Consider the following 275,792-nt stretch of genomic DNA (forward strand, 5'->3'; position numbering starts at 1 on the left):
AAATGTGTGTGAAACGTCTTAATTTTAACTAGTTTTCTTTGGGAAGCACATCTATGCTATTATCTCCTTCAGCCAACCATGTGGATGTTACTCAATCTTCTACTACAGTAGAACGATTACAAAATGATAGCGGCTGTTATAATAAGTTTTCTTCGTGATTTACAACTTTGCTAATGTGGCCTTCAGCAAAGCACTTGGTTGTTGTTGTCTCCTACTGTAAGTAGGCTGTTTAGGTTTTTATGTTGGTAACGCCACGTAGCGCTCTGTGTGAAAATCACTGGCTGTGCTGTGTGCAGTCTGTGGCTGGTTGTCATCGTTGAAACATTCGCTATTGTGGTGTTGGGCAGTTGGATGTGAACAGCGGGTAGCGTTGCGCAGTTGGAGGTGAGCCGCCAGCAGTGATGGATGTGGGGAGAGAGATGGCAGAATTCTGAGAGCGGACGATCTGGACGTGTGTCCATCAGAAAGAGTAAATTTGTAATACTGGATATCATGAACTGATATATTTATATATTTTATTATATTATAATATATTATTATATTATTATTATTATTATTATTATTATATTATAATATATTAATATATTATTAAGGTAAATACATTGTTTGTTCTCCATCAAAATCTTTCATTTGCTAAATATGCCTATCAGTAGTTAGTGCCTTCAGTAGTTAGAATCTTTTATTTAGCTGGCAGTTTGGCGCTCGCTGTTTTGCAGTAATTCGAGTAACGAAGATTTTTGTGAGGTAAGTGACTGATGAAAGGTATAGGTTATTGTTAGTCAGGGCCATTCTTGTGTAGGGATTATTGAAAGTCAGACTGAGTTGCGCTAGAAATATTGTGTGTCAGTTTAGTGTTGATCAGAATAAGTAAAGAGCGAAATATCTGAGTACGTTCAGTTTTGCTCAGCTGTTTGAAAATCAAATAACGTAAGGGGTTTACCAGCACAATCATTCATAAATTTTTCTAAGGCGACGTTTCACTACCAGTGTAGAACAATTCTCAAATGATTGCCTTTGTTATAATAAGCATGTTAATACACAATTTCCATTTCAAATCACATAATTTTAACTAGTTTTCTTTGTGATACACATATTTGGTCGACGTAGTACTGAGAAATTTGCACTGCTCTTGGCCTGAGACAGATCTCTTCTGAAGAAATGAAAAACAAAAATAGCTAATTGTCCCGGAGCTACTTCATTCACAGGGACAGAACTGAAGATGCACAGATTGCTCCGAAAGCTTTAATTAATGCACAGTAAGTAATTTTAAGGATAAAGATGATAAGTATTTTTTATTATGTTATGAAGCTCCTGCTTGCAGAGCTAAACAGAGTTGTAATTTTGTTGTACTTTTCTGCGGGCTATATTTCGCTTGAGAAATGTTCTCCGGTGTTTGCAGTCGTTAAAGGCAATTTCATAACAATCTCTTTGCTATTTGCATTGCGATGCCACGAAATAGCGAAAATACTTTACGGGATAATTTTATTCTGGCTACCCTTTACAGCAAACCGAAGTTTTTTGTTGTTACTGGAAGGTCACTATGAATAATTAACGCCAAACTGTGGTAGGTGAAAGAGCAGCAGTCGAATTCCTTCAAAACAGTAGGTAATATCGGTTAATAGGGAGCTGATTATGGGAACATCACAGTCAAAAATAAATAACTAAATAAATAACGTGTTTTGATAGTCACCGAAATGGTAGATGGTCATGTAACAGGTGATTGAATGAATGTTTGGCAAGGAGGTCTTTGGTGACGCTAGTCTAATGGTTCCCAGATTAGCGATGCCTACTCCTTGGAGGTCGCAACGCTCCGTCTCTCATTGGTCTCGACTACGGAATTAACACAGATTTTAATCATAATGCAGTTTGTTCCAAAATAGCGGGTTTGTTGCAATGTATTTAAAACTTTTCCTGAGCAGGAAGCGAAACATATATTGTACTTATATTTTTGGATCAGTGCTTTAAACAACCGTTTATGGTAGTCCCAATATTAACTGTCTGATTTTTTAAATATTTATGTACTACATTTGGAGCGGATGATTTTTCAGCTACTGACAAGAGCTGACATCTGTAATTCTTCGATTTATACACATTTTTTGAACATATAACATTTAAAACTGTAATTTTTCTGCTGCATACTAGCACATCTTTCCACGTTGGATGCTCAACCACGACTTTATGCACTGCTTGCCATGACAAAACTTCTGAGTTACATCTCCCACCGAAACTATGAATACAAGGCAAATCAAAGCTGTAACTTGCGTATAAAAATAGTGGAATACGATTTCAAGAGCTCAAAAATAACAACAACTTTAATATTAGTAATAATAATAATTCTCATTGTTAAGTTTTTTTGTATAATGGGTGTAATAAATTAGTTTAACGAAATTAATTTTGTAAAATTAAATAATTGTTTTGAATCATTTTATTTTGTGTTCTAATCAGAAAAAGAAAATAAAGATTACTAACAGCTGCATTTGAATGCCATAGGATCAAATGCAAAAACATTATATATGCGATCCTTATACTAAAAGTAGATTTATAATGATTCGTCCGAATTTAGCGTACAAACTGATAAGCTGAAATTATTAACACTGTGATGTGACAGTAAATGTAGATACCAATGCTCTAACAAACTCCCATACTTTAAACATTGCAAAGGTAGAATTAAATTTTCTGAGGAGTAAAAACCAAAAACAGTCGATTATTACTTAGTCATGAGAAAATTATTTTTTAAATGATCTCTGTCTTCTCTAATTGATCTATTTCAATATTATGGATCACCACCATCGTCATAATAATCAGCCATTTAATAGCCGCTCCTAGATAAACGTCTCTTTCAGACTTTTCGATGCAGTACAGTCCTCAACGATACACACTATATGTATGTGTGCATCGGATGTTCCAGTTTTATGTCAATTTATTGAATGGTGTACCTGTGTGTGAGGAAGGTTTTCGATGAGCTTTCTGCATTATACACTGTTGTTTGAATTTGCGAGTGCAAAATTCTTTGTTTCTTGTCCCAACAATGGCCTGGTTTGGCGCACGCCAGTGTACAGTGAGTGTTGTTGACTATACTCCGATTAAAATTACTTGATAATTGACACCTGATGCATTGTAGCTGGTTTCCTCCAATCAGAGAGGTCAACATCACGCCTGAACCGTTCGTCATTGCCATATTGTCACAATTTAGTCAGTCCACTGCTAGTTCCTTGTCCAGCTTTCTTTCTTGGTGTGTTTCGATCCCGAATACTGGATCTGGCCCTTTTATTTCGTATTTTGTCACACATAATAATCATACGACAAACAGCACACACACACACACACACACATGAAGTACGCACTTCCATACACAGCACTAACAAAACATTGCTAGATTCTTTTGCGGAAGACGCGTTTCAGCAATACACGTGCAGTTAATATAATCACAGAAATCAGCTTACGTTACATAATCTTTCCGCGACAATGGGTGAAGCAGTATTTTTGAAGACTGCAATTACTCGTCGCGACTGGGTTACCAGGCATAAATGAAGGGTATGGGGAAATATAATGGTAACCCACATTAGTAAAGAATGGAGATACTCAGTTGGAAAAGTTTTAAAAAATATTTCATACGTAAGTTATTAATATTTTATGATTTATGCAACTGGTAGTCACCGTACAACATCTTAAGCACACAAATCAATGGAAAAATATACAAACTTTGAGTTAGAAATGTCCAAAACTCTATCTTTTACTAGCTGTGGCGAACGTATTATTTGGCATATCATTGTTTGCAACAAACACAGGACAGCTGAACATTCTCACATTTCGTCTGTAGATGCATCTGCATACTCATCCTCATTTGTATATGTCTTTTTGGTTTTTATTGCTTTGTAGGATTTGTGATAAATAGGTGGTATCCAGTTCAGTGCAGATATGAAGTGTTGTTTGTTCTTCGAGTCAACTGGAACTGACCCGGAATACTTCTTTTGAAGACTGGTTCCTTCTAAGGTTGTAGGGCGACCTCATTTGTGTAAATTGATTTTCTGCCAGTCTTCCGCATAAAATGTATTTGATATAAACAAGATTCCTGGGTCATCTGCATTGAGTAAGAGCCGCACAGCATCTCACAATGACACCTTGTGCTCTTCTACTGAGATATTCTTTTGACTAAATGTAGATCTCATGTTACTGATGCATACATCTTCTGATGACATAACATGGACACAAATTGGTCGCTTTTGGCCACACTTCTTCAAGATGTCCACGCAGCCTGAAGGGTACAAACTGCCATGTCGGCGAACATACTGCCCCACAATAGCAAAATCTGGGTCACTTGGCAACATGGAATGTTGTGGGAAATGGTGCTCAATACCAGTAGTGGAAAATCTCCATTTTGCTATACGCAGCATCCAGACAAACACAATTTTGCAGTTTTTATTTTATCCAGAGCAGTTGTCTGAAACTGCAATCAACTTATTCCCTCGTAGACTGTGATCTTCAAAATACTTCAGGCTATTAAAATCCCCAATATTCCAGAATGACTTGTTAATATTCTGTATAAGCTTCTCCCCAACCCATTCAAAACATTTTTTAGAACATTTACAGGAAGCTCCAACTAAATTTCTCGGCTGGATCACTGTACCTTCTTTTGTAGTATATTCAAGTCCACTATTCCTTCTGTTGTTGTTTGTTCACTAGCTTTTTGCTTTTCCTTGATGTTTTCATTGTGACGTCTTTATTCCCAGGGTCAGTTCTGTTGCGATCCTCTTCATTCTACTAAAAAAAATATTTTTGTATGGATAGTGTAATATTAAAAAAGTGCTGTTAACCTATAAAATGGTAACTTCATCAATGATAAGGTGATTAAAATGGTAACCCACAAATACTAAAATATTTCTTTTTGTAAATACCCCATGATTTACAGAGGACAATGTAGTTGCATTAAGAGATGTGCTGACTCTATCTTCAAATCAAGATCTCGTAAAAAAGTTGACTATGGAAATAAAATACGTAGCCTAACTAGCTAGCACAAGGGTATTAGTAACCAGCAAATAATAGCATGATGTGAAAAACAAAACCTACTTGACTTGCAGTAGAATTGATATAAGTAGAATCTTCCACCTCCTCGTTTAAATTGAAAACTGGATCATTAATGTTATCATCAAAACAGTCAGAATCACTGGAATCACCATAAAATTCACTTAAAATTACAAAAATATCACAACTTCCTTCACTGCGGTCTGCTGCTGCCGCCATTTTGAATTTGTGGGTTACCATTGTTTCTCACCAGCGTATGTGGGTTTCTACAGAAACAAATCAACATTGTGCTGCCCTCTGTCATCAATAAGATGAACTCGTCACACCACCTAGCGCGGATCAGGGCTACCATTGTCTTACTGTACTTGGTTTGAAAAATTCAAGTACCATTGTCTTTCACCGTACCCTTGAAATATGACAGCCTTCTGCAGTGTTGTGGCATAGTGCTGTAGTTAGTGAATAAATCTGATGTGCCGAAGGTCGTAGACTCGAATCTCGTCATACGTAGTGAATTTTTTATTTTTTTATTTTTCTAAATCTAGTCAAAATACTGATAAATATTTTCATTTAATTAATCTATTTAAATTTATTTCTTTTTATTTCTAATACTTGGTCACGTTATTTTCATCATCGTTTTGACTTATTTTATTTGTTCTTATTTTTCTTCCTATCGTTCTTCTTTCGCTTAAAGTCTGCATGTGTCGCCAATAATCTGCAACCAAGTGCCAGCCAGGACTACTCATCGGTTGGTAAAGCGGCAGCCAGTGAAGTCAGGGTGAGGATAGTTTCCGGGAACCAATGACAGCGAGAAACTACAGTTTGCATTTACCGATAAAACTGAAATTTTTCTGTCTTGAGTTTCCTCGTGAAAGTTAGCCTTAAACGCCGCGAGTAAAGCGATTCTGATTTTAGTTCTGCAGCAGATTTCGATCGCCGCTTTCCCGGTTCCACTGCACATCACGGGGTGTGGTTAGGTTAGGACACGAGTTTAAGTTCAGAGCTACAGAACGCGTCGTCTGCCGCAGTTCAGTCTTTGCTCACTGAAAATCAGCTGTTTACATCTCCAATTTCCGTAATACCTCGCGGCGGTCGCTTCCAACACTGCTCTGCGTTACACATTAACAGCATTTGTGACGTAAAAAAATGAAATGATCGTGTGGCATTGATGGCCGGAAGACCCCATGTGGGGAAGTTCGGCCGCTGAGTTGCAAGTCTTATTTCAGGTGACGCTACATTGGGCGACTTGCCTGTCAGTGATGATGAAATGACGATGAGAAGAACACAATACTCAGTCTACGAGCGGAGAAAACCTCCAACCCGGTCTGAAATCGAGCCTAGGGCCACTAAATGGTATGCAAACAGGTCACCCACTCATCTAAGCAGACGGACATTTGTGAAGCGATTCACCGTGCTTGTGTGTCGCCTGTTAGCCTGGCCGCAAGATGAGACGCAGGCCCGTGAGGTGACGCAGGGTGACTCTCGGTGAGTTTTTGCGAACCACACAACAGAATGGTCCCGCACACGTTAGAGCGCAGCGTGACGTGACGCAGCTCCTGCGCTTGGTGACCCTGTGGACCACAGTCTCCTGTACGCAGTTTACTGCGAGGATCACGATGGTTCTGGCTGTTGGTAGTTCGAAATGGAGGAAAAGCTAATTGAAGCCATACGTGTTCGCAAAGTTCTATATGATACAAGCCATCAAGATTACTTGAAAACGAAGCTGAAAGCTGAGAAGTGGGAGGAAGTGGCCAAGGAAACGGACTTACGAAATGGTAAGTTGCACTGTAATTCGTTGTTACCATTCTTCATTGACATTGTTAAAACTCTGTAGCAAATTTTCATGATGTGCTCTGTCCTGGTTAAATGTTTGTCAAAAAAGATGCCTAGGTTCCTTACAATATCATTCCTTACTAGCGTGTAGCCCTCCATATCTACCAGTGAAAACGGAACAGATGGATTTAACCACGTCTTTGATATCAATATAGAATCGAAACTGTCGTCCGAGTACATGTGTGTGTGTGTGTGTGTGTGTGTGTGTGTGTTAAGAGAATGAGACAAAGTTCTATGAGCACTGTTTAAATTGATTTGTTGTTGGATAGTCCTGATGACTAATAGGATTCTGTTTCTGCTAAAGTCTGTATGCGAAAATACGGTTTCTGTTAATTGATAATAATGAAATTTGCCCACTTCTCGTTATATATACAGTAGCCCTAGCGACAGCAAGGGCTTTTCTGTCCAGCTACTCTGCCCCTTCTAACTCACGCCATATGGTCCTCCTCGTGCCTTCTTCGGTGTGAGAACCTGTAGCCAGCCAGCTAGCCAGCCACTCTTACCAAACTTCGTTAAACATGTAGAAAACGTTGTGTCAAAATTTCAAAGCAATCGGTCAAGAGCTTTCGGAGGTTAGTGGCTTTGCATCCCTGTCTGTCAATTTCATTCTTGATGAGACCATGCTCTTCTTGGAATTGATCACGGTTTAATCTAAAATAGTTCGTGAATTTTTCATCATCAAATTCCTTAGTTAAAGCGAATTTCCCATGACTTAGTCTTCGTTTCATGTATGCACTTGTTTCTGCTTTTTGTTTCATCAAAGCGATGTAACACTCCGTTTCGAACTCAAACTCAGAATCGGAATCCGATTCTGAACTTATATCTATCAACATAGCAGAAGTAGTCGCCATCTCTGCCAGAGCCAAAGTTCCTCAGCAAACTGCGTAATGAAACTGCGATCCAACTTGCGATGATTGTCGCCGTGACTCACGCCGCTGTGAGGAATTTGGCGTGGGCCCCCCTGCGTCACCTCACGGGCCTGCATCTCATCTTGCGGCCTGCCTAACTGAGAGGTAGCCCGCAGCAAATGCGGCAACATCGTAGCGGCAAGTCACGGACGTCAACAACCAAGTAATTTTAAGCAGACTATAATGTACGTGGGAGTAAGGCCTTGTGTGGATGTGTGTCTAGCATTCCACACTGGCCTTGCTCGTATATTGAGTTGTACTAGTCATATTACCAGTAGGGTCTCTGTATGACAGTGTTACATGGTTATTAAAGAAACTAATAACTGACACAATGGATGTTTCGTGTAATCGATGAAGTAAATGTAGTTTTTCTCCTGTATTCTACGACTGACCTGTTCAACTGTGACCGTCATAGACTTATCCTGAACGTGGTAGTACTGGATTCTACCAATGAAATTTGTGCTCCCTATGCAGCCCGAGCTTAAGAGGTGGACCGAAATAACACTCAGTGAACGGAGAAGTAGGGGAGGAGCTTACAACGTGGCCATTCATACCTGAACGACGACGAAGGTACGCAACCTTCGGTTCCGGACGATGCAACAACAATTATACAGTGATTATGTTCTCCTAAGAGACTTTAACTGCAACTTGGATAGCAATGTACAAACAATAGACAGTGAATTTGAAATTTCAGTGAAGTTAGTTGCTGAACGTACGTGAATTGGATAGACAAAGGCTGATGGCACAGAGAACAATTAATCTGAATTTGTAGGAAATGTAATTAATTATTTTCAGCCAGAAGAAAGTGCAGCAGAACATCTGAAACAAATTAGTGAAAACAGCAATGTATATTTGGCCGCAACAATACCCATTACACAAGAGCGTGAAAACATACTGGGAGGTCACAGATTCAAGAAATATTTGAATTCCTTCAATCCTTTAATAATATTCTACACGCAGTACGGCATGAACAGAGAGATACAAGAAGTGAAGTTGTTAAATAATTTCACGAAAGCATGATGCGCCCGAGGTCGAATTTCAGGATAAATACGATAATCTTGAAGATGAAATCACCGCAGTGAACACGCTGTTCGAAGAACAAAAGGCATCAGTGTCCAAAATTTGCAGTTGAAAGATTTGATTTCGTAAGACGGCAAGATCAAGAAACTGCAACCGTAAAGACAAAGGGCACTGATAACACGAAGCTGTTATGAACATGCTTTGTGGTGTACAGGCTCACAGAGATTGAAACAAAATTTTATAAGATTAGTGAATTTGTGCGCTACTGGTCGACTGTACAGGAAACTTTTGTCATGAAATGTTGGAGAAGGGGATTGTTAAACATTCTTACGTTTTCTGTCATTTCTTATTTGTTTCTGTATTTTTGGAGCTGTGGTCTGTCTATACAACTAAATGAAACTTTATCAAGCATCAGCCTGTAATACATATTTTCCTATATATATATTAATTGTGTTACATAATGATTCAAGATAAGCTAATACATTACAGTTTTTGTTATTTTCTTATTAAGTAAAAAACGTTTTGGAGCGCAGATTAAATTACCGTTTGGTTATACATGCTATTTTGTGATCTTATTATTCCATAAGTGACGTCCTGGAGCTGTAAGTTTGCCTGTGTACACCAGAATATCCGATTTTCGGCGTTTTCCAACACGTCTCCATTCTACCCTTCACTTTCACTGTGTCTTTGCTGCGTGTGCTTACTGTACATTGTGTTGCCAATTATCGCTGTGTGTTTTTCGTTAGTTTTTTTGTTTGCGTTGTGGTGTCCGTATGTAGTCTGATATTCGTGTGTTTCTTATATATATATATATGTGTGTGTGTGTGTGTGTGTGTGTGTGTGTGTGTGTGTGTGTGTGTGGGAGGGTGGGTGGGTGTTCTGTGGTGCCTGTTTTGTAGAAGGAATCACAAGTAACTTTTCTTTTTTTAACGTGTCTGTGATGGTAGATTAATTTATTATTTAGCACTGTTATGTCATATATCACTATTTCTGATGGTTTTAGTGGATAACGTGATTAGTGAGTTGTTACTCATTGATTTGGTCATATATTAGCTTCTCGTTATTTGCAAGGTCTCTTTGTCTTTGGAAGATTTCCTGTAGTGTTAGTGTTCTGTTCCGTGTTAGGTGGCTCATTCCCATGCTTTATTAGGTATTCAGCATAAAATGGATGTTGTCATACACACATACAGAACAAGAAACATTCTGTAGTCTCATTTACAATTTACAAACACCAGTACAAAAACTAGACAAATACATAGAATGTCAAGATTTCATAGCAGTGTATCTGGGATTGACAGGTAGAAATTTAAAATGTAGATACAAATAATACATAAGATGCTGGAAATATTGAAAACAGAAAACAGTAGCGAAATGCAGTAAAGTCATGCAGAGAATCGACATATAATGCAAGGATTAGCTGTTGATCGCCAACATAAACAAATTCAATGCATTGCACACAAATAGCCGGAAATACCCGTTGCTGTATGATTACACAATTTTCTCCATCTTTATACTGTACAGTAAGTCATGTCGCCACTTCCACACTGGTGCTTCTGGACACCATCCTGTCGGACCCCGTGTGTGGTCATATACAACCACTGCCAGTGCGCTGCCACACCTCATTTATTCCCCACGTGAGCTCACATGATACCTCTTGAGTTTACATAACAATTGTAGGCAGCGCCAAAACCAACACACTTCCAGTGGCATCTCCTTAGCACTCTGGGTTCTCCCTGGAAAATTTATTCGTTCTTGCTTCTGTTTTACTGCTTTTTCAGCTGTCTCATTTTTAAATATGTGACATTCCTTCACTTCAATGACACACATAACCAGTAGAACGAGCAGAAGACCTGTCCTTGGTCGTTGTTATAACTTTCATACTGATGGTCATACTAGCAACTACGGAAGCGAAGTAGTGAGCAGAAGGACTGTTGTTTCAGCCAGCGTGGCGTTATCCCTCGGGAGGAGGTAAAACCACAAGTCTCTGGACATAGTCCAGAGGAACTCCTCCAGGGACCAAGTGAGTGGGTGGGTGGGGAGGGGGGGGGGGGAGGAGAGAAGGGTACCCAACGCTTTGGAGCAGGTAAAACTGCAAATGTTTGGGGTCGCAAATGTCCACGTTTGCAAGCGTCTACATACCAGGGAACCGAGATGACAACACAAATGAGAAGTCATGAGAAGTCAATAACTACAACCAAAAGAAGATTCTGGAGGAAAAGTATCTGTCCTTAGCCTCAATGAGACCAGGGACAAGGGACAAACCCTGATGCAGACCAGAGAGGGAGAGAGAGAGAGAGAGAGGCAGCAGGTACAACCGGGCTGTGAATGGGTATTCTCGCCTGTTTTGAATGTTCTGTGTAGGTGGTGAATCAGCAAGGACATCTATAAGTAATTTCCCTCCAACAAGTAACTGAAAAGTATCCTGTGGTAAACTTAGCAATTAATTTTCACGAATTCTTTACCATTTATAAAGTTCCGTATCTCAGTCAGTAAAAATGCAACCCCTATAACATCACTTTATGTCTGTCTGTCTGTAAGACTCTTAAGAAGGCTATTCCTCAGGCATGTGCAGAGGTATCGAACTTAATTTATGTCAAATACCTAGGCTTATGGTCCCTTGCCAGTGTGCATAATTTAAGCTTCTAAATCAATGCAAGCAAAAGATATGGCCATTTATGCCATCAATGTCGATAATGGCAATATTTATATATACAATAAAATGACACTACTGGCCATTAAAATTGCTACACAGAGAAAAATGCACATGATAAACGGGTATTCATCATATTATACTAGAACTGATATGCGATTACATTTTCACGCAATTTGGGTGCATAGATCCTGAGAAATCAGTACCCAGAACAACCACCTCTGGCCGTAATAACGGCCTTGATACGCCTGGGCATTGAGTCGGACAGAGCTTGGATGGCGTGTACAGGTACAGCTGCCCATGCAGCTTCAATACGATACCACAAAAAAAATGTGTGTGAAATCTTATGGGACTTAACTGCTAAGGTCATCAGTCCCTAAGCTTACACACTACTTAACCTAAATTATCCTATGGACAAACACGCACACCCATGACCGAGGGAGGACTCGAACCTCCGCCGCGATCTGCCGCACAGTCCATGACTGCAGCGCCGTAGACCGCTCGGCTAATCCCGCGCGGCTACGATACCACAGTTCATCAAGAGTAGTGACTGGTGTATCGTGACGAACCAGTTGCTCGGCCACCATTCACCAGATGTTTTCAATTGGTGAGAGATCTGCAGAATGAGCTGGCCAGGGCAGCAGTCGAACATTTTCTGTATCCAGAAAGGCCCGTACAGCACCTGCAACATGCGGTCGTGCATTATCCTGCTGAAATGTAGGGTTTCGCAGGCATCGAATGAAGGGTAGAGTCACGGGTCGTAACACACCTCAAATGTAACGTCCACTGTTCAAAGTGCCGCCAATGCGAACATGAGGTGACTGAGACGTGTAACCAATGGCACCCCATACCATCACGCCGGGTGATATGCCAGTATGGCGATGACGAATACACGCTTCCAATGTGCGTTCACCGCGATGTCGCCAAATATGGATGCGACTATCATGATGCTGTAAACAGAACCTGGATTCATCCGATGAAATGACGGTTTGCCAGTCGTGCACCCAGGTTCGTCGTTGAGCCCACCATCGCAGGCGCTTCTGTCTGTGATGCAGCTTCAAGGGTAACCGCAGCCATGGTCTCCGAGATGACAGTCCATGCTGCTGCAAACGTCGTCGAACTGTTCGTGCACATGGTTGTTGTCTTGCAAACGTCCCCATCTGTTGACTCAGAGCTCGAGACTTTGTTGCACGATCCGTTACAGCCATGCGGATAAGATGCCTGTCATCTCGACTGCCACGAGGCCGTTGGGGTCCAGCACGACGTTCCGTATTACCCTCCTGAACGCACCAATTCCATATTCTGCTAACAGTCACTGGATCTCGACCAACGCGAGCAGCAATTTCGCGATACGATAAACCGCAATCGCGATAGGCTACAATCCGACCTTTATCAAAGTCGGAAACGTGATAGTACGCATTTCTCCTCCTTACACGAGGCATCACAACAACGTTTCACCAGGCAACACCGGTCAACTGCTGTTTGTATATGAGGAATCGGTTGGAAACTTTCCTCATGTCAGCACGTTGTAGGTGTCGCCACCGGCACCAACCTTGTGTGAATGCTCTGAAAAGCTAATCATTTGCATATCACAGCATCTTCTTCCTGTCAGTTAAATTTCGCATCTGTAGCACGTCATCTTCGTGGTGTATCAATTTTAATGGGCAGTAGTATATATATATATATATATATGTATATATATGGTGGTCCATTGATCGTGACAGGGCCAAATATCTCACGAAATAAGCGCCAGACGAAGAAACTACAAAGGACGAAACTTGTCTAGTTTGAAGGGGGAAATCAGATGGCGCTATGGTTGGCCCGCTAGATGGCACTGCCATAGATCAAACGGATATCAACTGTGTTTTTTAAATAGGAACCTCCATTTTTTATTACATATTCGTGTAGTACGTAAAGAAATATGAATGTTTTAGTTGGACCACTTTTTTCGCTTTGTGATAGATGGCACTGTAATAGTCACAAACGTATGGCTCACAATTTTAGACGAACAGTTGGTAACAGGTAGGTTTTTTAAATTAAAATACGAAATAGTTATCTGATGGAAATCCGATTTTACACACTAAGCCGATATTTGAGACATTTTTATGCTGAAATCATCTACAAGCATTCTAAATTTCCAGAATTTCGTATATTTTCACCCGGGTCGCGATGTTCTCGATATGAACTGCATAGCAGTAAGCTACCAATCGTCTGCATTGTATAATTCTGAAGAAAAAGAGTGGAAATCATATCTTTAGAGAGCCAAAAACTGCAATAAGATCTTTACTTGGGACAGGCTGCAAACCAGTGAGTAACTATAAACTTACCTCGTCTGCCAAGACTTTTACATGAAAACTCGAAAATCAAGGAAACTGGTAGTTCCATTCATAGTTATTAACGAATACTGATTTCAATCACACAATAGATTCCAGATCATCCTCGTACGTCAAGAAGTCAATTAAGGTTTTTAATATTTATAATCATATGTGTTTCTTATTATACAGAACCAGCAAATATCTCTTCCACTGGTATTTCACCATCACGATTCAAACAACACACCGAAATCGATGTTTTCCCAACCGAATAAAGACGGGAAATGTGTAGAATGGGCCGGCCGGAGTGGCCGTGCGGTTCTAGGCGCTGCAGTCTGGAGCCGAGCGACCGCTCCGGTCGCAGGTTCGAATCCTGCCTCGGGCATGGGTGTGTGAGATGTCCTTAGGCTAGTTAGGTTTAATTAGTTCTAAGTTCTAGGTGACTGATGGCCTCAGAAGTTAAGTCGCATAGTGCTCAGAGCCATTTGAAACATTTTTGTGTAGAATGGCCGCATACTTCTGAGTCGAATTTCCGATCCTGCGAACCAGCGACATACAAAGAGAGAGAGACTTGTAACGACTTGTCTCGGTACAGCCCTGACAAAGAAGTGTGACATGACTGATCACACCACCTCACAGTCGATCAAGAGGTTTCTGTTTCTGGTCTGCAGAAATCAGTCACAGATGGACAAAAGACTCGAGAACAGGACACTCCCTGCAAGCTGTTAACCATATTTCTCAGAAAAAGTGGCCCCCCTGGTACATTAGCGAAGTACCTGACTATTCATCACGGACGAAGAACAGAAAGGTCAAAAGTGGTGTGCTTCCAAACGTACTGGATGTGCCGGCACTGTCTGGAAGTGGTCCTTGGCTAAGTAAAATCAGGCTCATGTAGAAAAAATAGGCAGATCAAAGCTACTCTTTGACACTTCTCACTGCTGATACCTTCATATCTACACTCACCCAAAGCTATTTTGGTTTGTCGTTCCCTGGATTTAGTATCACATGAAAGATGTTCACAACACTGCTTTAAAAAACATAGTTAGGAACGCTTCATTGCTGTATAACATAGTCCACATGAATTTGACGGCTGAGTTCGCTCCAAAATCCTTTCTATACGCCCTTACCGATCGTGGGCAAAAATTGCATAGCGAATGCGTGTGGAGCCGCCGGGCCCGAGTCTGTGACTACGGCTGGCAAGCATTGTCTGAACTGCTGGGTGAGTGACACCCGCAGCTGGCTAACCACACAGGCACTTTCGGTGAGTGATCTCGCAGTTAGGTGGCTCCCCATACCGGCTATCAAAATACTTGTCTTCGTACTGCAATTCTCGTGATAAGAAACCCCGAAATCGCCGCCCCCCTATTCCACCAAACACTCTGCAGTCCTGGTTTTCTAAACGACGCTCTCTGTCGACTTCGTCCTATTCCACTATCCCAGAGGGCTCACAAAGAGTTAGAGCACAATGTAGCTTTCAAAAACCTCATCCACTATGAAAACATCTGAAATTACATGTCTTATAACTGAACTGGCAAAAAACCGTAGTGCTTGAAACACACAGGTCAGGGTGCCACAACTTACGGAAAATTCGCCATAAAGATCTTCTAAAACAACCACCACTTTCAACTATCGTGAGAAATCATTCAGGTCATTATACACTTTGTTAATACCTAGAATCGATCAAAACATCGAAAAAAATCACAAAAAACTCTGTAATGTGAAATATTCAGCCAGAACATTGGAAGCAGCTGCGAGAGTTCACGTTCACCTAGGCGTCAGAGAACCAAAGAAGTGAGGTCACAATTCGACTTGGAGAAACAACCTTCCATTCTCCTCCCTCCCTCCCCTCCACTAACCCTCACGCTGGATCCTCCGGCGACATGATCCATTCGAAGGATCTGAACACAAATATGCACTTAACCTCATTTGGAGACCGCGTAATCCCGCTATCATGACCGGGTACCAATCCCGAAATCTTGTCCAGGCACAGTGATGTACTCGGCTATAGAATATTGTGCTGTACCACCCCGTCCAAACAAACGCATCAAATTACAGTGCTGAACTACATTTTCCGACTAATGTGATGGCTCTATCCCTATATAAGAATGGTAATACCGAGGGGGTAGTCTCCATCCCTGACGTGAACACATTGTACACAAAACAGCGCAACTGGACTAGGAGTTAAGTAGTGTGTATGACTGGAAATCATGTGGCCGGAAGTGCCGCCATTTGGATCTTTAGAGTATACAAGGTGGCTTGAGAGCCGCAACTGATCAGTCTTCCGTGGTAGTTGAAAGTATCAACACGGATTCCTCCAGAGTGCTGAACATCCGTCAGCTATTAGGGAGGAAGACAAGACCAACAGACGAGCGCTTCGGGCAGTGGTTACTACAGCAGAACTTCGATAATCTGGCTACTGACATTGGCAACATAAATTGCACCGAAAATGGTGTACTACTTAGCAAGAATAATGTAAATGTGCTTACACCTATTACAGAACCATTTTATGATAACATTAGGGTGGCTAAAATCTGCGATCAAGTTGACTGTCGAGAACAATTAGAAAGAGGACGGTCTGTAATGTTAAAGAAGAAGACGTGTGGGTCATATAGGTAAGAAAATGAGTGGCTACGTTTTCAACTACCTGGTTTCAACTACTTTTCAAAGCCATCCAATTAACAACTTCCTCCATCCGAAATACAAACGACCTTGAAAAGTAGTTGAAGCTAGGTAGTTAAAAGCGTAGCGACCGCCTTTTCTTATCTATATGAAAAGCACAGTAACCGTCGTTTGTACCTATATGAAACTGAAACTCAAGCACCAAAGACAGCAATCGGCTTGCATGTATCACTATCACCTCAACAGACATACAGCGGAATGTTGCCATACAGCAACTGTTTATTAGCTGACGTGAGGTTGTGATTGGCGGAAAGTGCACAGAAGCACATTGTAAATACTATTTGTTAGGGTTTAAAACACCGAAATAGTCGTGCACAGGGTCAAACAAGCAGCCCATTCTGTAGCTGCATACTGCAGTCACCTCAGCCAGTAATACAACGCTTTTTAATTAAGGACACCTCATAAAAAAATTATAAGACGATTGCTGATAACTTTAAGATCACACTTGAGCTTGTGATCCGACATACATAAATTTATTACTCTACATTTGGCGGTCATCCATGTAAAGCATTCTATTCCAACCGTCTTATCGCTGTCGATACAGAATTACTGTTTCCCTGGTTCCCAGTGCTTCCATGTCAACGATTTCTTGTATTCCTCTTGCTGTCGCATACTCGTTTCCATGTACAAGAGCTGTCCTACACCAAGCAGAAGACATGCAAGTACTCCCTCAATACCCCCGCATTTCGGCGTATTTTCCCTCAATTTATTGGTATTTTCCGTCATTTTTCGTAATTTTGTCGATTTTATGTCGCTTCTACCCATGCGATCATGACATCACTTCTCGTTCAATATTCGAAAATTGCTTCTAAATGTAGTGCAGTTGCCTAGATCTAGCGCAAATGCACTATTTTTCTGGTCGGAAAGTATCGTAAGCGCTGTACTCGAGTGCATCCAGTCACCTCCAACCACATATTCTACAATTGCAGGGTGTTTACTCTGTTTACTGCACGTCTGTGCATGTGTCATGCTCCCAAAACCCAGAGTAGACCTGACTTAGTGTTCGAGTGTGGATCCAGGGCGATGTTGTGATGCGGATCCACAGTATAACACATCCGGAATAGGGTTCAAAGATGGATTTGCCACGGGTCATATGCAGAGCAATGTTCAGAGGCGGATCCACAACACGTCTCATCTGGGATAGAGCTCGCAACCATGCGTTGTGTCCAGCGATGTGTTCTGTGTTCAAAGTTGGATCCACCAGCGAGAGGACCGGGTCACTGGAGCCACCCTCGACAAATGCACAGACACAGACATGCAGAAAACAGAGCAAAAGTGGATGCATGCAAGTGGATCATCAGGGAAAGGGCAAGCCATGCACCTAAAGAAACCTATGTAGTGTTTGTGTTACAAAGAATAGATGTTTTCTTTGGTATGCAAGGTAGTAGTTTTATCACTTCACAGTTTGTCACCCTAGTTTATCGTAGAGAAACTTGTATGGAGACTGTGTGGCATACGCTGGGGATATATTTCTCACATTGGAATATTAACAGCATTACATTCTCCACAACTACACTACTGGCCATTTAAGTTGCTACACCAAGAAGAAATGCAGATGATAAACGGGTATTCATTGGACAATATATTATGTTAGAACTGACATGCGATTACATTTTCACGCAGTTTGGGTGCATAGATCCTGAGAAATCAGTACCCAGAACAACCACCTCTGGCCGTAATAACGCCCTTGGTACGCCTGGGCATTGACTCAAACAGAGCTTGGTAGGCGTGTACAGGTACAGCTGCCCATGCAGCTTCAACACGATACCACAGTTCATCAAGAGTAGTGACTGGCGTATTGCGACGCGTGAGTTGCTCGGCCACCATTGACCAGACGTTTCAATTGGTGAGAGATCTGGAGAAGCAGTCGAACATTATCTGTATCCAGACGGCCCGTACAGGACCTGCAATTTGCGGCCGTGCATTATCCTGCTGAAATGTAGGGTTTCGCAGGGATCGAATGAAGGGTAGAGCCACGGGTCGTAACACATCTCAAATGTAACGTCCACTGTTCAGAGTGCCGTCAATGCGAACAAGAGGGGACCGAGACGTGTAACCAATGGCACCCCATACCATCACGCCAGGTGATACGCCAGTATGGCGATGACGAATACACGCTTCCAATGTGCGTTCACCGCAATGTCGCCAAACACGGATGCGACCATCATGAAGCTGTAAACAGAATCTAGATTCATCCGAAAAAATGACGTTTTGCCATTTGTGCACCCAGGTTCGTCGTTGAGTACACCATCGCAGGCGCTCCTGTCTGTGATGCAGCTTCAAGGGTAACCAAAAAATGGTTCAAATGGCTCTGAGCACTATGGGACTCAACTGCTGAGGTCATTAGTCCCCTAGAACTTAGAACTAGTTAAACCTAACTAACCTAAGGACATCACAAACATCCATGCCCGAGGCAGGATTCGAACCTGCGACCGTAGCGGTCTTGCGGTTCCAGACTGCAGCGCCTTTAACCGCACGGCCACTTCGGCCGGCTAAGGGTAACCGCAGCCGTGGTCTCCGAGTTGATAGTCCATGCTGCTGCAAACGTCGTCGAACTGTTCGTGCAGATAATTGTTGTCTTGCAAACGTCCTCGTCTGTTGACTCAGGGATCGAGACGTGGCTACACGATCCGTTATAGCTATGCGGTTAAGATGCCTTTCATCTCGACTGCTAGGCCGTTGGGATCCAGCACGGCGTTCCGTATTACCCTCCTCAACCCACCGATTCCATATTCTGCTAACAGTCATTGGATCTCGACCAACGCGAGCAGCAATGTCGCGATACGATAAACCGCAATCGCGATAGGCTACAATCCGACCTTTATCAAAGTCGGAAACGTGATGGTACGCATTTCTCCTCCTTACACGAGGCATCACTACAACGTCTCACCAGGCAACGCCGGTCAGCTGCTGTTTGTGTATGTGAAATTGGTTGGAAACTTTCCTCATGTCAGCACGTTGTAGGTGTGAATGCTCTGAAAAGCTAATCATTTGCATATCACAGCATCTTCTACCTGTCGGTTAAATTTCGCGTCTGTAACACGTCATCTTCGTGTTGTAGCAATTTTAATGGCCTATAGTGTAATAGTTTGGAAGCAGTACCGCTCTAGTGTTATAGCGTGTTTTAAGTGCAGAACTGTGTAGCCTTAGGGATGCAGGTGTTTATGTTATCTCTTAATAATACCTTCTTGGTACTGACCTCAGACATTAGAACAATACTTCTGAATTGATAGCACGGTGGATGTACGTAAAATACTTCTAACTACGACCATCTGGAGCTCCATCATGCATAAACCATAAGTTTCTTCTTCATAATCGTCTGTTATATCATCACAACACTTTCATATCTGCTACACACCGATAGAGGATGCTAATATCCTCGATACGAGCGCTTCTGGAGAGATCTTGTGCTCTTGGATGGGTGTCGCGACTAAGGTTGGTGCGGAACAGCAGTTACTGACTCAGCTTACTCTGTTCCTTCACGAGACATGGAATGTAGCGGACTGCTTAATGTCAGCTGCAAATTAAATTGGCGATTATCCTAAGAAAGTGAGAATGCTCTGTGTCTTCCATCCATTTAGGGAAAGATGGGCAGTCGTAAATTATGTACTATGATCGAAGTGCTAGAAAATATGTTAATCACTGACTGGTGTATTTTGGTGTATATGTTTTAGAATTAACAATGAATGAACAGTCACCCACCAACATTCGTCTAGTATATCGTACTCACAAAGTAGTGGAGGGGTGGGTAGCAATGATACAGAAACTGAGAAGCATGCTGCTGCCTCATTGGTCCGTGTCGAAATTACGGAAGAACTGGTAAAATTGCTAAAACTGGTCGCACTAACAACATAATGTTTATTACAGTACATCGACGATGTCTTCTCCTTCCCATCTGGCCACTGGTACGTTGCTGATTACCATGTAATGATCGACTGACATCGCTTGTTTGGGACGGAGAAAGTGTCTTGCCGGAGGGACAGCACCTTCTGGGGATGGCTAGCACCGAAACAGAGACTGGGCACAGGACTGCAATATGAGGAATATATCGAAATGGAACACCACGCCATCTGGTATCCCGTCACAGTGAAAGGTGAGTTTAGATGTAGAGCCTGTCAATCACCTTTGGACAGCTGTTTGGAAACACTCCACAGTGCTGCAAAACTCTTTCAGTATCCATATGGATATAATTTATGATACGTGGTACTTACTGGATGGTACACCTGCACATTCCGCAATTAACACTAGGCTGACCCTTGACAGGATGTTCGACGGGCGTTTCATAGGACGTGGAGGACGCATAAATTGGCCAGCCCGTTCTCCTGATCTTACACCTCTGGACTTCTTTCTTTGGGGTACGTTAAAGGAGAACGTGTACTGTGATGTGCCTACAACCCCAGAGGATATGAAACAACGTTTTGTGGCAGCCTGCGACGACATTACACCAGATGTACTGCAGTGTGTACGACATTTATTACGCCAGAGATTGCAATTGTGTGCAGCAAATGATGGCCACCACATTGAACATCTATTGGCCTGACATGTCGGGACACACTCTATTCCACTCCGTAATTGAAAACGGAAACCACGTGCGTACGTGTACCTCACCCTTCATGGTAGTATACATGTGCGTCAGTGAAAAAGACCAATAAAAAGGTGTTAGCATGTGGACGTAATGTGTTTTTCCAGTCTCTTCTGTACCTAAGGTCCATCACCGTTCCCTTTGGATCCCTACGTAATTCGGTGCTCTCCGATACACACGATCGAACAGCGGAGGAGTGGTACTCAAGTGTCAACTATAGGTTACAATATCTCCGGATGTAATTAACATTTTACAATGCAACAAACGGCACTGATTACGTATTTGTTTATATGTTCAGATGTGCTAACAAAACTAACGGGGTTCCATTTAAAAAAAACGTAGGTTTGTGTTAAAAAACATACTTTTTTTATGGTTTGTATTAACCAATTACACTAGCCCCTCTCGTCACGTTCGGTCTGTGGAATCGATTCGTCAGTATTTGATGTGGTTTACGAAATATATCCAGCGGTAATGTTAGGTGACTCAGCCTGTATATTTCAGCAAGCAAAGACCTTCTAGGGACACAACCCACAAATACCAACTACTCGTAGATATTGCCAATGGGGCTGCTAGAGGAATTATATATATATATATATATATATATATATATAATAGACCTTACCGTTGGTGGGGAGGCTTGCGTGCTCAGTGATACAGATAGCCGTACCGTAGGTGCAACCACAACAGAGGGGTATCTGTTGAGAGGCCAGACAAACGTGTGGTTCCTGAACAGGGGCAGCAGCCTTTTCAGTAGCTGCAGGGGCAACAATCTGGATGATTGACTGATCTGGCCTTGTAACACTAACCAAAACGGCCTTGCTGTGCTGGTACTGCGAATGGCTGAAAGCAAGGGGAAACTACAGCCGTAATTTTTCCCGAGGTATGCAGTTTTACTATATGGTTAAATGATGGTGGCGTCCTCTTGGATAAAATATTCAGCAGGTAAAATAGTCCCCCTTTCGGATCTCCGGGCGGAGACTACTCAGGAGGACGTCGTTATCAGGAGAAAGAAAACTGGCGTTCTACGGATCGGAGCGTGGAATGTCAGATCCCTTAATCGGGCAGGTAGGTTAGAAAATATAAAAAGGGAAATGGATAGGTTAAAGTTAGATATAGTGGAAATTAGTGAAGTTCGGTGTCAGGAGGAACAAGACTTTTGTTCAGGTGAATACAGGATTATAAATACAAAATCAAATAGGGGAAATGCAGGAGTAGGTTTAATAATGAATAAAAAATAGGAGTGCGGGTAAGCTACTACAAACAGCATAGTGAACGCATTATTGTGGCCAAGATAGACACGAGGCCCACGCCTACTACAGTAGTACAAGTTTATATGCCAACTAGCTCTGCAGATGACGAAGAGATTCATAAAATGTATGACGAGACAGAAGAAATAATTCAGATAGTGCAGGGAGACGAAAATTTAATAGTCATGGGTGACTGAAATTCGATAGTAGGAAAAGGAAGAGAAGGAAACGTAGTAGGTGAATATGTAATGGGGGTAAGAAATGAAAGAGGAAGCTGCCTGGTAGAATTTTGCACAGAGCATAACTTAATCATAGCTAACTCTTGGTTCAAGAATCATGAAAGAAGGTTGTATACATGGGAGACGTCTGGAGATACTGGACGGTTTCAGATAGATTATATAATGGTAAGACAGAGATTTAGGAACCAGGTTTTAAATTGTAAGACATTTCCAAGGGCAGATGTGAAGTCTGACCACAATCTATTGGTTATGAACTGTAGACTAAAACTGAATAGACTACAAAAAGGTGGGAATTTAAGTAGACAGGGGATGGATAAACTGACAGAACCTAAGGTTGTAGAAAGCTTCAGGGAGAGCATTAGGGAACTATTGATAAGATTGGGGGAAAGAAATAAAGTAGTTGAAGAATGGGTGGCTTTGAGAGATGAAATAGTAATGGCGTCAGAGGATCGAGTAGGTAAAAAGACGAGGGCTAGTAGAAATCCTTGGGGAACAGAAGAAATGTTGAATTTAATTGATGAAAGGAGAAAATGTAAAAATGCAGTTAATGAAGCAGGCAAAAAGGAATACAAACGTCTCAAAAATGAGATCGACAGGAAGTGCAAAATGGCTAAGCATGGATGGCTAGAGGAGAAATGTAAGGATGTAGAGGCATATCTCACTATGGGTAAGATAGATACTGTTGCCTACAGGAAAATTAAAGAGACCTTTGGAGAAAAGAGAACTACTTGTATGAATGTGTAAAACATTCTCGGTTTTCTTACCGCGCCAATTCGGGATAAAATCTCAAGCTTTCGACGATATCCTCCATTGGCATCGTCATCGTGAGGAGCAACTGACTGTCTTCACTGCTGCTGTGGTAGTCTTTTTTATAGCCCGTGGACGGCTTCTGCTTGGTCGGCTTGTGATTGGTCGGCGATTACGTACTGCTGTCGCAGACGTTGTCAATGTGTGCGCCGGTGGCGCCACCGCTTCCGTTGGAACGTAAACCTTGGAAGGAACGTCTCTGATGATTCTCTGCATCAAGCGCTCGTTTCCATGCACAGCTCAGATGGTACCCGCTATCGCGGTTAAAGTTCTTTTGGCTCATTCTTATTTCAACAGTCACCTGAATGACAGAATCCCAGTACGTGGAGGCATGGGACAGAATTTTTGTTTCATAGAACAATATTTTATGTTTGTTCATGAAGCTGTGCTCCGCAATTGCCGATTTCTCCGGTTCTCTATTTTTAATATGGCGTTGGTGTTCTGCACAGCGGCCGGAAACGGTACGAGTGGTCTGACCTATGTAATTGCTTCCACACTCACACGGGATATTATAAACTCCAGGGACCCTGAGGCCGAGATTTTCCTTAACAGGGTGCATCATCTCCTTAATTTTCTTAGGAGGACGAAAAATCTGTCTTATACCCCGTCTACGCAGGACTCTTCCTATTTTGCTGGAAATGGCGCCACAAAAAGGAAGAACCGCAATCAGTGCTTCGTCCTCGTCAGATAAGTTTTTGCTCTGTATACCAACGTGTCCAAAACGGCCCTCTTCTGAGTAGGATGATGGAAACTGTGCATTCAGGTATAAGTCGGTGTGCGTCGGCTTACGGTATACAGAGTGGCCAAGACACCCGTCCGCCTGTCGTTGTACTAAAACGTCTAAGAAAGGCAGTCTCCCTTCCTTCTCCATCTCGACAGTGAACTGGATGTCCGAATGTATGCAGTTCATGTGTTCCGTGAATTGTTCGAGAGCTTCTGCGCCGTGTGGACACATCATAAATGTATCGTCAACAGAACGATAAAATAAGGATGGACGGAGGGGAGCCGAATTTCATGCACGTTCATCAAAATTCTCCATAAAAAAGTTAGCCAGTGATGGAGACAACGGAAATCCCATCGCCATACTGTCCGTCATTCCATAAAATTTATTACCATACAAGAAGTAGGTGGTCGTCATCACATGCAGGTACACATCTTTATAGTTTCAGGAGGAAAAAGATTCGCCAGCATTTTCAAAGTGTCCTCCACCGGAACTTTTGTGAACAGCGATATCACATCCAGGCTGACTGAAATGTCGTTTGGCCCAACTCTAATCTGTTTGATTTTCTCAATGAACATCTGGGAGTTCTTGATATGATGTTCACACCGGGCGACTATAGGAGTCATCAATGGCTATGGTGCACGCCATATAAAGACAGTGTTCTCCAAAAAAAGGAAACCTGAAAATGCTGCACACTCACAGGATGATACACCGATTGCGATTCTTCCTTTTTTGTGGCGTTATTTCCAACAAAATAGGAAGAGTCCTGCGTAGACGGGGTATAAGACCGATTTTTCGTCCTCCTAAGAAATTATGGATACGATGCGCCCTGTTAAGGACAACTTCGGCCTCAGGGTCCCTGGAGTTTATAATATCCCGTGTGAGTGTGGAATCAGTTATATAGATCATACCGTTCGTACCGTTTCCGACCGCTGTGCAGAACACCAACGCCATATTAAAAACAGAGAACTGGGGAAATCGGCAATTGCGGAGCACAGCCTCACGAACGAACATAAAATATTGTTCGAAGCGATAATGTAACGGCCATCGAGAAAGACTTCGTTCCCATAACACTTGTATGAATATCAAGAGCTCAGATGGAAACCCAGTCCTAAGCAAATAAGGGAAAGCAGAAAGGTGGAAGAAGTCTACAGAGGGTCTATACAAGGGCGATGTACTTGAGGACAATACTATGGAAATGCAAGAGGATGTAGATGAAGATGAAATGGGAGATATGATAGTGCATGAAGAGTTTGATAGAACACTGAAAGACCTAAGTCGAAACAAGGCCCCGGGAGTAGATAACATTCCATTAGAACTACTGATAGCCTTGGGAGAGCCAGCCCTGACAAAACTCTACCATCTGGTGAGCAAGATGTATGAGACAGGCGAAATACCCTCAGACTTCAAGAAGAGTATAATAATTCCAATCCTAAAGAAAGCAGGTGTTGACAGATGTGAAAATTACCGAACTATCAGTGTCATAAGCCACGACTGCAAAATACTAACGCGAATTCTTTCCCCCATTCCTGTCAATTGTTCCCTTACGCTCTCCTTGAAACTCTGTACAACCTCTGGTTTAGTCAGTTTATCCAGGTCTCATCTCCTTAAATTCCCACCTTTTAGCAATTTCTTCAGTTCTAATCTACAGTTCATAACCAATATATTATGGGCAGAGTCCACATCTGCCCTTGGAAATGTCTTACAATTTAAAACCTGGTTCCTAAATCTCTGTCTTACCAGTATATAATCTATTTGATACCTTCTAGTATCTCCAGGATTCTTCCATGTATACAACCTTCTTTCATGATTCTTGAACCAAGTGTTAGCTATGATTAAGTTAAGCTCTGTGCAAAACTCTACCAGGCGGCTTCCTCTTTCATTTCTTAGCCCCAATCCATATTCACCTACTGTGTTTCCTTCTCTCCCTTTTCCTACTATCGAATTCCGGTTACCCATGACTATTAAATTTTCGTCTCCCTTCACTACCTGAATAATTTCTTTTATCTCATCATACATTTCATCAATTTCTTCATCATCTGCATAGCTAGTTGGCATATAGACTCGTACTACTGTAGTAGGCGTAGGCCTCGTGTCTATCTTGGCCACAATAATGCGTTCACTATGCTATTTGTAGTAGCTTACCCGCACTCCTATTTTTTTATTCATTATTAAACCTACTCCTGCATTTCCCCTATTTGATTTTGTATTTATAATCCTGTATTCACCTGACCAAAAGTCTTGTTCCTCCTGCCACCGAACTTCCCTAATTTCCACTATATCTAACTTTAACCTATCCATTTCCCTTTTTAAATTTTCTAACCTACCTGCCCGATTAAGGGATCTGACATTCCACGCTCCGATCTGTAGAACGCCAGTTTTCTTTCTCCTGATAATGACGTCCTCTTGAGTAGTCCCCTCCCGGAGATCAGAATGGGGGACTATTTTCCCTCCGGAATATTTTACCCAAGAGGACGCCATCATCATTTAACCATACAGTAAAGCTACATGCCCTCGGGAAAAATTACGGCTGTAGTTTCCCCTTGCTTTCAGCCATTCGCAGTACCAGCACAGCAAGGCCGTTTTGGTTAGTGTTACAAGACCAGATCAGTCAATCAACCAGACTGTTGCCCCTGCAACTACTGAAAAGGCTGCTGCCGCTGTTCAGGAACCACACGTTTGTCTGGCCTCTCAACAGATACCCCTCCATTGTGGTTGCACCTACGGTATGGCCATCTGTATCGCTGAGGCACGGAAGCCTCCCCACCAACGGCAAGGTCCATGGTTCATGGGGGGGGGTCTGGAGATAAAACGTCAACAATGAGATGCGTAAAAAACTTGCTTTTGCTGAAACGGGGAGCCCAAATTACGGGGACTGTACCCATTTGTGAGAGCGCTTAACGGTTTCCTACGAACTTTTTGTATAATTTCAAACATTTTCTCAACTGTTTCTAGCTTATACAATGTTAATGTCGAATTTTTAACACATTAAATCATTTGTGAAGTAAGCAGACGTTGAAAGCTACGTATTTTACACGTACGTCTTCGATTCTTTAAGAATCGAAGGTTTGCTGATATTAACTATTCGCGTTAGATACGCTACCATGAACGTATAGCACCTCCATGCACGCTACGGAAACTGTCTCACAGTATTGCTGTTTTTCTTCTCTTTTCTCTCCACGTAATTATATATTCTTCGATTTATCCTGTAATACTGTACAACCTTTGTACAGAATGTAATTTAACAGGACCAAATAAAAGTTCAATAAAATCAGATAACTGCTTTCACAAGCATTGGTACACACGATCAAACATGCGCACGGTTGAACGCTTGCACAAGCATGCATAATCTAAATTCAGTAAAGCATTAAGCTACTTGTACAGTCCTCAAGCTTTCGCAATTTTTTTCTACAAACGCTCAAGCGTGCTGAGTTTAAGCACGCTGCGCAAGCGTTTGTGGGCCACTAAGCGGGATGCGTTGTCTGTTGCCTTGGCGACGTTGATAAACACGCTCCCAGCTGCCAGACGACTGCAGGAAGTCCTGACGAACTATCATCTCATTATATATTGACGAAAATGGATGACATGAAAGATAAAAGCATACATTTTACAGCTGAAAGGCTTACTGAAGAAATCAAGAAAATGAGTAGTTACAAAAATTTCTATTCGGAGATACAGGTAGGGCTATGGACGAAGTTGTTTTGTAGCACGTTGGACCATGCTGACAACTGCACAGCAAATCTAATTTCGCTTTTCTTACAGGCCCGAATGTGTGTGCGCTCCCGCGATTGAGTGTGTGTGCATTTATTTTTTCGATTGTTAAGCTTCTTAGTTTTCCTTCACCCTCTGAATTTTGAGCTGTAGTTAGTCGTAAATAACTACTTTTGTGTTAGAAATAGCCTGTATTTGTAAATTCACAGTGAGTCCTAAAACAATATTTGGTATCATTTGCCTCCCCCGCCCCCTCATTTTTTCACACAAGCGACAAATTATTCGGTTAGCGCTCCCTTCCCCGCCCTCCTACACCGTCAACCTTTCCGTTCACCCTCATACATTTGCTGCCGTTCTTTGGGTTCTTGGTAAGATTTTTGAAAATACGTACCGGTACAAAAATAAACATTGACCGCTGATGCTAACTAATCTGTTTCACACACAGTTCAGAGAGCTGGTTAACAATAAATAAGTCTTCCACAAACGTATGTTTAAACAAAAAACTTGCAGTGTCTAAGTGTTTCCGTCCATTTCTTTATGAAACGGTAGAAATGCCTGACAACATACAAATAAATTCCACCTACTAATCAGTGTGATTCTACCCACACAGGACTCTTTTCACTTCAATTTGGAGCCATATTGCAATGCATTTCATTGTAAGACATTAAATACCGTATCAGTTTGTATAAAAATTTACTTAATAAATGTAGTTGAGAGCAAGTATTTTAGTACGCCCACGTCGTTCAGTTCAATTGTTCCCTCAAGGCATCAATTAATCTTTCGTCATTTACTATAAATATTAACAAAAGAAATAACGAAACGAAACAATTCATAATAAATAATGAACAAAAAACAATTGATATCATCCACGCAAACCACAACGAAACGAATTACAGAGATTTGTGATGGGCGTGTATCGAGTGGAAATAAGCTTGGACGGGTCACGTGATCAACAACGGACGGATAACGTCAGCCGGCTAAACTCACGGCCGACGTGACAAAACTTCCTTCCCAAGAAACCTTGTGAATTGGCCTTCAGACCTGTCAGTTTCTTACAGCCCTTGTTTCGCGTTGTGTCGGCCAGCATGACCGAAGAAAACAAACTGATTTGAATTTCACCGATTTTCGTCTAATGTCTACGTTCAGGCGATGAGATTGGCTAGATTGGCTACATTGTTACCGCGCATGTAGTCTGTAGTGGCTTACTGACATCGGCCGATGTCATTCGTCGGCAGAAACGATCGATATTGGTGACGCTGTGACCTTAGCCGGTGGATGGCCTCCCCACTTCTGTCTTACTTTACTGAACTTCTTGTGATTTACCGGTTTTTCCCTGTGAAAAATGTAGTTATTGTTGACAGCAGATATGGTTAGCCTATGCATATTGTCTTTAAGTCCAGTCATCATAGGGAAAGGGAAAAAATGTAATTAGTCACAAATTTTTATTCAGTGGTCGAGGAAGTGTGATGAATAAGAAAATTTCCTGATCGACGGGGTGTGAACGTGGTGAAGGGTGGGAGGGGTCATTTGAAGGTGACTTTTATATGTTTTTCTCGACTATCTCGAAAACCACGGCTTCTATCGAAAGTAAGTGATGTCTGCACTTGTTTCGCTTATTTGTGCTACTTTTATGTAGAGACTGTGAAACTAAACTGTGTAAACTAAATTGACACTCAGCGGATTAGCTGATGAAAGCAACCGTAAAGGCATTTCCCATTTCCAGTCGCCCCCTTCAGCCACCGCACTGAGTGTCAGTCTGCGCGAATATTCATGATCACGGCATTTTGCCATATGCACTTTGTTATCGACACTCGAAAATTATGCTATAGCTGTAACTTTCTGAAGAAGGGTGCTAAATGTCCAAAACTGGTAAAGAAATTAAATTTCCTCTATGCAACTGGTTACTTATTATTCATTATATTATTATTTTATTTCATTGTGCCCTTTCATCTGTAAGCTTTATCAAATTTGCAATAAAAAAGGTCATATTCATTTTTCCTCTGGGATTAATAGTTTCTGCATTGCAAAGGATCGGAAAATCGCAGGTTATGAAGAATAGTGTTTTAATGACATAAAATTAATGTGTGTTGTTAAATAATGTGGATTAAGAAAAATAATAAATTTTTGTACCACATATATGTGCAATAGAACTGTGTTAAGGGATAAATTGCATTCTGGGGTTGCAAACACGTGGTAAGGCAGGTGTGGAGGTAAGAAGCATGAGGGACGGTATGTCACCAAATTGTGTTCATGCACTACCTTCCTTCACAAGACCATAAAACGAGGAGCGAGCAGGCACTATTCTCCATTCTTTTTACCACAGCACATCACAACAAGCAACTATGAGGTGTTTCACCAAGTTATATAGGCTAGACGTTTCCACTGCTCGCCTTATGAATCACTTCAGGGTGTATAGGGGACAAGGTAAAAATTCCCGGATATCCCATTTAAAAAATACGCTTTTTCCCGGGCGAAAATACAATTTTACTGTGCTAAGTGACAGTAGGTTTTCCGTAGATTTTCCCGCTGAACTGTAAAACTTATCAATCCTTTGAATGGTTAACGTTTTATACAATCGCGTAGAATTTCCCGGGAAAAAAAGAAAAGATGGGGCAGAGAAGTTTTGGAGGGACTTTTAATAAAAAAGGAGAGAAGTTTTGGAAAGACCTTTGATTTGCAGCAATATATACGCTGCGTAGTTTCGTATTACGAAAATATAAATTCGAATTGCACCAAATACAGCGCGTTAGTTTCCGGAGCGTTGAAACCGAGGTTGCCATGTCCTTTTGTAAGCGAGTCATATCTCAAGCCACGAGATCTCGCCAGCCGATGACAGCAGCTATTCAGAACATAGGACACGTGTTATAGTCGCCAATAGCAAGATCACTGGTTACACAGCGCGAACACACAAGACGAAAAGTTAAACGGTGTACATTAACGTACACAGTACCGTATATCTACAAGAAAAGCTAAGCTTTCACATATAATATTGGTCTCTAATATTAACACTCTACAACAGAAGCCAAACTTTCGCATGTAATATTGATTTTGTTTGCGTGTGTTATACTTTAAGATACATCACACGAAGATGCCAGTAAATTTAAAATCATGACATAAATGTTTCGGCTCGAAATTCTTGTAAGTGGCTGGTCCTCAAAATGTTCAGTTTCGAACGCTCTGTGATTTAGATACCCATCCCACTTTCTCACACGTAACGTAATTCATCTTGCGTAAAAAGAAATTTACTTTGAAAGTGACGCTTTTCTAACCACCGTTCGCAATACTATCCAGAGACTGTTAGAAATAGGTTCGATTTACCAGTTGCCAGAAAACAGGCATTATTGTGCGTGTGCAACTACAGTGGTGTAGGAAGCCCGCATGTTCGTGTGTATAAAGCACTAAGAGAGCTTACATTACACAATAAAAGAAACAGGGCATCAGAGGATACTCCAAAGCGCATCGGAATTTCGTAAACCATACTAAAATGCATAATTCGGCTTGAAGCGCAAATTGGCTTTTTCCAGATTCACAATGAAGTGGGTCCCATCTGATATTACGCTTTTCAGTGTGGTTTTTGGGATGTAAATTTTCTTGGTGTACCAGTGCTCTACGACCTCATTTTTGGTTCTTTATTATGGCATAATGCCATACATGGCAGAAGATGACAACGTGCACTTGAAATTCAGCGAACAATTGAAACTAGTCAATACTGTAGAATGAAACACTTCGTTTCATATAAAATGATTGCCTCAGCGGAAAGATTAATAAAGCCAAATTTCTTTAGCAAACTTGCAAAAATAACTTCATTGTTCTGCAAGGCGATTAAATCTTGGCTGCTACTAACTTGGAAATAAAATCAAATCGGAAAACTGAAATTAATAATATATTTTTGTCCTCCGTAATTTTAATTCACTTGATAGCTCCCGGCCACAGAAATCCGTTTTGTTTTCATTTGACAAGCTGTACACGAAGAGAAGCAGCGAAATCACTTAACGTAACACGGGTCACGTGGAGACTAGCCCCTCCCCACTACAACTCAGACAACTCTGTGCAAGCGCGAATCTGGCAGCTAGGGCGCGCGAGAAAAATTTTTCTCGTTCGCATCTGGCTGTTTGCTGCTACTGCCGATACAGCTAACAGCTAAACTTCAAATAGCGGGAAGCGGGAGAAGTACTGCTTATACGCGAGTCAAATGCGCATGCGCAACAGACTGCCGGCAACTGGTCAAACAAACCTAATGTGAGCAGTTGTGACGTCATGCTCATAGCAAGCGGTTTATTGTTACGAAGAATTACAGTCTGAGCCCTACGGCTTTTGACATATTTTTGCTATTTGCAGACACTTGTGCGTGCACGGTGTTTTGTTGTTGTAAACTGCACATTTCCTTTGCCACTGAAGTTTCATTTTTTCCCTCTCGTTTACATTTTATTGCTGCAGTATCATTCTCCAGTAGCAGGATACAATAACATTCTTTGCTAGAGAATCAGTTCTGCAACCAAAACTACAAAAATTTAACTGAAAGCTAAAACAATGAAAAATTCCCGGAATTCCGAAAAATTCCCGGGTTTTTCCCGGTTTTCTCCCGGATGAAAAAATTCCCGGGTTTTTCCCGGATTTCCCGGTTGTCCCGGGTCGTGTACACCCTGCACTAACAACACAGTGTGCAGACATGCCAGGGGATATTTATTTTCCATAAAGTGTGTTAACACTACATGGAGTAGACGTATTAGGTATGAATTACAAATAGTACTAAAGCAAGAAATGCATATGGACAAAACTAGTAAATCTCTGCATCCTGTTCTATATTGCTTGGGGGAAGTTGATTCTTAGTCATCCTGTATGGCAGCTGCAGAGTTTTTGCTGTAGATATTTATTTATTTATTTATTTTTTTTATTTATTTTTTTTTTTTTTATTTCGTCCTGTTGATTACATATTGTACCACTAGTGTACCAGATATACAGAACAAGGCAAGTGGAGTAATACAGTATTACATGAACATTTTTTGTATCACATATGCAGTATACTAGGCTATTTACTTATTTGCTAAGAATTGTTGGTTGCTCATAACATTAAAATGTTTCCTTGACTGACATTCGGTTAAGTGAATGGTTAAAATAGTAAAATAAATGAAAGTACACATTTTAATCCTAATGACATATACAAATAAATGCACATTTTCCAAATTAAAAGCCGGCCGGAGTGGCTGAGCGGTTAAAGGCGCTACAGTCTGGAACCGCACGACCGCTACGGTCGCAGGTTCGAATCCTGCCTCAGGCATGGATGTGTGTGATGTCCACAGGTTAGTTAGGTTTAAGTAGTTCTAAGTTCTAGGGGACTTATGACCACAGCAGTTGAGTCCCGTAGTGCTCAGAGCCATTTGAACCAAATTAAAATGTAATATTTCTTCTCAGAGTACCTACACATTTATAAACTAACAACAAAAACAAATCTACACTTCATCATCATATTTTTGCTTTTAAGAGTGTGTTTTAAACTAATGGGCTCCTCTGCTGTTATACTAAAGCATGCCATATAACTCTAAGAATATTTTATGAAGAATATCTTTAATTTCCCATTGAAAATCTGTACATTATTAACTTCCATTTTTGTATTGATGGAAAGCTTATGGTATATTTTTGTACCTGTCTCAGTAACTCCCCTGTGTACTTTAGTGAAAGTTGCAGAGCCTTAGTGGAAATTTTTCACTTTTCTTCTGTTGAGGTTGTGAATGTCACAATTTTTCTGAAATAATTCCCTGTTCTTCCAAGAAAAGCAACTTTGCACACCATGTCTGCTGCTCAGCAGCATTTGCTTACCAGGTCTCTAATCTGAATAGAAAAAATAACTTCACGGAGGTCGTGTTCATATAAAGCACTTATTTTTGTTTGTTAGGTGAGTATTTATTTGCAGTTGTTAAATTAGCTGTCCTCAAGACCAATAAAACCCAGAGTTCAAAGTGACATGTTTTTGTGGGAAAGTAAAGCAACTAACAAATTCCCAGGACTGGGTAAAAACAACTGGCCAAGCCAGCTAGTTAAAACAACAGAAGCTGTTGTATCAACTGCAGACTCTTCAGCATCACTTACTCAATCAAATGTGGTGGAGTATACAACTGCAGTTACTGCAACACCAGGCAGCTCGGCAACTCTTTGGACTGTACAGAGCAAGAAGGCACCTCAACAGCTACCTTGACAACTAGACAGACAGAAGCCAGGTTGGGTAGTAGATCGAGAAATGCAAGATCGCCAAAGAACAGGAACACTTTTAGTGCCTGGATCCAGAACTTATGTAAGTGAACCAACTCAGTGCATTTTAAAGGAAGATAATCAGAGTGACCAGTTAAAAATACCACTAAGGCTCATGCACCTAAATATACAGTACCTTAGAAATAAGCTTAATATATTACAGGTTTTTGTAAGTGAACAGTCACCTCATATAGTAGTGTTAACTGAGCATGGATTAAAATCTGATGAAATTATTTACTGTAAACTAGAGGGCTACTCCTTAGCAAATAGTTATTGTAGACAGCAACATAAGGGTGGTGGTGTGGCAGTTTACATTAGTGAGAATCTCGAGTACAAGAAAATAAACTATCTAGACCAGTACAACAAAGAAGGCTTGATTGAAGTGACAGGCACTGAAGTCCACACCAAAGAGTGTAGAGAGGTTATGAGAAAACATAAAGTTATTGGGATTTACCATCCACCAAAGGCTGATGTAGTTAGCTTCATAGACGTATTCAGTAGAGTAGTGGGACGTTGTGGTCCCAGTGACCTAACTATACTTGGTGGTCTGAATATTGAGGCAAAATCTTCCAGTTTGTGTAATATGAGGTTAATAGATACTCTTAACTCATATAATCTCATAAATGTAGTAAATAGTGATACCAGGGTAACAAAGTCCACATCTAGCAGAATTGATTACGTTATACTATGTAAACATATCAAAGACAGTTTTAGGTGCTGGAATATGGATTTTCACTACTCTGACCACAAATGCCAGCTTGTAGAGTATGTAAACACAAGCATCCCAAAAATGACAAATGTTATCGAAAATAAAAGAATCCTAAAAGAGGGTAACATCCTTGCCCTAAGAAATAAATAAGCTATAGAGGACTGGGATCTGGTTTACCAGACTGAAGGATCTGAAAACAAATGGGCCAAATTCTATGATACTATGCTAAGACATTTTGACAGATGCTGCCCTGTTAAGAAAATACAAAGGGTGTTCACCCATCACCAAAGTGCAAAAACCAACAGACATACTTCCAGCAAATATGATAAAACTCAGGCAAAACATCCAGGACCTGGATGTGTTACACAAGTCAACAAACCTGCAGGTTTTTAAGGCCAAGTACAACAAAGCCAAGAAAATCTTTATGAAAGAGCTTTCAAATCTAAGAAAACAGATATACAGCAGTGAAATAGCTCAATCAGACAATATAGCCAAGACCTCATGGAGAATTGTAAATCAATTTCGCAAAGCCACACCGAAGCCAGAAACTGAAATTTTAATTATAAGACATGAAGGAAACACAATTAAAGATCCTAATAAAGTCTGCAATGTTTTCAATAAATACTTTATATCTGCAGCTGTTAGTCCAATTAATAACACAGTTGTGAGTAGTGAGGTAAAGCTCTGCCCCTTTGAAGAGCCACCTTTTGAATTCAAACAAGTAAGTGAAAAAGAAATAGGCAGGATAATAAATAACCAAAAGAATAAGTTCTCATCTGGATGGGATGGTTTGAGTAGTATCGTGATTAAAAAATGTAATAAGGAATTAGTTAAAATAATCACCCACCTGGTAAACTGCAGTATCAGAAAACGTACATTTCCAAATGTATTGAAATGGAGCACAGTTAAACTAGTGCATAAAAAGGATCCAAGGAAGAGGTTTCAAATTTCAGGCCCATATCATTAATACCTGTCTTCAGCAAAGTATTTGAAGTTGTGCTGCTGACTCAACTTAGTGACTATTTCTTGAAAAATAAGTTCCTAACAGAGACACAACACGGATTCCGAAAAGATCGTAGTACTATCACAGCAATTACGGAATTTCTTCACAAAACGTATGGTGCCCTTGATCAAGGAATGCAAACAGCTGGCATATTTCTAGACCTTACTAAAGCCTTTGACTCGGTAAACCATGAGTTACTTTTAAGTAAACTTGAGTCATACAATGTAAATGCTGCATCCATGCAATTGCTGGCTACATATTTATTTAACCGCATGCAGTGTACAAAGCTGACTTACAAAATCAATAATCAGATCATTAATTTCCAGTCCAAATATGAGACAGTCACACAAGGTGTACCACAGGGCTCAATTTTGGGCCCTTTCCTTTTCCCAGTGTACATAAATGATATAGAGCAACCTTTCAACTCCCAATTGGTAACCTATGCAGACGATACCTCGCCGTTATTTCTTGGTAAACAAAATGCTGAGTTAACGTTAGTAGCAACTGAGGGACTACAGCAAATAACTACTTATTTCCAAGATCGAGGTTTGAAAGTTAATATCAGTAAATCTCAGTTATTGCCATTTAAACTTACAAACTCACACCAAACCTTTATCAGTAACATAGGTGGAACTGAAGTAGTGGACTCAGAAGGCTGCAGATTTCTAGGTATTCACCTAGATGAAAATCTAAGATGGGTAAACCACATCAAATTTTTATGCAATAAAATCAGCAGTTCATTACATCTAATCAGCCAGTTATCAAAAGTAGTTCCACATCAGACATTAAAAACAATTTATTATGGAACCATTTTTGCACAGATTAATTACGGGATAGAGATATGGGGTTGTGCTGCTGACATACATATGAACAGAATATTAACCCTACAGAAAAGAGCAATCAGAATTATCCATGGATTAGGGTATAGAGATTCATGCAGGGAAATCTTTGTTCATCATAAATACCTCACAGTCTACTCACTGTATCTTTACAAATTAATTATATTTTTTGTGACACATCAAAACAAAGAAACAAAGTGCTCTGATATGCATGCCTATAATACAAGAAATAAAGACTGCTACTACAGACAAAGAACAAAATTAAAAACAACAGACCATAGTCCATGCATTAGTGGTCAAATGTGGTACAACAGATTACCGAGCCCTATAAGGCACCACAAAGGGAACTTATTCAAAGTGAAACTGAATCATTTCTTGATTGACAAGTGTTTATACTCTTTAAGTGAATATTAATATTAAACTAAAATAAATTATTATATATATATATATATATATATATATATATATATATATATATATATATATATATATATGGAATATATATATATATATATATATATATATATATATATATATATATATATATATATATATATATATATATATATAGACACACACTCCTGGAAATGGAAAAAAGAACACATTGACACCGGTGTGTCAGACCCACCATACTTGCTCCGGACACTGCGAGAGGGCTGTACAAGCAATGATTACATGCACGGCACAACGGACACACCAGGAACCGCGGTGTTGGCCGTCGAATGGCGCTAGCTGCGTATCATTTGTGTACCGCCGCCGTCAGTGTCAGCCAGTTTGCCGTGGCATACGGAGCTCCATCGCAGTCTTTAACACTGGTAGCATGCCGCGACAGCGTGGACGTGAACCGTATGTGCAGTTGACGGACTTTGAGCGAGGGCGTATAGTGGGCATGCGGGAGGCCGGGTGGACGTACCGCCGAATTGCTCAACACGTGGGGCGTGAGGTCTCCACAGTACATCGATGTTGTCGCCAGTGGTTGGTGGAAGGTGCACGTGCCCGTCGACCTGGGACCGGACCACAGCGACGCACGGATGCACGCCAAGACCGTAGGATCCTACGCAGTGCCGTAGGGGACCGCACCGCCACTTCCCAGCAAATTAGGGGCACTGTTGCTCCTGGGGTATCGGCGAGGACCATTCGCAACCGTCTCCATGAAGCTGGGCTACGGTCCCGCACACCGTTAGGCCGTCTTCCGCTCACGCCCCAACATCGTGCAGCTGCCTCCAGTGGTGTCGCGACAGGCGTGAATAGAGGGACGAATGGAGACGTGTCGTCTTCAGCGATGAGAGTCGCTTCTGCCTTGGTGCCAATGATGGTCGTATGCGTGTTTGGCGCCGTGCAGGTGAGCGCCACAATCAGGACTGCATATGACCGAGGCACACAGGGCCAACACCCGGCATCATGGTGTGGGGAGCGATCTCCTACACTGGCCGTACACCACTGGTGATCGTCGAGGGGACACTGAATAGCGCACGGTACATCCAAACCGTCATCGAACCCATCGTTCTACCATTCCTAGACCGGCAAGGGAACTTGCTGTTCCAACAGGAAAATGCACATCCGCATGTATCCCGTGCCACCCAACGTGCTCTAGAAGGTGTAAGTCAACTACCCTGGCCAGCAAGATCTCCAGACCTGTCCCCCATTGAGCATGTTTGTGACTGGATGAAGCGTCATCTCAAGCGGTCTGCACGTCCAGCACGAACGCTGGTCCAACTGAGGCGCCAGGTGGAAATGGCATTGCAAGCCGTTCCACAGGACTACATCCAGCATCTCTACGATCGTCTCCATGGGAGAATAGCAGCCTGCATTGCTGCGAAAGGTGGATATACACTGTACTAGTGCCGACATTGTGCATGCTCTGTTGCCTGTGTCTATGTGGCTCTGGTTCTGTCAGTGTGATCATGTGATGTATCTGACCCCAGGAATGTGTCAATAAAGTTTCCCCTTCCTGGGACAATGAATTCACGGTGTTCTTATTTCAATTTCCAGGAGTGTGTATATATATATATATATATATATTGTACTAAACTTGTAAAAAAATGCTATGACGTTTGCAAAAGACACCAGTTGGTGTCTCCATGCAAAAAAATACAGTAAATAAATAAATAAAAATAAAAAAGGTCAACAGCTGGCTTGTCAACTGTCTACACACTGAAGAGCCTGTCTCAAATGTAACATGCTGTCAATATGTATTCGACAATGTTGATTTCATTGCCTCCACTATCAGTGGCTGGAATAGTTTTTGAATCTTTAGGAAAGCAAAATGAATCACCCAGCCATAGCTCTCCCTACATCTCAATACACCCAGAACCTTAAGTTTGGTTCCTCTGTACCAGAAGTAGTTCACCTATGTTTTATGGAACACAGGTCAAGCAATTCTTTACAGCAGACTACCATTCTGCATTTATACATGATCAGTACCATTCCATCAGACATGTTGACACCTATCTTGCAAGATATGCTGTGGTTGTGTGGTAAGTGGCTCCACCAAGTGCAGCCCACTCTACAAGTGCAAGCACTTCCTGAGTGGAAGACATTTATGCAGTCCACCAGTAACAAAATTGATGATGAGAGAAGTGTAGTAACTTTCTGGTCATTCATCAATTGACTACAAAGTGACTATGACATGATGTGCTGTCACAGCAAGATGTCACACTTACCAACCCAATCCCTTTCTCACCAACATTACGTAGGTCACTGACATCACACAAATTAAGCACTTCACAACCATTGTTTATAGTAATGTACCTGCCAAGTGATAGATTGGCATGCTTGAAGTAATATTGTTTATTGAACATGAACTCAGTTTAGTACAGTTTGAGGATGGTGTCTGTTGTGTACATAGTTCCGCGTAGTCAGCACGTACACAACTTTCCCACTAGAGCGCATCCCACTAAGCACAACAGAGCAGGCGCAGCGCTCGTCCGTCTCCGCACTATGAGATGGTGCTGCCATAGAGAAGAACCAAATTCTGCTTCCGCCAATCAGCGTATTAATATGTAACGCAGCCAATAAGATTTCTGCTAATGTAGAACCTTTTCTCCTCGTGGATCACACTCGCGCAGTGATACATGAACATGCGAGGTATTATAACGAGTGTACGGACCTCCGATTAGTCAGTCTGCATTCGTCTGCACCAGTCTGTGCCAGTCTGAATTTGTCTGCACCAGTGTGTACCAGTCTGCATTAGTCTGTACCAGTCTGTACGAGTTCTAAATTTGTCTGTACCGGTCTATAGTCAAGTTTCAGTCTGCACCTAATAAGATTACCATATTCCTGTACATAGCCATGAAGATAAATGTATAGACACTTTTGTCAAGTATCAGAGATATATGTGAGAATAAGATTAATGTACCAATACCAAAGGAACTTCAGATTGTCAATTGCAAATGGCATCCAGAACCAAGTTAAGTAATTTTTATGCTTGTTATAATTTTAATAAATGTGTGTGAAAATTAATCCAGCTCTGTTTAAAGTTGATCACCGTCAATCTGCTACTCTAAGCGTGCCAGTGGCATTTCTATCATCTCACCTAACGACAGAAGATAAACACAGCACGATAAGACCACGAGACATATTACTGACACTCGCCTACTTCGTTAGAGCGACAAGTCAAATAATCTGATGGTGTGTGTACTGAAGGTCTTACATTATGCACACCACAGTGTCCATGCAGGCAGTAAAACTGAAAAAGTCCTGTGATGACTGAAGAATACAACAGAAATGGTCTTCTGTGGTGATTACGCGGCTGGTACCCAACAGGAACAAAGTCTCGATCATCCGTAGAGACGATGAGTGGTGGAAATTGGGTCTTCTGTAGTGACTGTTGCACGGTGTGGCTGAGAGCCCAGTGACGGTGTGAGCGAGCATTGTCACTGGTGTTGTAGCAGCTGCTCATGCGGAAGAACACAGGCATGCAGTCACGTGGACACACGGTTGCACAGACACGAGTATTCCTCTGTGACTGCAATGCTATTTACTCAATTTCTGTGCCAAGTAGTATTGTGGCCTGCACCCCCAGAACCTTATCTGCTGCAGGAGACTTGACAGCAAACAGTGCAGCAATCTGCTGACAAACAGCTGCTTTGCATTGATGTACGGGTCATGGCTGGCCTGCAAAACATATCCAATAAATGTGGTGGCCAAATGTGCAGGGGCCCAGACCTGCACATACTACACCCCTTACCCCTTGATGGAGATGGTGCAGCCATCACAGATAAGCACAGGAGGCAGGGAATGAGGTACCGAATGGAATAAAAAAAGAAAGCAATCAGGCAACGAAAAATGATCCTGACAAAAGAAGCACAAGGAACCTTCATAAGAAATGGCAGCAGTTGGCCATAGGCAGCAACAGGAAAGACACAGACAGAGGCTGAGCTGACAGTGAAGCGTTGATGGGAATGCAGTCCAGACACAGAAGAACTCACAACAGAACTGACAGTGACAGCAGGGATGACTGGTGGTGAGCAGGGTTGGATGCAGAAGAGGTAGTCATGGTAGCCATGCAGCCAGAACAGCAACAACCAAGTCTGCCGGGACAGGGTGAGACGTCACTGCAAGATGAGCCTCAGAGTGGGCAAAGGTGACATTGGTGTCATTGGCGAGAGGCCTGGCGTCGATCGTGGGAGTAGCTGCAGTGGTGACAGTGGGATTGCCAGCAGCAAAGAGGTCTAGTAAGAGAGAAGACACAGCAAAGAAACCGCTAAGCTGAAGCCACAGAGCAGCATGAGAAAAACACTGAACAATGACTCTTTGGAAAGAAAAGCACATATGAAGAACACAGGAATGGACAGCCTGAGTGGCATGGAAGAGAGCACAGAGGCCAGAGTGGAAAGTTGCTGAGATGGAAATGGAAAATGTAAAGTGATTGAGAAACACACAAACAGTCGAGAGAGAGCAAAAGTGGTCTCAATGGAAACAGGCATGAAGAGTGGCCTTGTTGACATTGCCATCCACGGGAAGAGAGCTGGACTTGACTGCATCGACCAGGCGAAATGTGACATGGCATGGGAGTGTTGGGCTTGTTGTGGCAGAGGGGAGGCAGCTGGGTGGCAGATGAGACTGGGAGCTCTTACAGCCACCTGCAAAATGTGAGCAGGCACTGAAGCAGATGCAGCTGGAGCAGGCAGCACCATAGGTGGTGGTTGCACATGAGCTGGTAGTGCTGAAATAGGAGATGGCGGATGAGCCAGTGGCACCGAACCCCATAGCACCAGAATCAGACAGACCCCTGATGCAGAAGCTGGCAGAGCCAAGGAACAGGAAACAGGGAGAGCAGTTGAGGGGGAAGGCAGAGAAGATTTCCTGTTGGTGTGTTTGACCATGATCAGCTAATAGACATGTTGTAAGGAGATGGGCATTTTTACTACCAGCTTACAGTAGATTTATTCCCTCACAAAGCTTGTTGAAAATAATCCACTGCAGTTCAAAAAGAATAATTATTTTCATAATTACAATAACATAAGAAAATGGTACTCATTACGCAACATTAAGTTTGTTTCTAGCGCAAAAAGAGGTGACCAACACTGGCACCAAAATTTTTGATCATTTACCCAGCAATGTAAAGTGTTTGACAGACAGGAAACAGAAAATTGAAAACAAACTGAAAAAGTTTCTCCGTGACGACTCATTCCATTCCATAGAAGAATTTATGTTTTTGAATTGTGTAAAAATTGATGGGTAAGGATACTAAATCATTACCAAAAAAGAACTACTGATCTTCCTTTTCTTTATTTGTGAACATGATGAACATTATCTTTATTTTATATTTATGGTTCAGTCATTCTGTAGGAACCACTGCATTGGGTTATTAGTTGAATAAACATGCTTATTTCCAGTGTTTCCATATTTTTTCTGCATTTAATAATGTTATGTCATCAGTATATAGTAATGTTTTGATTCTCCTCACAGACTTCAGTATTATTTGTGAAGAGGTTCATCAAAAGCAGACCCTGTACAGAACCTTGAGGTTCACTGCACTTAATAGCCTTGATTTCAGATCTGCATCCAGAATCTTTAGTCATGTACTGCTTTCTACTACCAACATATAATTTTATCCATTTTGCTGCATATACACGTATGCCACAGCTTTCATATTCTGAAATTAGTGCTGTGCAGTTGACTGTGTCAAAAACTTTAGAGAAATTCAGAAATATTGCAGATGCTCAGTGTTTCTTTTCTAATGCATCTATAACAGGTTCTGTTAGGCTTGAAATACCTATCCTTTTGTGAAACCATATTGTTGCCAGAATTGGATATTGAGTTTCTCCAGGAATGAATCTACTTACTGAACATAACCTCACCGTATATTTTTGATAAACTAGATATTAAATGTAGTCTTTTTCACCTTGTTTGCATATTGGTACTACTTTTCGTATTTTTAATTTTTCTGGAATACTCGTCTGACTGAGCAGTTTGTTGCATTCAGTTTCAGAGTCTTAATTAGTTATTCAGTATTATTACATGCAGTAGACTTCATCGGTATCTAAAAGTGGTACAATTGTTTGTTGACTCCTTTGCTTTATTAGATAATCTTATATTTCATCATCTGCTGCAGACTTTGTGACTTTTAGTTTCTGAATTATTTTTATGAGTTCTAGTCTAGTCACTTATTCTGGTAACATTGATTTGGATGGATGCCCAGGTGTTCTGGCCTGTTTCAGTCCCGGATTATTTATTTGCACACTTTAATTTTTGTACAACATTTGTGAAATTGTTGTTGTTCAGTCTATAACTAGGGTGTTCATAGTTTTCACCGAATAAAATTGTTTCTTTTATGTGCACTCTTTTTACTGTATTTTGACAAGTCATTGTTAGAATGTTGGGAATAGGTTCTACAGTAGAAGAGATAACACTGACATTTTTGAAATAGTTGTTACAGAAATCAGAAATTAAGCCAGGCAAGTGCAATGGCAGGTGGAATACTCTCTCTCTCTCTCTCTCTCTCTCTCTCTATCTGTGTGTGTGTGTGTGTGTGTGTGTGTGTGTGTGTGTGTCCCTATGGAAAAGTATGTTAAGCAGTAGTCTTCTGTAATTTTCAATTTATTACTTCACCCACAATTTTTGTTATATTGTTAAAAAGTTAACTGATATAAAATTAGTTTGTGTTTTATAAATGTTTCCCAATTTCAGGCTAAAGAATTTCCTTATCTGTTCCATTATCAATATTTCTGTACAGAAAATGGTGTCATCCACTTGTGTGAAGCAGTCAAATTTCAAAGAAACATTACTTGAAGCAATTAGACAAGCAGGAATGGAAACAGAATTACGAAACACTGTCTTTCACTGGATTAGATCTCATAACAATTATGACTGTGTGAATGGTTATCCATTGAAGGAACCACTTGCATACTTACGGAAAGCACAGGTAATAACATATTTCTTAAAATACAATAACATCATATGAGGTTAGCAGTATTCTTATTTGTTTTCCTCAAGCACTTACCTTCATTTTTTGTGTGTGTGTGTGTGTGTGTGTGTGTGTGTGTACCTTGTATTTATGCTGTGTTCTCTGAAGTTAACAAGTTAACAATGAGCAAAAGTGATTTTGTCTACAAAAAGGTTAAACAGGTGGTGATGGGGATAGGGTGGGTGATTTGGGGCGGGGGGGGGGGGGGGGGGGGGGGGGGCAGGTGGAAAAGTATGAGAAGTGATAGATGAACAATTAACCATGAGATTTGTAGTAAACGTAAGAGTGAAACAGGGGTAGTGATAAATGAAGCGAAATGTTGCTTCATATAAAAGAGAATCTTGAGAGAAAAGGGCAGAAAAACCTCTCTCTCAGAGGAGTTCAAAATAATAAAATGAATAAGATCATTAACTTGAAGTAAAAAGCAGAAAAGTGGTAGATGTGTTTGATGTAGGAACAGACATTACAAAAGGGATTAGGAAAAATACAAAAAGTTAAGTGATAATGAACTGAAAAGAGTTCAATAAATTTTATGAATAATGCTGTGCAAAAGTGTCGTATTTGTAAAAGTTGTATCATTCACCATGACAGTATGTGTGTTACATGTTGTTTTATATCAAAAGTGAATGAAAAATGCATGGAGGAAACAGAAAGACTTATTTTAATTGTGGGAGCAAAGCTAGCACCTCTGAGGCCTACTATGAATACATGTGAGAAACATGAGAAAACTTTTGTTTATGTAAAGGAAGGGTGACGAAGGGAATTATGTGCATCGAATTCAAGGCAGTGTACCATAATAGCTGTGTGAGTTCTGACCCCAAGCAGAAAATCTGGGTATGTACAAAATGTAATGAGGAGTTAGGCCAAAATTAATCAACAAAGATTGCATCAGTGAGATTATGAAGTGGTACTTAAGCAACAAAAAGATTATGAAGTAAAACTGTATGCTATGTGTAACAAACCAAGTGAACAAAGGAATAAATTGGACAGTGTATCGCAGCATGAAATTGACACCTGGAATTGTGAAAATAAAAGCTTTATCATTAGTGTTTGTGAAAAGTGCAGGAAAATAGCAAAAAGTGATGTGGTCTGTGTTAAGTGCAAAGCAAAGTTTCACTTTTAAGGTGGACCTGTCATCGAAAGTGGAGAGAAACTCTGTGATGGAGTGGAAATGTAATACCTGCAGAAATGTATCACGTGGCAGGCCTGATATTCCTTAAGATGCTTAGTGTAGTCAGTGATGAATTTCTGCGCTATCTAGTGAAGGAACATTACCAGCGAATGCCACAATACAAATTTCTCACATGTCAACAAGTTGCTGAAAAATCTGATCACTTCCAGACGACTCTAAAGAAAATTACATAGATACTGTATGCCGCAGTTAAGATTCCAATCGCTTAGGAAAACTTATGATTCTTGCTGATAGCCAGACATGCAATTGCCTCGCATATTAATGAAGTATCAACTGTAAGATCCATGAGTTTTACTAAGCCTGGGGCCTCCCTCTTGGAAATTAGTAAGGATAAACACTCAGAAGCAATTGCTAAGTTGTCATCAAACAATTTCATAACCCAGTCTGATGGCTCTAATAAAATATATAAAAATGAAATACTCATGGCCTGCTGGGAGTTAAAGAAATGTCTGGGTCATCTGACTCACACAAACATTCTATTTGTGAACATTTCACACCCTCATGACCTACCACACTGGTCCCACATAAACAAGAAAATTAATGCTGCTAACAGATGGTTTTTTAATATATGTAAACATTTTAAAAACATCAGAATTGTAGGCATCACTGTGATTGAGTGCAGATTCCCCATTAGGCTCCATTCAGTTGGTCTTTGAAAGCAAATTGTGTCACAGAAAATACTTGAAGAAATAAGAAGCACTACCCAATACAAACAAGATAACATTACACTACTAAAAATACTGTGATGAGAACATTTTTTTAGGACAGGATCCACTGAGCAGCCCAGCACCTGTCAAAAACAACATCATAAGTCATTATAAGCAGAAAAATTGTTGATCAAAACCAGTTCACTAATACAAAAAATAAAAATTTTGTGTTTTCTTCTAGAATATGCCAAGCATGAGGAAAAAATTTAGAACTACAAATATTTTTAGGAAGCCTCAAACACGCTATAGATTTGTTTTGTATAGGTGAGCAAAAATGGCTCTGAGCACTATGCGACCTAACTTCTGAGGTCATCTGTCTGTAGGTGAGCATTTACTTAAGGATGATGAAGCAGCCTATTTTTCCTTTCCAGGCTTTCAGATGGTTAAGCATTTTTGTAGAACTAACAAAAATCAATGTGGCTATCTAATGCATGCTAGAGATAATTACTTAAAACCAAGTGCATGGATTGTGGAAAGCATTTTGAACATGACACAGTAGATATTAACTCTCTTAATCTTATAAGCATCTACAATCTATCTGATGGTAACATAACAATAATCACCTCCAAGTTGGACACATTACTACAACACTGCAATTCAAAATACCCCAGTTCTATGCTGTTCCACTGTTTCTCAGAAAGTGGTGAAAAGTTGCTATGTTATAACATGAAAAACATAAACAGCAAACCTACTAGAACAACTAATACCAGTTCCTCTGCAACAGATGATTTTGTTGTTACTATTGAAATGTCATCTGTTTGCACATTAGACAGCAAATGGTACAGCAAATCACAACTGCTCAGTTCTGCGTATGACCATGCCAGGTGTAAATAACCAGACAGGAGCTCTCCAGCACACATACAAAAGATCAACTGGCAACAAAAACAATATAGCAAATCTCACACATCTGTTCCATGAAACTGATTGGAAGGATATCTATTGTGCTAGAAATATTGACAATAAGGTTCATGAATTTATGAGTGTCTTGCATCACTATTATGAAGTGGCATTCCCAATCAAACATGCAGAAAAACAATACACATGAAAAATGTGTAATAATAAATGGCTAACACCAGGAATGCAAATGTTTTGCAGAAATAAGAGACTGCTATGTGCCTGCAGTAAAACTACAGACTGTAAGTTAGTCCATAACTGTTTCAAACAGTATAAAAGAATTCTAAATGAGGTAATTCAGGAAGCAAAGAAAGTGTATAATCAGCAGTTCATCATTAATTCAAGTAATAAATCAAAAGCCATGTGGAAATTTATCAATAAAACAGTTGGATGAAAGGCAAGGTACATTCAATAACCAATTCATAAACATTGGTGATAAGCTTTCTTCTTTAATCAAGTCTCCTGGCCCATTTGTCATTCAAATTCAGTGTTATTCCCACAATCACTTTTTCTTGACAGGTCACACCAAAGGAAGTCTGCAGTATTGTAAGACAAAACCCAATAAAAATTGCTGGGGTTTTAATTGTATATCTGATCACCTTTTAAAACAAATGTACCATCCTGTGTGTGACCCACTGTCAGATATAATAAACTGCTCCTTATCATCAGGTCAATTCCCCAGAATTTTCAAAGCAACAAAAGGTATTCCTCCATTTAAAAATAGTGAAAGGAGTGATGTCAACAATGCAGACCTACCTCTATCTTATCAAGCAAATCAGAAGTCCTTGAGAAAGCATTATGTGGTGGTATTATTAATTCCTTGAAAAGTAATTGCATATGGAGTCTCCACCAGTTTGACTTTTGGAAAATGGACAATTATATTCATTTTTAAATTAAATCTGTTGTGCACTCAAATAAGGATACAGGCAAATTGTGTGTTCCTTGAGCTCACAAAAGCTTTCAGTCTTGTCAGTCATGCATTACTTTCAGAGAAACTGCTATATTATGGAAGTAGGGAAAATTGCAATGGCTGGTTTAAGTCACATCTTTCAGACAGTGCTCAGAAAGTAGTAATCACGTCAAAAAAGGGTGAAAGTGTTCAGTCAAAAGAGCAAGTAGTAAGAGAAGGCATTCCCCAAGGTTTTGCACTTGGTCCCCTTTTATTTCTGATATTTATCAATGATCTGCTCCAATGCATTCAGCATGGTCTACCAATAATTTTAGTCAATGACACCAATATACTGTTTTCTAATCACTGGCCTCATCAACTTAACACCAAAATTGCTGATACACACTGTAATCTGGTAAAATGGTTAAACAAAAACACACTTCTCGCAAATAAAGATAAAACAGCCTATATTAATATCCCCTCCCCTCGACACAAAAGATATCATCTATATTATGAAAGGGGTATTTGTTACTCAACATATAGTAGAAATGCTGAGTCACAACAAAAAGACTGTCAGAAAATGAGCTTTCAATCAACAAGGCCTTCATTGGAAATGGACAACACACACACACACACACACACACACACACACACAACTTAAGCATACATGACCACAGTCCCTGGCTATTGAGGCCAGACTGCTAGCAGCAGTGCACGATGGAAGAAGCAACCGGATGGTGGAGGTAAGGAGGAGGCTGGAATGGGGAGGCTGAGGGATAGCAGGGTAGGGGTGGAGGATGGTAAATTGCTGCTTGTGGGAGCATACAGGGTCGGGTTGGAGAGAGGGTAGGGCATCTAGGTGCAGTCAAGAGGTTAGACAGTAGGTGGGGGGGCTACCGGGAAAGGCAAGAAGTAAAAAGACAGTGGGTGCGATGCTGGAATAGAGGGCTGTGTAGTGCTGTAATGGGAACATGGAGGGGGCTAGATGGGTAAGGACAATGACTAATGAAGGTTGAGGCCAGGAGGATTATGGTAACTTAGGATATACAGCAGGGAGATTTCCCACCTGCACAATTCAGAAACGCTGGTGTTGGGGACAGATCCAGGTGGCACTGGCTGTGAGGCAGTCATTGAAATCAAGAACGTCATGTTGAGAGTGTGCTAAGCAACAGGATGGTCCAGCTGTTTCTTGGCCACAGTTTGGCAGCGTCCGTTCTTGTAGACAGTCAGCTTGTTGGTTGTCATGCCCAGCACACGATTTCAGTTTATCTTGTAGATCGTGTGACTGGTTTCACAGGTAACCCCGCCTTTGATGGGACAAGTGATGCATGTGACCGGACTGGAGTAGGTGGTGGTGGGAAGATTTGTGGTGGACAGATCTTGCATCTAGGTTTATTGCATCGATATGCACCATGAGGCATGTGATTGGAAGCAGGGGTTGTGTAGGGATGGATGTGGATATTGTGTGGGTTCAGTGGGCAGCACAATACCACTGTGGTAAGGATGGGAAGGATAGTAAGTAGGACATTCCTCATTTCAGGGCACTATGGGAGGTACTTCTTGTTGTCACCTGAAATGAAATTTGTACAGAATATTCTCTTCCATCCCTACACAATCCCTGCTTCCAACCTCTTGCCTCATGGTTCATATCTCTGCAATAGACTTAGATTCAAGACAAGACCTGTCCCATTCATCCTTCCCCCCCCCCCCCCCCCCCCAAATCAATTGCGAACAAACTTGCAAATGTTATGCTAAAGAGAAATCCAGATGACTGATACTGTTGCACTGATTTTAAGGACACGCATGCGGAAATAAAGCACAACTTTACTGTAAAATTAATTCAGATTAATTTACAGAATAATTAACAATGTTTTCTGGCAGATATTTGTTGGTTTCTGTTAAACAGTGCAGTCTATGAAAAACCTTTGCTGCACCACACATGGAAAATTTGAACTGAGAAATTTCTTGCCACTCTTTACAGAGTTTTGATATGTCTGATGTGAAATATGGATGTTTAGATATATATCTAAAAACAAAGATGATGTGACTTACCAAACGAAAGTGCTGGCACGTCGATAGACACACAAACAAACACAAACATACACACAAAATTCAAGCTTTCGCAACAAACTGTTGCCTCATCAGGAAAGAGGGAAGGGGAGGGAAAGACGAAAGGATGTGGGTTTTAAGGGAGGGGGTAAGGAGTCATTCCAATCCCGGAAGCGGAAAGACTTACCTTAGGGGGAAAAAAGGACGGGTATACACTCACACACACACACATATCCATCCACACATATACGGACATGTATATACCCGTCCTTTTTTCCCCCTAAGGTAAGTCTTTCCGCTCCCGGGATTGGAATGACTCCTTACCCTCTCCCTTAAAACCCACATCCTTTTGTCTTTCCCTCTCCTTCCCTCTTTCCTGATGAGGCAACAGTTTGTTGCGAAAGCTTGAATTTTGTGTGTTTGTTTGTGTGTCTATCGACGTGCCAGCGCTTTCGTTTGGTAAGTCACATCATCTTTGTTTTTAGATATATTTTTCCCACGTGGAATGTTTCCCTCTATTAATTCATATCATTGTTTAGATATATAGTCACACAAGATATAAGAGAACAGTTGCCAATTAGTGCAAAGAAAAGTAGATACTTGAAGCAACTTCTGTGTTATTGCACACTTACCTCTTTGCATCATATCTGTTTACTACACTTCAGTTATCACAGATCTTAGAAAAAATGCTTTCAAACTATGAAAAATTGTATAAGTGTAGGATATTGAGCTTTAGAGATAAAAATAGTTACTAATGATTAGCTTAGTCCACTCAATATCACATTGTATGTATTTAGTCAAGGAGAACTCAGTAAGATTATCTTTTTAGTGTCATCATGAATGATGACAAAAATCTGCAACCACTAGTATTGATCAGTACTTAACATTTATCAGACCTAAATTGTAGAAATAAAATTAAGAAGCCTGTAATAGCTGTGACATATTAGGCAGTTAATTGATCTGAACTGTTAATTATAGGATACAATGCTTTATTTACATTTATATGTCCTTATAATCAATGTATCTTTACCAGTCATGTGGGGTGCTCTGTAGCATAAGACAAAATGAAATAGCATCTTACTTGAAAGTATGGGTATTGAGTATGTATTTATATGATTTGTTTACTTTTACATAAATTTAAAACTTGTTGCCCTAAAATAACAAAACAACATAAGGCAACTGTCAGTGTATGAGGTTACATCTCATTTACATGGTTTGAAAGCTATGGATGTAATTCATCACAAGAGCTGTACATATTGTAACAAAGACAAGTACATAAGGAGGAAGGGAAAATACAGCAAGAAGACATGTAAACCAGTTGAAAGGCATGTGTGATTTTTCTGTTTCACATGTAAAACACACACACTAGAACTGCAGAAAAAGAGAGGAATCACACCACATATTCATTGTATTCATTTTGTATTTTATTTTGAATGTTTGTGAGTAACAACAGTTTTAGCCCAAGACGTTTTGATCAACCACAATCTCAGAATAGCACAGTGGTTAGGAAATGTCCCTTCAGTATTGCATGATTTTTTTAAAATTATCTACTTTGGATCTTTGTTGTCCTCCCTTAGCTCTTCATTGATTTCATATTTTATTGATCCAAGATATCTCATTGTGTTATTACACATAGATGTAGGGCAAGTCACATTATTTATGTTATACACATACATAAATATTTACATTGTTGAGATGTTCAGTTACATCCATGCATAAGATGAACATTTTTAAGATATACTTTTATATGATTTATAGGTTGTTCATAGATAGTCATCACTCTTACGGTATGTTCACATACAGTCATCAGATAAAGATTATAGAGTAATGCCTGTATACATTATTTACATTACATTGTCATATTTGCAGATAAGTCATAACAAGGAATCAAAAGTTACATCTGTTAAGTGAGGTAAATAAGTCAAGTGAAAGTGAAATGGTAACACACATGTTAAGGCACATTACACAGATTATTTGAGATTAATATTCTTAAATTCCTCTACAAAATAGAAGCTGTGTTTCTGTAGCACTGACTTTATTTTGGATCTGAATTCTTTCTGGCAAGACTTTACACTTTCACGTAACTTCTTGTACAGAAGTATCTCTTGTGTCTTACACTATTGTGCCATTCATCAATGATAAATATGTCTTCGGAAAGCCTAGTATTATGCCAATATCTTCATTTTTGTTATTATATGGAAATTTTCATGAATGAAACATGCTGTTTTGTGAATACAGATACAAGGCACTGGCAAGATACTGAGCTCCTTAAAGAAATTTCTATTGGTGAAGGATAAGGGCACTTGTTTCATTGCCTTCATTGTTTGTTTCTGCATAATAAATATCTTTTTGTGGGAGGAGTCCCAAAAGGGAATGCAGCATGTAATTATTGAGAGCACTAGTGCAAAGTAGGTACATTTTAGTGTCTCCACATCACAGACTTTACAGAATACTAAAAGCAGAACATACACCACTGCTCATTCTGTTTAACAGTTTATCTTTATGTGTGTCACACCGTACGTGTGTCATCTGTCCACACTCCAAGGAATTTTTTGGTTCTTTCTTGGTGTTTGGGTGCACTCTCTATCCTGCTGTCATCTATCTCAGATGGTACCCTATCAGACAGGGGAAAATCCAGGATGGAATATGACAATATTCTGAAGAGGATAGTTGCTACCCACCATACAGCAGACATGCTGAGTCACAACAAACAAAAATAGTCAGAAAGTGATCTTTCGGTCAGCAAGGTCTGTATTGTGAATGTGTGTGTGTGTGTGTGTGTGTGTGTGTGTGTGTGTGTGTGTGTGTGTGTGTGTGTGTGCGGCAAGGGAGAGCAGGACAGAGGTAACGTGCTGTGTGTGGGAGCATAGAGGATAGAGGTGGAGAGAGGATAGGGCAGCTAGGTGCAGTCAAGTGGTTAACTGATGGATTGAGGAGGGGGGGTGGGCAAAGGGGGCAGGGTAGCAGGAACGGAGAGATGTAAAAAGACTGTGGGTGTGTTTGTGGGATAGAGGACTGTGTAGTGCAGGAATGGGAACATTGAAAAGGTTAGATGGGTAAGCACAATGACTAACGAAGGTTGAGGCCAGGAGGATTATGGGAATGTAGGATATATTGCAGGGAGAGTTCCTACCTCATTTATTGATAAGATCCAAATACAAGTATATATCACCTGTCTTGTGGGATAGAATTCCTTACTTTGTTGCATAGGTCATTAACAAGCTTTTGTCAGACATAAAGCTATGAACTGAGGGGTTCTGCAGAATCAAAAGAAATTACTTATTTCATGTGTGTCTAGATTTGAGAATTGAAGATTTCTGATAGTTGCATGACAAGTTGCAATGTTCATTGTAATCAGGCATCTTTTTCATAGATCTAGATAATGTTCTATGATTAACAATGGTGTGGTCAGTGTATTTTAAGTTTATCTCTCTCTCCTTTTGGAAAACTTGCACTAAATCTATGCAACAGATAATAGTAAAACAACTTACCCTCATTCTAAGCTGAAGATCTGATTCATTGTGGAGGGACGTTAGCTCAGTTTTTCATATAAGTTTATGAAAAGTTGCAATATACAAAATGGAAACCAAACATCATCATCATAATCCTGACAGCAGCCAGTAGTGTGTGGAGGGATTAGTTTTGAGAAATAAATGAGCACTTAAGCCCCAGCTTTTTTCATCATGAGACAGTGTGTGTGATAAACATTGTGACTGATGTTGAGAAATGAACAAACAATGTAGCAATAACTTTTTTATGCTGTGGTAACTTCTTTGCAAGAATATATAAACAAAACAGTGTTGAGCACAGTGGATAAGCAGAATGAGGCTGTGCTGTTTTTAACAGACCAGCCTTGTATTCAAAAGGGTGGAGGCCATATTGATTCAGCTATAAAGGACCTCAGTCAGTGCTCACATAAATTTTGTTTATTAGCAGTACCAGTTATGATTCTGTAGGCATTTCCAATAGCTTATAATGCTCTTTAACCAATGATTCCATCAGAATGTAGTAGAAGTGAGCATATCCTTGAGGCTCCTACTAGAGGACTCCAGATTCAATTAGTTTTCTGTGATTTCCTGAAATTACTTCAGTAAAACACGAGGGTGGTTCCTACTGTAAAGCATGGCTAGATCTTGTCCCATCTCTGCTAGACTAGATGTTTATGTTGTAAATGCCAGTATAAATGCATTATTTTCCTTTAACATCAATGTTTCCCCCTGACATTTTAAACATCCAGTTACGTATTTAAGTTTTCAGTAAATAAACTTTTGACCATTAACTGGCTGCATATAGGTTCTTTAGTTTTATTCTTTATTTCTCATGCATTGCAAGGTGGAGACTAGCACTTCACCTGTACATGTTAGAAGTATTCTTGACAAATATTTAATTTATATGCAGATTTTACAGTATATGCATTTAGATGAGTTAGATTTGTGAACAATGTTATGCTAAGTATCATAGTTGTTATATTAGATTTTAATACTGACCATTTCATTACCTGTAGTATAACATATAATTACTCAGACATAGTATGTTGAGCAGACCATGTTATATTGTTCAGTTTGGAAGTCATTAGCTTCCATCTTTGAAGTAGATTATAAAAGATATGTAATATTTAGTTGCAGTGGGAGAAAAGGGTGCACAAATCCCTGAATTCAATGTGCAGTGAACTTGGTGTAGCACTGGCTCGTTTGAGACTAGCATCTGACAAGGATGAATTAATAGAAAAATGGACAGAGCTAAGCACATATGATATTGGCAAGTATATTTTACTAATTTTGTAAGCCTTACAGATTGGTAGACCATTTATTTTGTACCTGATATGTAGCTTTTTATTTATAAAATCCAAGAATAATGTAATTTAAGTTAAAGATTCAGAAAAGTAAATATTTACATTATTTTTACCTAGTTCCTGGAAGTGTGTTGGTGTTATTAAAGGAATGTACTTAAAACTAAAGTTGATCTTTTGATTCATATATAAGAATACACTTTCAAGATGAATAATATTAAGATTATGCACACGTTTCAGACATTATTACTATAATAATGCATCCACAGAACAATTGTCTTCTGTCTTTTACTGTGCTTGTAAATACTCTCTGATTTTTAAATTTGAAGAAATTCTGTACTCTTTGTTAGCTGAAGAATGCAGAGTGTTATGTGAAAATACAGGATACATTTTTATTTTTTTAATGCAATAAAAGTGAAGAAAGACAACATTGGTACTGTTTTCAGACAATTTAAATTGAGAAAAAAATTACAGAACTGACTCTCTCAACCAAAAAGAGCCACTCTAATGTAAAACTTCCTGGCAGATTAAAACTGTGTGCCCGACCGAGATTCGAACTCGGGACCTTTGCCTTTCGCGGGCAAGTGCTCTACCAACTGAGCTACCGAAGCACGACTCACGCCCGGTACTCACAGCTTTACTTCTGCCAGTACCTCGTCTCCTACCTTCCAAACTTTACAGAAGCTCTCCTGCGAACCTTGCAGAACTAGCACTCCTGAAAGAAAGGATATTGCGGAGACATGGCTTAGCCACAGCCTGGGGGATGTTTCCAGAATGAGGTTTTCACTCTGCAGCAGAGTGTGCGCTGATATGAAACTTCCTGGCAGATTAAAACTGTGTGCCCGACCGAGATTCGAGCTCGGGACCTTTGCCTTTTGCGGGCAAGTGCTCTACCAACTGAGCTACCGAAGCACGACTCACGCCCGGTACTCACAGCTTTACTTCTGCCAGTACCTCGTCTCCTACCTTCCAAACTTTACAGAAGCTCTCCTGCTGGAGAGCTTCTGTAAAGTTTGGAAGGTAGGAGACGAGGTACTGGCAGAAGTAAAGCTGTGAGTACCGGGCGTGAGTCGTGAATCTCGGTCGGGCACACAGTTTTAATCTGCCAGGAAGTTTCATATCAGCGCACACTCCGCTGCAGAGTGAAAATCTCATTCTGGCACTCTAATGTAGTCAGTTTGCTGGTTTTTAGAGAGGCATCCACAATACCCGATACATGTTATGATGAATTGTAGCCAGTCAACATGTAATATTTGCATAGCTTAAGCAACCCCTAAAATCTATGATTAGTGTATGAGTACTTCACAGTGCAAATGAGAAATGATAGCAAAAGTAAATCACATTGTAATATATACTCTTGTATTTGTTTTAGCATTGATAATGACCTGACACAGGTCGAAATCTGATCTGCATTGTGGCTATAAATGTCATATTAAAGCAACTTAATTCTACGACTGATTGCTGCTCTATCTAACCCAATATAACCACAGTCGTTGCGTGCACCCACCCCATGGAGGGCAACCTGATGAAAATTTATGTTCCTTCATGGAAAGTGATGGAATGTATCTGGTGGCATAAATTAGGTGTTCAGTACTATGCTTCTCAGAACTGTAACTATCCTAAATGATGTTTTGTACCAACAAGTTGGTCCAGTGAACTGGCCTGTCTGTGGATAGTTTTTAGGTGGTTTTCCATCTGCCTCAGCGAATGCGGGCTGGTACCCCTTATTCCACCTCAGTTACACTAAGTCGCCAATTGCTGCGCAAACAAGTTCTCCATGTACGCGTACACCACCATTACTCTACCACACAAACATAGGGGCTACACTCGTCTGGTGTGACACGTTACCTGGGGGGTGGTCCACCAAGGGTCGAACCACACAATAACCCTGGGTTCGGTGTGGGGCAGTGGAGGGGTGAAGTGGACTGTGGTAGTTGTAGTGGGGTTGCGGACCACTGCGGCTGCGGTGGAGACAGAGCCTCTCCGTCGTTTCTAGGTCCCTGGTTAACATACAGTACAATACAATACAATACCAACAAGTTGGATGCTTTGGAGCTGCAACTAAAGACAAATCATGGAGAATATTAGACAAAGTAATGCTGTAACTTAATAATACAGTACATGCACTTACTCCAGTAACATGATAAATACAATTAAGCAGGCTTGTCTAGGGGATGATTCCACATAACTCATAAATATATTAAATAAATAAAACTGTGTGATATGCAAAAACTAGATGCCTTGTGTTGGACACTAAAATGTAGTGGGTCTGGTGTAGCTGGAAGAAAGAGAGTGGAATGTAAGCATTTCTTGCTTATCAGAATGCTCTCAACTCTTCCTGGGGCACTGTAGGGTGCATAGCTGGTTTGAGGCACAGTTATGATATGTGGGGAAGCAGCAGACAAATCAGCAATGAATATAAAACAGTTATTTCTTAATTTATTCATTGTGAAATCTCTTCCCTGGTGTGGTCTGGCATTCCTTTGAAATATTCTGGAATTATAGCAGCACACAAGGAAGACGTGGCATGTGGACAATATACCCTGCTTGGGCAGCTGCATGCCGACCTGGTGTCAAAAGCACGCCGGAATTGAATCGTAAGCAGTGTCCATACCACTGCACATGACTCTGCTGGGCACAGCACAGAGCATTGCAATTGCCATTGTGGTAGGCTGTGGTGCTGCCCAGAGTGTAATCTAAACCACTGGTTAGAGAATGGTAGCAGGGAGCAGGTGGCTGGTGGAATTCAGCAATGGCAAGCAGCCCTGTAGAGGTGGTGGCAAAGTACTGGGTTCTGAGTGCTGGGCAGTCAGCCAGCAGTCCTTGGATCATGGTCCAACAACAGCAGCAGTGACAGTGACATAGCTGCAGTGAAAACACCAATGCTGAAGCTCACAAAAACTGGGTGCACCTACATCAGCCAACTGGATGCACAGCATGGGCTGGCTATGGGCAGTTTTAAATACAGCCACTCAATGCTGATTCTTTTGAAGTGAAGTATTTGTGTGTCACCATGGAAACATCTGGAATAAGGTCAGTGACATGCTTTCAACTGATGTTAGAGGCAGCAATGTGTCAGAATGCAAAAGCTTCCTGATGTGTCAGGTCACTGACATGTGGAAGCAGCAGTATGGAAGCAGTCACATGGTGAGGGGTCTTCCTCTCAGCAGGACGTTGACCATGTCTGCTGGTGCTCCAAATAAAGCGAGGGTATTGGCTGTGGCTTAGACCATTACAACTACTCTCGCCTAAGAAAAAGTCTGCCCTCAGATTTCCATTGAAAATCTTGATGTAACATAGGCACTAAGTTCTTTTTAAGTATTTAATTTTTGCAGTTTTGACATCATTCGTGGTGGCATTTGGTTCTTTATATTATTTACACTTCTTTTCAGCCCCATTAACGCTTGGCTCACCAGGGAGTCTCTATGTTTGCATTTACACACTCTCCACTTCATCTCACTTTTAGCCCTGCTAACAGCTATATCATTTCACATCCTGGGGAAAGAACAGTGTCCAGGGAGGCATCCTATCAGCTAGTCATTCCACTTCATATTTACACAATAAAATGCACATCCCCATATCCTCCTATTACATACACCACATACATCTATCAGACAAGAAAAACTTGGATAAATTCTTGTATATCATGTTAAGATACATCCTGCAATTATGCAAACGATATCTGGCACTTTCCAGACCTGACTCAAACACTAGACATTCCTTGACCTGTACAACACAATTACACTAACCCACATAAACGTTGTTCTGTTGGATTATCATTGTAATCTAATCAAGTAGAGAAAACTATATAAGATGAAAAGGGGTCAGAGAATCCAAATACCATAATTGTGTTCTTAGTCATTCTGCCTGGGAAGAACTCTATGACAGGTATAACTGACAAACTTCATCCTTGCAATAAGCATGTTACAGTTCATCATTGTATTTCTCATGCTTCTTCATAATGACCTTAATTTCTCAACACACAGATGCATATCATTCTGAGAGAATACAAGTAGTCCAGTGAACCCACTACATGAGCTCTCTGACACCATGTACCTACTTCCTGCATCACAGCCTTTTTTCAGTGCCACTCCTGTACCCATAACATTTTTTTTTATCTGTCTACCCAAAGAGAATATTTCTTAGGCTGCCTCCTCACCCATAAAACACCTTTGAAGAAGTTTTGTAAAACTTTTCCATCACGTTCTCTCATAATAACGAATTTCTATAGGAGTCATTGGCAGATCTACTGTGAGTATGTGTGCTGTGTCCTGGCAGACCCAGAACAGTTTAGTTAATGTTTTGACACCTAATGAACATCTCACATTTGTGCAGTGCCTAGAGGGCTTTGGGCCAGTTATGCATAATGTAAAGACAGAAAATCTGAACCATTCTGTTCCCTTGTGACTTTCATACCATGTTCTGCTTGTCAGGGCTGAATTACCATCAGTTAAATTTACTTTATTATTTAGCTCTTATGAAAAGAATATATTGGTTCTCACCATAAAGATGACACATTGTGTTGCACAGAGGCACAACAAAAAGACTGTTATACATCGAGCTTTCAGCCTTTCTTCTTCAGGAAAGAACGGAAAACACACACACATTTGCAAATGACAGCCATCTCGTGTGCACGTGACTGCTATCTCTAACCTCTCTATCCAGACTGCAGTTATTGTGTTGTACAAAAGCAGCAATCAGAAGCTGGACATGGAAGGAGGAGGGATAGCAAAGTATGGGTGGAGTGAAAGAAGAGTGTGGTGTAACAGAGCGAGCGGGGACTAGAAGGCAGCAGGACAAGGCTGCCTGTTGCAGTGCCGGTAGGCTGTGGGAGAGGAGAAGTGGGGATCAGAAAAGGAGAGGAACAGGGGCATGAAAAGACAAGTGTGTGCATTGGCAGGGAGTGTCAAACAGTGAGGGTGAGGGGATATGAATTGGGAGGAGGTGACAGGAGGGAGGGGTGGAAAATGTTGGGTGCAGAGTGCAGGGACAGTAAGTTATTATAGGTTGAGGCCAGGGCAATTTTGGGAATGGAGAATCCTCATAAGTATAACTCCCATCTGCACAGTTCAGAAAAGCTGGTGATTGAGAGGAGAATCCAGGTGACCTGGATTGTGAAGCACCCACTGAAATCAAGGCTGTTTTGTTCAGCTACATGTTATACCACAGGATGGCCCACATTGTTCTGGGCCACAGTTTGGCAATGGCCATTCATCGTTGTGGACAACCGGTTGGTAGTCATAGCAATATAAAATGTGGTGCAATGATTTTTCACATCCCTGTGGTAAGGGGCTGGGATTAGGAGCGGCATAGGGATGGACTAGGATGTTGTGGAGGTTAGGTAGCCAACAGCAACCACCTTAGGAAGGGTGAGAAGGGTATTTGGTAGGATGTCCCTCGTTTCAGGGTATGATGATAGATAATCAAAGCCTTGAAGAAGGATGTGGTTCAGTTGTTTCAGTTTGGCGTGGTACTGGGTGACAAACAGGTTGCTCCTTTTGTAGCTGGTTCTTGGGGGAGGGGCAAAGTATTGGAGGCATTTGGGGATATGGCATGGGAAATCTGTTTGTAGACTAAAAATCAGTGATAGTGCTTCTCGGTGAAGGCCTTTCATGATTTCTTCAGCATACCAGACAAATGAGCTCTTGTCACTACAGATATGTTGTCCTCAGATGGCCAGGCTGTGTGACAAGGTTTTTGGTATGGAAAGGATGGCAGTTGTCAAAATGCAGGTACTGTTGGTGGTGTGTGGGTTTAATGTAGACAGAGGTGTGGATGGAGCCATCAGAGAGGGGGAGAGCAGCATCCAGGAAAGTGGCAGGCTGGGTTGAGGAGGACCAGGTGAAGCAGATGGGAGAGAGGCTGTTGAGGCTGTGACGAAATGAGGACAGGGCGCCTTGAACCTGAGTTCAGACCATAAAGATCTCATCAATGAAAATTAATCAGTACAGGGTTTTGGGTTTCAGGAAGCTAGGAGGATCTCCTCTAGATGCCCCATAAACAGGATGGCACTGGAGGTTGCCATGTGGGTGCCCCTGACTGTTCCATGGAGATGTAGAAGTAGTTGTATGTTAGGATAAAGTTAATGAGATTTATGAGGAATGATGCTTTGCGGGGTTTGAGTCTGATGGACATTGGCAGGGTAGAATTCAATAGCAGGAAGACCATGGCCATGAGAGATATAGGTGTATAGGGAGGTGATATTAGGAATGACGAGAAGGGATCCTGAAGGTGATGGGATGAGAATGGTGAAGAGTCAATAGGGGAAATGATTGATGTCTTTGATGTGAAAAGCTAGATTTTTAGCATCAGGTAGTAGGTGGCAGTCAGTGAGGACTGTAATTGTTTTAGTGGGAGCACAGTAATGAGCTACAATGTTTGGTTTTAGTTTGTGGATTTTAGGGAGCAAATGGAGGGTGAGTGTGTGGAGAGTCATAGGAGTGAGGAGGGGAATAGATTCAGGGGTGTTGTTCAGGGAGGACCTTTGGCTTTAAGCCAGGATTTGAGATTATGTTGGACTTCTGTGATGGGATCACTCTGGCAGAGTTTACGATGGAGAAATCAGACAATTGGCAGAGGCCTTCCTCCACGTAGTCACTGTGATTCATAACAACAGTAGTGGAAACTTTATCTGCAGGTAGGATTTAGTTGAGTATTGGTAGGGAGGTTTGGGGAATTGGCAAATTCAAAAGGACAGCTAGGCAGGTTCTGGATGCAATGAGGGGTTGATATGAAGGAACACTGGGGATGGGATAGTGGTTGGGTAGTGGTGCCCCAAGGCAGCAGTAGGATGGCAGCAGATTGGATAACTCACAGACTTGGTTTCTGAAATGCTTTTTTAAGTGTTGGAGAGCAACTTCCAGTTATTTTAATCAATCTATGAATTGAGTCTGCACTCCTCAATCAGTTAACATGACTCCGAAATTGCTGAGATTGAGGTGTAATCCATATGATGGACTAATGTCCTTTACCTTTGTTGATAGCTCAGCAAGTTCATCTTCACTGCTGGCTAAAAACACAGTGCCATCAGCAAATGGTTAATAGCTCTGCCACCAATTGAGATGCCTTTAGTCCTTCCACCAAGAGCATTCCTGATGACATGTTCTGCATAGATATTGTACAGCAGAGGGGGGTGGGGGGGGGGGGGGGGTTGAACACAACATGCTCTGACACCTTTTGAAACACCGTAGATTTCAGACATACCAGAACTGGTCTTCACAGCTGCAAATGAATATTGTATAGACTTCTGATCAGTGGTGTCAAGTTTGATAGGACACTGAACTCTGCAAGAACCTGCCACAACTTTTCCGAGATAACACAGTCAGAGGCTTTCTTACAGTCAAGGGACCATATGAAAACATAAACACAGAACTATAATGCTTTCTTGATTATTTGTCATATGGTGAGAATCTGTTCACAAGTTCCTTTTCCTTTAACAAAACCTGCTTGTACTACGGATATGTCAGGCTGACTGTATGGCTTCAAAAACTGGTTCAATATGTAGAGCAAAATTTTGCTTGCATGGGGTATGAGAGCAATGGTTTGATAGCTGGAGTGGAAAGTGACAGCGGTGGATTGAAGTTGAGACTTGTCATTATTGATGTCAGCTCCCTTGTGTGTCAATAGGTCCTGTATCATGGCCAAGTGGAAATCATGTTCTCTGTCAGAGGAGGAAAATATATCATGAAGGTATACATAACAATATGAGCAGTTCAACAGAAGTAAGTCTATAAAACATTGCCATGTTTAGGCCACGATTTTGAGATCATAAGGAATGTAACAAAATTTATAGAGGCTGAAGGGTGTGACCAATAATGTCTGGTATATCACTCTGTTCCATGGGTGTCTGTAAATATTCCTTGTGTCAGTCCAAGGCACTGAAGATGCAGGCTTCACGAAGTATTTGTACGAAGTTTTGTGTATGAGGTATAGGGTAACTGTCTAATACGGTCCACATGTTGAGGTGGCGATAGTCACCGCAGACCGCTCACTGTGATGTCGTTTTTGGGAACTAAATGGATGGGCAAAGACCACTTACTGTCTGCCAGATGGAAAATACCTACCTGCAGAAGTTCCTCCACTGCAGCCTTAGTAAGATGTACTTGATGTAGTGCTAACTGGCGTCCTTTATGACACACTGATGGCTTGTCTGTTGCGACAATTTTGTGTGTCGTCCCATTCATGATAGTGTTCAGCTGTGCTGACGAATTCACTTAGGGGCTGTCAGAAGTGGGAATTGATAGTACACAAGAGTCACTAACCTGATGTGCCAGCAGAGCTGTCCATGGCAGCAGCATCAAAGTTCCATGAGGTGCATTGCAGGTCTCGGGAGGCGGTGGCATCAAAGTTCCACATGGTGCAGTGTCAGTGTCAGGGGGCTACAGCTTTGACAGGTGTTGTACGAGGCATTGTGCCTCAGAGAAGGCTTGCATAACCAATGATGTGGCGTGGTTCAGTTCAGCATTGCAAGCGTGGAGATCATCGACTGCAGAGCACTTGGATTGAAGCTGGGTGACGGAAGCTGCAAGGCTGTCTTCCAGTGAAGAGCACTTTATGAGAGCCGTGTCGAAACCATAGAGAAGCTGAGGGTGAGGGGGAGCTGAGAAGGTGACTGAACACACAATATGAGTAGATGAGGCGTGGTGCGATAATGCTGACTGGAGATGCAGAGAAAGACCGAAGTCAAAAAGTAAGTCATTGCCTAATACTGGCCCTTCTACATTAGCCATGTTGAAGGACCAAGTGACACATTTGCCAGGTATGAGCTGAATGGTTAACTTGGCAAAACTATCGAAACGAAGTGGCAATTTATTAGCTGCTCAAAGAAACAGGTTGGCTGATGTCATATCCATTACAGTAAATGAGGGAGGTATGACGCTAATGTCTGCTCTGATGTCAATGAGAAAATACTGGGTGACGGAAGCTGCAAGGCTGTCTTCCAGTGAAGAGCACTTTATGAGAGCCGTGTCGAAACCATAGAGAAGCTGAGGGTGAGGGGGAGCTGAGAAGGTGACTGAACACACAATATGAGTAGATGAGGCGTGGTGCGATAATGCTGACTGGAGATGCAGAGAAAGACCGAAGTCAAAAAGTAAGTCATTGCCTAATACTGGCCCTTCTACATTAGCCATGTTGAAGGACCAAGTGACACATTTGCCAGGTATGAGCTGAATGGTTAACTTGGCAAAACTATCGAAACGAAGTGGCAATTTATTAGCTGCTCAAAGAAACAGGTTGGCTGATGTCATATCCATTACAGTAAATGAGGGAGGTATGACGCTAATGTCTGCTCTGATGTCAATGAGAAAATACGTGCATGAACCTAAATCCAAGGCATACAGACGACCTCATGAGGTGGAGGATCTGACAGAATGCAACGTCTGTGGGTGCCATTCCATATACCCATGAACTGCCGCCTGAGTGAGTATTTGTGAATGCGCAGGGCGGGCGGCAGTTGTGAGTGCCATCCCAGCAGTGAGTGCCATCCCTGTAAGTGGAGTGGAACCAGCATATGCATGAGTTAGCCATTTTTGGCCTCCAGCCAAAGTGCCAGGCGAGGGGAAGGTGGGGAGGGCAGGCACTAGCCCAGGTGTTGTGGGGATAAGCTGGCACTGAACCACTGGCAGTTCCCAGTCTTGGCCACTAGGTGGCTGCTGTTCCACATGCTGTCCACGATACACACACGCCCAGCCACTACCACCTGACGCTGGAAGTACACTCACAGCATTTCCAACTTTGGTAGTATTAGGTGCTGTGCCATGCGAAGGGAGGTGACAGTGCCGGATTGTGACATATGGCCTGGTCTGCCGACAGTAGTTTATCCTCAAGTGGTGTGGCAGTATTGGGAAGCAAATGTAATTGTAGTTCTTGTGGCAACTTCACCAACCACAATGCTCAGAGTTCTAAGTTCAGCAAGAACTCGGTAGTAACCTGCTCACACAAGCATAGCCATACCTGGGAGCAGGTTCTGTCACCTAAAGTCTCATCATAAATAATATTGTGAGTAGTATCAGATGGTGGACTAGAAAGGCATTTTATGAGTTAGTGCATATGCGGAGACATATTTGTTGCTCTTGGGTGGGTTCAGTAACAAGTCAGTGATAAGCTCAGGGTGGTCATGCAGGTGGTTCACTAAACACACAAAATGGGTGTCGTCATCCACAATGCCGTGTTTGTCCAATATGTTGTCCACCAAGGTAAACCACTTCACTTTGTTGTCCAGTTGTAATGGTGGCAGCTTTATAAAATGAATGGAGGCCGGCACTTATGGAGATGTAAGAAAGGCACAAATTGTGCGGGGATTCTGCACAGTGTTCATTGACACAAACTGTGCCTCGGTGACGGGTGATATGGTGTGTTGAATGTCTGGTAGATGTGCAGGTGAGGCAGGGTATCCAGTCCTCATAGGAAGGAAACCTGTAAGGCCACACAATGAGCATGGCATGGCAGGCATGGGAGGATCGATGGCCGATGCAGATGAAATCTTGAGCAGAGATATGGAATTGTGATTGAGTGCCGAGTGACTGGGCAGAAACCTGCAGGAGCATCACCTGAGGTGTGTGTGCGGTGGCAGGACAGATAGGAATATACATGGTCCGGCGTGGTTGACGCAAATGTCCCTCCTACTGGTGCAGAGGGGGGACACATTAAAAAATGGACCACTCTGAGGAGAGGGTAGCCATGCATGTGGACCCCGAAACTGGACAGCCATGTGGTCCGTGTTGGATGCAGTAAAGACTCAGGCAAGGGGAATCTGGAATCTTATGCTGGAGAACCATCCTGTACAGCATTGAATGCTGTAGAAGGCATCCGCACCAATGTGTACAGCACCTGGTGTGGTGTGCTGGCAGAGGTTAGGGTCATCTGGCATGTCAAAGCAAACATGGGAGACATGAAAATTCCTGGCGTATTGGTAGCATATGGGGTAAAACATTGTGCTTCACAGTCAAAGGTCCATTCTGTAATCACAGCGTCCTGCACTGCCAGAAAAACTGGAGGTTGCAACATTGTCCATTGTTGCAAAACCAATTATACACAGTGAGCGAATGCAACATATTTTCACAGCTTGGGGTCACCAGTGTGGGTTTTGTAGCTATAGCGGCAGACCATGGACATAAATCTCCAACTGATTACGATTAAGCACTTTTATTACAGCTCGTATAATTACAAAGACACGGGAAAAACATTACAGACAATAACAACTCAAACATCTACACCAGAGTCAAAAGCACACACTGTCTAAAGAACACCAAGTTCAAGGACAATTTACTTTGCACTCGGCAGGTGGTAGTTACAGGTGGTTGATGGTTGCCACAACATAAATAGTGCTATAACTCTAGGTGTTTACTCATTCACATACCTCATCCATGGAGCAGAAATTTTAGTGTGATAAATTAGAGCCTCTTTCAGAATTTTCTGTCTCAGAATTTATGCCCCCTTTCAATGGATATTCCTGTATGAATTGCATTTACACATTGTACCTATTTTGTCATCAGTTATGATTAGTTTGCACAGCAATAACAAAAATAATTTTATCAACATTTATTAGGCCTACTGAAAAATTAATGTATTAAAGATCCATTTTTTTCTGTGCAATTGTGACAAAGTTGACTTGTCATGGTGACTGTTCAATAGCATTCTTTAATTTAGTTCATGAATTGCAACACCTAAATTTTTCACACTAATTACGGCTTACAAACATGGCCTTTTCTGAATGTACTTCTGACCAAAAACTGATTCTACTTTCATAATGTAATATATTCATAAAACTTTTCATCCCCTGTTTCAGCCCTTTAGGGACTGAATTTCCAAAAAGACTGAAACACATATTTTTTTCTTACTGAGTAGTCAAATACCAGTTTTCATCCTTTAGAAGTTCTTTAATAATGATTTATTTAAAAAAAAAGACTTTTTCGCATTATTTCATCACCTTGGGGGTTGAGTTTCCAATGAAGATGAAACACCTTCCAGTATTCTTTTATCTTTGATTGGGAAACAAAATATGAATTTTCATAGTTACAGTTCCAAAACTGCTTTAATAGTGGCATATTTTCAAAATTCCTTTCACCTCTATTTCACCCACTTATGGACGGAATTTCAAAAAATCCCTTCTTATAAAATGGCTACAGTATAAGATCAACACCTCTCCAAATTTCAAGTTTCTATCCTTCAAGGTTTGGGCTGGGTGATGATGAGTCAATGAATCAGTCTGGACATTTCCTTTTGTAGACAGAAATGATTTTTTTTATTATACAGAGGTATATAAATGATAGATGTAGACATACATACACACACATTCACACACTCACATTCCGGGGTGGGGGACAGAACACATTGAAAGACTGCGGTAAATTGCTGCTTGTGTGGAACAATATGTTTTCGCAGTGCAGTGGGTGTGTGGCAAATAGTTCACAGTAGACCGTAAAACACAACAATATGGATCAGGTTGCACCACCCAGACAACCCACCAAGAAGATCAACACCTCATCTGAATGGCATTGCAGGACATGTCTATGTCCTCTTCAGTTCTGGTGCAACAATGGAACAGTTGAACACATCATACACTGTCAGGAGTGACATTCCATCACTGTTTATTACAACTTGGGTTACTTTTGCATGATCGACTTCTCTGCCTATCTTTGATGAATGTGCAGAAACACGCTAGAAGGCATTGATGTATGGAACAATGTCACTGGAGACCGGAATGGCATGAAATAGTGTTTCCAGACGAATTCAGGTTCAGTTTGTTTAAAATGATACTCACATTTTGGTTCGCCATGGTCAGGGGGAGTGGCGTCACAGTGACTGCATTCACACAAGATGTACAGAGGGAACACAAGGCCTAAAGGTGTAGGGTGCTATTGGGTACAACCGCAAATCACAGTTGGTGTGTGTGTATGGCGCTGTAACTAGTGTGACCTACATGAATGACATTCTGCTACCTGTAGCCATACTCTTTCTGCGCAACACTCCAGATGCCATTTTTCAGCAAGACAATCCATGACCTCATGTTGCTGTACAAACCTGTGCCTTCCTTGGTGTCACAGGATGTCAGTTTTTTACCTTGGCCCACCAGATCATGAGACTTGCAGCCAATCGAAAAAGTGTGGGATATGGTGAAATGACAGGTGCAACTCTTTGACCCTATGCCTGCCACCACAGATGAATTTTGGAACCAGGTGGATGCAGCATGAATGGCTATACCACATGATGTTATATGCTCTGTACATGTGTTGATGCCATCTTGTATGAAACAAGCAGAGCCCGTGGTGGACAGACCCTGTTCCTGCTAGGCAACAGGACACATGCTGAATGGAGGGGACTGAAATACTAATCATTTCTACAGAACATACCTGTCCTGTGAATATAAACATGAGTGTTTGTGTGTACTAACTATAATTTGTACTGGAAAATGGTCTACATCTACATCTACATCCATACTCCGCAAGCCACCTGACGGTGTGTGGCAGAGGGTACTTTGAGTACCTCTATCGGTTCTCCCTTCTATTCTAGTCTCTTATTGTTCATGGAAAGAAAGATTGTCGGTATGCCTCTGTATCAACAGGTCTGATGGAAACCAATTGTACAGTTAAAAATAAATTATACAGCAGCTTCACATATTACATATGTCATTTCTACAAGTTATCAATCCTGTGGAACACAGTCAGAAAAACCAATGATATTAGTTGGACCCTTGAAATAAAAATCTGTGATAACACAAACATTCAGATGACTCTGAAAATCTTTTTTATATCAACAGAAATAACCAGCAAAACATGACATTATATACTGCCCCTCAAAGTGAATGCATATGAAATAAACATTACAAATTTTTGTTTGACTTTGATACCATCTATAACATTTTGTTTGTTTTCAAAGCTAAACATCTGATCATATTAATATAGATATTGCATTATTTTCATACCTTCAAATTTAAATGTTGGCTGATGGAATTAAAGTTTAACCAAATGTGTTTTGAAAGCTGAATCAAGACTTCCATGTCTCCCCAGTTTGACCCTTATTGTGAAGACCTGCCAACTGTGATGCAGAATTTTTGACTCTGAAACTGCAGGTTGTATTGTGTTGAACCTCATAAAGATTGAGAAGGTGCCAGCTTCTTTAGAGAAAATCTTTTTGAGCTGCAAATGTCACACTTTTGTTCTCTGTTTTCATATAAAAATACCATATTTACTCAAATCTAAGCCACACTCAAATCTAAGCCGCACCTGAAAAATGAGACTCGAAATCAAGAGAAAAAAAAATTTCCCAAATCTAAGCCGCACCTGAAATTTGAGACTCGAAATTCCAGGGGAGAGAAAAGTTTTAGACCGCACCTCCAAATCGAAACAAAGTTGGTCCATTGTAACATGAGACACAATTTAAGTCGAATGGATGAAGATACAGCTACAGTAGTTTGGTTCGAGTCGTAAGCTTAACAGTTAAGCTTTACCAAGTAGCCATTGCTATGTGTCAGGCGCTCCGTCCTTATTTGCACGAGTTCCCTTCCTTTTTCACATGCTTCGTCTGGTTTGAATCGTTTGCTTATTTTGCTTTGATCTGATAAGTGCCGTTCTCTTTGTTTATGTCACTCTAGGCTGAAACTGCATTATTTTAATGTGTCATGCATTGTTTGTCGCATTCTGATAATGAGTGTTTACGACCTGTCGCCGCTCGTGGCATGGCTTGCTTTTGTGCGCGCTACCGCGGCTTACAATAAAAAAAAAGAGGAATTGTTTCATAAGTGAAACAATGGCAAGAGACTGCTATTTGTTGTTACACTGCTGCTTTCTTGGATAATGATCAACAAGAACCGAATAATAGACTGCGTATGATAGAAGATGTTCTGAACGAGAGTTTAGCAAAAATTTTTCACTGTTTGAAAATCTTTGCAGACGCTTCTTTAGTACATTACATTCTGCAGAGAAATTAGTCATCTTTGATTTAAAAATCTAGTCAGTTGCCGTGCTTCATTTCTGACTGTATCACTATTCAGCATAAGAATAATACGAATATAGACATGATATGATATGTATATTCCTCCGCATTTGCATTTGTCTCACTCTAGTTTCGTAGTTTATTAGGCAGACAGGATTTAAATGAGATAGCAGCAAATACGAAAGAATACATGGCATAATGTTTTCAATCTTCTACCGTTTGTTACTGATCCAGAGGTTTTGGCGCCAGTATTTATCTTTGTGCCTGCAAAGCATGCCTGTGTAGCGCTACATATATTTGACGGCAGAAGTTAGTTTTGGCGGCACCTGCCAACATTTTTCAGAACTTCGCTTTCTTTGCACTGGGTTCTAAGCCAGAAGCGGTTTTTTGGATTACAAAAACCGGGAAAAAAGTGCGGCTTAGATTCGAGTAAATACGGTAACATTTTATCTTTCCACCTGTTGCAATGGGGCCCACAGATGAAGCATCAACAGGTCTTATTTGCCCATAAAAAATGTGAACCACTGTTGTAAGTTGTGCAATAGGGGGAAGGGATGTCTCTGAGTGACTTGGTTCTGGATGTTAGCCAGGCAATTAACGATTGACACTGTCTTGGTGAGGATGGAGAGCAGTGCCCTGGCAATTGCTGCCTTGCTCTGCATTGGATCTCACACTGAGCTTTTACTGCAGCTTGATAAGGCTGTTCCACCAAATGACAGGAGAAGTTTGGGGTTTGGGGCTGCTATTTTGGCAATTTCTGTAATGGCTGTCTGTAGGACAGTGCCAAACCACCACCACACAATGGAGATGGCTTAATTTCCTATGAAGAGCATGACAACCAAACAAGTGAAATTACTCAGCATTTTCGAAAGCAACAATAGTTCCTATTAGCCTAGATAATGCAATTACAGAACAGTCCAAAGAGAGTCACAGATAATTCTATAAATGCATCATAATTCTGAAATAAATAAAAAGTTATGTCACAGATCTCAGGAGGGGACAACTGGCCCTCTTGCACACCACCCTCCCACTCCCTACCTGCCCCTTACTGACGGTGGATGATATTACCCTTTCTACATTGCTTACATCAGCTTCCTGTGATTTTCTGGTTCCACTTCTCGACACACAAACCAGGTCACATTTTTTGTTGTTACCAGGTGTGATCAACCTGCAATTGAGCCTTTTTGTTGCTGAAATGTTTTCTGCATTTCATCAGACCACGAGACTTATCTACATGGTCAAGCTCTCAAGCAAGTAACTGAAAAGTATCGTGTGTTAAATGCAGCTTGTAATTTTCTAGAATTCTTTGCCATTTTTGAGATTTTTAGTTTCTCATATTACTTCATTCTCCAAAGTTATCTGAGAAATTGGGAAATTTGTACATGTAAAAATATAAATTCCTTTAGTAAAATGTTCTGTTGGAGCAGAGAGGGCTTAGGACTGCTCCTCCACCACCCACACACATATCTCTACCCATCTGTACCTGACATAAAACTGTTTTCCTTTTGTTACAACCTTCTTAATAGATTTTTTGATTTGTCTTTATTTACTGTTTTTGTGTTTGTAATGTTGATCTAAGGCGTAAGAACAATCCATACATTATCAAAGGATAAATATTGATCTCGAGGCTTACAGATTTCAAAAGCCTGACATGACTTTAAGCTACCAAATACTTTATTGTAAAATATAACCTTTGTAACATACAACTTTGCATGTGTTATACATCGTGTATTCTTTCAGATTTGAATCAGTATCGACCAGTCTATGCACCTAAGGATTTTCTTGAAGTGTTGATGTGGATTCGTAGTCCTAATTACCATACCATGGAGTAAGTAAAACTGAAAAGAAATTAAATTATTTCAAGTTCAAATTAGTTACTAATCAACAAGATTAAAAACTACATTATTGCAATTTCCTTACGCTTGAAATTGTTTTTATATCTTCCTATACAGCAGTGGTGGCAATTGGGATTTTACACATATTCCTCTTAAGGTCAAATCTTTAAATGAATTGGTAAGTTGTTCCCATATTTTATTAATTATGCACTTCATTAACGGAATAAAGTCACTCTTAGTAAAGAAAATATGCTTCAAGTTCTGTACATACTCTTTTCTTTTTTGGGGGAAAAAATCTACTTAGAAATGTGCAGAATGTAACCATACGTACAAATTAATTTTTGATGAGTGTAAAATGATTCATTCCACATAATTAAGCTTTATCATGCAAAATATTCCATGGTACATAAAACTAACTACCGTATTTACTCGAATCCAAGCCGCACTCAAATCTAAGACGCACCTGAAAAATGAGACTCGAAATCAAGGGAAAAAATTTTCCCGAATCTAAGCCGCACCTGAAATTTGAGACTTGAAATTCAAGGGGAGAGAAAATTTTAGGTCGCACCTCTAAATGGAAACAAAGTTTGTGTAATTGTAATATGAGACACAATTTAGGTCGAATGAATGACGATACAGCTGCAGTAGTTTGGTTCGAGTCGTGAGCTTAGCAGTTAAGCTTTACCAGGTAGCCATAGCTATGCATCAGTCTCTCCGTCCGTATTTATACGGGTACCCTTCCTTTTTCACGTGCTTCGTCTGGTTTGAATTGATTGCTTATTTGTCTTTGATCTGATAAGTGCCGTTTTCTTTGTTATAGGTGTTTACGTCACTCTAAGCTGAAAATGCATTACTGTACTGTGTCATCCATTGTTTGTCACATTCTGATAGTGCGTGTTTACGGCCTGTCACCGCTCGTGGCATGGCTTGCCTTTGTGCGCGCTACTGCCGCTTACAAATAAAAAATAGAGAGGACTCGTCTCATTAGCGAAACATTTGTTGTTACTTACACTACTGCTTTCTTGGATAATGATCAACAAGAACCAAATAATAGACTGCGTATGATAGATGATGTACTGAACTAACTTTTAGCGAAAATTTTTCTCCGTTTGAAAATCTTTGCAGGCGCCTCTAGTTCAGTACATTCTGCACAGAAATTAGTCATCTTAGATTTAAAAATCTAGTCAATTGCCGTGCTTTATTTCTGACTGTATCACTATTAGGCATAAGAATAATACAAATATAAACATGACATGATATGTATATTCTTCCGCGTTTGCTGTTGTCTCACTCTAGTTTCGTAGTTTATTAGGCAGACAGGATTTAAATGAGATAGTAGCAAACACGAATCAATACATGGCAAAATGTTTATATTCATATTATTCTTATGGTGAAGAGAATACTGCATGTGATTCACAATTCATAAAAGTTCCTATTAGCAATCATCTCTTCTCACAGGTAGGAAAAAATTCAGAACGTAGAGTTGGCCATATTGACAAACATCCCATACAGTCTTGCCAGTCGGATTTTCGTAGTACATTGAAATGCTGCTACATTCGAATATGAACAATACGGAATTTGTATTTATTTCGTTGGATAATGTACCAAAATGGAGTGGTCGAAACTCGGGGCGGAGGAAAAAGGCTCGTCTTCCACCTTTTTTGTTTTAATTTAGTTACTGGCGCAGAGGTTTTGGTGCCAGTATTTATCTTTGTGCCTACATATATTCGACGGCAGATGTTAGTTGTGGCCGCACCCACCAACGTTTTTCAGAACTCCCGCTTGCTTTGCACTCGATTCTAAGCCGCCGGCGGTTTTTTGGATTACAAAAACCGGAAAAAAAGTGCGGCTTAGATTCAAGTAAATACGGTAATTAACAAACAAATTACCAGAAACATAGTGCATAATACTTTTGAATAAGCAGTATGGCCTCGGATGGAGTTCAGAGATGAACAATTGTATATAACACTGGGAAAAAATTATTCTACCCCCTAAATGTTATACATGATGAGCCAAAATGTTATGACCACCTGCTCAGCAGTCTGTTGGCCAACCTTCAGAATGCAATACAGCAGCAATTCTGGTGGCATGGATTCACAAGTTCTTGGTAGATTTTAGGAGGTAAGTGGCACCAGATGTCTATGCACATGTCACACAGATCCTGTAAAATACAGGAAGACTGTTTTTGGGTGCAAACCTAGCGCACAATAGCTTTCTGGCCATGTTGTATTGTGTACGAGGTGCGGCTAGAAAAAAACCGGACTGATGCTGGAAAAAACATTTATTTACAATTATTTACAATTTCATGTTATCTCCTTCAATGTACTCTCCTCCTCGGTCTCTACACCGCTCCATACGAATTTTCCACTGTTCATAGCAATGCTGCAGATCATTTTCGGTAAGTCCATACATTACTTCCGTCGCTTTTTCTTTTACTGCTTCAACAGTCTCAAATCTAGTTCCTTTCAAAGCTGACTTGACTTTAGGGAAAAGAAAAAAGTCACAGGGGGCCAAATCAGGTGAGTAGGGTGGATGATCTAAGATGGGAATGTTGTGTTTTGCCAAAAACGTCTTCACTGACAACGCACTGTGAGCTGAGGCATTGTCTTGGTGAAGGATCCATGACTTTTTTCTCCACAAATCGTTCCGTTTTCTCCGTACTCGCTCACGTAGGGTAGCCAGGACGCTAATGTAGTAATGCTGATTCACTGTTTGTCCCTCTGGTACCCAATCAATGTGCACAATCCCTTTGGTGTCAAAAAAAAACAATCATCATTGCCTTGAATTTCGATTTTGACATTCGTGCTTTTTTTTGTCGTGGAGAACCAAGAGTTTTCCAATGCATCGATTGCCGTTTAGTTTCGGGATCGTAAGTAAAAAACCACGATTCATCGCAAGTAATAACATTTTGTAAGAAGGTGGGATCACTTTCAATGTTTTCCAGGATATCAGAACAAATCATTCTTCAGCGTTCCTTCTGTTCAATTGTGAGACACTTTGGAACATTTTTGAACACACTTTGTTCATGTTGAAACTTTCATGAAGAATCTGCCTAATGCTTTCCTTGTCAACTCCTGTTAACTCAGACACTGCTCTGATTGTTAAATGGCGATCTTGTCAAACAAGTTTACCGATTTTTTCAATGTTTGCATCAGTTTTTGCTGACAATGGTCTGCCAGTGCGAGTGTCATCACTGGTGTCTTGGTGGCCATCTTTAAATCGTTTAAACCACTCAAACACTTGTGTTCGCGATAAACAATCATCGCCGTACACTTGTTGTAACATTACAAACGTTTCACTTGCAGATTTTCCTAGTTTGAAACAAAATTTGATGTTAACACACTGTTCTTTCTGTACACTCAACATTTTCTGACGCACAGACAAAACGTCAACTACTTAAAACAGATGCCACGGGCAGACTGAGTGCAGGAGGCAGATGAAACTCGAGCAGTAGGCGGAGCGAGAGTCACGTGACAGGCCACGCGACTTTCAGCCTTATTGCATTCGTTTTGTTGTTTCACCAGTACTAGTCCGGTTTTTTTCTAGCCACACCTCGTAGAGGTTAGGCAAATTTGGTGGCCAAGACACCAACATGAGTTCACTGTCCCATCCCTCAAACCACTGTATCATAATGCTGACCTTTTGATATGGACACTTATGCTGTTTGGAGATGCCACCAACACTGTGGAAGTCAAAAACCATGAAGGGATGCAGATGGTCAACAGTAATGTCCATGTAGTCCACAGCTGTCATGGTACCTTTGATTATTACTGTAGGTCCCACATAAACACAGGTGAATGTCCCCCATAACATAATACTTCTTCCACCACCCTGCCTCCAAGCCACTGTGCACGTTTTGAACAGTTCTTTGCCTGAATGACAGTGTATCCAGACACAACCATTGATCTAATGCAACAGCAAAAGTAATTCATCCAAACAGGCAACACATCTCAGATGATCAATGTTCCAATCTAGATGATTTCATTTCCACTGCAATCATTGCTTGTGTTTGATTAGGCAACATTGTTACATGTAGAGGTTTCTGGTGTGGGACCCCATATTCAACAATGTCCACAGAATGATGTGCTCTGGAACATTTGTGCCTGCATCAGCATTATACTCTGTCATCAACATTGCATATACTGCTTCACAGAGCAGTGAAGCCTCCGATCTCTGCATTCTGTGATGAGGCATGGATGTCCAACACCTTGCCACCTACTCATGGTTCACCATCCTTTAAACACTTTTCATAGGTGCTCACAACAGTAGCATGTGGAAAGCATACCACTTTTGCAATTTCCGAGATGCTCATTCCCAAGCATCATGAGCATCTGTCCTTTGTCAAAGCTACTTATATCAGTGTATTGCCCCATTTGCCACCAATATCATCATTATAACGATTTCCCATTCATTTGTGCTCCACTTCTGTGATTTCTAACTGCATCACCAGGTGTCATTCAGTCTCATGGTGAGCGGCAGTCATAAAGTTTGATATGTAACTTTATAAAGACAATGCACAATTAACATTCATATGAAGTAAATCTAATTCCATTGAAAATAGGTTCACAGAAAAATATAGAGACCATTGTTTCATACACTTATGGAGGAAATGCAGCATCTGGAACTGATGTGAATATGACGGTTGTTTATTATGTATCAGTGCTGTTTATATAACATCCATAGATCATAACGAGGCTATTATCAGAATAGATAGCTGTTGCTATTATCTTAGCTTTTAGGGATGCATACATCATAATTTCTAACCATTAAGATGAGCAAACTGCAGGAATATGAAAGAAGTAAAACAAAATAAATTTCATGCTAAGCCCCACCAGAGCACTGGATATAAAAACAAATATGTATTTTTTTCATAAAGTGATGTATCAGGAAGGCTGATATAATTCTTCTTTAGGGTCATCTCATGAAATGTAGTAGTGCTGACATATTTTACTCTGTTAAATTCGGTCTGAGCAAGCTCAGATAATTTATAGCAGTTTAACATAAGTAAACTGTAAGGGACAGTCAAATGAAAATGAGCCCCATGGCAGCAAAAAACTGGCCAGGTTCAAGTAGGACTCTTGCAACGAGGGTTCCACATAAACTTAATTATGTATATTGATATTTCATCTTGGGAATCAAGAATCTCGACGGTTTTTGCCTAACACTGATACCGGTATAGGAAACATATTGGTACCAGGAATTACTAGTATTTTGAGAATGTTTTAATTTTAAGTTTGAAATCAGATAAAACGCATAACGGAAATATTTGTTTGTGTTACATAATTACAAATGTACAATTTTCTGATTTTTTTCCTGTGAAACATTGCTTTTTGCAAAATTGTATGGTTCTAGTTTAACCGGAAGTACTCTGTAGGTTTTGATGAGTGAGTCTGCAAGTATAAAAAAGTGTGACACAAATGACAGCATCTTTTGATTGCACTGGCTTAGAAGCTTGCTTTTATTACACTGCCAAGGAACCAGAGGCCTTAGAATTTGACATAAAATTCAATATAATACATTTATCTGTTCCTGAGAAAAATGCTCTTAACGGTCACACTGACAGGCAGATAGACAACAGAGTGATCCTGTAAGGGTTCCATTTTTATTGATTGAGGTATGGAACCATAAAAAGTAAGTGAACTGTTTATTAATTCAAAAGTAGTCACATCTGTTAATAAGTTTATCCCACTGCGAGACAAGCCAGTCAGTGGCTTCATGGAAAGATGTTTGTGGTTGCTTATGGAACCATGATTGTACTCAGGTGTGCTAAAGTAAATCAGTGATCAAGAATATCTTTCTTCAGGGCTCTAGAAATATGGAAATCATATGATGATTACTTTTGAAATAATAAACTGTGTACTTACCTCTTTCCATCTGTCTCATTTTCATTTGATGGTACCTTATAAAATCATAACTTACAATAACTGCTTAACACTTTTGGTGAATGACTGGAGTCATTCCACATCTCTTTAAAGTTCACACACACACACACACACACACACACACACACACACACACACACACACACACACACAAGCAATCTAAAATCAAGCTATTTATCAGTTCTAAGATTTTTTTGAAAACTGATAAAGTAAATGACAGTAGCAGAAATTTGTCTGGCATGTCACTCGAATAAAAAACAATTAGTTATCCACTCTTTAAGACTCTAAACCTTCCAGTCCAACAGACTAATTTGATGCCCAGACATTGCATAATTTTGTTAAAAGTTTCATCAGACCTTGGTTGATTATCAGAGTAAAATGTATTTGTTTAAAATGTGGCCTATGGTGATTCAATGATAACTGGGTATATGGAAATGTTAGCCAAGTTGGTTTCATATTTTTACCCTGAGAAGAAAAACACTAAAATGTACATATTTCAAAGTGACCCATAATATCTGCAACAGACAATTAAATTTATTCAATAGTTTGGACAGCACTATGTAGCCAAACACAGCACAAATAGTGACTTTAACTCCCATGCAACTTCACATAATTTGGTGAAACTCAGAGCAAAAACATAACTGTTTACCCACTAACAAATGCTCAAAAAATATAGTGTAATAAGTATGCATACTCCTCAGTGGAAATCAGTTAGAATAATTAATGACTCCAGAACAAATGTTTTTAAGAATAGTTTACAAGAGATGACATGGAATGACATTTATAACAAGCTAAATGCTAACATAAAATTTAATTTATTCCTTGATAAATTCATATCATTATGTGACAATAGCTTTCCACAAAAGCTAATCAGAGAGAACATTAAATAGCCAGGTAAAAAACCATGGATCACTAGGGGGATTAAAGTATCTTGTGAGAGGAAAAGGGAAGTGTGTCTGTTGACAAGAAGAAATAGGGATCCTGCAGTAGTTGCGCACTGCAAAAATTACTCAAAATTGCTAAGAAAAATTATTAGAAATCCAGGAACATGCACATTATGTTAGAAAATAATAATCCTAACAACAGACTTAAGGCTGTGTGGAATGTAGTGAAACAAGAGACAGAACGACCAGACACAGAATGGGATAATATCACTATTGAACTAAGTGGAAGAACTATAAATGATGAGTCAAAGCTAATAAATATATTTAATAATAATTTTTAAATATGGTAGAAAGTATAGGGACAAACAATTCAAGAGAAAAATCACATATGTTGAAAAAGCAGTTTTCATCAAATTCATTGAAATATATGCATAACCAGCTTCTCCTGAAATTAAGAAAATTTTACATTCTCTCAAAAATATAAGCTCATCTGGTTTTGATAGTGTTTTTAATAGAGTTCTAAAGATTTGTTCCCATGTATTAATCCCTGAATTACCTGAAAACATAATACATCTCTAACACAAGGCATTTTTCCAGAGATATTGAAGTGTACCATTGTCAAACCCCTCCAGGACTTTTAAGAAGGTGGTGTATTCTAGAGTATCTCACCTCAGTAACAATAATATCCTCAGCAAATCACAGTGTGAATTTCATAAGAGTTGTTCTACTGGACATGTTATTTACAGGTTCACTATCAAAATTTTAGTATCATTAAATAATAAAATATCCACAGCAAATCACAGTGTGGATTTCAGAAGAGCTGTTCTACTGAAAATGTCATTTACATGTTCATCATCAAAATTTCAGTAACATTAAATAATAAAATAGCACCAGTTGTCATTTTCTGCAAATATCTAAGTCATTTGACTCTGTAAATGACAGTATTCTCCTACTTAAATTGCAGTTTTATGGTATTGATGGTATACCCAACCAGTAAATAATGTCATATCTAATCAAAAGAATGCAGAATGTTGTACTTAGTAATTCAGCCAGTATAGTCCGGGGACATTATTCTGACTTGGGAGAAATTTCATACAGTGTTTCCCAAGGCTCAATCTTAGGTCCACTATTGTTCCTCATACATGTAAATGATCTTCTGTCTGATATACAAGTGGAATTAGTTCTTTTTGCAGATGAAACTAGTACTGTAATCAATGTGTGCATACAAAAACAGAAGAAATAGTAAACAGTGTTCATAAAAGTATAATTGACAGGCTTTCTGTGAATGGTCTCGCCATCACTTTAAAAAGACACAACACATTCATTTCTGCATATCTAGGAGTACCAAACTAGTGATAAATACAACATGTGATGAGGAAATAATAAATAGGATGAAAACTCTGAAATTCCCATGTGTTCCCACTGATGAGAATTTGAACTGCACACACATTTGAGAACTACTAACAGAACTTTTTTTTATTTTGGGCTTAGAATAATTTCAAATCTTGGGGAGAGACAAATCAATAAGTTGACATATTTTGCATTTCAGTAATGAATAATGTTCTGGGGTAACTCATCTTTAATAAATTAAGTCTTCATAGATCAAAAACGTGCTGTAAGAGTAATGTATGGTTCACATCTACGATCATCTTGTAAACATCTGATTAAGGACTTGGGCATTTTTCCCATAGCATGCAGTGTGTCACACGCACCACAAAGTAAAGTGAAAATCTTGCCATATTTACCGCAGTAACCAGCTTTATGGTTCATATGTTGGAACATAGTATTGCTGCATAAGTAATTTTAAACACACTTTATATCGACAATTAACATCTTGGGTTCTTATACATTGGTTTTAGCATAAGACATTATCACAAACACTTGAGTGTGAAACAGGTACCAGAATCTCAAAAACACCTTATTAAAGAGAGTCTACAAATCACAGGATCAACGCTTTCAACAGGTGTTAAACAATGAGCATATTAATGATAGTGTACCACCTGATTATTGACATCACAAATGCATTACTTTTGAAGGGTCAGAGGAGATAAGACACAATATTATGTTCTACCTGGCTTAATCAGTTGTCATTGTATGTTAAAATAGCAGTGAGGACATGCAGCAGAAATGATGTTAAATTGTAGATAGAAATTACAAGTGTACCACTTCCTTCAGCATGAAAAAGTGTGGACAGTGATGCAATCTCAAGATGACATCACAATGGCAGCAGCCTCCACTGTCAAACGAGAATACCAACTGACAGCCTATGAGTAACTCTGAACTGTACAACACTCAATAATAGATTATGCAGAAGGAAAACAAGTCATGAACCCATGCCATACAAGAAGATGCTGCTTCACAGCAGTTCCATCGCTCAGGGCCTGCAGTGGTGAAAAACGATACATAATGCAGCACTCACTGGTTGCTGGTACCAGACACAGGCTATGAAGTGTGTCACACCTTGCATTTACTTATATACAAATGGCACAGCTGACCACGAGAAAACGTTCAAGTTCCTACTAGTCAATGCCTATGACACCACTGGCAGCATCAATGATAACAGAAAAATCACCACCCTGCCAGCTGTCAAAACAAAGCAACAGGCGAGTGGTGATTCCTTTACGAGCAACTACTGTCAAACAACAGGGAATATAAGCACTGTGGTTATTCACAGTCAGGCTACTTACACTAAAGTATCCCAACAACTGTATGTAAATGACAAACAATTGCCTCATACATACCTGGGAACTGCAGATCTGATGTGAGCATCTTTCCACCAATGCAGGAGCAACAGATAAAGACTCTGGCATACAGATTGCTTACTGCACAAGCATTTCTCCTATTACTACTAAAAATGGATGTAAAGCTACAGTAGACTTAAGTTTCTGTCAACCATTATAATGGACTTTCATGTTATCCAATATATCTGAGCCTATGTTGGGTGCCTATTTACTACATCATTACAGACTGAAGACCAAATTATGCGTAGCACGGCTTAGGATAGTGACTGAAATATTACTGGCAATTAGGCAGGGCTTCCAGATGTGTAAATCCACAGCAGACATCAAGTATGAGCATGGAAATCACAAATTTTGTCACCTCATTCATACTATTACATACAATCCAAAAGAAGCTGTACACACTCAATATGATAGCTCAACCTCCAGAATATACTCTACAAATTTTTCACAGTTAAAGAATAATTGTCCATTTGCAATCCGAGATAAAAACCATAAATGTAGAGAAAGGAAACCAGGAAAAGAAAAGTACTCCTCCTCATAAACCAATTGATGGCCCCAAAGTGCAATCTCCAAGCAATTTGGAGATTTTATCACAGCATAGCAGCACTAAGCATAACAAATGGCACCACATTGAGACTATGCCACCTGTTGCCCAGAAACCACCCGCAGCATCACTTGATGGGGTAAAGACACATTCCCGTTACCTGCCGTTGACCTACCTATGCAGCACTACTGCACTTTGTCACCAAATCCAATGAGTGTGGTCAACAAGCTGCACATAACAGTAATGTGTATTGCACCGTCACCTCACCAGGACAGATTTTGAGCTCCACAACAGGCAGTGCCAGATCATACAAGGCCCAGATTTTGAGCTCACTATGAGTTCCTCTACATTGCACGGAGCTCCGCTGTAGCACAGGTGTACACTCCTTGGTGAACATTATGTATCTCTGTTCATGCCAAGCAGCTAAGTCAGTCTCTCTCTGGTACTAGAAACAATCTCTTCTTGTACTGTGTGTGAGTTAATGTTGCGTTTATGTTTACAAGCTGTAAATAAATCTGGTTCTGGCTCAGCATTTCTTTATGCTTGTTGTTTTTTGTGGGTAGTGTACCTCATTGGGGTCACCAATTTGTGAGAACATTAGCCACAATAAATAACATGCATATAGAACTGCTAAATAATGACTACATTTATTTATTGCTTGTAAATATACTCACATCATTAACTCTTACACTGCACAAGAACTGAATGTGTCTGATACCGCTTGTGTCTGTATATGTGCGGATGGATATGTGTGTGTGTGTGTGTGCGAGTGTATACCTGTCCCTTTTTCCCCCTAAGGTAAGTCTTTCCGCTCCCGGTATTGGAATGACTCCTTACCCTCTCCCTTAAAACCCACATCCTTTCGTCTTTCCCTCACCTTCCCTCTTTCCTGATGAAGCAACCGTGGGTTGCGAACGCTTGAATTTTGTGTGTGTGTTTGTTCCTCTATCAACATACCAACGCTTTCATTTGGTAAGTTACATCATCTTTGTTTTTAGATATATGATACCATGGAGAGATTGACTTAGCAGCTCATGATGAATAGAGACATGGTGTGTCCATGAAGGCATCTACACTATACTCAAGCACTTCTGCTCCCTTGAGTGTATACCGAGTTTTTGAAATCTTGTTATCCTGAATTTTTGAAATCATGTTTTGGATTATTTCCCACTACAAAGTTTACAAGAAGAACTTAAAGTCATAGTGCAATAGCCGCTGACAGTTTCTTTATAGGCCACATTACCATTTGTAGTTTGGATGTAAAAATTGTAGAAAATGGTTTAGCTGATTATGAGTACAAGGCAGTAAAAATGAGACATGTTGTTCAATTAAGTCTTGACCATGAAAGAATACTCCATAGTAAATTCCTAACCAAAAATTTGGTCACAATGGTAGAGGGAATTTATAAAGAAAAAAGTCTGGAGAGAAATTTGGCAAGCGGACAGTGCAGATAAATAATTTTAGTCTTTCTTGAATAACAATGAAATAAAATAAATTGCTACACTCCAGATAGAGGTGGCACTGAGCAGTGGACTGGCATATTAAGTGTTTTTAAAAGTAGACTAAAGATACAGAAAAACATCCAAGCACAAGTCCCACATAAACAGTCACTGTCATCTCTGGGTGCCAATGCCCAACTGTGATGAACAGCGATCCCAAGTGTTGTGGGTCATGGGGCGGTACATAGAGTGGGGAGGGGAGTCATAGCGGTGTAGAGATGGGGGAAAATGCTGTAGTCTACCTATACAAGTGTACAAGGACTTGGGGGTGGGGATAAGATAGGGAGCTGTTGAGTGTAGCACAAGGTGGCTGTCCCTGGGGATGGGGGGAGGGGAGAGAAGATGACAGGAATATGCAGCTGATCTGGGATGTATCAGGTATATGTGAGACTGGACTGGGATAAAGGAAGGAGATGCCATGGGTGTAGACAGGGCCTAGTGAAGGTTGAGGACAAAGGAGTTATGAGAATGATGAATATGTTGTACAGAGACTTTCCACCTGCTTAATTAAATAATCATGTTTATTGAAAGAATTTGGATCACACAGCCTGTAAAATAGTTGTTGAAGTTGTGCACACTGTTTTTGGAAGTAAGCACAGTAACTGTTGGGCTTCATCCTCATAACTCTGTGATTCAGCTGTCTCTTGGCCACAGTTTGGCAGTGGCCATTCACGCAGACAGATAGGTTTTTAGTGGTCATGTTCAGATAAAGTGCTGCACAGTATTTGTAAGTAAGTTAGTAAACCACAAGGCTGCTTTTACAGGTGGCCCTGCCTTTGAGAGTGTAGAACATGCTACAGCCTCTCGTAAAAAAAGCAAAGTAAATGTGTTGTGTACAAAAATTTATCTCTGAAAGAATAAAGTAAACACTTCTGAAGTGTTGTTAAATGAGAGGTAAATAAAAGCAGAGAGGAAAAAATTCAGAGACTTGAGTGCAGCTGTGGAAAAAATAAAACAGTGAAGTCACAGTAACCAAACTGAATGGGTGCTTCCTGACATTGGAAGGATTCATTGTGTCTGTTAGTATGCTATTTGCATGGTCACCAGATATCAATACCAAATGCAAAGGGGTCCAAAAAATGTAGACACTCTTTGATAGTTAATAGCTTTGGAACAAAATGAGGTATTGTTGCAATTTTGCATGGTAGTGTAGTCCATTGTTTTCTCAACAGATCATGATGTGCATTTTCCAGCATATGACAGTCTACATCTATATTTACATTTATACTCCGCAAGCCACCCAACGGTGTGTGGCGGAGGGCACTTTACGTGCCACTGTCATTACCTCCATTTTCTGTTACAGTCGCGTATGGTTCGCGGGAAGAACGACTGTCTGAAAGCATCCGTGCACGCTCGAATCTCTCTAATTTTACATTCGTGATCTCCTCGGGAGGTATTTGTAGGGGGAAGCAATATATTCGATACCTCATCCAGAAACGCACCCTCTTGAAACCTGGTGAGCAAGCTACACCACGATGCCGAGCGCCTCTCTTGCAGAGTCTGCCACTTGAGTTTGCTAAACATCTCCATAATGCTATCACGGTTACCAAATAACCCTGTGACGAAACGCGCCGCTCTTCTTTGGATCTTCTCTATCTCCTCCGTCAACCCGATCTGGTACGGATCCCACACTGATGAGCAATACTCAAGTATAGGTCCAACGAGTGTTTTGTAAGCCACCTCCTTTGTTGATGGACTACATTTTCTAAGGACTCTCCCAATGAATCTCAACCTGGTACCCGCCTTACCAACAATTAATTTTATATGATCATTCCACTTCAAATCGTTCCGCACGCATACTACCAGATATTTTACAGAAGTAACTGCTACCAGTGTTTGTTCCACTATCATATAATCATACAATAAAGGATCCTTCTTTCTATATATTCGCAATACATTACATTTGTCTATGTTAAGAGTCAGTTGCCACTCCCTGCACCAAGTGCCTATCTGCTACAGATCTTCCTGCATTTCGCTACAATTTTCTAATGCTGCAACTTCTCTGTATACTACAGCATCATCCGCGAAAAGCTGCATGGAACTTCCGACACTATCTACTAGGTCATTTATATATATTGTGAAAAGCCATGGTCCCATAACACTCCCCTGTGGCACGCCAGAGGTTACTTTAACGTCTGTAGGCGTCTCTCCATTGATAACAACATGCTGTGTTCTGTTTGCTAAAAACTCTTCAATCCAGCCACACAGTTGGTCCGATATTCCGTAGGCTCTTACTTTGTTTATCAGACGACAGTGCGGGACTGTATCGAATGCCTTCCGGAGGTCAAGGAAAATAGCATCTACCTGGGAGCCTGTATCTAATATTTTCTGGGTCTCATGAACAAATAAAGCGAGTTGGGTCTCACACGATCACTGTTTCCGGAATCCATGTTGATTCCTACAGAGTAGATTCTGGGTTTCCAAAAACAACATGATACTCAAGCAAAAAACATGTTCTAAAATTCTACAACAGATCAACGTCAGAGGTATAGGTCTATAGTTATGCGCATCTGCTCGATGACCCTTCTTGAGGACTGGGACTATGGGACTACCTGTGCTCTTTTCCAATCATTTGGAACCTTCCGTTCCTCTAGAGACTTGCGATACACAGCTGTTAGAAGGGGGGCAAGTTCTTTCGCGTACTCTGTGTAGAATCGAATTGGTATCCTGTCAGGTCCAGTGGACTTTCCTCTGTTGAGTGATTCCAGTTGCTTTGCCTTTACAAATGTCTGTGTGTGTCTGTGTATGTGCAGATGGATATGTGTGTGTGTCCGAGTGTATACCTGTCCTTTTTTCCCCCTAAGGTAAGTCTTTCTGCTCCCAGGATTGGAATGACTCCTCACCCTCTCCCTTAAAACCCACACCCTTTCGTCTTTCCCTCTCCTTCCCTCTTTCCTGACGAAGCAACCACTGGTTGCGAAAGCTAGAATTTTGTGTGTATGTATGTGTTTGTTTGTGTTTCTATCGACCTGCCAGCGCTTTAGTATGGTAAGTCACATCATCTTTGTTTTTAAATATATTTTCCCCGCGTGGAATGTTTCCCTCTATTTTATATAAGAGGGAAGTAGAGGGAATCCACATATCCATCCGCACGTATACAGACACAAGCAGACATTTGTAAAGGCCTTTTTTGGGGGGGAGTGGAGCTGGAATTGGGAGACTGAGTAGATTGGAGAGACTGGGTCTGTGTGCAATGAGAGGAGGTTGAGGTTTGCTGGAAAGGTTGTGGAGGTTGAGTGAATTGCCTTTCCGGAGGTGGGAAACCAGGAGATTGGGTAGTTTTTTGAGGTGGAGGGTGGCATGCTGTTCTAATTTGCGGTTGGCCTGTAGGAGGATGCTCTGAACAGCCAGTGTGGATGTGGGAGAGGTAAGATTGAGGACTTTTATTAAGGATAGGAGTTGACGGGTGTGTTCATTGGCTGAGTTGATGTGTAGGTGAAGGATTAGGTGGGTGAGGGCAATGGGTTGTTCAGTTTGGAACTGGTATAGGGACTGATGGGAAGAAGGGTTACAGCCAGAGATGTGAACTTTAAGTGTGAGGCCTTTGGGGGTAATGCCAAATGTCAGACAAGCCTGAGAAAATAAAATATGGGAGCGTAATCTGGCTAGGGCGAAGGCATGTTTGCGGAGGGAATGTAAATAAAACTTAATGGGGTCATTGTGGGGATGTTGTGAGGGTGACATGGTATTAGAAGGTGGAAAGTGTAACTTGAGGCTGGAATGAAAATGAAAATATATGGGGAGAGATAAAGGTGAACTAGAAAGCAACTGGAGATCTGGTGTGAAAAAAATCAAAAAAGTGTTGGTTAAAGCTGAGCTATGTTGATCCTGTGGTGAACTTGGGTTGGTAAACAACGATGTGCACAAAGGTTAGGTGGTTGTGTTGCCGCCAAAACACGTTCAAGGGTGGAGAAATTTGGGAAAATTTCGAAAAACCTGCGTGTAAATGTATTAAAAGGAGTGGTTTTGTGGTGGCAGATTATGAAAATGAGGCTAATAATTGCCTGACGAAGAAATAATGACGTTAAAACCTGTAGGAAGCGGCTAAAAATGATCAGTGATGTGGGAAAAATGGAAATGGAAATAAAGCGAAAGTTGTTAGAACTAGCCGAAATGGTTGTTTAATAGGTGAAAGGAACTGTTTGTGAACTGGAAACGGTGGATTTTATAGCAGCGGTAGTGTTGAAAGTGGAAAAAATATTTTGGTTATGGTTTGGAAGTGGGTTATGTATTATTGAGTATATATAGGCGGGATAAAATTGTATGGTAGATTACGGTAAAAAGGAGGAGGTGAATACAAAGTGAAGCTACTTGCAAAAACAGAAAGAGAAAGTAAGATGACAGAAAAGATTTCGAAATGCAACAGTGACAATAACAAACGTAATTGATGGATTCAAATTAATGATATGAATATATTAGAGGGAAACATTCCACATGGGAAAAATATATCTAAAAACAAAGATGATGTAACTTACCAAATGAAAGCATTGGCATGTTGATAGACACACAAACAAACGCAAACACACACACAAAATTCAAGCTTTTGCAACCAACGGGTGCTTTGTCAGGAAAGAGGGAAGGAGAGGGAAAGACGAAAGGATGTGGATTTTAAGGGAGAGGGTAAGGAGTCATTCCAATCCCGGGAGTGGAAAGACTTACCTTAGGGGGAAAAAGAACAGGTATACACTCGCACACACACGCATATCTATCCGCACATATAAGACACAAGCAGACATTTGTAAAGGCCTTTACACATGTCTGCTTGTGTCTTATATGTGCGGATGGATATGTGTGTGTGTGCGAGTGTATACCTGTCCTTTTTTCCCCCTAAGGTAAGTCTTTCCGCTCCCGGGATTGGAATGACTCCTTACCCTCTCCCTTAAAACCCACATCCTTTCGTCTTTCCCTCTCCTTTCCCTCTTTCCTGACGAAGCAACCGTTGGTTGCGAAAGCTTGAATTTTGTGTGTGTGTGTGTGTGTTTGTTTGTGTGTCTATCAACATGCCAACGCTTTCGTTTGGTAAGTTACATCATCTTTGTATATATATATATATATATATATATATATATATATATATATATATATATATATAGATGGATATATGTGTGTGTGTGTGCGAGTGTATACCCGTCCTTTTTTCCCCCTAAGGTAAGTCTTTCCGCTCCCGGGATTGGAATGACTCCTTACCCTCTCCCTTAAAACCCACATCCTTTCGTCTTTCCCTCTCCTTCCCTCTTTCCTGATGAGGCAACAGTTTGTTGCGAAAGCTTGAATTTTGTGTGTATGTTTGTGTTTGTTTGTGTGTGTATCGACGTGCCAGCACTTTCGTTTGGTAAGTCACATCATCTTTGTTTATATATATATATATATATATATATATATAAGGAAAGATGAGGCAACAGTTTGTTGCGAAAGCTCGAATTCTGTGTGTATGTTTGCGTTTGTTTGTGTCTATCGACCTGCCAGCGCTTTCGTTCGGTAAGTCACCTCATCTTTGTTTTTATATATAATTTTTCCCACGTGGAATGTTTCCCTCTATTGTATATATATATATAAAACAAAGATGAGGTGACTTACTGAACGAAAGTGCTGGCAGGTCGATAGACACACAAACAAACACAAACATACACACAAAAAAACACAAACATTCACACAAAATTCGAGCTTTCGCAACAAACTGTTGCCTCATCAGGAAAGATGAGGCAACAGTTTGTTGCGAAAGCTCGAATTCTGTGTGTATGTTTGTGTTTGTTTGTGTGTCTATCGACCTGCCAGCGCTTTCGTTTAGTAAGTCACCTCATCTTTGTTTTTATATATAATTTTTCCCACGTGGAATGTTTCCCTCTATATATATATATATATATATATATATATATAGAGAGAGAGAGAGAGAGAGAGAGAGAGAGAGAGAGAGAGAGAGTCAACTTCTGAGTAAATCATCAAAATAGTTTTATGCCTTTCAATATTCATTAAAAATTAATTATTCTCATCTCATGTGGACAAATCAGTAATTTCAAATTACTAACTAACCCCCAAAAAACTCTGCTCTCCTAATAATTTTGGGGTAAAGGTATCTGAGATCAGATGTGAAACTGTTCCCACACTAACTGAATATTTTGTCATTTGAGGATGGAATACGACATTTCTACAAAGAACTTTCTTGGATCACAGTCAAAAAAGTGCAGATAACAGGGTAACTCATCCTTTTCATAGCAAATCTAGCAATAATGGTAAAATATAAATTATTGTATATTGTTTGTAATGAAGAAACCACAAGTTTGTTTGTTTAGTGTAAAGCTGAAAATTGGTTATATGTTTTCAAAGGAAAATAAGTTGAGCAAACTTTTAAATAACTACTCACAACAAATAAGAAGAGGCCACTCCACATCTCTGATCATTTCTGTCACTGTTGTCTGTCTATTTACACATTGCCTAATATCTGATTTCATTAGAGTTGAATAGTTCTTCCAATTGCCACTAAAATGCACTAACACCAGTTTCACTTGTTTCCTCTCTAGTGGTAATGCCTCAAAAACTGACCAAAAAATTGAAAAGGGCAGTTTCTTTGTCAATAATATCAATTTAACAACATTTTCTCTGATTTATCTTCATGGTGCCAAATGCTTCCTCATAGAAATATTTTGGAACTTTCCTAGAGAATGCTGTACCAAGAAATATCCAGAGGTGAGCCTCTACTGGGAGTGAATCCATACATGGGGTCCACAACAAGCAACTTCCCAACATTAGAAGTAGAACGAACAGTGCTTGGTGAGAAAGGTATACTAAACAGATTCCATCTGAGTTTATTTTCATTTCTTCATAGAAGTGGGAAAACACAAGATCAGATTTAGGTGCATGCTACAAATAACTGTTAGAAAGAGATGTTATTACAAATAGGTTGGAATTTAGTTAAGGCATCAACTCACCATATGCTTGAGGCATTAAATTATTGGTGTGCACATAATAAAGACTTAGAATGCCCTTGATTTTTGTTGTCCTGTTGTCTTCAGTTGCATGTAGTATTAAGCAGATAATTTTGGGGTTATGCCTATCTGTATACCACTAAAAAAATAATAATGCCATAAGTGTTTCACCTTTATTTCTTGAAAGGCATCATCAGTGGCAAGGTTTAGAGACCATTTCGCTATATCCACTCCAGTACTGCTGAAGTTTGAGAGAACAGTTATGTTTGTATTCTCAGAGCTGTGCTAGTGAAATTTCAAAAGGCTGGAAGCAGATGAACATCTTTAAAACCAGCAAAGCAAACATACATGTAGATAGCATGCACGAACCTTGCCACTCATGATACCTTTTAAAAAATAAAAACATGATACAGGTAAATGAAACTTCTTTTATACTACACGTGCCTCTACTCATTATGTTTTGACCTCCACATAAACGCTTAATGCAGGTAATACACTTCAACATTTAAATCACTGCAACACATGCACCCCTGGTAACACACAAAATATGGAGAGCCAGTATTCAATCTCTTGCCACATATCCTGCAACATGTCTGGTGTGATGCCAAACATGTCTCTGATGCATTGTTGCAATGTCACAGTATCAGGAACTGCTGTTTTCTACACAATATCTTTCACATATCTTCAGAGGAAGAAATATAAGGGAATAATGCAAGGTGCTCTCATGGGCCATCGAAGTTGGTTGTCTTTGCCAATCCACCTGTTGGGAAAGGTTTCATTAAGAAAATCACCAACTTCCAGACTTCAATGAGGGGGAGTGCCATCTTGCTGAAAGATGATAGTCTCTCACATGCTGTAGCTGGGGAGTGGCATAATTCACCAACATGTCTAGGTAAACATATTCACTTACATTGTTTTGAAGGAAGAAAAATGGACCGGTCACTCAATCACCACTCAATAACCCACACCACACCTTTGGACTGTCCTGAATGTGTTCTCGTATGATATAAGAATTTTCTGATTCCCACATCCATACATGGCATTTAACTGAGCTACAAACATGGAATGTAGCCTCATCAGGAAAACACACATGCTTCAAGAAATCATTGTCGTCTCTTTTACATTCATTTTATGATTAATTTGACATCAGATGCTTTCTTCCAATAAAGGAGCACAAACTTTCGGTGCACAGTAACCAGTGATCAGTGATTTGGTTTCTGTTAGCCACACATTGCCTTGAGCATTCTCCTGGGAGAAAGTCCTTGTGCCGAAGTGTTGAATGAGACAGAGCTGTACAGAAACTTTATGAGTTCTGTAGAACTGTAACCAAAAAATAAATAAAATCATATAAAAATTTTAGCATCATAAATATAATTAATATTTGATTTTGTAATCAGGCCACACATTTATGGACACCCTGTATGTGTGCTATGATAAAATTGTTTTTTTTTTTTTCAGTTGCACATAGATGGACATAACCTAAAAGTCATCAATGTTGCTGATCTTTTGTATGTATCATTCTTCAGATCCAATGGAATATGCATGCACACACATATACACACACACACACACACACACACACACACAGATATATATATATATATATATATATATATATATATATATATATATATATATTTCCCGCGTGGAATGTTTCCCTCTATTATATATATATAATAGAGCGAAACATTCCACATATATATATATATATATATATATATATATATATATATATATATATATATATATATATATATATATATATATAGTTATAATAGAGGGAAACATTCCACGTAGGAAATATATATCTAAAAACAAAGATGATTTGACTTATCAAATGAAAGTGCTGGCAGGTCGACAGATACACAAACAACCACAAACATACACACAAAATTCAAGCTTTCGCAACAAACTGTTGCCTCATCAGGAAAGAGGGAAGGAGAGGGAAAGACGAAAGGAAGTGGGTTTTAAGGGAGAGGGTAAGGAGTCATTCCAATCCCGGTAGCGGAAAGACTTACCTTAGGGGGAAAAAAGGTCGGGTATACACTCGCACACACACACATATCCATCCACACATATACAGACACAAGCAGACATATTAAAGACAAAGAGTTTGGGCAGAGATGTCAGTCGAGGAAGAAGTGCAGGGGCAAAGATGTTGTTGAATGACAGGTGAGGTATGAGTGGCGGCAACTTGAAATTAGCGGAGATTGAGGCCTGGTGGATAACGGGAAGAGAGGATATATTGAAGAGCAAGTTCCCATCTTCGGAGTTCGGATAGGTTGGTGTTAGTGGGAAGTATCCAGATAACCCGGACGGTGTAACACTGTGCCAAGATGTGCTGACCGTGCACCAAGGCATGTTTAGCCACAGGGTGATCCTCATTACCAACAAACGCTGTCTGCCTGTGTCCATTCATGCGAATGGACAGTTGTTTGTTGCTGGTCATTCCCAAATAGAATGCGTCACAGTGTAGGCAGGTCAGTTGGTAGATCACATGGGTGCTTTCACACGTGGCTCTGCCTTTGATCGTGTACACCTTCCGGGTTACAGGACTGGAGTAGGTGGTGGTGGGAGGGTGCATGGGACAGGTTTTACACCGGGGGCGGTTACAAGGGTAGGAGCCAGAGGGTAGGGAAGGTTGTTTGGGGATTTCATAGGGATGAACTAAGAGCTTACGACGGGTATACACTCGCACACACACACATATCCATCCACACATATACAGACACGAGCAGACATATTTAAAGACAAAGAGTTTACTTTTTACTGTCCTGCCGCTTCTTTGACAATCTCACAGTGCAGATGTGGGATGAATTGGGGATACACAGTGCAGAATGTCCACGTGCACCAATGACCATCCAGCAGCTGTTAACCATGCTGGTGCAGGAATGAAATACCCTTCCACAAGAACTTCTTGCCATGCCTGAAACCAGCATGAAAGCACATTGCAAAGCATTCATTGCCATCAATGGTGCCCACATATGCTACGAAAAACTATGTGCCACCTGTCATAATTCCAGGGGTGACTTCAGTGTAATTATTGTCTTTGAATGAAAATGTCATTTATGTTTATCTCATTGTGTGATTCTTTCAGCTACCTTCTGTATTATACTGTAGCAGTTCTTTCTACATATGGCTCAAATTTCATCCAGTTATTTTATTTGGCAGTGACACATCATGCAAAGACTTCTTTCATACTGAAGTTTTGCACAACAGTGTTATTTTCTGATAGTGTCAGTACTATGACATCTGATTAAAATAGAAAATGTAACCATTGTTGCTAATAACCACATGTGACAGAACCCAACTAATTGTAAGGTAAAATGGTGGCTTCCAGATTGTAACCCCAAGAGTAATGGTTTACAGAAATGGTGAAGCTTAATGATGTATGTCAATAAAATATTTATCAGTCACCATGTATGTTGCCATTTCCTCATCAGTCCATTTGTGCATCACCAATTGGAAACATATATTCCACTTTTTATAAAATCTAATGAATGGTGGTATTAATACTGTCCTTCCCAACCCCAGTTTCTCAGATTTCTGTATCACTGATAAAACTTTGTGTCAGCATCTGTTAAATGTGTTCATTGTTGATATTCTTTGGGATCACCAGCCCAGATCTAAAACATCCTCAAAAATTTGCCTTCATTTGTATCCCCATGTGATGCTTCAATGACATTAGATGCTTCTGTGGCGAAAACCCTGACACTTCCCAATTCAGCATGTTCAGCACTTCACAATCAGAGATAGTTTTATGGTGTTTTCCATTATCTAGGAGGCAAGCATAAGTAGGCAGTTACCTCCAGTCTTAGCCTTACTGAGTTACCATGGTCATATTATCATAGATTAGTTGTTAGTTGGCCTGGAAATGGATTAGTCAGTATGTTTGGATTATTATTTGCTTTATTATTGTTTGACTTTAAGTGAGTAGTTGATTTAGTTGTCCATGGGTGATTTTACAATGAGAATGAGTAAATCAACTGTACAAAACTGAAACACAGTACATAAAATTCTATACCTGAACTTAATATGTATAAGTATGTAAATAAATGCCATAAATACAGATATATCAATATAGTGATTAACAAGTAATTGAGAATATCATTATTTATGTATTTCTTAGCCACAGAAAGATATATTGATATACTCTGAGAACTGGAATCATTTGTTTACTCTTTTTATCATATGGAAGATTGTTATAAAATGGGTCCTTATCAAATAGACTCAACCACTTGCTTTGTATATGGTAGTTTATACTATTTCTATAACGATGCACTCCTTTGTTTGATAAGGCAGTGCAATGTGTTTCCAAATACAGAATTTTTCATGTATCTACCATGATAGGACAATTAATATGCGTAGTTCCTTGAAGTTTTCTGTACAGAGTTGTACTGAGGACATTTATTTAAATACGTCTAATGATTTTCTTCTGCAGCCTAACCATCATTTTCACATTAGCAACACTACCCAAGATCACTATACAGGACATCATGTGTGAATATGAGTCCACAGCATATTATAATAATTTTCCTCTATTTACTATCTTTCTTATTAAGAATGTCTTTGTACTTCTTTCTTGGCCTCTTGATCTGTACATATACAGCAATCTACATGAAACTTCTAATCCCTAGTATTTAATTTCTTAGTGAAACTAAAGCTAAGGAAAGTAATCCAAACATCTAAGGAAAAACACGATGATAAGAAAACAGCAACATCAGAAACCAAAATAAAAATAATATGGGATATAGTGAAACCAGATACAAGTAGAACTTGAAACAAACATAATTATCCATAGCTAATTAAACAAATCCCGTTGTCTGACAAAGAAGAAGCACTTCTATCATTCATTAGCACAGAAGATGAATGAAGAGGGAGGTAAAGATTCATCTCAAAACTAGATATTTTAGGATTAAAGTAGAAACAGTAAGTGTTGAAAATAACTGTTGAAATATCTTTCAGAAACTAGAAGAGAATGCATTATATCAAATTCGAAAGACACACACACACACACACACACACACACACACACACACACACACACACACACACACATGATTTGTCAGGCAACTGAAACCACACTGCAAGCAGCAGCACCAGTGCATCACGGGATTGGCGACTGGGTGGGGATAAGGAGGAGACTGCGGCAGGGAGGGGGAGGGATAGTATGGTAGGGGCAGTGGACAGTAAAGTGCTGCAGGTTAGACATATCGCAGTGGAGAGAGGGGGAGGGTGTAGCGGAAAAGAAGAAAGACTGAGTGTGATGGTGGAATGACAGTTGTGTAGTGCTGGAATGGGAACAGGGAAGGGGCTGGATGGGTGAGGACAGTGAAGGTTGAGGCCAGGAGGGATACAGGAAAGTAGGATGTATTGCAGGGAAAGTTCCCACCTGTGCAATTCAGAATTCTGAATTTGAACCTAACAAAGGTTAAGGCCAGGAGGTTTATGGAAAAGTGGTGTGTATTGCAGGGAAAGTTCCCATCTGCACAATTCAGAATTCTGAATTCGTTAGTACTGTCATCACCCATCCAGCCCCCTTCCCTGTTCCCATTCCATCATTACTCAGCCATCATTCCACCATCACACCCAGTCTTTCTTCTTTTCTGCTACTTCTCCCCCCCTCCTCCCCCTCCCTCCCCACTTCTCCACTGCAGTTATTCTAATCTGCAGCTCTTCATTGTTCGTCACCCCCACCATACTATCCCTCCCCCCTCCCTGCCCCAGCTTCCTTCTTACCCCCACCCAGATGCCACTCCCATCATGCACTGGTGCTGGTGCTCGCAGTGTGGTTTCAGTTGCCTGAAGCTGCAGTTGTGTGTGTGAGTTGCTTTTGCATGCGTGTGTGCATGTGATTAAAAAAATCTGCTCAAAAAGTGGTGACATGGGAGCAAACACACAAAACCATTTAACTTTCACAAACTTTTGGAACCAATGGCTCCTTCTTCTGGCAGAAGAATTGCAGGGGAAGGAGGGAGAGGCGAAGAAAACGTCTGGAGAGGTTTAGAAAGGGGCACAGTTTAGAAAAGTCACCCAGAATCCTCGATCAGGGGAGACTTTGCAGATAGAATGAGAAGGACAGGCTGCTTGTTGGGGACTGCACCAGATGAGATTTGAAATCCTGAGAGCTTAAAGGTGGAAAACAAGGTAATATGCAAGATAGAGATTATTACTAAAACATCATGTATGAATTAATAAGAGTGAAAAGCTAAGTGTATTGTGTATAACAGAGATGGGGGGAGGGGTCATAGAAATAGACAAGTCAGAAAATGAAAGATGTGGAAAACTCAAATGGAATGGAGAAAGGAGTAGTTACTGTGAATAAATGCTGAGACAGAAGGAATTAACGTAAATGAAGGCCAGGTGGGTGGTGGGAACTAAGGACATGTTGTAGTGTTAGTTCCCATCTGCGGAGTTCTGAGAAACTGGTGTCTGCGGGAAGAATCCAGATGGCATGTGTGCTGAAACGCACTGAGGTCGTGACTGTCGTGTTGTACAGCATGCTCTGCAGCAGGATATTGTATGTTGCCTTTATACACCCTCTGCCTGTCCCCATTCATCCTGACTGATGGGACCTACCACTTGGCCAGTAGATTTTTTTTTTTTTAAATCCCTACCATTTACATTACTTTATGGGTATAGCAACACTGCAACTAAACATCCATAAAAACACATTTTTATTTATACTACAAGACTTTCACCAGTGGCAAAGCTTCAGTGTGCATACCACACATACATTGTGCACATCTCCTCCTCTCCCCTCTCCCTGTCCATCTCCTCCTCCTCCTCTCTCTCTATTTACATCTCTTTCTTCCCCCACCTCTCATTTCATCTCCTCCCCATCTTTCTGTCCATATCCTCCTACCCATCACCTCCTCCCTTCTCTCTATTCACTTCTTCCTCCCTCCCTGTCTCTATCCATCTCCTCCTCCTTCTCTTCCTTTTCCACCTGATCCTTCTCCTCTTTGTGTTCATCTCCTCCTCCCTCTTCCCTCTGTCCATCTCCTCCTCTCACTCTCTTGCTCCACCCCTCTTCACTACTTCCTCTGTCTATCTCCTCCTCATCACTTTCTCTGTACATCACCACCTCCTTCTCTCTCTCTCTCTGTCTATCTCTTCATCCTCCCTCTCTAACCATCTCCTCCTGTCTCTTCTCTCTCTACCCATCCCATCTTCCCCTTTTCTATCGATCTCATTTCATTTGCCCATCTCCTACTCCCAATACCTGCCCTCTCCTTCTCTCCACTTTTGCAGTTCATCTAATCTTCTCCCCTTTGTCTGCTCAGCTGTGCTCATCAGTATGTGTAACCCCTGGAATGCATTCCAATGCTACCAGCACAACATGCTAGTTGTGAAGGACAGCCTTGGTGTCAGGCATTAACAATGCTTTTCACCATCACTCCTTCCCCTGTGGGAGCTATGTGTTTCCTATCCATAAAGTAATCATTTTTAGACAATAAGCACTATGTGTACCAAATAGGGTTAAAAATTGATGTAGTGGTTTAGGAGAGGTGTGGAACATATGTACATACATGCACCCACATACATCCACTGTCGTAAACATACAGTATAACCCTACTTTTATGTCCCTGGAATTAACATTTTCCTGCTGTTTAAGAAATTTTTTTATTGTTCTCGTCAAATTTCCTATGTCCACAATGTTAATTTGCACCCGATTTTGTGTCAACATTTTATAATTTTCCCGTGATTTACACATTATGAAAAAATGTTCATGTAGAAAAAAACACTCTGGCATGATGTTGGCTGTCCAATAGTGTTTACAAATATTATGTGGTTAAGTTTTTTGACACCAGTCCACTCTGCTCAGTAGATTTGAACTGGTAAACATGTAAAAGTTGGAACAATTCATGCCCTATCTGCCGCCACTGCCAACCCCTACTTGGCATGGTGGCTGATGGGAGTAACTAGGTTCATTCGAATAAAGATATCATAACAAATCACAACCATTTCCAAACTGTTTCTGGCGCGCAAATGCAGTTTCGTGGTTGTTGTGATCATTGTGACACCTTTTTTTATCCTGTTTCGGTGTTTGGCCACATGTAGCGCTATATTCACTTTTCTTTGCTCAAATATTATTAGTTTAAACACAGCTTTGTTTACATATTTTTTTTCATGTTGAGCAAAACGTGTTTCAAGAGTTTCTTCTCATTGTCAAGTTCAGTATTTACATATGTATTTTTTGTTATGTTACACAAACAAACAATGTGAGTGATAGTTTGCATGTGTGTGGTTCTCCACATAACTGAGGTGGCACAGTACCTGATAACCCTAAAAAGACGACTACAATGCAAGAGACGCAGAATAACACATTCAAACACCACACAAAATGATTTTTTACATATTTGCATTTGACAGCAAGAAACAATACTCAAAAAATGTCATGCTAAGCATAAAAAATACATAACCAGTCCAGTGTTTCATTATTTAAGTAATGACTGACAGCTGCAGAATTCACTGCTTAAAACGTTATTTGCCACATTTTACACCTCTTTTCGAAGTCCCTTGAAAAGTGTAAAAGCGGGGTTTCTCTGTATTAGCTAAATAACTTGCTTGCATAGACATTTTTTATTCCAGTCATCTTCTCCCCACTCTGTCCATTTTCTCTTCCCCTTTTTTGGCCTCCCCCTGTCTTATCTGTCTCCTCTTACCCCTCTCTTTCTATATCCACTCCCTCACCTCTCTCTTCCCCCTCTCCATCCTTCCCCACCTCCCCCTGTTCTCTGTCTGTTCTTTATTGCACAGTTGCATATATCTCTCCCTCCCCCTTATCTCTTTGTCTATCTCCTCCTCCCCCTTTCTCTTCCCATGTCTAGCTCCTCCATCTTTGGTTTCATCTCCTCTGCTGCCCACTCACTGTCCGTCTCCTCCTCCCCCCCTCTTTCTGTCCATCTCCTACTCCACCCCTCTGACTGTCTATTTCCTTCTCTCCCCTCCATCAGTCCACCCCCTTGTCCTCATATCTGTCCATCTCTTCCACTCCCCTCTCTCTGTTGATCTACTCCTTCCACATCTGTCTCTTTGCTCCCTGCTCTCTCTGTCCATAATCTTCTTCCCTCTATATGCCTATCCAACTTCTCCTCCACCTCTTTCTGTCCATCCCGTCCTCACATCTCTGTCCTACATCTCCTCCCCATTCTCTCTATCCATCTTTTCCTTCCCCCTTTCAGTAACTATTTCTTCCTCCCTTTCAAGCCATCTTCTTCTCCTACCCTCTGTTTCCATCTCTTCCTTCTCAAACACACTGTCCATCTCCTCCTGCTTCTCTGTGTGTCTATCCATCTCCTTCTCCCTCTCTCAGGATATTTACTGCTTTGCAACAACAACAATGTATAAACACTGTTGATAACAATGCCTCTGAACATGACTCACAGCAGCCCCACTGCACCAACCACCTAGGTACAGCTGAACCAGACTTGACACCTGACCAACACTGAGTGTCAGGTTCAACTCTGTCACCAGGGGTGATGACCTTCAGCCAACTACATCAAACATTTGCACAACTGGTAGCCATGCCTTGTGCAATGATATTCCTGTGCAAGGATGATTATGCTAGTTCTTAACACAGTTTGCCAAAGTGGCACACAATTGCTGGCCACTGTGTGATTACCCAAAAGAAAAGTGTATTCTGTGACAGTTCAACCAGATCACAGCAACCATTCAAGTCATCTCTCCCTGCAATACATCAACGAAACATCTTACCTGCCCCCTCTTCAGCAGAGTGGTGGACTCTGCATTTTTTACCATATATATAGACAATATTTTCTCATTGACATAGGTTTGAATATGAGTACCTCACCCCACCTGAACACTTTTGGGCATTTTCCAGCAATGAGTGTCAGACTTTCCACCCAGTTCTGCACAGCAAATGACTCCTCTATTACCATCTATGGATATGCATCTCGTACCTTAGATCTCAGCTTCAGGGTGTTGTTTTCTTGGGACTTTCTCATTGCAAATGTCATTGAACCAGTGCTCAGCACTGAGATCCTCTATCACTTCCATCTATTGCTGGATTTAGCATGTGGCACACCACAACATCAAGACAACTGTCACTCCATTCCTGGCGTCATCAGTTAGGGCCCCCCACCACCACAGCAGTGTTCTCCTACCTCTCTCTTGTAAGGCACACAGTGTCAAGTCATCAATGATAAAACTCAGTGATATCAACATGACTGCCTTACATCATTGGCCCAACTGCAACAATTCTAACTACGTTACTTCAACACAATGTTAGAGTGGACCGTGACAGCCTCAATGTGGCCCACTCCCCTAGTAGTGTTTTGATGTGAGAGCAAAACATGAAGTGAATGTCACCCCCAAGCGATGGCTGGACGTACTCGTACCTCCTCGCCCCACCAGATGTGCTACTCGAAGGCTAGTAGAATGCGGCCCATCAAAAAACCAAAAATTAGGCATGTTCTAAGGATATCCCAAGCCAACAATGAAGGTGGTATCATCTCAAAAATTATGAAAGAAAATGAGGTAGATGACTGGCACTTCAAGCAACACATACCGATGAGAGTTCAACTTACCAACTTAAAAGTGCAAGGATTTACCACAGTTGGCTCCAAAGGCCATGAAAAGCATGGAATTGCAACAATTATTAAAAATGAGCTATTGAATAACACTACAGAGTTTCCCATGCCCACTGACTTTGCCATAGGGATAAAAGTAAATGACTTAGTGATAGTCAACGTGTACAAACCTCCATGCAAAAATTGGACATCTCCATTCTTTCAGATTTAAGCCACCTAGCAGTATATATTGGGGTTTCAGTTCTCACCATTTCAGATGGGGATAACACTCCTGTGATGACCAAGGTCTCCAGCTAGCAGATTGGGCTGATGTCAACAATATCCACCTCATATATGATGCTAAGGACAAGGCTACATTTACATCGAATGCATGGAAAACTTTAACTTCACCAGTACTCTGTTTTGTGATGACCAGTAATGATGGGATCCCAATGCAAGCAAAGCAAACTGTTTTGACATGACTGCTGAAAAGCCAGCACTCACCAGTCATTGTGGAGATTGGCCTGCAGTTACGTCATAGACAGCGTACCAATCCCCCGTTGGAACCTTTGTGAGGCACAATGGGACAAATTCCAATCTCACATGGAACAAACTGTGACCAGAATTCCTCCAAATCTGATAAACTATGAAAGGTTTACCAAACTGCTGCTGCTAGCAGCCAAAGAAACTAACCCATGTGGAGCTAGAAGAGAATACATACCAGGCTTTACCAATCAAAGTGAACCTCTTCTTCAGAAACACAACAACACTGAAAATCCCCGGACTGCAGACTCACTGACCAAGCTTCTTGACAAAGAATGAAGGAAACATTGGCATGAGCTAGCTGAGCAGCTTGACTTCACCCATTCCAGCCGTAAATGTTGGGGCCTTCTCAGAAAATTAGGAGAAGTTGTACATCTTAGATCCAAACAGAGTGCTGTTAACCCTAATAAAATAAGCTCAGTTATACTTGAAATCTCCAAGATCCATTGTCCCTACATAACAGAAGAAGGACCTTAAAAAACTTGTGGCTGAAGCACTGAAGAACTGCACAGAACAGTCATACATTGTGAGCACTCTGTCTGAATAAGAGTTGATAACTGCAACAAATAACATCAAATCAAGGAAAGCGGCCAGACCTCATGGAATCCTACTGGAGTTTCTAAGGAACCTACGTCGAAGAGCACACACATGGCTCTGCAAATTTTTCTCCACCATACTTGAGACTGGAAACATCCCAAACAAATGTAAGGAGTCAAAGATAATAGCTATCTTGAAGCCTGGAAAGGGCAAGAGAGATCCCAAGAGCTACAACCTATCTCTCTGCTGTGTGTGATGTACAAACTTCTAGAGAAGATTCTTCTAAAGAGAGTGACCCACCTAACAGATGCAGCAATACCCGTGGTGCAAGCTGGTTTCAGGTTGAAGAGGAGTTGCTGTGATCAGGTCCTGGCATTAATCATGCATATTGAACGTGGTTTTCAGAACAAGAAAAAGACTGGTCTATTATTTATAACCTCTCAACTGCATACGACACAGTCATACGACCTATGGCCTAAAGAATTACTGTATAAGCTTGCTACAGTAGTCAGATGTAAGAAGTCATTAAAGCTCTTTTATAATATGCTATCCACAATGAAATACAGAGTATATCTTGACGGAAAAACAAGCAAAGCCCAAATCCTCAATAATGGACTGTCACAAGGCTCTGTGCTAGCTCCTTTAGTGTTTAATTTGTACATCTCTGATATGCCGGAACACAAATACGGAAGTTCACCTATGCCAATGATCTGGCTATTGCTTTTCATGGAGAATCATTTGAACAACTGGAATCAAGCCTAAATTTACAAATGTCTGCTTGTGTCTGTGTATGTGCGTATGGATATGTGTGTGTGTGTGTGTGTGTGTGTGTGTGTGTGTGTGTGTGTGTGTGTGTGTGTGTGCGAGTGTATACCTGTCCTTTTTTCCCCCTAAGGTAAGTCTTTCCGCTCCTGGGATTGGAATGACTCCTTACCCTCTCCCTTAAAACCCACATCCTTTCATCTTTCCCTCTCCTTCCCTCTTTCCTGACGAAGCAACCATTGGTTGCGAAAGCTAGAATTTTGTGTGTTTGTATGTGTTTGTTTGTGTTTCTATTGACCTGCCAGTGCTTTCGTATGGTAAGTCACATCATCTTTGTTTTTAAATATAAATTTATAATGAATAATGTTTTGTTGCATTTGCATATTAGTTAAGTTTCCCATGCTGAATGCATATAGTACCATAAGGCATCTGGCATATCGAATGCAAAAGAAATAACAAGGTTGGAGTCATTGCATGTTCAGGACAAAAATGAAACCATATGATGAAATATTGGTGTAGCTTGGATAAACTTACTGCAACACAACACCAATTTCATCCATTTTCTACTGTTAACCCAATAAGTACTATGTTTTTTTCTTCGATCTACACTTCTTTCTGTGTTTACTGGTTGACATAGAGATGAGGAAAAGGTATTTAAAATTTAAAAAATGTAATAATCTCGAAATAAATGATTTACTTTATTCGATCTCCAAGTGGGGATTATGGCACATGCCACTCTCTTTTTACATTTTCTTTTATTTTTTGTGCCAGACAACAAAACAGTCCTCCCCCCCTCCCCCCCCCCCCTTTTTCACATTTTCTTTGTTTCCCCAGTATTGTGTATTCAATGACATGTCCATGTCTATGTTCAATTGGAACAAGTGAAATGGATGATTTTGGGTATGATGGATGTCCTGCCCTTTTCGGATCAGAAACAGCAGGTGATGAACAGGATATACCCTTTCCACCATCCTCCAAAATTGAAGCAGTGGAATATTTTCATTTGAGAGGCAGTAGATGATGTGCATGTTGACTAACATTACATCAAATGCGTCAGTGAACTATGGGAAGTACCATCTCTTACCTCGAATTCTCACACAACATTACTGCACATTCCAGCCCAGTTTGTCCACACCTCACATATGACTGTTATATTCTGAAATCATTCTTGGCTGTGGAACTTGCACTTTTTTGCTCTCAGCTTTGCTCCTTCTCTTTACTCAGTTTATTGGATGCACTGTTTCATGGTTTGCAAGAGATTTACACGATTGTTATCTTTCCATATTGCTGCCATTATCTCCGTATTCTGTCAAATCTATAATCATACACTCCTCTTCGTTTCTTCTTCATGCTGTTCTTAGATTCTATATGACAGTTATTCATTCAGTTCATAACGGCAGTTCCAGTTGCCCTTACTCTCATTTCGGAGAGCACTTTCATCAAACGGAATCTTGTGAAAAAGTTTTTGAAATACACATGTCAAAAAAAAGTTTTGCATCACCTTGGTTCCCAGAACTCCTGAAGACAGACATTGACTGTATCACAGACACAATCCCTTTGACTGTTCAGAGATGTCACTAAACCCACCCAAAGATGTAAACAACCATGCATGAGCAGTGCCTGTTAGACAAAGGGGGTCCAACAGCCGATCAGTTCCAGTCAACGGCTTGTGTTATCTGTAATACAACCATGCCTAAACTGTCAGTACTGTGGTTCGATCACATCCGCATTGTTACTTTGTGTCAGGATGGGTTCTCAACAAGGGAAGTGTCCAGGTGTCTCAGAGTGAACCAAAGCAGCATTGTTTGGACATAGAGGAGATACAGAGAGACAGGAACTGCCGATGACATGCCTCGCTCAGGCTGCCTAAGGGCTACTACTGCAGTGAATGACTGCTAACTACGAATTATGGCTCGGAGGAACCCTGACAGCAACGCCACCATGTTGAATGATGCTTTTTGTGCAGCCACAGGACATTGTGTTGTGACTCAAACTGTGCGCAATAGGCTGGATGATGTGCAACTACACTCCTGACATCCATGGCGAGGTCCATCTTTGTAACCATGATATCATGCAGCGCAGTAGAGATGGGTCCAACAACATGCCGAATGGACCACTCATGATTGGCATCACGTTCTCTTCACTGATGAGTGTCACATATGCCTTCAACCAGACAATTGTCGGAGATATTTTTGGAGGCAACCCAGTCAGGCTGAACACCTTAGACACACTGTCAGCAAGTGCAGCAAGGTGGAGCTTCCCTGTTGTTTTGGTGTGGCATTATGTGGGGCCGATGTACGCTGCGGTTGGTAATGAAAGGTGCCATAACGCCCTTATGATACGTGAATGCCATCCTCAGAATGATAGTGAACCATATCAACAGCATACTGGCGAAGCATTCACCTACATGGATGACAAATCGTGCTTATCTTGTGATCTATGCTGAATCGCCATTGAGGAGTGGGACAGTCTGGACCAACAGTGCCTTGATGAACTTGTGGATAGTACGCCATGACAAATGCAGGCATGCAGCAATGCAAGAGGACATGCTATTGGGTATTAGAGGTACCAGTGTGTACAGAAATCTGAACTGCCACCTCTAAAGGTCTCCCTGTGTGGTGGTACAAGATGCAATGTTCGGTTTTCATGAGTAATAAAAAGGGCAGGAATGATGTTTATGTTGATCTCTATTCCAATTTCCTGTACAGGTTCCGTAACTCCCAGAACTGAGGTGATGCAAAACTTTTTTGATTTGTGTATATTTTGTGAATTTCAGGAGTCTGCAGAAAAGAAATCATATTCAACACAGCTGATCTGCCAGTCCTTCAATCTTTCTTCATAGACTGACATACAGTGACAAAAACCGCTTTGCGAACAGGACATGGCCCACTGTTTGAATCTAAATCTCACTGGTTTCCCACGAATGAAATATTTTAGGTAATGGTGTCTACAGTATTGTACCATTTGTTCATCAATGCTCAGGCTGTTGGAAAAAACTTGAAATTTCATGAAATTATTATTCAGTAAATCCATAAACCACAAATTTTAAAAAGTTTATCGTTTTTGTCAGTTGGGGTTCTGTTCAGACATGTGTTATCATTGTAGTGGAGGTGGCACTTTATTTCCAGATATCTGTTACAACTCATACACTGTCATACACCTTATATCAAAATCCTCATCTTCATTCCAGTATAGCTTTTCCTGTGGAAGAGCATGGTATCCAGTGAAGAGTAGTATACCTATGAACCTTTTTATGCATACATTGGATAACTCGTAGCTGTGATTATTGTTCTGTGTAGTGTATTGGACACTTTCACTGACAAAGTTCATATACCTGTCCATCAAAATAATCTTCAAAGCACTCAACAGCGGATTTTCCTTTTAGTGCTGTTATGAAATTGGATTTTCGCTGTTCAGTTCCTGCTGTATCAGGACAGGTTTAGAGCAGATCGCATCATCTGTTGTCCAATTAGAAGTCACACAGATCCTCAATGGGAAATTCTGACTTTTTAACTGTTTGTGAGGCATATGGATTACTTGCTATGCTATAGCAGATAGCAGCAAGCAGTTAATAGTCCATGTGATTTCAATGTACTTTTTTTGGGGGGTGGGGAGGGATTCTGATAGGGAAACTTATTGGCAACTCTATTTGAAACCTACAATTTGATCTCAGTAATTAACTTTCAAACATGTGTGGATATAAGCAGTAGGACTGTGACTGATAATGTTTTATTAGATGGAGATAAAAGCAGAAATGTAATTGTACATCCAGTAACAAATGCTCTCTCTGATCATGATGCACAGTTAGAATTAATAAAAGATAGTCGCTTATAGTACAGACAGTCCTCAGTTAGAATAATTAATGACTCCAGAATAAACATTTTTAAGAATCGATAACAATATTAGGGAAGGAAAGTTGCTACTCACCATATAGCGGAGATGCTGATTCTTGATAGGCACAACAAAAAAATTCACACAATTATAGCTTTTGGCCATTAAGGCCTTTGTCAGCAATAGACACACATGTGCATGCGCTCACACACACTCGCACACACACACACACACACACACACACACACACACACACACACACACACACACACACACACTTGCGCAAACACAACTTGCACACACGTCCACACGTCTGCTGTCTCAGACAACTGAAACCACACTGCGAGCAGCAGGATCAGTGCATGATGGCAGTGGCGACTGGGTGAGGTAAGGAGGCGGCTGGGGCAGGGAGGGGGAGGAATAGTACGGTGGGGGTGGCGGACAGTGAAGTGCTGCAGTTTAGACGGAGGGTAGGAGGAAAGGTGGGTGGGGTTAGTCACTGTCCTCAACCATCCAGCCCCCTCCCTCTTGCCATTCCAGCACTACACAGCCGTCATTCCACCGCCACACCTAGACTTTTAATTTCTTTTTACTTCTCTCCTTTCCGCTACTTAACCCCCCCCCCCCCCCGCCCCCCACCCGCCCACCCACCTTCTCTCCTGCCCTCCGTCTAAGTGTCTAAACTGCAGCACTTCACTGTCTGCCACCCCCACCATCCTATCCCTCCCCCTCCCCGCCCTAGCCTCCTCCTTACCCCACTCCCATCATGCATTGGTGCTGTTGCTCACAGTGTGGTTTCAGTTGTCTGAGACAGCAGACGTGCATGCAGGTTGCGTTTGCGTGGGTGTGTGTGTGCGTGTGTGTATGTGTGTTTATTGCTGACAAAGGCCTGAATGGCTATAATTGTGTGAATCTTATTGTTGTGCCTATTGCGACTCAGCATTTCCATTCTATGGTGAGTAGTAACTTCCCTAATATTGTTACATTCCATCCTGGATTTTCCATGGCTTGGTTTTTAAGAATCATTTAGAAGTGGTGACCTGGCATGAAATTTATAAAGAATCAAATGCTAACATAACATTTAATCTATTCCATGATAAATTCCTATCATTATTTGAAAATAGCTTTCCACATAAGCTAATCAGAAGGCATATTTAACAGCCATGTAAAAAAAATATGGTTCACTAAAGAGACTTCGGTTACATTCAGCTATTTATACTATGAGGGTTATTGCAAATTTTGGTGATAAACATATCAGTAAACTAGCCTACTATGCCTATTTTCATTCACTGCTTTCAGATGGCATCATATTTTGGGGTAATTCATCATTAAGAGAAAAAGTATTCATTGCACAAAACATGCAATCGGGATAATTGCTGGAGCCCACTCAAGATCACCTTGCAGATATTCATTTAAGGAACTTGGGATATTCTCAGTACCTTCGCAACACATATATTCATTTATGAAATTTGTTATTGGTAACCCATTTCAGTTCAAAAATAATAGCAAATTGCATAATTACAACACTAGAACAAAGTATGATCTTCACCATTTTGGGTTAAATCTGACTTTAGCACAGAAAGGGGTGAATTATGCTGCCACAAAAATCTTTTGTCATTTGCATACCAAACAGCATTTAAAATTCTGCCAAATGGCTCCTTCTGTTCGGTAAGAGAGAGAGAGAGAGAGAGAGAGAAAGTGTGTGTGTGTCTATATTCCATATCATTACAAAATGTATGGAAGAAGTATTAATGTTATGTAACTAAGATGTCATGTAAAAGGAAAAAAGGAATGCATTTGTTGGCAAGAAAAAGTAGAAAACCTGCAGCAGTTGCATACAACAAAAACTCCTCCAAATTACTAAAAACAGTTATTAAGAAATCAAGGAATGCACACATTATGTCAGAAATGAGTAACTCTGGTATCAGACTGGTTGACTGGTTTGTTGTTTAAAGGGACTAAACTACTAAGGTCATCAGTTCCTAACAACAGACATAAGACTACAAGGAATGTAGTGATATGAGAGATAGCACAAACGGCCAAAGAACAGGATAACATCATTACATAATTAAATGGAAGATCTATAAATAATGAGTCACAGATAGCAAATATATTAATAATCATTTCTTAAATATAGTAGAAAATGTAGGAACAAGGAGTTTAAGAGAAAAATCGGAGCAGTATGTTGAAGAAGCAACTCTCATAAAATTCAACCATATGAATGTACCAACAACTTCTTCTACTGAAATTAAGTAGTTTATATATTCTCTCAAAATTTAAAGCTCATCTTGATTTATTAAAAGAACGTGGCATTTTGCATTTTTGCTGTATTAATTTTATTTTTCACAACTAGTTTCATCTTTCTAGACCAATCTCATGTTATTTTGTGTTTCTGCACAAAATAGAATGTATTATATTACCTCCATTACTAGAAATGTAAAGATGTGAATGTAAACACATCATATTTACCTGCAATGGAAATCTATAGCTTACATTCTGAAATATCATTTTTTTAAATTTATTATTTCTATTCATTTTCTTCCACAATTACTGTCTTGGTCTGACAGCTTGACATTTACAAAGGTATGATATTGATCAAAGAGTAACGTTAAACAGGGAATGAAGATGCTGACTTTTCAATGTGTAAGGCATGGTTTTCTAAGGCAGCTATATGTATTTAAAATATGTCTACACTCACATATTACATTTCTATTCATGGAGGCAATATAATCTATTCTATTTTGTACACAATCACAAAATCACCTGAGAATGGTCTAGAAGACTGAAACTAGTTGTTAACAAATAAAATTAATATACAGAAAAAGTGGACTATGCCATATTCTTTTACTAAAATCATTGGTGTGGTACCCACTATCAAGAAAATCATCTGGATTTGATGGTATTTCCAACAGACTACTGAGAAAATATGGAAAAAGTCTATAAGAATGGTGATTGGAGAAATGTCAAGAACTACTGTACCATTTCATTACTGAAATTTTCCAAAATTTTTGAGAATTTGTATTTTAAGAATAGTATTCCAACTGAGCAAAAGTAATATCCTCAGTCAATCACAGTTTGGATTTCATAAGAGTTGCTCAATTGAGAATCTTTAGTTCCTTACTTTTGGGATTACCCTCGTAGTACACATTAAGGTTACATCAGATTCTTTTACTCACAGTCTGAATTATAATTTAGCATGTATTCAATTTGTAACATAGACATAGGTCTACATATCGTATATTACAGTAACTAGGGTTCTGTATCAATTACTATTTCTACTTAAAACCTTTTATATACTGAATGTAATTGATATAAGTGTGTTATATATTACAGTACATCATCTTTCATAAGAATACCAGTTCAGCAACTATCATCTTGTATTTACAAAGTTACTGTTTACATCTAGAGTTTGTTTGTTGTTTTCAAAATTGAACAAATCATTTGGTAAGAATTTGTTAAGTACAAATACTACACTATTCTCATAAAGTTAATGCTAATTCATGTATGATTTGTAATTTGTGTGTCACTGGCTATTCCTGACAATTGTACTTGTGGGACAATTGCACTATTTGTTTTTGTGCTTTGATTGTTATTATAATCCATACATACTAATGTTGACATCACATCAGGATTTCCTTTGTTCACAAGCCTATGCTGTAGACAGAAATCTGTCATATATTCCATGAAACAATAAGTTTATGTTGCAAACTAAGCATGTAGTATCAGTATAGACTTCATGCTTGTTTCATTAAATCTGGGGGTGACTGAAGACATTGCCTGAGCCTACATCACCATCTTCTTTATCTTTCCTTGTTTTATGGGTGACATATGTAATACTGCTGATTTGCAGTACTTTAACATTTAGTCAAGTTTCAACATAGACCTAGGGCTACATATCATATATTCCGGACACCATGGGGCTACATTAATTAATAGTTTTATTTACAACCAGTTATATCCACACTGCAAGTTGGATGAATACTGCACATGTTACTTTACACAATAACATTAGTTCATGAACTATTGTCTTATATTTATGTAACTATTATTTACATTTAGTGTCTATTTGTGGGATTTTCAAATTGTATACAGTGTTTGGTGAAAGCAGTTTATTATCATCTATCACACTTCATCATGGCCTCTATCCATTTTGTAGCACAGTTCCCATCATTGACGAGAAGACCTGAATAAATTCTGAAGCACATCTTGTGAAATACCCAACACTGCAACTCAGATTCAAGCTCTAAGATCCTGAAGATCCCTTAGGTTTTTTTTTTTATGCCCCTGACTTCATGTATCCCGAGGCAGAGGTATCCAAGGGTGTCAAATCAGGTGAATGTGATGGTCACAGTCTTGTTGAACCTCACCCTATCCATCTGTTACTGAATCTTTGATTTAGGCCCTCTCTTAGTATGAGCTGTAAATGAGGGAGAGCTCTGTTCAGTTTAAACACCACAATGTCAGCAAAGCCATTTTGCTGACTCTGTGTTTCCAGAGATTGCTACTGCACTTCAAGGTAAATGTTTCCTGTAATTGTCTCTTCCGCAAAAAAAGAAAGTTTCAGTGGCTGTAGTCTCTGTGAACCCAAGCAACACATTGACTCTTGGTGTCTCTTTCCCATTCCAGGGTAGCATAAGGTAGCTTGTTATACCATATGTGACAGCTATGTTTGTTAACTTTACCACATATGTGGAATGCAGCCTCATCAGTACACAAAATGTGATCCATGAGGTGCATAATCTTCATGGTCTAATTTCTCAAACATCTGAACATGGTATGTTTTTTTCTTAAGGGAAAGTTTAAAACTTCCAGAATCATTGATTTTGGCATATCTAACTCATTGCTTAAATGACACATTTAGATTTCTTTTGAGTGCTTCTCTGATTTGCCACACAGTCTCTTGTGGTACAGGAGGCCTCCCACCATATGATTCATCAGCAATGTTTCGACATTTGCAGTTTTTTGGGACTGATTGACAAATAACTTGACGCTTTCTCTTGTTGATGCCGGCTCATGAAATCTCCAAGTGAACTCATTTTGTACCTCGAGACTGCACCTCCAGATAAGATAAACCACACAATGAGGCTCTAACGGCAGCCACACATTCTTCTATGATAACCATTCTTCTTTATTATCCTGAAAAAGATGCAATAGGCTGATATTATCACAGAAATTTATTATAATTGTGTAGTATGTAAATGCATCCATTATTAATTAGAAATGGAATGCGTGTTTATGACCACCTTGATTGAACAAATTGTGAGGGACAGGCTGCCGTAAAATGAATAGTAAGTCGCATGCAGCCTGTTGGCCATAGACTGTGCATCCCTGCACTAGAGGGATTTTTACATTAATTGTTTTCCTGCTTTGATTGTTAAACTTCCATATGTACCATACCATAGATGCCCCCTACATGTAACTGACAGTAAGGAAACAACTAGTATATATGCTGAATATCAGCAAAAGTTTCACTTATACTGGGCCAGTGCAAGGTGTAGTTGGGTGTTACATGTACTGAATCATATTTTACTTTTTGTAGCTTTTACAACATTTATTGGATAGCATTGCTTTGAAGACCACTGTCATACATAAAGGCTATGTCTTCTGGTTTTCATATTGTACAGTGTAGTCCTATGTAATTTCATTAAGCTCTGGATATGTAATAGTACTAATTTTATAATGAAGATTTAAGAACAAAATATTATTAATGTTAATTCTCTCTCTGTGAGATTATTAGTTTTGCTATAATATCACACCATATGTAGATGACTTCTATCTGTCCAGCTTTATTTTATGTTATTTTTTATTTATTTTTATCATAAAAATGTTAAAATTTTATGGCTATAGTTACTAGTTATAACCAGTTGTTTTAAATTACTATTTTAATATCTCTCTTTCTTTAATTGTAGTAATCCACTTTACTGTACAGCCACCTGGCAGCATTTTTTATTGACCTATGAGCCAGAATAGACAGTATCAGTCAGTCTGTTTGCTACTTTGGTCCAGTTAACTTTGACTGACACTGTGGTTGAGCATGATGGCTATGTCATGTCACATATGACAATGATGTTTGCGCATATGTACACAGGACCAGCAAACTGCCTACTATTTTGATCCATTTAATTTTGATTGACACTGTGGTTGGGCATGATGACTGTATCCCATGTAACATATGACAATGATATTCGTGCAGTGTTTCACATACCTATACTTTAAATAAGGCTGTAAGGTATGTTTTTCATTGTAAATTTGTTTTCATGCTATTGACTTGAAACTAACTAACTAGCTTGTTTTCTCTGTTAATTCATTACTTTTTATTTTCATACAGTATAATATGGTACCACACATTTTCAGTGGCATTAGTTACTCAACCCATTTATTATCTGTGTATATTTGTTTTGTTTTACAGTGACATTTCTTTAAAGATGTTAACACAGTAATATATACCCTCAATTTAGGCACCATATGTTTTTATTCTGAAGTATTTCTGACTTGTAAACTTGTAGCAACTTTCAGATCTTAAGATGACTGTTCGAATGATAGAAACTAGTAATCAGCGTTCTCTAAATTGTAATCTTGGCCAAATACAGGTTTTTAACAAACTCTGCAACAGACAATTTTGACTAATATTTCACTGTACATTTATTCCCTTGTGAAGTTTGTTGTAAATAATCCACTGTAGTTCAAAAGGAGCAGCGTTATACATTATTACAATACCAGCAGCAAAAATTACATTCATTATGCCACATAAAGTTTGTCTTTAGGATAAGAAGAGGTGCACAATACTTCAACAAAAATTTTTGATCATTTACCCTGTATTATAAATTTTCTGACCGACTGCAAAGTAAATTTTGGAAAAAAAAAAAAAAAAGAACTGAAAAAGTTTCTCCTTGACAACTTCTTCTATTGCATAGGAGGATTTTTATTATTATAATGTGTAAAAGGTATTGGATAGGAATTTTTAACACAAAGCTGTATGTTCTTTTTTTCCTTAAAAAAATAATCACCATGTAGCCATTAACAAAATAATTTGTGACCTAAATATAAAATGACTTGTTCCACATCATTATCATTTCTCATGCAAATCATCCATGGAACTTGAAACTAACTAACTAACTTGTTTGCTCTGTTAATTCATTACTTCTCATTTTCATACAATATAATACAGTACCATACATTTTCAGTGGCATTAGTTACTCAACCTATTTATTAATTTTTGAGACTTTTTACATGTAGTACTTTCTGATCCATTGCACTGAAATACTGCTCACAGACCCTTAATATAAATTTCATCCTTAACACTGAATATGAGACATAACATTAATAAAAATTACTTTTCCTTAGTGATAGAATCAAATCATGCTCCAGTGGCACAAGAATTCTTGAAGAAGGGCTGCCCAAGGGGCTTGAGAGGTCATATGTGGGCACAAGTCCTTGGGGCAAGTTTAAAACCAACAGTAAGTTGTACAATTTATTTTTAGCTGTGTTAGGGAAACCATTCTTTATGGGATACTTCTCATAATGTTATATTGTTTTATTTGTTATAATTATTGACATTATTTTTATAATTATTACAGAAAGGAATGACATTTTAAATACAAATGCTATTATGAAAAAATTACATCACTGTTATAGATGCAGTTAGGTCATTGTTATCTTTGCACATTGAATATAATTCTCAAATCATATTTTAATTAAGTTCTGGGAATAACTATACCTAATCTATTCTAGATGGCAGTTCTTTTGTTGCATAATTTATCGGTTCTCTTTACTACACACATACTCTGGTGTTGAAAAGAGATTAGTTTATTGATCTATTTCAAAGAAGAATTGACAGATTTCAGTTTCATTCTTTTATTTCAAATCCTTCAGCATTCAACTGTATAGAGAATGCCAATACTTCTTGATTTCTGAAGTCATCAAAAATAAATCATAGAGAGTTAAAACCTTTCCACAGCTTGTACAGAAATCAGATTGTAATTAAAAGAGGCAAATGACATAAAAGGGAGACAGTGGTTGAGAAGGACATGAGACAAAGTGTTATTTAATCTGTACATGACCATGCTGTAATGTAAAATAGGAGAAATAGGAAAATGAATTAAAGTTTGGTGAGAAAAAATAAAAATCTTTCAGAATTGCTGACGATTTTGTAATTCCATCAGAGATTGTGAAGGAGTTGAAAGAGCAAATGAATAGACTGGATAGCATCATGAAAAATGAGATGAATATAATAAAAGTAAAGCAGTGATAGTGGACTATTCAGATTAAGTCAGGTGATGCTGGGAAAATTAAATTAGGAAATGTGACACTGAAAGCAATATCCGAATTTTGCCATTTGGGAAACAAATTAACTGTTGGTGGCAGAAATAAAGAGGATACTAAATGCATACTGGCAGTAGAAAGAAAACTTTTCTGAAAAAGAGAACTGTATTAATGCTGAATATAAATTTCAGTGTTATGAAGTCGTTGAGGTTTACACTTACTAATACTTTTTATTCCATATTCACCAGATACTCAAATGGTGAACAACAAGTACAGAACCAGACAGTCCAAGAGTAGTCTGAGGCAGAGGTAGTAGTTGTCACCACAAATTGGCCAGCGTAGTATGTGGCTCCTATGCAGCAACAATGAGAACTGCCATTCCCTACTTATATCAGGCAGGTCAACAACGGGATCCCACCAGGTGATACAGCAATCACTGTGAGGGCATAGCTTCTTTCCAGCATTTGTCCTGCGGTTGCCACTAACAGCTTCCAGTGCACTCAGTGGTACGGAGAGAAAGTATGAATCAATTTTTGACATGTGTGATAATTTCATCTCACTGTCTGAGTCAGTTAAGTCAGTCTTTCATGGAAGTTTATCTCCAGATTGTAGTCTTATATTCAAGTGAAATGTAAATGATAAACAGCTCAGATAAGAAGAGAATTAATTTTAACAGAAGACTACTGTAGTTTGGATGAGTAAATCAGATAACTAACAATGAGGTCAAAGTCCAGAAAAAGTAGGAGAGTGAAAGGAAATGCTGCGGTGGGTGAGGGAGTGGGCATCCAATAAGGATAGCTTCAAATGAGAACATGAATACTAACTAAGTAAAAATAATCCTGTTCTTCAGGGTATGGGCTACAAAGGGCCCAACTGGGGAAGGCAACTTGCCACCAACTATTTGGAGTAGCCATCACAGATGAACTGTTGCAAACCAAATTCCAAAAAAAATAGGAGAGTGAAGGGAGAGTGTGTATTGTCAGATTGGTAGCTGAAAGCAGAGCACATCTCAACTGGAAACCACGCTTTGTCCAAATGCCTCGGAGTCCCATGTGACCATCCTTCCATACTTTCCATTGGATGCTGCAGACATCACTTGCAAAATGTGACTTGCCTGCAATTCCTAACCTGTACAAATTAGTTCTGACCTGCAACATAGGCTGTTTCTGGTATGCAAGTCATGGGAAAGGCACCACAAACAGTCATGGTACCAAGGTGAAAAAAAAAATTTAACATCCCATGAATCAATAAAGCACTCCCAAAATTCCTACAAACAGGTGGCAGCTTGCAAAACTTTCCCTTTTCCACAGGAGTGGTGGCTACAGTGTTTACAAGTTTTTCAGGTACTCCCTTGGGATGATGGGTTGCCCTATAGGGGACTTAAGATTTATGGGTGGGTGAGCATTAAATTGTTTAAAAAATAATTATGCGTGTGTGAAATACAATTATTATTTAAGAACATAAGGGACAGTATAATGGATTACAGGTGGTGTGGAATTGCTGGTACAACTTCTCTATGTGGAGCGGGCTTACGGACCAGTGAAAGTGATGGGGGTGACAGGAATGAGCTGTAGTTGTGAGGTGACAGGGCCACCAATGTACGGCAGCATTGCCCACAGTGGCTCAGTGTCTCTTGATTCAGGAATCAGTAGTACGGATCTACAACATTCTGCACAATGGGCATTAAAGGTTGCCATAGGGTTGCGTCATACATTATAGTAGCGTCCAATTTTTGGGGAACCTCTTTCAGCCAAAGACATTAAGTAAATAGTGCAACATCTGCTTGTATTGTTTTCCCTCCTGCATTAATCATTTATCTTGAAAGACTATCATTTCCTGCTGCCTTTCCATTCATGGTGCACTGAATGGCATTATACATCTCATCTGCCATTGCTTTACAACTTTCATTGTTTTCTTTATTGCCCTTATGCATTTATGATTCATCTCTTGAACACAAATATTTCAGTTAATCTTTGAATGCTGATACAGTTTTCTCTCTGTTATCAATTATTGTGCCACCTGCCATCTTACTTGATGAAGTGTAATTTCTACCAACATAATGAAGTTCAGCTATATTTAGTCAGTACTCCTGCTGCTGTGAATCGTTTTTCTTCCTAAATGTCATTGTTTGTTAGTTGTATTGTATTGTATTGTATTGTAACTGGGGACCTAGAAACGATGGAGACTCCATCCCCGCCGCAGCTGCAGTGGTCCACAACCCCATGATGACTACCGCAGTCCACTTCACCCCTCCGCCGCCCCACACCGAACCCTGGGCTGTTGTGCAGTTTGGTCCCCGGTGGACCCTCCAGGGAACGTCTCACACCAGACGAGTGTAACCCCTATGTTTGTGTGGTAGAGTAATGGTGGTGTACGCGTACGTGGAGAACTTGTTTGCGCAGCAATCGCCGACATAGTGTAACTGAGGTGGAATAAGGGGAACCAGCCCGCATTCTCCGAGGCAGATGGAAAACTGCCTAAAAACCATCCACAGACTGGCCGGTTCACCAGACCTCGACACAAATCTGCCAGGCGGATTCATGCCGGGGACCAGGTGCTCCTTCCCATCCGGAAAGCCATGCATTAGACCGCACGGCCAACTGGGCAGGCTGTTTGTTAGTTACTTGTTCTATAGATGATTTGCATCATATCTATTGAAACAATGTGGAATGAGCTATATATGTATGCTTTTCTTCGTGGGTATAACTGTATTTACAAAATAATAAATACCTCAGTTGTTTAAGTTTAATAAAAATGAACATATTGTTTTTCTTACTTCCTCTTGAAGACATTTCTGAATAATTTTGTTTAACTTGCCTATAGCCGTCTGTATATCATTATTTTGTTCTGATACTTCCATCTTCAGTTCCAACAGTCAAAGTACAGAAATGTTTACATTATGAGTGCCTCTCCAGGTCTGTTCAGTTGATGAGTTACTGTATGATGTATTCAAGTATACATAGCTGTGTATAGAAGTTAGTTTGATTTATAATCTAGTTTTTTACTGTCCTCCTGTTTGTTTTTTAAACAGATCTGATGATGGCTTGGTAATAATTTAAAACGTGATAGTACCACTTCAGAGAACTATCGCTGGAATATATAATAAAAATTATAGAAAACACTCGTGATTTTTTTCTCAGGCAGTGTGCCTAGTCTGTTTACAATGTTGCTCCTGGCCTGCAACATGGGCTGTTGCTGATATGTAAGTCACAGGAAAAGCAGCACAAACAGGTGATGGTACCAAAGTGAAAGCAAAAATTTTGACATCCGATAAACCAATAAAGTACTCCCAAAATTTCACACACAGGAGTGGTGGTTACAATGTTTACAAGTTCGTCAGGTGCTCCCTTGGGAAGCGATTTTTCTTCACACAGGTAAATTACCTCAGGGGACAATAACATAATACACAAAGGGACAAAAACAAAATTAGCGATGTCTCCATCATTAGAAAAACAACTTAGAGATAAGTTCAGTAGACACAGATTTTTGTAGACCTAAAGAACACGATGCACCCAATTAAGTCTTCTATTCATATGAATGCATAGGTATTTGGAAAAATACATCATTGACAGCTTTTTCCAGTAACATCCAATAATAATCTTCTGTTGTTCTATATGATTTGAGAGCAACTGTGTGTGTTGTTTGTTTCCTTAGGGTCATTGAGTACGAATTCTCATTGAACCACGCCATAACTTCTGAGAACATTTTGTAGACCTTAGCCACATGATTAGGAAAAGATTGATTGCCAATCAAAAAGTATGAATTCTCTACAAAAGTGTGAAGTTACAAGCTGTTTTACAGGATCAAGGTAATTCATTACAGGTAGGGATCAAGGATAGTATGACAACATGAGGAAACGTTCATAGCCACCCAAGATCCTGTACCCCACATCCACCTTTTGGTTTGGTTTTGTTGATGATATCTTTACGATCTGGACCCAGAGCCAAGACACACTATCATCATTCCTCTACAGTCTCAGCTTCATTCCTACTCATCTGGATGACATGTTTTTATATATTGAGTTTCAGCTCTCCAATGGCTTCATAAAAAACTCTGTCAAAATCAAGCTTGCCAGTGATCAACAGTTTCTCCACTGTGCTTGATATCCTTCCTCCCACACTAAAAAGTCTCTCCCACACAGTCTGGTCACTTGTGCCCAGTATGGTGAAGGTCTTATTAATGTTTACACCAACAAGCATTACCCTCCAAACTTGGTCTACAACCAGATATCTTGCAATATTTCTGCATGTACTTCTAATTATACAACCATCCCCATGAACAGCAGCCCACTTCTCATTTTTTAATATCACTGCAGACTAAAACATCTTAACCACACTCTCTATCACATTTTTGACTAACTTTCATCATGCCCTGAAATGGGGAATATCCACCTCACATGTCCAAAGTGGTATTTCACTCCCCTGTCTACAAAGTATCCCGGTCCATCCTTATGACATACCTACATCTACATTTATACTCCGCAAGCCACCCAACAGTGTGTGGGGGAGGGCACTTTACGTGCCACTGTCATTGCCTCCCTTTCCTGTTCCAGTCGCATATGGTTTGCGGGAAGAACGACTGCCGGAAAGCCTCCGTGCATGCTCGAATCTTTCTAATTTTACATTCATGACCTCCTCGGGAGGTATAAGTAGGGGGAAGCAATATATTCGATACCTCATCTAGAAATGTACCCTCTCGAAGCCTGGACAGCAAGCTACACTGTGATCCAGAGCACCTGTCTTGCAGAGTCTGCCACTTGAGTTTGCTAAACATCTCCGTAACACTATCATGCTTACCAAATAACCCTGTGACAAAACACGCTGTTCTTCTTTGGATCTTCTCTATCTCCTCTGTCAACCCGACCTGGTACGGATCCCACACTGATGAGCAATACTCAAGTATAGGTCGAACAAGTGTTTTGTAAGCCACCTCCTTTGTTGATGGACTACATTTTCTAAGGACTCTCCCAATGAATCTCAACCTGGCACCCGCCTTACCAACAATTAATTTTATATGATCATTCCACTTCAAACTCTTAACACTTTCCACATGAGTTGTATTCTTGTGGAAAACTCAAATGCCATTATGCACTCACCCAGCTGATCCTCTTCCAGTATTATCAAGGTTATCCTACTCTTTCAGGGCTAGAGCCTTTGAAATCAGTTATATCATATACTATCTCTGCTGCAACTTCTACATGGTGTTTTATGTAGGCATTGCCACCAGCTGACTCTCCCCCAGAACGTATGGCCACCCCAGAATGGTGCTGCAAACCAAAATCTATGCAGAGTCCTCATGAATGGGGCCAGCTTTATGAAAAGAGTAGGGAATGGTGTCAGAGTTCTAGTGATTGTCTTTGTGTACTGTTTCTGGGGACATACTTTGGAACTGCCTAGTACTAAAATCCCTGTCTTTCCCCTTTATGGGATCTACTCAAACTGCTGAGGCAATACTACGGACAGTGTCTCATTATCAGCAGGAAGCAATGCCGCAAACCTGTTTGTTAGAAGCCATATGGCCATTACCTTCACACAGTCTACCTTCTGAAGCACATCAAAATCTTCAGATCTTGGCACAGTTACTAGTTACCATTGGGTGGATGGGCTAGTGTTCTCTATGGAAACAAGAGAGCAACGAGAGTATCTGAGAATCTCCACAGTGCATTCACAACAGGACACCATCTTGCCACTCCATCATTGTTACAGTTTGTAATAGCCATATAAACTCTGTCAAAAATTGCCAGTGCACCGTCCAGCAGTTTGCAAAAAGCAATCAACTTTTTCATCACGATATTGCAACAACAATTATCCAGAGATAAAGAGAGAGAGAATCTGTCTCTTTCACAGAGGAATAGAGTCCAAAATAGTGTTATGCTTATGTAGAAACTAAATCAAGCATAAATTACAAACTTCAAGCTCTGTCTGCTACAGGTGTCATTGTCACCTACTGCCATAGGATCTACAACATTAGTGGGTGTCATTTAATGGTTCAAACTGAATCAAGTGGCAGGAGTGCTTATGGTTCAGATTCAGATTCTTTATTCAAATTCCTTGTTGCCATTGACCACATACAGCAGCAAGTTACAGTTACAATCAAAGTATTAAAATTAATATGCATACTACATGCACAAATGTAGTATCTTCTACAAATACAGAAAAAACCTTAAATATTAATATCAACATTATCATTTTCATTGAACTCTTTTATATTGTAACATTGATTTTTTGTTAGCCAGTTGTACAAGGTATTCAGAAATTCCCATTACAAACTTCTAGGACTTGTAGAGGGGAGTGAGTACATAACACTTTGAATGGGAATCCAAGTCCAGAAACATACCATTTCCCTTCCACAGCCACTTGAAAACATGTTTTCTAGGTAGATATGCAACAGGGTAGTCATGGTGGGGTGGGGGTTATGTCAGATTGTCTGCCATCATTTGGTCTCTATCCTACCTCTGTGATTTTGTCTGAGCCTCATCCATGTGTCTGTGAGAATTAGAGCAACATGGATGAGCACATATTTGCAGAATACACCAACACAATCCTTCTGAATGATGAAGTTCAGGGTAATGGAAGAGTTGATAGCTGTCTTTATCAAGATTGTTCTCCACAACATATGGCTCCATCACATGCTTTTCACCACAGTTATGCAGTGGCTTTGAGAAAGGACACTTTCAGCCAGCAGACATGACTGTGGTGCTACAAGGAGACGTCAGACACCTGAACTGGAAGAGGCCATACTGCATCACATTGAAGAGAACCCATGAACAAGAACATGAAAGTATTTGACTATTGATGAGTCAAATTGTAAAACAAGTGATGTACTGGGTCACACCTAGTCAATTACTTGTAAAAGAGGCCACACTACCAACATGTTTTCAAATAACAGTGTGGAAACTATGTTTGCAGACATGGGTTCCAGTTCACAGTATTATCTACTCATTCCCCTCTACAAGTCCTAGAAGTTGCTAATGGGTATTTCTGAACAGCCTGTATAACTTAAATTTGATTTTTTTTAAATGGGAAGGATGAAGCAGTGAAATGAAACTTGTTAAAAATTCTGAGGACATTCACTTTCTGAGGGTTCTCAGTTGTTGCTAACCTGTCCCTTGGAATGTCAATGTTTGCCTTATTTCTAGTGTCATTTTCATGAATTGTTTCCCTGAAAAACACTTTTTCATGTTGTTCTTGACAAAGAGTGCATAATCATAGATAAAGAAATTCACCACTTCTAGTACCCTAAGCCTGGTAAAAACAGGGCAGTAGTGCTCTTTAGAACCACCCTGGCTCTTTAGGACTAGCCTTGCATATTAGATGGACTTTAAAAATGTTATTGATATTATGAGAATGGCCCCATATGAGTAGGTCATATATGTTACTGAAAGAGCACAAAATATGTGGTGGTAGAGAGATAATTATCTCTCAGTTTCCACATGAGGTAGGACACTGTGAAATCTTTTTTACAGACTTCGTTGATATTGTTTTGATGCCAGAACACAAAGAATTTTGGTGCAGGAAAACAGTTGCCACTGAGTGGGTACCTTACTAGTCTAGGACACATTGGCTGAAAGTAAACATGACTATTTAAGCCATTGGCTGGGCTGTAGATTGCACCACTGAGAGGCTGCACACCCACCCAAGAGTGGGGATCTCTACCAGTGCTAGTGTCTTGAGATTTCCGTCACGAACCATACAGCTGTGTGCCCGGATTGCTGGTGTGGGATTTTATGTGGATCACTGATTCCCTGAGCCAGGAGTGAATGGCAACAATGTAGAGATGGAGGCCTCTGAGGAAAGAGGGGAGAGAAACTCCCAGCTGGGGGTAACCTTGAAATATGGATGAAAATGGCAGATGCAAAGTGCCACCCCATGCTCCCCTGTGGGAGCATGACATGACAGGACCTGTGATGGGCATTCCAAGCTAGGATCCATGGTAGTGTCTGGCAGTAATGGGGAAGGTGGATGCGACTCTGCCAAAGGCTGAGGTCACACAGGAGATGTTGAGTGAGGGGTGTGTCTGCCTGCTGGAAGGGCACCACAGCAGCTGCTGGAGGCTGTGGCATTGAAGGCTTGTCAGGCAGTGCTGATGCAGGCAGAAATTGAGGCTTGAACACCAGCAGCTAGGAGGCACCCAGCAACTGAGGCACCAGCAAGGGTGGAGGCATGGACAGGACAAGTGAGAGGGTGCCCACCTGACCTCAGAATTGACTTTGATGGCACCATCCGGAGAGTGTAGACATGGCATCTGTTCTGACACATGATGGGTATTGGTAACCAGCAGGGGTGCTGACCAAAACCAAACATGCTGACTGCCACCCCTGTGTTGTACAGTGGAACTTGACAGTGGCGAAAAGCAGGTGCAGGAGCTGTAGCAGAGTCCATGTCTGGTGGCCATGGAGAAGCTCAGCAGGGCTACAGGAACCAATAGGAGTCATCCAGTAGGCTGTCAGGAAAAACAGTAATGCTGTCTCAGCAGGAAAATCCTGCAGATATTTTTTCATCTTGGCCTTAAAGGTACAAACCACGCACATGACCTCACTATTTGATTGAGGGTGAAAGGGAAGGGAGCGAACATGGCGAATGCCTGACCACACATTGAAATCACAAAAAGGCTGGGTCAGGAACTGAGGTCCATTGTCAGAAATGAGAGTAACTGGGAGATCATCCACAGAAAATATTTTTGAAAGAGACTGAATAGTAAATTTGATAGTTCCAGGGAGCACCAGGCCATGTATGTAAAATATGAGAATGCATCAATGAAACCCCAGCCAAAACACATTCAGAAATGGACCTGCAAAAGTCACATGGATGCATTCCCAGGGCTGGGTTGCTGAACACCATGGGGGAAACAAAGATTTGGGAGTCACCTGTTGACTAGCGCACTGGGGACATGCAGCCACCAAATGCTCCAGCTCCCGGTCAATGCTGGGCCAGTACACATGTCTGTGAGCCAAGGCTATGGTGTGGGAAACACCACAGTCACTGTCAAGTAACAGCAGTAAGACCTCCTGGAACAAACTCCCAGGAATGACCACCCTGGGAGATGGGCTGCACCATCCGCGGAGAGGAGGAGGACCCCATCTGAGACTGAGATGATGTTGCAAGACAAAATAATTATGTATCAGGTCGGAAGCGTGGTCCTGAGGATGAGATGGCCAGCCCTGCTGAATGAGGTGTATGACCTGCTTGAGGATGGGGTCAGATGCTGTGTCCCTGCCAACTTTGGTACTAGTGATTGGAAGTCATTTACCACTTGGTAGGAGGCAACATCCATATGGAAATGCACGAGCTTGTCTGTATCAAACTTGGGGTTTGGATTGATAGGTGGCCTAAATAAGATGTCCCCACTGGCACAGTGCCCAGTGGGGTGAAAATGAATGTCATAGTGGTTTTTGGAGAGGAACAATCACCAGTGCTGCAACCTGTAGGCCGCCTTATTTGGTACCTTTGTGGATGGACTGAATAACAAAACTAATGGTTGTGCTCCGTAATGAGCTGGGATTTGGTACCATACAAGAAGACGTAAAATTTGGTGACTGCATATGCATTGGTCAGAACTTCTTTTTTGACCTGAAAGTAATGGACTTGTGCTGAACGGAGAGTTCTGGATTTGAACACCAGTGGCTATTCTGAATCGTCTGCATTTTGATGGGCTAGGTCAGCCCCCACACTGTACTACGAAGGTTCTGTAGCCGAAACCAATGGTTTGTTAAAATCAAAAGTAGCTCGACACGGTATCAATCTGCGGCAGTCCTTCAGCATGGAAAATGCCTGGTCGCACACCAGAGACACAGAGACCAGACAAAGGAACCATTCTTGGAGAAAAGAAGGTATAGAGGGCATGCTATGATGGATGCCCTGGGAATGAGCCAGTGGTAATAAGCAATTTAACCAAGAAAGCCTTCAGTGCATGCAATGATGAGGAATGTGGCAGGTCTGTAATGGCCTTGGTTAGACTTGTCAAGGGTTGGGCACCTTGCCATAATATGGTATGGCCCAAATACTCTCAAGATGGTTGGAAAAATTTAGACTTCTGTAGATTGCAATGCAGACCCATGGCCCAAAGTTATTCAAAAAGGGCCCAGAGATTGGGCGAGTGGTCACTCGTAGTACACCCAGTAATGATGATGAAACATTGCATAATAGTGGACACAACCTGTTCCAGAGAATGATGAAGTATTTTGGGGGCAGTTGCCACACCAAACATTGACAGCTAGTATTGATACAGGCTGAAAGGCATATTAGGAACCATGACATACTTGGACTCCTCATCCAAGGGTAACTGGTGATATGTTTCAGAAAGATCAAGTTTCGAGAAGAATTGAGCCTCTTCTAAATGTGTGAACTGTGTGAATAGCTCTTCCAGGTGTGGCAATGGGTATGTGTTGACCACATACTGTGAATTCACAGTGACATTAAAATCACTGAAAGTCACATTTTACCAGTGTGTTTCATCACGTACCAATGGGTGTGGCCCTTTCATTAGAGTAAATAGGAATCTCACCCTAAGAGATGTGAGCTAGACCAACTCTACCTTGACTTGGGATTGGAGGGCTATCAGAATCTGCCAAGCATGAAAAAATCTAGGAGCTGACTGCTTCAAGGTTATGTAGGCTCTTAAGTCTTGGAGCATCCTAGGCCTTCTGCAAAAATATCCTGAAATTCAGAGCACAGAGACTCCAATGATTGATAGCGGCATTTGCAGATACCAACTATATGGAGTCCCTGACTATCGAGCTAAAGACATGAAAAGTATCAAACCAGAAATGGTTTGCTGAGCTAGCATTATGAACAACAATAAAGGTAACATGCTGAGTTACTGATCTAAAGGTAACATCATGTGTGAATTGACCAAGAAAGGGGATTTGCTGTTTACCATACCCCCATAGCCACCTGTTTACAGGCAACAGTAGAGGAGAGCCAAGGTCTATATATGTTTGGGCATTAAGCAGGAAAACTGCTGTGCCGGTGTCCACCTGCAGGTGCAGCTGACATGAGAGTACCAAAACCTTGATAAAAAGCTTGTTAGATGCCTGATCAGGAACCGGTCCTGATGATGACGCTTCCTGGATATCCATATCCATGTTCTCAGCCATTGATTGGGAGACATGTGCTGGGGACACAGTGATTTATCATATTGGGAGTAACAAGACACACACAAGGCAATATAAATTGGCAACTGGAATGCTGTTTATGTGCTGCATGGAAGCCGCCAAATCAGCCAGCTTACACCGCCACCAAATTTTCCTCACTGGATGCAGTGGACGCAGCTGGGCCACCCTACAATGCAGTGACATCACACCGTGCTTTCAGCTGCTGACCAGCTGTGCGTGTGGCCTCATACATCTAGGCAATGGACAACACCTCATCAAGGGAAAGATTTTATAGTTGGAGGACCTCATCTGCAAATGACTCTTCTGACTTGTACACGACAAAATGGCCATGGAGAGTCGAGGCCAAGGCACAATAAGACCGATGGGGCTATATCTTGCATTGGCAGAATTCAACCACAGCAGCCATAATGTGCATGCCTTGGCAATAATAAGAAGAAAATAATGAGTGTATGCTGTCAAAAGGAGCTGGCCAGAGTGGCCGAGCTGTTCTAGGCACTACAGTCTGGAACCACACAACCGCTACGGTCGCAGGTTCGAATCCTGCCTCGGGCATGGATGTGTGTGATGTCCTTAGGTTAGTTAGATTTAAGTAGTTCTAAGTTCTAGGGGACTGATGACCACAGCAGTTAAGTCCCATAGTGCTCAGAGCCATTTTTTTGTTGTCAAAAGACAACCAAGAAGATTCCTTTACTGGGGCCAACTGGCTCAACATCCGATACAAAGCAAGAAAAATCCATGACAAAAACAGTGCACAACATATCTCTGCATCTGTCACGTGGTAAGCAAAGAAACTTTGTCATAGATATTGTTCATATGCAATCTTCCCCCACCTCATTAAATGGTGTGAATGGAAGTGGAAACATAACCAGAGATGAAGGTGGTAAGAGCAATGCCGACACAGCCAGTTGCTTGAATGTAGAAAGTTCCATCTGCTGTTGCACCAATGTTTGAAGCAGAGCTTCCATGTCACAACAAGAAAAATGTCACAGCCCAATGCAAAAAGCAACTGCACAATGAAACATTTGAAAAATGACCCTACTAAAATGAAAAAAGTTAAATTAGTAAGGGCATTACTAAGGCCTTCCTCATTAAATGGAACTGATGTTCCAACCAACCATCCATGGGGTAAATAGTTCAGTAACATAAATGACCAGTGTCATTAATTTCTGCAAATTATTTGTCTGGGACTAACGTGAATATGTTTTAGAAGTGACTCTGGTAAACATATGCTGTCACTGGTCAGTATTGTTACAAATGATTCTGTCTCTTGCCTTATTCTTGGTCTTGTATGGAAAGAAAAGCCAATAATAAATCCTTGTTATGTATTATAACAGTGTGTAAATAAATGTAAGAGTACATGTGCATTGAATGAAATCCCAAGGTATCAAATGTTTGATACACTCACAGCTCTTTCCCAAAACACAGATAAGAACTCAGAATTGAAGTGAAATGTTTCCACACAACAAATAATACTATGATTATTTTCACCAAAAATATATGTTTTTACTATTGTATTAAGAATAATATTATCACTGCCATTCCTCTTTATATAACCTGATTTTATTTATTTATTTGTTGTGTATACAATGTTTCCCTCTTGAATATTTGATTCTGCTAGCCTCTTAGGTAGTTTTTAGTTGGTTAGCTGCAACTATATCTTTTGTACGAAGCCTGGTTGCTAATAGCACTTTATTTGTGTTTCAGCATCATGATTATTTCAATGAGTTGAAGTACTATGTACTTCAGTATGATCTTCTGGTAGATAAACTCATTATTAAGGTATGTACCTGCTACACAGATTAATCTTGATAATAATCAAATAGCAAAATATGAGAGCATAGATGTTAGCAAGTTTCAAAAGTTATGTTGATTATGGTCTGGTATGTTAGTTAATGATCCAAAATATATTTTATGAAATACTAAAATGTACAGTAGTATTAATGACCCATAAAAACAATAGCAACTGAATAAGTTCTTATTATAAAACAATCTTCATCTTTAAAGTTTTTCAGTTTTTATTAGTGACAAAGACCCAAATTAAAAGTAACATACCACAGCTCATTTATCAGTGGCTCACTACGGTACAACAAATTTCCAGAATTTTTAAGTGCTCATACAGGGGATGCTTTTGAAACAAAATTAAAATCTTTTCTTGTAAATAAATGTCTGTATTCACTGAAAGAAATCTAAACTATTCAAAGTAACTGCTTTAGGCCATGAAAACAAGTTGTTGCTTGGTGGCAAAAACCACAAGCTATTATAGTATGCAGTGATTTGTAAGCGGTGAAAGAAGGTATAAAAGTAATTGTTGAAAGCTGAACAACAAAATTGTAAGTCAGAAACAGACATGAATATTTGCAAATAAGCATAGAAACTATTACCTTACTATGCAATCCATAATTTGTCAGAACACTAATTTATATAAATTCAAATTTATTAATTTTTGTAGATAATATGATACATATCAAATTTTTGTACATACATGTGATATGTTTTAACCTTGTATATGTTTGTCAAAGTCATTATCTGATGACTTTGTACAAAAAGAAATGTAAACAAACCAGTCTCTGCTAGCTTTCATATGTACTCCCATGTTAAGAAAGCCATATTCACCTTTTTTTATTAATATGTGCTGGGGATGGGTTGGTTGGTTGGTTGGTTGGTTTGGGTATAAAGGGACCAAATTACAAAGTCATCAGTCCCATGATGGGATAACTAATAAATATTGTCATTTTTCTTTATTATCTGTGAAGTTACCACAGTTTCACATTGTGTGCATCATAAATTTTATAGTTGATCCTAAACTGTCAATGATTCTAATAGAGTTCTCCATAACATATCATGTCAATAACATGTACTACATGACAAAACTGAACTCAGCATTGGAAATATTTCATTCCTCCGTCTTTGTGGTTGGTACACTACATAACAAAACTGAACTCAGAATTGAAAATATTTCATTCCTTCATCTTTGTACTTGGTACACCATCCACCTAAAAGTTACATGGCTTCTCAATTACTGCATCTCTTTGTGAAACAAGTAGACTGATAACAAGCTCCAAGCAAACCATAACACACACAGCAAAGCTAATAGCTACAAAAACTTGTACAGAGTGAAAGTTTCAGTATGGGGAGAGAGTGGCATTAAATACAACAGTAAACATTAATGACTTTTGGAGCTAACAATAAAAGCAATATGAAATAAATTAGGAGGCTTAGTGGAACACTCAATCTTTCCATCAAATTCTCACTCTGACACATTCACTTAGCATCACAATTGGGGAACAAATGGTGCCACTTATTCTAACACAATGTGTTGTAATAAAACTGCATGTAAAGGAAACTATTCAATCAATGAATTCTAGATGACACTGCTTTTTCAAAGATTGAAGTAAATTTCAGCTTTACAGTGTTTCATGAAGGAATAATGGTATGCAAAATGCAAATCTTGAATGACAGCCAAAGAAGAACTATGTGATACTGAACATTGTGGGAGTCCATTTCATGATTAAAATTGAGCACAGACTGATTACTGTTAAAATTCAACTGGATTTTGGTATTAGTTATACAAACACACACATCATACAAAAGTCATGGGATACCTCTTTATATTGTGTTGGACCTTTGCTTTCCCGGCATATGGAGCAGCTAGATGTGGCATGAACTCAACAATTCTTTGGAAGCCCTGTGCAAAAATATTGAGCCATGCTGCCTTTATAGACATTCATAGTTGTGAAAGTGTTGCCAGTGCAGGATTTTGATTATGTCCCATAAATGTTCAGTGGGATTCATGTTGGGTGATCTGGGTGGGCAAATCATTCACTCGAATGGTCCAGAATGGTCGTCAAACCAACTGTGAACAATTGTCGCCTGGTGACATGGCGCATTATGGTCCATAAAAATTCCATCACTGTTTAGCAACATTAAGCCTGTGAATGGCTGTAAATGGTCTCTAAGAAGCCAGATATAACCATTTACAGTCAACAACTGGTTCAGTTGGACCAGAGGACCCAGTCCATTCCATGTCAACATAGCCCACATCGTAGTGGAGCCACCACCAGCTTGCACAGTGCCTTTTTGACAACACGGGTCCATGGTTTTGTGGAGTCTGTGACACGTTCAGACCCTACTACCAGCTCTTACCAACTGAAATCTCGATTCATCTGACAAGGGCTTAGTTTTACAGTCATCCAGGGTCCAACCAATGTGGTGGCAGGCCCATGAGTCTTGATGTAGGTGATGTCATCCTGTTAGCAAATGCACTCATTTTGATCATCTGCTGCCATAGCCCATTAACATCTAATTTTGCCACAGTCCCGTAACAGATACTTTCATCATATGTCCTACATTGATTTCTGCTGTTACTGCATTCAGTGTTGCTTGTCTGTTAGTACTGGCCACTCTATGGATATGCCACTGCTCTTGTTCATTAAGAGAAAGCTGTCAGCCACTGTGTTGTCTGCGAGGAGAAGTAATGGCTGATATTTGATATTTTTGGCACATCTTGTCACTTTGGATCTCAGAATATTGAATTTCCTAATGATTTCCAAAATGTAATGTCCCATGTATCTAGCTGCAACTAATATTCTGTGTTCAAAGTCTGTTAATTCTTGTCGTGTAGCCACAATCACATCAGAAACCTTTTCACATGAATCACCTGAATAAAAATGTCAGCTCTGCCATTTCACTGCCCTTCTGTACCTTGTATATTTGATGCTACCAGAATCTGTATATCTGCATATCACTGTCCCATGACATCTGTCACCTCAGCATGAGATCAGAAACAAGCTCGGGTTTGAAAGTAAAATTTGTCAAATGAGTTTCGAGGATGCTGAGCAGTGAATGATTAAAATGAGTTATTTGTTTCTATGTGAATAATGTTAGAATATAACATACTAAATGAAGGAAGGTATTGCACAGTATTCAGAATGAAACTAGAGTATAATGAAGAAAACACAGAAATCTGTGATTTATGTATAGAGGCAGACATCAATTGTAGCCATCCAGGACATGTGCTTCAAGCCTCTGAACAAAAGAAAATCCACTAAATCTATGCAGAATGTTCTTGAGGATGAAGATCTATGAAAAGATCTAAAATAATTTTCTTTGACAAGATGAAGGAGAATATGAAAATCATACACATAAGGAACTGAAAATTAAGCATTGTAAAATTGGAAACTAAGGACAATCACGAAATGTGAAGGTGGTTAAAAAATAACAGGCTGTCAAGGAAGCATCAAACAGTGGTGATTTCTTTTGGAAACCTTCAATAAGGATAATGAAGGCTCTAGCAACCACCCATACAGTTTCTGAACTATATTTGATTGATATATCATGTGAAGAGACTTCAGGTTGCATTTGTTATCAGCTTTAAGGTATTTCTTGTTTCTTCCAAGACTTAATTTAGGATGAGATGTATATAACGGCTGCAGGTATACATTTTGTAGATTATTTCCTGAAGCAGCATTTGTATTTTTCCTTGCACATCACAGTTGTTAAGCATGGCTATTCAGTGATGAACTCAGTAGCTTTCACAACTCTGTTGCTCAATAATGGATAAATGATACAATTTCCTCTTTGATTGACATCATACAATGAGCAGTCACATTTTGAACTAATAACATCAGATTACTTGACAATGGCACTGTACTTTCAGTTTTCATTGAAGTTGTCTTGTACCACACATCTACTGCCTCTTTTTGATATTTAAGATAGTAATTTTCTTGTCTCATAGATTCTGGTTATGCTTCAGATATTCTACAAATGTAACAGCACTCACTTTTTCTCTGTAACAAGACTTGTTTTGTGTTTCAGGATGTTCAACTGACTGCTTCAAATGATGACCAGTATTTTGTTTATGAAGATGTTCTCTATCAGGTATTGTTTGCACATAAATTTATAGTATCTTTTTATCTGTTTCTTCAGTTGTCAAGCTTGATTTTCCCCATTGACTGTTGTAGCACAACTTTAAAGTAGTAGATGTCTTATGTTAACTACATTTGGAACAACTACCAGCCATAGCTGTATGTAGATTTTTGCTGGGGTGTGGAGCTGAGCAGGCATTTTGAAGCTTCAGCCCAACAAAATGATTGAGATGCCAAACACATATATTTAATTTCTACTTTAATTTGTACTATGTTTTAATAGAGTCCCAATTTCTGCTTTACATATCCACTGAACAGACAAATTTTATGAATCCAAAATAAAATTTTCAAATACATTAAGTGTAATCACAATTCAAAATATGAACAACTATCAGCTGTATAATGGAATGACGACAATGAAAATTTGTGTCGGACTGGGACTCAAACCCAGATTTCCTGCTTATCACGAACAGTAACCTTTCCATTTTGTTATCAATGCATGATGCATGGCAAGACCCAACCTTCCATACATCATCAGCCATGCATCTACAACCTGCACTCATACATCCATTATGTTTATTCCCTTATAAGTGAAACATATTACTTGAAAGTCATTTGTGTGGTGTCGGCAGATATTGCAGTGTCTTTGTTATTCTCAATCATAACCCAAAGTTCCCTTCAGACATGCATGCTTATCCAAAGGAACAGGCACTGCAGTGATTGCAGCAGTTATGAAATACATTAAGTGTAATTGCAATTCTGAATATGGTAACCATCAGCTGTAGAATGGAATGATGATAATGAAAATTTGTGCTAGACCAGTACTTGAAGCAGGATTTCCCACTTATTGTGAGTGGTCGTCTTACCATTTGGCCATCTGTGTGTGACTCCCAACCAAACCCAAATTTCTGTACGTCATTAACCATGCATCTGCAACCCATACTCGTACGTCATGCATGTCCAAAGGAACTTTGGGTCATAGTTCAGAATGACACAGGAATTGCAATATCATATTTATCTGTCAACACTGGGTAAACAGCTTTCAGGTAATATGTTTCACCTGTATGGGAATATACAAGGATTGACTGAAAAGTAATGCCTCCACCTTTGTAACTTTTCAGCAGTTGGCAGCATTGGTATGCGGCAGGTACTGGCTTGTTCTGTAGCCTCTTCTCTACAGCTCCAGTTGGCAGGAAGCCTTGGCATTGAACGGTTGTTTTGTTACAGTGTAAAGTATGTAACCCTGCACAGACAGTCAGGCAATGCGATTTAAGCAATGTGCAGTCACTGAATTCTTGACAGCAGAAGGTGTCACCCCAAAGCATATTCATCAGAGAATGAAAGCAGTTTATGGTGATTGTGTTGATTTGAGTACTGTGTGGTGTTGGGTGAATAAGTTTAAAGATGTTGAGGTGGGAACAACTGACCTGCATGACAAACAAAGAGTTGGACATCCTGTGATAGCAACCACCGAGTTTCACAAGCAAAATGTTGTCAGATTGATTCAGGCTGATGGTTGTACCACTCAGAGAGAAATTGCAAGCACAATCAGCATTTCATAAGAACATGTGGGTTACATTATTGCTTTGATTGTCTATTGGAAGATCTGTGCACTATGGGTACCCCGGATGCTGACTCCTGAAATGACAGCACACAGACACGAAATTTGTCAGGAACTCCTCTTGCATTACAAGAATGAAGGTGACGCCTTTCTCCATTCAATTGTGACAGGAGACAAAACATGGGTATCCCATTATGACCCGGAGATGAAACATCAGGCTATGGAATATCGACACAAAGATTTGTCCCAGAAAAAGAAATTCAAGACGCAGCCCTCAGCTGGAAAAATCACAGCGACAGTGTTCTGGGACACAGATGGTGTTATCCATGTTGGTTTCCTTGATTCTGGAACAACAATAAATTCAGACTGTTACATCACAATTCTGTGACCTCTGAAACAATGGCTGACAAGGATCCAAAATGAAAAGGGAAATGTTTTCCTGCAGCATGACAATGCCAAACCAGACACTTTGCACGCCACCACTGCAGAACTTCAGAGACTGAATCTCACCACTGTACGGCATCCTCCATATGGTCCAGATTTGGCACCGTCTGACTTCCATCAGTTCCTGATAGTGAAAGATGATCTTTGGCGACATCATTATGCTTCTGATGAACACGTTGAGAGAACTGTGAGACTGTGGTTGCAGAAACAGAGTGTCGACTTCTTCTGTGACAGCTTCAGAAAACTTGTTCATCGTTGGCAGTAATGTATCCTATTGGCTGGTGATTATGTGGAAAACTAAATATTGGTAATTAAAGATCACATTCTAAGGATTGTTTCTGCATTTGATTTATTAAAATATTCCCATCCAAACTCAATTAACGAAGGTGGAAGCATTACTTTTCATTCGACCCTTACACATAATGGAAATCCTGTTTCAAGTCCTGGTCCGGCACAAACTTTCGCTGTCATCATTTAATTATACAGCTGGTGGTTGCCCATATTTGCAATTTGGATTACACTTAATGTAGTTCATAACAATTGTAGTCACCGCAATGTCTGTTCTTTTAGATGTGTGTGCATATCCAAAGGAGCTTTGGGCTGTAATTCAGAATAACACAGGCACTGCAATATCGTAAAATTGCAAAATTCGAAGAGAGAAAGCAATAATATCCTCATTCATGCATTAAATCTTTATAGATACCAACAATAATCAAAGCTAGAACTATACCTATAGGCATGGTATTTGTATTCTATGTAACAGTAAAACAAATGGAAATAAAATAAATTAGCTAATGTTTACTGTGTCTCAGAGAAACATAAGTCATAGTTAGTCCTGATAGATCTCAAAGTGCATATAAAGGGAAAGAATTGCCTACCAGATTCCAATAAAACAGTGGTTAGAAAATCTGCCACTCTGATGGGTGCACAGGATTGCTACACAGGAAGTATACATATAAGGTTCACCACCTGTTTGTGAAAATACAATGGGAGGTTGATAAGTACTGTACTAGTCTTTCTAAGGAATTGTAATGCTGAGTAGATTCATAGCAACCAAAATGATTGGTATAGCACAGGTTATATACATGTGAAAAAAAAGCAACAACAACCTTATTAGACTTATGTTACTGTACATGATACCTGACTTTAAGAATTCTGTATAGTATGAAGCCCAATCAAAACCTATAAACGTTGTGTCATGGAATAATATACAATGTGGCCATGTTCCTGGAGCATCTCGCTTAAAATGCTTTCTATAAAGGGACTGTGCTGTACAAATTACTGATCAGTCAGGTATCACCTATCTGATAAGTGACATATTCAGGCAAATGAGTGGGCCAGAGAAGCAGCAGTACCAGTCATTCTTTGAAGGAACCTTGCATGTTCCTTACCACAGGTGGTTGAGTAATGACCTGCTGCAATATATCATGTAAAATTGCCCAAAAGAGGCACAGTATGTCATGCTCTAAAACAGCCTAGATGTAATGATTGTTGTTAAAATTACTCTCAATATGCAGGAGCCAGGATCGTATGTTGTATTAAATAGTGCCAGAAATTGGAATTTATCTGCTGTATCACTTAATAATGCAAGTGGTAAGATGTGGTCACCACAGAAATATCTAACAATTGTGACCATCTCCACAGATTTAGATGAAACAGTGCTCATTACAGTGTGAGATGTTCGTGGTTTCTGAACAATGAGAGCTGACACTGTGGTAAGCAGGTCACTGGTAAATTCCCGAAAAAATTGTTTTGAACCATCAGTACATCACACTCCACATACACTGCAGTATTGCTACAAAAAGCCAGCACTATTTACAAAGCTGTACATTCCATTATGACCATGCAGACAACATTGTAATCATTTCATGCTGTGCTCATATTTTATTCTGAAACAATCTCTCATCATTATCCACTTGTCCCACATACTGATTATTGTTTTGATGACTGAAATTTCATGGTATGACTGTCTCATTTCCTGATGACATCAGTTCTGCCCAGTTTACATTAACTCACATGTTGATATTGCTCCTTTGGATGTAATCAGGATATACTGACACTCTCTTTCATATCTGATAGCTCTTTACTGGTTGAGTGTAGGGTAATTATGAGCTTTTTGGTCACACAAGAGAAGGCTTGGATGGGTCCACATGCACATCATCTCCCAGCAATTACTCATAGCTCTGAAGCAGTTCTTCATATTTTTTGAGGTTGTATTCATTATGGGCATTTGCAAGTTCCACAAAATTTAGGATATTTGACTTCTGTAATGTTTACCATATGACTAACCAGCAATGGTTGCTTCTTCCTGTTAATGTATAACTTGACTCATTCCACAGCCATGAAGGCTCTCCTTCATTATGCAGTCAACGGCACACAGTGTGTGAATGAATGAATGCATGAATGATCATGCCATTCACAGAACCCCAACATCTATACCTTGATCAAAATAACAAAGTGACTGACAGTTGAGCTTATGAGGGAGTGATGTTGTTGGTTCTTGCTTGTCCTTGCATACAAAACAGTGTGACAGAAGCAGCTGGTCATCTTCATTCTGGATTCATTCACATGCTGCCCATTGACATGCATTGTTGGGTTTACTTAGCAGGGTGATAGTACTCTTATCACATTTCTCCTCCCTTTTGTGACTAATTTAGGATATTTAGTCATTAAAATAAATATGCCATACAGAAAAACAATGCAAACAATGAATCACGAGTATTACACTATCAGCCACAGGCATTGTGTGAAATTGTTCACCAGCTTAGCTGGGTGTTTGCCTACCATTCAGCGGGCCCCAGGTTTGATTCCTGGCTGGGTTAAAGATTTTCTCTGCTCGTGAACTGGGTGTTGTATTGTCCTCATGTTCATTTCACCATCATCTACACACAAGTCGCCCAGTGTGGAGTCACCTGAAATAAGACTTGCACCTTGGCAGCTGAACTTCCCTGGATGGATCTCTTGGCCATCAGTCCACATGATCATTTCATTTTGTTGTGTGAAAACTACAGTGAACAGAACCAAAGCCATGACTGTGCTCTTTCTTCTGCTTGGTTGTGGTTGTTGCTATGGAGTCTATCTTGTTAACAACTAGTTGACAATAATTTTGTTATTCTATTCCATCTATAACGGATTACTTGAACATTAAAATGTGAAACTATTATGTAAATTAATATGCTACCACTACATCAGATTAACATTATTTCTTATATAAACATCCGGAACATCAAGACTTTTGTTCACAATATACTGATAGCTTTATGGTGATGCAGGTAAATTGTGGGTGGAATATGTACAGAGAAGTGACTAAAGGTACCCACACCACATACAGAGAAGTTGATGGGTGGTGGATAGTTACATAAACAAGTACTTTAGTGCTCAAAGTTACATCTTCAGAGCATCAAAAAAGCACATACTTTTGATGTTTGATATCCATTGCAGCAGTAATACACTAATGTCAGCATCATTTCTTATTTGGAAATCACAATTTGCCACCAGTAACAGGTGAAAACATAGACTCATGCATAAACTTGATAAACATAGAAATCATGTGAATAATTTATTTCCACATGTGCAGCTACATTAGAAGCATAACAAATGAATTCTATCAAAAGACTGTTTTTAAAATCTACTCTGTGTATTATATCCATGAATGCTGGAAGTACATCAGCAGCCAAAGAACAACAGTTACACAATGAGTGCAGAAGATAATGAATGTGATATATTGTGCATTCAAGAAAAAACACAAAGATGCCTTACAGTGATATCTAAAAATTCCAGGAATGTTTCCAGTGACTGAAAACCACCTAGTCAGTAATGAAATGCTTCCTTAATGTAGCTCAGTATGGAAATGCTTCCTTAACATAGCTAGACCTTTTTTAAAGCTGTATTTACCATGAGGAAACAAATGGCATTGAGATCGTGTCTGTAGAACTCAGCAACATTATAGTTGCATCCTTTTATCAACTTGCAAATGATGAGCTATGCTTCACTCCACATGCATATTTTAATTGAAAGAATAGCTCTGTTGTGATGGGTAATTTTAACTGCCACTGTACCTTATATTTGGGATGACAAAAATGGAGAGTCTCTGTTATCTTCAGCTAAAATCCAAATCCTATTCCCTATTCATGACCATGAGTTGTCACCTTCAGAGAATTTATAAACCATATTTACTCTTTGCAAGACACTACTTAGATTTCTTAATATATATTTTTATTATTTTTTATTTGCAACATTTGTTTTGGCTACTGCTATCACCAGACCAAAACTGAGAGCTTATAAAACCATGTTTTGTATTAATATCAATAAAACCAATGCCCTGTAATGATGTAAACCTAATGCAAGAGGGCTTGTTATCATAAGGGAGCTCCTTGGCAAAATTTGCTGTTGCGACACCTGCTTAAGATGCCTCAAGCTACCTCTCAATCAGGACCAGCTGGTTACTAAACCCAGGATCATTTTGAAACATGGCATACAAGACACTTGACCAGGGACGCACAACAAACCAACTTTGGTGCATACAAATACTGGGCATCTGGCCAGGCTCCTCATCATGTCGGCGGGTTGTCGAGTTGGCATCTGCTGTAGTGTTGGCTTCTACTGTGATGGCGCTAATGCTCCACTGTCATTCTAAGAGGAACAGAAACAGCAGTCAAGATGGCACCAAGTGTAAATTGCGAGTATGTTAGTTCCCAGGATAAATGCAATAGAAATAACAAAAAATGCGAATCATGTAACAAATTTGATATATATTGTGATCATGAGTGTATTGCATGTTTCATTATAAAAATGTTTCTGAAAGAAGAAGTAGTGCGGCACAAAACTGCGAAAATGAAAATGCACATGAAGCAAGCACGCGAGACTGCAATCATTGCATTGCTGTTAGAAGAGTTTCATACTTTAAAATATAAGTATGACAATCTCAAGAAACAAAACAGTGGAGATGTAACAATGTTATGAAAAGGAAAATTGCTACTCACCATATAGTGGCGATGTTGAGTTGCAGATAGGCACAACAGAAAGACTCTCACAATCAAAGCTTTCAGCCATTGAGGCCTTCATCAAGAATACACACACGTGCACACACACACACGAACACACACACACACACACACACACACACACACACACACACACACACACACACAGGCACGCAAACACAGCTCACATACACGACTGCAGTCTCATGCAACTGAAGCTCCACTGCGATCAGCAGCACCAGTGCTTGATGGGAGTGGCAACTGGGTGGGGGTAAGGAGGAAGCTGGGGCAGGGAGGGGAAAGAATAATATGGTGGGGATGGCGGACAGTGAAGTGCTGCAGATTAGATGGTGGGCAGCAGAGAGGTGAGAGGGGGGCAGTAGCAGAAGAGGAGAGAAATAAAAAGACTGGGTGTGATGGTGGAGTGACAGCTGTGTATTGCTGGAATGGGAACAGGGAGGGGCTGGATGAGTGAGAGCACTGATTAATGTAAGTTAAGGCCAGAAGGGTTACAGGAATGTAGGATGTATTGCAGGAAAAGTTGCGTAATTGAGAAAAGCTGGTGTTGGTGGGACGGAACCATATGGCACAGACTGTGGGGTAGCAATTAAAATGAAGGATATCATGTGTGGCATCATGTTCAACAACAGGGTGGTCCACTTGTTTCTTGGTGACAGTGTGTCGGTGGCCATTCATGCGGACAGACAGCATAGAACGCAGCACAGTGGTTGCAGCTTAGCATGTAGATCACGACTGGTTTCACAGGTAGCCCTTCCTTTGATGGGATAGATGATGTTAGTGACAGTAGTGGAGTAGGTAATGGTGGGAGGATGTGTGGTACAGGTCTTGCATCTAGGCCTATTACAGAGGTATGAGCCATGAGGTAAGGGATTGGGAACAGGAGTTGTGTAAGGATGTAGCAGTGTATTGTGTGGGTTCAGTGGATGGCGGAATACCACTGTGGGAGGGGTGGGAAGGATAGTGGGCATGACGAGAGGTTATCAAAACCCTGGCAGAGAATGTAATTCGGTTTCTCCAGTCCTGGGTGGTGCTGAGTTACGAGGGGAATGCTTCTCTGTGGCCAGACGTTGGGACTTTGGGAGGTGGTGGGAGACTGGAAAGTTAAGGCACAGGAGATTTGTTTTTGTACAAGGGTGAGATGTCAATTACTGTGGCTACACTGAGGTGAAAAAGTTCATCACTAAAACGCAAACAAAAAATTCATCTGGCTTTCATAACATTTCCTCTAAGGTACTTAAACATTCTCATAATGCCAATTGTATAGTACTTTGCCATGCATTTAATGAAGCCCTTCAACTAGGTATCATCCTAGACAGAATAAAGTATGCAGATGTGAAACCACTATTCAAGAAAGGGGATAAAATTGATGCTTCTAACTACCACCCGATTTCATTTTTGACACGTTTCTCCAAAATTCTTGAGAAGATTATACATAAGAGAATTGTGGAGCATCTGAACATCCACAGGGCTCTTAGCCATTGTCAGTTCAGGTTCCAAGCAGGCCTGTCAACTGATGATGCTATAGTTTCATTTATCAATAATGTTTTAGAAACACTGAACAATAGATTAGCTTCAGTTATTTCAAAAACTGTCTATTATAATTTAAATGGCACAATGCGAATGTGCCTTAAATCATACCTAACTGATAGAAAGCAAAGGGTATTGCTTAATCATGGAAATGGCAAAATAGCCTCATCTGGTTGGGAAATGGTAAGTAGAGGAGTGTTGCAATGCCTCTTGCTCTTTCTTATTTTTATTAATGACCTTCCACACTGCACAAAAGCTACTACCAAATTTACCCTCTTTCCAGATGATATGTCTCTTTTAGTTGAAAAAACGCATGACAGTGACATTGATTTCTATAAATGGTTCACCTGCATTGGCCTGATTTTAAATTTTAAAAAAGCCCAGTATATTCATTTCCATGGGTCTCAGAAAGTGCTGGGGGACATAAGTCTAAGTTGTAATGATCAAGAGATTCATCAAGTATATTCTTTTAAATTTTTAGGCCTCCACATCGACAATAAATTAAATTGAATGTGCCATATTCTGGATTTGAGAAAAAGACTTCGTTCAGCAACTTATGCTCTACATATTATAGCAACAACTGCAAATACTGATGCTGTTAAGGCTGCTTACTTTGGACATTTTCATTCATTGTTGTCATATGGCATAATGTTTTGGGGAAATCAACCAGTGACAAATTAAGTATCTGTCACTCGGAAAAGAACAATCCGAATTCTAAGTGGAGTGAGTAGAAATCATTAATGCAGAAATCTTTTTTAAAACACACAAAATATTAACAGTGACTTCACAATACATCCTATCCCCTATGTCCTTTTTGGTTACGAACCTACCCAAGCACAATCCTAACAGTGACTGTCATCGCTATGACAGAAGATTGAAACATGAATTGCATGTGGATGGAAAAAAGTTGAGCGTAGCACAAAAAGGTGTGCACTACTGATGCAAAAGAGTGTTTACTGCACTTCCTATGGACATAAAAAAATCTTACTTGTGGAATGCCACAATTTAAAAGTAAATTAAAAGAATATCTTCTGGAACACTCTTTTTACCCTCTTGATGAATTCTTTGCCATAAACACTTCTATATTGTAAGTCAGATATGACACATTGACTTGTAACATTTTCTGTTACTACTTTGTAACTGAATATCATGAGCTATGTCAGAATAACAATGTACTTCACTTCTAGAAATGTTATAACTTAATATGGAATAATTGTAATTTATTATTGTATTGTTTTATACCTCTGTTTTACTTTAGGAAGTGCCTAAGCTTGAAAATGTTAATATATTTTGTTCCTTTACACAGACTGCAACTTGTATCTATTAGCATCTATAAGTAGGATACTGTTCTCATGTATAATTATGACTCCCCTCCCATACAGTTCTCTTGTATATTGGATCTACAAACGTGAAGAAATAAATAAATAAGTAAAATAAGAATAACATGCCAGGGAGTCCAGCTGCACCACTGATTGCCCAATATCTGAGCTGGTACCCTTCCCACCACTGAACCACTGGGCACCCACCAGTGACTGATGCATCAATCCGGACATTAAGGCCTGCTGTAAAATTTGATAATTTTCCTGGTGAATCAGCTGTTCACAGAGATTTTGGGCTTGCAGCTGGTAGTCGTAAACTTCATTGCACGATATTTCAGCTGGACAATTGCCAGCGATCTTCACATCAGCCGAACGAGGACTGACGAAGAAGTTCTCCCCTCCATCTTATATAGTACGCTGATGGTACTGCCACACATGCGTTGAAGTCACAGAGACAGAAGGACTACACTGCCCAGCGACAGCACCCTTGCTGGTGGAACTGCAAAACTCAGCTGCCATCGGTATTGTCGCTGGCCGCAGCTGTCAGGGTCTTCTGGCATGTTTGCCTTGAGCAAATTTTGGAGATGATGGGATTCCACACATTATTCAATTGGTAAACACTGTCATAGTTCATTAGGTTTCCCGTTATGTGTATTTCAACAGATTCTTTGATAATGGATTCCCAAAAAGTTGTTGCTGTGACCAAAATCGAAATATTGTCATACTCCATTGAGTATCCGTTGGAAATACAATGTTCCACAACTGCAGACTTACTGGGTTGCAATAGGCAAGTGCAATGTTGATGTTATGTATGATGCTCTTCCACTGTATGCGTTGTCTGTCCTATATAGGTCATACCACATTGACACAGTATTTTGTAAATTCCCGCCTTCCACAGTAACAAATCATCCTTCACCGATCACAGTAAATCCGAAATCTTAGAAGGTGGACAAAAAACCACTTTCATATGTAAATTATTAAGAATCCTCACTATTTTGAAGGAGATATTTCCAACGAAGGGTAGAAAAGCTAAGGACTTGGCTGGCACATTCTCCTCTTTATCCATTTTCCGGTTCCTGGCTCTAGTTGAGAAGGCCCTGTTAATTTGCCGGGTCAAGTATCCTTAAATGTGCAAGTTCCTTAGGCAAATTCTCTGCATCCAACACCATACGTGCCCTGTGCACAAGGGTTTTAGGTACACTCATGGTTTGGGATGGGTGATGGCAACTTGAAGAATGCAAGTACAAATCAGTGTGAGTGGGCTTACAATAAACAGAATATCCCACCAAGCCGACACTCTTTCATTTAACCAAAACATCCAGGATTGGAAGGCAACCATCTTTCTCTAGCTCCATAGTCAATCGAATATTCTCATGGATGGAGTTAAGCTGATGAAAAACTTCTGTTAACCTTTCTTCTCTGTGGGGCCACACTATGAAAGTATCATCGACATATCTCCAAAAAACCAGTTGGTTTACAAACCACTGATTCAAGTGCTCTTTCCTCAAAATCCTCCATAAGAAGTGGTTAGCCACCAGAGGAGACAGAGGGCTGCCCATGGCAACACCGCCAGACTGTTCAAAATATCCCTGGTTAAACATAAAATAAGTTGAGGAAAGAGCATGCTGAAGCAAAGCAGTGATGCCCGATTCAAACTGTTGACCAATTAGCATCAAGAAATCTGCAAGAGGTACTTTTGTTAAAAGGTAAACTACATCAAAACTCACTAGAAGATCCAAACTATTTACTTGGAGAGCCCCCAGTCTGTTGATAAAATCAGCAGAGTTCTGTATCTGATGTGAACATTTGGCAATAAATGGTCTCAGCAAAGAAACTAGATGTTTGGCTAAATCATATGTGGATGCATCAATACTCACTATAAGCTGTAAAGGCAGACCTTCTTTATGTACTTTAGGAAGACCATACAGTCTTGGTGGTACACTGCCATGGGTAACCACTTGATGGTCTCTGGAGCTATCGAGGAAGAGTTCAAAAGTGCACACGTGTTCCATTGCACACATGCTGGGGCTTGATCAATCCTCTTGTACGAGGGTATTTCAGAAAGTAAAGATACACCGTATGCCACAGGAACAGAAGAGTTTTGGCGTGCAAGTTGGCAACACTGGTGTTAACCTTGAACCATTAGCTTTCTCCTTGCGGTCATTCGGCAGTTGAACATTGCTTCTGGTTGGAGTAGGTCATGTTTAAAATGGCTGCGCCGATTCATAATCCCGCCAAATGCAAAGTGCACTCCGTCATACGTTTTCTTCATTGCAAAAGGCAGCGACCAGTGGATATTCACAAAGAAATTGTTTCTGTTTATGGAAACATTATGAATTGACAAACTGTAACGAAATGGTGTTGTCATTTCTCTGAAGGTAGGACCGATGTTCATGATGAACAAAGAACAGGTTGGCCATCTGTGATCTTTGATGCCCTTCTTTGGAGAATGGAGGAAGCAATTCGTGCGAATAGACATCTCACATTGGAAGAATTGCATCAGATCATATCGGACATGTCAATGACAACTCTTTACAATGTTGTGACTGTCAAGTACAGGAAATTGTGTGCGCGCTGGGTTCCAAAACTGTTAACGGAAGAACACAAAAAGAAAATGATGGGCTTTGCACTCCACTTCCTCACACACTATGCTGAAGCAGGTGATGAGTTCCTTGATCACATTGTGACAGGTGATGAGAAGTGGGTTTATCACCATACACCTGAATCCAAGCAACAATCAATGCAATGGTGCCATTCGAATTCACCAAAAGCCAAGAAATGCAAAACGTTGATTTCAGTGAAGAAAATCATGGCTTCTGTTTTATGGGACAGACAAGGCATTCTTCTGTTGGAATGTATGCCTCCTGGAATGACAATTAATGCTGCTGCATATTGCCAGATTTTGAAACGTCTTCGAAGGGCAATTCAAGACAGGCGCAGGGGAATGCTGACAAGTGGAGTCTGCTTGCTTCATGACAACGCTTGGCTCCACACAGCACTTGTAACCAAAGCACTACTCAAACAATTCAAATGGGACGTATTGGACAATCCGCCATACAGCCTGGACCTTGCACCCACCGACTTCCATGTCTTCCATTACCTGAAGTCACATCTTAGTGGAAAATCATTCCATGATGATGAAGAGATCAAAGATGAAGTTGAAAAGTGGTTCTGACAACATGCAGCAACCTTCTATGACTGTGGGATACAAAAGCTTGTGCACCGACTTAACAAATGTTTGGGTAACGGGAGTGATTACATCAAAAAATAACAAATAATCTAGTTAATAAGACGTAACTGATGTTTTCTAAATAAATGTTCTATTTAAGGACTGTGAGCCATTGTATCTTTACTTTTCAAAATACCCTCATACATCCTATCACTAAGTAGACTATACATCTTCTCCAAATACAACCTACGAGGTAACAAAATTGTAGAATTACCTTTATCAGCCTTCAGCACCACTATTTCTGGATCTTCTCAAAGGTTCCGTAGTGCAGCCCTTTCTTCAGCGGTTATATTACTTTGTTGGGGAGGAGCTTTCAGGAGAACCCAACCAGTTTCCCTTCTTATTTCTTCAGCAGCGTCCATAGGAAGGTGACATACAGCTTGTTCAACACCACTTATGAAACTTATAAGAGGTACTGCACTTGGTGTAGGTGCAGAATTTAGACCTTTACCCAAAACTGACAGCGTCGCATCATCTAAAATCTTCTCTGTGAAATTAACAATGGAACATCATGCAGTTATTTCCTGTCGCGTCAGCTGTTGTGTCACCAAGCGATCAAATTTCGACATCTGCCAGGAACTAGCAGCCTTATATAACCAATCAAACTTGGCTGAAGTCACTCCATCCACCCAGTCCCATAATATAGGAGAAACAAGTGCTGCAATCTTCAAGTGTAGATGGAACAATTCTTCTGAGATGGCATCCAACCTTCATCTCGTATAACACATTCTCTCCTTCACTAGGCGAGCCGTACTATTGGACCAAAAAAGCTAGTCAGCTGGCCCACATGTGGACCCTGGACACCCAAGAGAAAGATTGAGAGTGCTATAAGGCCAAGCACTGGCCAGTGACATACAGCCTGGGAGATTTGTTATAGATTTTGAGTTCTGTGTGAAAGTGGGTCTACATGAAAAGTTACTAAAGCACTACTTTAGGCTGTATTGTTGGATTTCACATACAAGTTCAATGGTTATGAAACTTTGTTAAGAAGACAAAAGCACAGAGACATCATCCTTGTTCTCTGTATGAAGTCCATCTAAAGCCCTCAGGCACAGATCAAGAATTGGTGCTTCTCATTCAAGGAAACTGAAGACTCTTACAATGATCACTATGCTCATGATATTGTAAAGTACATGACATGACCAGAACACGAGGGTCCACCAGTACTGCTATACAGAGGACCAGTGACAAGATCTACATCCAGGCCATTGTAATTGGCTATAATGAGAACTTTTGAAACAGCAGGTCACAGTTTCGATGGAGAGCGAGCAATGCCACATGCAATTTGGCATAGCGGCTAGTGTCACTGGTTGGCATGCAGGTGTTTGCCATTTCAAACCAGACCACTAACAATTATTTGTTACTTAGTTTGTGTCATTTCTGGAAGGTGCTCGAAATATCTTATGCTTGTAATGTTTGTGCATTCTGGAGCAGTCAGTGTTTGCATAAATAGCAGGACTCTCAGGCCAAGAGTTCAGTTCTTTTCCGTGCTGGCTGTAAGTTGGTGTTTGTAATAAACATGCTGTCCAATGATTATCCTGATTTTTGACTTGGGACTTCATTCTGGTTATAAAGTGACAATATTAAGTAAGTTTCTTATGGTATAACAGGTTCATTAAACAAAATAATTCACTCAGTCTATGGTATTTAATCTTTTGCTTGAACATTTGCTGCATCACTCTCTCTTCTTCAATCATAGATCGACAGTGAGACCTGTTGGGTTCTGGGTAAATGAGCAGTTCACAAATCATGAAGTTACAGACCTTATTATTGTAATCCATGGCTGACATAAATATTTGCTATGGCTATTAAGAAGGCTGAGTCTGTGTTTGAATTTGATGGACTAGAAGAAATCAGGTACTTCAAATTATGTTTTTAAACAGGTGTTTTATGAATGTTTAAATAAATACTGTAGTTGACTGTTCAAAAATAGTTGACTGTTCAGCTCCTTTTCCTGACAATGTCCACAGGGTTTCTCTCTCTTTTCCTGAAAACTCATTTTGTTCATTCACTAATATCTACATTACATACACCACTGTATCATTTCCTTTCTTTATTTGTCCTTGCATCTTTATCATGATAGTATTGGACATGTCAAATACATTACACAGCATCTTCACAAAGGGAAGTAAGAAGAGAAAACATATGCTCAGACTGCAACTACAGTAGGACGGAAACATTGGAAACTTCACTGTTGCATTTTCAGTGGAAGACTTCCAGAATTTGTATTAAGTTGTGGAAATTTGGTTGGGTTGTAGTCCACGGAAAACACACTTAATAATGTGAGGCTCGATATATTTCGTATCGGTAAATACAAGTGTCCACATTACATCAAGTCATACAGTGAACTGAATAAGCAAGATGGTGTGAGCCATTAGGGTAAAGAGTCAAAGATCTTGTGATGGCAGAGGTATGATGTTCGTACTTGTCCACCCCACACAGACATCCCCCCCCCCCAGTTCCATTTCAGAAAAGTTCTCCACCAGTGCAAACCATGTTGCTGGGTTGTCCTCGGATAGCAGGGGCAGGGTTGGTAAGCGACCTGATGCTGACAACAAGGACACAGTTAGTTCTGTATCTGAGTCCTTTGTATGATGTGGATGCTGTAGCGGCATGGTGGACACAGACATCACTGTGTAGGATGCAAGCAAGCAGTCTATTGGAGCGGATAAGAATGGCACTGAAGCACTAGGAAATGATGCTGTAAAACTGTCCAAATCAATGTTCACGGTGCAGAAGTCTGATGTGGAATGCAGAAGGCATGGCCAATGCCATGTGAAAAGCAAGTGGGTGAAACCCCCTAAAAGTTTACTTGCAGTGGAGGTGAGGGGGGGGGGGGGGGGGGGGGGGGTAGGAGCAGACGTGCCTGGAGGAGCACAGTTAAATGTTCCCATCAGGCTGTCAACATGACGAGCTGGGGCATGTTCAGAGGTGCGAAAACCACAGGTAGTATCGTTATGCAGCACATTGCTTACATAAGGTAAGGGCCTGTAAACTGAACTGAGGGGCCAAATGGCCACGAGGGAAGGAAACGTACATGGAAATGTTTAAATGTTTGCGATATACAGTAGGACGTTGTCCACTTAGTAAACGAACAAAGTGGTAAATCACGCAGGCATCACTGGAGCGTGATCAGTACATGGTAAGTCTCCCCTGACCCACGGTCCTGGGTGACTTTCCCTTTTCCTAGATCTCTCCAGTCCTTTTCCTTCACCTTCTTCCTTCCCCTTCAACCCTTCTGCCTGAAAAAGTAGCCACTGGCTGCGAAAGCTTGCCAGTTACAACACTGTTTTATTTGTGTGTTCTGCCACCACTTAGTGAGTAGATTTTTTATCTATCCAATTAAATAATTTTATTAATAATTGATTGTTCCCATTTTTATATTACAGATTCAGTTCAGTTTTATCTAGCAAAAAGTAAATTTGGGTATGCTTCACTTGTACTGCCAGCAACCACCATATAACTTGATTGCTATAGACTATGCATGTTTGGTATGGAAGGTGAGAAAACAAATACAATGGCATGCAAATGGTCCATTTATTGGAATGAAATCCACCTACTACAGGGTTGTTATGCAACAAATTAACATATTAGAATGCCAATGGCAACACGTTGATTGGAAATTACAAAAATACGCAGAGATGGGTAAATGCACATGGTGGACCAGCTATCATGTCCAGACCATATACATCTCCCAACTAAAGCAGCTGGAATGGGCATACATAAAAAGTTCACTCTCTCAGGATGGGAAACAAAACCCATGTGTTACAGGGAACATATGCTAAAACTTACATCTATACACATAGAACACATAGTATAATATTTTGATCCCAGTGTTATTAAACGGAGGACATGTTTACATAAAATTTACATCTATACAAAGAAAGCAGAGTGCATCATTGTGATTCTAGCAACACCAAATGGTTCATAGCATGGATGTCTGTCTGACATAGCAGGCTAGACACACAATCCATTAAATTTTATTTGACATTTGGCCACCATTTCAGGAAGAACACCATAGTTATCTCTACACACGCAAAGGGGTGCAGAGTCTGCACACTATAGGAGCATACACATTACATCTTTTTACAGGTGCTGGACTGCTGTCCTTGGTAATATTAATGTTGTTGGTAATAGAGAAGCAAAGCCCAATGTCACACCTGGAATAACTCTTGGTAAGGGAGCATTGGATGCCCAGTTATTTGGAAGAGGTGGGTTCACTGGTTCTTCATGATAATGTAACCAGCCTTCAGTGTTCATGCTGTGTAATCAGACAAAGCCAACTTACCAGTATGTGGTCCTCTGAATGCTCCTACACTTATCTGGGAACATTGTGTGGCAAGCCATTAAGTTCTGTTGTGCTGTTAGTGCATAAATTACTCAGAAGCAGGCTCCGAGGTGTCAGGTTTCACTTATTCAGTGTCCATGTGGGAAGTGGGGGTAAAGGCTTCTGGCCATCCTTTCTGCACAGAAACACCTGCCTGTGGCAAAGATGTTGCTGGTGAGGTAATCCATGTTGCATACCTAAATGGTTTGTTGCATGCCCACATGTCCTCTGCTGTAGCAGAGTGCCACATTGTGAACACTGGGGAGCACATCACCACAATGCCTCACAGGTACTTTCTGCAGAAATACAGCAATTAGGTGAGAGTATTTTTCCCTCCTCATACAATGACAGTGTTCTGAACTGCTTGGCATCTCCATCAGTCACATAATTACCAGTACTGTGTATCAATTGTGTAATCTTATCTCCAAAAAACAACTGCTAACAGTGAAGGCAGGTTTATTCTGAAAACACAATAATAATAAAATTGTAGTCCCAGTGCCACCAGTATTAGGAATACTTCTATTTACACAACAGATCAAAATATCCAGAGCAATCCAACATTTTGCCAACAAGGAAGTTCCTTAATTTTCTGCAACTTTTAAATTTCAAATACTGGCAGGAGGTGTAAATTGATTCCGTGGAGTGCATGTCACAAGCAAGAAAGTCTAACCAGTAAAAAATATTGCACAATGTGCAAGCCATGGCAGTATTTCAAACAGTCATTACCACATCACATTTTATTGTAGAACTCTTGCTGCGTCTACAGACTTGCTAACTTACAATCTCACTGAATTCATAATCTGTTTGTGATACTTATGACAATAAAAGCCTCTTTTTATTCTTGAATACGCTCTTTTCAATAAGTTTAACATCTTGGTAAATACTTACAAGTCAAGGTTTCTTCCTTTGTAATCATGCTATTCAAATATAATATACCAACTGGTATTTTTAAAGTCAGCCATTTTTTACATAAAGAGTGTATAACACAACATATTATATATGAAACTATATTTGAGCATGGGCTTATTAATTACTCACACGCAAGAACAAGGAATATCTTCCCTTCACTTAGATCTGCTTCATATGTTAGTTCATAAGCAATATCATTCTTTCATCATAAAGTGTAGTGAAAATATCCAATTTTTTAGTGTGACTTATGTTATATATTCATTATAAACTAATTAAATTTCCCAAAAGGGAATTGACATCAAATGGACATTTGTCATGTAAATCTATAAGATAGCTTTCACTGATAATTATGCAAATATCCAAGTGCAAACAGCCTCTACCTAGGAAAATAATTTCAGTTTCCTTCCAAAATTAAGTGTGTTTGTGATACTTGATTTGATCATTGTCATTATATCCTCTGCTATTCTATCCCTATGTTTTTATCCAAGGAATTGTAATAATCAAATCAGTAACATCATATGACAGGAATTTGGAAGTAACAGCTTTCATAAAAGAAATGTTATTGATATACTAATCTTAAGTTTTTTCTTATATATTGTTCATTGCATTTGTTGCTGCCTTGTATTTTGCTGCATATATTCATTCTACTTTCCCATTACATCACAAATTCTTATGTAATTAATATGGGCTTATATTTTCATTTCAGGTTATGCTTTGTTTTTCTAGAGATACTGAAGTACTGTCCATCTTCCATCACAGTGCTAGCAATCCTTTCCATGCTGTGCTAAAGAACAAGCAGCCAACTATTGAGAATACAGTTGTATTCCCACCCAGTGGCATCATTCCTTTCCATGGATTTACAATGTATGGTATGCAGAACCCTAAGTAACTATTCCTCAAACCATTATGAAGGTGGCTTGTTATTATAGGTGCTTGACATTTAACAATGACTTATAATATCAAGATTAGAATATAACTGTTTACTCCCAGGAACCAGGAGGCAGAACAACAAATGACTTGTAGATAAAGTTTTTAGTTGTGTCATTAATTGAAAAAATGTTCTTTATACAAAAGTCATAACTACGATACAAAGAAATTACAGATATTGGCTGTGAGTGGGCATTGATTGAAATTAGTTGGACCAGGATTTAACCTCGGGTCTCCTTTTTACTAGGCAGATGTTCTGACCACTAAGCCAACCAGACACAGAGGTCTTTGTAACTGCAAGTACTACCCTAGCATGTCTCCCGTCAAACCCTTGTCTGAATATATATATAAAGCTGCATATCAACACAATTGCTTGTCTTGATTAGTACTGTATGACAAAAAAATCAATAAAACAGTTTACATATCAAGAATTTTGATGTAAGCCTACATAACCTTAGTAATACTGTATCTAATTTCTTGATACAGTTGAAGGTATTTTATGTTGGTGGTCTGTAAACTGTCAGCTGATTGCACCTTTTTAGAGCCATAAATACACTTAGTATGAAGAAGAACATAGCAGTGCCTACATTACTTTTGTTTCTGCTAGTTCATTATTTGGCTATGGTTCACTTTGCCTATTGTATTATACCAACATGGAATTACAATCTACATCTACATCCACGTACAATTATATACCTTACCTAACTACTTACATGGCATTAATGTGGATTGTTCTTGTTGTATGGCCCTACACAGCAAGTAAAAATATTCCCTCAATACTTAATGAGCACAATGTTCATGGAATATTAGACTCAGTAAAATGTTTATATATAAGTATATAGTTCTGGCAATACCGGCCATGACCTTCTTCTTCTGTGCGGATGCACACACATTACTCAAACTCTTATGGGACTTGGTAAGAATGTCTTCTACGAGTAATGAGTGTGTTGGGTAGGGACACTATGAATGTAGTGTGTGGACATATAAAGTGAGAATGTGGGTCTCAAGGGAGGTGTGTGTGAGATAATCCCTGCAGTCACACTATCCTCTAAGCCCTTGGTGGCTCAGATGGATAGAGCATCTGCCATGTAAGCAGGAGATCCTGGGTTCGAGTCCCGGTCGGAGCACACATTTTCACCTGTCCCCATTGATATATATCAACACCCGTCAGCAGCTGAAGGTATTAATATATAATTCTAATTTCGTTCTAGATGGCTGCAGGTCATCAGTGGTATCTGTTCTTTCAGACATGTCCGAAAGAACAGACACCATATCCATATAAGTATATTTTTGCACAAGAGTTAAGGAATTCCGATCCAAATGCAGGTTTGATTTCTGCCAAGTATTAACTGAGTGAAAGCTGCTTATTCTTGGGAATAAAAGATATTGTTAACAAGAAATGACAGTAAGTGATCCGAATACAGTGGTTACATCAACCTCAAGAATTTCTGGATGTGCTGTAACAAAAATGTTCTTAGCTAAATTTCATTGTCTCTACAAAGAACTTCAGAAAGTGATCAAAGCAGACTTCAACTAAAATATGTTAGCTGGAAGCAGCGAATCCACTGAATTTATGACTTATTCATAAACTTTTCTAAAGGTGCTAGAGAAAGCAGTAGACCAGTGACCATCATCGATAATGTTATTACAAACTATTAGTTTGAAAATGCAAATAAATACTGCTTCGGCCTAGACATTTCAGATCATTCAGCTCTGTTTATTGAGCTTACAAAACCAGACAAATTAAGATCACCAAAAATATACAAAAAAAGGAATTTCAGCTTAAGTATATGGACTTTTCCCATAGTAAACTAAATATTGTAACCTGGCCTGTAGACCACCAGAGCTTCAAGCACTGGAAACTCAGACACTTTCTTAAATTGTTTTGTAGATATATGCCATGAATCTTTTTCTCCTAGATCTTCATAAAAGAAAGGAAACAGTAAATTTAAGTGGATTACACCAAGAACAAAAATCTCTACTGCCAGAAAGAGACAGCTCCATAGTGTGTTAAAATCAAACAGAAATCCTAATTTTCCTATGTACTTTAAACACTATGAAGCTATATTGAGGAAAATTGTATTGACCACTAAAACAAGCAAATGATATGTTCATCCTCATAAATGGAAATAAGACAAAAGCAGTTTGGTCAACTGTTCAAAGAGAATTAGGAACAAAAGTCAAAAGACAAGTGATACTGAAAATTAGATTTGGAAATAGTATTGTAAGCCCCATTCAGGTGTTCATTTGTTTAAATAAATGCTTCTTAAAGGTTGCAAATTCAGATGTAGATATGGCAGCCAATCAAAACAGGGAAAATTTCATAGGTTTGGAAAGCAACAAGAACAGATAGTTATACAATTTGAAAAATCACCCAAAGAGATGTGGAAAATGAAGTACTGTCTTTAAAAAACAAAGCCTCACCTGGGTGGGATGAAATACCCACATCAGTAGTCAAGGACATGGATGATTTCATTTCGCTACCACTGTCAGTTATCATAAATCAGTGCTTTGAGCAGGGATGTTTTCCAAATAAATTGAAATAGCCCATGATAAAACCATGATTCAAAACAGGATCAACAGAAGATATGGGGGTTACCATCCTTATATCTCTTCCATCAATCTTCACTAAACTGTTTGAAAAAATTGCAGCAAAACAAATTCAAAAATTTTGTACTATAAATGACATAAAGTTTGGAAACCAGATTGGATTCCAAGTAAAAAATGCTAAATGCCATCAGTTAGTTTAGTCAAAAGATGTGTTCATTAGATAAGGGTACAAAGGTTACAGGAACATTCTGTGACTTGTTAAAAACCATTCCTTACTTCTACTCATATTGTGTATATACAGAATCAGGGATAGTGTTTTGCAGTGGTTTCTACTCTTACTTAACAGACAGGAAATTAAGAACAATCATAATTTCAGATTCAAGCAAGATTCTGATTTCAAGCAAGTAATCCTCATAGTGGAAAACCATTTTCCAAGATGTTGCTCGAGGTTCAGTATTGAGTCCTTGTCTGTTTTTTTTCTACAAAAATGGCTAACCACTAGCTATTCAAGTTCATTTAGTTTCATTTGATAATGATACATCACTTATAATTTAAAATGAGGTGCCTGAAAGAACTCCATAAAGTGTCAAAAATGCTTTACAAACTTTGAGTCCCAATTTTATCAAAATGAACTAAAACTAAATATAACTAAAACCAGAATGATGCAATTTGATGTTCATTAGGACCTGTGATAACAAGAATATTACAGAAGCAAATCATTTGAACTTCTTATGCCTAAATTTTGATTGATATTTGAATTGGAAACTACACATTTACTACTTAGCAAATAAACTGAATGGCTTACTATTTGCAATGTGCATTTTGTTAGGTGCCACAAACATGGACACCATAAAGATAGTCTATCATTGCTACTATGAGTCAGTTATGTGTTATGGTATAATTTTTGGGGGGGATTCAGCAAATGTCTCAAGGCTTCTAGTATTACTGAAGAAAGTAATTAATTTGAAATATGGGCATTGCCAAACAACAGAAAATGTGTCCACCATTGTTTAAAAGTTTGAAAATACCATATACCATCCATTCCCTCCATTATATGTATATATGTGAAATGTGTTTTATTCATCTCATGACATTTCAGAACATGTGTCTGATCTACAGGAGACATGTCAAGGTTACAATTTGCTTATTTAAAATTTTGTCACACTTATAATAATACTTTGTGGAGAGTTTACTTATTTAAAATTTGTCAAACTTATAGTATTTACATCTACTATAACTATCATAAATTTTTATTCCATTTTAGGTACTCAGCTCAAAGTATCACTTCACCCTTCATGAAATCTTCCACAAAGTAGTAGCATTGTTCAATTACAAAATCATGTAACATGCTTTTTAAAATATTTTTCTTCATATTCATTATGTCATACCGTTATATTGTGTTGTGAATTTTCATGGCTATATACTGAGAAGTCTGGGCACACAGTTTTAAGCAATGAGAGGTGAGCATAAAGTTCTCTTTATGTCTTGTGTCATATGAGTGTTCAAAATGATTTTTTTTAGTAGATCAGCTTTGCTGCATAGGAAAAGAACCACCTCAAAGATGTATAAAGAAGGGACAGTTAATATTTTTAGGTCTTTAAATAATGGTCAACATGATGCCCTCGGCTATGCTGAGCACATGTTGCGAATGATTTTTTAAACTGAGTTTCCCCAAAGAATTATGCCATATCGAATAATTGATTCAAAGTAGCTATAATATGCTATTTTTCTGGTGGCCATATCAGTGGCACAGGCTAAAATTTCCATTGCAAATGCAAGGCTGTTTAACTTATATGCTATATATTCTATATGCGCATTCCAACTCAAAGTTCTGTCTTAAGTTTATTTCCAGGACCCTGACTGAGTCAAGTTCTTCCATTTTTTGATTGTTGTGAGTGACACAGATTTCTTCAGTTTTTGAATGTTTTGTTTTAAAACTCATCATGTGGATTTTTGAAATGTTTAGCCTTAAGCAATTTTGACTGAACCATGTTTCAAGGTTACTTAACATATTCGTGACACTCTGTGGTATATTGCCAGAATTTTCATTTTCAATTAGGGCAGAAGTATCATCTGAAAACAAAGTTAAATGAGTATTTATATTGAGAGGCAAGTCATTTACATAGAACAGGAATAAAATGGGTCCAAGGATTGAGCCTTGAGGAACACCTTGTGACACAGTTTTCCACTTGGAGAAGTGATCTGTTCCATTTAATGTGATTACTACCTTTTGTTTCCTCTCCAAGAGATATGATTCAAATATCCCTTATTCCATACCTGTTGAGTTTGAAAAGCATCAGGGCATTGTTTACAGAGTTGAACGCTTTTGTAAGATCACAGAACATTCATGTGACCTTAGCTTTCCTATCTTGTGATGAAGTAATTTTTTCGATTAACTCATTTACCGCATCTACTGTGTTTTTGCCTTGTTGGAAGCCAAATTGCTTATGTGAAATGATATCATTCTGCGGGTTGAAACTAAGTATCTGTAAAGCAGCAATTTTTTCAAATATTTTTGATATGACAGGGAGTATAAAGGTGGGCGGTAATTTCCCATATCATCTTTTGAATCTTTTTTAAACAATGGTTTTACTTCTGTGTATTTCACAGAGTTTTAAGCACAGCATTGGAAGTTTAGAATTATCTCTGTGGTAGGTGCTGTAGTTGTAGTGGAAACAAAAAGTGTGTATGCTGGTTTTTGTGTATATATATATATATATATATATATAATAGAAGGAAACATTCCACGTGGGAAAAATTATATATAAAAACAAAGATGAGGTGACTTACCGAACGAAAGCGCTGGCAGATCGATAGACCTGCCAGCGCTTTCGTTCGGTAAGTCACCTCATCTTTGTTTATATATATATATATATATATATATATATATATATATATATATATATATATATATATGTGTGTGTGTGTGTGTGTGTGTGTGTGTGTGTGTGTGTGTGTGTGTGTGTGTGTGTGTATGTATATATATAATAGAGGGAAACATTCCACTTGGGAAAAATATATCTAAAAACAAAGATGTCAATATAATGGAAGGAAACATTCCACGTGGGAAAAATTATATATAAAAACAAAGATGAGGTGACTTACCGAACAAAAGCGCTGGCAGGTCGATAGACACACAAACAAACACAAACACACACACAAAATTCAAGCTTTCGCAACAAACTGTTGCCTCATCAGGAAAGAGGGAAGGAGAGGGGAAGACGAAAGGAAGTGGGTTTTAAGGGAGAGGGTAAGGAGTCATTCCAATCCCGGGAGCGGAAAGACTTACCTTAGGGGGAAAAAAGGACAGGTATACACTCGCACACACGCACATATCCATCCACACATACAGACACAAGCTTGTGTCTGTATGTGTGGATGGATATGTGCGTGTGTGCGAGTGTATACCTGTCCTTTTTTCCCCCTAAGGTAAGTCTTTCCGCTCCCGGGATTGGAATGACTCCTTACCCTCTCCCTTAAAACCCACTTCCTTTCGTCTTCCCCTCTCCTTCCCTCTTTCCTGATGAGGCAACAGTTTGTTGCGAAAGCTTGAATTTTGTGTGTGTGTTTGTGTTTGTTTGTGTGTCTATCGACCTGCCAGCGCTTTTGTTCGGTAAGTCACCTCATCTTTGTTTTTATATATAAAAACAAAGATGATGTGACTTACCAAACAAAAGTGCTGGCAGGTCGATAGACACACAAACAAACACAAACATACACACAAAATTCAAGCTTTCACAACAAATGGTTGCTTCGTCAGGAAAGAGGGGAGGAGAGGGAAAGACGAAAGGATGTGGGTTTTAAGGGAGAGGGTAAGGAGTCATTCCAATCCCGGGAGCGGAAAGACTTACCTTAGGGGGAAAAAAGGACAGGTATACACTCGCACACACACACATATCCATCCGCACATACACAGACACAAGCAGACATTTGCAAAGGCAAAGAGTTTGGGCAGAGATGTCAGTCGAGGCAGAAGTACAGAGGCAAAGATGTTGTTGAATGACAGGTGAGGTATGAGGGGCGGCAACCTGAAATTAGCGAAGGTTGAGGCCTGGTGGGTAATGTGAAGAGAGAATGTACTGAAGGGCAAGTTCCCATCTCTGGAGTTCTGACAGGTTGGTCTTAGTGGGAAGTATCCAGATAACCCGGACGGTGTAACACTGTGCCAAGATGTGTTGGCCGTGCACCAAGGCATGTTTAGCCACAGGGTGATCCTCATTACCAACAAACAATGTCTGCCTCTGTCCATTCATGCGAATGGACAGTTTGTTGCTGGTCATTCCCACATAGAAAGCTTCACAGTGTAGGCAGGTCAGTTGGTAAATCACGTGGGTGCTTTCACGTGTGGCTCTGCCTTTGATTGTGTACACCTTCCAGGTTACAGGACAGGAGTAGGTGGTGGTGAGAGGATGCATGGGACAGGTTTTACACTGGGGGCAGGTACAAGGGTAGGAGCCAGAGGGTAGGGAAGGTGGTTTGAGGATTTCATATGGATGAACCAAGAGGTTACAAAGGTTAGGTGGACAGCTGAAAGACACTCTTGGTGGAGTGGGGAGGATTTCATGAAGGATGGATCTCATTTCAGAGCAGGATTTGAGAATGTCGTATCCCTGCTGGAGAGCCACATTCAGAGTCTGATCCAGTCCCGGAAAGTATCCTGTCACAAGTGGGGCACTTTTGTGGTTCTTCTGTGGGAGGTTCTGGGTTTGAGGGGATGGGGAAGTGGCTCTGGTAATTTGCTTCTGTACCAGGTTGGGAGGGTAATTGCGGGATGCGAAAACTGTTTCCACGTTGTTGGTGTAATGGTTCAGGGACTCCGGACTGGAGCAGATTCGTTTGTCACGAAGACCTAGGCTGTAGGGAAGGGACTGTTTGATGTGGAATGGGTGGCAGCTGTCATAATGGAGGTTCTGGTGCTTGTTGGTGGGTTTGATGTGGACGGATGTTTGAAGCTGGCCATTGGACAGATGGAGGTCAACGTCAAGGAAAGTGGCATGGGTTTGGGAGTTGGACCAGGTGAATCTGATGGAACCAAAGGAGTTGAGGTTGGAGAGGAAATTATGGAGTTCTTCTTCACTGTGAGTCCAGATCATGAAAATGTCATCAATAAATCTGTACCAAACTTTGGGTTGGCAGGCCTGGGTAACCAAGAAGGATTCCTCTAAGCGATCCATAAATAGGTTGGCATATGAGGGGGCCATCCTGATACCCATGGCTGTTCCTTTTAATTGTGTCGCATCCCGCAGCTACCCTCCCGACCTGGTACAGAAGCAAATTACCAGAGCCACTTCCTCATCCCCTCAAACCCAAAACCTCCCACAGAAGAACTCCAAAAGTGCCCCACTTGTGATAGGATACTTTCCGGGACTGGATCAGACTCTGAATGTGGCTCTCCAGCAGTGATACGACTTCCTCAAATCCTGCCCTGAAATGAGATCCATCCTTCATGAAATCCTCCCCACTCCACCAAGAGTGTCTTTCTGCCGTCCACCTAACCTTCATAACCTCTTGGTTCATCCCTATGAAATACCCAAGCCACCTTCCCTACCCTCTGGCTCCTACCCTTATAACCGCCCTCGGTATAAAACTTGTCCCATGCACCCTCCCACCACCACCTACTCCAGTCCTGTAACCTGGAAAGTGTACACAATCAAAGGCAGAGCCACACGTGAAAGCACCCACGTGATTTACCAACTGACCTGCCTACACTGTGAAGCTTTCTATGTGGGAATGACCAGCAATAAACTGTCCATTCGCATGAATGGACAGAGGCAGACAGTGTTTGTTGGTAATGAGGATCACCCTGTGGCTAAACATGCCTTGGTGCACGGCCAACACATCTTGGCACAGTGTTACACCGTCCGGGTTATCTGGATACTTCCCACTAACACCAACCTGTCAGAACTCCGGAGATGGGAACTTGCCCTTCAGTATATCCTCTCTTCACATTACCCATCAGGCCTCAACCTTTGCTAATTTCAAGTTGCTGCCGCTCATTCCTCACCTGTCATTCAACAACATCTTTGCCTCTGCACTTCTGCCTCGACTGACATCTCTGCCCAAACTCTTTGCCTTTACAAATGTTTGCTTTTGTCTGTGTACATGGGGATGGATATGTGTGTGTGTGTGTGTGTGTGTGTGTGTGTGTGTGCGAGTGTATGCCTGTCCTTTTTTGCCCCTAAGGTAAGTCTTTCCGCTCCCGGGATTGGAATGACTCCTTACCCTCTCCCATAAAACCCACATCCTTTCATCTTTCCCTCTCCTTCCCTCTTTCCTGATGAAGCAACCGTTGGTTGCAAAAGCTTGAATTTTGTGTGTATGTTTGTGTTTGTTTGTGTGTCTATCAACATGCCAGCACTTTCGTTTGGTAATTTACATCATCTTTGTTTTCAGATATATTTTTCCCACATGGAATGTTTCCCTCTATTATATATACAAAAACCAGCTTAAACCTTACAATTTTTGTTTCCACCACAACTACAACACATACCACAGACATAATTTTAAACTTCCAATACTGTGCTTAAAACTCTGTGCCCAAATACCAGAGAACATGGGTTAAAAATTTACAATAAAATCAAAGTCATTAATATATTTAATATGGAGCGTGGTTCTCTGTAAAAGAATACTATTTACTCTTTACTCTTCAGATGGAAAAGTGCTATTATTCTGTTGAGTTCATTGATGTTCTTTTCAATTATTAAGTTATTAAATTATCAAACAAGAGGATTATACATGGTGAAGAAAAATTTGTGCACTCAGACTTTGCAGTGTGATTCATTAAATACTAGCAATACCAAAATGTCTGTCACAAAATTTCATCCTGTGCATATTTCCAGCAGTAAAAGGATGTTATGATTGGCAGACTGGCAACACTCTACATATGTGCATGGTAACTACCTCTGTCAGAATATAAGAGAAGTGTTGTGCAGTTGGTGCAGTGGATAGCATTTTGGGTTAGCATGCAGGAGATAGAGTGTTCAGTTGTGGGTCAAGGTGTATTTGTTTTTATTTGCCATATTCATTCGACCATACAGTACTGTAGTATGCATTGTTTCTCAAGCCACATATATCTGCCATTTACATAGTACAGTGTTTTTTAATGGTGAACATACCAAAATTGTGATCAGGCAAGTCGAAAATACAGTTGAAACAAATGACCTGTCATAGGACAGAATACTTACAAAAACAGTATCAATCTTGATATGCTAAAAATGATTCCATAATTAAATAACTCAACAACTACTAGTCATCTATACTACATGCAGTATGTTCACTCAGATGTAACACATTAGCAACCAAGATAATAATAATTTCCATATCAATGACCACATGACATTCTTGAAAGAATAAGTTGTTCTCTGAGCAGATGCTCAAAGTGACCCCCTTGCACTTCCAAACATTGCGCTACCTGCTGGATCATACAGATCTGGACTCTTTGCAACATGGCTACATCCACAGACACAAGAGTAGCAAGAACATTTGCTGTCAGTTCTTCCACATGTGTCAGGGGAGTGCAATACACATACTCCTTCAAGTGTCCCTACAGGAAGAAATCCAGAGGATTTAGGTCAGGTTAACGTGAAGGCCATACAACTGGACCTCACCATCTGAGTCATTTCTCTGGATATGTTCTGTCTAAGTACCATCACAAATTAATTCCAACCATGTTTCAAGCATAATCTCTGTCAAATATGAACTGCAAGTGCACCAGGGAAATAGTTTGAGAGGAGTGCATGATACCTTTGTGCAGCCAACTGATCAGGCAACAGGTAAGGGCCAAAACTCCTGTTTCCCAATATTTTGGCTCAGACATTGATTTCAAAGCAAACTTGATATCCACCGTCAAGGGCAACATGAAGGTTGACATCACTCCAGTGAGGGGCATTGTGCTTATTGAAAACACCCTCATGAGTGAATGCTGTTTCATCTGACCATATTACAGTATTTATGAAAATGTTGCTAGCTACCTGTTGTTGCTGGAGCCATCCACAGAATTATGTCCGTAGTCAGTGGCCTGCAGGATGCAGGTGTTGTGTTAAAGAATAATCATAGAATGATAGGTGTGCAGCCCATGCTTGTGCAGTGCATCAATGACCGCGTGTTGCAAGACATGCAGCTGACTTGCTGTGCTACATGTATCTCAGTTGGGTTCATGGTGTGTGATCTACAGAGTAGCTTCCTCAGTAGCTGTAGTATGATGAGTCCATGGATGACCTCTCGTCACACTATGATGGAAGGAGACAACATGTCTTTGAAGTCAAAGCTCCAGATGACAAAACACATTCCTATCTAGATGATGTTGACCAGGATATCCAGCAGCATATTCATGAGTAACAACACCAGCCCAGTTATCAGATGCACCAAGGACCAAAAGCTTATCAACATATACCCTGTTTGTGAATGCCATAGATCTGCTATTCTGTTTTAGAATAACACAGGAAGAAAATGCCGTATGTGTATGAGTGTACATGGTGTTGCCATAGGTGCATTATTCCACTTGCAACTTGTCCCTGTCTGGTGAACAGAACATACAATATAATCACATCATTATTCGCAGTGGACTGTTCCACCTAACATGCGTCACCCCTCTTACAGCTTTTGTTCTGCATGCTCCATCCCAATGCTGCTAAATGTGAAATATTTGTTTTCAAATTACACTGTTTCCCTAATGGTAATGGACATGATGCTTCCACTTTTCTATCAATACTAATAATAATAATTATGATGATGATGATGGATGGAGATACTTACTAAACAGCTTGTACTTCTCAGACTCAGAGTAGAAATGCATAATTAGTGGTTCCATGTTTGTTTTACATACAAATGGTAAAAAAGTTTGGAAATGATTTAAAAAGCACATTGCTAGACCAGCTGGCGATGTAAGGTCCTAACAAATGTAATCAATCAAGAATTTCATTCACCATAGATCATTTCACAATGATATTGGCTTTGTCATACAGGATGTACTAGTACATACAGAATAATAAAATAAACAAGTGTCAGTTCATTATAGAATACATTCCAAGCATGGCAGTGTACCACATTACACCAGGATACCTTCTAAAAGTTAATGCAATAAGCTATACTATAATCTAATCTACTATTCTGTTGTTTATTGTATACACTATGTAATTACACACAATTAACCACAGCACACAATAATATGTTTTAACTACAGACAACTTTTAAATGCTAAAATCCTCCTCAGGCATCTCAAAGAATTCTTTAATGTCATAGAATGGATGATCTGAAAGCCAGCTGTAGCACTTAATTTTAAAAAAAAATTATATCCATAGACCGAACATGAATTGGCAGTTTATTGAACATTTTGAATGGGTTAACTTTGTGGGAATTTCCTGTTCTTGCTAATCTGTGGTGCGGTATGTCTAAAATACCCTTAGCCATGGTGTTGTGTTCGTGTATTTCCCCTCTGGCAATAAATTCTGAAATATTGTTTTTAATATAGAGTACAGACAAATAGCTGTATAAATTTATAATTGTGAGTATTCTGAGTCTGGAAAAAAGAGGATGACAGTGCTCCCTATGACCTCTTTTTACATATTATGCATTGGACTTTTTTTCATAATTACAAGATATTCTTGTGGCAAGAATAATAATTGGTACTAACAGTTGGAACCATTGGGGGATGATAGACAGAAAACAAGTTTGGAAATTAGTAGATGCAGTGATATGAAACAATTTGCATCCACATGTGCAAAAGGCTTCTTTAAAAGCTGACCATAGTGTTCATAGTATGTAAATGCAAATGTTTTGTAGAAGACCCACTGTAATCACTGTATGACAATTAAGATGTCAGATACCATACTACACAGACTACATGTAGCAAATAAAAACAAATATGCCTCTACCCAGAGTCAAACATTCCACATCCTGCATGCTAACCCAAAACACTACCCACTGCACCAACTGCACAGCACTACTGCTATATGCTGACAGAGGTAGTTGCCATACCTGTGATTACAGTGTTGTGAGACTACCATCCTTTAACATCCATTTACTGCCTGAAGTATGCACGGGATGAATTTTTGTGAGAGACACTTTTGTATCACAAATATTTGAGGAATCACACTGCAAAGTCTGAATGCTTGAATTTTTCTTCATCCAGTATATTTTTTATTTTGTGTACAGGAAGCTATAATAAGTACTTGCGTAGCAGTATCTGTGAACGTAAAATAATGTAAAATTTCGTATGTTCTAAAATGTTATTATTATAAAACTTGAAACATCTGCTATAAATAAAATGGCTGATTTGAAAATTGAATGTAGGGTCGTTCCATGTCAAGTCACCCAGGCCTTGACACCAACCATGTCAGATTTTGATGAAACTTGGTACAATCACTTCTTTTATCATCCTGAAAGCACTTGTAAAATTTTTTTGCTCTATTAGATAAAAGAAAAATTATGTTGGCTTTTTAACCTGTTTAATAGTTATCTAATTTTTAAAATAATATTAATTATATTTTAAAAATAAAAAATGCCAAGTGACTTAGACACCGAAAATAAGTTTTGGTCTTCTTGGAGTAACAATGTACACTTGGATTTTGTATTGTTACTCCTGTGTTTTGAAGTAAAAAATTATTACAGTGTTAAATAGTGCTTGGATAGTATTTTATTAAGTTTATTCGAACTCTCAGTAAGTACTGTTGCTTAGTTTACAGAGATTCTTTTCCAATATCCTACAAAAGTAACCAGAACAGTAATCAGACCAAAAGTGAAATCAGTATGTCAGATATTCAAACCTGTAGTGTAGGGTTATTTAAAAAATCTGACTGTTTCCAAACAACCTACACACCTTCAAAAAAGTTACAACCGGTATCAGAATTGAGTGAGGAAGAAAAAGATTTGATCCACTTACGATCTGGAATTAATCTGTGTGAATTTAAGAATATATGTTCACACCACAGCTACTACTTTTTAAATGCTTTTGAAAAGTATCAAACAACATGTGTAGACCCACTAAAAAAACACAAAAAGCCCATCAAAAAATCGTTGAGAAGTGTAGGCTTGGATCTTTCTAAACAATTACTGACAAAAAATATTAGCATAAAACCTGGACAAAAGCTTTGCTCAACATGCCGTAACTTTTGTGAGGAAAAATTAAGAGTTGAAGTCGATGAAAGTGAAGCAGATGATGAAGTCATGGTTCAATTAGAATCATTGGAATCCAGAAATGAATCCCTCGTACAAACAAACATTGCTCTTGATTATTTAGGTTTAACATCGATAAAGCTTCATGGCTTGTCAGAACAAAGTAAAGGGTCTTATTTTAAAAGGAAGGTTAGCAGTATTGAAAAGACTGCAAAAAAGGCGGTTTCAAAAGCATTAAAATATGATGCACCAAGTTCTGATGATGACGAAGAAGATAAAAGTGTGGTTGAGAAACCAAAGGATTTTGATGTAATGATTTCTCTTATGAAAGAGAAGATTTCATCTGTTGGGAGGTCTAGAAAAATCCAGATTCTGACCTTGGCTCCAGATTCTTGGACTCGAAATAAAGTGATGAAAGAATTTAATGTAAGTGAGTACATGGTGCGACAAGCTAGAAAGCTAAAATCTGAAAAGGGTATTTTGGAAACTCCTGGTCCAAAAAAAGGTAAAACTCTTTCTGAAAATACAGTAAGACTTTTAACAGATTTTTATGAAAAGGATGAAAGTTCCAGAGTGCTGCCTGGAACAAAAGACAAAGTAAGTGTTCAAAAACATGTGTAAATGCAAAAAAGACTCATTTTGTGTAACTTGAGAGAACTCTATTATTCTTTCAAATGGGAGAATCCCGAGGTAGAAGTAGGATTTTCAAAATTTTGTTTCTTGAGACCTAAATGGTGTATCCTTGCTGGTGCCGCAGGCACACACACTGTATGTGTATGCAGTATCCACCAGAATGTTAAACTATTACTGGATGCTGTGAAAATTGAAGAATCTTATAAAGACCTAATTAAGATGCTTGTGTGCAACACAGAAAATCAAAACTGCATGCTACATCATTGCAACAGCTGTCCTGCAAATACTGCACTAACAGAGTGCTTAACTGAAAAACTAAGTGAAGATTATGATTTAGAAGAAGAAATTGTAATCAGTTAGTGGGTTAACACAGACAGGGCAGAAATGATCAAACAGTCTATCAGTGTTGAAGACTACATTTCTTTATTGGTTAGGTCATTGGAAAAGCTCACCCCACACTCGTTTATAGCAAAATCCCAATCAGCAGCCTTTAAAAGATTGAAAGAAGACCCACCACCCAAAACAGCAATTATTGTGATGGATTTCAGTGAAAATTATTCCTTTGTTATACAAAATGAGATCCAAAGTTACCACTGGAATAGAGGTGGTTGTACTCTACACCCAGTTGGAGTTTTTCTAAGAAATGAGGAAAACAATGTTTTTGTTTCCAACCACTGTTTTATTAGTGATGACCAAGAACATGACACTGGTTTTGTTAACTTTGTACAAAAAGAAATTACAAAGTGGCTGTCATTACATCATACTGACATTGACTCAGTTCACTACTTTACAGATGGTTGTGCTGGGCAGTACAAAAATAGAAACAGTTTTAAAAATTTGACTGAACACTTGAGAGACTTTAATTTGAAGGCCCAACACTCTTTTTTTGCAACAAGTCATGGGAAGTCAATTTGTGATGGCCTAGGAGGAACTATTAAAAGAATTTTAAGGAAAGCCAGTCTACAGCTTTCAGACAAAGAACAAATAATGACAGCAATCGATGTGTATAAGTTCTGTGAAAAAAATATTGAAAACATTCATTTTCACTTTATTGACAAAAAAGAAGCTGATTTGCTACGGTTAAAACTAGAAAAACGTTTTTCAGCAACCCGAACCATTCCTGGAACTAGAAGTTTTCATAACTTCAAACCACTTCCAACAAACAACCTTGAAATTAGAAGGACTACAGATAGTGTAAAACCCTCCTTAGTCTTTTCTTTCCATTCTTCTTCTGATTGGGTTCGTGTTGAACCATCCATAAATTGCTATGTGGCTGCAAATTATGATGGTAACTGGTACTTTGGACTGGTAAAAACAATATTCAATGATGAAGAAGATGCAGAAATTCTATTTCTACATCCTTCAGGACCCGCTGCATCATTTTATTGGCCTGAAAGAGAAGATTCCTGCATAGTGTCTTTGGCGCATATAGTCTGTGTAGTAGACGCACCTCAATCAAGCGGCACTGGGAGAATGTATTACTTCAAAAAAGACTGTATCAAAAGAACTGAAAGCTCTTGGATGAAGTGGAAAAACAGTTTGAATCAGCATTAATGTTTATTAAAAAGACAAAATTACTCAAAAAATTCAATGTTTCAAGCAATCAGTTGGGTTATACATAAGTGCCGTAAGTAAACTATCTTTGTACATAATTCTAATGTAATCTACTATAATTTAAAAAAATGTTAAAAAGCCACCATTATTTTTGTTTTATCAAGTAGCCTATATGTTTAAGAGTAAATTAAAACAAATTTGAGCATTCTATCAGGTCTGAGACTCGAGATATTGCAATTCTTATAAAACAAAACATCCGTTAAAAAAAAAAAGAAAAAAAATACATATATATATTTTTTTCATAGAAAATATTAATATATTTTAATAGCATCATTTTTATCTTAAATATGTATAATAAATAAACTTGCTGCAAAAATTCATGATGTTATCTAAAAGAGTTTTTAAGATAAGCAAATTTAAAGTTTTGAATACAAATTAAACTGACCATTTCCGAAGGTTCAGAAAACGCAAAACATAAAAACTTTAAAATTTATTTAAAAAAAACTGTAAGAGATACAGCAAAAAAAAATTGCAGGTGTTGTCAGGATGGTATTAGAACCATTTGAGCCAAATTTCATGAAAATCTAAGGAGGTGGGTGTAAAATTTATTTTTTATTGGGTGATTTGATACGGAATGACCCTGTAATGAGATAAATGAAATACATTCTATGTAGCGATCCTTTTCTTCCTTAACTATGATCTTTAAGAAAATGTTTATTATATACATGGAATTCTATAGTGCCCCTGGTAAACTCCCTGTAATCAATTTGTGTCCATGGAATGATTCAGTTGTCTTGTACCTATTCCAATTACCACTTAAGAAAATGTACATGAAATTGATTGGTGTCATTATTTGATATAAAGTATTACAAACAGCAAAACAATGTTGTGTTCAATATTATTAAAAACTGGAGATATAATCAGCCCATTCCTTTTGAATATCTTGAAACATGGCCTTTTGCATATCTAAAGACGGTACTCAATATTTCCTCCCTTTATTCCAATCCTTGTGAAGGCCTTGACTGTGTGCAGGAAAATTATGTTTATATCCTAACTTAAACAAGCTCATTTCTTGCTATCGCTTTATCTTTGAATTTTTCTCAAAATTAATGGAACGTCTTACTGGTACATTTTTAAACAAACTAAGGGGAAGTTGGAACTTACAATTTGAGTATACCCTCTAAAGTATCAGTACACTGAGAACACTATAGTAATAATTTTACAGATAAATTATCATAAAATTAGAGCTATATAGGATTTACATTCAGCAATAAAATATAATTCAAGATTCTAAATTTTATTTGGGGAGTAAAAGTAATACACAATGAACTCTTAAGATATATTAAATAATATGTGAACCAAGCTTCAGGGAAGCTATTAAAAAGCACCTTTCTTAAGCAGTAACTACAACTTAGAATAACTGAATAACACAGTGATTTATAAAAAAATGCAATGTAAACAAGCAATAAAACATTTTTGGTGTTCTAAGAGACTATACTACATTTGATTTTAAAGTTTTCAAGAGATTTTTTCTTTCTCCTCAACATGAAATTTATTGTGATTTTTTTCTGAAATGTTTCTGACATTTAAATGAATAAGAATAGTAAACGCCTAAATAATAACATATACAGGGTGCTTTAAATAGTGTCTCATTATTGACGTATGGGGCACTTTATTTGCATTGAAACTGGACAGTGCTCGGTAGTGCAGACTGTATTCCCTTTGACATGCATTGCTCATTTCTCAATGATTGTTTGTTTGTTTACTTATTCCTCTGATTGTGATATTGTTGTCAAATATAGCACTTCCTATTGTCTGCTATATCATCCATTACATACATATTGTTGTGAGATTGTACCAGCATCAAAACAGATTTATTGATTTTGGGAAGTGTGAATAACGTAAAGAGCAAAGTGGAATCGTGTTGTTCCTTGTTCATTGTATGAAGTTGTGGTTTAAGCAACAGTAATTGTCATCAGACACCTGATGTTTACACTAATCAACACCTACAACACCACATTCCATCAGAAAAAAATGTTCAGTAATTTGTTCCAGTGATTTGTATATGGGATCGTTCATTACAAGGACAGCTGTTCACAGTAATTCTCACACAGTTCACACACCAGATATGGAGGAGTGATTATTGTAACAAATAGAACATGATCCTGAAACAAGTGTGCAGAAAATTGGATCTGCTGAAGGCATAAACCATACTCTTGTGTGGTCAGTTCTGAAAGAACTGTTACCTTATCCAGCATATGAAAGCTTTCAACTCACAAGACCACAACATGAGATAATAGTTCAACCAGCGGATTATACAATGATGCAGGATTCATAAGGAGTGGCATCATAAAAACAAAGTGCAGGCATATGCAAAGCCATGAATTATCATGGAAGCAAGGTATCATGTTCAATTAAATTTCAGTGTGCAGACAGGAAATGTGGATGACAGATTCATTGAACCAAACAGTTCGCTAGACAAATAAATATTTGTTATTTATCAATAATATTTGTAAAACAAATTACCTGTACTATTGGTGAACATTACCCTCTAGGAAGACAGTGGATGTGGTTTAAGAATGATAGAGCACCACTTAATTTTCTATGCCTTCTACAACAATATCTACTGTAAGCATTCAATGAGCAATGGGTTACTTAGAAGATCCAGTAGTATGACCTCTCCATTCACCTGATTTTTATTCCTTATATTTCTGGCTATGGTGGCATTTAAAGGCACTGGTATATTCCACACCCATCAACAACACTTACATTTGCAAGAGCATGTGTCACATGCATATGATCAAATCCAAGGGAGCCAGATGTATTCACACGAGTTCATGATTCCGTGAGAAGTGGGGCTGATAGATTTTTAAGAATGAATGGTAACAACATTGAGCACCTCCTATAATGTGAAAAAAACTGAGCACTATCTTACACCAAGTGCTTCATATTTCAATCACTATTTGTTTCCAGACATATATTTATGTGACTGTCTGGTTTTGATGAGTATTATTTCCTGTAAGAATATGGGACACTCTTGCAAACACCTTTTGTAAGCTACATACAATATGTGTAATGTATATGGTTCTGTGGTCAATTTCATGTCTCTAAAAAATTCATTATTTTTTATATAAATCTACCGTATTTACTCGAATCTAAGCCGCACTTTTTTTCCAGTTTTTGTAATCCAAAAAATCGCCTGCGGCTCAGAATCGAGTGCAAAGCAAGCGGAAGTTCTGAAAAATGTTGCTAGGTGCCGCCACAACTAACTTCTGCCGTCGAATATATGTAGCACTACACAGGCATCCTTTGTAGGCACAAAGATAAATACTGGCGCCAAAACCTCTGCGTCAGTAAATAAAACTTTAAAAAAAAATTGGAAGACGAGCTTTTTTTCTCCGCCCGAATTTCGACCACTGCATTTTCATACATTATCCAACGAAGTAAATACAAATTCCGTGTTGTTCATCTTCAAATGTAGCAGAATTTCAATGTACTATGAAAATCCGACTGGCAAGACTGGGATTTTTGTCAATATGGCCAACTCTACGTTCTGAATTTTTTCCTACCTGTGAGAAGAGATGGTTGCTAAGAGGAACCTGATGAAATGTGAATCACATGCAGTATTCTCTTCACCATAAGAATAATATGAATATAAACATTTTGCCATGTATTGATTCGTGTTTGCTACTATCTCATTTAAATCCTGTCTCCCTAATAAACTACGAAACTAGAGTGAGACAACAGCAAACGCGGAAGAATATACATATCATGTCATGTTTATATTCGTATTACTCTTATGCTGAATAGTGATACAGTCAGAAATGAAGCACGGCAACTGACTAGATTTTTATATCTAAGATGACTAATTTCTGTGCAGAATTTGATGTACTAAAGAAGCGGCCGCAAAGATTTTCAAACGGAGAAAAATTTTCGCCAAACTCTCGTTCAGAACATGTTCTATCATACGCAGTCTATTATTTGGTTCTTGTTGATCATTATCAAAGAAAGCAGCAGTGTAAGTAACAACAAATAGCAGTCTCTTGCCATTGTTTCGCTAATGAGACGATTCCTCTCTTTTTTTAATTGTAGGCGGCGGTAGCGCGCACAAAAGCAAGCCATGCCACGAGCAGCGACAGGCCGTAAACACGCACTATCAGAATGCGGTAAACAAAGCATGACACAGTATAGTAATGCATTTTCAGCTTAGAGTGACGGACGTAAACACCTATAACATAGAAAACGGCACTTATCAGATCAAAGCAAAATAAGCAATTGATTCAAACCAGACGAAGCACGTGAAAAAGGAAGGGTATCCGTATAAATACGGATGGAGCGCCTGACGCATAGCAATGGCTACCTGGTAAAGCTTAACTGCTAAGCTTACAACTCGAACCAAACTACTGTAGCTGTATCGTCATTCATTCGACCTAAATTGTGTCTCATATTACAATGGACCAACTTTGTTTCGATTTGGAGGTTCGGCCTAAAACTTTTCTCTCCCCTTGAATTTCGAGGCTCAAATTTCAGGTGCGGCTTAGATTTGGGATTTTTTTTTTTTCCCTTTATTTCGAGGCTCATTTTTCAGGTGCGGCTTAGATTCGAGTGCGGCTTAGATTCGAGTAAATACAGTAATGTGTAGTCAGGGTAATTACCCCCTCTTGCCCCCTCCCCCTTTCAGATGCCTACGTAGTCACCATATTTTGTAATTTGTGAAGTGTTATAACTTCCCTAGTCAACTTCCCCACATCAGTCTGAAACATGATTGTTTTCACCTCATTGCATACAATTTTCAAATGATTTGGTCTGTTGTAAAGAAATGTTTTCTGTTTTTGACATGTACTGTATTACATGTACATTTACTACACATATTTAATTTTACAGCACCAAGTAAAATTCAGTTCAATTCAACAATATTAGGAAAAGGATTGACTGCTACTCACCTTAAAGATGACTCTTGGAGTTTCAGACAGACACAATGTAAAGGCTGTTACGTATTATACCTTTTGACTAAAGCATTCTTCAGCAAAGAAAAGACACATAACCCCCCCCCCCCTTCACCCCACCCCACCCCCCACACACACACATACATATTCACACAAGCAACCACATCTCACACGTACACGACCACTCCCAGCAGAATCTCTGACCTGGTAGTGGTAGCGGTCACATGTGCGAGAGATGTGCTTGCTTGTGTGAATATGTGTGTTCTCTTTGCTGAAGAAAGCTTTCACCAAAAGCTATAATGTATAATAGTCTTTTTGTTGTGCCTGTCTGTAACAAAGGACCATATTTACAGTGAATAGCAATATATCCTTTTCTTAACATGTTGATATTTCAACCTGGACTTTCCATAGTTTGAAATACACTAATAACTACATATAAGCAGTATTTATTTCCATTATCAACTGGACAGACTGTAATAATATCAATGCAGGTCATCAATGTAATTTTTTACTCTCAAACTACCTCATTAAACTGGATTTCTGAATTAAGCCGCGATCATTGTTCTCATGAATTCAAGCAGTTCTGCCACAAATAAGCTTTTGCCCCACAAGGGCTTTGTCAGAAATAGATGACAGACACACACACACACACACACACACACACACACACACACACACACTCAAACGCAACTTACACACACTTGATCGCAGTTTCTTGCAGCTGAAGCCATACTGCAAGCAACAGCAGCAGTGCATGATTAGAGTGGCAACTGGGTTTGGGGTGAGGAGGAGGCTGGGTAGTGGAGGGGTAAGCATAGAGTACAGTAGGGGTGGGGGACAGACAGTCAAGTGCTGCTGAAGAGTGTGCAGGGACAAGGTGGAGAGAGGGTAGGGTAGCTAGGTGTAGTTGGGAGGTTAGATGAAACGCAGTGGGGGTGGGGGGGGGGGGGGGGGGGTTAGCATAAAAAGAGAGAAGGAAAGACTGGTTGCGATGGTGAAATGGGGGCTATTTAGTGCTGGAATGGGAACAGGAAAGGAGGTGGATGGGTGACGACAATGAGTAACGAAGGTTGAGGCCAGGAGGGTTATGGGAACAAAGGATATGTTGCAGGGAGTGTTCCCACCTGTGCAATTCATAAAAGCTGGTGTTGGTGGGAAAGATCCATGTGACACAGGCTGTGAAGCACTCAGCGAAATGAAGGATGTTATGTTGGGTAGCGTGCTCAGCAACAGGGTGGTCCAGTTGTTTTTTGACCACAACTTGTCGGTGGCCATTCGTACGAACAGACAGCTTGTTGGTTGTCATGCCTACATAGAATGCAGCACAGTAGTTGCAGCTTTCCTTGTAGATCACATGACTGGTTTCACAGGTAACCCTGCCTTTGAAAGGATAGGTGATGTTTGTGACCGGACTGGAGTAAGTGGTGGTGGGAGGATGTATGGGACAGGTCTTGCCATCTAGGACTATTACAGAGGTATGAGCGATGAGGTAAGGGGCTGCGAGCAGCAGTTGTGAAAGGATGGACAAGTATCTTGAGTATGTTTGTTGGATGGTGGAATACCACTGTGGGAGGGGCAGGAAGAATAGAGGGCAGGGTATTTCTTATTTAAGGACACAACAAGAGGTAGTCGAAAACTTGGTGGAGAATGTAATTAGTTGCTCCAGTCCTGGGTGGTACTGAGTTACACACTAAAGCTTCAGTCACTGATGTGGGATATTGCGGTGATGTTATGTTTTCAGTTGTGCCCTAGCATGTCAAGCCCAATCGACTATTTACGTATATGGTTGCCCTTAACAAATATATACAAAGACATGCCCAAATAAGTAATCAAGACATGCATAAATCAAAAATAAACCAGTCATAATAATATTATTCGCACATCACAGATGAGAATACTATACATCTACATGACACACAGAATTAAACAAAAGTACACTTTATACTACAATAATGTTTATAAAAGAGTTATACACCAGGAATACCAATATGGAAAACACACAAGACACTTAGAATTAAGGCAAGTGACATAAAAGTTGACCTTAAGCAGTATTGTTCATCAAAGAGTTTTATAAAATCGATACAGAATGAGTATTATGTCAAACATCTGGTCACACAAAACAATAAATTTTTTTGATGACATACTTTATTGGACCAATATGGGTATGCCATATAGGATGGGATGGGTAGCACCTTGACATTTTTATCAACAGTGCATATGTTTTATTTATTTATTTATTGTTCTGTGGGACCAAATTAAGGAGAAGTCTCCATGGTCATGGAACGAGTCAATACATGAAATTATAACACGATATTAGAAACAGATAAAATGAAATATAAAAAAACATATTCAGGTGACAAGCCATATGTTTAAATGAAGAAAATCAACAATGTAACACTGGAATTTGCTTAATTTTTTAGCTCTTCCAGGAGCTCCTCGACAGAATAGACCTGTATAAGACACAAAAATATCATTGGTGCCTTCTATCACATAACATAATCAATATATATATTGTATGCATCCTTGCTCTTTAGGAGGCCTCCTTCTCATTCACTAGGTTACATAGTGTCAGCTGTGTGAGCCACAAGGACAGACTCAAATGCCAACAAAAAATTTGTTCATGTACCTAACTTTGTGTATCCTTAACTTTAACATCCAAATCTAAAAACAAATCTGTGTGTACTTAACTTTTTACTTCACGAGATTTTAACCAATCCTTAAATTCTAACACACAAAATAATCCTAACACGTTTCAGTCAACATTTCATGCACTACTTAGCAAACATAAGATGTCTTCTCCACCATCTGCAAGCTACCTTTGGTACACCTCTTATGCTGCAACAGAAATCTCATCAAATATGTCTGGTGTCACCTTCCACACTAGAGTCACTACATTGAACACCTCGCATGGTAATACGATAAAACATGGATCCATCACACTGCACTACAGTTAAATATATACAGAAAACAAACAAAAATGAAGAAATTACATGAGCTGCATGACAATCCTGTGCTATGGGAAGTATCATGCTGTCGAATGCAGGCGGCTCCTCTCAGCCTTGCGCTGTGCATCGCGATGGTGCATGAAACCCAGGCACACACACACATGTAACTAACTTCACATGCACACCAAGTGTCTCACAGTCCACACACACACGCAAAAATGACTGCCTATGCACAATAAATGGGTACTAATTACTACAACAGAAAATCTATTAACAAAATGCAGCTTGTTGTTAAGAAAAATCTACAATTTTCGACTGTGCTCTCAGGCTGCAGGTGTTAAACAACCCCACCTCGCGCTTGGTATCATAAATTAGGTGCTACTACCTGTTGCACCAAGTTTTGGCCCTCATACAGATGGAAGAACTTTGTTATCTTTTTCTTTATGACATCCAACGCCCTATACTCAGTCCCCGATCTCATAAGTCTTCATCCTTTTTCCCTGTTCCCTTTCAATTCTTTTCATTGTGTCCTCCATCATGAACTCTCAGGCTTGATTCATGCATTGCTGCCCATCCGGAGTTTGACAGTCCTGACAGTTGGTTTCTGGAACTGTATGTCTGTTGGTCTGTATCCTATACTGCAATGCACAGCTTCACTGAAGTATGTCTCTATCTTTGGTAGGTACTGGACCCAGGCATTGTGCCTGTCAGAAACCAATATTCTAAAGAACACTCCCAGCTGGCACATGTATCATTCTGTAGGGCTGGATTGAGATTTTGTAATTGAGGAGAATATCACTTTGATCCCTTCCTTTTCTAATCCTGCCCTCCATCTCGCAGATGTGAAAATTGTAGCATGGTCTAAGAGGACTCTCTTGGGCCTACCACATGCGTGCACATAATCTTCCATCAACATTTTTACACAGCTTTTCGCTCTGATGTGGTTTGTATCATAAAGCCTGAAGTGCTTAGTACAAATAAATGCGTCCACAACAACGAAAATAAACTGCTGCCTGAACTGCCCCTTTGGCAGACCATTTTATGCTTCTGGTATGATGGCATTCATTTCACCTTGCACAATCACATCTGGACGTTTTAAATGCCGGCACATGTCGCATTTCCTAACTTTCTGTCTGAGGATGGCATGTTCCCACTCCTTGGCAATTGTCACATACAACTTCGTTGCCCTTCAGTGGCCAAGGTGGTGGTGATAACATTCAAGTAAATCTTCCAAAAGTGCGTCAGGGAGTGAAATTTTCCACCTTCATCCTTTCACATTCCACCGGAAATGTACTCTCTGCTCTATCGTGCACAATGGAGCAGTACTTCTAGTTCATCCTCTCCACCAATGTCGTACATCAGAAAGTCCTTCGAACCATTGTTGTAACATTGCCATTATAACTTCATTATTTTCTCGGGTGACATTTTCGTCGCCGTCCTCCCGTTAAAGATTTTGGCTTAAACAGTTGGCAAATTTATTTTGTTTACACCAGCAATAAACAATTTCCAGATCGAATTTCTGCATCGCCAGGGCCCAACGCATCACTCTGTTACTCGTGTATCTGACAGCTCTTAGGAATGTAGGATCATGGTGGTCTGTATATTAACGAGTTTTGCACCCAAGCAGGTAACTTCTAAACCAGTTTGTTGCATAGACAATCTCAGCCAGCATTTCTAGTTCTGTCGTGAAATACTGTGTTTTACACCCAGTAATTTCGAGCTATCTGTGGCCACAATGTGCACATTTCCATCCTTGTCTTCCTGTTGTACACATCCCCCAATGCCTTGTGCACTTGCATCTATGAAGAGATGGAAAAGTGCCAAGAAGCCACAATGTGCCAAACAAATACTGTCATGAAATGCAATCTTAATCTTCTCGGACACATTTTCCTCCTCGTTTCCCCAGCTCCACTTCTTGCCCTTCTTCAACAGAGCATGTGGAAGACTCAACATCTGCAAGAAGTTGACAATATGCCCCCTGTAAAATGAAATCAGCTCCAAGAACTGTCTTCATTGTCGCACCTGGGATGGCCATTTCATTTTTTTGATTTCCACCAATTTGCACTTTTCTTGACAGATACCTTCTGATGAGATCTCGAACCCAAGATATACCAGGTTCACTTTGTCAGGCCTGAGCATCATGCCATATCTCTGAAGTACCACCAGCAGCTGCTTTATGTGGTACATGTTTCTTTAAATGTTGCAGATGCTACAATTATGTCGTTGATGTAGCCACCACAAAATTCCCTCATGTCTGGTGTGACTATACATTTCAGGGCCCTCAAAAATGCCAAACTTATGCCCTTAGGCCCGAATTGTACTTGGTTATACATATACTGTCCCCCTTAGAATAGGAAAGCAGTGTATTTTTGGCAGGATGGATGGAGCTCAACTTGACTGAAAACCGGCTTTAATGTCAAAGATTGACAGCTAAATTTTCCCCAAGAACTGGGGCAGTATGTCCTGGATAGGTTCCAGCCTTGTTCTGTCTACCTCAATGTGATCATTTAACACCCTTGCATCAAAGCAACAATGGTCCAGTCTGTCTTTCTTAAGCACTGTAGGAGTAATTTCACTACATAAAGGAAAACACTTGTGTGGAATTTATACTGTGAACGACCACCTTTATTGTACCGCACAAACACAATTGATACATACATTAACGTGGGAAACGAACACTCCTCGTGTCCTCCAAAGAACCCCACTCGTAAAGAGAATCTCTCAGTGTCTTGTCGACTATCGACTTGTCACTCCCACAGCACAATCGCGAGCAGATTAAAATATTCCGACGCAGCCCGTGATGTGACTTTGGCTGCCTCCATCACCTGTACCGCTTCCCTGGTAGCTTTTTGGTGCTTCCAGGCCACTGAGTATGCTTTCCTTGCGGGGGCCGGTTACATGTTACTCTAAACTTGTGGACCGCTCCCAGAAATCTTCCCGGCAGGAATAAAGAATGTATCCTTTAATTCCATGATTGAGTTTTCCACCTCTTGCCTCTGCTGCAGGTTCAACCCTGGATTAGCTTAAATACTCTTTCTAATTATTTCCATTGAATCAACTTCCGCATTATCTACACACACTCATGGCTGATCATCTGTTCAAAGGGTATCACCTACCATGTACCTTGTTTCTGAGTGGGATGTGATCAATTTATCTCGCCACTTCAATGCAACTCTGAAAACTGTCTTACTTTTGCATATTTTGCGACTTTGGAGGAAACAACATTGTCTTCTATTGCTGGTGAGTGGGCTTTAGTACTTCTGTGACATACTTCACAGTGCTCCTCTGCCACTCTGCAATTGCTTTCACATTCTACATTCCACATGTGTTTCTCTGTTACTGTGGGGGCTTCGCCTTCAATGATTTTCATTGTCTCAGAGCACTTGTCATCACGGCATTTGACTGTTGTCTCATCTGTATATCATTATGTTTCGTTTTGAGCATGTCATCTATACTCACATGGGGTCTTGGGGTATCATGGGAGTGTGCTCATTAATGGCCCTCTAAATCCCAATAGAACTTGTGGGAGGGTCTCTAACTCACGACCAATGGCATCATGTCCCATCAGATACTCTTTCATTGGCTGTGTACATGGGATCATCATCACAACTTTCAGACGGCAAACTGACTCCATCTGGAACCCATCTCCCTCTAATAAATCAGCTTTTAGCTCCTGTGGCCCATCTATGAAAATTTCCTCATCCTCCTTACATTTTACTAAATTAACTATGCCCTACAAGCCCTCTGCACCCTATGCGATCTGACCTTCAAACTAACTGACCACGGTTTTAGTGGTCCAATTCATGACTACCACTCTACTCGAGAGTATGTCACTACCAATAATAAAATCAAGTGACAACTGACAGATGACAATTCCATTAGCCTGGAAGCTACTCCTTCCGCCACTTAGCGATGCCAAAATCTGCTTCTCTACCTCCTTCCTTTTCGCCCAAAAAGTGGGAGTTAGTGAGATTCCTCTTATCTCAGCTAATTTACTACCACTTTCTACCAGCTTTGAGTAAAAAAGACATTGAAAATGCTGTCACTTCTGACCCAGAATCCAGACATGCTCTTGTCTTAATTCCTTCCACTGTTATTTCAATAAGGGGACACTGATTGTCCGCTTTTCCGGCAACTTTGGGTCATCACAGTACTGGTCAGTGTCGTCTTGCGCTTGTGATTGGCAGTACCACACATTGCATATGTGATGGCCCTTCTCTACCATGGCGTCCCCTGCAATATCTCATTTTCTCAGATCATTTATTTGTGTGATCTCACTCTCCTCTGCCTGAGGTGGGGTCAGATGTGGTGAACCTGCATTATTCTCACGGCCTCTCCAATAATGCGATGCTTGCATGCAGCTCACGTGGCATCTTTGGTTTGGCATTTTGTTCCTGGCTTGTTCTCCATGGTGTGGAGCATGACGTCTATCTCACTCTTGCCTATTCCGATCTTCTCTCCCTCGTCCATTGTTTCACCGATTCTGTCTGTCATTGCGGTGCACAAACCCTTGTGGCACCCTATTTTCTGTCCTAATTGCGTGTCCATTTGCTGTCCTTTGTTTCTCCTGCTCTTCGGTTTCGTCCAAGGATCTTAAAATATTGAGTAACTGTTCTCTTGACAGTGCCCCGATGAGTGAACCTTGTGTATGAGCAGGAAATGTGAGCACATCACGTTGCACACGTTGCACCATTCCTCATCTGACATTTTGTCATCCAAGTAACGCGCTAGAATGACAAAGTGAGCAGGATATGTTGCCATGGATTGGCGTGACTGTGGCTCATACTGTCTCCGATATATATACTCACTTTTGCACTCGCCTTTGTGGGCATGTTCCAGTACCTTGCCAGAAATTTAGTGCAGTAATCCTTGTAACTACTGTTCTCGCAAATTGTAACATCAAACCAGCCAGCCTCCTCCTGATGAGCATCTGCCATGCAGCAAGTAAAGCATTACATTCCGCCACTCCTTTTGCACGCAAATACACATCTAAATTCTTTAGGTATGTCTTTGGGTGAGTGCTGTGCATTCTTGGGCAGTGGCATGTCCACCTCATGCATTGGTAGTGTGGCCTGCAAATTCGTTGGGGGTGACCTTCATTACAGGGACATTACCTTGTCGCATTGCAGGCACTTCTTGTCCAAGGACTAACACTATTCTTTGTGTTTCCTTGGATGATTTACTTTCCTCATCTATGTGCACAGAGACATCAGTCATCTTTGCCTTCACCCACGTTTCTAAGCTGCGAACCTTCATTTCACACTCTTTTCCCCCTCGTCAATGCTATTGATGACCTCTGTCTGTAGATTTTCAGTTTAGATCTTCAGTTCATTCCTAACTTCAGCAGTCTGCCCATCATGCTTTTGATTGCAAAGTTTTAGCACAGTTTCCAGTCTTTCAAACCAGGTTTTATTCTCTTCCCTCATGGCTGTTCACTGTGAAGTGTAGTTTTCTAAGATCACAAGAGTTTGATCCAGTGGACTCTGATGGATACCCCACAGAAAAGCCTTGTGTTTCCTCACTCACCCCCAAAATTTACTCAACTGACTTGACTGTTTTCATATTTATCAGTCTCCCAGACCTCAGCTGCATAGAAAAACGAAACTAAAAACCAAAAGCACTCCACAGAACAAACAGACAAACAATGCGATGCTGCTGGCAATGCTGGTATTTGCTAACAGAACAATGAAATCATGGAACAGAATAATCACAACAACAAACTACACGTTCTAAAACTGCTTCATCAAATATGGGGGAATTTGTGGGAACTGAAACTAAATATAGTAGCTACCACTATATCTGCTTTGTATGCTCATTTGAAACACATCCACCACACAAAAATACACCATCCATCCTCCTGACATCACGTATGCTAATAAAAGAATAGAAAGTCTTCCTGAGTCGTTTCTCAAAAGTTATAATTTCTCAAAAGTTATAAGTTCTCTCACTAACAATAACGTGAGAATGAAGTCAAATTGAAGCCCCATTCTGGACGCCAAAAATGTGGTGAACTGATAATTCTTCTCTGCTGTTGGACTTCAAATGACGAGCAGATGGCTAATGGGATTGCCCCACATTGCGTGCCAAAGATATGGTGAACTGGGAATTCTTCTCTGCCGTCAGATTGTTAATATGATCAAAACATGAAAAACATGTATTTATTTCAATGTCGTTTACACAAACCAAAACCAAAACAAAATTACAAATCTCAATCTTGAACGGAGCGTCACTTGAGAACTGTGCCGCACGAGTTGGCTGCCCTCATCAGGAATTGCAGCTATGCAGCGAAGGTCACGTACAGTCTCCACATTGTCTGCCTGTTGTCAGTTGCATGGCTGAATGTTGGAAATGGATGGAAGACACCTCATGTCCTCTTGTTTCCACAATGTCTCAATGACTGTCCCTTTTTGCAGCTCATCCATCTCTTAGCTCAACTCCTCTTCAAAATTTTCTTCCTATTGTTGTTGTCATTGGCAGACTAAATTTTCAATGCAGCCCAGTGATAGTTCGCTGTTTCATGACCACGCCTCTCTGCACAGGGTGGAAATTTCCCATCTGGCGTGGGCTCTTGTGTGCCTCAGGAACTGGCATCTTTATCACAATTTCACATTCTTATGACATTTTTCTGCATTTCAGTGCAGTTGTGAGAGCAGCTACACAACACTTCTTTGCAACAGCTCTGTCTCTCTCTCTCTCTCTTTCTCTCTCTCTCTCTCTTGCTCTCTCTCTCTGCCTGAGACCTGGACAGACTCAAGTTTGGACTTCATCTCTCAGAGTCTGCTGGCATCCGTGATTTATAAGGAACATCCCTACTGTTGAGAAAAAATCTTATTAAGAACGCTGACTTCTTTTACACACCTTCCTGCACAAATTCTTCACACAATTGTCAACACATTCCTTCTTTCTAAGGCAGGTAAAATGACTGCCACCAGGTGAGAAGAAGTCACATGATTTTGTGCGTGCGTTCTTGACCTTCCTAAGGGCTGCAGGCATCCATCAGTTATTGCCATGTGTCTGAAATTGAGCGAGGTGAGGGTGTCCTCATGGCTTCCTGGCTTTCTCCTCCTCCTTGGCTGCTGTTATTGCAAGTTGTTGGAAGTGGTCGTGGCTGGAAGTATCAATAGCTTTTTTCCTTTTTTAAAAAAATCCTAAAACAAAAAAATATCCTAACAAAATTTTGAAAACTGGGAATGGAGAGCTAGAAACATAACATCAACAGCCAAGACAATGTGCTAGGACCATATCTGAATGTGGTGAATAGTGACAGTAAAACAATTTACACAGAACTATGCATAGAAAAGACACAAGGTGTACTGATGCTATATATATGTGGAATACAACTGCAGGTACATATACATTTTGTTCCTTCTTTCTACCAAATGTGCCTCTGCAGTCTTACAATATGTCAATACAGCACCTACTTTGCCTTTAGCAGCTATTTGCATTAACTACTTTTTTCATTGTTCCTTTGTTCTTGTCCTATCCACAGCTTCCTTTTTTCCTAATTGTTTCTCTTCATCTCAATGTCATATTGTTAATGTCTTCTGTAACGATCTTTCCATCTTCCCCCTTCCCCCCTCCCCTACTCATTACCACAAAACATTCTGAGACGCTGTGTGTGTCAATCATAAGTACTTATGGTACTTCTTTTTCTCCCTCTCCCCGTGTGTGTGTGTGTGTGTGTGTGTGTGTGTGTGTGTGTGTGTGTGTGTGTGTGCATGTGTGCACATGTTTTATAATTTGCTGTTTTTAATTACTTGTACCCAAAATGTGTTGTATTATAATATTATGCATCTTAAGTAAATTGATTTTCAGCCAATAACAGATGCCTTCATTTCAACAGCTACACCTTTCTTGTATCTGTATGATGACCCAGTTGCTGTATATCACACCTTCCGGGCTTTCTATATGCGCTATCTGTTTCGACTCCATGAGGTGTCATCTCATCAACAAGGAATACTTTGTCTGTGCTTGCTGTTTGAGAAGTTATTACAGCGTCATGAGTCACAGCTCTGGTTTCATTTCAAACACATTAAGATTCAGCCGTAAGTATTAATTTTGATTACTGAACTGTTCTGTTTGTATGTACAGTAAAAGCCTCCTATAACCCAGTTGTCAGAATACATGCTGTATCCCCGCATTACAGCATAAATGTAATATATTGAGAGTGATCTGTGAAATGACAGACTATGCATGGAAAGTTTGTAAAAGCATATAATTCATTGTTATACTGTGCTACATATTGTTCAATGTTTAAATTTAAAGAACATCAAAGATAAAACTGTTAAAGAACTTACCAAATATAGCAGTTAGGTAAACTTTACTCAAACAGCTACCAAACATAAACTGTACAGTAACTTCAAGTAAATCACTGTACTTCAGTATGGTATAAAAATACTTTACAAAATACGTAACTATGTACATTACTGTCTGCAGGCTATTGTAGGCTCATTTTTCCACTGCTGTAAAGAAGTCAATAAATGTTTTAGGTGGGTCATTTAAAGCATTTTCATTTGCATGTTTTTTAATGATCATCAAGTGCAAACACTGAATATGATTTTCTTCATTCAGTCTCTCCATCCACATAATCAATATGTTTGTAATTTTCACATGTGCTGGGCTCACCTTCGCCTTTATCATTTTGAGACTGCAGATATGTTACATGTGAGCATAGTAAAAATTTCACAACATGTATATTACAGGGTATTCATACTGCATTATATTAGACTTTACAGTATTTCTCTTATTTTCTTATCAAGTTGTTTTGACCTTGGCCCACAGCACTATAAAAAATGTTTATATATTTGCAGTAGCCTTCAGTCCAAAGAGTGACTTGATCCAGGTCCCCATGCTAGCCTGCCCTGTGCAAGCCTTTTCACCTCTGCATAGCATACTTTCATTTGGACTTGCTTACCATATTCATCCCTTCGTCTCCTTCAACAGTTCTTACTTCCATTACCAAATTGATAATTTCTTTCTGCTACAAGATATCTCCTATCAATTGATCCCTCCTTTTAGTCGAGCTCTGTCACAAATTCATAATAATATTAAAAGGATAATTGCTATTCACCATATAACCAAGTGGCAGATAGTCACAACAAAATGCCTGTTGTAAACTGACCTTTCAGCCAGGAAGACCTTCTTCTAAAGTAGGCAACACACACACACACACACACACACACACACACACACACACACATATAGGCGCACACCTGCACGAGCACACCTGTGCACAAACATATGACCACAGTCTCTGGCAGCTGGAGCCAGACTGCGAGCGGCAGCACATGATGGGAAAGGCAACCAGGTGGGGGTAAGGAGGAGGCTGGGTCAGAGACGGGGAAGAATACAGGTTAGGGGTGGGGGGAGGTAAGGTGCTGCTGTGCCAATGTGTAGGGACAAGGTGGAGAGTAGGGCAGCTGGGTGGAATCAAGAGTTTAGACAGAGGGCGAGGGTGAGAGGTAGGAAGGGGGGGGGGGGGAGGGAGGGAGGTAGCGGAAAAGGAGAGAAGTGAAAAGACTGAGTGCGCTGGTGGAATAGAGTACTGTGTAGTGCTGGAATGGGAACAGTGAAGGGGCTACTAGATGGGTAAGGTCAATGACTAACGAAGGTTAATGCCAGGATGGTTATAAAATATATAGCAGGGAGACTTCCCACCAGCACAATTCAGAATAACTGGTGTTGGTGGGAAAAATCCAGATGGCACAGGCTGTGAATCAGCCATTGAAATGAGAAATGTCATGCTGTGTGTCATGTTCAGCAATGGGTGGTCTAGTTGTTTCTTGACCATGGTTTGTCAGTAGTCATTTATGCAGACAGACAGCTTGTTGGTTGTCATGCCCATACAGAATGCAGCACAGTGGTTGCAGCTTAGTTTGTAAAGCACATGACTGGTTTCACAGGTAGCCTCTGATGGAATAGGTCATGTTTGTGACTGGACTGGAGAAGGTGGTGGTGGGAGGCTGTATGGGACAGGTCCTGCATCTATGTCAATTACAGCGATATGAGCCATGAGGCAAGGGGTTGGGAATAGGGGTTATGTAGGGATGGATGAGGATATTGTGTAGGTTTGGTGGGCGGTGGAACACCTCTGTGGGAGAGGTAGGAAGGATAGTGGGTAGGATATTTCTCATTTCAGAACTTGATGAGAGGTAGTCAAAACGCTGGCGGAGAATTTAATTCAGCTGCTTCAGGCCTGGGTGGAACTGAGTCACAACTTGAATGCTCCTCTGTGGCCAGATGGTGGGACTTTAAGAAGTGGTGGGTGACTGGAAAGATAAAGCTCAGGACATCTGTTTTTGTACAAGGCTGGGAGAGTAATTATGACGTGTAAAGGGTTCAGTGAGAGCGACTGCTCATCACTATATATCTGATGGCCATACGTTGCTAGGCTGTATGGAAGGGACTTCTTCTTGTGAAAAGGTTGGCGGGTGCCGAAGTGGAGATATTGCTGGTGGTTGGTAGATTTGATGTGGATTAAGGTACAGATGTAGCCATCTTTGAGTTGGAAGTTAACATTGAGAAAGGTGGCTTGTTGGATTGAGTAGGACAAGGTGGCACAAATGGGGGAGAAGGTATTGAGGTTCTGGAGGAATCTGGACAGGGTGTCCTCACCCTTTATCTAAATCACAAAGATGCCATTGATGAATATGAACCAGATGAGGGATTTTGGATTTCTGGGTGTTTAATAAGGATTCCTCTAGATGGCCCACGAATAGGTTGGCATTGGATCATGCCATGCAGGTGTGATAGCCTTACCCTGGATTTGTTTGTAGTTAATACCTGCAAAGGAGAAGTAATTTAGGGTGAGGATATATTTGGTCATGGCAACTAGGAAGTGGGTTCCAGAATGAGATTTTCACTCTGCAGCGGAGTGTGCGCTGATATGAAACTTCCTGGCAGATTAAAACTGTGTGCCCGACCGAGACTCGAACTCGGGACCTTTGCCTTTCGCAGGCAAGTGCTCGCGAAAGGCAAAGGTCCTGAGTTCGAGTCTCGGTCGGGCACACAGTTTTAATCTGCCAGGAAGTTTCAGGAAGTGGGTTGTTGGTTTGGAATCCTTCAGATGTTGGGAAAGATAGTGTTCAATAGTGGTAAGGCTATGGGCATTAGGGATGCTAGTGTAAAGGAAAGTGACATTGATAGTGACAAGTAGGGCACTGTGTGTTAAAAGGAACAGGAATTGTGGAGAATCAGTGGAGGAAATTGTTGGTATCTTTCATATACTAAACTTTTCTGTATTGACGCAGATGGAAGGAGCAAGGATCCATAGTGGTGGAAAAATCGAGTAAAAATATGTAAATAACATCCGAAAGAATTTGCAAAAATGCACCCAAATACATGGCAAAGCACGTAAAGAATTAAATAGATGAAACAAGGGAAAACAAGATGAAATATGAGGGAGCAAGCTGATAGTGAAAGGCAAAAACCAACTGAAATTAGTGTGAAACCACAGTGAGATCGAAGAAAAAATAATAAAATTTTGTAATGTGGGTTTCAGGTCTATGGATGGATAAGTGTGAAGAAGGGAGATGGCATATGTGACTAGATTAAGCAAAATTAATAGATGCAAACTGGGATGGAGTGGAGGGTGTGTAGGGGTTGGTAGGATGAGATGCAAGCTCATGTGCCACAGGAAAGGTATGGAAAATAATACGCAAAAATAAGCAAGAGTGACATAGGGAGAGTGATCAATTTAGAGGTATAGGATTAACAATATTGGCAAGAGTAATGTGGGATATGAGATGCTGCAGCAACTATCAGCATGGTCTTGTAGTCGACTGCTTTTGCAGCAGAGATGGTTGATCAACTATGGTCCGTAAGTAGAGGTGCAGTGCAGTTTGTAAGACAACAAGAGAAACACAGCTAAGAAGAGAAAGAAGGATGGACACTGAGTACAATAATGCATTAGAAAATAGCAACAAAGGAAAACAGCACGGGGTTAGGATGGAAGAAAATCCATCAGGCAAAATCAAACAATGGAATATCCTGGATGGTATGTGACAATATTATTGTCTGAGACTGCAGTCACATGTGTGAATTGCATTTGTGTGAGTGTAAGTGTGTGTGTGTGTGTGTGTGTGTGTGTGTGTGTGTGTGTGTGTGTGTGTGTGTGTTGTTGACAAAGGCCATTGGCCAAAAGCTTTAATTGTGAAAGTCTTTTTGTTGTACCTATCTGCAACTCAGCATCTCCGCTATATGGTGAGTAGCAACTTTCCCACATGACCACAGTCTGTGGCAGCTGGAGTCAGACTATGAGCAGTGTCACATGATGATGAGTGAGGCAACTGGGTGGGGGAAGGAGGAGGCTGGGGCAGGTAGAGGGAGAGATGCAGGGTAGGGGTGGGGTATGGTAAATGGCTGCTGTGGGGGCATGGAGGATGAGGTGGAGAGTAGGGCAGCTAGGTGCAATCGGGAGATCAGACAGGGAGAGGGGAGGGGGTGGTCGGTAGCAGAAAAGAAGAGAATTGAAAAGACTGGTTACATTGGTGGTATGGAGGGCTCTGTAGAGATGGGATGGGAACAGACAAGGGGCTAGATGGATAAAGGCAAAGTCTAGTGAAGGTTGAGGCCAGGAGGGTTGCGGGATCATAGAATCTATTGCAAGGAGAGTTTCCACCTGCACAATTCAGAAAAGCTGGTGTTGATGGGAAGGCAGATGGCACAGGCCATGAAACAGTCACTGAATGAAGAATGTAGTATTTGGTGGATAACTCATTTCTCCTTTCAGGGAACAATGAGAGGTAGTCAAAAGCCTGCTGGAGAATATAATTCAGTTGTTCCAATGTTGGATGGTGCTGAAGCATGAGGAGAATATTCCTCTGTGGGTGGATGGTGGGACTTTTGGAGATGATGCATGTATAGGTGACTGAAAGGATGAGGCACAGGAAATCTACTTTTCCAGTATTGGGAGGATACTTATGATCTGTAAAAGCCTCAGTTTGACCCTGGGTTTATTCTGAGAGGGACTGCTCATCTCTCCTTTCTCTGTTTTAAGTGAAACAGAGGATAGAATGATGAGTGATCTCTCTCAATATATACCAAGGGTTTAACAAACTGAACTGCACACTCTACTGACGAACCACAGTTTATCAACTATCACAGCCACACACGAGAGTAGCTACAAGGCCATGCTGATAGTTGATGCAACATCTCATGTCCCACATTACCTCCTCCAATATCATTAGTCCTATACCTCCAAATTGACCACTCTCCCTGCGTCACTCTCACGTATTTTTGTGTGCTATTCCCCATAACTGTCTTTTGGCACATGACCTTGTATCTCATCCTACCAACCACTCACCTCCCTTCACTCCTCCTCTCCATTCCAGTTTGCATCTACTAATTTCACATAATCTAGTCACATCTGTCATCTCCCTTCTTCTCACTTATCCACTCACAGACCTGTAATGACATTACATTTTTTTTTAATTTTTTTTATTTGATCTCATTGCGGTTTACATAATCTCATTGTGGTTTTAGCCTTTCACTATCAGCCTGTGCCCTCAGATTTCATATTGTCTCCACTTATTTCATCCTTTACGTGACTTTGTCATGTGTTTGAGTGTATTATTGCAAATTCTTTCAGATATAATTCTTTGTCATTTATGTAGTTTTACTCATTTTTTTCCACCACCAAGGATCATTGCTCCTTCCATCTGCATCAACACAGAAAAGTTTCCTTATCCGTAGCCAGAACTCAGTCCCACACATCTTTCTTGTGTTGTTGCTTAGCTCAAGGAATCACCTCGTATGGTTTTACCATCAAATTATCCATCTCTGGCTGCCACCCTTCCTTCCACAATAACCTCCATCTGATCAGATTCCCCCAGTCCTTTGCTCTCACCAACACAGTGCTGCTAAACCATGTCAATCAGGCCCAAACCCCCATGCAATACCTTCTCTCCATCTGTAAAATTCTCCTGCTATGCAGTCTCAAATTCCTGGATCCCATATTGCACACTAAAACTCTTTCCTTCCAGAAACTAGATCAACATGCACAATGCCACCTCAAAAATCCCTCCACCCTGCTTCGTTCCTACTCCTGTCTTGGACTACCACTGTTCATCTCTGTGATGTGGATCAAGGGTGAGGACAACGTATTCAGATTTCTTCAGAACCTCAGTATCTTCTCCCCGATTTTCTCTACCTGGTCCTACTCTACAAAACAAGCCATCTTCCTTGATGTTAACTTCTGTTTCAAAGATGGCTAAAGTAGTATCTGTGTCGATATCGAACCTACCAACCACCAGCAATACCTCCACTTCGACACCTGCCACCATTTCCATATCAAGAAGTCCCTTCATATGGCCTAGCAACCTATGGCCATCACATATATAGTAATGAGCAGTCTCTCTCACTGAGCCCTCTACAGATTGTAATTACCCTTCCAGCCTTGTACAAAAACAGATGTCCTGTGCCTTATCTTTTCAGTCACCCACCTCCTCCCAAAGTCTCACCATCCAGCCACAGAAGAGCATTCTCCTTGTGACTCAGTACCAGCTGAATTAAATTCTCTGCCAGGGTTTTGACTACCTCTCATCGTGTCCTGAAATGAGAAATATCCTACCCACTATCCTGCCCACCCCACCCACAGAGGTGTTCCGCTGCCTACCAAGCCTCCACAATATCCTCATCCGTCCCTACCTAACCCCTGTTCCTAACCCCTTGCCACGTGGCTCATATCGTTGTAATTAACATAGATGCAAGACCTGTCCCATACATCCTCCCACCACTATCTACTCCAGTCCAGTCACAAACATGACCTATTCCATCAGAGGCATGGCTACCTGTGAAACCAGTTATGTAATCTACAAACTAAGCTGCAACCACTGTGCTGCATTCTAAGTGTTCATGACAACCAACAAGCTGTCTTTCCACATGAATAGCTGCTGACAAACTGTGGTCAAGAAACAACTGGATGATCCTGTTGCTCAACATGCTGCCCAATTTGACTTTCTTCATTTCAATGACTGCTTTACAGCCTGTGCCACCTGGAACCTTCCCACCAACACCAGCTTTCCCTGCAATATCTCCTTCATTCACATGGCTCTCCTTGGCTCAACTTTTGTTAGTCATTTTCCGTACCCATCTAGCCCCTAGCCCATTCCCATTCCGTCTTTTCTGCTACCATTCCCCTCCCCTTTCTCCCCTGCCCACTGTGTAACCTCCCAATTGCACCTATCTGGCCTACTCTCCACCTCATCATTGCATGCTCCCACAGCAGCACTTTACCATCCCCCACTCCTACCCTGCATCCCTTCCCTCACTGCCCCAGCCTCCTCCTTATTCCCTCCCAGTTGCCTCTCACATCAGACACTGCTGCTTGCACTCTGGCTCCATCTGCCAGAGACTGTGGTCATGGGTCTGTGAGTTGAGTTTGCATAATTGTTTGTATGTGTGTGTGTGTACACATGTGTGTGTTTTGTCTATTTTTGACAATAGCTTTGTTGGCCAAAAGCCCACATTCTGACAGTCTTTTTTGTGCCTATGTGCAACTCAGCGTTTCTGGTATATAGTAATTAGCAACTATCTTTTTCATAATATTGTTAAAATTCCATCCTGGATTTTCCAGTCACGTACTCCTTTTTTCCCCAGTTTGATTCAGTACCTCCTCATTTGTTATTCAACCTACCCATCTAATATTCAACATTCTTCTGTATCTCCATATTTCGATAATGTCTATTCTCTTCTTGTCTGATCTGCTTATCTGCACTTTCCACTTCCAGGCTACACACCACCCAAATATCTTCAGAAAAACTGTGTAACACTTACTTTTATATAAGGTATTAACAACTTCCTCTTTTTCAGGAAAGGTTTTCTTGATATAGACCGTCTGTATTTTGTACCCTCTCAGCTTCTTCTATATATCAGTTATTTTGCTGCCCAAATAGTAAAACTCATCTACTACTTTATGTGTCTTGTGACCTAATTCAATTGTTCCAGCAGTGCCTGATTTCATTTGATTACATTCCATTGCACTTGTTTTACTTTTGTTAATATACAACTTGTAACATCTTTTCAATACACTACCTATTCTGTTCAGCTACTTGTCCAAATTTCCTGACATATTTGTGAGAATTACTATGTCACTGGCAAACCTCAAAATTTTTATTTATTATCCTTGAACTCTAATTCTAATTTCAAATTTTTGTTTGGTTTCTGATACTGCTTGCTCAGTGTACAGAGTGAATAAGATCAGGATAAGCTAAAACCCTGGCTTATCCCTTCTTAAATACAGCTTCCCTTCCATGTTGTTCACCTCTTATAACTGCACTATGGTTTCTGTGCAAACTCTAAATAACCTTCCACTCCATGTATTTTATCTCTTCTACTTTCAAAATTTCAAATAGCATATTCCAGACAATATTGTCAAAAGCTTTATGTAAATTTACAAATGTGATAAATGTAAGTTTTCCTTTCTACAACCTATATTCCAGGATAAGTCATAGGCTCAGTATTGACTCATGTTTCTATGTTTCACCAGGAACCCAAAATGATCTTCCCCTACATCAGCTGCTAAAAATTTTTCCATTCTTCTTCAAATAATTTATGTCACTATTTTGCAGTCATAACATACTCTTATTAAATTGATGGTTCAGTAGAATTCATTTCTGTCAGCACCTGCATACTTTGAAACTGGAATTATTCATTCTTGCTTATGTCTGATGGTATTTTGCCTGTCTAATATACAAGGTGGACATAGTAACACTGACCCAGAAAATATTTACAATAACATTTGTTGATATTCGAACTTTTTTGGATAGTTAGGGTTTTGCTACAGAGCCTGTTTCATGCCATTTTACCAGTGCATTTTGCATTACAGCCTTTGCAGGAGGTTTTGCCAAATAACTTCCAGTTTTAAACAGTTTCAAACAGTTTACAAACATCTTCCATGAATTGTGTTTTGCATTACACTTCCAAAAAAATGCACTGTTTTATCATGAGCACCATTTTATGTTGTATTGAACTGGTCATTAAACGTGTCTGCTTCTCTCACTCTCTTGAGTTTAACGACCAGGGCCAGTTTAAGGCCCAAACCACTCAAGCCAACTTGGAGCACCAATCCAAGAGAGGCACCAGAGGTGCAATAACTGTAAGATTTCTGTACAGGATGTAACAGAATTAGTAGCAGCTTCTTGGGGCCCCAAACAGAGAGGTATGCCCTAGTGCAGGATTGTGGATGAAAATTAATAGCAAAAACAGACACAGGTGAAAGTGTACAATGGAAAAGAGGGAAGAGATGGGTTGTGAAATGATAGTTCACTTTTGTGGAAAAGTGTTCTCGAACCGGTATTGGAAATGGCAAGTAGTGGTCACAGGAGTGTATATTTGGGTGATAGTGTGGTTGTATGTGTGAATGTGTGTACTATCATCAGAAAAAAGAGCTGATGCTTGAAAGCAAGTGTGAATGCTGTGCTCCACAGATCGATTCACTGTAGGTGACTGGTTGCCTTTCCCTTGTTTTATGTATTGCTCCATTCAGGAATTTCGAATACTGCTAAATTTTAGTCTGCAGGTCATAACTGGTAAACTATGGTCAGAGTCCAAATCTGTCCTGGAATATGGCTTGAAGCTTCAAATATGGTCTTAAAAATCTGTCTTCCCATTATATAATCAGCCTGAAACCTTCATCTGTCCCAGATCTCTTACACCTGATTGACTTTTTTTCGTTATTCTTAAACAAAGTGTTAGTGATGATTAAATTATGTCCTGTGCAGAATTCTTCCAAGCAGCTTCCTCTTTTATTCCTTTCCCCTTATCAATATTCTCCAACTGCTTTTCCTTATCTTCCTTTTCTTACCACTGTATTCCAATGTCTTATGTCGCCTAAATTTTCGTCTCCCTTCACTCTCACAATAATTTGCTTCATCTCATCATATATTCTTTCAATCTCTTCATAACCTGCTGAGAAAGTCGAAGTACACTCCTGGAAATTGAAATAAGAACACCGTGAATTCATTGTCCCAGGAAGGGGAAACTTTATTGACACATTCCTGGGGTCAGATACATCACATGATCACACTGACAGAACCACAGGCACATAGACACAGGCAACAGAGCATGCACAATGTCGGCACTAGTACAGTGTATATCCACCTTTCACAGCAATGCAGGCTGCTATTCTCCCATGGAGACGATCGTAGAGATGCTGGATGTAGTCCTGTGGAACGGCTTGCCATGCCATTTCCACCTGGCACCTCAGTTGGACCAGCGTTCGTGCTGGACGTGCAGACCGCGTGAGACGACGCTTCATCCAGTCCCAAACATGCTCAATGGGGGACAGATCCGGAGATCTTGCTGGCCAGGGTAGTTGACTTACACCTTCTAGAGCACGTTGGGTGGCACGGGATACATGCGGACGTGCATTGTCCTGTTGGAACAGCAAGTTCCCTTGCCGGTCTAGGAATGGTAGAACGATGGGTTCGATGACGGTTTGGATGTACCGTGCACTATTCAGTGTCCCCTTGATGATCACCAGTGGTGTACGGCCAGTGTAGGAGATCGCTCCCCACACCATGATGCCGGGTGTTGGCCCTGTGTGCCTCGGTCGTATGCAGTCCTGATTGTGGCGCTCACCTACACGGCGCCAAACACGCATAGGACCATCATTGGCACCAAGGCCGAAGCGACTCTCATCGCTGAAGACGACACGTCTCCATTCGTCCCTCCATTCACGCCTGTCGCGACACCACTGGAGGCGGGCTGCACGATGTTGGGGCGTGAGCGGAAGACGGCCTAACGGTGTGCGGGACCGTAGCCCAGCTTCATGGAGACGGTTGCGAATGGTCCTCGCCGATACCCCAGGAGCAACAGTGTCCCTAATTTGCTGGGAAGTGGCGGTGCGGTCCCCTACGGCACTGCGTAGGATCCTACAGTCTTGGCGTGCATCCGTGCGTCGCTGCGGTCCGGTCCCAGGTCGACGGGCACGTGCACCTTCCGCCGACCACTGGCGACAACATCGATGTACTGTGGAGACCTCATGCCCCACGTGTTGAGCAATTCAGCGGTACGTCCACCCGGCCTCCCGCATGCCCACTATACGCCCTCGCTCAAAGTCCGTCAACTGCACATACGGTTCACGTCCACGCTGTCGCGGCATGCTACCAGTGTTAAAGACTGCGATGGAGCTCCGTATGCCACGGCAAACTGGCTGACACTGACGGCGGCGGTGCACAAATGCTGCGCAGCTAGCGCCATTCGACGGCCAACACCGCGGTTCCTGGTGTGTCCGCTGTGCCGTGCGTGTGATCGTTGCTTGTACAGCCCTCTCGCAGTGTCCGGAGCAAGTATGGTGGGTCTGACACACCGGTGTCAATGTGTTCTTTTTTCCATTTCCAGGAGTGTATAAACCCATACTACTGTGATGGGTGTTGGCTTCGAGTCTATCTCGGCTACAATAATATGTCCACTATGATGTTTGTAATAGCTTACCTTATTCCTACTTTCTTATTCATTTCTAGCTTAGTGCCTGCTGCTTCACTTGTGTACACTGTACGGCCTGTAGAGGTTTTTTGTTTTGTTTTAGGTTAATCAAATTTTTATGTTGCTTGTGAATTGCAACACCTTACAGGAGTTTCATGCTAATTAAGGCCATATAAGCATGGTCTTCTCCGAATGTACCTCTGACCAAAAACGAATTCTGGTAGTTGGAATCCAAAGTTTTTGTTAATCATGCCTTTTGCATTCTTGTGGAAATATTTCCATAGAAACTTCCATGCCCCAACAAATATTTCTTTATATCTAACTGAGAAGTGAAATACCAATTTTCATAAGTTTAGTTTTAAACACTTTTATAATAACGAAATATTTTCTTAAAAATTTTCATCCCCTATTGTTCTCCCTTAGCAGTCTATTTCCAAAGACACTAAAACATTTTTTTAAATTTCTAACCAATAAGTGAAATATCAATTATCATAAAGATAGCCTTAAAAAACCCTTTATTACTTTCAAAAAATTTCACTCATAATTTCACCTCCTTAGAGGCTGAATTTCCAAAAATACTCAAACATGTATTTTTTTATTTTCTGACTGAGAAACCAAATACCAGTTTTGTAGTTCTAGCTTCAAGATTCCCTTAATAGTGACATACTTTCAAAAAGCCTTTAATCCCCTATGTCACCCCCTTAGGAGTGGAATTTTGGCCAATTCTTTCTTAAACGATGTCTACAGTATAAGGTCTACATCCTCTCCAAACTTCAGGTTTCTATCCTTAGCAGTTTGGGCTGCATGAGGATGAATTAGTGAATCAGTGTACATGACCCTGTTTCACACACTTAGGGGTTTAATTTCCAAAAACAGCGAAACATATATTTTTGCATCTCTAACCAAAAAGCCAACACCAATTTTCAAAGATTTAGCTTTAAAAAAACGTTTTTTGAATGAAATATTTCCATAAACTGTTTCACCCACTTAGGGGTCGAATTTGTATCTTTTATTTCTAGCGGAGAACCCCAAAGCAAATATCATACATGTAACTTCTAAAATATGTGAAACATTTCCATAAAAACTTTCATCCCCTTAGGGTTCTGATTTCAAAAAATCTCCTCTTAAACAACATTTACACTCTAATATCCACAACTTTTCCAAATTTCAAGCTTATATCCTTAGCAGTTTGGGCTGGGCAATGATGAGTCAGTCACTCAGTCAGGACATTGCCTTTTATTACAGAAATTAAACCTACTCTTGCATTACCCCTGTCTGATTTTATGTTGATAACCCTGTACTGACCTGGCCTGAAATTGTGTTCTTGTTGCCACTGCACTTCAGTGTCAGCTTGATGATCCTCTACCTTTCTTTTTCCTGTTTTTTTTTTTTTAATTTCTACCATTCTTTTTATTATACATTTTTGACACTAATGTATATCTTATGACCACACTGTGATTAGTAATTAATCAAAGCTAGTTTCTTATCTGATGTTATTGGCAATATGCTGTGAAGTACTGACCTGTATCATTTGGAAAGACGTTCTCTGTGAAAGTCATTAATTTTTCTTCTAAAAATTTTGAATTGCTTTCTAAAGTACAGTATATGTTATTGAGATATTAATCTTTATGTTAACTATATTTACCTATGCCTTAATACATCATCTATACACAGAGCTCGTGTTGTCTTCAAGTGGTTAATGCGTGGATTCTCAGGCTACCTACCTCCAGAACAGCTTCTGTACCTGTGGGATCTGGTACTTGCTTATGATTCTCTTGAAGTTCTGCCATTACTGGCTGTTGCTATTTTAAGTTTTCGAAAGGATAATCTGTTACAAGTTGAAACCCTGGCTAATGTAGAGGTAAGACTCTTATTTGACTCTTCAGGTATATTTTAAGCTAATACAATTTTGTTTCATTACAGCTGAGAAGCTTTATAGCATGTACTTTCATGACTACACTTTTACAGTGTACAAATGGGCATATATTATGCACTGTTTTTGTATGAAGCATATACCAAAATCACAATTTTCAGAAAATTGTATCTCTCATTGTTTGTATGATGTAAACACGAGGTTAGTAAAGCATCTAAATATACTCACTCTTACATTTCTATGAGTCGAAGATCAACTGATCTTAGATTTTTATTAATAGATCTACATATTTAAAGTTATAATCTTAACATCAAGTTATACTTACTCACCCTGGTCCCTTAACTATTAATCAAGAAATGCAGGAAAATTAGTTAAACATTAATTTTAATTTTAAATAAATTGTACTTTTTATGTCTTCTATTCTTGCTACATTTTGTATTGGGATATAATATTACATGTATCATGAGAGGTATCAGGATAAAATTCTGTTAACAGCTACTGGTTTTGTGCATAACGATACAAATACATAGTTTTTAGTTCTTCAGTGAACTTCCTTGTCATACAGTACTGGCAGCAGTGGTTGTAACAGCAGGCACAATAGATGTGTGCCATGGTCTTGACTCCAGGAACCCAGGAAAACTCCAGCTTAACCATTTTTGTTAGAGATGGAGTTCCTTTTAAATTATTGTGATGTGTTAGTTAAAAAGTTTGCAAAACAGAAAGATAGAAACATTTTAAGCATTAGCTATATATTTAACATTTTAATACAAATTTATGATGTTTGTTCTACTTTGTGTTAGCTTCTGTTAAGCTAACCCATAAGTATAGTTTACATGAGGAAGAAATGAGACTGTTGGAAGGTTAAGTAAAAGCAAAATGTAGTTACCCATGTTTTTGTGCTTCTTTCAACAATATTCTTTTCCCATCTAGAAGAGACTCTGAACTTTTTTCTGCCAATTTGTGACTAGTTCCAACAAGGTTGCATTTCCATATGCACTATTTTACTGTATCTCAAAACTCTGCTGAGACTGCCCACTAAAATGTGTGCATTAAAAACTAATGCAAAATAATCAGGAACATCTTACAATCCACAACCCACCGTACAGTGAGTGTACCATTGTCGCTTCCTCCCTTAATGTTCCTGTCTCTAATCGAGCATGAGATCCTCTAGAAGATCTCGTACATTTCTGATTTTACCTTTCTCGTCTTTTTGCAAGATGTATGTATGAGGAATCAATATGTTGGTTGACTCTTCTGGGAACAAGAGCTCTCAGAATTTTAGCACTGAATCACACCAACCTTCACAATACCTCACTTCTAGCATCTGCCAATGGATTATATTAGCATCTTCTTTATGCTTCGGTACTAATTAAGCAAACAAGTGGAATTAAATCAGCATTTTCTTGATGCTTCCATTACATATTAAACATGTTTCTTTTCTATAGGTCTTCTTTATTTCCATTGTTGGTATTACCTGGCAAGAATCCCAAACTAAACATGAGTAGTCAAGTATGTGTCAGACTATCATTTTTAAGCTACATTTTCTGTCAATTATTCTAATGACTCTCTGTATCTTATCTACCTTTCCTACAGTTATTTTTGTGTAGTCATTCCATTTTAAAACCTTGTATATATAAATCCATGCATTTAATAGATGCGACTTTTTTCAGTAAATATTCAGCAATTGTATAATCTAACAATAATGGGACTTTCCACTTATTTTTGGCATAATATGTTACATTTGTTTATGTTGAGAGCCAACACTCAGTCATCCCACCAAGCATAAATCCTCTACTAGCCTTCCAACATTTTGTAGCATTTTCTAACCATGTGATTTCTCAGAATACAACAGTACTTTCTGCAAACAATATCTTGGAGCTTTTGATGTTATTCACATGTACAAATATTGTGAACAGTAGAGACTTAACACGCTTTTGAGATATGCCTGAATCTACTTTTATATGTTAAGATCCATTAAGAACAACGTTTTATGTTATATTCACAAAGAATTTTTGAATTCAGTCACAAAGCTGGTCTGATATTCCATACACTTATATTTTGTTCATTAGATGGCAGCACAAAACTGTATCTAACTTATTATGAAAGTTAAGGACCATGACATCAATCTGGGTGTCAATATTTGCTGCTTGCTGGGTATCAAGGACAAACAGAATGATTTTAGTTTCACAGCATCATTGTTTGCAGAATCCATGTTTATACTTACAGAAGAGGTAGTTGGTCTCAAGGAAATTTTAATACATAGGCATAAAACAGAATTCTAAAATGGATTGATTTAAGCAATATAAGCCTATAATTTTGTGCACCTGTTTGATGACAATTCATGAAACTGGGGATCACCTGTAATTTTTTAATCATTTGGAACACTTCATTTCTCCAGCAACCTATGATAGACTGCTGCTAAAAGAGGAGTAAGTCCCTTCTCATACTCCATATATAATCATATAGGTATCCCATCCGATTTTGCCACCTTTCCTCAGTTGAGCAGTTTTAGTTGATGTTCTGTCACATTGTCACTTATCTCAATATGAATTTAGAGGTTCATGGGATGACTGAAAGGAGGAACCATAGTACAAACTTCTTAGAATGTTTTGTCAAATCAAGTTTTACTTCCAAATTTGTTTAGTGCTTCATGCATTGCTCTCCTTGCACTCATTTTTGTTTTGTTTTATTTTTGTTAATGAACTAGTCTTTAACTGTTTTTAAAAATGTGGTCAAGTTTTCTTTACTTTTGAACAACTTTGCAATGTGACATTTAAACCACAATTGGTCTTTGCTATCCTTGTAAGTCTGACTGATAGATATATTCTGTCTAAAGCATATGAATAGTGAATAGTGTAGTGTTTATTTATTTATTGTTCCATGTGATCTGATGGTACGCAGTGTGTTGCAGATGTCGGAAAATATCATTTAACATTGTTAACATATATTAACGTAGGCCTATAGTATCCTAATGTATTATATTGCTCAATGTTTTCAGTTTAACACAAACAGCAAGATTACTGTTATAAGTATTCATTTACAGAGTAAAAACAGTGACACAACAAATATGACTTCACAGCTTTGCTAAATTTTATGTTGTCTTCGATGGACTTAGTACTAGTGGGAAGATTGTAGAACAGTTGGAGGCCCATGTGGAAAACTCCCTTTTTACACAGTTGAGTGTTTGTACGTATAACATGCAGGTTTGCGTTTTTCCTGGTCTTGTGTTCATGTATTTCATTATTTTTTATGACTCTGGGGACAGTTGGCACTATGTGTTTTCTGAAAAATTTTAGAGTCTCAAGTATGTAGAGGCAAGGCAGTGTAAGGATTTCCAACTTTCTGAAGATGGGTTTGCAGGAGTCTCTGGGTTTGCTCCCAGTAATAATCCTCATTGCTCTCTTCTGGATTATGAATGTGCTCAAAGCAGTTGGAGAATTTCCCCAGAATATTACACCATATTTTAGGTGGGCTTGTATGTAAGCGTAGTATGCACTGGTTAATGTTTTCAGGCTAGCACATGTTTTCAGTACACTCAATGCATAACAGCCAGTACAAATCCTGGCATTTACCTTTCCTGTATGTGTATTCCATTTCAGGTTATCTTGAACCCACAGACCTAGGAATTCGAAAACAGTGTTGGTATCTATTGACTGGTTATTTATAGTGACAAATGACTGAGAGGAATTTGCATTTTGTGTTGTGTGAAAGTTCATGGAAGCTGTCTTTTTGGTGTTGATAGTTAATCTGATGATTTTTGCCCAGTTGCTGAGTTGATCAGTAGCCAAGTTCACAGCTTTTTGCGCAGCCTCTGTATTTTCCCCTTTGAGGAGTACAGTTGTGTCATCAGCAAATATTATTGTTTTGTGTGCATCAACATTCAGGCTCAAGTCATTAATATACAGGAGGAAAAGTAGGGGTCCCAATACTGAGACCTGTGGAACACCTTGCTTGACAGTTTTATTACTTGATAGTATTTCGGTTATTGAGTTGTTTTGTCTATTAGTATATTTCGTGCTGACTCTCTGCATCTGCTTGGTTAGGAATGTAGCAATCCAGTTGTTTGCAATTCCTCTGATACCGTAGTGTTCTAATTTTTCCAGTAATATTTTGTGTTTCAACAGTGTGAAAAGCCTTTGACAGATCCATAAATATGCCTGTTATGGGTTGTTTTCTATCTAACAGTTCTAAAACCGTATTTATGCAATCATATACTGCAATTTCAGTAGATTTGTTGCTTCTGAACCCATGTTGAGCTAAACTTAGTAAATCTTTTTTTTTTTTTTTTTTTTTTTTTTTCAATGAAGTCCATCATTTTTTTGGACATTATTTTTTCAAAAACTTTAGAAAAGCAGGATGAGATTGAGATAGGCCTGTAGTTATTCATATCTTTATTATCACCTTTTTTGAAGAAAGGAATTACTTTAGAAAGTTTCAGAGCTTCAGGGAAGATACCTGCCTGGTAAGAACAGTCACAGAGGTGAGTTAATGGTTCAGCAATTGTGTGTTCACAATTTTTGATTACAGCTGCTGGAATACCATCAATTCCAGCTGAATATGAATTTTTTAACTCTCTGAGGGCTTTTGCAACATCATTTTCAGTGACTTTGGTAATGAAAATTGACTCTGCACATGTGTGATATTTTTGGTTTGCTGGTAGGTAATTTGTGTTAGGATTATTTTGGACCAGTTTTTCAGCTATGCTTGTAAAGAAATTGTTGAAAGAGTTCACTACAACTTCGGGATTAGATATAGATTCATTGTTGAGTTTGATTTCTATGTTTGTGTGTGAAGCTTTCATTTCCCCTCTTTCCCTTTTTATGATATTCCACATTTCTTTTACTTTATTGCTGGATTTGTCAATGTACTCATCATTCTGCATCCTTTTTGCTTTTCTTATCACTCTTCTTAGGATACATGTGTAGTTTTTATAGTATTCTGTTAGTTGGGGGGAGTCACTACTTTGTTTACATAACATGTGGAGTATTCTTTTATGTTTAGTGAATAGTGTGAATAGTGTTTTATTCGTCTCATACCATACAATTTCTAATCATATGGTTAGTGTACAGGAGACATATGAAAAAATGGATAACACTACTTAGGCCTAATTGGTACAAAGAATTTTAACATTAATATAGACTTTTATTTTTCTTTCCTCCCTTTTGTGAAGGACAGCTACATTTACACACAAGACTATATGTAAATTTATCCTGCTCAAATGTTCAGTTCATCCTTCATGAACTCCTGAACAGTGTAATAGCAGCGTTTGAGAAGTATATCATATAGCTTTGTTTTCAGTGTCTCTAGGTTCATACTCAGAACATTCTTTCCTTTTAGCTTGTTATGAATTTTCATTGCCATATACTGAGGAGACTGGGCAAATAGGTTTAAGAGATGAGTGGGAAGCATAAAATTGTCTTTGTTTCTCGTGTGATACGCGTGATTGAAACTGTTTTTCTCGAATAACTCTAAATTGCTATGTAGAAAGATGATAATATCATAGATGTATAAGGAGGGAACTGTTAATAACTGTTGTTTTTCAAATAGTGGGTGACATGATGTCCTTGGATGGGCAGTACACATGTTCCTTATTATTCTTTTCTGTAACTTTAGTATGTGCAATATATTGCTTGAATTTCCCCAAAAAATAATACCATACCTTACAACTGATTGAAAGTAGCTGTGGTATGCAATTTTCCTTGTATTCATGTCTGTTGCACCAGCTAATATTTGCATAACAAATGCAAAGCTACATAATTTGTTTAACAGATAGTCAACATGTTTATTCCAATTTAAATTTTTATCTAGGTTTAATCCTAAAAACTTCACAGAATCTACTTCTTCTATATCCTGATTTTTATGAGTTATTTTAATTTCTTGGGGCTTTGACTGTTTTGTTCTCAACTGGACCATGTGGGTTTTGGGGATGTTCAATCTTAATCCATTCAGTTGGAACCATGTTTCTAGTTTTTTCATTGTGTTTGTTATGTAGAGAGGGATGTTTTCTGGCTCCTGGTTTTCAGTTAATACAGATGTGTCATCTGCAAATAAAATCGATGGAGCATTTATATTGTTCGGCAAATCATTAACATAGAACAAGAACAAAATAGGTCCTAGAATCGAGCCTTGAGGGACACCTTGGGCTACTGTTTTCCATTTTGAATAGTAATTTGCTGCATTTGATGAGACAATCACTCTTTGTTTCCTATTTGATAAGTATGAAGTAAGCCAATTTAGAACATTAAACTTGATCCCATATTTGTCAAGCTTATAGATGAGCAGTGCATGATTTACAGAGTCAAAGATTCCTGCAACTTTATTATGGTTGTCTAATGATGTACTGATCTTGTCGATAAACTTGTTAATTGCATCAGTAGTACTTTTGCCACGCTGGAAAGCAAATTGCTTTTCCGTAATAATATCATATTTCTCCATAAAATTTCGAATCTGATTAGCAGCAGCATTTTCAAAGATTTTTGATAGGACTGGGAGGAGGGAGATGGGACGATAACTCCCCATATCCTCTCTTGACCCTTTTTTGAGCAACGGTTTTACTTCTGCATACTTCAGCACCTCTGGGAAGCTTTCTTGTTCAAAGTATTGGTTTATTATTTTAGATAATGGGTATCCTATTATTTTACACACAAATTTAAGGACTTTTGCTGGTATTCCATCCCAACCTGCAGAATTTTTGTTTTTTAGTTTTAATATAATTTTTTCTACATCTATTGTTGAAACTGTTTTGAATTTTGTGAAGCATTCAGAATTATGATTTAGTCCAAAGGTGCATACATTGTTCTCATAATCTGCAACATTAACCTCTGGTTTCACTACATTAATGAAGAGCTCATTGAAGCATTCTGAAATTTGAGCCGGATTTACAATGATCTCATCTTCAAGCTTAATTGTACTAATTCCATGTCTAGAGGCTTTGATACCTAATTCGTTTTTTACAACTGACCATACTGCCTTTGATTTATTCTCATGTTTTAAGATTAATTTATTATTTGTCATTTGCTTTGCTGCTTTGACAACTTTCTTAAATGTGCTTTTGTATTGTTTAAAACATTCAATAAATTCAATTTTTTTATTATGTCTTAGCTCCTTATGTAGCTGCCTTTTCTTAGCACTGGAGATTTTTATACCTTTAGTGATCCATTTTAATTTTGCATTATTAAAATAAGTTTTTTGTGGAAACATTTCATTGAAAACACTTAGAAAATCCCTTAGAAATGCTTCAAAATTTGCTGTGCGTGAAATATTTTTATCAAATGCTCTTCAATTATGTCCATCTGTACTCAAAATTTCCAGTCTCAAAGAAGAATGTTGACTGTTGATTGCTCAGGTAAACTGAAATGTTTCTTACATGCTTGCTATGCAGAAATATTTTCTTACCTTTCTCAACATTCTTATCAATGCTTGTAGACAGTGATGCTGTACCAATCTTGTCACTGACTCCCTGCTCTTATTTAAGTGAATGAAAAGGCTTAGACCTGTTTGTATCTGCAAGATCTAAGATGTTACCCTCATGAGTAAGGTAATTTTCAGATAAGACATTAAGAACAATACTGCATGGACACCTTTCTCTACCATCTGCACTAATCACTTGTCTCCCACTCTATAGCTGATAAGTTGAAATCTTCCTCTAATACTTTATCAAAATTAGTACATATATAAACATTTCACAGGAATAGATGCTGATAAAATTTTCTTGAGCTTGCATCCATTTCAAGTGTTTAAATGCTCAAAAGCTTTTTGCCAATTGCTCCTCAACCATTATCAAATGGTGACTGTTTTATGGATGATGCTGCCATCCTCAAATAGCCATGTTACTGTCTGTGATGTCATTGGGCCACAGTGCAGCTGCATATAAGGTAATATTTTCATTGTGAGCCTGTATAAAACATAAGAGCTATTTCTACCTACAGCATCTTGAGGAATCAGCACCAGCAGAACATGCTCTGGAAGTTGGACACAAACTGTGTTCAATGAGACATCTGATATGAAATGGTTATATGGTTTCTGTGATAGTGTTATCAAAGAAGTAACTGAGATACAAGTTTGAGACTACATCCTTAATAAACAGGGTGATCTGTAGCAAAGCACAGCTTGGGACCTAGCTATTGGGACGTTCAAGTAGATGCAATGGACTTGCAATCAGAACATTCTCTAATGCAGAGCTGGTCTGGATTCAGGTGACATCATGGGTGGTGGCGCATCTATACATTAGGACAGCAGCTCAGTCACATCACAGTCACTACCTGAAAATGGCCAAAGAGCTCTCAGCCAAAAACCAACTTGATGCAGCTGGAAACTTCAGAAAATTATATCAGTTTATATCGATGAAATGGTGCATTCATTCATCAACATATCTGTACAGGGAGGTAATGTGGCACAGCATTAAACATCTGGAGAAACTGCCTGTTAAGAAGGCTAGTTTATTAAAATCTTTATCCTTCCTATTGCACTGCTGCAATGAAAAGATAGTTCTATAATCTGCTGCCATCAGCCACCACATCATCACTCATGCAGCTAGGAGAATATTTCATCATGCCACCAGAGAGCAGTTAGATGCAAATGGTTGTGAGATTATTGATTATTGCTGGTCACCTGCTACTGACACAATCATTTTTAGCTTGAGATTCACCACGGGAGCAGAATAGTTGTCATCACAGAAGACAACCCCAGAAAAGCAAAAAGGAACATTCAGCTGGCTTTCCAACAATGAAATGCTGCAGAATGTAAAGTAGCAGAATGTACCATTATTAACATGATGGCCGTAAACATCGATGTGGGTGCCATCTTGGCACTTAAGAAGGGGCTTAATTTTGCACCTTCACCTAGAGCATTCCTTTTGTTGACAAAATAAATAGTATGCAACAATCAGTTAGTGAGGTTCCCTGTGAAATTGCAAAAGAAATCCATCAAGAAACAAGCCACATTCTTATAAATACAAACTACCAGTGCTGAAAATGACAAAAACTGTGCTCAGTGATCTTCACTTTCTCTGCAACAATCCTCTCATTGTATTCCTGTCAGCTGACAAGGGCAATGCAGCCATTGAAAAGGAACACGCCAATTATGACGTGATTTCCAGTTGATGCAGGAGGAAGAGACACACCAAAAATTGCCACTGGGCTCAACAACGATAATAAGGAGAAAGACACCAGAGCTTCTCAAGTGGTCATAGCTGGAAGAGAGTATCGTTAAAAAATTTCTCCCTTAGGCATCTTACCTACATACATTTTATGGCCTGCCAAAAGTTCATTAGATGGAAACAACCCTAAGACCCATCATGAGCACCAATGGAGTGCTGACTACCAGTCTCCCAGAACATATACCTAGTCTCTGTATTCTGCATGTTGGTCACTGTTTGCATCATATGAAGAACATGACCAACTTCATAAGCCAAATTAAACATCCACATCTTGGAAAAGGAGATCTGACATCCAGCTTTAATGTGGTCTCATTATTCAAGCATGTTCCCGTCAAAGACTCCATAAATCTGCTGCCCCAGTTTTTTGACAATACTGTCATCAATTTATTTAAGCACACTTTAATGTCACCATATTTGTTTTATGTTGGGGAATATTTCAACCAGATGGGCAGCACCATTCCAGTTACAGCCAGTCTGTTTATAAAGTACATTGAGGACACCACATGAGGATATTTGTGTTTCTTGCTTAGGGTGAAAATCATCTTCATTTTCCTTATGCAAAAACTGCCATCGATTTTCAAGAGCTTCTTTGCCTTAAAGCCAGATTTAAAACTTCATTTAGAGCACAAAACCAATATTTTTTCACAATAAATAAAACAACAGCATATCTTCTATCACACGTCATTTACAAGGCAGGCTCTTAGTTCTCCTTAATTAATATGCCTAGCCGGTCTCAGAAATACATCTGCTATATTTAAGAATTTTTAGATCTTCAGCAACACTAGATGTGGTATGTCTTGAAAAATGAGTAAACATGCGTTACAGTGCCATGAGGGGAACCCAAAAAAAAAAAAACTGGAATAACATTCCACAGTGGGTGGAGCTTGTGTAGTAAGCATTTCTACCGATAGGATGTATAATGCAAGTCATTGCCAGATCAGTGCCACCTGTATTGTTGTCCTGGCCTTGTTGTGTTAATCTGCACTGGTTGTTTTTGCTAGCACTGTTTTGTTTTTGTGCCATTTTTTGTGATGGAAATTTTAAGTGAACAACATGCAGCTGTGAAATTTTGTTTTCTATTCAGTAAACATGTTGCTAACACTGTTTTAATGTTGAAAACAGCTTACCAAGTTGAGGCTATGGGAAAACTCAAGTGCACAAGTGGTTTGCTCAATTAAAAATAGTAACATGTCAACAGATGATGAACTTCATTCTGGACGTCCATCAACTGCCCTAATGGACAAAAATGTTGAAAAAATTCGATATCTTAAAGCTCACAGACCACTGACATACAATTTGGAAGTTTTAAAACGATTGCACAATAGCATTCATCAAAAAAGTCCCAATTTGTGGCAGACAGGAGACTGGTTCTTCCACCCAGACAACACACCTGCACACACAGCCATCTTAGTCATACAGTTTTGGTATGGTTCCACTGCCCCACACTTTAATCACCTGATCTGGCCCTGTGCAACTTTTTCTTATTTCCACACATGACAAGGGTCATGAAAGGACACCAAGGAAAAAAAACAAGGGAGGAGCTATCAGCCATTTCTAAAGATGAGTAAAAAAAAAAAGTTCTGGACTATGGAAGCACCAGTGGAACAAATGTCTTAGTTGTAATGGAGAGTATTTTGAAGGGTATATGGTTGTTTTGTAAATAATTTGAAAACATATAGCTTTAAAAAAAATTGTATTTCTTTTTTTTCCATCTATCTATTTGGTGCTCTTTTCTCTGAGCTGAAGCTTCTTTGTGCAGAACTAGAATAGAATGATATAAAAGCTTCTTTCCAAGTATTCTCATTATGTGATCCATAAATTTTACAATTTCAAAAATCAGTTATGATCCAGTGGGCTTTAATTCAGATATGAAGAAAGATTTCTAGAAAAGCATCCATAATACATAAAAACTTAGAATATTTTGAAGACAATAGGGTATGAATATCAGTAGTTTTACAATACATTGTATGTTCACAAATTATTAAGACATTGCAGTTTATAATACAATTTAAAGCAGCATTTTTCTCTTATTTTCAGGCTGTTCTTGCAGATCTGTCTTCTCTCAAAGTAATGCCATTGTTACAGTTGGCATTGCTTAGAGATTGAGCTGAGTTATTTGCAGTCCCAGTGTTGGTGGAATAACAACTGTCTGTGAAAAAATATTTAAGATTCGTCCAAATTTTTCTATACTACAAGAAGAAAGTGGCTAACTGTTATGAATAAATTCTTATGAGATGTCATGTTTTGTAGTTCTGTCAAACAACAGAAACAGACAAAATAGGGACATCTGTTGAAAAAATTATGATGAAGATTCCTAGAAACACTCAAAAGTAAATTCGAGCTTCTAAGATTGGAAATGCAGAAATCAGAAATAGAAATTCAAACCAAAAGATAAGAAAGAAGGACTACAGAGTAGATAGAAGTAATTCTAATTAATTATATATCCAAAAAAAAAAGAAGTCTGGAAGGAAAATAGGATGAAGCTAGCCTTTGAACAAGTAAGCAGTAATGAGGAAATAAAGTGAATTACGAAGCCATTGAGGCTTAAAATACAGTAGATAGGGTTTATTACAGGAAGAAATCTATAATTGTAGCAACTAAACTCAATTCATTTTAATGTCTACAGTTAATTTAGTTTGAGGTAGTACCAAAGATTAAACATATGTTGGAGGAGAATGTACCATCTGCACAGCTTCTTGAGATGGTATGGGTCATGGGCCTAATAATGCTCACTATAAGGCAACGGCTCACATATCTGCTTTTGTGATTTGATGTGCAGTAGTATAACCCACCTGAAATACGAGTGCATCATAAATTATTCTTAAGTATTCAGGACACACTACACGGCCTCAGAAGCAGTGTTCAACAGAAACCACAAGAAGTGTACTGCTGCTAGAATTTGTGAGGGAATATTGCATCAGCTGCTGGTAGCTGGTGGCAGCAACATGCTGTCATTTCAGTTATAACTACTGAGTTGTTGAATTATTGTGAGATGGGCCAAGTTCACTTGGTGAAACCTGCCAGTGCTACAGTAATGCACAGTTCTTGCAGTGTAGAGAAGCGGATTTCTCCACCAGCAGGTTTCAGTGGTATTGCCAAGTAAATGACTAGAAGCAGCACATTGGCATAACTGATGAACTGCTACCTTGTCTAAATAACTGTAATTTTTGCAGCAGTTGCATTCGTGGTGTGAGTGTTCTAACAGGGCATGATGGCTACATCGGACAAAGGGACAACATGGAGCAGCCAGCAGCAGTCATGAGTTCGAGTCTCCATCACAGTATCAGTTTCCTTCACTAAGTCTGCTGTCTGGACTTAGTGCCATAGCACAGTAGATCTTCTGGACCCACTACAGCTGCAGCCGGACTCTGACCCAGAAGCCAGCAGGTTGCTTCCCGTATGCAGCAGCTGGTTTCTGCCACCATGGTGGGCATGTCTCTGCGCTACACAGCAGTGGCTGCTTGGAAGTGTCATTCATCACAAAGTTTGCTGCTGCAGCAAAATTCCCATCCATCTCCACAAGCTGCTGATGACTGCAGTTTGCAGTGCAACTCATCCACAGGTCATGTGCCAAGCACTGAGCAGTGCAGTGCACGAGGCAAACAAGCAAAGCTGCGTGCACGTGTGGCAGCCATCTGGCCAGGATGCTGGCTGACATCTTGGCAACCACTGGCCCTTTTGCATGGAGTGGCAGTATGGCCGCTACCCTGCACCCAGGCGGTTCTGATGCACAAATTGAAAATGAAGTATTAACTTTTACAGCTATTTTTTGTTAGGGCTTCAATGGCCTCACCGCTCCGCCACCTGCCATCCTGACCTTGTAACCATCCTTCCACCCCAAGGATCAGCTATAATTAATGTCAGAAGTGGTGGCATCAGCTCCAGTAGGCAACACATCCATGTAGAATGATGTCTGGACTAGAGCCTGCAGTGTCAACACATGGTGGTGAGTGAGATAACCAGTGTTAATTTTTGGTGTGTAAATTGAGGACTACTACTTTGCTTAGGGAAGAGAAACTGGCAGATGTGTCTGAAATTTGGGGTAACTGCAAGGAACAGTACTTGGTGCCTCTTAGATGTTTGCAGTGCAATCTGCTTGGGCATTCTGCCCCTTGTGTTGAGTCAGTGTCTGAAACTTCTTTTACATGCCATTATTATCATGACAATGTGGATCAATGTAGGGAGTCTAGATGCTTAATGATAAGAAATATAGTATAATTTGTTCATCTGTGAATTATTTCTGCAAGTATTGCAGGTGAATGAGTGTTAAAGTTATTGCAATGGCAGAGTCAGATATGTGGGGCATTACAGAGCCAAATTCAGTGCATTTGTTGATGGAAAAGGTAGCAAAGTTGTTGAAAGATAATACAAATTTGTGGGAGTAAAATGATGCTGTTATGGATGGGCAAATAGCATTGCTCCAGGCACCAGAGCATGTGACCGATCCAGCTACCACTAACCTGGTCATTCCTCTTTCTGGTATGTCACCTGAGAATGTGGTGACATTTGTGGAGGACCTGTCAAAGTCAGCGGGAATGGGTGGTAGGTCCAATAGTCCGTTATAATGGGTAGAAAAATTACATCTAGCGGGGGAAGTGAAAACTTTTGTGAGATGTACAGAGGCATTGAGGAATCCGGAGATGTTGGAGCATCTGAGGCTGCTGCAGAGGTACAAAATGCAGAACAGTGCAAGGTTCTTTCAGGGGCAGTTGAGCACCATTACAAACAGGTATGGAGAAGCCATAGAATGTTTTGCCAATAGAATAAAAGCATTTGATGCTTTCCTAAGAGCTTACCACCAGATATGTCAAGAAGGCTGTACACAGGTGCTCCTCAGGATTTCCATTCACTTAGAAGTGAATTATGGGGAGATTGATATGTTGAAATGGGGATATGATGGGCGTGGAGTGTTCTCCACAAATCTAAGATGTTACAGATGTGGATGGGCAGGGTATATTCAGAGGCAGTGCCACCAGTCTCAGTTTGGTCCCTTCTCTCCAAACCACCTAACACCTGCCTCAGTGGCATAAAGGTAATATGTATCAGCAGTGGAATTTTGATAATGGTAGTAGGGGTGGAGGACAAGGAGGAAATAAAAAGGCATTAAATACAAGACAGGACCCAAAGTCTGTAGAAAGACATTCCCGTTACTCTTAGATGCAGTGAGTACAAATGCAGAGGTGGAATGTCCAATAGTTGTCTTGTAAGGAGCCAAAAGTATAAGTTGCTGTTGGTCACAGAGCTGCATGTGTCAGTAGCCATTGGAGACCTAATGGTTTGGAGGCAATGGAACCCACCACTCTATATAGATTGCGGTGGGTGGGAGATAATGATGTAAGGCATTGTGGGGCCAGTGCAGATAACTTTTCAAGTAGACATGGTTCAGTTTAAGTAGTCTAAGCAGTGTGTGAGGCAGTTCAGTCAGTTTAAGCAGTGTGTGTGCTTCAGATAAGTGAGGGTTACAGCATGCTCCTAGGGCAAGACTTTTTGCAGCAATATTGTGCCAAAATTGACATTCGGCAACATATGGTGGAACTTACTGGTGAAACATTTCAGCTAGGAGAAGCTGTCATGTATCATATTAGACAGTCTGGTAATTTGTACAAATACATTAAGAGTTGATCTGTATGATTCTGTGCCAGGTACCACCAGAAAGTTGAGAGTGAAGACAGACTTAGCTCTCCATATGTTGTGCATAATTTAACCACTGGAAGGGGACAGTAAGTTGTTTCATTAAAATGAGTACTGTATTCATACAGGAGGCAGATGGCAGGAAGCTATGAATCTAGGTAATTTTTGCACCAAAGAGGTGAAGCTGATGAAGGGAATGTTAGTAGCAAGTTTGGACAGTCCAGAGGAGGACGATCGGTGCGCATAGTGTGTAAACCATGGGCAACTGCAGTCTGCTGCTAATGCTGCATTATGTAAAAAGGTGGAATGTCTAAAGGGAGTAGAGATATTGTGGATAGAGGAGTTCTTGGAATTTGAAGATTTGTTTTTTCCTCAGGGTCCATTACCAGCAATACCCATTACACGGCACCAAATTCTGACAGGAAATGAAGCACCAGTGTACTGGAAACCATATTGAATACCTTGACATATACAACCAAGAGTGGAGTAGTTTATCAACCAGCATTTGGCTGGTAGGATACAGGAGTGAGCAATAGTCCATGGGGAGCATGAACTGTGGTTGTGCCTAAGGAGTCTCTGGATAGCCCTGAAAATACAGGCTCTGCTGTTATTACTGTCATCTGAATAGTAAGACAGATACAGATGCATACCCCATACCCAGCATTACGTAGACTGTCAATAACTTAGGGCAGTGCCAGTATTTCTCTACCATAGATTTAAGAAGTGGATACTAACAGTTAGAGGTGGTTCTGGTGGGCTTACTGAAAGACAGGCCCTGGGGCCTGGGGACATGATCTTCAACCTAAAGGTTGAAGAATCCTCCTGAGATGTTTCAGTAATCATGAGACTGTGAACTGAGGAGACTGAATCCTCGCCAGTATCTAGTCTACCTGGATGATATAATTGTTTTTTCGAAGGAAATGGAGGAATGTAGGCAATGGCTGAGAGAGGTTTTTAAAATGTTGCAGGCTGCACATCTGATATTAATTATGGAAAAGTGTCATTTGTGTTGGAGGAAGTAGGTTACTTAGGGCATATAATCAGCAAGGATGGGGTGAGAATAGAGCCAACACTGATATGGATGGTACAGGATTTTCCAGTTTCAAAGCTGAGTAAAGAACTACAATCATTTTTGGAAACTCCTGAATTATAGTAGGAGACTTGTGAGGGGGTTCACTAATATAGTGCAAGCACTCATGCAGCTGTTGAAAAAAAGGTACAAAACTCATGTGAACAAAAGAGTGTCAGGGCGCACTTGAAGAACTGAGATGTTTTAATGTCAACTCCAGTTTTAATTTTTCTAGATTTTCAGAAGGAGTTTGTACTATCTCATGATGCATCTAGAAATGGGTTGTGATGTGTCCTGAGGCAAGAGGACACCAATGAGGAACATCCCATGGCTTACACATCAAGACAACAGAACTGAGAAAAACTATTTAACCAATGCTTCATATATGGAGTCATATATTTTTGATGTTATCTTTACAGAAAAATTTTAAAACAGTGGCTGACCTTGCTGCTCTAAAATGGATGTTGGAGTTGAAAGACCCATTCAGCAGACTAGCAAGATGGATGTTAAGATTCAGTGAATTTGACAGCAAAGTAGTGCACAAGCCAGGTAAGAAACACAGAAATGTGTATGCTTTGAGCACTTTGGTTGTGCTAACACAAGTACTGGATCATGGCCTTGCTGAATGGCAAGCAGCACAGAATACTGACAGCAACCGCAATGATATACAAAACGCAGTTGCAGTTCTCTAAGTGTGACTATCTATTGTGTAAGGTAATTAGATTATGGCCATGCGTAGTGGTGCCAGGTAAGTAGAATAAAGAGTTATGAGGAAGGCCGATGACCATATCATCTGGTCGTGGAGGATGCAGAGCAATGAATTGAAGAGTGACTAAGAAGATACTGATGCATGGCTTGGAAGGGAAATATGGGTCAGTATGTGACAAATTGTGGACTTGAGTCATAAAACACTTTCAAAATGATTGGGGGTGGATGTGTTAGTCTGGATTCTAGCAGGGAATCATATTGTGCGTGTGGAAAACCATATTGTGTTCAGTATGTGGAGATGATTGCTGTGTGGAACCAGCAAGCAGTTACAATCACACAGGCAATGAACAATTGCTGTACTTGGGTTTGGGGTGTCAGAGATGATGTTTATAGATTAACTCAATAAATGAATTGCTACATGTGAAGAAATTGAAAGTAGTCCACCTCACCCTATGTCAAATGGTAGAATGGAATGGGTGCAACATATGATCAAAAAGATGTTAAGATACTTAGTGAACTCGCACCATAGTGACTGGGACACATATCTCTTATTTTTTGTGGCTGCGTACAGTTCCAAGGACCATACTAGTACAGGATTGTCTCTAAATGGGGTAGTATAGGGCAGAAAAAGTTTGGCATTTGATATGATAACGGCAAGAAGGGTTAACTTTACCAAGTGGTTGAAATTATGTCATCAGTTAATTTCAGGCTTCAGTTGCCAAAAAAGGATCAACATCAGCATGTGTTGGATGCCTGTGACCATTCTGAAGTGCTACAGAGTCAGTCCCAGGGATGGTAAGAGCAGAGTCTGAGAAAGATGCAAAGAGGAAGAAACAGAGAAATGGGCCTGAGAGTGTGGATGGACCTACTTTGGAGGTGTCATGCATTTAGGTCAAGGAAGTGAGAGAGATATTTTTATTGTGTTCATTGATGATTGTTTAGGATGATATGTGCTAGGTGTCAGGGTGTAATATGTTGAGGGTTAAGAAATGTGTTTTGTGTTAAGAGTGTGGCTTCTTTTAAGTTTATTTCTATGTGAGTGCTGATCAATGGCAGCAACTTTCTGAGTAGAGGGGGGTGAGAAGAGGGAAGATGATAATCCTTCTCCTCGGATTATTGCATACCAAGTCTGAGCATGATGGAAGGGATGCTAGTCATGGCAATGCTGAACCTCTTTGCCTGGAATGGAGAGGGCCAATCTGAAATCAGCACATGCATGGAGGCATTCTTTTTGCCAAACAAGAGCATTGGTGGTTACCACCCATAAGTGGACACTGAGTTTAGTTTTTAATGCACAGGAATTCTAGAATGAAATGAGAAGGCTGGATGTGGTTTATTCTGGGCTTAAATGAGGAGCCAAGAGCGTCAAGTGCTCAGTGAAGCTTCTGTGGCATGTAAGGAGTTGCATAAACCATGTGAGTAATTGCAAGAACAGATGCAGCAAGCAGTGGAGGTTTATTATGTCAGGAGGGGTTGATGCTGAGGGAAAAATTTTGAGGTCTGTGTTTGGAACAGTAGATGCCAGTGACATCAGAGAGTTGAGCAGGAGAATGGATGCAGTGAAGAAGTTGGCAGAGTATAGAAAGTCAATGGTGAAGTGACATACCACTCAGACAGCAAGCTCGGAGAGCAAGAGTTTCAACCAACGCGTGTATGCTAGGGGAGTGTGATGAGTGAGGTGTTGGTGTAGGACACTGTAAATTAGGCTCTAGGAGTCATGCAAGTGCATGTGGATGCAATGGGTGCAAGAATCACTATGACAGGACTGTTATAGTTATGACCAGATAGAATATGGAATGATCGAGTAGTAATGGCTAGTTTATAGGAAGCTATTAATCACGCATTGTAGGGGCATCTGAGTCCTGTCCTATTAGTGTAAGAGCAATACTTGTTGGGATTGCAGAAATATCAGGGTAAGCTATCATCAGAGCTGAAATTGGTAACAGAGCAAAGCAGACAGAGTATATCATTTTATGCAATATGGCATCAATAGACGTGAGAACTGACCATATATCTTTGTACATGCTAGTTATTTGTCCAGTAGTGTGGAAGCATGCACAATTAAAATATTGTACTATTCAGTCCTATCCAATGGAGTGAAGAACATAAGGAAGTTTGTATTGGAGAAAACAGATGGTGTGCTGTTGATCTCTGGAGAGGTGGCACAGACAGGTGGAAGTGATGACGGAAGAGGAATTGCAGGAGAAGATTATGGTATATCCATCCTGCATGATTCAGACTGGTGCGAGAGCAAGTGCAGTGCAGCAGTCATGGGCAGAACAAGACAACAGGATAGTCTGAGGGACATTCCGGAATCTAAACCTTATTCTCAGCAATCAATGTTACAGAGGAATTATGTGACGTATAATAATGTGGTAGTAGTGGCAAGCTCCTATGAGCATGGAAGGCTCATGGAAGCAAGGCAGATGGAGATGAGGGTTAGTGGATTCTTGAGTGATGGGACAGTATGTGGCATAACAGGGCCAACCTTCAATGTACTAGTCGTGATTGTGGGAATTATCCAGCTGAACATGACACAACCACAGTTGTACTGCCCAGATGAACCACTAGAGCTACTTCCAAAGCAGAATGTAATGTACCTGAAAAATGTATTGAAACCAGACCTGATCCAGTCCCTGAATGAATTAATAGCCACACAAAACGGCACATTTCAGTAGAATAATTGGTGTAGCATGTAAAGTAATTGAGGGAAGGGCAATGACAGTGACCATGACCTAGAGTGACATGATACCCAGCACTGCAGTGACTCTAGTGCACAGACACTGAGCTTTCATCAACTGTGGGCAGAAAGCCATCCTTTCTCCCAGTGCACTGCTACTGCATGTTTCAGTAGACTGGATCTATAGAGCATGAAAGAGAGTGAATGTCAATTACTGTAATGTGAATGTCGATGAGAAAGGGGTTTTCGTGAGTTTAGGAGAATATGAGACCATTGAATCAGCCATGAACATTTGTAAATAGAATTACTAAGAGCATATGAGTGGCAGGATATAGAAGTCTAATGGCTTGATGTGATGTGGTTCCAAAGGAACTAATGGTCCATTACGGGACAAAGTAATAAGCAACCTAGTAACATAAGAACAAATCCAGCAACTCAAATTTGTAAATTGAATGTGGTCTCTGAACATTGTGAGTTGAGCTGGCAGACAATTGTATAATGGAAACTTGTGCTGTACATCTGAGACATGAGGGGTCGGGTCTTTCTGTGGAGGAATGTAGTGCCACTACTATTTCAGAGGCAAATGGGTGAGAATGTGTAGGGGAGTACTGCAGCAGCCTCTGGTAGCTTGTGGACACACAAAGTTATTATTTCAGTCATAGCAACCAAGCTGTTGAATTATTGTGAGACAGGCCAGACTTGCTCAGTGAAACCTGCCAGTCTAGCTTTAATGCAGAGTTGTTGCAGTGTGAGCAAGGGGATTTCTCCATCAGTTGATTTGAGTGTTGTTGCTAAGCACGTGACTAGAAGTGGTGCATTGGTGTGACAGATGTGCTGCTACCTTGTCTAAATAGCTGTAATTTTTGTAGCAGTCGCATTCACAGTGCAGCAGTTCTAACAGGTCATAATGGCTAAGCTGGGCGAAGGGACAGCATGGAGCAGCCAGCACCAGCCAAGAGTTGAAGTGTCCCTCACAGTATCAGTTTCCTTCATTAAGTCCACTGTCCGGACTTAGTCTCACAGCACAGCAGGCCTTCTAGACCCATTCCAGCTGCAGCCGAACTCCTGTCCAGCTGCCAGCAGGTCACATCCTGTGCACAGCAACTGATTTCTGATTTCTGCTACAACAGAGAACATGCCCTCATGCTAGACACCAGCAGCTGCTTGGACACAGTCATTAATCTCAGAGCTAGCTACCATAGCAAGATTTCTGCCCATCATCACAAACTGCTGGTACCTGGTGTTTACTGCATGATACACACAACAGGGTAACATGCCAAGCATTGAATAAGAACATCAGCAAAGTTTGCCACACGTGCATTGTAGCCAGCTGGCCAGGATGCTAGTTGATGTCTTGGAGACCACTGACCCCTTTCCCATGGAGAGGAGGAGTGGTCACCACCTTGACTGAGGCAGCATAATGTAAGAGTGGAAAATAAAGTATTGCTTTTGACACTTTCCTCTGGACCTTCACTGGCCTACTACTCCATTTCAATCCTCTGCCATCAGCCATTCTTTCATCTCCAGAGTTTTCTATAAAAGTGTGAATGCTGAAAACTGATTTAAAATACTTCATTCCCTAAACGGCTATTTTGATTTTCCATTATTACTGTTATTATTATTATTTCTTTCCTTTCTCAGACGTTATGTCTGGTTAAAAGTGGAAAGTGACGTGGACCTTGATCAAGCGTGACTTCCTTTGAACTGTATGGTATATGTTACATTGCATTTATTATTATTACTGTTATTTTTATTATTATTATTATTATTATATTGGTCTCCATAAATTAGATAAAAATCATAAAAAAACAGTAACTTGCTCAAGAGAGACAAAGCATTTCATACTAAAGTAGAGTACATTATTACCAAAATAGTGCTGTGCTAAGCCATAACATGCAAACTATGAGCACTTAAATCCACTTGAATAATTAATGTAGCAGAAAACTGCTTGTTTGAAAGAAGGATGGTAACTGATGCTGTGATAATCTGGGAGATGACGCTTCAGATAAGCAACTTGGCTGAATGGTATCCAGAAATTGCTTACTGTACTAACTGCAAAGTATTGCTACAGTAGGCAGCAGGCATGTGAAACTCTGAAATAGGTTCATGTATTTATTTGCCATCATATGCAAGGTTCTCCAGCTTATAGTTAAAGCAAGTCATAGTAACTACTATTTAGAGAAAAGAAAGGTGTACTATAATTTCATAATGCAGTCTCTGTTGTTACACAAATTGCAGTTTAATATATTACCGGTCAACTTCAAGATATGCATTATAAATTATTTACATATGAAATAAATTTAAAATTACTTCTAATTGCTTTCCTTACCTCTAATGTGTTCTGGTATCAGCAGACTCAAATGTGTGTTTCCAGAGAACCCACAGCTGAATTGGTACAGAAAACAACATAATCTTTCACTGCTTTCATCGTAATCTGATTTATTTAATTATATCTAGAAACTCAGTTTCAAATAATTATAAAACTTGTCTCATAATTTGATCTGTCTATTTTTTAATCCTATTTACAGTACTAATGTAGCACAGCAACAGTAAGTCATTCTTGCATCCTGGTCATAGAAATATTTTTGATCAGTATTACATACCTGAGTGTCATGTCATGGTATCAAAACAATAAACATGTAAACCAAAAGCAATCCTGTATGAGCGTTCCATTCTCAACAACTTCTACGTATTTCATCCTCATATGTGGTGCTACCTAAATCATCTTTCAGTTTGCAGAACAATAAACTGTTTCATCAGTTAGTTCCATGGACATAGAGTATCAGACCAGAAAAGCACACATTGTGTATCCCCATCCCTGACATACCTCAATAGATTTGTGCGAATGACGGAAGTTGTTTATTAAATTATGTACATTTGGCCTATTTTATGATGTTCAATTTATTTACTTTTTTTCAGGACATCGCTATACTCTTTTATCTGTTCCATTTATGTACCAACCCATATATGCCCACAGTATTCTAAGATGTTCTCGTACTGGTGTTCTGGTGTCTTGTGTGATTGTAACTCTCTTACTTATCCTCAACTGTACTACTATCCCTTTCTGTGGGGACTTGTATTTTTTCCTCTCACTAATCTTCTTCAGCTGTCCTCTGGGTTCCATTTCTTAAATTCTCATGTCTCCCTGACAGATATAATTCAGACATGTGTAATGATGCCTTCTGACTTTTACCTTATTCAATATTATGCACAATAATCTATACCTATGTTGTGTATGCTTTTGTCTCTAAACATGCACCTTCCTTCTCATGCTGAATATTTGATCATTGTAAACTCCTTGATGACATGCTCTTGAGATCCAAGCTATACACAGTCACATACATCATATTTCTAAGCTTTTTCAGGCATCTCTTAAATGGTTCAGGAAGTATCTGAGTGAACAGCTTAGCTAAATGAGCCTGTGTAATTCTATCACTGAACTTCACGGGAATGACATAAAGACTGTACTTAAATATAGCTCAGCTGTGACTGCCTGTGGTATTTTCCACAGCATCTATTTAAGGATGTGCATCAGTCTGTTTTTATAAATGACATGTTCAGTAGCAACATAAAATATATACACATTATTAGAAGGAAAGTTGCTACTCACCGTATAGCAGAGATGCTGAATCACAGGTAGGCACAACAAAAAGTCTCTCACAATTAAAGCTTTTGGCCATTGGCCTTTGTCAGCAATAGACACACATACACACTCACACAAATGCAGTTCACACACACAACTGCAGTCTCAGGCAACAGAGTGTTTCAAAAAGAATAACCTGAGTTTGGATGATAATAATTTCAAGATACAGGATGTACCAGCAAGGCAATGTGTATTGCTTGAATGGGCATATCCTAAAGTTTCAGAAAATTGCTGTTAGATGCCAGTCAGTGTGTTTTCTCAGTCTGCAGTCAGGCAGAAATAAGATGGCATCCACTCAGCGGAAGGCATTTTGTGTGCTGCAGTTTGCAAAGAGTGCTTTTCGTTGCCATTTTTACATTGATCTGCAGCCACACAAAAACATTCATGATTGATATCATTGATCAAGAGACAGGATACTTGTGCGATTGTAACAGTAAGTCAACCTCACACTTCTGATTACGTGTGGAAAGAATTCAGCAAGTGTTTGAGCAGAGTTCATGAAAGTCTACACACCGTGCACTCACAGAACTGGCAATATCTCATTTGACTGCCTGGTGAATTTTAAGGCTTTGTTTGGTCTATAAACTATACAGACTGCAATTAGTACAACCTGCTCAGATTGGTGATAAAATAAATCAGGGTGACTTCAGCAGTGCTCTGCTAGAGCACGTGGGAGATGATACATTTTTACAAGTGTTAATTTGCAGTGATTAAGCAAAATTTCATGTTAGGGGTAAAATAAACCAACATAACATTTGCATATGGGGACTCCAGAATGCTAGTTACATTATTGAGCACAAAGGAGACTCACCTAAAGTGAAAGTTTTTTGTACCATTTCTTGTAAAAAAAAGTGTAGGGTCCCATATTATTTGAGAAAAACACAGTGACTGGAAGGAGCTATCTTCAGATGCTGCAGAACTGGCTTTTTCCCTACTTCAGGACTCTAATGACTTCATTTTCCAACAGGATGGAGTGCCCTCACACTGGCACAAAAACATATATTCGTTTCTCAGTGACATTCTTGGCCTCCAAGGTTGACAGACATGATTTTTTTCTTGTTGGGATATGTGAAGGAAAGCATGTTCATTTCCTCTTTACCTTGTGACATGGAAAAAGTAAAGAAAAAATAACAGCAGCCATAACTTTTGTAAAAGCAGATACATTGTGTAACATTTATGACAAATTTAGCTAGTCTGTAGACGTTGTTCATGCTACTGCTGGTGAACACATAGAGTGTCTGCAATAGTACAGTTAAAACTTAAAGAGTTTATGTATATTTTGTGATCCATTCCATGTTTGTAGTATGTTTTCATCAATAAATATGGAGTCTTTAAATCAGGTCATTCTTTTTAAACATCCTGTACTTTATCCCCAGGATTTAGCAAAACCCATCAAAAATTTTCTGGAATATCAAAGTTATATTACTTTAGTAAAACTGCACATATTTGGAAACAGTAATATTACTTCCATTTCTAAGTGATTTCCCTCTGAGGTTCTAATATTCTAGATATGATTACAGTGAATTTGAGTAGGCATAAGTTTGTAATTACCCAGTTTTCAGAAAAGAATAAATGTTGTTTAGAAAGTAGATGAGGGCATTCAAACAATGTATATCAGTCATGAGACACATAATCGTTAGTAATGGGAAATTCTGAAGTGCATTTGGTTTTCATGAATTGTAAATTTTTGATATCTCTTTACACAACATGAACTGTCTATATTATTAGTTTTGTCAGGCTGTAAACAACATGCTTAACAATGCAGTACAGAAAATTACAGTTTGGAAGGGAAATTGGACGTTCCTTATATGTAATTCTTCTTTATGATGTCAGTGTAAACTAACATGTACACAACCTTGGCAGATGTGCAAATTATTAGAGCGGCAATTCTGTGTGACAGAATAGCCACTGGGATTCATTAATGTTGTTCAGGTTTAGTGTTGTTACCAGGCCTAGTAGGATAATATATCATGGACACGAACAGCATCAGATGCTGAGTGATCACTGTGAAGGACATGGAGAAGCTGGCATAGTCATGTGAGACAAGGTTATCAGCACCTGACACATTGAAAGGGGGCTTATCATGGGTCTTTATTTGGCCGGCTTGTTGAATCATACAATACCCTGATTTCTGAAGCATTTGAATGTAATAGTGGCCGCATGTCAGACTACATGAAAATGTGAGTTCCAGTATATTCATTGCTAAGGTTTCAGTCAGTGACATCTGACCACCATAAAGCGGGATTATTTATTGTGCAACACGCACATTATAGCCCCTTCACAAGTGCACCTGTCACCTAAGAACAAATGACAACACAACTTATCATGAGCAAATTACACAGTCATTTTTATGGAAATGTTATTTGGAGGTTTAATACCCACAACAGGAAACATGTAAAGAGCAACATGAAGCACTGCATTAATTTATATGTTAACAAAATATCTCAGGTTCTTTTTTAATTGCAATTTCATTGAAATTAATACTGCTTTAATGTCATGGGTTTGCATAGAGAAATATTATTGTCTGGTATGCTAATCACTGATCGTTTTGGAGTAAGTTAACATCTGTGAATTTACGTAGCTGAGATAAAAGGTAGCCATTACGCAACAACCACAAGACTTTAATGGAAATCACTATTAATCTTTGCAAATAAATTAAAATGACACTGAAGTTAGATAATATAATTCAAATGCAAACTTAGTAAGTTACTTCTGCAGTTCTGAGCCACTAAATATTGTCATTACTCAAATAAAACATCATGGCTGTGCAAATGACTGACAACAATCAGTCATAGGCTCGTGCTGTTTTGTGTGTTCTGATGCTCTGAAAGAATAATTTATTAGTTTCCTGATATACAGGGATGTAAAATATACATAAATAAAGGTTTTAAGAGCAAATGAACATTCATGTTCAACCAAAATTCAATGTAAGTACACCTAAAATGTCTCTCACGTCTCTCCTCATCCAAGGTCAAGAGCAGAGTGGTTAATTGACTAACATCATTCAACTGTTTCACAGTTATTAATATTTTTAATAAAGAACAAAGAATAATATACATAATGAATTTATATTGTTTTTAAATACAATTACACTGAAAGATAAATGATCTTTCTGCACATTTTTACATACATCTTTCAAGAGTCATAAAAGTCTTAATTAATTACATTCTTCATAATTCTATATGATTAAATACTGTTCTCCCCAGGGCAAATAGTATAATGGCCCCCTGGGATTATTGTCCCACAAATACACATCATTTCTGTGACCAGTAATTCGACTAGTACTGGTCCTGCACTGTCACAATCGATCACCTTGTTCACACTTGCGAAAGAGACAATTTACGTTAGTTTGAGTTCATTATTACAATTTGTATCATCTCCTTTCCAGAACATTCAGTATTAATTAAGAATGATTATATTAATCTTGTGTTCAAAGTTTTTAAAAGTTTTTAAATATCAGATGACATTGGGTGCTACTGGTTATATACATTCTTTGCATAGTTATTTGGGTTTATATGGGCACTATTTTCTTGGCTTTTGGCCCCGTTGTACATTACAATTGTTGAAACCAGTCTGGCAAATTTACATTCCCCAGAAAGGTATTGAGTGATTCCCTCATTCAGGTTACAGGCAATGGTAAAAGCCAGGAACTTCAGAAAATCCTACCCAGAGTCTTCAGTCTATGAATGACTGAACTTTAGATAATAATTACCATGTCCTTTACAGGTTACATTATTCTAATTATTAAGAATGTGGTAAGAAATCAAAATTATTTCATTATAGTTACAAAATTTACAAGAACATATCTCTTACATAAAGAACATTACAACATTCATTTGCAAGATTGTCTTTTGTATATCAGAAAGATGAATCAATGCAAAAGATGTTCCCAAAAAAGGTTTGATAAACAGTTCTTACTGACAATGTTTGTGGAAGTATAAAGTTTTTAAAATTTTAGTTCATGAATACATAAACAATTCTTCATTAACTGTGTTTGTGGTGGCAGTGGGAGTGTGGTACACTGGAACATAAGCCCATAGTTCAATGAGTGGCTGGCGAGTGTGGCATGACAGCTCAAGGGCAGGAACATGCCCCCATCGGCATATCAGCTGTTGTGGCTGCCTCCGCCCCCAAAGGCGATCAGATGGTCCGTTTCTGCATGTCCAATTTTTTGCTGGGATTGTTGCTGCCACGAGTACATGAAGTAGCACCAAATGCAGTACAAATGCATGAGCAGTACATGTAATACCAGTTAATGCTGAAACTATGCTCAGGCAAATAAATCAAGGGTAATTCACAATAAATTGAATTAGATTATTCATTGGTCAGTGTTCATAAATTTGAGGGGTAAATCACAGATGTATACCAGCTGTAATTGATAGAACTTCACTAAATCTACTCATGAAGTGATTGTCTAAGTTAATCTGAGGAGTAGTTGAAATCTAGTATTACAAAGTCAATCAAAATTAACTGGAAACGTCTACACTATGAGCATAAAGTGACTGAAAGAAAGTAATTGACTCTTAAACCAGCAACTAGTAAACTAATGTCTATTTCTGATGTGGAATCATTGCAGTCCAAATCCCTCAAATATTGCCATTCATATGTTTCTCACTATGAATTATATTTTCAATTAGATCAATTTATTCAATAAAATAAATGTATTCTCAGTTAAACCAAGTCCTACTAAATCAGATAAATGAATAACTGAAAGAAGGAATTCAACCTGAAATCTATTTCCAATGTTTGATCTATTAATTAACATCTTCAGTTTCTCAGTACAGAAAACTGAGCTAGAACGTTCTTAGGACTGTTACTAAGTCATCAGTATTTTCTCTGATACCATTATAGATTAATATTATCTGAAATAAATAAAGCATAACTTTACATAATGAATTCACAATCCTGTCAGAACTAGAATCATACTATACCACAACTTTCATCTTCGTTTCAGTTTTCATTACCATACCATTTAGGAAATGCATAGGGTTATTGCTTCATACTTTACAAAACCTAATAAACTGGCTCTGACCCTTATTAAAATCATTGTTAGAAAGTATAGAATTCTGAGTAGCAATAAACTTAATCTCTCTATTAATTATTACATTAGTACTGTATACTGTTAATTTCAGAATCAGCTGTTGCCATAACACAAGCTGAAGTATTCTCGATTTTAAGAACTCTATATTTTAGATTAGTATGTTAAACTTGTTACCAACTTACTCAAATCACTAATTCACGTAGTAGGTTATAGAACTTTACCTTTTTAAAATTTTCTTTCGAGCTACATTACTTACAATAATTCAATGATGATAAGATGTAGTTTGAGAAAGTGCACATCAAGCAATACACACAAGATTTGTTTCAGCTGGATTATACAGAGGGATAATCCTATTTATTACATCTGAAATTTTATTTTTTGTGTCTTTCTTCTGAGCTTTTCAAAGTAGAATATGACATCTTCTGTTCAATTATGACTGTGTGGCGGCAGCACTGTCCAATGCACGAAGGGCTGAACTATGGCACTGCCGACACAAGTAGGGGCAGCTGTACCGTTACGCAGAATTTCGGCAACGGTGCATCGCACAACGGACCGGACGGGAACAAAGCAGGCGGCCAGTGCGAGCTAGTCGACGCGACGCGAAACACGCCTCCCAGTTCTTCCACCGTGGACCACGTGAGTCGAGTCAACGTGACTCCGCCGTAAATGCGTATGCGCGGTCGTAAACGCAGTCGCCGTTAAAGTGTCTTTCGCTTCTTCGCGGACGTTACGGCGCCTCTGGTCGCGCCAGGAGCATAACATTCCGTGACGCGGCCTTTTGTCTTGCTCGGTCCACGCAGTCACGCTACGGCTCGTCACTGGAGTGTACACCCTCCGGGATCGGTGATCGAGCCGTGCCGCCAGTGCAACGCACCTGTATAGACGGACATTAGTGAAGAATGCTATTTGCCGTTTATTGTAACGGTAGGAAAAATAAATGCGTCCTGTCCCGAAACCGCTCTAGTCGTTTATTGCCACAAAGCCTCTCCCTTGAGCATAGTGCGTGGGCATAGCGATAAAGCCAGTTCACTGCACATGAGCGACTGTAAGCGGAGATGCAACACGTTCCCGCTTCACTGGTGACCCCGACATGATCTGAGGCTAAAAAAACACGTGGTGACGAACGTTCGTCGGTACGAGAGACGTGGAACCGCGAGTAGGCTTGTGCATATATGCCCACGCCGAACAGTGCTCCGTAGTAAAATTTTTTTTAACTAACTTTTTTTTGTATTGTTTTTGTGCGCGTATGTTTTGATCGGGGACTGCTTAGTGTTATTTTTTTCCGTGTGTTTCCCTTGTCGTGTTATTTTCACTGTGTACTTTCCTCTTGTACGAGGATTCGACTCTGAACTAAGATGGTGACACTAGAGGAGTTGCAAAAGACCGTCGAAGAACTGCTCGCACGCAACACGAGGCTAGACAGTGAGCTACAAGCACGGACTACACGCGCGGACGCCGCGCAGCCACAGACAGCTCAGGACAATATTGGCGCGCAAATGCCCGCCACACTGACGCCTCCTACGACCGCCGGAACACCGACAAGTGCTGGACGGGCATTGATGAGGCTGCCTCCGTTTTGGCCGCACGACCCTGTAATGTGGTTCAGCCAGGTTGAGGTGGTATTTATGAGCCAGCTGGACCAGAACTATGCGGCCGAAGTGTGGGATATAATCACCGCCCCGCCGACGCAGTCGAGCTACAAACGGCTCAAGGAAGAGCTGATCCGGTGGATTTCGTCGTCAGAGGAACAGCGAGTGCACCAACTGCTGCGGCAAGAGGAATGCGGCGATCGGAGGCCCTCGCAGTTCCTGCGCCACTTGCGGAGCCTCGCGCAGTCCGATATGGTGCCAGATTCGCTGTTACGCACTATCTGGGTGCGCAGCCTCCCAGCTCAGGTGCAGGCAGTGATAGCCGCACAGACGGAGATGTAGCTGGACGCCGTCGCTAACTTGGCTGACAGGGTGCACAACGCGCTGACAACGGCGCCTAGCACCACGGCTGCGGCAGCTTACGACTCCGTCCCCCCACCTCCGTGGTGGCAAGTGCCTCCCGCACCCGCATCAGATGCTGACCTGCACCAGCTAGTGCAAAACTTGAGCACACAGGTGGCAGCTCTCTCGACGCAAGTCGACCAGTTGGCGCGCTCGCAGCAAGAGGGCAGCACGCGCCGCAGCGGCAGCAGACCGGGTGGCAGGCAGCGCGGCTCGCGCAGCTGGCAACGCAGCAACAGCCGCTCCAACGGTACCCCGCCGATGTCACAGCACGCACAAAGTGGCTACTGCTGGTACCACGCCCGCTTCGACAACGAAGCAACCAGGTGCCGCGCTCCTTGCTCGCACCCAAACGCCAGCTGCGACCAGACCTAGGCACACCCGGCTGCAATATGATATCGAAGCGTCTGTTTGTTGCGGAACGGGGGTCAGGCGTGAGGTACCTCGTCGACACGGGTTTGGACCTCTCGATATTCCCCCGTTCTATGTTACGAGACTGCAGGTGGGCCGAGGCACTCTGCCTTACAGCGGCGAACAATTCCACTATTAAAACTTACGGCACACACAGCCGCAACATAGATCTAGGCCTACGCCGCATGTTCTCGTGGACTTTTACCGTGGCCGACGTCAATGAGCCGATTCTGGGCGCAGACTTTCTCGGCCACTACGGGCTGCTAGCCCCGACATCGCAAACGGCCAGCTCATCGACGCGACAACGAGTTTAAAGGTAGCGGGACAGTGCCGGCAGGCTGCATACTACAGTGTTAAACCCATGAAGTGCCCCGGACCGTATGCTGACATTCTTGAACAATTCCCCGACCTCACCCACCCAGCCGGTGCACCGAGAGACATCAAACATTCGACGGTGCACCACATAATTACCACACCCGGACCTTCCACATCGTGTTGCCCATGTCGACTCGCGCCGGACAGACTCGCAGCAGCAAAGGCAGAGTTCAAGGCCATGCTGCGGCAAGGCATCGTGCGACCATTGAGCAGCCCATGGTCATCGGCGTTGCATTTAGTGCCCAAAAAAGACAATTCGTGGCGCCCGTGTGGGGACTATCGCGCCCTTAATTCGCGAACGGTGCCGGACCGATACCCAGTCCCACACCTTCAAGACTTCAGCTACGCCTTGGCGGGCTGCGCGGTGTTCAGCAAGATTGACTGCGCAAAGGTGTACACTCAAATTTCGGTGGCGCCCGAAGACATCGAAAAAACAGCCATCGTAACACCCTTTGGGCTTTTCGAAAGCCTGTTTATGACTTTCGGCCTTCGGAATGCTGCCCAGACTTGGCAGCAGTTCCTGGACGGCATCTTGCGAGGCTTGCCATTTTGCTTCGCGTACCTCGACGACATCCTGGTGTATTCCAAGTCGCCCGAACTCCACCGCCGCCACTTAACGACCGTCTTTCAGCGCCTGAGCAAGGCCGACATCGTTATTAACCCCGCTAAATGCGAGTTCGGCGTGACGGAAATTGAGTTCCTCGGCCATTTAATTACGCCCACCGGATCGACACCGCTACCGGAGAAAGTGAAGGCAATACTGAACATGCCGCGTCCGCAGACGCACAAAGAATTACGACGTTACCTCATCATGTTGAACTTTTATCGTCGACACCTGCCCAACGCCGCAGCTGTGCAAGAGCCGCTGACTAAGGCATTACAAGGTCCTACCTCAAAAGCAAAGACGCTCGTGAATTGGACAGATGCAATGGAGCAGAGCTTCACGGACTCAAAAATGAATCTCGTGGAAGTGACGCTGCTCGCACACCCGATACATGACACGGACTTAGCTGTAGTCGTGGACGCCAGCCAGGCCGCCATCGGCGCGGCGTTACAACAGCGCGTCGGCGGGAGTTGGCAGGCTCTCGGTTTTTTCTCTAAACAGCTTTCCGATTCGCAACGTGCTTGGAGTGCTTATGACCGAGAGTTGCTTGCAGTGTACGCGGCGGAGAAATACTTCCGACCGTCCATAGAAGCCCGACAATTTGTCATTTTCACCGACCACAAACCCATTACACACGCGTTCGAGAACAACCACACTAAGTGTTCACCGCGCAAACTCCAGCAGTTAGAGTACGTGTCGCAATTCACGGCTGACATTCGACACATTTCAGGGATAGACAATATCGTCGTCGATTGTTTGTCCCGAGCGTGTGCCGTTATTTCACCCCCTGTGAACTTTGAGGACGTGGCCCAAGTACAGGAGAGTGACGAAGAACTGCACCGCTTCCGTCACGACACTTCCAGCGGCCTGCAACTGGAGCTGGTGCCTGTCCCCGGCTCCGCACGGAAGATTTGGTGTGACACCTCAACCGGCACGCACCGACCGTTCCTCCCGGAGAAACTCCGGCGCAGTGCCTTCGACCGTGTCCACGGACTGTCACACCCCGGCACCAACACCACTGCAACGCTCGTGGCTGCGCGTTTCGTCTGGCCCGGGCTTCAGAAGGACTGTCGCGAATGGGCGCACACTTGCACCGCATGTCAGTGCGCCAAAGTCGGGAGGCACACCCACGCACCCGTGGGCACCTTCCCGGACGCGACACGCCGATTTGCGCACATTCACGTGGACCTCGTCGGCCCGCTTCATCTCTCACAAGGTAAGCAGTACCTCCTAACTATGGTAGACCACTTCACCCACTGGCCGAAAGCAATGCCCGTCGCAGACGTCACAGCCGAGACCGTCGCCACCACATTCGTCGACACCTGGGTGGCACGCTTCGGATGTCTCAGTCACGTGACAACTGACCGCGGCCGCCAGTTTGACTACGCATTGTTCACGCACGTCGCCAGACTTTGTGGCACCCGGTTACACAGGACAACCAGCTACCATCCGGCGTCGAATGGCATGGTCGATCAGTTCCACAGGACTCTCAAAGCCGCTCTAACCTGCCACGACACCTCATGGCCAGAGGCCCTCCCACTGGTGCTGCTCGCCCTGCGAGTCACCTGCCGACCTCGTTTACGGGCAATCTCTGACAATCCCGGGCGATTTTGTCGAAGATGTAAGGCTCCCACACGACGCCGTGGCACCCACTCTGGCGGAACGTCTGCGCAGTCACATGGCCGGCCTCCGAGCGCACGCACCGATGCAGCACGGCACCGGGAAGATATTCGTCCACACCGACCTGCAGCGCTGCACGCACGTCATGTTGCATAATGACGCAGTATGGCCACCTCTCCGACCGCCCTACAGTGGACCGCACCGCGTGATCGCCCGAGGAGACAAAACGCTGGTCCTCGAGTGCAACGGAAAGCCGTTGACAGTGTCAGTCGACCGTGTCAAACCAGCCTATGTCTTGCCCGCTCCATCAGCCACGCATTTCTTCGACCCGGCAGAAGATCTGATCACGGACGACACTCCCTGTGCCAGCGGTCAGACGGAACCCACACCCGGAGCCACCGGTGACGCACAGCTGCAGCCTTCTGTCATCGCGCCGCCACGTGCGCCTCCCACCACCACGCCTAGGCAGCTGGTACGGCCGCCCGGACCACGCCCACCACAGGGGCACCGGTCGCCCCCACCACAGCCGACAGCGGACTACGTCACGTGCGTCGGCCGCCGCGTCAGATTGAAACGGCCGTGCTGCGTCACCAACGCGTCACGATACCCAAACTGGCAATCACGCGCCCGAGCCGCCGAACGCCTTCAGAATTCGGCGCCCATGAGCCGCCGTCTGCTGTAGAGACCCGACCTCCAGCTGCAAGCGCCTTCGGCTGGTAACTCCAGTCGAGCCCCGGACGCCGTCTCCTACGTTCGTCACAGCTCCTGGACCCGCGTTCGTGTCGTTTGCCTCCGCCGCATCAGGCGTTGAGGCCGGATCGGCATCCGCGCCAGCTTACCGCATTCGCTTCTCTGTAGAGCTCCGGACATCGCGCTCCACATCGCCCGGCTTGTCCGTAGTAGCTCCCGGACCCGCGTTCGAGTTTCGACGGCAACGCACTCGCACAAGCGCCTTCGAGACGTCACCACCAATGACCTGCAACGCGCGCCTTCGCGCGCATCGCTATGGACAGTTGCTGCCAGTGCCTGCTGCCGCTGTCACTAGCCGCCAGCACGAGGACACGCCCACCGCACGCTCGCCGGTCTGGCACGCTGACGTCTCGGGCCGCCGCCCTTCCGACGCCGACCGACACCCACCAAAGCTGCCGCACTTCCATCACGCAGCGCGCGAACTTTAAACACACGTGCGCCACCTAACGATCGCCGCGTTTTCGCAGCTACGGAGCTCCGCTCTCCAAGGGGGGATCTGTGTGGCGGCAGCACCGTCCAACGCACGAAGGGCTGAACTACGGCACTGCCGACACAAGTAGGGGCAGATGTACCGTTACGCAGAATTTCGGCAACGGTGCGTCGCACTCCGGACCGGACGGGAACAAAGCAGGTGGCCAGTGCGAGCTAGTCGACGCGACGCGAAACACGTCTCCCAGTTCTTCCGCTGCGGACCACGTGCGTCGAGTCAACATAACTCCGCCGTAAATGTGTAAGCGCAGTCGTAAACGCAGTCGCCGTTACAGCGTCTTTCGCTTCTTCGCGGACGTTACGGCGTCTCCGGTCGCGCCAGGAGCAGAACATTCCGTGACGCGGCCTTTTGTCTCGCTCGGTCCACGCGGTCGGGCCACAGCTCATCACTGGTGTGTACACCCTCCAGGATCGGTGATCGAGCCGTGCCGCCAGTGCAACGCACCTGTATAGACGGACATTAGCGAAGAATGCTATTTGCCATTTATTGTAACGGTAGGAAAAATAAATGTGTCCTGTCCCGAAACCGCTCTAGTCGTTTATTGCCACAAAGCCTCTCCCTTGAGCATAGTGCATGGGCGCGGCGATAAAGCCGGTTCAATGCACATGAGCGACTGTCAGCAGAGATGCAACACATTCTCACTTCAACTGTTGTGGCTACCAATAGGAATCTATACATTATTTAATATAGCTAGACTTCTTGCATCAAGAGTGGCTGTAACACACATGTTTCACAGACATATAGACTCTGATCACATAAAAGCATTACCGGGTCTAATTTTCACGATATTTTAGGAGTACATTTCACTGTACTACAAGCCTATTATTACTGAGAAGCACTTATACCATTGCTGATGCAGTTTACGGATCAACATTCTTTCTTGCCACATAACTGCATGGGTTTCCTGTTATTATTGGAACAATCTTCACGTCAGGATATGTGATTTGACACTTCCTAAATCAAAACCCACCAAGAGAGCACTTTCGATTAGAGTCTGTCAATGATATTGACACATCGAATGAGTTGCTATACTATGATTACAGTTGTATACGTAAATTTGTTTTTGTAAGTATAAATTTACTGATGAGGTAGATAATTTCATTTCTAATAGGAAAAATCCATTGGCCTTGCAATCAAAAAGCTTGTTGCCTTATCAAGAAAAATAATTTAATAACTACATACAATAATTTTTACTAGATTTGTAGTACCAATATTCGTTTTTCTACTTGCATCCACCCTATCAAAAAATTAATTCCAGCTGACAAATAAGATTATGATTCCAATCTGGATGTTAATTTCAGACCAGACACCATTCTCTATTCAATTTTTGCCAATTGCTGCAATTTTCATAATTTTTCATTTAGATATTGCTTTAATTTTAACAACTGTAACTACTATCATCTGAAGAGTATCAACAATATTCTTTGTTCTGGTCCTTCTTTGAGGTCTATATTATGAAAGAATTGTAAGAGCTGTTGACTAAGCATAGTACAGGTGCCTAGTTCACTGTAATATCTCGCTTGCATTCAGAAAAATATGATACTAATCAACCTGAAATTGTACAAGAAACGAATTACTGCAGTCACTTTCGACAAGGTTGTTTGGAAAATAATCTATTTTACTATAATAATATATGGCAAATGGAGGCTTATTGCAGTTAATAATGTAATTGAACCACTATTTCCCAAATTAAAAAAATATTAACCCAATATGGAAGCTGTAACTTTTTCTGTTAACAGTCAAATTACCTCAACATTTGTGAAATGTGAATGGTTTGTAACAATATTACACTTTTACAGCAAAATCAGTATACTTATATTTATAAATATAGCTAAAAGTTACAAATATTTTCTTTACATATTCAGCATTGCACTCTAATCACACATTACTTAGGTATTGCTATCCATATTTCACAAATAAATATCATTAAATGAAATTTAAAAAATAGTACTTATAATTTGAGTCACATAGCTTCGAAAGTAATCAATCATATAAATAAACATATTATATAAGCTGGGAACACACTAATTCACATCAGTGGTAATCAAAAGACTTTTATGAATATTAACTTATAAACTTATGGAAGGAAAAAGCAAAAAACTCATAGGCCAAGCACATCTAACAAATGATGATGTATTTCAAGAAAATAAATTATGAGAAAATTCATATTCAAACCCAACACAACCCCGATGATGACCTAACATAACCACTCTATGTGTAAAAATTTTATATAAGCAATATGAAAATCAATCAAGACAAAAGTCTACCACACATAATATCAACAAATAACAAACCAACTGTACCAAAAGTATTATAATAACCTTATGACCAAAAAAATACTCAAATAAAAATTATTATCACAGAACATTGAGTAATAAAATAAATGAAAAGAATATGAAGTCATCAAATGAGCACAAAACAAAATTTTAAAAGTGAACAACTTATTTATCTTCAGTTAACCACCTCAAGAATTAAATCATTCGAATAAAACACAGCCAAGGAAGTATACAACATAAAAACAACTTAAAGGCATAAATTAACAATACACAAATGAAACCAATATTTAGAGAATCCCTTAAATTACAAACCATTAAAAATGTGTGTATAAGTAATAATGACTTCCATACTATAAGAGCCAACAAACAGAAGAAGCTTATTATGCAAAACCTGTTCACAAAATTCTTATTATTAATTACAGCTGACTTAAAGTAGAAAGATTAATAATTTTCTTCAAGGTACATTCATAATCCTTTCAAAGACCAGCTATAAATATAGCCACAAAATCATTTAATAATAAAATCAGCCATAATGATTAGTATCAAGTACTAGACAAAAGTCAATCAATAAATAAACACAAACAATAACAGAAGAAGATTAATGACCCAAAGGAGAAACAAAGTCAGTGTGCCATTGCTGAAGGAAATCAAAAGGGAAAATGAATTTGGGGTCTCCTCATTATAGCTCTCAAGACAATTAATACAGAAATTAGCTTTATGTCAGATTCATTTGAAATAATATTCAAGTGGTAAATATAATTTCCAATATCAGAATTTGATATTCAAGCAATAGCAATTAAAATAGAAACTTTCTCTATACAATTTAATAAAGCAGTTAATATAAGACGTTTATTCTGATAATAAATCATCTCAACCTAACAGAATTATAATTACATCGGAACTAATTATTATGAAAGGATAAATATTAAAACAATTTAGATGCATTTCAGTAGATACATAATCGATAAGGATATAAGCTTTACTGGATATTTCTTTGATTTATATCAGCAATTTTACCTAATACTACTTCTGCTAGAAAAATATAAATTATTACTCTAATAGTACTATTAAATTTTTTATTGTTATATCCATTTTCTAAAGATATTGATATTTCTTAATTAGTAATTGTATTACTAATTTATCTAGTTTTTAAATTTTCAGAGAAGTAAATAATTATTGTTTCGCTATAACAACAGTAGTAAATATAATATTAATTCATAGTATTGAAGTAAAGATTTTGGTAGTTGAGTTAGTATACCTGATTTCACTTGATGCAATCCTTGCAATATAGGTAAACAAAACTAATATACCACTAAGAAATATTGAAAATAAATCATTTCATAACATCTTTTTAGCTTCTTTCAGTCACGAAACAAACAGGAAGATCTGTAAGGAATAAAAGGCAGTTTTAATATTGGATGATAAAATTTAATAAAAGCAATGTTTATTATATTTGATATTGCTGTAAGATTTATTTTTATGATTTGGTAGTTGATTTATTAAAAACCGCTTTTGGGGGCTGAGGAGGTTGTAAAAGTGGAAATAGTCTTGTTTCTTTTTACTTTAAACTGTAAGAACTAATGTCTATGTTTCCTATTTTTACTCCTTTACTGGAATAATTTCGTGGTGCTTACGTTTTCTTTTAGAAACACACACATTAATTGACAGTTCTAGTGAGATGTAATATATTTTTCTTGCTTTATTTTTATGAATCACGGTTTATCTTAGTGATTTGCATTATGATTATTTCTTGTTATTAAGTCTTTCTCTGTTTTTAAATGTATTTCCTCCCTGTCTATTTTAGTTTCTGTAATTCATTGTCATATAATGACTTAATTAATTCTTTTAGGTTGTCTTTATGTTATATTACTGTTTAATACTATACTCTTGGTCCCTTCTTGTTATTCAATAATTAGTGATGATTGGTTCTGCATCTAATGTTTGTGTCTATATATGTTTTTCAATCTGTTTTGATTCCTACAACGATTTAAATATAATTTGATATTTACTTTGTAATGATAACTTTTCATTTAGTGTAATTTTTTTGAGTTATTATATTTCTCTATTAAGGATTACCACTAGAACTTATTTACTTCTCATCAGCTAAATTTTTTTATCTTTATGGATTTAATTTTTGGAATTACGCTACATAATTCATGTTCTAGATTAAGTTTTTTCTTTGTATATTTTATTCAGGCAAGATTGGTTGTACTATATTTTTAACTTCACTTTGAGGTTAACAATATGAGCATCTAAAGGTTACTGTTTCTTTTATTTTTTATATTTTGGTTGCTACTCTGCCATTGTTATTGGTATTATTTCAGATTTAAGCTTACCGTAACACTCTTATTTTTGTTTTGGTTCTTATTACTTTATATTTCATAATTTTAGTTCTATTGGTTAAGGTACGAGTACTTTTGGGTTCATCCTTGGCTTTCTAAGCGTCATGTAGAATCTCCAGTTTCTAGCAGACTAATTCTTGGTTTCTTTTAAATTGAGGATGAGTGGTTGTGGTACTTTTCGTGCTGTCAAGGTTATTCCTTGTTTAAAGTTCAATTACATGTGATTATATTCAGATTTATTTGCTGGTGTTACTGTTAGGTTTCCTCTAGATGACTTAAAATCTTTAACTGATTATTCTTCTGTTGCTCATGGTAGAATGATCGTTGGGTGGTTTACTAACTATGAATTAATAAGGTTGTATAGATTCATTTTCTTTAACAATCGGTCATGGCTTACGTCCTTTTCGTTTAATTTGTTTACCATATATTATTTATGGCTGTTTATGAAGATAAAGGTTATAAATTAAATAGGTTATAATTAATTCGTTACCCAGTGTAATGCTCTGATGATTCCTTTTAAGACGATAAATTTATTCTTGGCAAAGAGATATTTTGATTTTCTTATAGATTTTTGATTTATTATTTGCTTATCTTTTTATAGAGATGTTTGAAGATTACAGATGTATTTCTCATCTCAACTTTAAGCTTATTATGCTGGTGTAAACACTTGTTCTTTTTGACTGCTTTGTTTAACCCAGCTGAAGTATTTTATTAAAAAATAATCTTTGTGGTGTGAATTGTTTTGTCTTGGGCTATGTACTTATTTACTGTATGTACATTTTTTTTTTTTTTTTGCTTTTATCATCAACTTTAACTTTCATTTTAGACAATTGTGATTTAATACTGGAGTATTGAGCTTTTGTTCAGTGAGACCAATTTAATTTAAATGGTTCTACAATGATTGTTACTTTAATTTTTTATTGAGTAACTCTTTTATCTCTTGTGTTACATTTATTTCTGCTTTAGTTATTTATTCTAGAGAAGATTACATGTTTGATGATGAATGGAATATACATCTTTTTGTATTAATACTTTCGACATCCATTCTTTCAATAGGTTTTTAATAATTACTCCAATATAATTATATTTCTGCTAGACTGGAATGGTTTATGATTAGTTTCTTATTGTTTGAGTGTGCATTATCGATGTAGACATATTAACTGCTTTACCAAATCATATTGAGGATTTTCGTTGAATATTCGTTTTTGGTGGTTGAAATTATATTTATTTCTTTTACTCATTTCAAATAGATTTGATATACTGAGTTCTTCTATATTAACCCTTTGACTGCTGGGAACGTGTTAACTCGTCATGCCTCGCCGTTCCTGTTGTGCACCTGACGTGTGTAAGTGCAGCCCTTGGGTCTTCCTTACAGCGCTAAGGACATGTTGATGCATACCGCGCCACTGACCTTACCACCACTAGGGACGAGTTTAGGCGCACTGAGTCATAGTTACCAGAGCGCTTTCCGCCCTGCTCTTCCAGTAGCTGTTCAGTGGTCTGACTGTATAGTTCGTGAGTGCATATACGTTTATTGCTGTGTTCCCTCTTTGCAGAATTCGACTTCAATTCCTGTGTTTTCGTCAAATTTCTTGTTTTCTATGTGAGAAATGTCATGTCGCCATGGTTGCACAGATAAAGAAATCCTTGATATGCTCACTAAGAGCAACAGTGAGTGTGAATTATCTGTCATTGCTAGCAGTGATGAGTCTTCAGCAGAATCTCGAAGCTGTAGTCCTCAGCCCCTTATGTCAGAGGTGAGAGCAAGAATTAAAGTTAGCATTTCCTCTGAATCCGAGGAATGACAAAGTGACAGTGAAACGGTTCCGAAAATAACGCGCTTAAGTGACACATTTGACTGGAAAAAACCGGGTTTCCAGCCGTTAAACCAAAACTTTGATGACTCAAGTTCAGGATACACATGTCAGTTAGATACTGACCCAAGTATTCTTTCATTTTTTTGTGATATTTATGTCTCAAGAACTGTTGCAATTTAAGTGATTGTTGGTCCAGAGATACGTATTTGAACACATCAGTTTTTTTAGCGAAATCATGTCCTGAGACCGTTTTTGTCTACTTCTGAGAATGTTACACTTCAGTGATAACTCTGCGAGTATTGGAGGCGACAGTCTATTTAAAATTAGGACGATTCATGACAAAGTTCGTAAGACGTTTCGTAATTCATTTCGTCCACACCACAAGCTTTGTGTAGATGAAAGTCTCTTGCCGTTCAAAGGACGATTATCTTTTAAGTAATTTATTCCAATTAAGTGAAGCAGATTCGGAATAAAGACATTTGCACTGTGTGACTGTGTGACTTTGGATTTTATTGTATATAGAGGCGCAAAAACAGAAACTGGATTCCACAATTTGGGAAAAGATGGCGATGTAGTGGCAACTCCTATGGGACGGTATTTGGAAAAGGCTCATATTCAGTATGTCGATAATTGGTACTCCAGCCCGGGCCTGTTCTTCTGCCTTCACAATGATGGAACAGCCACATGTGGCAGTGTTCGAAAGAATAGGGCTAACACGCCAAAACTGCTGAAGAAATTAAAACGAGGAGAAACTGAGTTTAAGTCCCATGGCAAGGTCCTTACTATCAGGTGTTGTGATAAGAGAGAGGTGTGCATGTTGACCACAAGTCACACAACACAAATGGTTGGAACAGAGAAGACTGACAGAAACACTTGCGAAAAAATAAAGAAACCGCAATGTATTGTAGATTACAATTCGAGTATGGGTTCAGTTGACTGTTGTGACTTGTTACTGACCTCAGTGGTATCAGTGCATAAGATTGCGAATGGTACAAGAAAAAATATTTTTTCAGCATTCTGGATTTGTGCATCCGAAATGCTCATGCTCTCCACAAGTCACTAACAGTGCGAAATATGACACTCACAGAGTATCACCTTTCTCTTGTACAGGAGACCGTAAAAAAATATGGTACAGAACGGAAAAAAAGCTGGTAGGGGAAGGCAATAGGATGGCGAGAATCCTCTGTGATTCACAGGGAAACATTTTCAGATGTTATCGTGAGTGAACATTTGCAGAAAAGTACACTAATGTGCAGATGCATTGTCTGCTCAAAACACAAAGGGCACTGGGAAAGTTGATACCAATGCAAAACTTGCAACGTTCCGTTATGTGTTGTACCCTGCCTTGAGACTCATCATACAAAGAAGCACTAATTATCATTGTGAACTAAACCTGAGAGAATTTATTGACACTTCTGAATGAATTCTTAAAAAAAAGGCAAAAATGTAAAAAATATAAATCTATTTTTACCTTTGCCAGTGCTGGTACAAAGCCGAGGTCAAAAAGAAGAATGGGAAATGGATGCAACAGGTGTAAAATTATTCAAACGAAGCCTGACTTCTTCATATCTAGCAGTTTATTGGCAAATGAGCGGACTTGGTGATTGAGAGGCGGAATATTTGTACTGTGGTTAGTGTAATTACACTGAGTTCATTGCGCCAGTATAAGAAAACCCATATATTAATCTACATATGATACATTTAAATTATTAACATGTAACATCGACTGCTATATTTTTTATCCTTAGTAGTACTAATATAGGTCACTTCGGTCTACTTGTACAAAACCTGTTTTCCATAACTGATTTAAATGCCTTTGATCAACGAGAAACAACATGCTGAAGTTAAAACTCTGTTCTCAGTGAGATTTTTCTTGCTACTTTTCCTCTGTTGTTAACCAATATTAGAAATTAAACTCATTGTTCTAGGGGGAGGGGGTGACGGGGCTTAAAATTTGTTGTTCGAATGAGACTGGCTTTGAAGCATTAATAGAAAATGCTAATTGTAAGAGAACTATCAAATATTCCTGCTTTCATGTTTTCATAAAATTCAACATCTTTTCAACTAATTTGATGATTATTGGAAAATGGTATCGGAATAACAAAATTTATTCCTGCTCATTGTGGTGTCAATCTATTGCACTCTAAACTTCATTTTCATCATGCCTTCACTCTTCAAGATATGTGAATCTGAAGTTTACATTGCTTTTGGGTCTGATTTTCATTCCAGTTATACACATTGGTATGTTTTACAGAGCATAGTTTTTTAGCAAAATCAGAACTAAAATACCGCATTTGTGACATTTTTACAAAATCTTCAATTTTGTGCTTAATTCATTCAGTATAGAATAGTGCTATGGAAATGAAACTTTATATTTAAGAACCTTGTGTTGTTAGGTTACTACATGCCAAGTTTCACATTCATTATAGCATTAGTTCAGAAGATACAAGAAGCCAAACCTAGAAATTTTTTTGAGCACCTTTTTTTGGCCGATTTACCTACAAGTTTCTGGCTCAATATGGCTAGTAAAATTCTTTTCATTTTTATTCTTAAGAGAACGCATAAAGTTGTAGAAGATAGCCAAATATGATATCTTTACAAAAACTATTGGCCAAGATATTACAGCTCAAAGTCGCCAAAAATTCTTGTAATTATCCGAGAAGTATTAAGCACAGTTGGGCAATGCGAGTCGAAAAGGTGCCGGCAGCGGCTCCGACGGCACACAGCACAGGTAGCCTAATTATGCCGCAAGTCGTGGCACCTCAGTGTGCCAAGCAGATGGTGCGCCTCTAGCAGTAAAAGGGCTTAATTATTTTGGCAGCTACAGCGAAAAGAGCCCAGGTCCACTTTTTCCCATTTCCTATTGACTTCCTGAAGCTATAGCTGCTCCTACTCCTCTATTTCCTTTGATTCATGAATCTTCTTTTGTTACTGTTTGTGTTTACTTATAACTGGTTTTAGTCCAATTCTTGGATTTTGCTTGGTTTTTATTATTAACTGATTGTACGACTGTATTTATAGCTTGTCTTGAAAGGATAATGAATTTGTCCTAAAGAAGATTGTTTTTCTTTCTACTTAAGTCACCTGGGATTAATAATAACCTTCTGTCAACAGACTATCGTAAACGTTTTGTTCCATTTGTTGGATCATGCAATATTATAGACATTATTACTTATATGTAGCTTCAATAACTTTTAATTCCAGGGATTCTAATGACATATGTTTCATGGTTTCTATTGTTAATTTTATGTCTTTCACTTCTCTTTATTTCAAAGTTGCTGGTTTGTCTTTGTGTTGTGTATAATTACTGGCTTGTTCTTATTCAAGAGATTTAATTCTTGAGGTTGTTTGTTTAAATTTATAAATTACTGAATTATTTTTTTATTTCTTTTACATGATTTTTCCATTGATTTTGTTATTAAATTGTTTATGATAACAATTTTTATTTGGGTGTTTCTTTTGGTCATAAGGGTTATTACTCTTTTCATACAACTCGTTTAATTGTTGGTGGCAGACTTCTATCTTGATTGACTTTTCTACTACTTGCGTAATTGCTTTACCACACAATTTAAAGTTTTTTGCAATTGCTGTGGTTAATTAAGGGTCATACCTGGAACATCTCATTTCGAAGTGTGGTATTTTTTTTTCTTTGAGTATGTTAGCCTTTAGATAGATTTGCTGGTTCTGTGCAGCTCAAGCCTTTTATTTCAACTAAGATCATTAGATATTTCCCTTTAAAAGAAAGTGATAATTCATCAAAGGCTTTTGTTTATGACCAAGGTGAATTATAAGATGCCCAAGATATATGCAATTTGTTTGTTTATTGAAACAGATCTTCTATATAAACCTCTATAAGTACTTCCTTGAACTACACCATCGATTTATAGTAAGTAATGCAGCTCCAAATCCAATATTAAAAAGATAAGTATTAAATAAGTGAAACCATTTCGCTTGACCTGTTGCTAAAACTATTGCTCCAGTCACTCCTGTTAATGGTCAAAGTCCATAAGTTACTAGGTGAAATTTGTCATTTGAGTCAGTTCTTAACACAAGTTTAATACACTTATGTAGAATATAGAATTATAAAAACTGAGAGTTCATTTACTTGAGTTACTGCAACAGTGTTATCAATAATATGAATCCAATTAGTTTAAATTTAATTCTGTTGAGAAGTATATATCTTCTAAGAGTAATTTTAATAAGTTTGCTACAAATATATTTACAGCTAATTAAACTGCTAATGTTCCTAGGTGAATAACATTTGCAATTGTTTCAGTTACAGTTATAAATGATATTAATGAGGAGTGTTCCTTGAGGGAGTAAATACATAAATATGTGAGTGGTGTGATTAATCCATCCAAATAATGTATATCTTAGCTATTTGCGAACAACAACAAGGAATGTTTGTATAAATATTAAGCTACAAACCCTATGAATTTATTAAGTAGTACAATAATGAAAATTTAAATGATGATGTAAGATGTACCACAGAATGTTTTTGTCAATTTATATATTACCATGAGAACTGTCGTTGAAGCTAAATGTGCGGCACAGCTATTTTAAAGTTGTATTGAAATTGTTTAATAATTTACATGAAAGCTTTGTCAACAGACTCACAGTTTTTTATTGGTGCTATTATTGCTAGTTACATCAAGTCAGACTTAATATTTTCATTTCTCAGTTATTTGACATAAATTCAGTTCATTTAAAGAGAGGCACTGACATTAAAATATTACATCAAATTATTTAATTTGTTATTATTTCCTTGTTTTTACTTTGATTTTCCCGTCTTAAATTGCTTCAGCAATGCTGATGATTTAACAAGGGCAAATCAAGATGGACTGAGTTGTGAATTGAAGTTTGTGTTGCAAGGGCATTGGACTTGGATAGTCCATGCAGTTATGTCAACTGGATTGCTATGATTGTGTAGTGGATAACTAATCTGCTTTGAAAGCAGGAAACTTGGATTCAATTCCTGGCCTTTGCACAACATTTAATTCATTATTTCAGCTTCTATCCTTATCGAAGATAAAGTTCAGACTCAATATACCTCCAGGAAAATATAATTATATCACATCAATAGGTCACCTACGGCAAAGGTATAAGCAGGATTTTCCCATTATGTACAAAGTTGGGGTGCTATTTCAGTATTGGAGAGCCTTGGAAATAATGACGATATAAACAGGAACATCGAGATGGGCTGAGGTGTGAACTGCTACAATCCCAGGGTGGTGTACAAATAACACATCTACCTAATAAGCAAGAGATCTGGGTTCAAGTCCAATCCTTAGCACAAAATTTAATTCATTACTTCAACTTGTATACTTATTGAGTCTCCTAAACTAATTTGGAACTGATTATTAAGTAACATAAACAAATAAGATTTATATTTATGATTGAATATGAACTGATGTACAGGTGTACTTATTGGCACAAAGTTATCAATACATCCTAGGAGATATCTGTTAATCAATGGTAAAACAGTTAATAATGGCTTTATTAAAACAAATGTAATTAAGTACTTGAAGGGAAATATAGCTGGAAACGAATGTTTTCGGTGTCTCTATTTAGTCCCACAGGGGAAAATTTGATCACTTTTGGTGTAGTGAAAGAAATTAATTAAGCTATTGCTCCAATTATAAATGGTAATATAAAAAAATTAAAGGAACAGTTTAATATTCAGTCATCTATAGAAAATCCCTCACAAATTCACTGACCAAAAATTGCTAACAAAGAATTTGAAACTATTTTTGGCCCTCAAAAAATATTTGGCTATTGCCTCATTTATCTTGACCAATCTAGATAACTGTTTGTCCAGATAAAATATACAAAATGTTTCAAGCAAATGTTGTGTAGCCTTCAGGGAGACTTCAATCAGCATGATTGCCTTCATTGTGTCTTTGCAAAAAACAAAGATACAAACAGTGGTATGACTTTTTCGAATGGCATCCAGTATTTTCTTATTCGGTAATTCATTTCCTCTCCTAAAGACATATTCAAAAAAGTATCACAGTATAACATTGACTGAAACACAACGTTGATTTCAAGCCCAGGATCACAAAGTCATCCACTTGTTGGAGTTCTCGGGAAACAAATGAAAACCAAGTAAAAACATAACACAAAATTGACTTTCCTGTACCATTGCCCAGGAAGAGAACATTCAAAGGTCCCGACACTGGACACCGTTTTACTGGTGCACTTGTCGAATGAAAGAATTCTTTACTGCTTCCAGAGTTGCCTGCTGAAGAGAATTACAAGCATGCATAATACGTTCCTGCATGTCCTCTGGAGTTGTTGGAATATCGCAATAGACAGCGTCTTTAATGGATCCCCAAAGAAAAAAGTCCAGCGGATTTAAATCAGGAGACCCAGCAGGGCAAGTAACTGTTCCTCCTTGACCAGTCCATCTGGCAGGATACCTTCGGTTCAGAACCCAAAGTGCATGCAAGGCATTAAGTGCTGGACATCCATTCTGTTGATACTACATAAGCATTCTGGTTCTTAGCAGCACTTCATCCGGAAGAGGAGAAAGAATTCGTCTGAGGAAGTTGACATACACTGTGTCGGTTAGCGTACTATTGATGAAATAAGGGCTCATAATTGTAGTACCAAACATCCCACACTAGACATTAACTCTCCATTGACACTGATGTCCCACCTGTCTCAGCCATTGTGGGTTGTCGCTGTACCAATAATGCATGTACCTTGTATTTAGCTGTCCTTTGTTTGAGAAGGAACAATCATCAGTAAATAGAACATTGGAGAGGAAGTTCGGGTTGGCGAGGATTTGCTGCTGTGCCTACTGACAGAGCAGCGTTTTTATCTCCTGAAAATCTTTAAAATTGCGCTCAAAGTTTTATTTGATTTGTTGCACCACAGTAACTGCAGCATATAAAGATAAGAAATTCGGTCCCTTATCAAGTGAAGATGTCAGACTATAAGATGAGCAAAAATCAAATTTTTCACCTCAATGTTTCATAAGCATTTTATATCGGCCAGAACACTGGCTCTCAGCAGAGGCACCAGCATTTGATGAAATGTACTCTATTTCAAAATTCAGCTCAGCAGACTAGAAAGAACTCATTTATAACAGTAAGAGGGTTAATCATTTCAGGGACAAAATATCTATTTTGGCGACCAAGGGTAGAAAAATTTCCTTTCGCTTTAATTTTGAATATGGGTTGCTCACTTCTGCTTTACAATTTACAACTACGACTTCTTTAAGCTACTAAAACTAATGTATTGTATTTTCTGTTTTACTGCTTACACGGTATAATTCGTTAATGTACACATTTACCCTCTAAACATAAACCCCTTATTTGAATATCCTTATTAATTAATGTTTTTCTTATTGAAATTGATTATGATTACATTTTTCCTGTCTTTTTTTCTCTTTGTGAAAGTGTTTCAGTTTCCATAATTAGTTCTCATGGAATTGTTTCCTTCATTCGTTTAGACTGTCTTTGTGTTAAAGTATTATTTATAACCATTTTCATTAGCTCTCTTTGTTTATTGACTATTTATCGATAACTGGTTCATTATTTAATGTTTGTCTAGTTTTGTTTCAAGATTTGTCTTTATTCTCACACTAACTTAAATATAATTAGATATTGATTTTTTTCTTTAGTTTGATTGTCTTGAGTTTTGGATTTCTTCTTAAATGATTATCAGGAGAGGTTAACTTTACATATTTTCTAAACATTCTCATTTTTTATTTTTATGGATACTTTTTTGATAATTATGATGTATTGTTTTTTTCTAGATTAATTTTATTATCTTTCTCTATTTTTTATGGGCAATTAGCTCCTACTTTTTGTTTTATATTGCGATATACAAGCTGAGTATTTACAGCGGGTTATCTGATTCTTTGTTCTTTGGTTGCTTGTTAACCTTTATTATTAGTTTTAATTAAAGTGTATGTCTATACCAGGACTCTTTATTTTCCTATATTATTTGCTTATGGCTCTAATTATTTTATATTTTATGACGTCAGCATTTTGTAGCCAAGGTACCAATAAATTTTGTACATCTTTGTCTTCCTAAATTTGATGTAAGGTATGCTCTGTCTGGTATAACAATTCTTGCTGGTGTTATATTGAAGTAAGGTGAATACGACGTCTTACATGTAATGAAGGTCATTCATTGTTGGGTTAAAATTTAAGTGTGTCTTATAATGTTTAGGATTGTGAGGTGGTGTTAATGTTAGTTTTATTTGTTTTCATTGAGTCTGTAATTGCTTATGCTTTAGCTGCTCATATTAAAAAGGTTATTGGCGGATTAATAACTATAAATTGATGAGAAATTATAGGTTCAATTTATTTAACAATTGATCATGGTGTGTGTCATTCTAGTCTATTTTCTTTATCAAGTATTCTGCATGAACTCCTAGATAGACAAAGATTATTAACCACTTGTAGTTAACATTGTAACTGGTATGGCATTATTATGATTACTTTCATGATTATCAAATATTTGTGCTTCTGCCTTCTTTAAATCTACTATCGCATTAAAGTTCATTAAAAAGGATTACACTCTGATTTTCTTTTACATCAAATATTTCATATTTTCATAAAGCTGTTTTTTCATTACGTATGAACTCACGGTCTCAGCATAGATCTTGTTTTGCTGGTGTATCTGGATCTGCTCTTGATTATGTCTGGGGATATCATCATTTATAATCGTATTCAAGACTTTTACATATTCTTTGTTTAAATGGTGAACATTTCTTTGTTCAAATTTGCTGAAGTATTTTAATAGGGAATACTGTCTTGAAGGGGTCAGTGTTACAAATTTTTTCACCTTTATCCATGTATTTCATTTCATTTGTTCGTTATTTAATCAAGAAATTAAATATATATTACGTATTTATTATTTCATAATTAATTATAGAGTTTATGTTAGGTGAGAACTTTTTAATTCAAATATTTCTATTGGGGCAATAATTTCTGACTGAATATATCTTATTATTTATCATATCTTTCGCTATGTATATCTTTTCTTTATTGCATGTCGTAGAGAAGACTATATATTTGGTGAAAAGAATAAAAAGAATATAAATTGCTGTTTGATATTCATTCCTTCCTTAGAGTTTCTATTATTAGTCCAAATGGAATAAGGATTTTATTAGGTTGAGATGATTTACAGTTAGTTTACTTCTGATTGGTTATGTATTATGAGATTGTTGAGTCTTGTAGTGAACATGTATTAACTGTTTCATGAAATAATTTTAGAGATTTCTTGTTTTAATTTCTATTACTTGAGTATCAAATTATGGTGATTGAAATGATATTTGTGGCTATGATTTTATTTTTATAAAATTTGAGATACTGGTTATTACTATATTAATCGTTTTATCAGGTATGTAAGAAACACACTCCTTTTTCCTTTGTAGTTGTTGTTGGTGTTCATTTTTAATTGGTTGTATGGTTATATTTATAGATGGTTGTGAACGATTGTTGAATTTTACTTATAGAACACTATTGTTCTTTCTACTTGAAGTCAGCTTTGGATTAATAACATGAAGTTTGGCAGTCAATTATTCAAAATCTGCTTTTCACCATTTTTTGGGTAACTCATTATTTAAGACACTATTATATGTATGTTCAGGTTCAAAGTTCTACAATTTAAGAGATTTACAAGATATTCCTTTTATAGGTTCCATTCCGAGGGTTATGCTTATAACTGATGTTTGTTTTGATGTTTCTTGTTTGGCTCTATGTGAAATACCTGGCTGGTTCTTATTCAAAGGATTTGTTTCTTGAGATGGTTTGTTTAAAAGTAATGAATTGTTCACTCTTCTTTCATTTCTTTCCTCCTGATTTGACAGCTTCTTATTCTTGTCATTTATTTTATTATTCTAAGGCTGGTGATGATTGAGTTTATTAAACTTCTTTTGTTGTAATTATTTTATTATTTGTTGCTATTTTTTGTGGTAGACTTTTATCTGGATTGACTTTTTCTATTCCTCATATAATTGCTCTGCCTTACTTTTTGAAGGTTTTTACAACTACTATGATTATTTTAGTATGTTATTGTTGTTACCTTATATCCAAGCTTGTGTTTTGTCATAATTTTTTTTCTTTAGGTACGTTTTCCTTTAGTAGGTTTGCTTCTAATATGTGGTTTTCGCATTTTCTTAGAACTAAGTTTACTAATATTTACGTTTAGAAATATTTTATCCTTCATCAAAGTCTTTTGATTATGGCTGACATGATTATTATATTTTCACAGTTTATACAGTGTGTTTATTTGTATGACTGGCTACATTCAAAACTGATATGTTTCAAATCTTAAAATTTATCTTTTAACCTTTATATTTTGGATATTTGTTTTAGTTATGCTATTTGTGCAAGACATAAATACCTTACGATTTAAGTTTAAACTGAAGATATTAAAGAAATGCTTTTATTTTTAGATACGTTCACAAATGAAAATATGTTTTTTTAATGCTGAAAATGCCATATTTTATTGAACTACATATATTTTAGAAATGTTAAGATAATGTAACTGCTAATAGAGAAAGTTACCAGCTTTCTTACTGACTTTACATTTCTTTAATTTGACGATAATGGTTCAATTGCATTATTATAAACCATAATACACCTTGTTTTGGCACCAATTGATATGGAAGAAGGGGATATTTGGTAAACACACACACATACACAAACGCACACACAAATGCATACACGATCAGACCACAGATACTACAATAATTACACTCATAAGTTTGGCAATAACATTCGATCTTTGGCAAAAACATTTGACAGTCGGCAACAGAAACCAAAACATTGCATTAAAACAAGCGCTCAGCTGATGTGAGGAAAAAACCGCGAATTGGCGTTCATAAGAAGAACAACAACACCAAAAATGAAACAGGAGCGTAATATGTAAGAAATTGTCCACGCAATCTGCAAGTACAGTTCAAAACATTACTACTTAATAGAAAATACCAACAACCAGAACTGTTTGTATCCTATAGGCACAGTGACAAAAATGTGAATTAAATAGCAAACATATATACATATTCCAGGCCACTGATGATGCCTTACAGAAAATAAAGGCGAAACGCGTATGGCACTAAAATTGTGTTTTATTCAGTTGCTGTCAGATGGTCCATAAGTAAAAATTATCAATATACCGTAATAAAATGTTTCTCTTGATTAGTAATCAAGCTTTTTCGTTGGAAGTCAAACCTATTATTTATATTACAAAAACAATTATCTACCTCATCAGTAAATTAAAATATACAATCATACAACAATGATCATGCAGAACATTATGACCACCATCTGACTATTGATATAACCAACTCAGCATCACCTGACGAGGAATGACTGCTAGTCAGACATATGCATAGTGCATGTAGTATGACTGGGCATGCTACCCACGTGTAGAATGGGCCAATAGTGTCATATGAGTGTGGGGACAAACAATATAATGGAAACTGATCAATAATTGCTACTTGAATAATTAAAAAAAATAATTGGAAAGAATAACTGAAAGAAATTGGAAGGTACACATTTTCATGGTGAACTTTAACTGACACTAATATCAATAGCACTTCAATGTCAATAAATTTAAGATCTGTATTCATCATTTAAAATTATATACTTCTTCTCATTAGTTCCATTGTACAAAGAGCTGATTATGACACTGCTCTTATCGGATCGCCCTTCCTCTGCTCACACAAATTCCATTTACTTGCTTCAAACATCCTGATGCAGGATTCTCAGTGCAGGCGAAATGATGAACAGATGGGTGTAATTGGCGTATATGTGTGTGTGTGTGTGTGTATATATATATATATATATATATATATATATATATATATATATATATATATATACAGGGTGGTACTGAGACATAAATGTTAAGAAAGAAATCCGATACGTTGCTCCAGATGGAGGGGGTCCCACTGCTGATCAGTTCCAGTCATTCCACAGGAAGGAGGTTCACTGGTCATGTAGTCTGTAGTTCAACCATGCCTAGACAGTCAATACCGCGGTTCGATCGCGCCCGCATTGTTACTTTGTGCCAGGAAGGGCTCTCAACAAGGGAAGTGTCCAGGCATATCGAAGTGGACCAAGCAATGTTGTTCAGACATGGAGGAGATACAGAGAGACAGGAACTGTCGATGACATGCCTTGCTTGGGCTGCACAAGGGCTACTACTGCAGTGGATGACCGCTACCTACGGACTATGACTGAGGAATCCTAACAGTAACGCCCCCATATTGAATAATGCTTTTCGTGCAGCCACAGGACGTCATGTTATGACTCAAACTGTGCGCAATAGGCTGCATGACGTGCAACTTCACGAGTGACATTCTTGGGCCCAACAACATGCCGAATTGACTGCTCAGGGCTGGCATCACATTCTCTTCACCGATGAGTGTCGCATGTGCCTTCAACCAGCGAGTGCAGCAAGGTGGAGGTTCCCTGCTGTCTTGGGGTGCCATTATGTGGGGCCGATGTACGCCGCTGGTGGTCATGGAAGGCGCCATAATGTCTGTACGATACGTGAATGACATCCCCTAGCTGATAGTGCAACCATATCGGCAGCATATTCGCGAGGCATTCGTTTTTATGGACGACAATTCGAGTCCCCCCAAAAAAAGGTTCAAATGGCTCTGAGCACTATGGGACTTAACATCTGAGGTCATCAGTCCCCTAGAAGTTAGAACTACTGAAACTTAACTAACCTAAGGACGTCACACACATCCATCCCCGAGGCAGGATTCGAACCTATGACTGTAGCAGTCGCGCGGTTCCAGACTGAAGCGCCTACAACCGCTTGGCCACCACGGCTGGCTTCGCGTCCCCATCATACAAATATTGTGAATGACTTCCTTCAGGATAACGACATTGCTTGACTAGAGGGCCAGTATGGTCTCCAGACATGAACCTTATTGAACATGCCTGAGATAGACTGTAAAGGGCTGTTTATGGATGATGTGACCAACCAACCACTCTGATGGCATCTATGTTGAGTTGCCATTGAGGCGTCGGACAATCTGGACCAACAGTGCCTTGATGAACTTGTGCATAGTATGCAATGATGAATACAGGCATGCATGAATGCAACAGAACCTGGTATTGGGTATTAGAGGAACCGGTGTGTACAGGAATCTGGAGCACCATCTCTGAAGTTCTGAGGCCAAAAACCACATAAAAAGCATCAGTCAAAATCAAATCGGATTATTAATTTCCGTAAAACATGTTCAATATGCTGTCCACCGTTTTCTGCTACAGGTTGAAATCGACAATTCTGTTTATTGACATATCCTGTCAGATGGATGTGGGCTTTCATCTGTTCAAAAAAATACCTTCCACAGCCTACCATTTTCCACATCCACACGAGCATGAAATTCTAAAGCAAAGGTCTCTCTTGCTGGCAGGTCGACAGGAAACAACTCATGCACATGAGTAATTTTGCATCAATGGCAAAAAAGGATGTTTCTTACGATTTCATACACCATCACGGGTATGTCCAATGTTCGGGCAATTCTTCGTACACGTTTGCACACCACCACACATCTACTCCAGCATTTCTGAGCGACAGCTTCCATTGACGTCGAATCAATTCATTTCCTCAACCTACCAGGTTGCACACAAAAGAACCCATCTTTTCGAATTTCCGAATCATTTTCTCCAGACCCACGACATTCATTGGACCATCGCCTTTTTCAAAACCTTCAGTGTCCGTAACTTCTGCAGAGCGACATGTGGACAGCCATCATTCTTGTAATACAGCTTTACAAGCAGAGTGCGATCCTGCATTGAGACAGTCATGGCGAACGTCGCAGACACGAAAGGAGGAAAAGCCATGTATCCAGCGTCTTCATACCAACTTTAGTGGTTCATGCACGTGACAGGTGTTTTCATTTCCGTTTCCTCACGCATACAGCGCCATCGATTGATCGATTTTCAAACTATTTTTTTCTTCTGTCATCTGTTTTCCCCTTTCTCCGATATTATTACGTTGCAATTTCATGTCATTCTGGCCAGTGGTGTTATTTCTACACCGTTTTGAAAGAGTAACTTTAATTATAATCACCTTGTATATAAATAAACTTGCCTTCCAAATAAGTTTTATAAGCAATACTGACCTAACAGAGCTAGTCATACGTCCACCCTGTATTGGTTAATAATAAAAAAATGGGAGAAGAGAGACCGTGAAAAAGGGAAAGAATGAAAGAAATGCAGATCGGACTTTGTATTACGGAAAAGCTATCGGACTTCGTTATTCGGAAAAGCTATTGTTGGGGTGGTCCTTGTTGCGTTTTTGAGCAAAAGTTAAACCAATTTTCACTACAAAAGTTATTGAAAAGAAACAGAGAATAACAGAATGTAACTGACAGGGGGAAGTGGCGTAGACGAGAGATCATCCTTTACCAGATTAACTTATCTTCTTTCGGGCGGCGTCCACGTCTTCAAAAATCTCCTTCATTTCAGCGTGAAAAAATCTGCTCCGAAATCTTGTAATAGTCCAGGGATCACTAATTTATACCAATTAAAATCATCTTGATACTGTATGCAATTTAATTCACTTTGCTACTTCCATCCACCGAATTTCTTAATAACTTCCACAATGTCTACACATTACAATCAGATCAAGATTAGCCATTAAGTTTTTACGTCAGCATCCGATCACGCCTGCCTTAAGCTACCGCTAACAAGAGACAAACGAAACGGAATAAAAAAAAAAATAAGTTAACAATTTTAGTAGTTTCTCTGCCGTCGAGCGCTCATACCGCTGCGACGGGATATTTTTTATCTGAGGGAACGAGTGTAGCGCGGCGAAATTTAAAGCCCCGCTACACCGCCCCCTCGACTGTCACGCTAAAACATTTCGCGTGGCAGGCTAGCAAACCTAAAAGTCAATACATGTATATTTTCATTGGAAAGGCCACGTGCATCCATAGGGGATAATCTTAACCAACACTTACTTTCTAAACCTTTATACTAAATACAATTATTACAGTTTGGATCCTTTTTACCCAAATAATATATATATGTACATACAGTTTGTGTGAACAAGCTGTTCGCCAGAGCAGTTAATGTTGTGTGCTCCCAGCGTTGGTTTCCCAATACACCTCTGGCAGCACGTAGTCTTTGCGCATGCGCAGTAGCATCACTGAATTTCGCGTGCGGCAGTTTCAAAATCGCTGTGTTATGACAGTCTTCAACAGTATTCGCTCTCACATAGTGTTCATTACAAGTTGTTATTCCAGCATAAATGGCGTGTTAAGTTCGGTGACACCATAAGATTGAGCGTGTGCGTGATCTGAAGCAACGTCCATGTCTTCTGTTACGACACAACACTCCAGGTCCTTGTGCGTTTTCATGACTATTGTTCCCGGGGCATATTTGGTCGATGTAGTTTTTAGCCTCCACATCGCCTACGACAGGTGCTGAGTTTATTGTCTCCAAGCATCTGAAGGCCGGCCAGGAACAACGGCGTCGATGTTCGCAAAGGTAGGTGTTTCACCACATTGTTTACACTTTCCAACAAACGTTCATTTGTAGTGTGAAAATCCTCATTATCGTCGAAGTAAATTGCAGTTTATATAGATTTACAAACAGTTATTTGGTTTATGCACCATAAGTTTCACAAATAACACAAAATTCGTCGTTTGCAACACTTTTTTGCCATATTTACATTTTAACAAAGTTCACTGTGTCCTAGCATGTTTACATAGTAAATTATGACATCTTACATTTCGTGGTCATATTTCAAAATATGTTGACAATATGCAAATTTTTAACACATATACAAATACATATAAATTAACAAGAATATGCATGTGAAAATTATGCTAAGTCCCATTGGCTTTCTTTTATTGGGGTATTAATTATTTTTATTCAAGTTTGGGCGTGCCACGGGATATCAGACTTAATATATTAAAGCACGGGCTTTCCTTCATTTATTATTTCTTTCCTTCTTTTGATTCCATATCTTGGCTGGCTAGTGGTTGACCAGGCTTGTAATGCCATCAACATTCCGTTTTCTTCATGTCTTTTTATTCATACCTGAAAGTTTACTGTCACACAATATATTCTTACATTCCATAAACAAACAATACCCAGCTGCAGGAGGTGGTAGGATAATGGAGAAGGAAAGAAAGATAGACTGGAAGAAACTATTCACTACCTAAGAACTGCCAAATCCTACTGCTAATACATAAAAAGAGTGCACAATACCAGACAATCTGTCCTGTCACGGTCGCCAGTTGTATTGGTTAATAATAAAAAAATGGGAGAAGAGAGACCGTGAAAAAGGGAAAGAATGAAAGAAATGCAGATCGGACTTTGTATTACGGAAAAGCTATCAGACTTCGTTATTCAGAAAAGCTATTGTTGGGGTGGTCCTTGTGGCGTTTTTGAGCAAAAGTTAAACCAATTTTCACTACAAAAGTTATTGAAAAGAAACAGAGAATAACAGAATGTAACTGACAGGGGGAAGTGGCGTAGACGAGAGATCATCCTTTACCAGATTAACTTATCTTCTTTCGGGCGGCGTCCACGTCTTCAAAAATCTCCTTCATTTCAGCGTGAAAAAGTCTGCTCCGAAATCTTGTAATAGTCCAGGGATCACTAATTTATACCAATTAAAATCATCTTGATACTGTATGCAATTTAATTCACTTTGCTACTTCCATCCACCGAATTTCTTAATAACTTCCACAATGTCTACACATTACAATCAGATCAAGATTAGCCATTAAGTTTTTACGTCAGCATCCGATCACGCCTGCCTTAAGCTACCGCTAACAAGAGACAAACGAAACGGAATAAAAAAACAAAAAAAGTTAACAATTTTAGTAGTTTCTCTGCCGTCGAGCGCTCATACCGCTGCGACGAGACATTTTTTATCTGAGGGAATGAGTGTAGCGCGGCAAAATTCAAAGCCCCGCTACAACCCTCTACCACTTATAAAAACAAAACAGGTGAAGATATAGAAAATAATCAATTGAAGAGCAAATCACTTCTCTTTTTTTATGAAAACATTATCTCGGGAACAAAGCAGTTTGTTAATTCACGTTTGGCTTTACAAGTATGATCCATTACATGGGAAAGGTATGCAATCAATCTCAGTTTGACAAAGGTCAGATTGTGATGGTCTGGAGGCTCAGCCAGAGCGTTTCAGAAACTGCACGACTTATTGGTTCTTCAAGGAGTACTGTGGTGAGTGTCTTCTGCATATGGCTCAACCAAGAGGAAACCACATCTAGACGTTATGAGGTTGGGTGGCCACCATTCATTACAGATGTCAGATGTTGTAGGCTGGGAAGACTGGTAAAACAGGACAAGAGGCGAACTGTGGAAACTATCATCAGACTTTATAATTTTGGGCAGAGTACGAGAGTGTCTGAACTCACAGTGCACTGAACGCAATGGGCAACCACAACCGACAACCCATGCATGTGCCAATGTTAACACCACAACAATGGCAACTATGACTAAATGGGCATGTAACCATCGGCACTGGACGTTGGCACAGTGCCAGAGCATTGTACGGGTTGATGAATCTCAATTTCTTCTTCACCATGCTGATGTCAGGGCATGAATCCCTTGTCTTCCAGGAGAACAGCTCCCTGACACTGTACTTTGGGTTAGAGAAAAGCTGGTGGCTACTCCATTATGCTCTGGTGAACATTAACATGGGTCAGTGCAGCTCGAGCAAGACACCTTGATGTAAAAGGTATATCATACTCTACTTGTAGACCATGTATACCCCTTCATGACAATTGTGTTTCCTTGCGGCAGTGGCATTTTTCAGCAAGATAATCCGCTATGTCACAGGCCAGGAGGGTGATGGAGTGGTTCAACGAACACAGTGCTGAGTTCCAGTTGATGTGCTTGTCATCCAACTCGCCAGATCTAAATCTGATCGAACACATCTGGTTTGTGACTAAACATGGCGTCAGAACTCATTTTCTCCTCCCCAAAATTTATGGGAATTAGGCGACTTGTGTGTATAGATATGGTACCAACTCCATCCAAGGCCTTAGTGCTTCTATGTCACGAGTCACTGTTGTTGTTATCTATGCCAAATGTGGACATACCAGCGATAGGTAGGTGGTTGTAATACACACTATCTACTCACAGAAAGTGTCAAGAGAATTTGGCAACTTCAAATCAAAAGTGGGGTCTTACAGGAATTAATTAATTGAGTGTAAAAGTAGGTGTGTTGATGACAAGATTGATCCAATAGTCTAATACCGTGAGCCCATGAAATAATGTGGCAACAAAGAATGCTAATTCATTAAACTGCATCAGCAATGATACAAGTGATTCTCAGTATTCATGTCTTTGTAGTATAGCAAAATAAGGTGCTATTAATGCCCTGAACAATAGATCTTGCTCATGTGTCATTAAATTCTATAAGCGTATGATGTGCACATGTTACATTCACTCCTGCTACAAGAAGACTAGCTGTATTAAATCATGTATAGGGTTTAAGGGATGCATTTCTATTGGTGACCACAGTTGTGTTAATTCAGTAGAAGGTGCTGGTCTTCTACTGAAGAAAGCTCAGAAGAATGGTAGAAAAATAAAATTTCAGGTGCAATAAAAAGGATTACCCCACATCATAACTCGATTGAGACAAATATTGTATGTAATTCTTGATATGTACTTTCTCGAACTACATTTCATCTTCAATCAAGTACTGTAAGTAATGCTGATCCAAATACAATTTCAAGAGGATTGATATTTAATAAGTGAAATCACTTAGCTAGTCCTTATACTTAAGTTATTGCTTTAATCACTTGTGTTAGTCTTCAAGGTCGATAACTTGTCAGGTGAAGTTTGCAATTTGATTGAGTTCTTAACATACTTTTAAAATACTTATCTAGAATACAGAGTGCTTACAACTGAGAATACATTGGCAAACATTATTATAGTTGCTGATACCAAAATTAACAATAATATTAGTCCACTAATTAATAGTGAGATCAAATTAATTGCTACTGAGAATTCTATATTTCCTATTAGAGTTTTTAATAAGTATCCTACAGCTATATTTGCTGCTAATCGAACTGCTAATGTCCCTCAACCAATAACATATCCAATTGTTTTAATTAAAACTTCAAATAACATTAAAATGAGAGGCATTCCTTGAGGAACTTGCTGTGTCAATATATAATTGGTGTGATTACTTCAATGAAATAATATAAATCCCAGTAATTTCGGTGAAGCAGTTGAGATTATTACTGCCAGTTTATTAGAGGCAACAATTCCATGAAATTGTTAATTAGTATGATAATTAAAACTGAAATGAAGGTGAATGTTAGACAGTTGAATGACTCTGATTGTACTAATTTAAGTTTAATTTATTGCAATTAATGTTAATTGTCTGATGATTTTAGTGAAAACAGTGAGAGAGGTAGTAATAATACTAGGAATGGTCTAGCGCCATTCACCGACAAGTTGAAGATCTCAGGTAATGAATGTTAAGTTGTATACTAGTTTGAAATTCTTGCTTTCATTTATCCTTTTTGCTGCTCTTTTAATAGGACTTTGTTCAAATGAGAGAAAGTGTATTTGACTGAATAAAACTACAACAACAGAAAATTTACTTAATAGCAAAAATTGTATAATTTGAGGGATTTGGATTGTGATGATTCCTCATCAGAAATAGCTGTTAAGTTACTATATTGTGCTTTAAGAGGCCATTACATACTTTCATTCACCTGGTGTACACAATGCATGAAGTTTATCACTATTTTAGATTGACATTCTTTCCTATATTTTAACTTAGATTCCCTTACATAATCTGTCAAGTACAATTGATATATATTTGAGATTTGCTCCACAAATTTCTGCACATTGATTGAAGAATAACCAAAGTTGATTCATTGTGATTATTCTTTGATTTATCATTCAGGTGTAGCATAAATTTTAGTCGCTAATGCAGGACCTGCTCAAGCTCTAGGTACTACTCGAACCTCTGTATTCACAGATAAAATAGTTGTCTTTTACATATAATGGTCAAAATCCATAATCTTCTAAGTCTTTTCTGTTGTTATGTAAGCATCAAATTCGACATACACAATATATAAATTTTCACAACTTCAGTGTATCTGTCATCCAATATTTAATTTTAATATTTCCATCTATGAAGTGGTCAAGTACTTCAGGGAAGACATTGAGGTGAGACATGCATTCTTGTTTACAGATCACAAGGCCTCTCCTATGCAATTTGCCACCCTTAAAGGTTACCGACATCTTGACCTCATCACATAATACACTACAGATGTTCGCCATCTACATGGGGCCAACAGAATAACTGCAGGTTACCTATCATGTATCTCCCCACATCGTCTGTAATGAATTAGCAGCTGAACATGCAGTCCTGAAAGCGTTACAGATTTACTTAACAGTGACTCTACCAGACTATGCATTGAGAGGTCAACGGTACACTGGAGCACCAATACTTTGAGATGTTCCTTGCAACAGAATTCAACCCCAGTGACAAAGACAATACGGTGTGCTGTCTTCGAACAACTTCACAGTTTGTCTCACCCGGGCATCAGGTCGTCAGATCGCCTCATTACAGAGCAATTCATGCAGCCAAACTGTGCCACAGGCACAAGAAGGAAGAGCACGCCAATACAGCAAAGTCAACAGGCACAAACATCCGCAGTTACAGGAATTCAGAGATACTGCAGGCACACTTCCACCACGTACATCTCGAACTCGTTGATCCCCTCCCTAAAAGTGCATAAATACTTGTTATCAGTTATAAACAGAACGTCCCAACGGGTTGAAGCAATACCTCTGAGGTACAACACAGCAGAATCAACGATTTGCACGTTTATAGATAATTGGATAGCCCAATTCGGCTCATGTGGCACGATTACAACCAATCAGGGTGATAGTTTCAGTTGGCATTACTCTTAGCAGTATGCAACCTATGTGGCATTAAATGCAATCACATGACAGTATCTGCAATGCAACATATTGGTTGAGCGGTGGCATAGAATACTTAAAGCCACTCTCATGTGTCATGGGGGACTGTGCCCAGAAGCTTTGTCGTGGGTACTATCAGGAGTGTGAACAGCATTCAGGGATAATCTGCAAGTACCATTGGCCAAAATTCTATACAGCAAGTAACTAATATCACCTGCAGATTTCATCTTACCAATGCAGCCTCCTGAACAGAATGACACTTCTGCTCTGATTCAGTGTGTGAAAGACCATATCAGATACACGCAGGTGCCACCACACTCGACCCTTGAAATGTTTGTGCACCAAGTGCTGCATTTCTGTGATTATGTCATGCTGCATGATTACACAGACTGGCTTTACAACCGACCTACACAGGACAGTATAGAGCCTTCAAAAGTGATACTCTCATACTCGAGATCCTGCTTAACTGCAAAGCAATGGCTGTCTCGATCAACTGATTAAAGCCAGCGCGGGTTCTACAGGATGACGATCCAGCGAATGCCGACGACACCACAGTGATGGACAACAACAGTGACGACCGAGAACCATCCAGTTTGTAGTCAGCCTCTTTGGACTCAGAATAACCTCTCATTATCAGTATAGATCCTAAAGATTTTGACCCAGAGCATAAGTGTCACATTGGGCGCTGATGACCACGCTGTTTAGCGCCCGTAAACCTCAAACACACACACACACATAAGTGTCACAATCGTTGATAATACCTTGGTGGTGGATGCCCATGGGGACACCACATTAACTTTGAATGTAGCACACATGCAATAAGTCAAACAAGCATATATCCTACTATGCAGCGTCAATATTTTCTATTTCATCTCTTTTATAACAATCATCTGCCTGAGGTTTCTGACAGGAGGGACTTTACCCAACAATCCAAACCCTGAGGCAGGTGCACCTGCTGACACACCACCACCACCTCTGCTGCAGTGCGTAGTCCAGCCCAACCAATCCGAATCCTGGTACAGCAGCAGGAGACAGCTTGCATGCCAGCTGCTATCGTATAATCTGTATGACCTCTGCACTAGCAGCAACACCTCTCTGAGAATCATTCGATCATGTTTTCCTCACACACCTGCCATGGCATGACCAGTGAGGTACACCTGTGCAATGCTTCTCCAAGAAACAGTCTAATTGTGTGTCACACACTTGGCTGCCACAGCAGAAACTATCAGGTACAGTTGCACAATATGTTTATGAGATGTGGTCCAGCCACGCTCCATGCTCACTCCAGCCATAGCATGGCTGGTCATGCTATGGCTGGTCATACAAATCTGCACTCTCTACACTAGATGGTCGACAATAGCGGCACAGCCTCCCCCTGTGGTTCAACTACGGTGTGGGGGAGGGGATGCCCTATTGGGACATCGATATTGATAGGGCTGCTCATCAGCACAAGCATTGTTGGTCAGAGATAATAGGGACACTGAACAGGAAAGTCTGTGCGATAAATGAAGACATCAGTGTGTTGTGAGGCATGCAATTTGGCATTCACGATTTTGTTTCGTCTGATCTCAGTGAAGTATGGTCAGCTCAAAGTCGTCTTGTCTACATTTTTGGTGTTTTACTTACACCCAGTAAGAAAATATTCCACAAAACTTTCTTCCTGCGCACCATACATGAATGGTATGGGAAAATGACCTAATAATTGGTGCAATGGGATGTATCCTCTGCCATGCATTTCACAGTGGCTTGCAGAGTATAGATGCAGATGTAGATGTTTTACAGGCACATTTGCAGGATGGGCATGGATATATTGCAATAACGTAGATATAAGTTCAGAATTTAAATAAAGAATGACTTAAAACCCTCTATTGCACTGTGTACATTTAAATATACATATTTTCAGAGCTCTGTACTGGCTTATGTAATGCAACTGTGCTACTGACGTGCAGTGTATACGCAGATATACATCTGTGTTTTTCGTGTATCACGTCAGATGGCAGCATCTGCTTAGGGCAGTTGAGTAAAATTTCGCAGAACTGTTGGTATGTCTAGAAGGCTTTGGCTCTCCGGGCGTGCGATTGTTGGAATTTATTTATTCATGAGTGACTTGTCTTTTGACCTTTTCTTTCGCCGTGTTTCTATTGGAAGAATCTGCAACCTATAAACGTATTGTTTCTTTCTAAATAATTGTTTCTCTGCTTTTTATTCAAACTGTTGTGTGTGTGTATTTGAAAGAACAGTGTGCAGTAAAGGTAAAAGTGGACAATACGTGAAGGAAACATGGATACCTGTTTATTTTACGGAAAAAGACAAGGGAGAAGCTACATTCCTCCAGAAAGCTGTGACGAGGACTGTTTTGACAGTGATGACAGTGATCTGGATAAAACCTACGTTCCTGAACGGCTTACAGGTGAGTTAGAAATTCACTGGTAATTTTAATAAAAAAAATCACGTAAATAGTTACATCAGTATGAGAAGTTGATTGGATTTTCGCTACAGTGGCAACATTTACTGCTCTAATATACAACTCTTTACAGTTCTTTTCATGTGTGCTCTTTTTCTCGTGATAATATATCAATTGTTGATGTCCCAAATGTGTTCCACGCTTTTTATCTAAAAAATTGTGACTGTGACTTAGGCCAGCATTGTAGCCTAGTCAGCTTTATATAGTTTCCCAGCACCACCCCTTGTTCAGTTTCTGATGACAAGTAATTCACACTCTACTTTTCAGGCTCACAATCATTTGACAGTAAAAGCAGCGAAGAAAACTGTGATGAGCCGGATGAAGTGGGAGTGCCTTGTGTTTCAAACACAGAGCAGATAGTTGAACCTGAAGTTAGTGATAATCTTGCTCAAGCACAATCTCCATCTCATTGTAATGTGCCGAAATTGAACCTTCTTTGGAAGAGGAACACTGCAAAATCTGTATTTCCTCCTGTTTGGACTGGAGAAATTCCACCATCTACAGAAGTATTTTCACCACTGACGTACTTCAGAAATTTTTTTTACTCATGTATCATTGACTACATATGTCATCAAACAAATCTGTATTTGAAGAAGTGTGATGTGGCCAACACCTTCAGTGTTACCTCTACTGAAATTGAACAATTTATTGGTATTGCATTCTACATGTCACTGATTACTATACCTGGGAACAGAAGACACTGGAACAAGAAATGCGGTGTGAAACAAGTGTCTGATGTAATGACGCTATGCAGATGGGAACAAATAAAGAGTTATTTACATTTTGCTGACAATACTCAGCAACATTCTGCACCTGACAAACTGTTAAAGGTTAAAATGGTAAGCGAGATGCTGTGAAAAAATTTATCAAAAATACCAATTGAAGAACACCTTGCAGTGGACGAACAAATTGTGCCATTCAAAGGTCACAGTAGCTTGAAACAGTATTATGCCAAGAAACCAAAGAAGTGGGGCTACAAAATATATTGCGTAGCAGGTGCCAGTGGTATTATTTATGATTTTCAAGTCTATTCTGGACCCGTCAATCAACCCAGTCATCTTCTTAATGTAAACGCCAGTGGAAATATAGTGCTTATATTGGCTGAAAGAATACCAAAGTACAAAAATCATAAACTGTTCTATGATAACTGGTTCTGCAGTATGGAGCTTCAAGTTGAGCTGGTAAAATGTGGTATTCACAGTCTGGGAACAGTACAGTTGAATAGAGTGAGAAACAATAAGATGCCATCTGATGCTGAAATGAAAAAGCAGGGAAGAGGCACATCTATTGAATCCACTGCATCAGTTTCTGGATATGACCTGATTCTTGTGAAATGGCAAGACAACAGGTGTGCCAGCCTTCTGGGTACCTTTTCAGGTACATACCCAGAAAGCCAGGTTGCAAGATATGACAAGAAAACAAAGCAACATATCCAAATACAATGCCCAAAGATTGTGAAGGAGTACAACAGGTTTATGGGAGGTGTTGACAGTATTGAGTCCTTATTAGCTCTGTACAGAACGAAAATCAGGTCAAAGAAATATTACATGAGACTGTTCTTCCATTTACTAGACATGAGTTGTGTTGTTGCTTGGCTACTTTACAAGAGAACCTGTCATGAAAGTAGTATTGAAGAGAAAACCCAGATGGCTTTGTTTAATTTCAAGTTTGATATTGCTGAATTCTTACGCTGGTCAGGAAAGCCATCCAAGAGACAATTGCTGGATAGCTCACCAGGCAGTGGCACCAAAAACAGAAGGCAACCAAATACAGCAAATGCTCACATCAGGAAGGACAGAATCGATCACTGGCCTAACTACTGTGAAAAATCTGCCAGATGTAAATATAATAAATGTCAAAAAATAACAAAAGTAATGTGTACCAAATGTGACACCTATTTGTGTTTTGTACCAGATATAAATTGTTTCTACAGTTTTCACAATGTATAAATTCTGGAAATATGTAATTGCAAAGTAGTGACATTTTTCTAACTGATGTATATTCAACTTTTATAATGTTTTTTATTTTAATTGTTAAATAAATAAATTTTCTTTTAAAGTTTTAATTTGTTTATGTACCACAAATTTTGAACTCTGTTCTCCATAAATTTAGTACCTTATACAAACTAATATGTGCATGCTCATTACATCCGTATTTGCGCAGTGTATATTTGAACATACAGAGTATTATTTTCCAAAATATATATACTAGAAAGTTTATTATCATCTATTTTTCATTCATGGGCACTATGAAGTATAATTCCAAAGTTGTTACTGGAAAATTCTTAGTTTTACTGTTCTTGTGCAATAGAGGGTTAAGATATTAATTAGTGTAATCGGTTATTTCGAGTGTGTTGTGCAACTGCTGAAACATTAGAATAATTACACAGTTCAGTTGTCTTGCCGAGAAGGTGGCACCTTTTTCATTCATGAAGCTGTCCAGATCGGACACATATCTGCCACCACTGGAGATAATTATTTGGCACACCACCATTATTCTATTTTATTGAGACACAATCTCACTAGGTGTCCTCATAGTTGCATAAAGCAACAGAATTCATGTAAGTGTCTAAGTAATTTAATTTAGTATAATATTTTGTGAATACAGTGATATTATTTAATTTTGTGTTTTGTTTATGTTGAAATCTATTGTTCCAAATAAACGGTATCTTGGCTGGCTAAAGGTTCCGTGTTACAAATATTATCAGTGGTCCAGCACGACCTAAAACTCTGGAATTAGTCAATGTACGAAGCCCGATAAAGAAATATTTTCAGAAGAGTCGCTCACAGACAAACTTACAATGAGCGTACCTCAGCCAAAAGGCCATTGTCAAGAGCACAAAGTTTGCACAAACTGATCACATACTATTATCATTCCCTATTGTTATATGTCTGTTCTCTGATATTCACAAACCAGACAGGAAAAGTCAAGATAAATCGAAAGGTGTTCCAGATCCCTACATATACAGATATGCATGGGACACTTCCGCGGAAAAGGCTGGATAATTTCAAAGAGTTCCATTTTGCCAAACGTGTTTGAAGGAGAGGACACAACAACTAACACTTCAAAATATTTACAAAGAAATGAACATATCTCGAACAAATTACATATGAAAGTGAGATTCCAAATATTTTTCACAGTCTGAAACATTATTTAAGTAAACCAACTCAGTCTGAGCATGTAAATATACAAATGAAACAAGACTGAAACAAGAAGAGCTTTCTAAGGGAGGAAAAGAATAGCTTGCATAAATGTGGTTAAAAGCTTCACAGACATGCCTGAAAATGCAGGCAGTATTGTAGGATTGATGATGGCACTATACTGTAATAAACAGCTCATTAAGGTTCTATGAGTATCAGTTAAAGAAGTTCAAGAAAAATCAAACTTGTGTGAAACTGGTATAAAATGGTGTCTGTTTTGCATATTTCAGCTGAAAATAAAACAAAAATACCTATATCCAAGCATTTCATTATTTTTTCTTACACATATTATTCTAGTTGTTTCCTGTTGGCTTAGGTGAATAAGAAACTATGAAGACAAAACTGAATAAAGTGTAGTAAGCCTATATACCAAATTCAGACAAACTGTATGCAAAAGCTTACCCTCTCACAAAACTTTTAAAACCCCTACTTAAAGAGTTCACATTTCGCATTTTTTCCCACCTTCCCTAATTTTTGTATCTGAATATAGAGACATGAGGAATGAATCTAAAAAGCATAGTTCATCAGAAGTGCATTATTTGTCACACAAAATATATTGATGTGCATGTCATCACACTACTGAAGAATATTTTTGATATGGAACTGAAAAGTGGCACTGGAGCGGATAACATAAAGAATAAACCGAAAGAAGTTGTATACCTCTATCCTTGGTGGTCTTTGTGAATCTGTAGTGGTGTTGTAAGGATTGGTAGTAGCACTGTTGGTGCTGCTGGTCAAATGTGTGGTGGTTGTGTGAAGTATGTACTAATTTGTGCGAAATAGCAATTCACTGCGAGAAAAATGAGCTACTTCCTTTGCATTTGTGAAAGTAACTGAAACAGTGAGAAAAATAGCTACAGTTAGGCTACATTCCTGTACCAGCCCCGCAATACATTATGTCTGCATACATGTAACATGTTCATGTTTGGGAAAGAAGACTCCTAAAAGAACTAACTTGTAAATTTTCTTTTATCCATCATAGACACTGGAACTAAGTTTTGTTTTAATCCTTTTTCAGATATATCAGTCTTTTCAATGCTTTTTATTTTAAGTGGCACTTACTTTGTTTTACCAAGTGATCAACGTATTTTGAACATTTAGTAGTATTTCCATCTTCAATGATTAATTTTTAAATTATTGACAATTACAGCATACTCCTGGAAGAGAGCGCTCTTTTATGTACATAATATCAAACATTACAGAACAAGCTTTCCTTGAGTTAATAAGGTCCATGAATCCTTTAAGAAAATGAAGGTGGAAAAGAAGTTTTTTGGATGTTGGGGAATGCAAACCGACGCACCAAATACATTTCACTTGTAACCTGACACTCTCTAACCACTATGTCATTATACAGTCCTGAAATAACCAATTTGGTTTGAAATTTAAACACGTTATATATTTACCTTACATTTAATTATAACGAATCGTATCAACAGCGACACATTTTCGAGTGATCCACAAATCTGAAGGAGCCTGAATTCATATGGCATACATAGCAGTTTCAAATGTATCAAATATGGCTTCTCCCAATTCTCACAAATCGATATGACTACGAAAATCGATAGAAGGCCCCAATGGTCGAACCTATGTACATGTCAAAGTGACATTATGGAGAAATGTTACCAAGGTGAATCTAGTGTTTTGCGGCATTGCCTGCTAGTGTTCTCCCAGGCCCCGCCCCCGATCTGAGATAAAGTGTCAATGTGGGAAGTACTCACATTCGCCAACCGAGCACTGTAAGTGTGCAGTAGTCTGTCTGAGTAGCCCACTTTGTTTTGGTCGCTTTGTTTCTAATGTTTTAAGACAATTGGTAGGACAGTTTTGCATATTACCGGTAGCATGACCTGAAGTCTCGCCTGAGTCACACCATAAAACCCTAGAAGTGTTCAAAATATTGAAAGCTTATGTAGTTAAAATTGTGTAAGCTTGTACACTGACAAATTTGGCCACTTCACATATGAAACCATGTACAGTGTTTACTATCCAAAGTAATAATTCTGAAGAGCAGAAAAAAAACATTACATTCATCTTCTTTAAAAATAATATCCGTTAATGGAGAATTATATTTTTCTTGTTGAATTAGGCTAGAGCACAATTCACAAATAACTCGTTTTCTAATTACGTTCACTGTATAACCCCAGAGAATAGCAGGCGATAGAAGTTTAATAGACACTGCCACCAGTCCTGTAACAGAATGAAAACATCAGGTTTACTTTATAATGAGAATGTTGTTATTGTTTATAACACTATCATCAAACAACTATCAAAAGAATTTTTTGCAAAGACTCTATGTACCTTGGGACTCATCAAGTTTCTGTAGGATTTTGGTCATTGTTTAAGGATCTTAGGTATCACTCAGATGACTAGTCATAGCTAGTAGCACTTGTCTCCCAATAACGCTGATTTCATTGTTGTAAAGGGATTCCTATCTTCAAGATTCTGCTGAGGCCAAGCACTACAGCCTTTGATTCCAGCATGCATAGTTGCCTGAGATTCCCCTCAAAGTGCTAGAGAACATTTCTATGGAGTCGCTGCTAAATAGTCTTGTTGGTATGAAATGAGAGCCCAACAACAGTAAATACTGAACGTGCACTAGTGTAGAACATGTAGTCAATTGAACTGCCTTCTAAGTCTCGTTGCTGAAGAGAACCTCTCCTTGTTCATAGCATGAGTTTTTCACGCCCTCAAGGTAAGTAACACATTTTCTAGCCAATAAAGCCTGTAACCATCTGTGTTGAAAAAATTTATCTTGTCAGGACAAACTTAGCATTCTTATAACTGCTAACGTTATGGATGGTGAACGATTTTTGAATAATTTTCATGAAACATTTGGCCAATGTGAAGTCTTGGAACAAATGGGCTCTTGAACATCTAAAATGTGTTGGAGATATTCCAGAGTTGCTGTTACTAGCGTGGAAAATATATCCCTCCCTTGCTTCACAATCATTTTGTCTATGTTGTCTCCTAGCCAAAAAGCGGACACGTTTTGCAAGTTGATATGCTTGCAGTTCATAGATATTTTTCACGTGAGTGCCAGTTATTTCGTCTTCCCCATTTATTACCTCTTCTCTAAAAATATTATACTTTTGACAACGATCAAACACAAGAAATAATGTTCGGTTCAGATCATCATGGTGAGTAATTTGTGGCTTCAGAATTTTACCATTGGAGAGGCGTCTCTTCATACTTACATTGGTATTATGATTGTACAGACTATGACAAAATCGCACTGCTCGAGCTCTCTGATAACAGACAGTGCCATTTTACGTAAGTTACTTGTCTGAGATTCATTTGGTGAAGAAGTACGCAACAGGCAACATGTTGTTTGTGCATACACCCATTAACATTAAGCATAGTAACCTGCTGGCGAGCATTTTACATTCGCTCACATTCTTGTCGTTCTGAACTTCAGATACATTATCACTAGTATTCTGAGAGCCTTTTTTAATGTGTGTAGTTTTATGACCAAAGAAATTATCCAGATTTCTATTATTTTGCAGTTGTTGTTTCATTGCCATTTCACCAACTATCAAGAAATAATGTCTTTCAACCTCAATCAGACAGTTAACATCTAAGATTAATCTCTCCTCTAAAGGTTTTTAACTCATGTTTCGTATGAATTGTCGCCCAAGTAGTAGAACAGTGTGCTCATGGAAGGTAACTGCAAGATGTTTTTTCTAACATACCTGTATGCTTTGGGTGATGCGTAATTCCACCCTATACTAAGTGGGAGAGGATTTCTTGAAATTTGCTATTTGTTTGCGAAGAATGGAATATTTTGCATCAGATGGATCTTGCTGCGCTGTTTCAGTTGTACAGGGTATCCCAAATAAAACTAGTATGCCTTCACATACTAGTTAATCGTCTCTAGTCGAATTGTTTGTGAAGTATCAATACTGTCTCGAAAGTTGGCTACATTGCAGTTTATCAGAAAGCTTAGTGCAGCTGTATATTTGTGGTGTCTTACCCCATCCGTTAATAGGGTGCCTACGAGATGCAGCGTTCTCGGAATGCTATTCAGCAATTCAATCAAATAACATTAGTAGTTTTATTCCCAGAAAGCAAATTGACAATATTTAACGTGACTATAGCAAATGTCGCTAGTGAGAGGCGACATGAAATCAATACAGTCTGATAGAGAAGCACTAAAGACGTTGCAAACTCGGGCCGATCTCAGCGGCCGAGATTAGTAGGAGCTGCATATATATTCCCTCGTCGCAGCGTGTGCGCTGGTGCAGCGCGGTCCGATTCCGCACACCATTGGCCATCCTTTCTTCACAGCCTTCTCTGCTCATGCGTGCTGCCTCTTCGTTCCAGCGTTTGTGGTTACGCCGGAACATTCCTCCTCCCCCCCCCCCTCCCAAAGCGACGGTTCGTCGTCACCTATGTAGTGCGACCACGGCGGGGTATGCAGGAGGGTGGACTCTGATGGGCTGGAAGCTGCAGCTGCGGGGGATGACCATCCTCTGGAAATACCTCGCCATCCGGCCTGCGCTCTGGCGGAAACGTCCCCCGGAAAACGACCAGAAAGGCACGTGTCCACCTTCAGCTACCACGAACCAGGTGAAGGCGGCGACAGCTGTGGTGCGGGCGGGTCCTTCTCCATGAGTAGGACAATAGGAGGCGGAGGAGGCAAAGGCTCTGTCTCCATAGGGTCGTCACGCGGTGTCGTGCTGACACCCTCTGACAGCTGCTGTAGCTGCGCTGTCCTCTGGACCCGTTAATCTGGGGGAAGAGAGACTGAAAGATCAGAAGCGAAGTTGATTTTGATGGCGGCGCTGCAAACCATCTGGACCCGAAACGAGGTACCTGCAAGCGCCTAGTCGACGGACGATCTCGCCTCGCGCCCACCTTCTCCTGGCGCTAAAAACCGTGTAAAATGCAATATCATGCGGCGCGAAGCGACACTTGTGGCCTTCCTTCGGCGTCGGATGCTGAGGAGGGTGGAGCAGGAGGAGCAGTGTGCGATGGCGGCGGCCATGAAGCAATTCCGACGGCGATGGTCCATCTCGTCGGAGTGAACGATACGAGGCGAGAAACAGTTGGAGAGTTTGATCCCTGGTGTGTGTGGAGCGAAGTTTGGCCATCAGCTGCTTGAATGTTCTGACAAAACGTTCCGCTTCGCCGCTTGACTATGGATGGAACGGCGCACTAGTTAGATGCTGTAGGCCATTGCGTTCACAGAATGACTGAAATTCATGTGACGTGAACTGGGGGTCCGTTGTCAGACACTATTACTTTAGGTAAACCTTCTAGGCAGAAAATGACAACACCTGAATTTTGCTACGTGACGTTGTCGAGTCCATGGGCACAGCAAAAGGAAACTTGCTATATGAGTCAACCACAATTAACCAGCGAATGTTCCGAAAGGGTCCCGTAAAGTCTATGTGGACACGTTGCCATGGCGATTGCCACTTAGGCCAAGCAGAGAACTTAAGTGACAGAGCGGACTGATTTTTCTCACGTGCGTTTCACTGACTTCATCTGTTCTATTTGGGCGTCCCTGCCCTGTCCAAGTACAGTGTCGACGTGCTAACTGTTTCGTGCGAACAGTCCCCCAGTGTCCTTGGTGAAGTAACCGCAACACTTCTTTTTGCGAAACTTTAGGGATCAAAACACGAGGCTGTCCATTGTCATTCTGAACAAGAATCACCTTTTTGTACAGCGAGGTTATGCCGACGTCCAAAGTATCGGCGCAGTACAGAGTTCTTTACGCTAATCAATGAGTGACGCCAAGATGTGCGAATGTATGTTAGCAAAATGTTCAAATGGGGATCAGCTTCCGTGCCCTGTGCAATTTTCTTATAGTTCAACGGAAAATATTGAAGCAATTCGGAATCCTGAGCATCGATATGATAACAAGCTGCTGCAGAAGCGTCAAAGTCCGTGTCAGGACCAATCGGATGCCGTGAAAGTGCGTAAGCATTACCATGTTGATCCGTCGGACGATACACAATCTCGTACTGGTATTGAGACAACAACAAAGCATATCTTTGCAGTTTTTGGGCAGTTCATACAGGAACCGGTTTCGTTGGATGACACAAGGACTTCAATGGCTTGTGATCCGTTACCAAGTAGAATTTCCTGCCATACAAATAGTATTTTGTGACACCATATGCAATAGCCGATGGCTCTTTTTCAGTTTGAGAGTAGTTACACTGAGCTGCAGAGGATGTTCACCTTGACTGTTTATGACAACACCAAGATACTGCAACTCAGGTTAAAAAAAAAAAAAAAATCACACATGTCCAGTCTACCCTTTAGTCCTGCATCAGATAACACATGAAACACAGCACGTAAATTTGCATATGTTCTTCAGGTGTACGACTTGCTCCTACAATATCGCCCAAATAATTCGAACAGTTGGCACTCGTGCAGTCAGCTGTTCAAAATACCGTTGAAAAAATTGCAGGTGCGGATGCACTGCCAAAAGGCAAACGCAGATATTTAAACAATCACAAGTGAGTATTCACTACACACACTTTTTTCAGGTTCTTCATCGAGTGGTGTTTGAAGATATGCGTCGCGCAAATCAATTTTAGAAAAGTAGCGTCCAGCTCCTGATTTGTCCGTAAGATCTTCTGAGTGTGGCAATGGATAAGTATCAATGACTGTTTGGGGGTTGACTGTAGACAAAGTCAACACAGAGGCGAGTGCGACCTGAAGGTTTGGGGAGCAAAACCAGTGGACTTGCCCATTGACTAGCTGATATGGGCGCAGCAACTCCGCTATCTTGCAGTTCTTGAAGTTCAGCAGCGACTTTGTTCCGTGATGTAATGGGAACAGTTCTGGGCCGTCAAAATTTCGACTGAGTACTGTCTTTCAGCGAAATATGTGCAACAAAATTGTTAGCTTTGCCTAAACCTTCAGGAAAGAGTTCTATCTTTTGCATTGAATGGAGACGCTGTCAACACATTGCCCTGAATGTTAAAGCCAAACAAGTCAAAAGAACCAAGACGAAATATGTTCTCACAATCGCGTTACTTTTTTTGCTTCTGCCGTTTTTCCCGCAGATACGCAGGGTCGGCATGGTTAATCGGATGTGGCAATGTTAGTTGAAGGGCTGACCGGATGCCCTTCCTGCCGCCACCCCATATCCCCCCGGGAAGGAATTAGTGTACCCCAACTGTCTGTGACTATTGTAATCCGTGGAATAGTGCGAAAGTGTTCAGATGTCTGCGAGCTGTGTAACTGAGGCGGGACATGGGGACCAGCCCGGTATTCACCTAGGGGATGTGGAAAACCGCCTAAAAACCACATGTGCCCTCGTCGTTAATCCGTCTGGCGGATTCGATCCGGGGCCGGTGCGCCGACCCGAGTCCAGGAAGCAGCGCGTTAGAGCGCTCGGCGAACCAGGCGTGTCTCACAATCACGTGACTGTAGCACAGTAAATGTCACTGTTCATGTATGCGAGCGATACATGGCAGGCAATATACATGTTCCGAGAATGGGAATATCTTGTCCATTGCAAGCCATCAGTTTCATGTTAGCTTCAGACAGGTGCGGGGAGCCTAATAGTTCATATGTGCGACGATTTAGCATTGTGATAGAGGCACCCCTGTCCAACTGAAATTTCACACGTTTACCACAAATAAGTAAATGAACAAAAACTTTGTTTGACGTATCACTGACGAAACTGCATGCTTGCTAGTTGCAGACTTAGAATATACTGTATTAATGACATGGGCCTTGTGACGAGAATTTAGCGAGTGGGCTGAATCCTGATGTTTGTTCCGTTCCAAACATGCGGATTGCACATGTCCTTTCCTACCACAAGCGTCACACTGAGCTTTTCGAGAGAGGCAGTCTTGGCATTTGTGCCGTGTATAATAGCGAGGGCAAGACTTAATATTGTTCGCCTGTGCAGCAGCCTGTTTAGCGAATTGTTTATACGACCTGGAAAGGCGTTGTTTACTTGGCGTGGCTAGCGCAAAACGCCGTTGCGGAATGGGGCGATCACAACTAAGGGACTCAACCCAACAAATAGCTGGCTGCTCAAATGTATGAGCCGACAAGGCTGCTGAAATGATGGATTGGACTGTTTCAAAATTTGTTCTCCGATTTTGACATCATGCAATGTAATGTCTGAATGTAAAACACCGCAAGCACCTTGAAATTTGCATTTCCTTGTCTTACCCTGCAAATATGTTACCCAGTCGCGATATGTTTGTTCTGACTATTTTTTGAAATTAAATAATTGATACCTAGCTGCTACCACATTCACTTGTTGGTCGTAAACGTTTGTCAGAGAGGCGATAGTCTGGTCGTAATTAAGTTCACTCGGAGTGGCTTTCGGAAAAAGTTTGTTGATGAGGCGGAACACTGCACTTCCTACCGTTGATAAAAGATAAGGAAGTTTCACAATACGTGGAACGTTGTGGCCGAGTAAATGTGCCTCGAACTGGGACAACCACTCGAGCCATTCTTCGTGTTGTTCACTAAACTTTCGAAAAGATGGTACAGCAGCTGTAGTCGGCGGCGCTGGTTCTGTCAGGCGCGCAGCGTTGGCGAGTATCTGCTGCACCGTGTTGAGAAGAGTCGAAATCTATTTTGTCTGAAACTGAAACAACTGCATTAGCTGTGTGGCACATAACGTTTGAGGTTGCGGCACCTGTGCAAGGCAAAAATTCTAAATAATGACAAGATCAAAGAAATGCTCTGCAACGTCCACCTGAAAACACTGATTAGCAAAACCGACAAGAAAATGTTAAAGCAAAGAGAGCGCTTCCGCAAGAGAGGAAAAAAAAAAAAGAAAAAGGCCATGGTCGCCAGGCACGTAGTTCCGCGATAAGACTCGTCGCCAGTTGCGGTGTCTTGCGCTACTCGTTAATACGGTGCCTACGGGATGCAGCTTTCTCGGAATACTACATAATAATTCAATCAAATAACATTAGTAGTTTTATTCCAAGAAAGCAAATTGACAATACTTGACTACAGCAAACGTCACTAGCGAGAAGCGACGTGAAAAAAATACAGTCTGATAGCAAATACTAAACACATTGCAGACTCGGGCTGATCTCAGCGGCCGAGGCTATTTTTTTTTTCTTTATTGTGATTTCGACACCTTTACAATAAAGGTAGGCCAGCAGTGGGGAGGAAGGGGAGGATCAATGTTGGTAGGAGGGGTAGATGGAGGGGATGAGGGCATCATCAGGGAGGTGGAGTTGGCGGAAGCCACCTTGGGCAAGGGTATGGAGTGTGGAGAGATGGAGAGCAGGTGGGATGTGGGAGTACAGGTGCTGCAGCGGACAGGTGTGGGAAAGGATAGGAGAGACAAGCGGGTGAGGGGGATCAAGTTTGCAGGAGGTGTAAAGGATCCGTATCCATTCAAGGAAAAGGAGAAGGTGTGGGAACGGAATTAATCATACAGGATCCACGTGAGGGAGGGGAGGCGGATGGGATAGGCGAGGCGGAGCGCATGGCGTTCCAGGATTTGAAGGGATTTGTAGAAGGTAGGAGGGGTGGAGATCCAAGCAGGATGGGCATAGGAGAGGATGGGATAGATGAGGGATTTATAGGTGTGGATGATGTTGGAGGGGTCCAGACCCCATGCGTGGCAGAAAGAAGCTTGAGGAGGCAGAGTCGGGAGCGTGCCTTGGCTTGGATCGCCTGGAGATGGGGGTCCAGGAAAGGCAAGGGTCAAGAGTGATGGCAGAGTACTTGAGGGTGGGGCTGAGATTGATAGGACGGCCGTAGATGGTAAGATAGAAATCGAGGAGATGGAAGGAAGGGGTGGTTTTGTCTACAATGATCGCCTGGGTCTTGGAAGGATTGACCTTGAGCAGCCACTGGTTACAACAAATGCTGAACCGGTCAAGATGGGATTGGAGAAGGTGCTGGGAGCGTTGTAGGGTGGGTGTGAGGTCAAGGAAGGCGGTGTCAACAGCGCACTGGAGAAGGTGTAAGTGAGGTGAAGGCGGCGGCATGTCCGCCACGTAAAGAAGGTAGAGAAGGGGGGAGAGGATGGAACCTTGGGGCACACCGGCAGAGGGGTAGAAGGTGTAGGAATCCGAGTTGTGGATGGTGACGTAGGAAGGACGTTGGGAAAGAAAGAAGGCTATCAGACGGACGTAGTTAATAAGAAGGGCGAAGGTTTGGAGCTTGAAGAGGAGACCGGAATGCCATACATAGTTGTACGTACGTTCAAGGTCGAGGGAGAGGAAGATGGCAGAGCGATAGGAGTTGAGTTGTTCTGAGAGGAGGTGAGTGAGGTGAAGGAGAAGGTCATCGGCAGAGAAGGGTGGTCGAAAGCCACATTGGGTAGCGGTAAGGAGGTGGTGCTGGCGGAGATGCTGGTGGAGGCGTCAGGTGAGGATAGATTCCAGGACCCTGCTGAAGACTGAGATAAGGCTGATGGGGTGGTAGGAGGAGACAGCGGACGGCGGTTTGTCGGGTTTGAGGAACATCAGAATCTGGGAGGTTTTCCACAGATCAGGGTAGAAGCCGTTGGACAAGACCACATTATATACTCTGGCCAGGGTGGAGAGGAAGGAGGCGGGAGCTTCATGGAGGTGGCAATAGGTGACACGGCCATGACCGGGAGCGGTGTTGCATTTCGTGCGGAGTGTAGATATGATATCCTAAGTAGTGACCAGGGCATTGAGTTCGATGTGTGTAATGTTGTCCAAGTACTGGAAGCCAGGAGCGAGTGGAGGAGCAGAGGTGTCAGTTTGATCACGGACATCAGGGAAGAGGGAGTAATCGAACTGGGGATCGTCAAGGAGGGTAAAGATATCGGAGAGGTAAGAAGCAAAATGATTGGCCTTACTGAGGTTATCAGGAAATGGATGGTCATCATGAAAGAGAGGGTAGTAGGGGAGGGGGGGGGGGGGGGGAGGCCTGACCAGTACTTAGACGGACCGAGGCTAGCAGGAGCTGCGTATATATATTCACTTGCTGCAGGGGGCGTGACTGGTGCGGTGCGGTCCGATTCCACGCACCACTGGCCGTGCTTTCTTCACAGCCTTCTCTGCTCTTGCGTGCCACCACTTCATTCCAGCATTTGTGGTTACGCCAGAACAGCATTCATGTACCAGTTGTGCGAGGGTCTTTGGTTATTTTGCGTCTTCAGAGGAGCAAAGTTTGACCTACTCTAGAAAAAAATCCCTTCTTTGGTTTTGTATCACACTACTCTACTAAAAGGATGGCACCTGTCCTCAAATATGGAATAACAATTTATTATTTCTTCATAAACATATGCGAATATAAACGAACAGGACTGACTAATCTCGTCTTCACACCAGAAACAATTGAATTTCCCATTGACATTCTTGTCAGCTCTACATTCCAGACTTCGGTAGGCCTTGGGAGCTGCGCACGTCCTGCAGTCTCTTTGCTGCTAGTTGTGATGATGTTACGGGCAGTCCAACTGCTCTTGGCGGCGCACATAGCACAAAAAGAATAACTCGGAGAAGAATACAACAGCAGGCTACGAAAATGGAGCAATTCTAAAAACGAAATGAAGATAATTATCTCCTTAACAAGAAACACTCTAATTCTCGACTCATTCTGGTTATTCATTTATTTGAATCTATACAAGATGCATATAAAATCAACGTATGTAAGAGAGACATTGTACCTTTGCAGTTGCTATGAGAAACTCATATTGTTTTTACAGAAATTGAGCAATTTGCATTAGAACAGCGAATTGATATTGTGGAGTCTTATATAAAGGCAGGCTCCATCTACGAATGTAAAGAAGTGTTCCAAGTGTTGTATCCTGGTAGGAAACGCTCAACGACCAGCTCTATTCAGGATCAGTACAAGAAATGGAGGGCTGTAGAATCCGTTCAGAATGTGCAGAGGAATAGGCGACAGGAAGGGAATACCCCTGTACCTATAAATAGAATTTGCGTGGACATTGCGAGAAGGCTGTAAGTTGGAAGGGAAGTTATCGCAGCAGGTTGATGTATCCCGCACATTGTGTCATTGTGTACTAAAAAATGTAAAAGTAAAAGGCTATAGTGTGAGTTGAAATTTGGGGATCAGGAAAAAAGAGTTCTTTATTGTAACTGGCTATTAACATCAATTGCTATCGATTACTTGGACACCTTGCTTTTCTTAATGTCAGATTAGGTCTGGTTCCATTTGTCAGGTTAGGTAAACTGTCAGAATAGCTGGTACTTGTCGCAGGGTGGCCCACATATTCTGAATGAAGAACTTCGCCTCTCAGAGAGACAGGTGTTTGGTCTGCATTGTCTGGTATGCCCTTTATTGGTCCCATACTTTTTAGTTACACCTTAAATAGTGCCAGATATCTGGAGATCTTTGACTCTTTCTGTGCACAATTAATAGGTGCAGGGAAGTTCTATGCTGTATTCCAACAAGATAGAACAACCAGAAAGATACCGACCTGCAATGTCTTAATTTTTTATCCAGATCGATATTCAGACTTTCGGAAGTGAAGGCTATGTACCACATAAGATCTAGAGCTTAAACTGGGTATGAAATCTACTCGTGGTAGTCTCTGAGTTCATTTGGGTGAAAAATTCATGAAATTAAACTCCTTTCAGTTTATCACTTTGGCTTGTGCAAAACGGTACACAGCAATACACCACTGATGTCGGTAAACTGAAACATTTAATGAAATGTTACTGTGTTAATGCGTAGAGTGGAAATCAATAATGGGCTAAGTGCCAAAAGACTAATTACAAGTTATTCAGTGTTTTTTATTTTAACAAAAATATTTTAATGAAAAAGCCTCAAAAATATTTTTTATTTATTGTCTATGACGAGAGTCACACAACCACTGCAAAATATTTTTAATATCCTGTCAATTTATCAATGAAAATAAATATATTTTTCTGAAAAATGCAAGACATGCCAAATGGCATATAGGTATCTACAAAGACAAAGTAAGTGCCAGTGAAAGAAATCTCAACTATTCATCAGTTTTGTTAATAACAAATATTTTACAGATATACTATACTGTGATTAAATTATTTTTAATCCTTCCTTTAATTTCATAGAGTACAAAGCAATTTTAGTTGATTAACTGTTCGAAAAATGTTCTATTAGCTACTTTCAAATATGGTAGAATCTGTTTCAGATCCTTTTACTTTCCAGCTGACAAGTTGTTTTTATATTGTTGTGATGGTAAAACAAAGTTCTTTATTATGTCAGTGGTAATCCGTTTCTTGAAAATGTTATAGGTGCCACAGTATTCATGTTTGTTAATAT

At 39.8% G+C, this 275,792-nt stretch overlaps 1 protein-coding gene across 1 annotated transcript; it reads left to right on the top strand.

The window, feature by feature from the left end:
- The first annotated feature begins 27,593 nt into the window (after positions 1-27,593).
- On the top strand, positions 27,594-206,692 carry LOC124625756 (TBC1 domain family member 19). Its single transcript, XM_047149199.1, has 13 exons — positions 27,594-27,695; positions 43,706-43,894; positions 54,287-54,425; positions 71,131-71,218; positions 71,343-71,403; positions 89,432-89,552; positions 113,251-113,363; positions 126,986-127,060; positions 131,096-131,158; positions 150,171-150,333; positions 181,975-182,176; positions 195,231-195,417; positions 206,624-206,692. Exons 1-13 carry the CDS (start codon positions 27,594-27,596, stop codon positions 206,690-206,692), a joined length of 1,572 nt encoding a protein of 523 aa, XP_047005155.1.
- Positions 206,693-275,792: the final 69,100 nt, after the last annotated feature.

The sequence above is a fragment of the Schistocerca americana genome, chromosome 1, assembly GCF_021461395.2.
Source record: "Schistocerca americana isolate TAMUIC-IGC-003095 chromosome 1, iqSchAmer2.1, whole genome shotgun sequence".
NCBI classification, from domain to species: domain Eukaryota; kingdom Metazoa; phylum Arthropoda; class Insecta; order Orthoptera; family Acrididae; genus Schistocerca; species Schistocerca americana.

Bases quoted from the DNA above. Each gene is read 5' to 3' on its own strand.
- LOC124625756 (XM_047149199.1), top strand. From the start codon at position 27,594: ATGGATGACATGAAAGATAAAAGCATACATTTTACAGCTGAAAGGCTT. The intron at 71,404-89,431 runs GTAAGTTGTTCC...GAACTTTCCTAG, and splicing joins TCAAATCTTTAAATGAATTG to AGAATGCTGTACCAAGAAAT. The intron at 127,061-131,095 runs GTATGTACCTGC...TTTGTGTTTCAG, and splicing joins TAGATAAACTCATTATTAAG to GATGTTCAACTGACTGCTTC.